The sequence below is a fragment of the Schistocerca piceifrons genome, chromosome 2, assembly GCF_021461385.2.
Source record: "Schistocerca piceifrons isolate TAMUIC-IGC-003096 chromosome 2, iqSchPice1.1, whole genome shotgun sequence".
Taxonomy (NCBI): domain Eukaryota; kingdom Metazoa; phylum Arthropoda; class Insecta; order Orthoptera; family Acrididae; genus Schistocerca; species Schistocerca piceifrons.
In genome coordinates this window covers 658,648,537-658,936,894 of record NC_060139.1, presented here as the reverse complement: position 1 = coordinate 658,936,894, position 288,358 = coordinate 658,648,537, and the positions used below count along the sequence as shown (strand labels likewise).

Below are 288,358 nucleotides of genomic sequence, written 5' to 3'. Positions count from 1 at the left end.
GCAGTGCCATAGGGGACCGCACCGCCACTTCCCAGCAAATTAGGGACACTGTTGCTCCTGGGGTATCGGCGAGGACCATTCGCAACCGTCTCCATGAAGCTGGGCTACGGTCCCGCACACCGTTAGGCCGTCTTCCGCTCACGCCCCAACATCGCGCAGCCCGCCTCCAGTAGTGTCGCGACAGGCGTGAATGGAGGGACGAATGGAGACGTGTCGTCTTCAGCGATGAGAGTCGCTTCTGCCTTGGTGCCAATGATGGTCGTATGCGTGTTTGGCGCCGTGCAGGTGAGCGCCACAATCAGGACTGCATACGACCGAGGCACACAGGGCCAACACCCGGCATCATGGTGTGGGGAGCGATCTCCTACACTGGCCGTACACCACTGGTGATCGTCGAGGGGACACTGAATAGTGCACGGTACATCCAAACCGTCATCGAACCCATCGTTCTACCATTCCTAGACCAGCAAGGGAACTTGCTGTTCCAACAGGACAATGCACGTCCGCATGTATCCCGTGCCACCCAACGTGCTCTAGAAGGTGTAAGTCAACTACCCTGGCCAGCAAGATCTCCGGATCTGTCCCCCATTGAGCATGTTTGGGACTGTATGAAGCGTCGTCTCACGCGGTCTGCACGTCCAGCACGAACGCTGGTCCAACTGAGGCGCCAGGTGGAAATGGCATGGCAAGCCGTTCCACAGGACTACATCCAGCATCTCTACGATCGTCTCCATGGGAGAATAGCAGCCTGCATTGCTGCGAAAGGTGGATATACACTGTACTAGTGCCGACATTGTGCATGCTCTGTTGCCTGTGTCTATGAGCCTGTGGTTCTGTCAGTGTGATCATGTGATGTATCTGACCCCAGGAATGTGTCAATAAAGTTTCCCCTTCCTGGGACAATGAATTCACGGTGTTCTTATTTCAATTTCCAGGAGTGTACTTTCAGAAACGACTTCCTGACACTTAAATCTATACTGGATGTTAACAAATTTCTCTTCTTCAGAAACGCTTTCCTTGCCATTGCCAGTCTACATTTTATATCCTCTCTACTTCGACCATCATCAATTATTTTGCTCCCCAAATAGCAAAACTCTTTTACTACTTTAAGTGTTTCTTTTCCTAATTTAATTCCTTCAGCATCACCCGAGTTAACTCGACTACATTCCATTATCCTCATTTTGCTTTTGCTGATGTTCATCTTATATTCTCCTTTCAAGACACTGTCCATTCTGTTCAATTGCTCTTCCAAGTCCTTTGCTGTCTCTGACAGAATTACAATGTCATCGACGAACCTCAAAGTTTTTATTTCTTCTCCATGGATTTTAATACCTCCTCCAAACTTTTCTTTTGTTTCCTTTACTGCTTGCTCAATATACAGATTGAATAACATGGGGGAGAGGCTACAACCCTGTCTCACTCCCTTCCCAACCACCACTTCTCTTTCATATCCCTCGGCTCTTATAATTGCCATCTGGTTTCTGTACAAATTGTGAATAGCCTTTCGCTCCCTGTATTTTACCCCTACCACCTTCAGAATTTGAAAGAGAATATTCCAGTCAACATTGTCAAAAGCTTTCTCTAAGTCTACGGATGCTAGAAACGTAGGTTTGCCTTTTCTTAATCTAGCTTCTAAGATGAGCTGTATGGTCAGTATTGCCTCACATGTTCCAACATTTCTACGGAATTCAAACTGATCTTCCCTGAGGTCAGCTTCTACCAGTTTTTCATGTGTAGGCTAGTTAGTCATATTTTATGCAACATTTGCGTGGAAGATGTGCCATAATTTACTGATCAATTCACAGAATGAGAACTACATGTGTAGTGTAACAGAATAATTGTAGTTCTGTGCAGAGAATTAAGTGGTCTGTCATTTGATCCCATCAGGAAAAAGGAATATTTTACATTATGTTAGAGGAATCACCTTGTATGCATCCAACTACAGAAGCCTCTGTAATGTTACAAAAGTCAAGAAAGTACATTTTATTAAATTACATAGTAATATTATTCAATCTAAAAAAATGGGTTTAAAAATAATATCTAAAATAGTACTCAGACTCATTGTAAGAATGTATATTCTTATTTTAAGAAATTGGGTGTCCTTATTGTGCCAAGTGGGTTTATTTTTCAATCTATTGTACATATTATGGAAAACACGTGTAAGTATGTAACAAACAGTTCCATACATGATGATGGAACAAGAACCATTTTGATCTTACATTTATCAACCCAAGAAGATGAAACAAGTAACTATAGCATGACATATTTACTGAGAAATGCAGTCAAAAAAGTACCTCCGAAATAAGGCATCCTAAACAATTACAGACTGCTTAGAAAACCCACAGTAGATGTTAATAAAAAAGTGTCAACTAAGCACCTCTACCACATTATTATATACATTTGCAATATGATGCTATTTTACAGAAAAATCATACACCCAAATTCTGTAATGAATAATACAAATTTATCACCATCTTTCTGAGCTCAACATCTGACTCATCATGAGTAGATTCTATTGGAAATTTGTATCCCCATGTTCTATGGTGATCAGTATTTCAGGTTAAGTAGAGTACTGTACTGGATAATTAGGTAATTTAAATGCCCACAATTAAGTAGCATTGAAGACTGAACATCATAAAGACATCAGCACGTATGTCTCATGATCAATACTTGCAGACTTCTCAACAAACTGTGTCAAAGTTACACATATCAGTAATTTGTACCCATTATTTCTGATGATTATGGATTGAAGGAGACAAAACATCTAAGGTCACCACTCTCTTATTCACCCCCAACAAGGAATAAATGTATCCCACCTGTCTGCATCTATAGTAAATTCTATCTGAAAGTGTGAGAAAGTGTTGGTATCGTTTATCTGGGGTGGGATGTGGGTACCAGGCCATTATTTACCTAATGAGACATGATAAACTGCATAAAAACCACATCCAGTCTGGCTGGCATATCAGTTCTCATCATTAAACTGTATGGTGATTTAGAACCGGGTCTGGTGTGCCTCCTTGTCCAGGAAGCAAACACTTTATCACACAAGGCTAACAGGGTGTATCCCATTATTTCAAGACACAAATTTTCTAATTATGTCTATTTACTTTATTAATGTTAAGAATTTGGTTTAAAATGTTGTTTGTTGAATTATAATGATGATAGGTTGTGATATGGATGTCAGGGCTATTACTGAAAACTTTTTTTTATTTTGTGGCAGTCAGCATAAACCTGTAGAGGATAAGTGAAAAATGGTGGGATGCTACTGAATAATTTAGCCTGATTTGGTGAGACATAACAAGGACTTTGATGGAAAATATTGATGATAGAACATGATAGTCAACTCACGGGAGCAAGTGACAAAATATGTAAAATCACCAGAGTTTGTAAAAAGGAAGCTTGAGACACTGTTGTTCCAGGTACAAGTAATCTGAGCAAAAACTGTGGTCCTCTTCATTTATGAGAGAATGCTGCCACTATAAACATGGTACTGAATATTTGTAATATGGTTACATTTGTGGTCATTTAATGTTTTTCTTTTCTTTAGGTACAGAGTTTGAAATTGAATATCCCATTTTTCATAAGCAGCTGGTTTTGTCAGTCACTTTAGTACCACATCAGACTGACTCATTTTCTCAATCCCACATATATTTAACTTATATCTTTGCTTACCAGGCTCAGCTATGGCTGTGAAACTGTACATGTGGACTTGTTATTCAAAACACACTAAATGAGCCATGGTTACTGAGTGGGGAGGTGATAGAAGTTCAGAATGTCCTTACTGTGGCTTCACTACAGGCCTTAAGAAATACAAGTTCGTAGACACTTATTGACACAGTTCTGATAACATTGGCGAGTAGGCACAGTTCACAGGAGATGGAAGTCTCTTCACTCGCTGATGTTTGACATGGGCTGTCACATCAAGTAGGCAGTACAAATATGTCACTCTGATAGGAACTTCCTGGAAGTGAGCAGGATCTGACTTGAAACAGAACTGGCCTCTGGCAATGCTATTTCATAGTAGAGGCTTGACATTGGCACCTCGGAACTACAGGAGGAACAGCTTCTTCCTAGCAACTGATCATACCACTTTGCTGCACAGTATCTCTGCACTGCTCTTGATACTCGATGACACCACAAAAATCCTGTGTCTGACACAAGTTTCCCCTGGTCAACTTCTAATCATGATAACACTTGTTCAGTATTAATCTTGCATTCTTTAATTTCAACAATATGAGAGAAGGAAAGTTGCTACTCACCGTATAGCAGAGATGCTGAGTCATGATAGGCACAATAAAAAGATTCACACAATCAAAGTTTTCGGCCATCAAAGCCTTTGTCAGCAGTAGACACACATACACACATGCACACACACACACACTCACATAAACACAACTTGCACACACGCCTGCAGTCTCAGAGAGCTGAAACCATACTTTCCTTCTCTCCTATTGTTACATTCCATCCTGGATTTTCCATTGTTTGATTTCTTTAATTTCAGTAACACAGTATATGGAATATAGTTTTATGTTGGATGGAGATGTGGCTTATAAACTTGAGATACTTAAAAAGTATATTTTTATGTAGTAATGAAACCAAGATCATATTTTGAGCACTTTTTGGAGTCACAAAAGATTTACGTTTTCAAGACTGCCAAAATTCTAAAATATCTACCACTGTCTACAACAAATGTAAAGCTCCTTTTACATTATTTTAGTTATTTTGTGGCTATCAGACTGGAGTGCAAGCGCTTTACTAAGAGAACACCCTTCATTACTAAATAAATCTAACCATGCACGTAATATGAAAATGTGTCTTTTACATGTTTCAAATGCTTGAGTATCTCAATTGCAAGATGCAAAACGTCTCATTGAAATAATAACAGTACTCATCAAATTACTTCATTTTATTATCTTATAGGTGCCTGACACACTCCCCTAACAATGTTTAAACTCATTCACTTTTGTATTAATATTGTATTAATATTTCACTTTCATATGGAAGAAAACCATTGCTGTACCGCATCTCCACAAAAATTTAATAGGTAATCACTAATCATGGAAGTATTTTTCAGTTGTACCAATAGGAATATATTCCTCCTACAGAAGTTACTAATTGACAAACATAATGCTTTTCCAACCACAATTTTCACTGATAATTCTGTGCACCTTCCTGTGAATGAACTGAGCCATAAATCACATTTACCCTGTGATACAACATAATACCTTCCTCTTATGATCATACTTACTAATAAATTCTTCAGACAATCTATGAACAACATGGCTGAACAAGACTGCTCCATACAAAACTGAAACAATGACTCTCTGTCCACTGATTTGGCATGTGATCAGTAGCACATGGGCATTGTTGATGTTATATACAAGACAATGCGCCCACCAGGCAAGAAGTGCTCTCAACTTAAAAAATTCTAAAAGCCAGTACAATACCACTATCCCAAGACACAAAAGGTACCAGTACTCCTTATAAGGAGTTTCTTGTTTCATATGATCACAAATTTTCTAAAGCTCTGTTGAACTCTGACTCTGATATTGGATCCCCTACATCTTCCAAATTGACATCTACTTCTTCTTCTTTCACATCAGCAGCCACGTCTTCCCCCCTTGTAGATTATCCAGTTACACTTTTTTTTTTACCTCTCTGCTCTCTCTTGCGCATTTAACAATGGAATTTCTTTGGTACTCTTATTGTTGGTCATATCTTTGCATTTAAATTCTCTAAAGTTATATATTTCTAAATGCTGACTTCAATTTTTTGGAATGTTATGGTATCATTTGGAATTGCCTACACTTCCTTAGAAGAAATATGTCAATGACAATCATGTAAAAAATACTGCACAGAATTTGATTCCTTTTTACTTCATTAGAAATTTGCTCATAAGTATTGGTGGATTAGGCTTATTTCCTCAGAGTTACATCTTAGTAGCTTTATGGTGTGTTTCTTTGTAAGGTTTCTTTGAAGTCGTATTTATGTTTGACTCATTTGTTATCTTCCTGTGAAAGAGATTTTAAAACATCAGTGACAAGGTACTCCTTTTAGCAGCTCATCAATTTTTCAAGCTAGTGACACCTGTTGTCAGAATAATCACCTTTGGCAAATTACTGTCATAGATTCGCCTCATATGTAAACATAACACTGAAAATAACCCATCCACTCACAGATACCTTCTGCACCATCCACACATATCACTTCAGAATTTTCTCAGAATTGCATCAAAGTTACATCACAGTAGCTTTATGGTGCGTTCCTGTGTAAGGTTTCTTGAAGTCAGTTACCACCCATTTGTCTCTGGGCCAAATGAGTGGTGTTGGTGTAGGAAGAAGGTAATGTACACAGTAAATTCAACACAGTCCCCAGTTACTCCTTTAGATATTTCAGAAAACCTCCTATAAAATTCGAAAAACCAGGAAGATCACAAGGATTCAACACCAGAACCAGCTGGTGCAGCATTGAATGTAGTAAATTGACCATCGCGTTCAAAAAATGAGAAAAATCTTACCGATTCAACAATAAAACCAGTTTGTGTACCACTGGAATTATCACACTGTGTGGTGCCATGTCTACTTGCGCCACCATCATCACCTCCATATTTCACACTTAGCACTGCCAGTGAGAGAAAGAAACAAGAGTGTCTGCATCACTTGTTGCCAGCACCACCAACAGCTGAATGGGGATGGCCAATGCTGCTCACTCTCTCTTGCCTTGTTCAAGCCCCATGAATGTTCTACTTATTGATTAGAACTGTTCTGTGATTTGTTATGATGAACTTTCCTTTCACCTATCATGCCTGTTTCTGTTCATATGTGTATGTAGTCTCTGGTGCTCTGTTGCTGCAGTTGTATTTACTGGCTACTCTGTTATGTGCAATTGTGACAACATCATTCCATTTCTCAGTGTGTTCTGTGGGCACAATGGAACCAGTGTTGGTTCAGTTGTCACAAAAACAGCATCAGCAGCTCAAACAACAATGACAGCAGTTAAAATTGATTTGTCAGTTGAACATGACTTCACAGGGTGCCATGGTCCCTTTCAACCACCATTGGTGCATACACTCATGCCCCCAGCTTCTCCATCATTCCAAGAGATGAAGGAAGAGTGGGATTCATACAAGTGGTGTTTGCACCAGCACTATCCAGCATATGAGTTGGGGGACATGACTTTGCCAAAACCCTTTTTTTTTTTTTTTTTTTTTTTTGTCTTGGATCAGCCCTGAAACATTTTTTTATTTTGTATGCTTTGGAAATTTTTGCTGTTAGACTCTGCAGTGTTGTCATTTTCTCAGATGTGTGAGTTGCTCAATGAATAATAACATAAGCAAACCCTTGTTGTAGCTTCCTGTGTGGACTGTTAGGCACAGATAGCCATCCTATGAGGGTTAAGCCAGAAGTGCAGATTTACATGTGCTAATTATCAATAGTCCTCTGCAGACATCCTGTACATGATGTCATTGTCAATTCTGTTCTGGGCAGAGAAGTGCATTGAGAGGCATTACATTTGGAAGATCCCCCAGTCAAGGAGGTCCTGCCTATCACTGGGGTATTTGAAGTGCAACAGACTGTGAATTAATAGTTTTAGGACATAGCGGGAGTAGCGGTGGTGTGTTTGATTCCACAGCAATGTCATCATTCACTGATGTCCTCGTCATTTTCTTCTTGTTTTCACTGATCACTGTCAGACTGTGGCTCTTCCCAATGCAGTCCCCCTCATGTCATGATTGTTTCCAAGCATATTCATGTGGTCATGGCCCACATTGGCAACCACAGCACTCAATTTGTCATAAACAAGGCAATGTTGTGGCTGACTGTGATGGCTATCTGTGTGGCCAGCCCTCAGATATGGATGTGGAATTACTGAAGGTTCATCATGTCATGCCAGGAGCTTAGTGTTCCAGCAAGATTTATGTTACCCTGTAAATTCAGCGATGGTCATTCCTTTTCCTGGTCAGTACTAGAGGCTCTGTCTCTCCTGTCAATCTTGAAATGTATCACCAATTAGGTTGTCCTTCTCTTTCTTCCACCAATCATTGTTTGGTCATTTACAGTGATCAGCTCATTACAGTTCAAGATCAGTTAGAATCGATGTTGAATATCAGCATGTCAGGGAGACAGTCACATTCTTCATAATTGAAGGTGTGACATTCAAAAACATTTTGGTCTTGATGTGTTCATAGTTTTTGGTTTTCAGATTCAGGAAGCTATCCACCTTGTTTCTGACTCCATCATGTTCAGACAACCTCAGCCACAAATACTGGTCACAGTCGCCACTAGGACAGGGTGATGTAAAAGTCTATGAAGTCCACCTCATCCTTAAACTGACAGCTTTTCTCAAATTTTGTCATGCATGACCTATTCCATTTGCTCTGCAGCCTGCTAATGAGGAAGAATCAGACATTTTGCATGGTCTTAGTATCACTGAATCCATTCCCTCCAGCAGTGGGCTATGCCTATGGATGTTATCTGTAAGCCTATGGGGACATGGGGACACTTTCTTTGTGCAGAGATTTTAAGTCCACCATTAATACCCAATCTGTGATTGATAGCCACCTCATTCCCTGTCCAGAAGAAATACTGTTTTTCTAAAATTGATGTGGCAGAGGTGTACCTACAGCTATGGGTGTATTCTGCTTCTCTACAGATAATGGTCATCAACATTCTGCCTTTCAGCGCTGTGAATGGCCCCCCATTTTCGAGATATACAGGGTGATTCACGAAGATATGCAAATATTTTAATATTTTGTGCTACAAGTAAAACTAGATAAAAGTGTTCATATAAACATAGGTCCACAAATGTTTAGTCACGGAGTTATGGCTAATAAAAGATTTTGCCTGAAATTTAGCAACTCCGCTAACATAAGCCATTACAAAACTGTACCAGGTTAAGGTAAAACACTATTTCCATTTATTTTGTTGCCATTGATCTGGTGAATCTAATAAAACATGTCCTAGACATGTATCTGCAGTAGTTTTCCAGAACATTGGCCCAATTTGTTTTTTAAATTCCAGACAATTACACAAAGTTTACAGTGGAAGTTTTAGAAAATTTAATTTTGGAAAAATGATGGTAATAACGTTAACTGAAACTGTATGAATGTGTCAGATAACCTGCTATTATCTAAACATAGCACATATGAATTCATGTTAAACCGGAAAATAAGCTCACTGTTAAGGAAGTTGTACAGTGTATGTACAACTTCACAATACATTCACAATAAATGTTCAAAAATGTCTCCACCAAGTTCAACACAATTAGCTGCATGTGTATGAACAGATTTTGTTGCTCATTTCAGTTTCACAGGGTTGTTCTTAATTTTGTCTGTTGCATTCATAATGCAAGCAAATTGAAAAGCATCCCTATTTTACAAAAAATTTACAAGCTTCAATAGTTACTATGTGGTTTCACTTAAATACACTGATGTTATTATATTCTTTCACTGAACAATACAGGAAAGTAACTCATTTAAAGGTTAGGAATCAAATGAATCAGCTCACAAAAAATTGTGTTGGAAGAACATCCGCAACTGAGCATTATAGCTGAGGTCGAAATATACCACTTCAGTTGTAAATTTCTTTATTTTCACACAACTGGTTTTGGACTGTTATAAGCCCATCTTCAGGTGTCATAGCTGTGCTGTGGTCCCTGAGTGCCACGTGTACCAGGTGCGATGTGCTGCCTATGAGTGCTCATGCTACAACACCTGAAGATGGGCTTATAACAGTCCGAAACCGGTCATGTGTAAATCAAGAAATTTGCAACTGAAGCGGTGTTTTCAGCCTTTGACTCAACTTGCTAATGGTTGCCAACAATGACATAAATGTTTCTACCTTCTTAATGGAAAGTAAACAAATTTACTTGTATAATGATCTTTTCTTCTCTGGATGTTCTGGAAAACTACTGCAGATGCACGTCCAGGACATGCTTTACTAGATTCATCAGACCAATAACAACAAATTAAAAGGAACTCATGCTTTACTTTAACCCTGTACAGTTTTGTGATGGATTCATATTAGCGAAGTTGCTAAAGTTCAGGCAAAATCTTTTATTAGCAGTAACTTTGTATCTAAACATCTGCAGATCTATGTTTATATGAACTTTTTTCTTTAGTTTTACTTGTAGAATAAAATGTGAAAATATTTGCATATCTTCATGAATCACACTGTATTTAGGACAGTTAATGCAAGATATTATGCTCTGGCCAAACTATCTTGATGATGTCATAATCATGAGTTCCTCATGGTAGGGACATCTCACCAATCTTCGAATTCTGTTCCCTAAATTTCAAATGGTGGGCCTTACATTCAGTCTGTGAAAATCAAAATTTTTCACACGGAAATCGAATATATGGACCACCTTCTTTTGAAGGCCAGTGTCAAACACATGATGATTGATAGCCTTCCTAAACCATGAACCTGAATAATCTCCAATTGTTTCTATGTAAAATCAGTTGTTATTTAAAATTTCTCCCTATGTTGTGGGCATAACTCATACACTGAACGAGTTGCAATAAAAGGAAGCTCCTTTCATTTGGTCAGCTGCCTGTGACAGAGTGTTTACTCCCATAACGACACTGCTAAAGATATTGTTCTGCCTTGATACCTTTACATTAGACAAACAGCTCTTCCTGGTAACAGATGCAGCCCGATAAGGGATTTGAGCAATTTTAGCACTCAGAAACACCAACAACTCTGATCAGCCTCTTGCATACACCTCCTAAATGTTGACAGTTGCTCAATGCAATTATTCCCAGATAGAAAAGGAGTCTTACCCAGTGTGTACACAGTCCAGAAGTTCCATGATTTCCTCTAGGGCAAAGAAAGCCATCTCATCACTGACCATAAGCCACTTGTGTCAGTGTTTGGTGTCCATTCACAGCTTCCCAACAAGATCACACAGTGTTGGGTTTTGTTTTTGAGTGCATACCACTATGAGATTTATTACAGATCCACAGCACAGCATGGTAATGCTGACACATTGTCACACCTGACTATGGGCTATGACCCAGCCTTTGACAAAGCTGAAGCTGTCTGTTTCCAATTCACTTGCAACACACATAGACTTCCAATAATGGCCCATTACACCACACAGGCCATCAAACAAGATCCCACACTCTGGCAGGTGGTTGGTGTGATCAATGGTTGGCCAAAGTGCCTGCACACTAAGGAGTCTGGTCTGCTCCACACTTATTTTCTCCTCGTCCATTGCTGGCAGTAGTTGATGGTACTGTTCTCCCTAGCACTCATCAGGTGATCCCAGAGCCATTGTCCCTCCAGTCCTGTAGGCTCATATCCATGTTCTTTTAGTGGCCACTGGGGTATGACCCACATGAAGGTCCTTGCACGGCATTTTGTCTACAAGCCTGGTATCAACTCAGTGACTGAGAGGCTCACCAATGAGTGCAAGCAGTGTGCTGAACAGCAAGCAATGCCACCAAGAACTTTCGCCCCATTGGCTACCCCACATCAGCCATGGGTCCACATTCAAATTGACTTTGTAGGCCCCTTCGGCCATTTTATGAGGTTGGCAGTGGTTGTGCATCATCCAGTTACCCAGTTATCCAGTTATCCTGAGCATACCACCATGCCCCCAGGAAAGCAACAATGTGGGCTTTGCAATTGAAGGATCACCCTGGATGATCACCTCCAATTATGACATGCAGTTCTCATCAGTGCTGTTTCAATATTTCTGTCCCTGTGATTGTATTGCCCACTTCACATACACACCATTTCATCTGCAGTCGAATGGGGAGATGGAGTATATGGTGCACAACTTTAAGATTCAGTTAAGAAAGTGCTTGGTGAGCTCGCCAGTGGGCTCAGTGTTGCCTGTGTTTCTCAGAACCCACAGGACCACACAAATACATGGCAGAAGCCTGGAAGAGATACTCCATGGGCTACAGCTCCAGACTGTGCTGCATTGCTCCGCTCTGTGCTGAGGCCTGAGGTGCATTTGCATCCTTTGCAGTATGCTCCAGACACCCCTGTCTCATGGGTGTCAGCAACAGTGCAAACAACTTGCAGTCAGCAAATGTTCACTGTGGTTGCTGGTGGTGTGTCACTGTCCCACCATCAGAACCAGCTGTGCCAGTGTTGAGACACTGGCCCACTGTGCCTCCTACCACAGCAGATGCCATAGGAGTGTCTTCACTTGAGGAGCTGTTGGGTGCCAACTGTGTCAAGTTGCGGCCACAAGCCATGCCGTGACTTCTGCCCAAGCCCGATGGCAGAGACCTGAATGACTCCCTCCCACAGGAGCACCCACCAGCCCTCCCCCAATCATTGCTGCAGCTGTCCCTCATGCTGATAGCATGATTTCCATGACATTAACTTATGCATTGTTGTTCCCACACCTAGTTTGCATTTGTCTGGGCCACTTCTGGCCTATGCCCTGCCAGGCGAGAGACAGCTGATGGCTCGGCACCATGACAGAGATGCCTCATTAGATACCAATGAGCCAATGAAGGCAACAGCATCAATACACAGTTGCCGTTGTGCCTCCACCACCACCACCACCACCACCAGAGTCACCTCTGCAGTTGCCACAGAGTGACATGGGTGGACCCTGTGGTCTCCTCAGTCACATCAGTCCATCTCCAGTGCCAGTCCCACCCACTTGGTCTCCCACCTTTTTTCACTAATGCCTGTAGTGCTGACTCCCCAAAGGGAGAGAGAGACATGTGGCATGTCCACTTAAGCTGTCACTATCACACCTGCAGAGTTCACATTTGGCACCATCAGCAAGAGAACGAAACAAGACTACCTGCTTTGCTTACTGCCAGTGTCATTGCTGGCCAAGTGGAGATGGCCTCACACCAGTAGCATGACCCACTCTGTCTTGCACTGTTCACACTCCATGGTGGTTCCACTTGCTGATTACAATTGTTCTGTGATGTGTTATAATGAACTTGCATGTTGCAAGACTTGGCCTGGACTGTTTTTCTCACCGTTTCTGTCCACATGTATGTGTAGACTCTGGTGCTCTATCACTGCAGTTGTAATTACTGTGTGCTTTGTTATGTGCAATAACACTGTAAATACTACATGCTGTAAAGATCAAACTGTTTCAACAGTTGATGCAACATTAGATGTGAGAACTGAATCATTACACACACATGTAGCAATACAAGAAGAATGTGAAATACGTCAGAGCAAAAAAAAGCAATAATCAGCAATAAGCATCAGTACAGGAGAACAAATCAAAAGGAAACCATTGTAGACTTTACAGAGAATAAATGCTGTTCCTCACTAATTAGATAAACTTACGCAAGGGAACAGTGATAGTGCAAAAATAATGAAGGCTGTTTGAGCATATGTCCATCTCCAGGTGCAGCGTATTTTCAACAGTTCATCAGACATCAATAAGAAAAATAATATTTATGGCCTGCACCAAAAACTGAATACTTGGGTAACAAAAAATTAGAAGTGGAAGAGCTCCTGAGTAAAACATAAGATGTATTATTTGTTAGTGAGTATGGATTAAATCAAGCAGAGTTTTGCAATCTAATAATAAGATTATATTTGCTAGTAAATGCATAGAGGTATAGCTGTTACAATATTCAAAAGGAAAATTGGTATTTTGCAATATACTAAGTACAGTAAATGTATAAACTTGCCAGCATGTGCAGAAAAAGACTTTGAAATTACTGGCATAATGTATGAAGAACTAACAATTTTTTGTTTATACAGGTCTTCAACTGATAATATTGCAATGTTTATGAAAATATAACAAAATTATTGCTGACGTTTAACATGAAAAAGATATTGTAATATATTGAGAGTACAGCATAGACATAGGTAAAGAATAAAAATCAAAATGAGAATTAAAATTGTTGTTATTATTACAGTGTAATACTAAAATAAAAACAAAGCAAAATGGAAACATGACAAGACAAGCGAGAAGTCATGATTAAAAATCTACAACAGACAAAAAACTTTTAAAATTACATTGAAGAAAGTAAGTTCAGCTGAAATAATGTAAGCACAATGATAAGTATGATGCATTTCATAACATACAAATGGACCATTTTCATTCTCAAAATGACTTGTTAGAACAAGCACGGTCATTGGAGGCAATGAACTGTCAAAGAAATAATCAAATTCTGGACTAAATTGAAGTACTTCAGACAAACAGGGAATTTGGATACAGCAAACTTCTTGTTAAGAGAAGGAGCATTTCCCAAAAAATTAAATATAAGCAAAACAATGTCGGTATGCTAGATGGCAACAAAGACAAATCTGATTTATTGTTTGACAAAATGTAAACTTACTGTTTTATTTGTGTATGCAATTCAGTTTTGCTCTGCACTGTTAACCTATTTCTGTTTATGGCAAGTCCAATATTGTTTGTATGATGGAATGTATGCTAAATAAATAAAATAATATAAATAAATTACTACAGATCAGTACCTTTAAGATCTGTTTTCAAAAAAATAGTAGATGTGCTTATGCATGCCTGATTGATCACATCCCTAAAGAAATGCAGTATTATGATTCTATCATGGCTTCCAAAAATAAAAGTCTACAGTAAAAGCTATCTCAAGCCTAAGAGTTTCAGTTACATGTACATTAGATGAAATAAAATTGGTTTTTGCTGTTTTCATTTTATTCCTTTGTATTTCTTTCATATTCCATACATATAGGTAGTGAGAGAATCACAAGGATAGGGAACACGTCAAATTGTAAAGAATTCAAATAAAACTTGTGTGATATCCACAGATAGAATGTAAATAAGATATCAATTAAAGAACATACGCTCAGTTGATGAAAAACTGTATTTCATTGTTGAAGTATGAGAAATATATATAAAAAGTAAAACGATGCTATAGGTTATCTTACAATAAATATGGATATGAGCACAAAGCCTAAATTTTACATGTCCATCATAGTGCCCCAAACAACATAAGAGTACAAATGTTTGAACTTACCACATACTTAAGAAGACAAAAAGCTGAAAATATGATGCAGACATTATAGTTTACACTGTTCTCAAATGGTGCACAATTGTGTTTAAAATAGAATTTATGACATAAAAATAATTAAAACTAGCTTGAAACAATTGTCAGCTTAGTACTGACAAAAGGGATGAAAAATATGATATAGATATTGCAGTTTCCACTGTTCTTAACTGGTGCATCATAATCATGTTCAAATTAGATAGCCTGATGTGAGATTAGATAAAATTAATTCTAAAACAACTGTAAGTTTAGTAGGCATATTCATCAGTCTCAGAAATCCCTCAATCATATAAGGAGGTTTCTGTATTAGATCCTCTTTGAGAATTTGATTTAATCTGAGCAATTGCTTAGGACAGCATTTAACATGTAGCGGGAGTGCAGTAAATGGCTTTAAGGCAGATTAAATAAACTTCTTTTAAAAGCAGAGTAAGACTTTTTAACTCAATGTACAGACTGTTTTTGGTTCTTGTGTTGTAGTCATGATACTAGCTGTTGTCTTTGCAGAGAGAAGTTATTACAGATAAGAGCTGAAAATTTTTGCAAGCTGTTGACTCCAGAATATAACACCACATGGCATTTATGAATGACTGTAGCCAAAGTAGGGAGCCTTAATTGTATCTGCTTCAGCCACTAAAGTGATAACTCATATATCACTCAGTTAAGTCTTCAAAAAAGATGAAGAATGTGGAGTGACCAATTTCATTTGCTGCCTACATAAGCACACAGGAATTTTGTACCCTCAACTGTCTGTATTGGGTGATCTCTACACTTAATGTTAATTTATTCAAGGTTTCTTTGTGGTGTATGAAACAGCATAAAATATGTTTATCTCCACTGAGTGAGAAGCTATTTGAAAAAAAAAGAAAAAGAAAAAAAGCAGTTGAAGATTTCAGTGAAAACTTTGTTTGCTGTTTATTCAAAATTATTAGCTGAAATTCGTCCACAAACTAAACACTGTACCACTTTACAGACAAAATTACAATTAGGAACTGGACATAATAATTTAGGTAGACAGCAAAAAATAACAGAGGCTCTATTAACAAAATTGAACAATAAAATCCAGAAAAATGTAAAACTGAAAATACAAAACACCACACAAATCCAAAGGCCCACAACACCCACCACAAATGCACACACCAAGAACACTACCTCTATACAATAAGTTCATAATCCAAAAACTCAACAGACAAACTTGTACATAATCACATATGGAAACAAACTGACAAACAGAACCGGGAACATCCTCGAGAAATAAGGAATAAAAGTAGCATACCAAAGCAATAACACAATACAGAAATGTCTAGAGAAGGAAGATAACACTGACATACAACAAAAACATGGCATTTATTAACTGCAGTGTAACAGTTGTGGTGTTCTATACTTAAAACAGACTAGCAGAACTTTTGAAATAAGATATAAAGTACATAAAAGAGCATGAACATATGGGACCACCATTGAACATTTGCAGAACATCTCTGGCAAGAAAACTACCACAACTGAAAAGGTCATAAAAATAGTCAGATTCAGTAACAAGAAGCATCTCCTAACCCTACAAGAGAACTTACAAATCCAGAAAGCAATAATAGAGAAGAGACACATAATAAATGACCAGACAAACATCAGCAATCAGACATTATTTGAACTAATAAAACATATTGTAGATAAAGAACAACCACTTCTCCCCACAGACACACACACACACACACACACACACACCACAAAATAATATCACAAACTAGGCAATATCCTCACCTTAGATCACCTACCACTGTACTATATAAGGGTGGTTTGAAAATTTCTTGGAACGGAACAGAAAAAAAGTACTTACATGATTGAAACTTTTTTTTATTTTTCAATGTAGTCTCCTTGTAGATTAATGCACTTGGTCCAACAATGTTCCAGTGTCTTGATCCCATCTCAAAAATGAGTTTCCTCCAGGCCTGCAAAACAGTTGTCAACTCTGGCTATCAGTTCTTTGTTTGAAGTGAATCTTCGTCCACCATGAAAAAATTTCAGTTTTGGGAAGAGATGGAAGTTGACAGAAGCATATCAGATGAATAAGGTAGGTGTGGCAACAATTCATACCTTAGTTTGTGTAACTTTGCCATGGCGGCGGCACATGTATGCAGGTGCACATTGTCTTGATGGAAGATGACTTTCTTCCTTGCTAAATCTGGTCTTTTTTCATGCATCTTTTGTCTTTTGTTGCAGTTTGTCCAGGAGGTTAGCATAGTATTCTCCAGTAATTGTTTTCTCAGTGGGGAGATAATCTACAAACAGAATCCCCTTCACATCCCAGAACACTGATGCCATGACTTTTCCTACCAAAGGAATTGTCTTTGCTTTCTTTGGTGGTGGAGAATCAGCATGCTTCCACTACTTTGACTGTTGTTTTGTCTCTCAGGTATAGTAGTGCACCCAAGTTTCATTTGTGCTCACAAACTGGCACAAAAAAGTTTGTTTGTTTCTCCTAAAATGGGCCAAACATTGTTCTGATATGTCCATTCTCAAGTGTTTTTGATCCAGCATCAAGAATCACCGTACCCATCTTGCAGATAATTTTTTCATTTCTAATTCTTCAGTTAAAATGTGATATACACTTTCAAATGACATCTGGCATGCATGAGCAATTCCACTCACTTTCAATTGCTGATCCTCCATGACCATTTTGTGCACTTTTGCAATGATTTCGGGAGTAGTGACATGTCTTGGCTGACCACAGATCATCATCTAATCTCTCCCGACCAAATTAAAATTCATTTGTCCACTTGGAAACAGTTGAATATGAAGGAGCAGAGTCCCCCAGTGTATTCTGTAAATCAGTATGAATGTCTTTTGCTTTCATATCTTTCCTTATGAAGTACTTAATCACTGCTCAAATCTCAATCTTTTCCATCTTCACAAATCTCTACACAGGAACAACAACAGAGCCACATCACTGCCACAGCTCTCTTCCAAGAGTACTGCTGTGGCATGTGTTTACAGGCAACAGTCCAATGAATATCACATGAACAACTCATTGCACTAGTTCTGACCTCTCGTGGTGATTCCAAGAACTTTTCAAACCACCGTCATAGTAAAGCAATAATCTAAACACACAGTACATAGGCCATATTAGTTTCCCTTACATATACACACACAACCTGCTGATAAATACAAATGTACACACACTGTTGTGTTGTCCAAAGCACAAGGTGCTAGGCATGGTTGGTACCTAATGAAGAATCCACAAGTAAGCATAGCTACTGCCAGACACTGTGGCGAATGAGTGAAGTCAATGTAGACACATACAGAAGAGTTTCCATATGCCACTGCATCAGCATGTTTACACATTTTTGAGCAGAGTGTCACTCAGCCCAGTCTGCAATCCTCGCCAATGATAACAGCACCATCTCTCTTCCAAGTCAGCAGTGCGATAATTGTATTAGACAGAATTCAGCGTAAATGTTTATTGTCAGTTATACTCTGTGAGAAGAGACTAGTATCTTGTTCTGAGTCAAGCGTTACATTAATGTTCAGTAACAGTTATAAATACTCATGATATTTTGGTGGATATAGATTGCCAGAAAGTTAAGTATTTCATCTTGTTCCAGTTGTAATTAAGTGATGTAATGTTTTATGTACAGTGTAGGAAAAGATGGTACTTACGGTAAAGATGAGATGTTAAGTTGAAGACAAGAACAAGTAAAAAATACTTACACATAAGCCTTTGAACAAAGCCTTTATTAGAAAAAGAAAGAGACACCACTCATTCACACAAGCAAGCACACTTCACACACACACTGCCAATTCCTGCAGCTCTAACCAGGATGCATTCTGACCTGAGCTGCCAGAGTTGGCAATCATGTGTGTGAGGTGTGTTACTTGTGTGAATGAATGGTGTGTTTTTCTTTCTTTTTCCAGTGAAGGCTGAGGCTGAAATCTCATGTGTAATTTTATTTTAATTGTGCATGTCTGCAACTTAAAATGTCATCTTTATGGTAAATAGTAGTCTTTCGTTACCTACATGGTTTATATTCCTACCTGGAGTTTCCATTGTTTGTTAGTATTTTATGCATAATAGTATCATTCGGCCTCTTCCAGGAGTAAACTAAGAACCCACCATTGTACTAATAAGTGTAATTTCCTGCAGTACAAAAAACATCGATCTACGTCTACACATACGCCTATACTCTGCAAACCACAGTGAAGTACATACCACTGTACCAGTTATTAGGGTTTCTCCCTATTACATTCACATATGGAGAGTAGGAAGAATGAATGCTTGAATGCCTCTGTGCATGCAGTGATTATTCTAATCTTATTCTCATGATCCCTGAGTGAGCAATACGCAGGAATCTTCACTCACTTGATTAAAAATTTGGCACTGTGTGCAAGTTGTTTCCATGCATTGTCCACCCTGGGTTTGTCTTGTGTATTTTGATTTCTTGGTGTGTATAGAGTGTTTAACCATGTCTGAGTCACCACAGGAATTATCTAAATGAAGTTGTTAATTTGCAGGTGGAGCACATTGAATGACTGCTGCTCATGTCCAACAGATGACTCTGTTATTACTGCAACAAGTAGCGCACCATCAGTTGCACCCATTTCGTCCATTCAGTAGTAACGAAGAGAATTGGTCAGAATATTGGGCACAGATGGAGGCCCATGTCACCATATACAACATTACAGGTGTGGCACACAATGCTTGTTTTCTTTCAACCGTCGGAGCTGAAGGTAGCATATGTGTTTAAAACTGTGTACCAATACTCATACAGACACTGTGCACCATGACAAACTTGTTAAGCTGTTCATTGAACATTATGATACTCAGTTGCATGTCACTACAGTGAAGTTCAAATTTTTGTCTCATGAAGCTACCATGAACAAACTTTAAAACAGTGGGTTCTAAACTTAAAGAGCTTGCAGGACAGTGCAGGTTTAAGGGTACTTTTGGACACACTTACAGTGATGTCATGATATGTGATGCAATCACGAAAAACTTGGCAGATACATAAATTCACACTGCCATTCTCAAACTGTCGGATCCCAATCTGAAAATAGTTCTGTTCTATTGTGGAATCTGAAAGTACTGTGGGCACAGCTGATGTTCATACTCCGTGTATTTCTGTTGTTAAAAATGCACAAGACACTCAGTCTATAGTTCATGTTACTGTTAAGGTGAATGAATACAGGGCTCAGACAAATAGTAAACATAAAGATAAAAACTTTCAGTTGTGTGGTACATGAGGCATGCTACAGAATTCAGTGAGCAAGTCTTGTCCTCAACGCTTTTCAAATGATGACAGAAAGATGGCCAGAAGACTCTACGCCGAAATATCGTGGCAGAACGTTACTGATATCCGGCAGTTCTCCCATGTTTTTATGGAACAATCAGTACGCTGGGAAAGCTTTAAACATGACATCATGACAGAAAAACTTGTCCTGGCCATGATGAAAAATGTTTCCAGTGTGATAGACAATATGATATTAAAATCGTGTGTTTACAAGGCATCCAGAGCTCAGGCCAGGATTGGCACTGGGCGGGCGCACAGCTTAAGTGGAGCAATGAACAAGTGCATGTCATGTAGGCATTGCCATTAGAGCTGGCACGGCGGAGTCCCTCATTTCCACCTTGTGGAAATCTTCTGTTGTAGTACACAGACAGGAGAACAAACTTTTTGTGTACTTAAAAGTGGCTCAAAACACAGTTAAATTGCAGTTAGATACATGGGCATCTTTTTCCCTTATAAATAAAGACACATATGAAAGAATCTGTAGCCCACAGCTTCTTCTGTTTTCTCTGCTTGTAATGGACACAAGACACAGAAACTTTTCATGCCCTCATCAAATTTGTTTTGTTTTATATACTCAGTGCTAGAAACACTCCAAACATATTTCATTTAGACTTATTTGATTTGTTCAACATGTGCATACAAGAGAATGCGTCACAAATTAGTGTTTCAGTGCCTCACACTAATATTTCTGACTCGTTTAAGAAGTACAGTGAACTGTTTGAACCTAGTTTAGGAAGGGCTAAAGATTTTTAAGAGCACATTTCTGTTAAAGGCAATGCACAGCCATGAGTTTTTTGTGTAAGGCTTGTCTTCCATGCAATATGTGAGCAAGTTGCTCAGGAACTGCACTGATGGAAAGACAATAGGGTTATACAACCAATTTCTGCAAGTCAGTGGGAATCATATTTGGTCATTCTCAAAATCCATCAGGAAGTTTATGCCTATGTGTTTATTTTAAAACAAAAGTAAACCCACAACCTGTGTTGGATTCATTTTATCTTCCATGACCATAGGAATTAATGAATAGGCTGGGACAGGGCAGATTCTTTTCTAAGATTGACTTATGAGAGGCATACTTACAGTTACCACTGGACGAGCACTCCAAGCAATGTTTTGTGATCAGTACTCACCTGTATTTGTTCCAGTGTTATTTTTCAACAGTTCCTGGAACAATTAACGGCAAAATTCCTTCTTGTACAAGCTATTTGGACAATATGGTTGTCACAGGTCATACACTGCTGAACATTTGGCAGATTTAGGCTGCTTGTTTCAAGTTATTTCTGCAGCTGGCTTAAAGTTCAACAGGAAAAGTGCTCCTTCTTCCACAAAAAACTGGAATAGTTAGTATGTGTTATAAATGCACAGGATGTTCATCCTGCTGATTTGCACTTGTCTGCAATTAAATATCAGTCAGCACCCCGAAACAATAAGGAACTCCAAGCTGTCATGGGGAAGCTTTTGTATTATATTGAAATCATTGTAAACACTGTGCAAATAGCAGCTCTGCTGAACTGGATGCATTTCAGCAATTAAATGATGCATTATTAAGTCACTGTTGTCTGATTATTTTTTGATCCAGCTATGCCTGTTGCGTTAGCTGTGGATGCATCATCTTATGGAATTGGAGCTGTGCTCTGCCATAGAATAGTTTCTGCTAATAAACCTATTGCTTTTGCCTCAAAAACTCTTAACAAAGTGCTGTGTAATTACAATCAGCTTGAAAAAGAGGCACTCACCATTATCTATGGTATTATAAAGTTCCGCTAATTCGTATGGTCAGAAGTTCTATTTCATCACAGATCATCAGTCTTTAACAGCCTTCTTCAGTCCTTTCGACCCTGCCACCAGGGACAGTGCAAAAATTGGAACACAGCTCCAGCATTGTCTAATTATCAGTATGAGTTGTTGTACAGGCTCACTGCCCAAAATTTGAACACTGACTTGCTGTCTTTGTTAGCTGTCAGTGCTGGCACAGTGTTTGATTTGTCTCAGGAATCATATTTTCAATTTGATACTCGGGGTTCTGAAAGTCTTTTTCTGACCCAGCTCTTCAGGTAGTTTTGCAGTACATGTGCCATAGATGGTCACAAGGTTTGAAAAAAAACTCCCCACACAGTGGTGCATCACTATTTTAAACATTGTCACCACTACCCACACAGTCAGTTGTTCTGCTGTTGCATACAGAAAATGGCGATGCACAGGTTGTGATACCCTACTGCCTCCAACAGGAAGTTTTATCTTTATTGCATGTAGGTCACTGTGGCTGATTTCATATGAATCAACTTTCCTAACATCATTGTACTTGAAAGGTCATGGATGATCAGATAAACCAAATGACCTCTCCTTGCAATATTTGTATGTAACATCAATCAGCTCCACCACGATGCTTTTTTCAGTGGCCACATCCATCTAAACCATGACAACACATTCAAGTTGATCTCATGGGTTCATTCTCAAACATATGATGGCTGTTGGTGGCAGATGTATACCGGTACAGTAAATTTCCTTTTGTTGTCCCAGTGACATCCACTGCTGCTGCAAGTATGGTATTAATTGTGTCTTCTATTATTATTATTATTATTTTAAGGTCTTTGATAGATCCTTGTCTCAGACAAAAGACCGGAATACACATCAGCCAATTTTCATCAGTTTTATGCTGCCAACAGCACACACCATGTCAGTACTACAGCTTTTCACCCTCAAGCCAACAGTGAAGCTGAACAGTTCATCTGAAAATTCAAAAGTCACATGGACCAACTCCATTCTTCCCACATACAGGAGCAAGCTTTAAATATTTTTCTTTCATCCTAACAATCCTTGTCATGTGATGGGAAGTCACTGGCAGAATTGTTACATGATCATTGCCATCATACTCTATTGCATTTTCTGCAGCAGCCAAGCAAACAATTTGTTCTGGCACATCATAAAAAATTTCATCTGCACAATGAAATGAAATAAGCATTTGGCGTCATTGGCCGGGAGGCCCCTTGCAGGACAGGTCCATCCGCCTTGGTGCAGGTCTTATAAGATTCAACACTGCATTGGGCGACCTGTGCACTGGATGGAAATGAAATGACGAAGAAGACAAACACAACAACCAGTCCCTAAATGGAGAAAATCTCCGACCCAGCTGGGAATTGAACCCAGGCCTGTAGGGTGGCAGTCCATCATGCTGACCACTCAGCTGTCGGGGTGGACAGCTGTACAATGAACTCTTCTTTAAAGCTTTAGACAAGAAACAGCACTGGGAGCACAGTGTCATGACAAAGGCCTCAAGACATTCTTCATACATCATACAAGGTTCTTCTGGGCTACCTCAGCCTCACCAGAACCAGCTGCAGTGCTCTTACCAAGTATGTCAGTGAATCTGCTGCAGAACGTTTGCCCACAGACACAGCACATTCTCACTGACGTTGCCAATATTGGCACCCATCCTGCTGTGTGAGCCATTGACTGTGGAGGCGCTGCCCCTGGACAGCCATGATGGTACCAGACCACAGTCTGCACCACTGGATGTGGGGGTGCACACTGTGGCGGGTTTTTTGGTCAGTGTTCCGGTCACTTGCATGGTCAATATCAGGGTACAGACTGCGAGCTCCCATTGGCCGTTGGTCCAATGTCTCCTCATACATATGTCTGCATTCAGTCCTTCACCCTGCCATTATCACATAACACAGCACTACATGATGATAGTGCTGAGGTCCAAGGGAGAGGAATGTGGTGTTGTCTGAAGAATGAAGTGCTAAGGTAAGGTTGGTGTTTCTTGAACAAACCACAAGTAAGCATAGTCACTGCCAGACACAGTGACGGATTAGCGGAATCAGCATAGACTTGCCTAGAAGAGTTTCCATGCGCTGCCGCCTCAGCGACAGAGTACCACCCAGCCCAGTCTGCGATTATTGCTGAAAATGACAGCATTGTCTCCTTACCCAGCCAACAGTGCAATAAAAGAACTACGCAAAAAAGAGTTTAACGTTTCAGAGCAACTTAATGAACGTCACAAACTGATGAAAGTCAAACACAGCAATGAAGTGCAAGTTAACAGCGACATCATGAACATTCTAATTGGCGTCACAGGTCTTTTGTGTAAGGAGGAGCTAGTTTTCACAGGCCATGACAAGGAAGAACATTCCCTGTGCCCTGGAAATTTCAGAGCCATTTTTAAAATTGTACTAAATAGAAACGAAGATTTGAAAGCAAACTGGAATAAAAGGCCTATTTCCAGGGATTTTCAAAAACTGTACAGCACAGACTGATTAAATGCAGATACACATTCAAGTTTGGACATAACCTCATTTTATGCCTGCACTGTGGACGCAGGTACAGACTTTTCAGACAAGTCACAGTGCCCCGGTTTTTATTCACTGTTTTTCACATGGTTTGAATTTAGTTTTGCAGCGGACCTGTTATTGTATAATATCAGTATCCATGGATTTCTTTTATCCATGCTTCAGAGCATTTATGCTTTCTTCCACCGGCCTTCCAAACGCACAGCAGTTAGCGATAGTGTTGTTGGTAAACGCATTCCTTCCAATCGTGAAACGAGATGGAACTGTGACGCCAGAATAGTATCTTGCCATTCACAAAAACCGTTCGGAGCTAATTGAGATTTTAAATGTAGTAATTGATAGTTCAGAATCTATTGCAACTACAAGAGAAGTACGCGGAATTAAAAAAAAATCCTAAACTATGACTTCGTGTTTCTTCTCTATGTTTCAAAGTATTTTTAAAAACTGAAATTCTTTACAACATTCTTAAGGAAAAACAATGATGAACAGTTTTGCAACAGCTTACATAAAAAAACTTAAGAAACGAGGATAAATTGATCGTCTTTTTAAATTCCACGGAAGCCTCGACTAATTCGTAACCTGAAATTTCCATGAATAGAGCCGAATCGGTGGATGAAGGCACTGACAATCCACTGACGTCAAAATACAAACAGCCGCACGGGATTAGCCGAGCGGTCTTGGGCGCTGCAGTCATGGACTGTGCGACTGGCCCCGGCGGAGGTTCGAGTCCTCCCTCGGGCATGGGTGTGTATGTTTGTACTTAGGATAATTTAGGTTAAGTAGTGTGTAAGCTTAGGGACAGATGACCTTAGCAGTTAAGTCCCATAAGATTTCACACACATTTGAACATTTTTGAACAAAACACAAAAAGGTGTGCTTCGAGTTATTGGACAACATCGTAACACAGCTGGAACCAAGACTTTCAGCCATGATAAACAATTATTTCATAAATTAGGCGAAGATACTCAGTTCGCCAGCTATGCCCGGTGTTGCTCTGTAGAGTTATTGGATTCATTATTGCGCGTCTTTCAGTCGCTCTCACTCACGTCTAGAACTGGAGCCTATTTTCTTCCCAGCATAAAGAAACATTTCACTCTGTCGTCTTGGGAGTTGCTTGGATGCTGTTGAAAAGTCAGTACAGCGAATACTTCAAGCCCGGAGACATGGTATGGCGGTATCATCGAAAGTTTCGGGATGAAGAGGGATCAGCGAGTAAACTTGTTTTACAAGTAATAACGCTCAAATGCCCAATTTACAAGTTCGTTTGTAAACAAAAGTATTATTATTATTATTATCATTATTATTATTAGCGGTAGTAGTTATGGTCGTTGTCGTCTTAGCATAGTGCGCGGGAAATGCCGTAGCCGGTAGATGCGATTGAGGAAGCGTGGGGAGAACGGCAGCGGTGGGAGATCGTTCAAAGCGCTGTAGGGGAAATGAGCGTTGGAGGGGAAAAATGCCGTTCTAAACTGAAGCCTACGCTCAATTTTTTCTTTTTTTGTAAATATTAAATGGGATTGCTCTAGTCCACACTTGCATAGTGACGATTCAAAAAGATCTACTGTCACCTTTGCTTTCGTTAGTATCTAAAAATAATTCCGCCGAAAATGCAACGATTTACTTTTCCCTGGCTTGTTAACCACTTGCAACTTTCAGAGAAGCGTCACAAGTGGCGAATTTTGAGTACAACCTACACATTTCTCTCGTTGCCAAGTCAAAATTTGCTTCTATTGCCAAAACTCAGTGGGGTTTACAGTATTTCAATCAGAAACACATTGTGCAGACACAATTGCGTGAGAATTCCGAAACAGTGGTTTATTAAGATTATTAAGTGAGAAGTCAGTAGCTTATGAAAAAGCACATCCTCGGTACAAAAAAATGTCTATTGTCTTCACGTATGTTGTCCCAAAGCCCATAGCATTTCTCGTTTCACCAGCTATCGATGGCTCTTAAAAGTTACATTCTTTCACCAAAAAAGTGTGTAGTAATTGGAATAACACGGTAGATAATGAAGTTTTAGATAATAAGGATATTGTAAAATACTCTCATCTTTGTGTGCTACCATTTGCCAAAATCTCTTTTCGATATTTGAAACCGTTTATGAAATATGGGGAATGTTGTAGGTATTTCATTCTGGCTGTATTGCTGGCGCGGCGCGATGGCAAATGAGTGTGGTACCTCAGATCAATTTTCCATAGGTCAGTGACAGATAGATACCTCTACCCAAGTCTAAAGAAAAATTCAGTATCTTAGCTAAATTTCATACGCAACAACAAATTACCTAATATGCACCAAACGTAAAATCATAGCGACCTCTTCTTTTTTCATTGCACACTTTCCCTAATTTCGCGCAATGCCTTACTTTCACGTAAATATCACAGTAAATATGGCCAATAACGAAATGATGGGAACATTATCATGAAACTAACATATAAAGCTACAAGTAAAGCAAAAATGAAATTTTTTTACCGAACAATTTCTGTAAAATCTTTTGAGAAAGATTACAGGGAGCACGCCTCCTCTCTGTCATCGCTGACTGGCCGAAAGGTGGAAAATACTTACTGGCCACCCATTCCGAACAAACTAATGGACGCTCCCAGGGCTTTGGACGAAAACTGGTCATTGCACATTTGCCACCGTATCCTGCACGAGCTATTTGTAGTGGTGGTGGTGGTCGTCGTCGTCGTGAGGAATGCTAGGCAAGCATACATCAAAAGGGAAGGAAAGGCGATTTTCCAATACATTTCCTGGCCTTCACAGACTTTAGGCCCACGATCCGCCACTGGTACAATGACTGAGTAGCCCCACATAAGCCATACATTTCCGTAGTCAGTGCTAAGTGACGCTTGAGATGTTGTATAGAGCGATGCCACTGGTCAGTGGATGACTAGAAACAGGGGTGACAAGTTGTGCTGTACCCTATGACAATCCAGTGAAAGGGTCTGGCTTTGGCAAACACCAGGAGAACGGTACCTGTCATCACGTGTTGTGCCAACATTGAAGTGCAGAGGAGGTGTCTTTAAGATATGAGTGTGCGATTATGAAAACGTTAAATGCAAAACCATAAAACTACGTTTTACAGCATTATGTAGTAAGTACAATAGAGAAATAATTCAGCGATGATGATTTTTTTGTACCTTCTACATCTACACTCACGTGACTACTCTTAAATTCACAGTTAACTGCCTGGCAGAGGGCTCATTGAGCCACCTTCAAGCTGTTTCTCCACCGTTTCACTCTCGAACATCGTGTGAGAAATACGAACATTTAAATCTCTCTGTGTGAGCTTCGATATCTCTTATTTTATTTTGGCGATCGTTAATCCTTATGTAGGTGAGTGCCAACAAAATGTTTTCGCAATTGCTGACTGAAATTGCACGAAGAATTCCTGCTGCAACGAAAGGCTACTATGTTTTAAGTGGACCTGGACGTAATGAGGGTCGAAAAAATGGAATTTTTATTCAATAAAATTCTTTGATTCTTCCTGATTCCAAACATATATACTTTATGTATTGCACATCACTATTTCCGTGTTTAAAATGCCTGTCAAAAGCACATGCGGCGCGTGAATGCCTAGCTGTCTCACTAGTCAAACACGAACCCTGCCTACAATCTTTCGTTATTTAATTTTGGCGCGGCTGTTGCCATAGAACCTGGTTTGTGTATTATTGTCGAAAAACATATCGACTGCACTATGAGTGTGCTATGAGCACGGATTTATTGCAATCGATCTTTCTGTCGATGCAAGTGGATTACTTGAGCTTCCTTACGTTTTTCACGTTAGTTTGTGTTGTAAACTTGTTGTTGTGATTGAATATTTCAACCATTTCGCATCGTAAAATGCGAAAAACGATGTAGCTTAATTTCAGTCGTAAAATTTACGGTAATCAAACCCAAGTGTGTTGCCGAAAATCGTAAAAATTATGAAACTGTTACATCACAGAGAAGTGAAGGTAGGCCTAAACGTTCGCCAGGCAGTGCTTCAAAATGCAAGTTCAAACATCGTACCGAAAATGAACAAAATGTTCGCGTTGTAAATAACAGTTACATTTTAATTAGTAAGTGCAAGCTTTCAGAATTGTTTTGTTTGTTGCTAAATGTAAATACTGTAATAGTGAAAATTTTCCTACATTTAGTGAGGAAGTAAGTAAAATTAGAGGCCTATCCAGCAAACGTCCAGTGGAATGTAAAGTAACCAAGTGTACAATGACATCTTTTGTAACATGTGCAACATATAGTAAAGTGAATATTCACCTTGCTTATACCATGAGGCATATTGGGTTCAAAATTGTGCAAATGGCTCTAAGCACTATGGGACTTAGCAGCTGAGGTCATCAGTCCCCTAGACTTAGAACTACTTAAACCTAACTTAACCTAAGGACATCACACACATCCATGCCTGAGGCAGGATTTGAACCCGCGACCGTAGTAGCAGCGCGGTTCCGGACTGAAGCGCCTAGAACTGCTCTATCACAGTGGCCATCGGCATATTGGGAAGGCAAGAAAAGCAGCCCAGATATTTTCTTCTATGATGGATTTCCCACCGCCACCTGTTAAGTTTGAAAGGTATTACAAACATTTGCATAATACCCCAACGAAAATCCGTGAAGCATCTATGCAGAGGGCAGTGAAAGAAACCAGATATTTGTCAGTCTTCTGATACTGCTGCTGCATTGCATGGTTCCTGGAGCAAGAGATGCCATACATTGCTCAATGGAGTTGCCACAGTTACCTCTGAAGATAAAGGCAAGGAGCTATACAACGAATGTCTGACAAAACACTGCCAACATTGTGCCAGTAAGGTAAATAAATACAGTTGTGGAGAGAAAAATTTGAGGTTTACATTGGTGGCATGGAAACAAAGAGACAATTGATCAAATACTAGACATGGTGTTTGATACACTCACTACCTTGGTGATAGTAACTTTAAAGGTTTCAACAGAGATGCAGCTGCTAAACAATGTGGTGAAACCGAAACTTAAAAAATTAAGTGTATAGAAAATGCGCAGAAGAGATGAGGGCAAGACTTAGAAAACTCCGCAAGGAGATGACAGGAAAAAACTCTCTGAAGGCAAAGCAATTGGTGGACAAGTCAGACTTACCAAATAAGAAACAGCAACCCGCAAGGAATATTCTGGTCTCTCCATCATGAAAAACAGCGAAAATATCGGTGAGATGGTAAAAGCAATTTGGGAAACTTTGTTCACAGAATATCCACTGATGAGCATCTATTGCAGGGCCTCTGCCCAAAAGGAAACACTTCATGGTGCATGTACAATAGAGATGAAGTAAATGGACAAAAATTGACACATGCACACACCATGACAGAAACTGATATGGTAGGACTATGACCATTACATAGAGAGCTTTCAGATTCTTAACTTCTGGAAAAATGTTTGCATGGCAGAACATAGTTCCTGAATGAAAGCTTCAGTAGTTTTTTTAGCATGCCAGCTTTTCATGTTCGTATCATGGACGCCAATATAGTGACAGAAAAAATCACAACATCAAAAGGTAATTAATGTAAAGTAATGAAATTTTGGGAATACGTTTGTTTGGGTAACATATGTAAGAGATTAACTTTATAAGATTATGGGTTAATGTAACTGCGAGATAAGCCATTGCAAATGTGAAATGCTGCTGCATTGATAATCAGTGTAACAGCCAGAATGTTGAATGCAAGCATGCAGATGTGCATACATGGTGTTGTACCAGTGCCAGATATCAGTTTGTGGGATATAACTCCATGCCTGCTGCACTCGGCCAGTCAGTACAGAGATAGTTAATGCGGTTTGTTGGTGACACTGGAGTTGTCATCCGATGACATCCCATATGAGCTCCATTGCAGACAGATCTAGTAATTGGGCAGGCCAAAGCATCATGTTAACACTCCATAGAGTATGTAGGGTTACAACAGCACTGTGTTAGTCGAGCATTATCCTGTTGGAAAAGACCCCCTGGAATGCTGTTCAAGAATGGTAACACAACAGGTTGAATAATCTGATTGATGTACAAATTTACTGTCAGTGTGCGTGGGATAACTGCGAGAGTGCTCTTGGTGTCATATGACATCACACCCCAGACCATCTCGCTTCCATTAATTGTAGAACATTAGGTACATTTGTCACAATAATCTTTTTGTACACCAGAGAATATACATACATTATAAATTTAATGTATCTTTAATGATTTGTATGTAACATATTATCGAAGTTGCAATAAATTGATCTGTTCTGTGTGCTGATTAATGCCAGATGTGTACTTTTATAAATTGGCTTGTGTCTACAATCAGTTGGCTGCCATCTTTATTGACAGGAGCATGTGATATTCAGCTTCCAACGCTAGCCAGTTTCACAGGACCAAGTGCACAGGCAGTGACACACACACAGTTTGACAGACAACACACCACACACACATCCCAGGTCCAAGTGTATCAAGTGTAATTTTACATTGTGCATGGTCAACAATTCTTTTAAACTTGAGCCATAGTTCTTCTACATGCTCCTCCCCAGAGGTAAGTTTCTGGAGTCCCTATCTGACGTTGCTTCTTTATGTAGCTTTTTATTTTCGTTAATTATCGGTCTTGAGACTAGTTTGAATCCCTCTCTTGCACCATCCTCTTCATCTTAGAGTAGAACTTGCAACCTATATCCTTAGTCATTTGCAGGCTGTATCAGAATCTCTTTCTTCCCCTACTGTTTTTAGCCTTTACATTTCCTTCTAATAACATAGTAGGTATTCATTGCTGATTTCTTAAGACATGTCCGATCATCTTTTCCTTTCTTCTTGTCAGTGTTTTCCGTATATTCCTTTCTTTGCCAAGATAAGCTCCATATTTCTTATCTTATGCGGGGTGGGTATCAGATAACCTTGAGTTTGCGAATCGAGATACACTTCTGCTGTCAGGCCAAACTTGGCCATGAAAGGAGATGTCATACTACACCTGAGGCAACTGGGCAAGTTATATTCAAGGTCACTCTCTACTCTTCCCAGAGAATCCCCACCCCTTTCCCTCTCCTTTGGTCACCCTGCCCCATCAACCAATAAGTTTCAAGCTACCCCTCTCTCTTCTCACCCGTTATAACAAGAGCAAATGCGTGTGATGCATCATTCAAATTCTGTGCCCTGTAGTGGAAGGATTGTCATGAAGTGCGAGCACAACCCAGACCAGACTAAGTAAACATGTAAGTACACTTAATTCCTTCCTCTCATAATTAATTGCCACTTACAGTTTTAGCTAATTTGTTGAAACTTCACTGATTTTTGAAATATCTACATCTCCATCCTATGATACATGTAAATACATTGTTAAACAATTATTGTAGCACATTATTGGACAAATTATGCCAACACCCTGAATGAAACAATTTCCAGATTGCTTTATGTAAGGAGAAATACGCTCTTTACAAGACATTAAATGTTTAACAAATTGTATTGATGTTCTAAGTTAAGTAATTTTTGCAATGTGTTATTTAGCAACAAATATGCTCTTGGTGCGACATTAAATAAATATTCCATGTTGAAAAATTTCCATAATGCATTATTAACAATAAACATGCTATTGCTAGCACTTTAAATGTGAAAGAAACACCACAATACGATAAGTAAGCTAATAAACTATTGCTACATACCAGAGCTACGTCATTATAACATTACTACTGTGTGTGACATCATAGTATGTGTGTGGTGGTAATTACTTAAAGTTAACATTGTGCCGCAAGTGCGCATACTCAAATTTTTCATAGTTACTTATGAGTCTCATGCTGGCATCACACACTATTAATGTAGATTTGATATTTATAAATTTTTTTATGCAGTTGGTGAGGGTTACTTGTTTTCTATAGTGTGAATTTTTGGTTGTTATTTATAAGTCTACTATGGACACTCTAATTGTGACATCACACACTGATAATTTGGGTAGAATGTAGATTTCATGTTTGTTGTTAAACAATACACTGTGGAAACTGTAAACATCAGTATTGAGATGTATTTTCAAAAATATCATGCTAGTTGTTCAGTGCAGGATATAGACATAATTTATTTCAATATCACATATGTGGTAAGTGGTCAATCCTGTTCCTTACAGGAGTGTCTTTATAGAAAATCAGGCAAACTTGTAAACAGCGATGGGACATATATTGGTCATGCCATTGTTTTTATAAAAAAACAACAGTGATGATACACATCATGGAGATGTGTTAAAGGTATTGTGCAAACTGCATCTGGTCGTAGGTCTGTCTGTGGAAGATATAATGTAAAGCGCATTACTCACATTGTTCTTCTACCTACATTTGAAGAAAACTGCCAACTGTTTCCTCCAGGCTAACCTTACCACAGTGATGGATACAGAAGGAGTGTGGGAAGCAGTGTGAAACATGGAGATAGCGGTAATACAGAGTGTATCCTGGGAAGTTGTTTTTTTATCAAGGTTGGGTACATAATCTCCAGCTTGGCTCTTGCCTTGTGATCAATGCGGCTCTGCTAATTACTTCTTGCTGCCTGACATCTACCCTAAGTTGAGCAGTGTATGGACGATTGCTGCCTAGTGTGTGAGAGACATGCTACTTCACACTCGCTTTCTCTCCATTGAGTGCCTCAGATGTTTTTGACAGTTTCTGGCGACTGTGATGTGTTGCTCCCTATAGCTGACTGATACCAGCATTTACATTGCTAATTCCCCCTGCCAGCAGCTGGGATGTAAGTGGAAGACATGCAGCACCAGCCATCAGTAGTGCCAGTTAGTCCTGAGAAGGCTAGCTAGGGAGATTTGTGGCAATGACATTATGTTCAGGCCTCCACATCGCAGTATTCTCAGTTTTAAATAAAGTACATTTCTCTGTCCATTCCTATCTACATCACACTAATATAGCAGGGGTGAGATTCTCACAAGTGTTTGCACCACTATGGTATTTATTTATCGAAGGATTAGGTGTATTAGTAAATATAACACACTGCACTATTCGTTATATATCGTATTTATATGCATCTCTGGTTGACAGTCCTGGATCATCTGAGAAAATAAGTGAAACTGTGTAAAAATTACTCAAAATTTGTACATAGCAATGGGTAGTATATCTTGTGCTTGCCTCTTTGCAAAGACTGAGGTTTTCCCAAAAAAAGTAATGCACATGATGGGACAAGCTCTCCCAAGCTTTGTCATTGATTGCAAAAATAACATCAGTTGTGTGATATCAGCCTTGCTGAGTGATTAATTTAGGTTCAAGCCAGAAGACAATGAGTAAGTCGGCTTGGTAATGCATAGCAACATAGCAGTGCACAGGATTTGCCTATGGAGAGCTGGCAGAAGATAAACAAAGGGCTCTAGGTGATTTCATGCATGCAGAAAAGTGATATCCAGGACTAACGATTAAATGCACAGAGCTTCCGATTATCAGAGTCTGCACTGAACTGAACTGATGGCACAAATTGCATTCTAAATCTGGTATCAGTTGGCAGAGAGGTGACATGATAAAACATTTGCCCCCACTGTACTATGTAGGCTCCTCTATGAACACACTGGACAATGATGATACTAGAAACTTATGGACTATAAATAATTAATAACCAAGTGATTTGATGGACACTATCCACTGAACAATGTTAGTCTGCGAACAGTTTTTAGTAATTTGTGAGTTAAAGTCAATTAAGTACATTGACCCTGAAAACAAAGTCTTGGTTACTATAGACATTGCAAGAAGCCATTGTGCTACACATGTAGTCCAGAGGATTATTACTATTTTTCATTTCAGTGTGAAACTTAGCTGTTTCATGCCAATGTTGATTCCAGAACTAGGGGGTTTTCAAGTTACGTTTCACTCCCTATGCAGTTCCAACCATTTGCTTACTCGAAACTAGGCCTGGATTACTATTATCAACATCAAAGTGATCATTGTAACTTGTCAATGAGATTCTTTCTATTAACTGAATAAATGTTCTCTTTCATATGTAATAAGGTATTACATGTGACATATGTTCTGGGCCATTCCATTCTGTCCATTTCTATGTAAACATCGTTTGGAGAAAATTATTTGGTGGAACGTACAACAGTTCCCACAACACCAATAGACTTCTTTTGACTGGAATGCTCTCTTTACCTGTGCTAGTCTACGATTTATCTCCTCATTGCTTCATCTAATCTGTTTTTTTTTGTAAAATTCCTTTAGTTTGTCTATTTTGTGATTACCAATTTCGGTGTTAAGTTGAGCCTAACAACATTTCTACTACTACTCATTATTTTTGCCGTCCTCTCATTCACTCTCAGTCTACAGTATGTGCTCATTAGACAGTTCATCCTCACTTTCACTAAGGACAGAAATGTCATCACCAAATCTTATCACTGATAGTCTTTCACCTTCAACTTTAATATCAACCATTTTCGTTATTGCTTCTTCAGTGAATATATTGGACATTAGTGATGAAAGACTATGTCACTATACAATCTAAGGACTTCATTCTTGTCTTCCATTCTTATGGTTTCCCCTTTCTGCTCGTACGTATTTTGTATTACCCATCTTTCGTTACAGCTTGCTCCCATTTTCCTCAGAGTTTCAAACATCTTGCACTATTTTACATTGACGAACGATTTTTCTGGGATAAAAAGTCCTATAAATGTGCCTTGATATTTTGTAAGTCTTACTTCCATTACCAAGTGTAATCTCAGAACGGCCTGTCTGGTTCCTTTATCTCTCTGAAAGCCAAAACTGATCATCATCTAACAGAGCCTCAATTTTCTTTTTCATTTTTCTGTGTATTATTCTTGTCAGCAACTTCGAAGCATGAGCTGTTTATGCTGATTGTGCTGTAGCTCCCACACTTATTTCCCCTTGATGTCTTTGGGATTGTGTAGATGATATTTTTCGAAAAGTTTGATAGTGTATCTCCTGTCTCATAGGTCCTGTGTACCAACATGAACATTGATTTGGTCGCACTTCTCCCAATAATTTTAGAAATTCCAAAGGAATATTACCTTTATCGTCTATGTTATTTTATTGCAAATTTCCAATGCTCTGTTGAAGTGTGACTCTAGCAATGGATCCGCTACATCTTCCCTACCGACTCCCAATTCTTCTTCTATCGCGTCATCAGGCAAGTCCTCCCCTTGTAGAGGCCTTCAGTGTACTCTTTCCACGTATCTGACTATTTCTTAGTGTTTAACAGTGGAACTCACATTGTCTGGCTTACTGGATGTGTAAATCTTCCTACTTCTTTTAGCTGTGTTACATTTTACAATACTAACCTTACGACTTATCTTAGAAGAAAGATTAAGAAAAGGCAAACCTACGTTTATAGCATTTGTAGACTTAGAGAAAGCTTTTGACAACGTTAACTGGAATACTCTCTTTCAAATTCTGAAGGTGGCAGGGGTAAAATACAGGGAGCGAAAGGCTATTTACAATTTGTACAGAAACCAGATGACAGTTATAAGAGTCGAGGGGCATGAAAGGGAAGCAGTGGTTGGGAAAGGAGTGAGACAGGGTTGTAGCCTCTCCCCGATGTTATTCAATCTTTATATTGAGCAAGCAGTAAAGGAAACAAAAGAAAAATTCGGAGTAGGTATTAAAATTCATGGAGAAGAAGTAAAAACTTTGAGGTTCGCCGATGACATTGTAATTCTGTCAGAGACAGCAAAGGACTTGGAAGAGCAGTTGAACGGAATGGACAGAGTCTTGAAAGGAGGATATAAGATGAACATCAACAAAAGCAAAACGAGGATAATGGAATGTAGTCAAATTAAATCAGGTGATCCTGAGGGGATTAGATTAGGAAATGAGACACTTAAAGTAGTAAAGGAGTTTTGCTATTTAGGGAGTAAAATAACTGATGATGGTCGAAGTAGAGAGGATATAAAATGTAGACTGGCAATGGTAAGGAAATCGTTTCTGAAGAGGAGAAATTTGTTAACATCGAGTATAGATTTAAATGACAGGAAGTCGTTCCTGAAAGTATTTGTATGGAGTGTAGCCATGTATGGAAGTGAAACATGGACGATAACCAGTTTGGCCAAGAAGAGAATAGAAGCTTTCGAAATGTGGTGCTACAGAAGAATGCTGAAGGTAAGGTGGGTAGATCACGTAACTAATGAGGAGGTATTGAATAGGATTGGGGAGAAGAGAAGTTTGTGGCACAACTTGACTAGAAGAAGGGATCGGTTGGTAGGACATGTTTTGAGGCATCAGGGGATCACAAATTTAGCATTGGAGGGCAACGTGGAGGGTAAAAATCGTAAAGGGAGACCAAGAGATCAATACACTAAGCAGATTCAGAAGGATGTAGGTTGCAGTAGGTACTGGGAGAAGAAGAAGCTCACACAGGATAGAGTAGCATGGAGAGCTGCATCAAACCAGTCTCAGGACTGAAGACCACAACAACAACAACATTTTACAGTTATCATTTTTGTTACAGCTGCCTCATGATCACTGATACCAGTTTGAACATGGTCATCCTGTAAAGGATCAGTTCCATTTGTTGCCATTATGCTTAATATATTTTTGTCATAAGTGGGCTTCTGAACTGTGTATTCTAGATAGTTTTCAGGCATTTTGTAATGTTTAGGAGAATGTCTTGTCATATCCACCACTTCCAAATCTGCAACTTTTCTGTTTGATTTACTGATAATTTATTCTTCTCCAGTGATAATGGCATGCTAGAGGATCACACTCACTAGCCAACTATGTGTCTCCTAATGTGTTCAGTTATGTGTGGAAGTAAGTATGGTGGTTGACAGAAAGATCCATTTACAAAATTATGTCCATCCTTTATAATGGCCTCTGCCAAAATAATCTCACATGCATCTTTGTTTTCTATCTCGATGGATCTGAGTTTCTTGCCTGCTGCAACAATTTCGTCATCTCCATTACCCAGCAGTCAGTCATATGATTTTAATTGTTTCATTTGTGGGGGCCATTTCTTGTGTCTGATGCTGACACACCTGGGTCTACTCCAGCTATCATTATCTAGATTCGATGGAGAGCTGCCTACGCCTTTTTTTTTTTAATAGAAGCCTTGTGTGGAGTCCACAAATGTTCAGCCACCAGTGTAGTTGTTTCTGATGTGTAGTGCATCTTGATCCTAGTCTCAAATGGTGTTTTTTAACTGTATAGCTTTATTCATAACAAACCTATTGCATACTTAACAAACCTGTGTGCAATGTGCTATATACTATCTACGTATTTTCTACATGGTGTGTGTGATACAGTCATAATGGAACAGTATGTGTAACAATAAGATTTTTTGAAAATCAGTAGATGACATTCTTAACTATTGAAACTGGTCATTAGAAATAAATATCAGTGATTATAACCTTGGCTACTAAAAGTTCTTTGATTTTTATCTTAACACTAAGTACAGTAAAAACTCGATTAACCATCAGTCTTTAAATCGTCAGTTTCTGTTAACCATCACTGCTGTAACAGCATAATAATACTGTTATAACAGAGTGCTCTAAGGTGCAGTGATGCGTTCACTTTGTTTATTTACTCTATTTTAGTGGGAAGTGAATGTACCCGCCCGCCGTAGAATGGTACATAAAATATGACCTTCATTTGACGTGCTAACACATCTCCCCCTTTTCTTGTCTTTGTCTCACTTGTAAGTCAACAATCACCACTGGATCGGTTTGCAGTTGTGGCGAGAAGACTGTAATTGTCGCTGTGTATCCAGCGGGCTGTGCCGAGTTACGTGTTTTCCACTTGAATAAGCTTTATCGACTAATATTTTACACTACCGTATTTAGTGCAGGTGTATGTGATACAGTGACTTGATAAAATGTCTGAAAAACGTAAACATGTTGTTTTAGGACTTAATCAAAAAATTGAAATTCTAAAACGCTTAAGAAAAGACGAAACTGCGACAAGTGTAACGCTGATTTATGGTATTGGAAGAACAACAGTTAACGATATAAAACGTGATGCTGATAAAATAGAACAACATGTGTCAACAATGCAGAGCATGGATGGGGGTGTGCGAACACGGAAGACAATGAAACCTGCAAAATATGATGAATTGGACACTGCAATGTACCGATGGTTTATACAAGCAAGAAGTCAGGGGATTCCACTTTCAGGGCCTATAATAATGGCCAAGGCTGTTGAAATGAACAACAAACTTTTAAAGCAAGTATCGGATGGCTCGACAAGTTTAAATTTCATGGTGTTCGCCAACTTGATATCAGTGGAGAAAAACTCAGCACAGATAGCACTGTAATTGCTGAGTACTGGGATCAATATAAAGAAAAAATGGCTGAATTGAATCTTGTTAGGGAGCAAGTTTACAATTGTGATGAAACTGGGCTTCATTGGAAGGTTTTACGACAAAAGACATTGGCATCACTCACTGAAAAGGCTGCTCCAGGTTTCAAAGTACAAAAATGTAATAAATAGTTTTATTTGCTATTACACTTGTGTTTAATTTGTTTTCGCTCCGAAATATTATTATATTACTGTGAGAGTGATATGTGTCTATACATAAAATAATTGATTGAGGTTATGTCTTGGAGGAATACAGTGTTTCTGTTATCCATCTATTCGCTCAACTGTCACGACCACGGTCTCGAAGATGATGGTTAATTGAGTTTCCACTGTACTTAACTTTGAATTTACACAACTAATAATAATATTTTCATTTTAGGATCTGTAATGATACAGGGATTGCATGTTCCTTCTTAAATCTGAAGCTACAACAACCAAGAAGAGGGTTTGTGTGTATAAAGACAGAAGATTCTGAAATAACATTTACCGATTGCTCAAGATAACTTTGTTGCGAGGTTATGCTCACAAACGAACTAATGCAAGAATTTTGTAAACAATATTAATGTGTAGTAATGCCCATACACACTTTTGCTGAAGTGGAAAACTATATGGGCCATGATATACCAGTTATAATTTGCACAAAACTCAATATTACAATGCAGCTGTTGGATCCCTATAAGAAAAGTTTACATCACAATTGTAAAACCCAAACACTGAATCAGAAGGAAGAGTTCAATGGTTGGAAAAAATGTGCAAATGTAAACACTGACTTAGAACAATTGGATCAGGGAACAGAGAAATATGGGAATATTGCACTAATAACATTAGTACCTGCACTGCAATTATGGGAACCTATTTTTTGAAAAGATATTTTGGTAAAAGTTCACAAAATATACCAATACAGCTCACAATATATTATGAACTAAATTGTGCACAACACCCATAAGGGATCCAAATTTCCTCAAAATATATATTTTGTCATGTAAATACCATTGAAGTTAGGGAATGATTCCTTGTGTTTGAGGATACAGTTGCTAAAATTTTCTAAGAAGTGCAAATTTAGTTTAGAATTGATGTTAGAGGCCTGTAGTACTAACATTGCGTGCCTCGCATCTGTAAATTATCGAAAATATAAACCTACAATATATCATGACACACACAAGCCTCAGCATAATCAGTGAGATATTAAGGGAAAACGACATGAACAGCAAAACTGAATCTAGTATTCTGACTCAGCCCTATGCAACACATACAATGCAATCTCTCACAAAGGAATTTCCAGAAGTCAGCTTATACCAGGTATCTACCCCAGTAGCAGTCAGACTCATTTTATCCTCTGTTCAGTAGATATTTGCAATTTGTATTTGGAATCAGCCTAAACACATACTACTTATCATGTTTTTCACATGACGCCCATTGTAGACGGAAAGCGTTGGTTTCCTCCCCATTACAAGAAAAATGATTTTTAAAGCGGAAATTTACGTGTCCATTCGATTGTGTGGGCTCATATTACACCAATGCGCTACTTATTTTATCGATACGTATTAACATGGACAGTAAAGCCCACAGAGTTATTAAAAACCGCAGTCATAAAATAGAACGATTTATCAGTACACCAGTAATGGCAGGAATGCCCTGATCCGTGCTAATTGCTATCACCACGCAGGAGTGTATATATATGGAGTGAGTATAGCCTACCGTGTATGTTCTCAACGTCATAACGGGCTAGTCATGTGTTTTGGGACGACGCTGCTTGTCTGCAATTTGCGATAGTATCGAAACTTAAATATTACTCGTATTTACCAATTTTATATATGTTTCTGCACGTTTGAGTTCTAGTGACACCTATCATAGAGTATTTTCGTTGCTACGGATGTAAAGAGAAGTATATGAAAGGGGCAGTAGCGTAGTTACCATAGATCTAAGTGGGGCAGTACACTGGGGCCCTCAAGGTCAATGGAGCCCTCAGCCTCCATGACAAACGTTAGAAAAAGGTATTTATCTTAGTCGTATCAAGAATTTTCGACTTTTAAATTGCTGGTCTCTGACAACAAACCTAGAACGGCGCGAATTGAAATCACAAAAATCTCCCCAACCTCTAAATATAATAGGGTGTATTGCTTGTCCGCTAAGACGTGGGCCCCGATGCCGTTTGGTTTTTGTGGGTTTAAGTAGGCTGCCAATCTTTGCGAACTAACAGTGAGTAGCTCTGAGTTACTAACAGCGTGTTTGACAATACAATGTGCGACTACAATTTTGATATGAAGTCTCTACTGTGTATTATTACAGAACACTGTTACCGCCACGTGTCATTTCTTACATCGGAAACGGTAGGTACTGCGCGCGAAATTGCAGGCACAGTCTGACGTAACTGTCGCGACACTTCGCCTCACTTTTGTTGTCTACTGCGTCATCAGCGCGCCAAGCGGCCAGTAAATAAAACTGTCGAGTTCAGAGCGATCGTGAAAACGAAATCGACTGGTAGTTGTTTATTTTGATTTGTACAATGGTTTTTACAAACGGGAGCGTCCGTGGCACAATAAATTGCAGCAACAACAAGAAGAAGATACCACATCTGTCTTTTTTTTTTAGATTTCCTAAGGACCCTGAGAGGTATATACCATCATGAGACAAAACTTATCATCAGGATTCTCTTGCAAACTACAGGTGTATTAATGATTAATTTTTTTTGTTTTAGTAGCAGAAAATGCCTAGTGAGTAGCAGACGAGAAGATCTTATGAAAAAAAGACCCTGTTTACCTTTATAATAATGTTAAAATTTGTTCACTACACTTCGAACCAAACCAGTTCATGAATGTAGACAATAGTAAACTCTTGTGGAATGGAGTACCCAAACTGTTTGACATCCTGAACAAGCTACCTCAACTGACAATGAAGAGGAAACTGCCACAAAGGTTCGATAATCTGCCTAAAGCTCTAAAACAGTACTATGGCACAGAAGCAGCTAGTTCAACGTTCCATATATGACTGTCAGCTTCATCTGAATCATCAACACAGATCTGTTTTGACGATTAAGTGGTTAGATTATGTGCAGTTATTCATGTCTTGCAAAAGCCTGTGAAGTATCAAAATGTGCATATCGCTAGACTTCTTGTAAAACTATTATAAGACAAGGAAAATGCCTTTCATTTTAGGTACAGACAGCAACAGAAACTGTATCAGAAGGATCGAATGAAGAAGAAAAAACAAATTTTGAGGATCCTGATATTTTAAAAAAAGATGTCCTTGATTTGTTTTTAAGTCAGCAAGATGGAAAGACGAAAATAAGCTGTTTGCTCTAAATTTATTATATTAAAGCACTCAGGCATACAGGTTTTGTCAGAATGTTTTTGCTTCCATCAGTGCGTACATTACAGAGGGATATGGAACGCACACAAATAAAATGTGGGATAAGTGACAAAATATTCCACCTTTTAAAGCAGAAGGTAAAGCATTTCTCTGATACTGATAAACTGGTGCAAATGTCATTGGTTGAACTGTCTCTAAATGGCAGATTTAAAAAATGACAGCAGTCCTGACAGTGTTATTGGCTTTGAGGACTTGGAGTTTACACCCACAGCATATTTCTCCCACTATTTGGCAGTTGCTTATGCTACTTAGAATAATGTAATGTGGCAACAGACGACAATAACTGAAACACAGTAGGCCTATGGAACGACAAATGGGGCGTCGATCCCTTTTGTACATAGAGGTACATATCAACGTGGTAATCTGCAGTTCTATACAATATCACAAGTGTTTCTTCACGAATATGTTGTAGCTTGCCACTGGATTCATGATTTTTTATCCTTATTTGCGCATATTTTAGAATCATTTGTAGAAACATCTACATATTCTGTTACTACACAAACTGTTGGAGACAAAAAAATAATTCGAATATTTCGTAAATCACCTAGGAAAGGTATGCAAAACAAAATTATGCTTATGATGCATCTGACATTCTCCTTTCTCCCAACTTGGAGCGCTAGTGTCGCTTCAGCTGTCAAACAGTAACAACTTTTACAGCAGTGAGTGTTGTGATTGTTACATTAGCCTGCGATTGCAGGTCGTGCAAAGCACCGTCCTTATCTCGCCATGTCTGCCAAGACCTCGCTCTGCATGGCCTCAGAATTCTCCTCAGCATCATGGTGCACATCGTAGCTGACAAGCAATAATATGGCCTTAAGCATAGTAACTCAACTGTTTGTGTAGGGCATTCCGCTAAGCGAATGATCCATAATCATAGATCCCAATAAGTGTGGTAACCAATTGCACTCTAATTTTCATAAACGTTGAAGAGAAAATGTGGATCTTGGTCTTGGGTAGTTTTGTGGACTGTGCTAGTGATCGGCTCGTCATCAATGCAGCAAATAGAAGCTCCAGTGCTCACCTGTATCGCTGTATCAATTGGATTCAGATACCAAGGGAGTTAAAAGATTATCATATGAGTTAATGATGGTACACACTGCCTTCAGTGGCTTCACTTTCTTTACCTGCTCTTTTTCTGAACTGACATATGTACTGGACCTGAATGTTAAAGTGCACATTTGCAAAGTTTTGCAAAATTTTAATACATTTTCTTAAAATCAATTAGCATTTGCTGTTTTGTTGTTTCTGTGTCGGTCATCATTTCTACAAATGATCTGTGGCAGTTCACATACCTATGAGTTAGCTAGTACATCTTGGCCCCTCAGCACAAATATGCTGGTAATATGTATGCGGTTGTGAGATTTTTGGGTCTTATCGGCAACATTATGGCACAACTTCTCTTACTACCATCTTACTTGTGTGTACTCGGGGGGTCATGTGCTTTAAGCTCGACATAAACAACAGGCCAATGAGGTAACAGCAAACGAGGAAGTATTCATAGTGCAATATATACCTCAGGTTTAACTTATAAAGTCAGTGCAGTGCAGTGAGTATTCGACTCGAGCAAAAATGCATATCCGTGCATTAATAAATAAATACTGTTGGCTTGGTCTGTGAGTTTTTGTTGAAGTGAACTAAAATCATGGATAGAAAAGAAATCCAGTGGTGCAAAAAGAAAGTCACGAAAAAGAGTGTAAACAAAAATTGACTAAAATTGACAGATGTTTTACTCACCTTCTACAATTATTTCCTGCCTAAACATTTGTTTTGATTGTGACTCAGATAGTGTGATATCTGTTGAGTAGCATATTCGACAGTAATTGCAGTTAAAAATACCGCCGGCCACGACGACGCCACTGGTCATGTCGATGACATCTGCACGGCTTATGAACCAGAAAAAGAACCATTGACCTATATGCTCTTCAACTTCCCGTGACATAGGAAACTTCACAAACAGGACTTTCAGTGATAAAGAAATACGTCTAATTCTTGCAACGAGGCCATTAGTGCCTTCAGGAGCATTTCCCCACCAGAACAACAGGTGTTTTTCAAAGTTCTACTATGTTTCAGTTTCTAAGTGTTGACCAGTTAATTGTTTTTGGTTGTGTGGTTCCAAACTCTTAGATGCTGCCTATTGTCGAATTTGCTGGTTGTTTGTTTCACGAAGGGATAATGTATGGGTTATGGGTGACTGCCTCCCCCCCCCCCCCCCCCCCATGAACCATGGACCTTGCCGTTGGTGTGGAGGCTTGCGTGCCTCAGCGATACAGATGGCCGTACTGTAAGTGCAACCACAACGGAGGGTATCTGTTGAGAGGCCAGACAAACATGTGGTTCCTGAAGAGGGGCAGCAGCCTTTTCAGTAGTTGCAGGGGCAACAGTCTGGATGATTGACTGATCTGGCCTTGTAACATTGACCAAAACGGCCTTGCTGTGCTGGTACTACAGCCGTAATTTTTCCCGAGGACATGCAGCTCTACTGTATGATTAAATGATGATGGCGTCCTCTTGGGTAAAATATTCCGGAGGTAAAATAGTGCCCCATTCGGATCTCCGGGCGGGGACTACTCAAGAGGACGTCGTTATCAGGAGAAAGAAAACTGGCGTTCTACGGATCGGAGCGTGGAATGTCAGATCCCTTAATCGGGCAGGTAGGTTAGAAAATTTAAAAAGGGAAATGGATAGGTTAAAGTTAGATATAGTGGGAATTAGTGAAGTTCGGTGGCAGGAGGAACAAGACTTTTGGTCAGGTGATTACAGGGTTATAAATACAAAATCAAATAGGGGTAATGCAGGAGTAGGTTTAATAATGAATAAAAAAATAGGAGTGCGAGTTAGCTACTACAAACAGCATAGTGAACGCATTATTGTGTCCAAGATAGACACAAAGCCCATGCCTACTACAGTAGTACAAGTTTATATGCCAACTAGCTCTGCAGATGATGAAGAAATAGATGAAATGTATGACGAGATAAAAGAAATATTCAGGTAGTGAAGGGAGACGAAAATTTAATAGTCATGGGTGACTGGAATTCGTCAGTAGGAAAAGGGAGAGAAGGAAACATAGTAGGTGAATATGGATTGGAGGAAAGGAATGAAAGAGGAAGCCGCCTTGTAGAATTTTGCACAGAGCATAACTTAATCATAGCTAACACTTGGTTCAAGAATCATAAAAGAAGGTTGTATACCCGGAAGAATCCTGGAGATACTAAAAGGTATCAGATAGATTATATAATGGTAAGACAGAGATTTAGGAACCAGGTTTTAAATTGTAAGACATTTCCTGGGGCAGATGTGGATTCTGACCACAATCTATTGGTTATCAACTGCAGATTGAAACTGAAGAAACTGCAAAAAGGTGGGAATTTAAGGAGATGGGACCCGGATAAACTGAAAGAACCAGAGGTTGTAGAGAGTTTGAGGGAGAGTATAAGGGAACAATTGACAGTAATGGGGGAAAGAAATACAGTAGAAGAAGAATGGGCAGCTCTGAGGGATGAACTAGTGAAGGCAGCAGACGATCAAGTAGGTAAAAAGACGAGGGCTAATAGAAATCCTTGGGTAACAGAAGAAATATTGAATTTAATTGATGAAATTAGAAAATATAAAAATGCAGTAAATGAAGCAGGCAAAAAGGAATACAAACGTCTCAAAAATGAGATCGACAGGAAGTGCAAAATGGCTAAGCAGGGATGGCTAGAGGAGAAATGTAAGGATGTAGAGGTTTGTCTCACTAGGGGTAAGATAGATACTGCCTACGGGAAAATTAAAGAGACCTTTGGAGAGAAGAGAACCACTTGTATGAATATCAAGAGCTCAGATGGCAACCCTGTTCTAAGCAAAGAAGGGAAGGCAGAAGGGTGGAAGGAGTATATAGAGGGTTTATACAAGGGCGATGTACTTGAGGACAATATTATGGAAATGGAAGAGGATGTAGATGAAGACGAAATGGGAGATAAGATACTGCGTGAAGAGTTTGACAGAGCACTGAAAGACCTGAGTCGAAACAAGGCCCCCGGAGTAGACAACATTCCATTAGAACTACTGACAGCTTTGGGAGAACCAGTCCTGACAAAACTCTACCATCTGGTGATGAAGATGTATGAGACAGGCGAAATACACTCAGACTTCAAGAAGAATATAATAATTCCAATCCCAAAGAAAGCAGATGTTGACAGATGTGAAAATTACCGAACTATCAGTTTAATAAGTCACAGCTGCAAAATACTAACGCGAATTCTTTACAGACGAATGGAAAAACTGGTAGAAGCCGACCTCGGGGAAGATCAGTTAGGATTCCGTAGAAATGTTGGAACACGTGAGACAATACTGACATTACGACTTATCTTAGAAGAAAGATTAAGAAAAGGCAAACCTACGTTTCTAGCATTTGTAGACTTAGAGAAAGCTTTTGACAATGTTAACTGGAATACTCTCTTTCAAATTCTGAAGGTGGCAGGGGTAAAATACAGGGAGCGAAAGGCTATTTACAATTTGTACAGAAACCAGATGGCAGTTATAAGAGTCGAGGGGCATGAAAGGGAAGCAGTGGTTGGGAAAGGAGTAAGACAGGGTTGTAGCCTCTCCCCGATGTTATTCAATCTGTATATTGAGCAAGCAGTAAAGGAAACAAAAGAAAAATTCGGAGTAGGTATTAAAATTCATGGAGAAGATGTAAAATCTTTGAGGTTCGCCGATGACATTGTAATTCTGTCAGAGGCAGCAAAGGACTTGGAAAAGCAGTTGAACGGAATGGACAGTGTCTTGAAAGGAGGATATAAGATGAACATCAACAAAAGCAAAACGAGGATAATGGAATGTAGTCAAATTAAATCAGGTGATCCTGAGGGGATTAGATTAGGAAATGAGACACTTAAAGTAGTAAAGGAGTTTTGCTATTTAGGGAGTAAAATAACTGATGATGGTCGAAGTAGAGAGGATATAAAATGTAGACTGGCAATGGCAAGGAAATCATTTCTGAAGAAGAGAAATTTGTTAACATCGAGCATAGATTTAAGTGTCAGGAAGTCGTTTCTGAAAGTATTTGTATGGAGTGTAGCCATGTATGGAAGTGAAACATGGACGATAACCAGTTTGGACAGGAAGAGAATAGAAGCTTTCGAAATGTGGTGCTACAGAAGAATGCTGAAGATAAGGTGGGTAAATCACGTAACTAATGAGGATTGGGGAGAAGAGAAGTTTGTGGCACAACTTGACTAGAAGAAGGGATCGGTTGGTAGGACATGTTTTGAGGCATCAAGGGATCACAAATTTAGCATTGGAGGGCAGCGTGGAGGGTAAAAATCGTAGAGGGAGACCAAGAGATCAATACACTAAGCAGATTCAGAAGGATGTAGGTTGCAGTAGGTACTGGGAGATGAAGAAGCTTGCACAGGATAGAGTAGCATGGAGAGCTGCATCAAACCAGTCTCAGGACTGAAGACCACAACAACAACAACATGGGTGACTGGGACTGGAAACTCTTATCAGAAAGAACTAAAGAACACAGTTTCTCAAGTGCTCACATGAAAACATGCTGTGTACAGAGTTTGGAAAAAGAATAATACCATCCACAAGGAAGCAAAAAATAAAATTCGGAAATAAGAGTAACTTTGGAAAATGGTTCATACAAGGTTATTCGATATCATACTTCCTCTACCAAAAAGTCCATTGGCTTTCAGAAGACATCTAAGGAAGTTAAGTCAAGAGGAAGGATACCATGGCTATTTTCTGTCCACTTCTAAGAATTTTTTTAACATTTTACTTTTTTTGTTTTTTCTCTGTTGTTTACAATTGAAAAAAATTTTAAATCATACTTTTTTGTTCTTAGAATCTATAAGGTATGTGAGTCCAAAAATTCAAAATGAAATGATTAAGCACTTTGGGAACAAAATAGAAAAAAAGCTTCTAGGACGAATTAGAGCAGCACCGTTTTTTCCTAAGGGCACCACACCGAATGTGTCGAAGGTACATCAGCTAACACCTTTGTTCTCGGATAAGCAGTAATAACCAGATCAGTAAATGGACAACCAATCGATATAGAAGGAAAAGAACTATTTATATTCTTTTATGCAGTCATCAAACATGGCACAGGTGACTGAATTATTTTTTATTGACAAAATTCTTCATTTAAAAAGTGTGTGGGTGAAGGCTATGATGGGGCCAATGTGGAGAATGGTGCTTACAATGGTGTACAAAAACGAATTAAGAATATTCAGGCAAATGTGGAGTAAGTACATTGCGCCAGTCATAGCTTGAATTTTATGATAAATAATCCTGTTAGCAGTTGTGTGGAAGTACAGATTTTTTTTGCAAAAATGCAAGATTAACAATTGTTTTCGGGAATAGCCTTAAACATTGGGATCTGCTGTCGAAATTCACTGGTGAATCAGAAAACACTGTGTGAACATTTACCGTTAGGCCACCTTTTGTCAACGGTATGGCGCGGACTAACACGCTTGGGACGATAGCACAAAGTAGTGAGAAGTGAGCAACAATACCTGCCAGATGGGATCGGACAGTCTGACTTCGCTAGCCACGAACCATGTGGGTGGAGCTTAACACAGGCTCCCCAGCATCGCTTACTCCAAATTAATTGGTGCCGTTCGTTCGTTGCCTCGCGTCCGCCAAACACACGGCGACCTTCACACGTTCCTGCTTCAGTAGCTTCATTAGTGAGTTGAGTGCGTCCAGTCCTTTAAGAACTACGGAATTTCAGGATGCCATTCAAACAAAGCAAACTTTCTGATTTCCTTAAGAACAGTGCATTACCTGATACGTGTACAAACTCCGACAGTCAGGATACTAACAGTGGTGCTTAAAGAGTTAAAATAGACAGTGAATGTAAAAAAGAAAACGGTAATGATGGTGCTAATACAGGGGAAGAGACTGAATCTCTGGTGACTGAAAACTGTGATATATCTCAAGGTAGGAATGGGAGTAACAGTACTCTTGAGATTATAGTAGGAAATTGTGTTGCCTTATCACGTTTTCAAACCTACAAAAGACTAAGCCATGGCTGTCCGTAAATGACAAAAACTTAGTAATATGCACAGTGTGTTTACAAGTTCATGAAATTAAAGTGGAAAGCAGTGAACGTGTGCGTATCGATATCGCGTTTTTAGCTGGTGTTTCTGCTAATAACACCAAAAAACTAAATGATAAAATCGGGGATCATGCAAAGTGTAAATCACACATGAAGTGCGTAGAAATCATGAGTATAAAAGAAAATAGAAGTTTAGAAAAATGCATGAGCGAAAGTGAAAAGTTGTGGGGATAGAAGCATCAAGAGAAAGTAATCGCAACTGCTTCGTTGTTCAGATCTGCATATGTAACAGCCAAACTGAAATTATCATTCAAATCGTATCCTGCAGTAATTGAACTACAAAAGCTTAATGGTTTATCAGTCAGTAATATGCTTCATTCTGACCATGCATGCCGAAATATCATTATGTTTGTAGGAGAAGAAATGAAATATAATCTTGCTCACTTCCTTGTAGAATCGGATACAAACTTTAGTATCATGATGGACGAAAGTACAACGGTTTCCAATAAAACTTGTTTAATAATATATTTATGTTTGTCCTTTGAGGGAGTTGCTTGCACTTATTTTATTGACATTGTTGAATTAGAAAGTGGGACAGGAGAATGCATTTTCAGCACACTGTTAGAAGCTCTTCAAAAGTATGGCATTACAAATGATGTACTAAAAAAACACCTTACAGGTATCGCAACAGATGGTGCCTCAACAATACTTGCACCTTACATAGGTGTAACCACAAAATGGAATCCACGATGTTATGAATGATGTAGCAGATGTATACCATATACAGGTTTCTTTTAGATTCTATATATTCTGTGTTTTCTCGAGGTCCCAAAAATCAGAGACTACTGCAAAGTGTTTCACAAGAATTATCCTCACAGCTATTAAAACTAGGCCGTATTTTTCGCGTACGTTGGGTTGCTTCCTCATTTAATGCTGTTCGAGCTCTTCTTGAAAGTCACAGTTCTCTTGTGCATATTTTTGAAAAAGTGAGACATGATGGTTCCCGATCAACTCAGGAGAGACCTAAAGTTGATGGTTTACTAAAACATCTCACAAAGTTGCTTGTAATGGAATTAGTTATGCTTTATGAGGCCCTAGAAGTTCTGCAAGTATTATCATTCTTTATGCAGAACAGAAATTCTTCAGTCCTTAAAGCAAACCAGGAAATTGATGTGGCTATACGAACTCTTGAAACACTGAAAACAAATGACTCGTCAAGAATTAGGATGATAGTACAGAGTTGGAGGAAAAGCGCACATTCAAAGGGGTATTAATTAAAGAACCATCTTGTGATGAATGTAACAGATTTCAGACATTTCGAAAGAAATTTTTTCAGTCTTTGGTAGACAATATATAAAACCGCTTTGAGGACCTGGATTTCGTTTCGGATGTAGCCGTATTAAATTCAGATACATGGCTTTCAGATGATTATGAACGTGTGTTTTATGGTGACATGTCAATTTCTCACTTGTGTAGTAAGGTGGATTTTAAATTACGTGAAAGCACGTGTGTGTCACTAGTTAAAGATTTTCGAATCTATAAAGAAAATCCTCAACACATGCCCAATTCTGTGAAGGAACTTGTGAAAGCAGTCGAAGTTATACCTATATCTATGGCTGAATGTGAACGCGGATTTAGTGCCATGAATTTAACACTGACTTATCAGAGAAATCACTTACAAATTCCGACACTTTCAAATCTACTTTTCATTTCAATAAATGGACCTCCACTGCGTTGCTTCGATGCAGAAAAATTTGCAGCAAGGTGGATCAAGTCTCAGCACCATAGCGCCCTTGACAAACCAACAGGCAAACCCTCGAAACTTCAGGAGCAGTCTCATTCATATCGTCTCTTCAACTAAACTCTGTAAGTTAAAATGACAATTATATACTGTAGTACTAGCTGAACCGGCCACACTTTGCTGTGACTTTGTCATAATACGATGATTTAACAAATTAACATTCACTTATAATTTCAGAGTGTTAAAATTAAGCACAAAACAACACAAAATTTTTAATTTTACATTTTATTCATCTCATATTTTAGTATAGTTTGAGTATCGTATATTACATGGATCAGTTACAAAGTTGTTAATTAACAACATATGAGGGTTTATTAATTTTATAAATTAATTTTTTAAGTAAACTCGACATTGCCCAGATGTCTCTACTTTCCCTTATGTCTATCTCCTTCTTTTCCTACTCCCCTTCTTCTCCTGCCCTTCCCTCTGTCCATCTGCTTCTCTCCTCTACCACCTCCTACCCCCTCCATCACACTCCCCTTCACTAAGGTCGATTTCTCACCTCCTCTAAGTCAATCTCCTCCTCCCCTCTCTTTCTGTCCCTGTGACATCCGACATTCACATATTGAAAGCAATAATTTGTGTCTACAGTTGCCACAAGGACAGTGCTGAATGTTTTTTTGTAGTTGATGTATTCACTTCCAGTATTTGGAGGACACATAATTTGCACAGGTTTGCCATATATGGCTCCTATGCAGAGAGGGAAATTCCACTTCACTTCGAAATTTCTTGCTACCTTCTGCCATTCTTCAGTTTCCTTTGGAATCTGGAAATTAAAACATACACATTACCTTCCCTATTTTTTCAGACTGATGACACAGAGGACACATATCAAAAGATGACGGCGATGTAGCTCTTGATGAACTATGTCAATGACCTATTTTCAAATGTTCTTTTTAAACTAGCCTTGGGGGAGTATGAACAGCAAACTCCGAGCATCGAAACATTGGTTGCAAAACGTAGCTGTGAAATTGTATATGTGGACAATAATAATTGTGACGAATTTGCTCAAACAGAAACAAAAAAGCTCGAATTAATTTGATTTTAGAAATAAGTACTTTTAACAGTTATTTAATATCAATTTCAATTTGCTTAAAAATTCCAATAAAACATTACTTAAATGAAATCAGTATTGAATGTTGCGTGCTTACCTTTATGTAATTCTTCAACACCAATGAAATAGCTTCACATACTTCTGGCACTATGAGGGAAATATCGTAATTAAAGTCTTCAGTCGACATTCTCGTAAAATTACTAAATAACGCACCATCTTCTGCTTCTAGTTCCTAGGATACTAGTTCGTCGACCTTCTTTAAATACTCTTCTCTTCCACTATCGTTTTCCTTTCCTTTGGTTTTCATTTCTGTTGTTAGCTGCATGTGCAAGTACCAAGTAGGCCGCCGCTGCGATCACTTTATCATCCATTATACTGCAAGACCGACACATGTGTGGCACAAATTCTGCTGCTTTGGTATAAATTAACCTGCCGCATGCAACATACGCGACAAGATGTTGCCTGTTGTAGCACGCTACAAGAAGACGCACGCCACATTTCCGTAGCATGCCACAATGTTGCAAGATGTCGGCCCAGCGTAAACGAGGCTTTAGAGCCAGGTCTGTATTGTATGGTGGATGTGATGTGTTGCGTACGAAACTAAAACCTACAATCAGATCCAAACGTCGTGGAAAACTGTGAAGAGGCGTCATCCTGCAGCAAGATAACGCTCGCCCACATTCTGCCAAACGGACAGCTGACGCAATAAAGGAGTTGGGATACGAGGTGCTGGAACATCCACCACACAGTCCAGACCTGGCTCCAAGCGATTTTCAAATGTTCGGACCCTTAACGGAAGCACTACAGGGAAGAAGATTTGAAAGTGATGAAGATGTCATTGCTACGGTGCAAAATTGGTTACAGATGCAATCGAAAAACGTATTTTCTGATGAAATAAAAAAACTCGTAAAACGTCGGGAAAACTTCATTGAAGTCCAGGGAGGTTACGTAGGAATATAATGTATATTTCAGTTTTCTATCATCAGAATAAGTACAGCTTTTCACAAATGTGCCTTTAGTTTTTGAATTCCCCTCATATACCTGTATGTAGATAATTTTGTAAATAAGCTTTACCTATAATGGCTTTTCTGATAGTGCATACACATGAATAGTGAGTTTCAGCATTAACATCTATTGACATATAACTTTTTAACCATGGGTAACGCCACGGTCCAAGCTAGTAACATATATAATTATAGTAACCCCATAAGACATCCCCCCTCCCCACACTGGTAAAAGCACAAATCGCACACTGCTTTCCATTGTCTATACTTTTACAAATAAATTCATAAAATTTTGTCAGCATGATCAGGAAGGATTCAGGATTCACAATCATAGCAGTGGAAATTCAAAAAATAACAAAATAAATTTTTTTACCTGTTTAAGTTCATCATTTTTTCACTTCTATTTGCTATTGGTACACATTTCTTCATAAGTAAGAGAGATTCTTCGATGAATTTTGCACAGCATACAAATCATACTTACAGATGTATGAAACTGTAGAAATTATTTAATTTATGAAAGAATGAATGTGCTGTTACATTTTAAACTTCATGTTTGGAAAAAATTCAAATTTTATTGTCAATTATCTCAATTTTTACCACAGTTTTTAATAGATTTGGAAAATTCTAGAGTTTTATACACCTGTAAGTATGGTTTGTATGCTGTGCAAAATTCATTGAAGAATCTCCCTTACTTATGAAGAAAAGTGTACCCATAACAACAAATGCAGCCAATGGTAAGTGAAAAAAAGGTGAAATACAAATGTAAAAAAATAAATTATTTTCTTATATTTTTGAACTTCCCCCACTATAAGTGTAAATTCTGAATCATTCCTGGTCATTCTGACAAAGTTTTATGAATTCATTTTTAAAAGTATGGACGGTGGAAATTAAAAATTCCTGTGGTGTCTCTCCTGCTCCAAGTTGTCCCGTTTGACATCCTACCCCCCTTAATAATACTTATTGATAATTTTGCAAAAACTAAAGCTAGAAAAAGATTGTATAATATATTGTTCAAATAAAATTGTCAACTTCATTTTATTGTCTAACTGTAACAACATGGCCTCTGCCTCTGACACTTACTGACAATTATCAATCGGAAATCGTAGCTCTAAGCGAAATAAGGAAATCAGGCTATCAGGTACAGCGCTCACAGTGCACTAGTTGCATTAGTAAGTTGCCAGCACTGACAGCAGCCCATCTCACCACACCTCTGTCCCATTGAGGATGCGCAGATCCTGACTTGACAGTTCCCAGTGCACTTCACGGCAAGGGTCCATGCCTTCATGGCTAAGTAATACTTCTTCATTGTTTATTTTTTGTCAGCTTCTCCCCACGAGATTGTTCACTTTGTATTGACCAACACTTAAAATTATCCCATGGGATCCTTTTACTGTAGCCTATGTACTACCCAGGTCGAACTCTATTCATGTGCAAAATTTCATCCAGATCCAGCCAGTAATTTTTGTGTGAAAGTGTAACAAACAAACATACTTTCACATTTATAATATTGTTAGGAAATACAATTAAATACTATCCGCTACTTTACACACAATAATTTACTTAGTAATTTGTAGGTATGGCTTATTACAACAGGCAGTGGGTGGTAAAGAGATGATGATGAAGTAGTTTTGTATCTGTACAGTATTTAGCTTAATTTAAATAGGGTCCCAATTTAATTTTTACCCCGGCATCTTTGGTTATGTAGCTATGCCACTGGAAAGGAGAACCTGTTCCTTTTAATAGGTACCGGTATGCACAACAAATGTATAATTGCAAATATATTGATATGAGGCACTTTATATGTTGAAAAATATCGTGGCTTGCAGAGATAGTTTCTGCAATTTTACGGCAATTTATTTACGAGACATGTGCTAGACTAATTTGCAAGTGTGTCTGAATAAACTGCCAGTCTCTGTGTACATATTGGTGCTACGTTAATATAAAATTTACACATGACAGTCTGATTAATTTCCTCCAATTTATGCATGTTCTCAAATCCTTGAACATATCTAAGTACAGGGGATACGCAAAATAATGTGAACAGTAGTAGTAATGGGAGGAAGTGTTTGACGGTCAACAACACAGGTAAGATAAGTGTCACACTGGACTGCGCACGTTCAGTATGGACTAGGCATAAGTGCAGGTGGTTTACGAGTATTACACACTTCGTATTTGCATTCAGAGGGTGAGGTTGATGTGCAACATAAGGCGTAACAGAGTTGCAAAGAGGGCAGATTGTGGGGATCTGATTGGTCATCTTGGTTACTGATGCTCCAGCTAATCATCAGGAAAGTAAAACCATGGACAATAAACAAAAAAATACAAGGTCAGTGCTAGAATTTTGAGGTAATAAAAGAAGTGACAGCCAACAGTGCAACCGTCATGTTAGCCTACAGAAAACATGGAAAGACATCATCTTGTAAATGTAATAGTGGATGCAAATCAAAACTAAATGACAAGAGATCGTAGTACACTAACATGAATTGTATCAAAACAATAGAAAACTACAGCACCTAAAGTGACGGCAGACCTATACATCCATCTTCGAGACCCTGTATCTATCCACACTGTAAGCCGAGAACCGTACAGTGAGTGTTCATGGACGACCTGCTATACCAAAACCATTACTGATGACAAGCAAAGGAAAGAAGCGCAAAACATGGTGTCAGGAGAATAAATGCTGGATGGCTGATCAGTGGAGATGCGTCATATGGTCCAACATGTCAACGTTTTCGTTATTTCCAACATTGGGCCAAGTTTACATCTGGAGAACGCCAAAAGAAGCCTAGATTCCTGACTGCTTGATTCCAGCGGTTTAAGCATGGAGGTGGAAGTGTGATGGTGTGTGTAGCCATATCACGGTACTATGCTGCTCACATCATTACTACCAAAGGCCGCGTTACAACCAACGATTATGTGAGCATATTAGGTAATCAGGTGCACCCCCTGATTCAAATGTTGTTCCCCAGCAATGATGCCATATTTCAGGACGATAACGCATCGATTCACACAGCCAGGACAATACAACCGTGGTATGAGGAGCATGGAACTGAACTGTTGCGTCTTCCCTGGTCAGCACCATCCCTAGACATCAAAATCATCGAACCACTGTGGGCGGTATTGGAGCGCAGACTCCGGAGCAGATTTCTGCCTCCCTCGTCACTACAGGAGTTCGTAGAGGTTCTGATCGAAGAGTGGATAACATTCTACTGGAGTCTATATAATCATGATATGCTAGTATTCCAAGAATAATCACAGCTGTATTAGGGGCAAATGGGAGTCCAATCCCTTACTAATAAACCATTCCCAAGTAAGTACAGGTGTTCACATTATTTTGCCTGTCTACTGTATTTCTGCATAAAACAATTTCCTATATAGTGTCACTGTAACGTAACTAATTAGAACGGATTCTGCACTCTGAATCAGTGCAACAGAAAATGTAAAAAAAAGTGTACTTTCGCTTCCTTTATTGCTCCAAAATTTGAGCACTGATCTTGTTTTTTTCTTTTTGTTTATTGTCCATGGTTTTACTTTCCTGATGGGACTGCAAAAAGGTGATCTATCTGTAGCAGCGAAGTAGTAACAATCAAAGTATGCTAAATGCTGTACAAGGTAAAACGCGCCATCCCAAAATCATGTCACTTAAGCTGCAGGAGATGATGTGGACAGAATTCTCATTCTGCACATCCAACTGTTCACTCTGTAGACGTTTATACGCTATGGAACATGCCCAGTAGGCTATGCCATGGAGGTAACTGTTATACCTCATGGGCTACTCTCACTTCATTTACACTCTTTGGTTTATCCACCTACATCTACGTGGATACTCTGCAAATTAAATTTAAGTGTCTGGCAGAAGGTTCATCGAACTGCCTATGGGGCAGGAGGTTGATTATTTCATACATATAAAGCTTTGCTGTCTTTTACAAAAGCCTAAAAACTATTTTTGCGGTCAGCCAGAGAATGATGGAGAACATACTGACCACAGTTTCCAGTCTGCAAGTCCACTTTCTTCTTGTGATCACTGAAAGAAATGTTTGTACCCTCTATTTACTCAGTGGGATCAGGAACTATGATTATAAATAAAAGTTTTGCATTCATTCTGATTCATATAATCAGTAAAAGCATCCATGCACAAATATATTAATATTCCCGATAATGGTAATGATAATGTCCCTATCATAACAGCACTATGAGCAGTTCGGAAGCGACCTCAAGTTCAATTTAAATGGTCTTTCCCCCTGACTTCTAATCATCGAAGTTTATAGTTCGGCTCAAAAGTGGAAAATAATCTCACCAATTGCCAAGAGGTTTTGTTAACATCACGGGCAGCACACAAATAGTTTCTTCCATGAAATCTAAGCTATCCAGGACGGTGTACAGTACTCGCCAGATCACTTTATATTTGTACTGAAAACATATGTTCAGCAGTGGATTGGCTGCGACATCATGCGAGGCAACGCATAAGCCGGCGTTTGACTGATGCGGAGCAATTGATAGATGGGTACAAAGTGTGTGTATCACTGCCTCTTAGCCTTTATTTATATATGGGCGCAGCGGATGGCTTGAACGGAACATCTGCTGTCATCTGCTCTATGCCCAGGTAGCAGCACCTAACTTGCTACTTTCTCAGACACACAGTATTTTATAACACTTTGTGTATCAATTTACAACCTTCAGAATTTTGATATGAATGGAGTTAAATTGACTTTAATTACAGAAAAAGTTTAAGCTTGACTGCATTTAAACTTTGCTGGGTCGAATTTTTAAAATGGCACCAACAGTAGAACATAACCTCTGATCTGCTTCTTTAAGAGTCCTTGTATTGATTGTTATTTACATCAAAGTCTTGAACCTTGTCATATCTTTATGATTTAATGGATGTAATCAAGTGCTGTAATCAGAACTTTCTCTAATTTATACAAATAATGATTAATCCATTACAAATAAGGAAATTTTTGTTCCAAATTTAGTTTTTAGTAAATTCCTTGAAAACTGTTAGAGGTAGCTTAGTGGGGTCACTTAGTTAATGTTCTTATATCAGACTGAAGCTTCATACCAATTTCCCTCATTCTGGGTCTAATATTTGGTGCTTTCAATTTTTCTTAAAAAGCCGATTTTGACTAAAATACTGCTCCAATCAAGATGAGACATGTAACAGTTGATTGTGACATACACATGCACATTCTGAACAATTTGTGGCTTTCTAAAATCATTATTTAGCGCCACTTTCTTCTTAAAGCAATGTATTTAGTGAAACATATTCTTCAAATGATACTGAGATTTAACAGTTTTACCATTAATATACTGAAGCATATGTTGACAAAGTTTGGAAAAACTACTTTAATTTTTAATTTCATTCTTAGATTAAGGCGAAATATTGTGTATGCTACGCACAGGCGCATTATGATGACATAGTGCTAATACCAGTGAACTGGTGTTAAGTCCCAGCACACTTGCTCGCCTCTGTAACTCTCAAATTATACACCGCTTGTTTCGCCACACACTATCATAATAATTCTCTATTATTCCACTTTCGAAGAAGTGTGTAGGAAAAACGAACACCTATATATCTTTCTGTGGAAGCTCTGATTCCCCTTATTTTATTAGGATGATCGTTTCTCTCTATGTAGGTTGGCGCCAACAAAATATTTACGCATTCGGAGGAGAAAGTTGGCAATTGAAATTTTATGAGAAGATTTTGCAGCAACGAAAATCGCTTTTCTTTTAATGGTATCCATTCCAAATCCTGTATCAAGTCCATGACTCTCTCCTCTACTTCGCGATCACAGAAAACGTACTGCTCTTCTTTGAACTTTCTCGATATTCTCTGTTAATCCTATCTGGTATGGATGCCAGACTGCACAGAAGAGAATGGACAAGAGTAGTGTAGTCAGTCTCTTTAGCAGAAGGCTGTTACGTTTTCTACGTACCAATAAAACACAGTCTTTGGTTTGCCTTCTCCACAACACTTTCTATGTGTTATTTCCAGTTTAAATTGTTCATAATTAAAATTGCTTGGGAGTTAGTTGAATGTGTGGCCTTTAGATTAGACTGGTCCATCGTGTAATCAAAGTTTAACGGATTCCTTCTACCACTCATGTGAATGACCTCACACTTTTATTTATTTAGGGTCAATTTCCAATTTTCGCACCATTCAGATATCTTTTTTAGATCACTTTGCTATTTGTTTTGATCTTCCTCATGAGTTTACAAGACGATAAATGACGGAATCATCTGCAAACAACTTAAGACCGCTGTTCAGATTGTCTCCTAACTCGGTTATATAGATTAGAAACAGCAGAGGGTCTATAACACTACCTTGAGGAACGCCAAAAATTACTTCTGTTTCACTCGATGACTTTCCGTCCATTACTACGAACTGTCACCTCTCTGACAGGAAATCACGAATTCAGTCACATAACTGAGACTACATTCCATAAGCATGCAATTTCACTATAAGCTGTTTGTGTGGTACAGTCTCAAAAGCCTTTTGAAAATCTAGAAATATGGAATAAATTTGAAATCCCTTGTCAATAGCACTCAACACTTTGTATGTGTAAAGAGCCAGTTGTGTTTCACAAGAACAATGTTTTCTAATCCGTGTTGACTGTGTGTCAATAGACTGTTCTCTTCAAGTTAATTCATAGTGTTCGAACGCAATATATATTCCAAAATCCTGCTGCATTTCGATGTTAATAATATAGACCTGTAACGTAGTGCATTACTCCTACTGTCGTACTTGAATATTGGTGTGACCTGTGCAACTTCCCAATCTTTGGGTACCGTTCTTTTGTCGAGCGAGTGGTTGTATACAATTGTTAAGTATGTAGCTATTGAATCAGTATCCTCTCAAAGGAACCTAACTGGTAAGAAGACTTGCTTTTATTAAGCGATTTAAGTTGCTTCACAATTCTAAGTTAGTCATGTTGGCAGTTCACCCTGATTCGAATTCGGGACTATTTGTTTTGTCTTTTTTGGTGAAGGAATTTCGAAAGGCTGTGTATAGTAACTCTGTTTTCGCCGCACTATTGTCGACAGTATTTCCTTTGGCATCCCACAGAGAAGGCATTGTCTGTGTCTTACAGCTAGCATACTTTACATATGACCATAATCTCTTTGGATTTGCTGCCTGGTTTCGAGATAAAGTTACGTTGTGGATACTATTATAAGCATCTCATATTGATGTCTGCCGTATTTTTCGAGCTTCTGTGAAAGATCGCCAATCTCAGAGATTTTGCGTTCGCTTAAATTTAGCATTCTTTTTTCGTTGTTTGTGCAACAGTGTTCTGACCCTTTTTTGTATCAAGAGGAATCAGCTTCGTCGTTTGTTAGTTTATTTGGTATAAATGTCTCAACTGCTGTCGATACTATTTCTTTGAATTACATTGTTAATTTGGAAGAAGTGAATAATGTCTTTCAGGAGGACGTCAAGTGGATTTTTATCTGCTTTTTTGAATAGGTATATTACACTTTTATTTTTGGAGGATTTGCGGGATTACTGTATTCAATCTCGCTATGACAACCCTGTCTTCACTAATTCCTTTATCTGTTATGATGCTCGTTATTAGCTCAGGATTATTTGTTGCTAAGAGTTCAAGTGTGTTTTCACAACAGTTTACTATTTGCGTGGGCTCATGAACTAACTGTTCGAAATAATTTTCAGAGAAGGCGTTTAGCATGGTTTCGAATGACAATTTATGCATTCCTCAGGATTTAATGATGTATCGAGGATAAATAGAAGTCACCACCAACTATAATCGTATGAGTTGGCTACATGTTTGAAATCAAACTCAAATTTTCTTTGAACCTTTCAGCAACTGTATCATCAGAACTGGGAGGTCGGTAAAAGGATCCTAATATTATTTTATTCCAGTTGCCAACAATGACCTCTGCCCATACTAACTCACAGGAACTATCTACTTCAATTTCCCGACAAGATAAACTATTTCTGACAGCAACAAACAATCCACCGCCAACCGTGTTTAGCTTATCCTTTCGGAACACCATTAGGGTCTTCGCAAAAATTTCAACTGAGCTTATCTCCCGTTTTAGCCCTCTTTCAGTGCCTATCACTGAACTGGGAGGTCGGTAAAAGGATCCTAATATTATTTTATTCCAGTTGCCAACAATGACCTCTGCTCATACTAACTCACAGGAACTATCTACTTCAATTTCGCGACAGTATAAACTATTTCTGACAGCAACAAACACTCCACCGCCAACCGTGTTTAGCTTATCCTTTCGGAACACCATTAGGGTCTTCGCAAAAATTTCAACTGAGCTTACCTCCCGTTTTAGCCCTCTTTCAGTGACTATCACTGAACTGGGAGGTCGGTAAAAGGATCCTAATATTATTTTATTCCAGTTGCCAACAATGACCTCTGCCCATACTAACTCACAGGAACTATCTACTTCAATTTCGCGACAGTATAAACTATTTCTGACAGCAACAAACACTCCACCACCAACCGTGTTTAGCTTATCCTTTCGGAACACCATTAGGGTCTTCGCAAAAATTTCAACTGAGCTTATCTCCAGTTTCAGCCCTCTTTCAGTGCCTATAACGATTTGAGCATCAGTGCTTTCTATTAGCACTTGGAGCTCTGTTGCTTCCCAACACAGCTACGACAATTTACAACTGTTATACTGATGGTTCAGGTATCTACGTTCTTCCTGTGTTCAGCCTGCACCCTTTGTGGCTGAAGCCCTTTTTTTATTTCCCTGAGACCCGCTAACCCAAAAAAACCGCCGAATCCACACCACACAGCCCTTGTTACCAGTGCAGCTGCCTCCTGCATGAGGTGGACTCCTGACCTATTGAGCGGAACCCAAAACCCAATCACCCTATGGCGCAAGTCGAGGAAACTGCAACCTACATGGTCGCAGAACCCTATGAACCCCTGATTCAGACCCTCCACTCGGCTCTGTACCGAAGGTCCTCAATTGGTCCTGTTGACTTTGCACTAAATGGTGAATTCTGCATTCATCTCACAAGCAAGACTGGCAGCCTTTACCACTTCTGTTACCCTCTTGAAACCAGAGAGAATCTCCTCCAATACAAAGTGACACACATCATTGGCACCGATTTGAGCCACCACCTGCAGTTCTCTGCACCCTGTGCTCTTCATGGCATCCAGTAGGACCTGTTCCACGTCTGAAATGACTCCACCCCCTATGCACATGGAATGCACATTGGTTTTCTTCCCCTTCTTGGCAGCCATGTCCCTAAGACACTCATAATGTGCCTAACATTGGAGCTCCCAACTACCAATAATACCACCTTCTGTGATTGTCCAGATCTTGCGGGCTGAGAGGTTCACTCTCAAACAGGGCAAGTGACTGCACCTGGTTGATGGACAGAGTCAGTCACAGATGGCACCTGGAACCTGTTCGTCAGAGTAACTGGGCAGGCCTTACGTGCAGTCCCCTGGGAAATGTTTCACTGCCTGCCACACAGCTAGCTAACCTCCCACTCCACCACGGGTGAATGGTCATGAATGGTCAATGTCAGTGTGAGCAGTAATTGGGCTGGTCATTGGTGCAGGCCGATTGGCGGACTCAGACGTGCTGGACGTCTATGGGATCCACATGGCTGGTCAACAACAGTGATGATCTTCCACTGCAGCTTCAAGCTGTGTAACCGAAGCCATCACAGCTTAGAGTTGAGAGTGATGTGTCACCAACTCATCTCGCATCCGCACACAGCCATCACAGTTCCTATCCATACTATAGACTGTGGAAGACTGCACTACATGGACAATCGAAATGCGCTCTGGAACACTACTGTGGACACGGAGGAAAACGGAAGAACTGTGTTCAATGAATTAGATTAACACGCAGGAATTCAAAAACTGAACTACCAAAGCACTCCAGTGACACTAAATAATTCGCTCCTGATTAGTAACTTCTAATATGTCACAAAATCGGATTACTTTCCGATGGAAACAAAAACATGAGAACAGTGTCTATTAAATACGAAAATAACGCACAGAAACTCAAGAAACTAAACTTCCAAAGCACACAGATGACACTATAGAATTCGCTCTTAGTTAAGAACTCGTAAAATGTCAAAAAGTCGATTACTACCCTGTTGCTGCTTGTGTCTCAGCCAGCTGCTGCTGCCCGAGATTTAACCTCCGTGCGTTTATTATACCCCAAATTGTGGGGCACCAGCGAAGTATGTTTTCTATTTAGGGCGGCTGACAATGCAGTCTTTCAATTTATACGGCTCCAGCCTCCTTAATTTCCTACCGTTCTGCAATTTCTTTATTTTTAATCTGCAGTTCATAACTACTAAGTTGTGGTCAGAGTCTACATCTGAGTTTCGAAATTTACTGGAGTTTAAAATCTGATTTCGAAATCTCTGCCTGACCATTGTGTAATCTGGAACCTTCTGTTGTCTTCTGGTTTCTTCGATGTATACAGCCTTGCCCCAAGAGATTAATTTGTTTTACCAGGCGGCTTCCGCTTTCGATCCTTTCCCCCAATCAATTGTCTGCTAATACTTTTTTTCCTCCCCTTGCTTTTCTTGCAGCCGAATTACAGTCCCATATCACAGTTAAATTTTCGTCTCCCCAAAGTATCTAAAAAATTCTTTAATCTCATCACGAATTTTTTCAGCCTCTAAATAATCTGCGGAACTAGAAGTCACATGAACTTGTACTACAGTGGTGTGTGTTGGCTTTATATCTGTTGACTGCGTTCACTATGCTCTTCATTGTAGCTTATCCGCAATTTCTATTCTCTGATTCATTACTAGATCCAGTCTGCACTACCTCTTTTTAATACTGTGTTGATAACTCTCACTTTATTTACTTATACAATGTTAATTGTGTTTACAACTTCATCCAAACGAGCTACATAATTTGTAGAACTCTCAAAGCATAGGACGTGAGTAATAAAACGCATGTAGAATCTCCTGTTGTAAAAATAGTCGTAAGTTGCAGTCATTAATAACTTGCTTTCGTGGTGCTGAAAGAAAAGTACGTTCGTAATATGATTACGTTTTGGTTTGTTACTGACCTATATTGTATTGCCGCGATTCCCTCGATCAATCGATTTAGAACAATTATAAACTACTATCGAAGCACATTGTTCAGTAAAGGTTACTGCTATGATGGTATAGGAATGTGCATTGGAGATACAATATTGCGTTATGTTTTGTTTTGAATTTTGTGTTTGTGTGCGGAAAAAATGCGTGTCAAGGAATCATTTTTACTTGTTCCTCTGCACTGTTTACTGAAGGTCTACGATTTTGTGCAATAGCAGTCATGTTTAATTTCACGAAAGAGGTGAGTTTTGCAATGACAGGTTTTAAATATTACTTTGTTAGTTATGTTATCACATATAATTGCCACAAAATGTGCAATTACTTGTAGTTAGTGCATTTGTCTCGATGGTTGGGGCGAGGTTAGATATTATTTCAGTAAACAATAATTATTGGTCGTACCTAGAAGACATTTCTGACACATTGTTTACCTAAGAGCAAACATCGAGATTCGAAATAATGGACTCTATCGTACACAGATAACTTTTTGTGAGGGAACAGTGAATGAGTGTGTACTAGAGCCATTATCAGATAGATTACGAGGACTATAATCCGTAATGTAAAATAAAAGTAACAGGGGAACTTATACGCAGAAAATAATAACTGTAACAACGTAGGTGGATTCGTAAGAGATAGTTACTCCTAGGAGCAAGCACGCCAAAAGACAGCTTTATGGTAATTACAAGTAGTAGTTCCAGTTGGGTAAGAGGCAGGCTGATCGCAAGTAATTGACGAAATGTCTTGAGAGCGGTAAGATGACAGTTAGCGTTTTGTCGGTCGACTATTTGTTTTTCAATTGTCCAAGAGAGTACTTGGTGAAATTGAGAGAAATATATTTAAATTCAGTTAGTTTATATGTGCTTGTTATGAACACACGGTCGCTGTTAGTTGTTGGTGTCTGATTGAAAGTTATTCGCAGTAGTAACCAATAAACGTACATTTTATTCTGATTCACACACTAATTTACAATTCTTACCTGTTTGTATTTGCACTGCAAAGTAGTTTACAGTTTCATATAGACTGTAAATCGTACACAGTGCGATAGTAAAACAGAAGGTAGATAGGTTCTTCATTTTAGATTTGATGCAACCTTGGGTACCTCTCGTGACACAAACCGTTTTAGAGGATTTATTATGTATTCATTTGGGAATCCATGTGAAAGTACCATCCTGCTGCCCTTTTCGTGACTTTTTTGAGCATTTTATTACTTTCAGTGCAGGGGTTTGTGAATGCCACATGCTGTGCATGTCGATGTTGTAGATTATACAGATATTTCAGAATGGTTGATATTTTTAGTTTTACTGAACTTACGTTCACTTGGAATACTATCTGACTCAGTAAGTAATGGAGTAGGCCTAATTGTGCAGTATGTTGAACTTTAAGGCTAATTGATTCTCTTCTGATGACTGGAGTTTACTGACATTTTGAAATTTTAATGGTTCAGCTGTCGCTGTTGCAGGAAATTTGTTTGGTAGTGACACATTATCACAAGATGTATTGCAACATTTGTTGATCTGTAGCTTCCACAACAAAACTGATTTGCCCTCTTCTTGTTGAATATCTTAACTTCATTTATGTTTAACATGTATTTCTCTTGAATCCCTGCAGCTCTAGATTTAACTATGTATCACCATATTTCTTCCAGTACGTTTCACAGTAGTTTTTGAAGTATTCAGCAGCTTCACCTGATTAGACACATTGATTGAGGTGATCGGGAACTGTGGCATAGCCTAAGGGCTGTGTTACGTTGAAAGATGATTGTTTTGTGGTGACTTGGTAAAACCAATGAATATTTCTGTTCTTGGTTGTGACAGTAGACTGCTTTGTAACAGCCTGAAGTCTCGGTTCAATGTTGTCAACATTGGCACTGTAAAGTGCATCTTTCTTAAATAAATAGCTACAATAGTAAGAAATTACCAAAACTGTTGTAGGCGTAATACATAATATGGAAGTAGTGGATTTTTTTGCACTCGTGTGCGCCCCCCCCCCCCCCCCCCCCACACACACACAAACACAAATAAGATGTAAAGAATGGCTTTTTCCTCTCTCCTTATGGAAGGGGACAAGGAGGTATCTTTACCATGTTTAACTGCTATTAATGTAAAGCTGTACAAGTTCTTCCTTCTTTTTTCTTTCTTTATTTCCTTTTTTTCTGAGTTAGTATTCCATACTTATAGCCAGCCATGCTGTTGTCATCCGATGTAACAGAGAGGTTCGGATAACTTGATGCGAACTTCTAGAACTTATCAAAACAAGCATTTCCATGTCTGGCTAATATGCAGACGTATAAGTGCTTTTGTTATTGTAGGTTGTACTTTAAGCCTGGTAACATTCCAGTGTAGTGAGCCTGTCCGGAAATGCTTGGCCATTGGATTAGTAGTCTGTGCTGGAATAACACAGATATCTTGCAAGATGTATATAGTGATGCACTTGCTCAATAAAATGAGGAGACGGACAATAAAAGTATGCCAAGATTACATTAGATGCACTTTTCATTCCAGTTGACCCAAAGTGAGGAGAGATCCTTGCCGTTGTGGGAGATGTCTGAAAACAAGAATACACAATGAATATTTACAAAATAAGAACAGATATGCTAATGTACCTTCCACAGATGCCAAATGAAATGGCCCAGCCTTTAGCATATTTAAAAGGATGTGAAACTTATCATCAAATATTAAATGTTCAGTACACTTGAGAGTGTATGGGAAGTTGAGGGCTGTTGTAGCCATGCATCATCAAATAAAACAGAAAGCATTTTACAGCACTTATTTACGGTGATCACATTACTGCACAAAAATTTGTACGGAAGTCAGAGTGTACACAGTATTCATCTTAGCCTATGTGATATTATTAATAACACATGCATCAGTTTGTTTTCCTAAGAAACCTTTTTTATTACTCAGAGAGCACAGGGAAATAACTTATAAAACTGAGTGGGAAATATTGGAAAGGTTGTCGAGACTGAATTGAAGAAGTGAGGAATTGGGAAGTATGAGATACCAGGGGTTACAAAATATATAACGTTGAGAGACAGTGTTGAGCATGTATGTGTAATACTCGTGTAAAGTAGGAAATTTCTAAGTTACAGATAACTTTTACATGTATAATAAAGGATTTTTTCAAAGTATTTCATTATTAGTCACATAAAAAATGAAAATGAACAAGTGAAATTTTTGGTAAAGGAAAAGCAATGCTTTTGTATGAGAAAGAACTTATTCAAGCCATACTTACGCCTATGTGTTACGAAAATGTATGAATTCTTGGTAATTATTTCTTGATAAGGACAATGTGCACAAACTATTTTAATTGAAAATTGTGTGTTACGAACTCCAAATTGTAATTTGAACTTGAAGCACTGTGACTCATATGTTCCCCTTTTATGGGTTTATAGATGTTTTAATGAGGTATTACTTTTCATTGTTCTTATTGATCATTTGTTTTATAGAAGTGGCCCTCCATAAGTGGAGTACAAGATGTGAAGAGTTCCCTGTTTCTGAAAGCAGACATGGTATGTATCAATGTTTAGGTGGGTTTTATTGAGTAACGGAACATTGGCAGATAGTAAGATCTATACAGAATTTCTGCTAATGCTTCTCAGTACAGCAAGGTAACCCTATCACAAGTCAGAGTACAGTGAATTAGAAGCTAGGTGCTTTCAGGATTGTCACAGTCAGTGCTGAAAGGCATTGAGCTGTAAAAGTAAAAAAGGCAGCAAAGGGAGTTTGATAAGGGGTAGTCTGTTATAAGTTCTTAACAGTATGGAGTATATATTCTGGAAAGATAAAAGTCTAGAATAGGGCCAGTGGCGTACTTATGTGTTTCGCGCAGGAGTGTTGTCAGAGTGTGCTGTCATGTATGATGGGGACAGAAGGTGTGTCAGCTGAAGCATCTGTCTATTCTGTGGGTTGCAGGGGTTACGACCTCTGGGGAGGTGGGTGGGTTTCCTTCATGGCTGTGTGACTTAGCCTGCTGCGCGCCGCGTAAGAGAGAGCAGCAAACAGATATGTTTTGAATATATTCGGAAGAGAAATTAAAACATTGTGGTAAACAAGATTGTAAAAGTAATGCAAGGACAGTAACACAGCCTACGATTAACTAAAAAAAAGAAGGAAATAAATAAATAAAAATAAAAAACCATGAAATATTTCTCTGCTTTCTGTTGCTACACAGTCAATCTGTGTGAGCACACTGAGTAAGTGGACTAGTGTTTTTTTAATTAAATCATGGGAGGAGGTATGTGAAGTAATGTTTTCAAATTAAATCATTGGGGAAGGTGGGTGAGTCAATGTTTTTAATGAAATCGTGGTAGGGGGTAGGTGGATCACTGTTTTTAATTAAATCATGGGAGGAGATAGAGGGATACTAAATCTCTCAAACCACTCCAGTTCATACTATTTACTCACATAATCACACAATACCCCTCTCTAAATTCGCCAATGCACCAAAAAACAGCAAATGAGACAATGGTTTCAATTTTGGCACTAAAAATACATTGCTTGTGTTCTTGCCTCTCTTTGGTTATTTGAAAGTATCATTGCATCGGCTATATGAAACTGACACGTTGCCAACCTATGAGCACTTGATAAACTCTGGTGTGACCGCCGCTGGCCCTGATCTAGAATTTAGCATGCTGGAAATAAAATTATTTGCATTGGATTTAGAGCCCCTCAGTTTCTGCATTTGCATAATATTGATATACAGTGCTATTCCAATTGTTGCATTTAATTAATTCTTAATGATTTTCATGAAATCTTGTGTGTGATAGCAAACTGTTTTTAACATAGCCTCAGGTTTATGTTACTGTGCCCTCTCTGAGAGAGAATCAGCAAAAACCTGTATGCTCATTCACATCAATGCTTATAGTGAATGGATGTCACTTCATGCAGTGTTAAAAGTGATAACTGTGTAGGTTTGGATGATACATGATAACTACTGTAATAGTTGCCTAGCTCCAGACAGGGAAATAATATATTCCAAGCTGATCAAATCAATTCATCAAGTCCCTCGACGCTCCATCCTGCTTATGCATTACTCTGTTTTTCTACTACCATCATCTGTGATGCTGGAACAGCTCCATAGGCCCTTGCTACTGGCAGCGGGGCTCATGGTGGGCTGAAAGAATCATCAGAAAACTCTTTTGACAGTAAACAAAACCCCTTAATGACCAGCCTTGTAAGTGTTAACTGGCATTATATTTTAATTAAGCAAAGGAGGGGAATATGGGGACCATAGGGTCTCCTCATTGGAAATGTATGTGCCTTCTTCCCAGATGTGAGCCAAGCTCCATGATCATAGGCAATCAGCCTCTAACAACAATCCCTGGTCTTTTATTGAAAGACGGATTACCACAATTTCACTATCCACTTTTTGATGGCATAAGTGTGTAATTCTTATCCTCCAAACATGTAAATAGTGGTTGGAAATCACCTATCTTTTTAAATATATAGGCTTAAGAGGTGGATTGCCCTTGCAATGGTGAGACAGTACCATAACCCAGTTTCAAAACCAGGCATACCCCCAAGTTCCGTTAACTGCTATAGACCAGTACTTTTCTATAGTGCCATGAAAATTGCTCGAGAGCATGGTGGCCAGTAATTTCCAAGAATGATTGCCTATCGAGGTCGTGGGTTCCAAATGATACATATCGAACGTGCGATCGTTGATCGATCCTGCGACTCTGGTGGTGGGCATTATGAGTATGTTTACGGTGGTCACTACAGCAACAAAAAGAGAAGAGCATTACAAAACTACATTTAATTCCAAGGAGACGACTTACCTTACTCGTTGTCAGTGTTGGAATCATGTGAAAGTCCATTACAGTGGTCTGGATGGATAATTTGGTAGAGTCGAACTGTGTATTCTTCCTGATACTCATTTGTTTCCCGCACTGTCCGCAATGAAATTATAAATGGTATTTCAGCATCGAAACTGTTCTTACGAAGTTTTACACACTTTGCACCACCACAGTCTACACAGTCCCTTCTTTCCTCTTCCAGTAGTAGTCCATATTTGCAACAAAAAGTCGAACAATTTTCTATGCTAGATAAACATGGAATTAGTTTTTTCCATGGGAGAGAATCCGCCAAAGAAACTTCAAGAACACCAGACATCCCACTCACTAACGACATAAATCGTCTGGGATTCCCTAATAAGTCACAAATAATTTGCAGTGGTATGTAATTTAGAGCAGCTAAGGGAACAACAGAAAATAGATAAAAATGATGATCACAAATGATTGATCACAACACCCACCACCATAGTCGCATGATTGATTTACAATTGCAAGTTCGATATGTATTCTTTGGACACCACGACTTTGATAAGCAATCATTCTTGGAAATTACCTGGTGGCCGATCGATTAATTAGCATCCTTGAATTGAAAGGCCCTTTTAATTTACCTGCCAATTTGGTTTCCAGGAGGGTCAGTCCACAACTGACCATCAGGTCCTGTTGGACATGAAATCTGCAAGACTTTTACCAAGCATCTTATTGCTATCTTTTTGGATTGCATTAAGCATACTATGCTGTTGTAATGTAAGACACAGACAACAGTACAGCTAAAGTGAACCAGAGTTTATTCTTCTTCGAAATACAAGTGAACAGCAATTGAACATAGACACAAACATAGAAACAGTCCAGCTATTAATACAAGTAGTTGCTGACGATAAGTAAGAACACAATATGAGGGCACTGGTAGATGGTGCTGTGGGTTCTGAGTACATAAAGGGTTACAGCAACTCGTCCCTCTTTGGGAAAGGGCGCTCAGCTGATACGGACATTGGGGTGACTTGAAACATCCATTGCCTCTGTGGTGGACGCAGCCGATGACTATGGCCACAGTGTAAAGAGATTTTGGGGCAGAAGTGATGTGGCTGTGGACATGTGCGCCAGGCGCTCCCTTGCAAAATGTCATAAGATAGGGCCAGTGACAAGGGTACTGGTAACTTCTCAACATCCGGTTCCTCATCGACATCCGGTTCCTCAACATGGTGTAACTGTGCCAATGGTGAAGGCGCCAGCTGCTCTGTCGGGTGTGGCGGTGTTGAAGGGCCCAAAGGAACCGGCCCAGCCAGCAGCTGGGAATTGCCAGTGGCACCGAAGCATCGCAAGAAGACTAGACAACAAATGCCAAGGGGCTCTACCTCGGAGGACAGGCATGAGATGGCCAATCCATCCATAGATTATGGATAAAAAGGAGAAGCAGTCACTTGGTAAATGCCTTGATGCATGCAGAAATGTGGAAGGCATGAGACACAGACAGTTAACCATTATCCATCACAAGTGTACAAGGCAGTCTTTCAAAAGAAAGAGAAAAAGAAAAGAAAAGGAAAAAAAAGAGGGAGGTCCTGAATTGTAGCCGCAACAGACTTTGAAGGGCAGCGGATAACATATGAAAATTTAGAGAAAGCATCGACAACCAAGTAAGAATGTAGGAAGTGTCCCACAAAATTAACACGGACGTGTTCTTGTGGATGTTGTGGTGCGAGCTACAGAGAGAGTCGCCCCTCAGTGCCACCTGTTGGCTAGCACATTGAGAGCAGTCCATGACAGGATGTACAATTTCACTTTTGATACCAGGCCAAAATGTGTAGACAGACCAATAACTTGGTATGCAAGACCCCCCCCCCAGTGTCTCTGATGCAGGAGCTATAGAGCAGCCAGGACCACAACCATAGCCGACAGCCCATCTGTAGCTAAGAGAACACCACCATCAGATACCAAAAAGCAGTGGTGGAGGAGAAAATAGGTGTGCCAAGGGTCAGAAGTCCATGGTAAGAAACCCTTCCACTGCAATTTGCACCTCAACATCTAAATGAAAACGGGGGAGTTCATCGTGGTCAAAAGTAGGATCCGGTACCCTCAGAAGCTGGGAGAGCACATTGACATTGGTGTACTGTGTGGTAGGCAAAAAAAAAAAGTGTTTCATAGTTGTGGTGAGACAGAAACAGGGCCCCACAATGGAGGCAATTTGCTACTTTGTTGGGCAATGAAGCAGAAGGATTTAACAACTAAACATAGTTTTGTGGTCAGTAATAGGTGGATCTTAAACCCCTAAAAGAACGTTTCATGTACGTTTTGAGGGTGTAGGCGATAGTGAGCTCTTCCTTTTCAATTAGGCAGTAGCACTGCTGAGCAGGGTTGTGCATTTTTGATACTAAACTATTGGGCATTCGGAACCATCCTCATATTGATGTGCTAGAATGGTCCCAAAGAAAGACGTCCAAAGCCAAAACCTGTGGTGACCAGGATGGAAAGTAGCCAAACAAGGAGCAGAATGGAATTATATTCCAAAAGTGGGAATGAGCATTGCAGGTTGGCTTCCATTGAAAAGGAACATTCTTGTGGAGCATTTTTGGGGGGTGGGGGGTTATGGGCCAGTGTGGCTTCACACGGAATATTTTACCTAAAAATGGAGTTCTTTGAGATTTGTAAGACAAGGCAGACTTTGGCGACTTGATGACATTAAAACTTCATACCATTCCAAGAAACCTCAAACCCCATACACACAACGGATGGCTGAAAAAAGTGTGATGACTTGGCCAAGTTGCATTTCAGCCGTGCAGGATGTAAGATCACAAGCAAGATGCATAAGTTATGTAAATGCTTTTCCATAGATGTACCCATCACGCTGATGTTTGTTGAGATAGTTGATACAGCCTGGAACGGAAATAGTCAGTTGTTCCAAAAAGTGCTGAAAACTTGCCAGGCCGCTAGCCACACCAAATGGGAGCAGCTATTGGTAGAACCCATACGGTGTGTTAACCACAAGAAGCCGTTTAGAATCCTCATCCAATGGGGGCTGTTTAGTACGCTTCATATAAATTCAGTTTTGGAGAAAAACTGTCAACTGGTGAGTTTAGCCAATAACTCGTCGAGATGGGGCAAAGGGTAGGTGTCAATGGTAGATTGAGCATTAATGGTATGTTAAAGTCACCACAGAGGTGAAGCTGGTCAGTTGGCTTTTTACAGTCATGGGGGGGGGGGGGGGGTAGTCCACTCACTTGATGTAATAAACTGTATGGTCCCAATAATATCAGCCTCTCCAATTACGCTTTCACTTGATCATGCAAAGCCACTGGGACAGGGCACAAAATTAGTGGCACAACCTAAACCACTCAAGACAAGAGAAGAGAACTTGGAAAACAGAGGGTCTAACTGCTGGTGAGGGTCCGAGTCAGAAACCAGGAAAAACCAAAAGCATTGAAAGCATCCAAACTGTACAAACTCGCAGTGTCAGCATCATTACCTACAAAAAATGTCACAGTATGAACCACAGCTGTATACATAGTGGGAACCATAAATTTCTCCACGATTCGAATATGCTGCTTGCTGTAACTCACCAAATGTTGAGTAACTGGAGATAACACAGGAGGCCCAAATCCACATAAATTCGGGAGTTGCATAAAGTCGTAGCTGCACCCATGTCCACTTGTAATCTGAACACTTCTTTCTATCACTTGCACTTCGATGAACAGTTTGTTATGATGTATAAGCACTAGAGACGCACAGTTACATCCGTGTGTGCAGGAGGAGGCTGGAAACATTACACAGACGCTGTAGATCCTTCTTTCCTACAGTTGTTGCAAGTCACCCAGCACTTACGGCATACGGCCCTGTCATGTTGCACAAAACAGTATGGCCAAGATGGGAGCGCAGAGTGCTGCTGTTGCTGTTTTGATTGTTGTTTGGCGTGTAGCCGTGCAGCACAGTGCAGAGGCTGTGGTTGTATGCCTGCTGCGTCGTCCTCCCCTGAGAACTGGAAGAGAACTGACTGATGCTTGATGACCAAAAGTAGGAGCCACTGCGGTGATGTCACACCAAGTATCAGACTGATAACCCACAGCACAAGATGCCTCGAAAGATTGACCGATATTTAATACTTCAGTCAAAGGTGGATACTTGCACTGCAGTGGGAGTTGAAATGCCTCCTTGTTAGGAGCCAACTGAATGGTTGTCTCACGGACCATAGAGTGAGCATAGCAGTCGTGATGAGCATCAGTAACAAACTGACATTTGTGACCGAGGTCAGGGAGTTTGGTCACCCAGCCTGGTAGGATTGGGGGGCTGTGTATGACAACAGTAGAACTGTACAAGTGCTGCAATGACATGTATGCATTTACGGTGGTAGTTTGAAACAGCCTATACTTTTCATTGAATAAAAGTGACACGAGTTTTTTGAGCTGGACCAACTGGTACAACAACTGGTAGATCCAAGGAGAAAACAAAGAAAGGAACAAAGCCTTACACATGTTTGCATCAGTGACACCAAAGGTGAGGAAGTGTTGCCCAAGCTACATAGCCTCCCAGTCTTCGGCCACATTGTCATAAAGGGGAAAGGATGGGGGGCACGCCATCGGCATTGGCGCCTGCGTAGGCAACGTGGTCACAAGTTCGTGATAGCAACCGTAAGATGCTGCTGCTGTTGCTTGATGAGGGATTTAAGCACTGGCTCTATGGCCAGAAGAACCTAAGGAACAACCAATAGACTGAGCACACAAAAATGAACACCACACCTGTCACCAGTTGTGTCTTAATGTAAGACACAAACAACGGTACGGCAGTAATCATCCAAAGTTTAATCTTCTTCTACAAACAAGCAAACAGTATTTAAGAATATAGACACAAACATAAAAACAATGCAGGTGCTAATCATAACTTGTAGGCTTTCGCAGCTGGCGTCTTCATTAGTTAAAAGTTTTGGGCTGAGAGGCCTTGGTCGATCCGTAAAACTTCTTCTTCTTGACATTTCGTTGCCAATTGCGGCCAACATCTTCCAAGGTGAGTCAGTGACTGGCTGCCAGGCCATGGAGGTCCCATTTATGTGGAGCACATAGAGGGCACCACCGTACATCACGTGGGGCTGACTGTAAGTCTATCTCTGACTAATGTCATTATTCTTAATTGAAAGTTATCGATTGTCACGTTGTTGGTGTCCCCCCCCCCCAGCAGGTCGACAACTGTTTTGTGGATGTGTGTGGCGAGCATGGGACCCCGAGCTAGTGCAGTTCTTTCCTTTTTTAGGCTGCATAGCTTCCCTTTCCACATCCCACCCTGTCCCCGATCCTCCTCCTACCCCCCGCCCCCCTTCCTTGCCCCCTCACCAGACTTTTCCACTGTCAACCCTTTCATTATTCAGAAAGGGGTCAACGCAATTGCAGGTCGTGTAAAGTCTTATTCCGGTTACGAAATGGCACCTTGTGGTTAGAAACAGACGGTGCCTTCCAGGCACATAAATTTCTTCGAACTACACTGCTACACACCTTCCCTGTCCAGGTGGACGTACACCATACTTCAAATTCATCGTACAAGGTGGTTCATACAAGATCACGTGACTGATTATCCAATGAGGACATTCAAAATTACCTGTCTGATCAGGGCATAAAGGCCGTACATCAAGTCATGAAAAGGGTTGAAAAGGAATTGATACCCACCTGCGCTCTCTTTTTGATGTTTGACGGAGTTCAACTTCCATCAAACATTAAAGCAGGCTATGAGATAATTTCAGTTCACCCTTACATCCCCAACCCTACGTGTTGCTATCAGTGTCTGTGGTTTAATCATACCAGCCAGTGGTGGTCCAATACAGACAAATGCATTACTTGTGGCAGGGATGCCCATGAGGGTGATTGTCCACCTCCATTCCCTTGTTGCATCAACTGTATGAGTGATCGTGCCCTATTTTTAAAGATGAACAAAATAGTCAGGAATTCGAGTGAAGGAAAACGTGTCTACCTTTGCTGACTGTGAGTTATTCACCAGTAGAAAGCCCACTGTGCTCCCAGTGGGTAAATACAGCACTGTCCTTGCCTCTCCTCGACCTACTAAGGAGGTAGCCATGCAGACTTTGGATCTCATCTTTAGCTTCAAGGTCGTCAGATCGCCATCTCAAAGATCGCCCGTTCAACCTCCCCACTGTCACAAGCTCACTCTAAGGCTCAACCTTCATTGGCTCCTGCTAAATCATGGGCCCCATAATTGGACATCTGGACTTCCTACAAAGAGCCTACTCATGATGATTTTTTACATACCCAGACCTCACAACCATCGACTCCTGTCACATCTCAATGTCCTGCTTCCAAGAAGGCTCACAAGAAACACAGTTCCTCTCCTTCTCCGCCACAGCATGTCTCCTCTATGGCACCACCCAGTGGTAGCCACCCTTGGCCATCTTGCGTGTTGCCGAGACGCACCGCTGATTGCCAACCAACCAGCCGATCACTGGCAGCAGGAGCTGCCCCCAAACAACCTATGGATCAGGATCTTCTGCCTTCGGCAGAATGCCACTCTACGCTGTCGGCTGCCGGCTGTCAGCAGTTGTTGAGTTGATGACAGCTGTGGTGAGATTTTTCCCTTTTCTGCCCGCCCTATGTCAATTATCCATTGGAATATTCACGGAATTCGCTGCAGTTGGAATGAATTGTCAATCCTCTTACGATCCTACTCCCCGGTCATCTTCTATCTTCAGGAAACAGAGCTATGTCCTCATGATCGCTTTGTCTTCCCTTATTTCCAATCGGCCTGGTTTGATCTCCCCTCTGTTGGTGGCTCCGGCGCATTATCACCATATGCCCTTAAACAGTTCCTTCCAAGCTGTCACTGAACGTCTTTCCCTTTCTGGATACACCTTCTCACTTTGTACCATATACATTCCATCATCCACACCAATGGCAAGAGCCGATCTTCTTCGTCTGCATGGTCAGTTCCCACCCCCTATTTGCTGGTTGGGGACTTCGATGCCCACCACCCACTTGGGGGATTTCCGTGTCCTTATCCGAGAGGCTCCCTATTGATTGTCCTCTTCCACCAAGCGGATCGTGTTTGCCTCAACACTTGGGAACCTACTTTTTTGACTGCTTGCTGTCAACCTGCTATCATTTGGACCTTTGGTCGGCACTGTTCAGCTAGTTTGGTGTTTTGAATGGTTTGCTCTTGCTGATACACACTCAAGTGACCATTTTCCATGTGTCCTTCGATTACAGCCACTATGCACGCCAAGACGCTGGCAGTTTTCCCAAGCGGATTGGACACTTTTCTCCACTCTAGCAACATTTGATGACTCTCAATTTTTGCAGCATTGACAATCGGGTCACTCATGTTACGGAAGTTATTCTTACAGCCATGAAACGTTCAATACCCTGTACCTCCCCTTTGCCCCAGTGCCTGCAAATTCCTTGGTGGACACTCTTCCGTCCCGGGACCAGATGGCATCCACGTCAACACGTTGCTCCATTTATCATATGGTAGTCCGTTTTTGGCTGACAGTATCTTTCCGAGAAGATGGCGGGTAGCTATCGGCATTCCTGTTCCGAAACCCTGTAGCTCTCGCCCCATCTCTCTCATGAGTAGTGTATATAAGGTTTTGGAGCGTATGGTAAATTGCCATTTAGGCTGGTGGTTGGAGTCCCGAAACCTGCCCAATGGGGTTTCCGAAAACATTGTTCCGCAGTTGACCATCTTGTTGCTCTCTCCATTTATATCATGAACCTCAGGAAATGCAAAACAGTAGCTATTTTTTTTTTATCTGGAGAGGGCATATGATACCTGTTGGAGGTCAGGCATCCTCCACACACTGTTCTCTTGGGGCTTTCGAGGTCGGCTACCCCTTTTCATCTGTGAATTTATGACAGAGCGCAATTTTTTTAAGGCGCGGGTGAACGCAACTCGCTCCTGTACTTTCTCCCAAGAAAACAGGGTGCCCCATGGTTCCGTGCTAAGTGTTTTACTGTTTGCCAATGCCATAAATCCAGTTATGGATTGTCTCCTTCCCGATGGCTCAGGCTCCCTCTTTGTTGATGATTTTACAGTCTACTACAGCTCTCAATGGATGAGCCTTCTTGAACGATGTCTTCAAGGATGTCCCGATCGCCTTCACTCACATAGCATTGAAACCATCTTCCGATTTTCTCCTAGTAAGACTGTCTGAGTAAATTTTTGGTATCTTACGGAATTTTATCTGCCTCCCATACATCTAAACACTATCGACCTTCTGTTTGCGGGCGTCACCAAATTCTTGCGACTTATGCTTGACAGAAAACTGTGCTGGAGATTCTTTACACTGAGACTGCTAAACCTCCGCTGTCCAATCGGCAAGCTGTCCTGAGTCATTACGCTAGTCATCTCTCCTCCATGCCTGTTCATTTGACCCATGCCCTTTTTTTTCGGCACCTCCTTGAATTTAGGGTATGCAGGTCACCCTTCATCTCTACCACCACCGGGAGTCGGCTTCTGTCAACTGCTACATTCCCTTTCCTTCCAATTTCCTAAAACTTTTTCAACAAATGGGGGTAAGGCGCCACCTTAGCTTTGCCTCCGGACCTGCCTTCTCTGTGACCTTTGCCAGCTTCCCAAGGGTACTAACACCCCCTTATATTTTATTTGCTACTCTATGCGCACAAGTGGAGGCTGCCACCTTTATTTACACTGATGTCTCAAAGACCACCTTTGGTGTTGGGAGTGCCTATATTGTTGATGACACCCCTATTAGATTTCGGCTTCCTGTCCAGTGTTTGGTTTTTACTTTGGAGCTTTACGCTGTTCTCCAGGATGTCCAGTACATCGGTCACCATAAGCGGATACAGTATGTTATAAGCTTGGATTTGTTCAGCTCTCTTCCCAACCTCCAAGCTCTTTATCCCGTCCACCCTCTGGTCCACCGGATTCAGGACTGCCTCCACATGCTCCACTTGGGGGGCGTCTCTGTGGCATTCCTCTGGATGCCAGGGCATTTTGGTATCCGTAGAAACGAGGCAGCCGATATAGCGGCAAAGGCTGCACTCTCTCTTCCTTGGCCCGCTGGTTCCCTTTGCTGATCTACAGAGCATTTTATGTCGTCGTGTTGCTGTTTTATGGCACACACATTGGTCTGCATGCCCCGATAATAAATTATGGGACATGAAACCTCTTCCCTGTGCTTGGACCTCTTCCTTCTGCCTCGTCGTCAGGAGGAGGTAATTTAACTAAACTCTGGAATGGGCACTGTCTTTTTAGCCATCGACATTGTTTAAGTGGCAGTCCTCACTCTCCTCGTCCCCACTGCTCTTAATTGTGGATCGTGAGACACCCTTTACTTCAGTGACCTTATTTTAATCCGCACCGTACCCGTTTACCGTTGTAGCCTGATATATCTTCCCTTTTAGCAGATGATCTACATCTAGATTTATACTCCGCAAGCGACCCAACGGTGTGTGGCGGAAGGCACTTTACGTGCCACTGTCATTACCTCCCTTTTCTGTTCCAGTCGCGTATGGTTCGCGGGAAGAACGACTGTCTGAAAGCCTCCGTGCGCGCGAATCTCTCTAATTTTACATTCATGATCTCCCCGGGAGGTATAAGTAGGGGGAAGCAATATATTCGATACCTCATCCAGAAACGCACCCTCTCGAAACCTGTCGAGCAAGCTACACCGCGATGCAGAGCGCCTCTCTTGCATAGTCTGCCACTTGAGTTTGCTAAACATCTCCGTAACGCTATCACGCTTACCAAATAACCCTGTGATGAAACGCGCCGCTCTTCTTTGGATCTTCTCTATCTCCTCCGTCAACCCGATCTGGTACGGATCCCACACTGATGATGCGTGCTCAGCCGATCACATCCTGTGTTTACCAGTCATTTGAAACTCTCTATGGGGAAAACAACCCGTCCCCCCTCCCCCCTCCCATTCAATAGCAGTTTTCTCAAATTTCCTTCTGTTTGTAGTTTCTCTCCTTCGAGTTTAGCTCCCATTGCTGCTGATTTAAATTTCCGGTTTGTACCCTTCACTGAGCCACAGAATGGGTGCTTAGGACCATAGCGGTTTTGTGCCCTAAAACCATAATAATAATAAAAAAAAAACATTGTTGGTACAAAGTCAACTGCCATATCTTATGTAACTTTAAGCCTTCCTCTTTTCTATACATACGTGCATAATAGTGCGATGTTCTGGCTAGTAAGCTCATCTCACTAAATTTTGTTTCATGATCATCGTCTTTAAAAACATGTTCTGCTATAGCTGATTTGTCGTTATGTCCCAGTTGACAGTTCCTTTTGTGTTAGGTTAAGCGAGTATTGACAATTCTTTTCATTGTTCCAATATAAACCTTCCCACAGCTACACTGAATTTCATACACCCCAGGAGTTGCTATGGGGTGTCGAGCATCTTTCACCGATCTTAAACGACTAATCTTCTTGGTGGGTCTAAAGATTGTTTCAACTTGAAACTTTGCTGGAACTTTCCCAGTATGGTCCATAATATTGCAAATAAATGGAAGTTGTTGTTGCTGAGTGTTGTCAGACACTTTTCATCTGGGATGGAGGGCTCAATCTATCCCGTTGTCAGTGTATCCATTTTGCTTAAAAGCCATTCACAAATGATTTAGTTCATCTTTCAAATAAACTGTCCTGGGACAATTCCGAAGTTTTTGAATTTGAGAAAACTGTTTCACTTGGTGCAAGCTGACTGTATCTATTCACACATGGAAGTGGCGATCCTATGGGAGCAGATACATCAAACACGTTGACGACTGGTGGTAACTAACAGTCAACTGTTAAATTGCCATTTATTTATTAGCAATGCAATGCAGTTTTGTGATATGAATAAGGTGGACAGCCTAACATTTAGATCTATGGAACTGATTGCAGAAGTGTCTTCTGATAGGCAGAAGTAGTTCAAGAATTTACAGAATGTCAGACAGGAAACACCAGTTACAGATGATTCCCATGTGGTTATTAACTTGTTGGGAAGGAAATTATGTAAGGAAAAAATTCCTGTTCTCTCCAAAGGAGGAAATTTTGCAATTACTCCATCAAAGGTTCCCACAGAGGATATTGTAGCTAATGTAGAGGTGTTGATTTGTCAGTTATAACCATATTCTGCTGATGAAATCAGAATGGAAACAGCCGTGATACTAAGTAAAGCTAAGCCCCCTAGCAGCAAGGAGAAAGGAAGACATTACAGGAGATTAATACGGACAGGAATATTATTGTACTTAATGCTGATCAGAGTAATGTTACCATTGTGATGAAGTGTGAGGACCACCATAGGAACAAACAGGAGTGGCCATGGACAGCCCTTTTAGATTCTAAAGGATCCTAGAATGAAAGTGTTTGGAGCTACCAACTGATTAATAAAAAAAGTCTTCTATTCTTACTGAGGATAAAAAAATATCTATGCAAAACGGAAGCTTGCCGTCCTAGATTGTATGGGCTACCAAAGATGTATAAGCCTGTTGTCCCATTGAGACCATTGGATCGCCTACTCAAGAGTTGACCAGACATCTCACCTCCTTGTTACAACCGCATATTGGTAAAACTGATTATCACATTAAAAATTCTATGCACTTTATTGAAAAATTGGAGGAGATTACTGTCAGTGCAGGCGATATCCTTCTCAATTTTGATGTGGTATCCCTGTTTACCATGATTCTTGTTGACAAAGCTCTTATACATAGCTGATATGTTTCCAATTGATATAGTAGCTCTGTTTTGACATCGCCTGTCCATGACCCATTTCCAGTATGATAATGAGTTTTACGAAGAAACTGAAGGAATGGCCATGGACAGCCCTCAGAGTCCAGCTGTTGCTAATCTATCATGGAAGTTTTTGAACAGCAGGGGCTGCAGTCTGCCAGTAAAAGTCCTTTGAAGTGGTATCGGTGTGTGGATGACACTTCTGTGGTATGGAATCACATTGAAGAGGAATTGTATGATTTCTATGTGCACCAAAATAGTATTAATTACTATGGAGAAAGAGAGTAACAGACAACTTAATTTTTTGGATTTATTAGTAATGAAATGAGCAGATGGGAGTCTAGGGCATAAAATGTATAGAAAAGGTACACTCACCAACCGGTACCTCCATAAAGATTCGAAGCATCGTCCCAGGAAGAAGAGAGGTGTCATTAAAACATTGGTGGACAGAGCTAATAAGATCTGTGAGCCAGTTTATTTGTGAGATGAACTAAATCATTTGTGAAGAGCTTTTAAGAAAAATGGATACGATGACAACACCATAGATCGAGCACTCTATCACAGAAGAAAAGAGTCTGGCAACATTCAGCAACAACAACTGTCTCCTGGAAAAGCTTTTCTTCCTTTTATTCACAATATTATGGACCGTATTGGGAAAGTTCTGGCCAAGTTTCAAGTTGAAACATTTTTTAGACCCACCATGCAGATTAGTGGATGTTCAAGATCAGCGAAACACGCACGACAATCCTTAGCAACTCCTGGAGTGTATAAAATTCCGTGTAGCTGTGGGAAGGTTTATACTGGAACAACAGAAGAAATGTGAATGCCTGCTTATCTGAACACAAAAGGAACTGTTGACTGGGATATACCGACAAATCAGCTGTAGCAGAACATGTTTTTAAAGACAATGATTATGAAACAAAAGTTAGTGAGACGAGCTTGCTAGCCAGCACATCGCATTATTATGTATGCATTTATAGAGAAGCTATATAGATTCAGAAACACCACCGTGATTTTAATAGAAAAGAGGAACGCTTAAAGTTAGATAAGATATGGTGGTCGACTTTGCACGAAAGATGCGACAATCGATTACCTTCAATCGAGAATAATGATGTTAGTCAGAGATAAGACTTATAGTTGGCCCCACATGATGTATGGTGATGCCCTCTATGCGCTCTATATAAACGAGACCTCCACGATCTAGCAGCCAGTCGTTGACTCACCTCGGCAGATGTTGCCCGCAGTTGGCAACGAAATGTCAAGAAGTCTTACAGATCGACCGCGGCCTCTCAGCCCGGAAGTTTTAACTAATGAATCCAGGTACTATACAAGCAGTTGCTGACAATAAATAAGAGTACAATATGATGGTGGGTGCTTGCTCCATTGTGCTTATAAAGAGGAGGGCTCCAGTAGAAGATGCCTCTGATGGTCGGTCCGTACAGATACTGTTGTCGGAATATTTGAAGTGTAGTGCTCAGGTGGCCTGGGTTATAGCATATACTACCTGGCATTGACACGTAATAACCGCACTTCACTGAGAGGATGTTGAGATACTTGACCAATTTTTATCTGCAGCTTTTTGTCACCTGGTCCTTTTAGATCAGTGTTGCATCTCTCAGGTCCCCACTAGTCCAGGAGAACAGTGTCAGTGTTTCATGTTATACTTTTTCTCACAGACATCGAGGGAGTTGTGCACTCTTTGAGTCTGCTGATTACTCCTGCTCATTATGTTGAGGACTTTTGCATTTTGTATAGTTCTCTGTCTGTAGGCTTTGCCAAGTATCACCTCAAAGGAGCCAAACAGTGGGCCTTCTCTTGGGCCCCTCTGCCATCGCTTTTCATTTTTCCCCTGCTAAAAAACAAGTCATCCATCTTTGTTGCTGCAGCATGGACCATCCAGACTGAGCTCATCATGGGAAACCAACTTGTCGATGTAGTCACACAGTGTTGTTTTGAGGGCTGCCTCTCCAGCAGTGAAATGACACAGTTACCCCATGTCTAAGAGAATACAAGAAGTTGCTTCATAAGCTTAATAGTCTCTGCCCTCTTTGCCATACATCTCGAACACCATTCTTCAAATATAGGTCATTGGCCTTGTGGTGACTATACTACCAATATCAGATACATGTTTCAACAGCACTATAGACATTGAGAGAGTTAGTCATTTTATCATTGAGGGATAAGTCGGATCATGAGCACCTTTCATTTGAGCCCCTTTGATAGTTTTCTGGCTGAATATGGGATCCTACCGCTGAATTTTTGATACCACCATCTACTACTCAGTTATGCAATTACTATTTCCCAATTCCCTAGCCATCTGAATTATCACATTCTTTTTCTTTCTCAGGAGTACCAAAACTCTGGAAATCAACCCATGATATACCTTCAAATTGGAATGTTTTGGAAAGCTACATTTATACTCTGCCGGAAAGCCTCCGTGCCCGCTTGAATCTCTCTAATTTTACATTCATGATCTCCTCGGGAGGTATAAGTAGGGGGAAGCAATATATTCTATACCTCATCCAGAAACGCACCCTCTCGAAACATGGACAGCAAGCTACACCGCAATGCAGAGCGCCTCTCTTGCAGAGTCTGCCACTTGAGTTTGCTAAACATCTCCGTAACGCTATCACGCTTACCAAATAACCCTGTGACGAATCGTGCCGTTCTTCTTTGGATCTTCTCTATCTCCTCTGTCAACCCAACCTGGTACGGATCCCACACTGATGAGCAATACTCGAGTATAGGTCGAACGAGTGTTTTGTAAGCCACCTCCTTTGTTGATGGACTACATTTTCTAAGGACTCTCCCAATGAATCTCAACCTGGCACCCACTTTACCAACAATTAACTTTATATGATCGTTCCACTTCATATCATTCCGTACACATACTCCCAGATATTTTACAGAAGTAACTGCTACCAGTGTTTGTTCTGCTATCGTATAATCATACAATAAAGGATCCTTCTTTCTATGTATTCGCAATACATTACATTTGTCTATGTTAAGGGTCAGTTGCCACTCCCTGCAACAGGTACCTATCCGCTGCATATCTTCCTGCATTTCGCTGCAATTTTCTAATGCTACAACTTATCTGTATACTACAGCATCATCTGCGAACAGCCGCATGGAACTTCCGACACTATCTACTAGGTCATTTATGTATATTGTGAAACGCAATGGTCCCATAACACTCCCCTGTGGCACGCCAGAGGTTACTTTAATGTCTGTAGACGTCTCTCCATTGAGAACAACATGCTGTGTTCTGTTTGCTAAAAACTCTTCAATCCAGCCACACAGCTGGTCTGATATTCCGTAGGCTCTTACTTTGTTTATCAGGTGACAGTGCGGAACTGTATCGAACGCCTTCCGGAAGTCAAGGAAAACAGCATCTACTTGGGAGCCTGTGTCTAATATTTTCTGGGTCTCATGAACAAATAAAGCGAGTTGGGTCTCACACGATCGTTGTTTCCAGAATCCGTGTTGATTCCTACAGAGTAGATTCTGGGTTTCCAGAAATGACATGATACACGAGCAAAAAAGTGTTGTAAAATTGTACAACAGATCGATGTCAGAGATATAGGTCTATAGTTTTGCACATCTGCTCGACGACCCTTCTTGAAGACTGAGACTACCTGTGCTCTTTTCCAATCATTTGGAACCTTCCGTTCCTCTAGAGACTTGCGGTACACTGCTGTTAGAAGGGGGGGCAAGTTCATTCGTGTACTCTGTGTAGAATCGAATTGGTATCCTGTCAGGTACAGTGGACTTTCCTCTGTTGAGTGATTTCAGTTGCTTTTCTATTCTTTGGACACTTATTTCAATGACAGCCATTTTTTTGTTCATTCGAGGATTTAGAGGAGGAACTGCAGTGTGGTCTTCCTCTGTGAAACAGCTTTGGAAAAAGGTGTTTAGTATTTCAGCTTTATGCGTGTCATCCTCTGTTTCAATGCCATTATCATCCCAGAGTGTCTGGATATGCTGTTTCGACTCACTTACTGATTTAATGTAAGACCAGAACTTCTGAGAATTTTCTGTAAAGTCGGTACATAGAATTTTACTTTCGAATTCACTGAGCACTTCACCCATAGCCCTCTTTACGCTAACTTTGACATCATTTAGCTTCTGTTTGTCTGAGAGGTTTTGGCTGCGTTTAAACTTGCAGTGAAGCTCTCTTTGCTTTTGCAGTAGTTTCCTAAATTTGTTGTTGAACCACGGTGGGTTTTTCCCATCCCTCACAGTTTTACTTGGCACGTACCTGTCTAAAACACATTTTGCTATTGCCTTGAACTTTTTCCATAAACACTCAGCATTGTCGGAACAGAAATTTTCGTTTTGATCTGTTAGGTAGTCTGAAACCTGCCTCCTATTACTCTTGCTAAACGGATAAACCTTCCTCCCTTTTTTTTATATTCCTGTTTACTTCCATATTCAGGGATGCTGCAATGGCCTTATGATCACTGATTCCCTGTTCTGCACTTACAGACTCGAAGAGTTTGGGTCTGTTTGTTATCAGTAGGTCCAAGATGTTATCTCCACGAGTCGGTTCTCTGTTTAATTGCTTGAGGTAATTTTCGGATAGTGCACTCAGTATAATGTCACTCGATGCTCTGTCCCTACCACCTGTCCTAAACATTTGAGTGTCCCAGTCTATATCTGGTAAATTGAAATCTCCACCTAAGACTATAACATGCTGAGGAAATTTATGTGAAATGTATTCAAGATTTTCTCTCAGTTGTTCTGCCACTAATGCTGCTGAGTCGGGAGGTCGGTAAAAGGAGCCAATTATTAACCTAGATCGGTTGTTGAGTATAACCTTCACCCATAATAATTCACAGGAACTATCCACTTCTATTTCACTACAGGATAAACTACTACTAACAGTGACAAACATGCCACCACTGGTTGCATGCAATCTATCCCTTTTAAACACCGTCTGTGCCTTTGTAAAAATTTTGGCAGAATTTATCTCTGGCTTCAGCCAGCTTTCCGTACCTATAATGATTTCAGCTTCGGTACTTTCTATCAGTGCTCATAGAGCACTTCATATCTAACTTCTGAAATGTTCCCACAGGCTGATTCATATGCAGCCTCTGCTATGTATCCAGTTCACAAGATTCTGTTGTTGCATCCTTGCTTTTCTGTGGGAATACTGAGAAGTTGATGGTGCTAAAGATGTCAAAATGATTGGAATACACTTTCACATGCATTAAAGGCCAGTAACAATACAGTTTGCCATGTACCTGTTGCATCTTCACTGTGAAACTGGTGGCTATTGTTAGAGCTGTCTGTTCCATGAAGAAGTAAACTCGCAACTTAGTTTTGGTATTCACTGACTGTGAGCAAGTGCACCTACTGATTGATTTTGACCTCTCCATCTTGCAGTGCCATTTAGCCTTGATGACCACCTTTCTAGTCTCAGCAGTACTGCATGCAAAGTCTCTTTCTTCTGGATCCCTATCCCTATGGGAATCCTTGAGAACGAGCTACCTGATCACTTTATCCAGGAAATTGAGCACATGGCCAAAATTGATAATGTTGATGCCAGATACTAACTTGCTAGCACAGTGCGGACATTCTGATCCATTGCAGCTACTCCTTCCAGCTAACAATGTATCATCAAGGAGACCACTGTTGCGTTTGTTCTTCCGTTTGTCCCAGAAAGAATCCTCCATATTACCCCAACTTCGTATTAGACACTCTCTGACTAGGTTTTATCCTGAGCAATAAGATGACCCCTACCGTCACACCATGTCCACACCCAACATGACAATGACTCGCAGCCTCCCTTAAGGCATTCAGATAAACACAGTTTGAGGGAGTGCCTTTTATTTCCAGCTTTAACCCTCGAGTGTGTGCACCTATGTATAATGTACATGAATTACAAATAATTTTCATGCACCATTCCATTGGTGTTTTACAACTGTGAGCTGTTATCTGTTTCTTCATTATTGCCTCAGCAAGCTGTGTTGTCATACATCCAAGAGAGCAGCAGTAATATAAAATAAACAGTGAACTGGATGAGAAAAAAATTATGATCCAAACAGCAAAATTACCCAGATTCTGATCTAGCAGCGCAACCCCACAACGAGGCAGTTGTGTATAAGATAATTAACAATCATATAAGCATTTGGTTAGGATGTGATGCAAAAGTGATGTTTAATGCTTTGAGTGAGTCATTAATGTGGGGTAACACATGTACATGGCAACAGCGTGACACAATCAAAGTTTATTTTCTTATTGTTTAATTAAACAGTGATTTAGTTCTTATAATGTAAGTCTGTTTTATTGTTGTTCAGTTAAACTAAGATTAAACTGTGATCTTCTTCATGCTTGTTTACCTTGGCAGCATAAACAGGGCTATTCTTGACATGTGTACAGAGTATACCACTTGCGCCAGTCTGTGTTATAAATAATGTTGTACTTGCTGGATGGCTAATGTTTCAACTATACTTGGGGACGGGTGTTCGGCTGTTATGGGAGGTGTGCCTCCCTCCTGCCCGTCCCACCTCTCCCCCCCCCCCCTCCCCCCCCCCCCCTAATATTTTGAGCTCCAGTAGGTTTTGACTGTGCCTGTCCAGTTTGACTGCCTGTATTCATTTTATTATTTCTCACAGCCTTTTCTGATTTTGTTAAGCTCTTGGCTTATATGGACTTCCATTTTGTGTGCTTTGTAGGATGTTTATTATATTATTGTTTATGAACATCTCATGCCAACTGAGAGTCAGCCACAGAGCAAAGGGTTGTGTCTTTGACACATACGAACCCTCAGGGTTCTAGTATCTGTCTCTGTCCCTCTGCCCTACAAACGTGCTTGATTAAGTGTTAGGTGCCCCTTGCGATATTTCCTGCATTTTTTAAAAATCATAACATTGTCAGTGTTCTGGGTGTCTTTGCTCGACTATTTCCCATATGCCATGACAACATTTAAATGACTTCTACTCCTTGCTAACAGCACTGTTCTCTAGGAATTGGTTTTGCAAATGAGGAACTGGTGACTTCATTCTTTGGTCCCTTGATCCTTCCCCTACAACTAACAGCTAATAGCTGTTAGGCCTCCATGTTCCTTATGTCCTTTACATCAACCCTAAAAGGCAGTGTATGTTGAAAAAAGAAAGAAAAATGTTGTTGCAGCAAATGAGAAGCAGTGAATGTGAAGGATGAAGGCGCTTGCTTGTAAATTACGTATAGTAGAAGGCTGATGACCACCCTTGCCACCTGCAGCATCATGTTTCTTGCACTCACCTCACACCAGCAGTCTCATTTATTCATACACAGATGTGTACATACACGATAGAAAGTGAAGCCATAGTTGACCACCAAAGAAGACCTGCAGTAAGTGGTTTATCATTAGGCACACCAACACTGTTCCCCAGCAGAGAGAGAGGAACCTACAAAACGAAACATTCTGAAGCTGTCCCCCTACTCCATCCAAAATGTGCCTGATTATGCATTTAATCCTATCTGTAAGGATGTTAGTGAGCCACCTCTGTTGTAAAACCTCAGCATAACATCTGACATCTCTATATCATTGCTTCTGGGCACTAGAGTCCCTCTCCTGCTTGGTTCTGAGTGAGTGCCCTTCCTGTTCAGCTTTTCCCAACCTATCCCTCTCTGCTTCCCAAGGAAGGAAATAATAGTTCTGAAAGCTAAGACAATGTTGTCACTGCTGCTATAATATGTATGTATCGGCAGTATTAGGTGTAAATACTGGCCAACAATTTTAGTTTTCCCATCTGAATTTTCCTTTGATACAGTTACTTGCCTTTTGGTGTCTTCTTTTGCTCTTTCTGTTTGTTAACTATAATTCTTACTGGTCACGCTTTTGTCATGTGGACATGCTTTTACTTCTTCAGTAATTTTCTTGCTTGTTGAGAGACCAGCCTTTCATATTTGGCAACAGTTTTTCGCTATATTTAATGACCCTCTTTCTGTATTAGCAATCCTCTGTTTTTAGGTAATCTCGTGTAAGTGTCTAGCAATAATTTGTATTCATCTGGTGTACTTTTTCAGCTTTTTGCATTCTTCTTCTTCTTCTTCTTCTCCTCCTCTCTCTCTCTCTCTCTCTCTCTTTCTCTCTCTCTCTCTCTCTCTCTCTCTCTCTCTCTCTCTCTCTCTCTCCCCCCTTTCTCTTTTGGATATCTACAACATTCCACATGTTATATATATCCACTTCCATTGCCGAACTATTTTTTCTTGTGTGGGTACTGTTTTTTTTTCTGCATGTAGCAGACTCTGCACATTCTTTCAGTGACTAATTAGCCTCTGTACATTCCAGTTGCTTTTTATTTTGACAAACTAAAAAAAAGTCATAATTTTTTGTGTACTATATGTATAATGAAAGATTGTGAGACATGACAAATTTTTCAATTAATAGTGTGCTTCTGGGTGCTCTGCTGTGCTTCCGGGTGCCGTGCCGAGTTGTGGTTTCCATTTCATGCTCAATATTTCGATGACTGACCCAACTGTCTTCTTCAGGTACTGTGAGTTCTGCTGTTGGAGTCCAGGTAGTACTCATAACAGTAAAACTTGCAACATCTGATGTCAGCTGGGTCAGTTGTCAAAATAGCTTGTGTAAAATGGAAACAACAACTCGGCAGGGCACTCTTAAGCACATTATTAATCAATTGTGTCGAGAAAACTTGAGAGATCACAGTATATTCTTCTTTTATTTTGCAGAAATCTTCAGCTGATGAAACACTTCAGAACTTAGCAGATTCATATGGCATCAAAGAGGAGTTTGTAAGTGTTATTTTTTCTGTTTAATGTATTTTACATTAAGAATATAATGCTCTTTTTATATAAAATTTAATACAAAGATCAGACTGAGTATATGCAGGGTGTACATAAAGTCCGCCAACACTTTAGTTATTTATTGCACAAGAACTAAACATTGTACAGATGTCATACATTTTGCATTTTGAAGAGAAACTAGGAAAGTGTTTTTTACAAACATTCAATATGTGAACCATGAGTGACCCGGCATATGTCAAAACGGTAATCAAATTCTCGCCATACATGTCCCAGCATGGCATCATTGACTGTGGCACTCACTTCTCATATTTTCTCCTGGAGCTCTGCTTCATCACGTGGTAGAGGCAGTACATACACCAGATCTTTAATATGTTCCCACAGAAAAAAGTCACACGGAGTGAGATCTGGTGTTTTTGTTGAATTCCAGAAAGCTTGCTCCGCACCTGAATTCGCCACGTTTGCGCTTTTCCCGGACTTTATGTACACCCTTATAAACATAATGTAGCTATTAACTGGTTAGATGTTTGGGTCTCAAGATTACAATTTGTCATAAATTACAGATATTTATAGCACGTCTGCCTCCAGTATAGACCTACTGTAACGCTGTTTGTTTCTCAACCTTTCATGTGTGAATAACTGTTTTTGCACAAGATGCTATTAACAAATATTGTGGAATGTCTGTGTAAGTCATTTCTGTGGTTGAAGTCTAGATCAAGGTTGGTGCCAGCCATTGTACTTTTTCTTAAAGGAACATATGTTTTTGATGTGTCAGTTTTGTGTAGCAAATGAGAGAAGAGTTTTTGGTAGTCAGTGAGAGGCAGTGTATTTCAAGTGACTAAAATTAAAATACAGCAACCAGCATTCTTTACAGGTTTTTCATGATTTGCATAAAATTTTACCACCAAAGCTTTTACGTTTTTATTTCTGCTTCGAATGAAGATGGTGGTGACAGACTGGTTTTCAGAGATCAGAGGTCTGGATTAGGTTTACAGCTGATAGCCCAGTTAGCTGGCAAAGCCATCAATGGGACATGACAGAAAGCCAGCTGTGCGAGCCAAAATATTAATTATTCAGAAGATAGTCAGTGATCATGAGTTGTATACATCTCACATTAGTTTGCATTGTCATTACAGCTCTATATCATATGACACAAATTTAGTTTTACTAAATTTTACCCCCCCCCCCCCCCCCCCCGCCCGCACGCACACACACACACACACACACACACACACAAAACTGTGCATTCAGCCTTTATATAGACTTTACTATAACTATTTTTTTCAATCACATCTACTCTTGGCACTGAAACACTTCAACACACTGCACTCTCATTGCCTACTTTTAACCAATTACTGAAATGTTCCCTTGCATTTCCATCACATGTAATGGCAAGCACTATCAATGATCATCTGCTAAACATGTAATGGCTCTGCTCTGGGTCTAGGCTCTTACTTTTTTGTGAAATGTTTTGTGACACTTGCCAGGACATTGCACATGTTTGTGTGCGCTCTTCTTTTTGCAAGGGTAGTACAGAAAGTAGTGGCAAATTAACTAAGATTTGGGTGCGCAAACGCACATGCACAAAGCGCACGTGCGCGCCGACACACACACACACACACACACACACACACACACACACACACACTCTCTCTCTCTCTCTCTCTCTCTCTCTCTCTCTCTCTCTCTCTCTCTCTCTGCTGTCATCTGATATACTCCATATTACACATACACTGATCAGCCAGACCATTATGACCACCGACTTACTAGCTAGTCAGGCACACGCACAGTGCTTGTAGTATCAGCGAGCATGCTGTCCTTGCATAGATGGGGAAGGTGCGCGATCTGCCTGATTTTGACTGAAGGGCCCGTGGCACAAGCATTTGGGAAACTGCACAACTTATAGGGTGTTTGATGAGTGGTGTGGTGTGTTTCTTCAATATGTGGTGAAACCACGTCCCACGTATTGGACGTTGTAGTCTAGGCAGACTGGTAAAACAGGACAGTCGGCAGCCTGTGGTGAAACTAACATCAGACTTTAATGCCGTGCAGAGTACAAATTTGTCAGAACACACAATGCACTGAACACTCCTAACGATGGGCCTCTGCAGCTAACGACCCATGCAGGTGCCAATGTTAACACCACGACATTGACAACTATTACTGAAATGGTGGACATACTGGCTGTAGGCAGGTGGTCATAGTGTTCTGGCTGATAAGTGTATTTAGGAACGTATACCAGAATAGAGGATTTGGGGGGTTTCTTTCATCCGTGGCAAGAGATCAAAATCGCACTGCTTCATTCACAGTGGAGTAGTCACGGTGTGCATAAAAAAAGCAGTAGGTGGGTGACAGTTTCAATTGAAAATAAGGCATGATACAGAAATGCTGTCTCGTAGTTGTACAACACTACAGGCATCACTTCCATTTTATTAAATTTATGTTGTAATATGTTTGGTTGCATTGCTGCTTGGAGAAATCACTCATTCAACTGAATAGGGGTTTTTGTATGTCAGAACCCATTCACGTTTAATAAACACCAGAAATAATAAGCAGCTTGCATGTTCATCATTACGATATCTGTCCAAGTGCAAACCAGCTACTGCACACCAGTGCACTGTTGCACTTCAGTAATATGACGAGCTATAGTTTGCTATAATTTTGCTCGTATTTTTCATGGTTTGCTATGCAATTTGACAGGACAGCTCTACCTTGAGGGGTAACTTCGTGACAGCAGCAAACAGCTCATTTTCACCACCTACTCATCTGTCTTGTACGTGTGAGCACGGTGAGTCAAATTGGGAGTTTTATGTACCAGGTACAACACACACTGAACAACCTTGCTGCTTAAATGTGCAGTAGTGTGTCATAGCCACAAACTTCTCCATCTTATGAATTTTGTTATACAGTACTTTGATTAATATTTCTTTAGATCGGCTCAATATCAGACTTTTCGTTTTGTGTTCACTCATGTCAACAGTTGCATTCAGTTTTCCACACCTCAGCAGTGGCATGCGCAAACAGTATAAATAAACTGACATCTCATTGTCCATTTAAACTGCTGCTATTACTTTCTTGTCAGCCCTGATAAATATTGAAAACTGGCATGTGCCTGTATTCATTATTTCATGATTGAAGTCAAAAGTGTGCCATTTGCAGGCAGCCTCTGGATAGTCCCAGTTGGTTGTTTGGCTACCTAATTAGTCGCTGTGGGTGCTCAGCTTTATTCTGCCCAGCATTCATGAAAAATGGCATTGCTGCAGAAGATAAGTGTGGAGTACCTAGTGCAGGTCGAAAACTATTAATTTTTTGTGCAGACTTGACCTGTAAAATAACCATGTAATTAAAGCTATTTGCGGCTACATTTACTCCTGGTACAATACTCTTGTCAAGATTGCCACCATGGATAAAGCTTGTAAATTACCAGTATTTGTAAAAATGTTTTCCTTGTTTAAAGATAAATCAACTTAATGGTAGTTAAATTAACTGCCTTGTATTTTAAATAACTTAAATTGTAACAAATGTAGTACTAGTTTCTACTGCCTGAAGTGTTCATGTAACGTATTTTTCTGTCTTTGTGGTATTATATGATAAGAATGTTTGTAAATACTTGCTGTATGTAATTATATTTTCTTTTACATAGACACACTGATATGATGACCTTGCAACTGCATGTAGTGATATTTTCTCCTTATCACACACTTAGAATGCAGTTCAAAAAGCTTTGTTTCTGTTGTAGGGTTGTTTGTCAACTAGCGGCCTTACGAGGCTTCAGTCCACTGATGCTCCAAAGAAAGAGAAGGTATGTTCTGAATTTATTAGAAATAAAGGTTTGGTTGACAATTAATGCCAAATGTCTGATAAAAGTTCTATATAGCTAATTGTAGAGTAAACAATGTAAATGAGATTGTCTGTGACTAGAAAACTGATTCAGTGTAGCTTGATTACAAATTACTGATCATTTTCCTAAGGCTACATTTTCAGCAACATTGACTGTAAATACACAGTCTTATGACAGTGTCATAGAAGGAAATACCAAGTTCTTAGGCCAACTTTATGTGTGTTAAATGCAAGATCCATGTTGAATACAACACACACACACACACACACACACACACACACACACAAGCAGATCTGGTGTAAATACTTCAAAGATGTTGGGAATGTACCTACTTATACCTGGCAGCATTGTTGGATGTGTAAACAGATGTAATTTTTTCTGTTTTCAAACTGCATGGGAAGAAATTACGTTTGTTGATATCTGGTGAGTGGTGTGGGCATTTTGAGGTATTTGCAGAACATTTACTCAAATTACTTGTTGTATCGCTTCAAATATTATAAAATGACAGAGGGCACAGCGATGAGATCACCAATGTCTCTGGCAGTTGCGAACTACTTCCTGGAGCGCTTTGAGGAGAAGGCTTTGAAATTGGTGGTGTTGTGTCCTCCTTGGTTTGTAAGGTACATTGATGACACCTTCCTGTTATTATCTTGTTTGCCAATCTCATGAATGCTGTCTGTCCCCAACATTAAATTTACTGTTGAATTGGAGAAGGATGGCAAGCTACCATTGGTGGATCTTTTAGTTGAGAGGAAAGCAGGAGGCCAGCTGGATAATTCAGTGTACAGGAAACCAGCACACACACACACACACACACACACACACACACACACTGACCGGTACTTGAACACTCATAGGTTTCACCATCAGGTACACAAGAAGGTGGTCATGAACATGCTGGTACACAGACCGAAGATTACTTTGGAGGACGACCATGTACAATTGGAATTGTAACAATTGAGACATGTGTTAAGAGAGAATGGTTGTAGCAAGGGAGACAATAACACTTTCAAATACCAATGTGAAGGATGCCTCGTGAGTTGGCCGAGGATGCAATGCCAGCTGCTTTCCTTCCATACCGTGGGGCAACAAGCAGCAAGTTATAATGTGTGCTGCAGAGACATGAACTGAGACCAGTGTTCCAGCCTGCCTCGCAAGAAATGAGTTATTCCGTGCCCTTTTAAAGACAACATTGCTCTTTGTGTGTCTGGTGTGTATTATGCCCCTTGCGAATGCGACAGTTCTATATAGGTCAGACTGTTCACACAGTTGCAGTGTTGTACAGAGCACAATCAATGCATTAAATAAAGGGAGCGTGACAATTCGGCCATAGCAGAGGATTGCCTGGACAGTGGACACAAAATACAGTTTTAAGAGATGATAGTCTTGGCTCAAGCATCAACATATTGGGATTCCATTAAAAAGGAGTTAGCTGAGATATAGAATAAACAACAAAAATTTTAAAATGGACCAGGGGTACACACTTAGTAGGAAGTGCGGGCGAGCTTTGGATATCCAAAGAAATCAGACAGATGTTTGATGTTTTTAGGAAGGTGGGAGCTGCAGTTTCAAATTTGGTGCCAACCCCTGGTGCCACTTGATGACACTCGGTCCCGAGGTGGGACAGAGTTGCCATAAGCTGCTCAACTTGCCTTTCATGCATGTGTTGTTTTGGCCCTCTGTGATTGGTGCCAGAGGCTGCAGTTTTGCCTGTATAAGTGGAAAACCATAGCCAAGTAGACAGTGGGTTTTACTCATGATGATGACTGAAGTAATCGTAGAAAACACAAGTGTTTTATTCGAGTTGACACACCTTGAAAACAGGGAAGATTTTATTCAGACAATGCACTGTGAAAGACTTCGAGGAAACATACTTCGCCAAAAACAGTTTGGATTCCAAAAAGGACTGTTAACTGAACAGGTGATATATTATAATGGGCATTAAAAAAAAAAAAAAAGAGCCGGAGTCTGGAATGTGTAAACTGGTGACAGGAGGGCAATATCTTGGTGTGTGTAACGAGGTGTGGTTCTGACCAGAGCATGGAAGTTCGCAGCCCTTCGCTAGAGGCACGTGTGCACGTCACATGACTAGACAGAGTTAGCAGCAGCATGCATCAATCATCGAGCACTGCCAATCGCATTGCAAACAGTGACATGGAGGCGTCAAAAGAAGAGCAAAGAGGTAGTGTTCATTTCCTGACAGCGGAAGGAGTAGGAGGAATGGACATTCATCGACGAATGTCACAAGTGTACAACAAACACTGCGTGTCCCTTGCAAGGGTCAAGGCATAGCACAAGGGCTTCAGGGAAGGACAGGTGTCGTTAGCCGATGATGCATGGTCTGGAGCACCACACTGCATTATCGATTACATCGTCCAGCTGGAGGATGCACTCGTTACCCAGGACTGCCAAGTGACAGTGAAAGCCATAGCTGCTGTGCTCAGATTGAGCATTGGAAGAGTTCACACCATCATGAAGGAATGACTGCACATGCACAAAGTGTGTGCCCAATTTGCTCATCTGCAATGCTATACTCGGGAAGGGAATGTGTTCCTGGCATGAGTGGTGGCTGGAGAAGAGTCATGGTGTCATCACTTCGACAATGCAAAGCCTCATACAGCCAACACACTTCTGTAGAAATTCAAATGGGAGGTTCTTGGCTACCTTTGGTATAGTCCGGACCTCTCTCCCTGTGATTATGCCATTTTTGGTCCACTTAAAAAGGCTCTGAGGGGCAAACGATTCACCTCGGACGACGACGTCCAGCTGTATGTGCGGAACTGGCTAAAATCACAGCCCCGGGAATTTTATGAGACAGTCATTCACCACCTTGTGTTGCAGTGGGACAAGTGTCTCAACAGCCAGTGTCAGTAAGTCTGAGATACAGGTACTGGTTTCTGTAATTATGCCTCCGGTTTTTTTATTTTTGAACACCCCTTATAGAATCAATAAAGAAAAAATTAACTACCATTAGGAATATTTTGCAACATGGCTAAGGCTTTTGTTTGTGTTGACCATGATGTCCTAATACAAAAGTTAAAATGTTACACTATAGTAGGCACAACATGTTTGTGGTTTTTATTTTATAAGAATGACAGAAAGCAACGTGTGTCACTTCCATGTTAATCACCTAATGATATGCTCTCAGAATTTGAGGCACTCAAATATGGTGTACCATGGCATTTAATTTGGGGTGCTGTTGTTTCTGACATACAAATATGATCTTCCACTTGTAGTTTCAGACTACGCAAATTTTGTATGTTTTGCAGATCATAGAAGTTTGTGAATCAAAAATAGTACCAGGCTCCTAATGAAATATTCAAAAACATCAACAGCGGGTTCAAGGCAAGTGGATTATCAATGTATTTCAAGATTCATTATATACATCTCGTAGAACTAAACAAGCCATAAAAATAATTGCCTCAAACAACGAAATTCAAGAAATAGAAAGTTTTAATTTTTTTGGAACTACAGATAGATCACAAGTTCAGTTGGAAAATCCACTACTGAGAATTAATGAAGTGCCTTGGTTCAGCTATGTTTGCATAAGGCATGATTGTTACCACAGGCAATTTAAAACATGATGAAAGTAGCTTTCTCTGCATATTTCCATTTACTAATGAGTTATCACGTCATTTTCTGGGGAAATTAATGTTCCAGGATAGTATTTTCGGAACATAGAAACATGATGTAAGAATTATGTATGTCCTTAATTCAAGAATATCCCACAAAAATCTCTTCAAAAAATTGGGTATTTTTATAAAAGTAAACAAACTTGGCTGTTTTGGGTGCAGCTTTATTATTTCTCCATTGTTACTTGCTAAGTTATATTTATTCTTGGCACAACAGTGAACTTGTATTTTATCACAGCTCGCAGTTGTACGAGAATATTTGCTTATTCCAGCTCATTTTGCATCTGAAGTCAGTGGTAATCTTTTTCCATTGATTCAACAGCATAAGACCAGGGACTCTTTTTTTTTTTTTTAAAGGGGGGGGGGGGGGAGAGAAATGTGTATTCCTGTTTCCAGACCAGTGTTAAATATGTTGGATGTTAGTGAGAATCAATAAAATAGAGAAGAAAAATGTTTCTTTTTGTGACACTTGTTTGCAACTCTTGTTGGTTGAACCATGTATTTTCCAAGAGTTTCAGACCCATTCAAAAATTGTCACACCTTTGCATCTCTAAATGTACTGTTTTCAAAACTGAACATGCACTATCCTGAACAAGTCATCACATTCTTTCATGTAACATCGACAGTGTATTGTGCAGTGAATGATGATATGGCACTGACAGTATTTGACTCATTGCTTATTCCTGAGCAAGGCACCATTCAACAAACCCAGACCAGCGTTCATTCAAGACAATTTGTTCACTTCGTTGGAAGCAGACGCAAAATTCTTTTTTTTTTTTTTTTTTTTTTTTTTTTTTTTTTTTTTTTTTTTACTTTGTTAATGTATGCTGTTGCTTCAGTAAGAAAATTCTTGATAGATACTGTTTGGAATTTACATGCAGAATGTTGAAAACTCTTTGTATATACAATGCCTGGGCATTTACAAAAACTTTTATGTTTATGTACTTTGTATTTTGTTATTTCAGGAAGCAGTACAACCGCAGCAGCAGGATCAGTTGCAGCCATTATGCCATAAGCAAAACCAAACTGATAATGAGCAGAAGGAAAGCAGCTTTGCTCATTCTAGAGAAAGGTAAATTTCTAACATAGTGTTTTTGTGAAACTTGAAAAAACGAGGGATAAAGCATATTTTTAGCATTTCTGTTTGATACACTTGTACCTCTACGGTGTTGGAAAACATAATATACAGCATTAGCCAATGAACTGCATCTTCAGCTGTGCCGCAATAAGCATCTTATTCAATTTCCGAATTAGGTACCCATTGATGATATCCAAATGGGCCACTTCGTCACTATTAATGATTTTTGCCATCTTTTGTCTTGAATGTTCTGGAATGATCTCACAAATACTATATCAAATGTGTGATTGTGTTACACTCCTGTTTGGTTTTTCTCAGGCAAACAGTTGTTATCTACTAGTACAATCTTCTTGTGAAAATAACAGCTTATTAACCGTATTTCATGTGACCTCTCCTTCGTTGGTTTAAAAGGGTTACCAAACAACAGATACCAAGTTAGGAATTGGTAACAGCCTCTACCCCTAACTAAATAGTGTATCTGTATTTCAGTGACCACTACCAAACACTTGATTCTCTTGCTTTAAGTTGAAGGAAGGTCTGATGAATCACATTTTTAGTTCATATTTGGGACACGAATATATTTTTCTTAAGTAGCTTTTTAGCTCAGTTTCTCTGAAGTTGTGTACAGTAAGTAATATATAATCAAAAGCACATCATTTGCTACAAACTTCATTACACCTTAGTATGAACTTATTTGTGTGTGTGTGTGTGTGTGTGTGTGTGTGTGTGTGTGTGTGTGACTTTCCACCATTGACTGTAGAAATTATTTATTTCACAGTTGCAATTTTGGCCTTTGGGCCATTTTCAAATTGTACTTCATAAGATTTTGCTTTAGAGTATCAGACTTAAAATCCTCCGACATATACTGAAGCAAAAATCTTTTGCAGTTCGGAGAAAATGGCCCAAAGACTGAAATTGCAATTGTGAAATAAATAATGTCTACAGTCAACAGCACGTGTGGTGTCCTATGGTGTCCTTTAAAAAAAAAATGCAATATGACTGTGAACCCCTACCATGAGAAGTTTTACTGTTTTCATTTGTATGTCACATATAAATTCAACATGCTCTTTTGATTTTATGGCAGCACCCAGAAAGAAGATCAAATTGTCTTTGTTCAGTAGTTTCTTCAATTAATGATGAAGAATGAATGTGGTAACACAGGGAAATACATATAGACCTCATTTAAAAAAATCTGTAAGTGTATTTTGTATCTTATTTTCCACATAACATACTGATGAAATAGTCACTTCAGATGACTGGTTGATAGAAAGACTTGTTGGAAAGTAGCTCTGAATGGTATGAAGTTCTTGCACAGTTACAGAAAAGCATAATACATTAAAGTGTCACAGCAAACAAAATTTGTGATTGAGTTGAGGATTTCTTGGTAGGGAGGACACAGCATGTTATCTTGAGTGGAAAGTCATCAACAGCTGTAATCATTAATTCCGAAATGCCCCACAGAGTGCGTGGGGATGCTTTGCCATTGGTGTTCTGTATTAATGATCTGTCAGATTATATCAATAGCAACCTCAGACTTGTTGCAGATGATGCAGTTGACTATAATGAAGTACTATCTGCGAAAAATGACCCCAGTATACAGTCAGTTGTTAATAAGATTTAAAGTCTAAATATAGACAGCTTGTTTTGAGGGTTCAGAAATATTAAATTGTTCTCTTTACAAAATGCAGAAAAGTAGTATACTTTATTTTACATTAATTTATATGGGATAAATTGTTTCGCTTAATGAGTGTTTCACACTGAGAGCAAGATTCTGAAATGAATTATGCTCACTATGCAACGTACCAATATATGGAGTCACAGCTACCACATTGTGTTCACTGGAATCAAAATATTTTTCCCAAAAGATTTATTTTGATGTAGGACCAAATAGAAGTCAGATGTTGGCGAATCTCATAAATAGTATGGATGTTCCACTTCCATCAAGTTATGTAATCTTTCTGGCAGATGAAACTGGCTTTGCCTTTTCCATTCATGGTCACACTATCTTTGACTACTGATTTGCTTCTGTCATGAAGTGGTTGAATCACATCCCATGCACAGTAACAAACCTGCCAGCCTGCAACTTGTGCAAAGCTTTCTAAAAGCTAATTGTTTGGGTAAAATGTACCACTGCCTATAGTGTCAGCTGTTTCATACCTTTAATCACCGATTGTACTTTCTGGATATTTTCATCTCTGTTTGCAGTTTTGTGTGTCATCCTGCATATAGATCGTGTAAAGAGAATTATGGCGACAGTTGAATTAAGCTGCCCATTTCTTGACTGTTGGAGAGGAGCAGATTATTAGAAAGCTACATGAGCTTGGGTAAATTTCTGTTAGCTAATAAATCACCCAAAACAAATAGTATTAATTGAATTGACATGTTATCTATTTGAATGAAACACTCACTATATAATAGTTTTAAAATGTCACACAGTCAGAAGTATTCCACAGGTTGTGTTTACAGTCCTTTTGCATTATTACACAGTGGGACCTTAAGTCCCAGGGTGCCAGTGAAGTATTTTCAGGGGGGAAAATATCCCACATTTATTAATTTGAAACAAGTTAAGTATAAATTGGACACAGATGCATTCAGGAAATTAAGCTGGGGTTCTGAGCTACTTGATTTAACGATCATTTGGCCTGTGCGTCAATACTTTACTTGTAATCTGTGCATTTGCAGAAAATCATAATTTTACTGATGTCACATTATATAACTGTACTCCTGTCAGTGGCAGCTATGCCATTTGTGGGCACAAGGTAGCAGTCTCCTGCCTAAAGCTACGTGGCTTCAGTGTAATTTGCCATAGTGGACGTGTCGTCAGAAAAGCACAGCAGCTGTAGCAGGGTGGACTGCTGAAAATGTATGCGTCCCTAAGTCAGAATGTTTACCGTATTTACTCGAATCTAAGCCACACTTTTTTTCCGGTTTTTGTAATCCAAAAAACAGCCTGCAGCTTAGAATCGAGTGCAAAGTAAGCGGAAGTTCTGAAAAATGCTGGTAGGTGCCGCCACAACTAACTTCTGCCATCGGATATATGTAGCGCTACGCAGGCATGCTTTGCAGGCACAAAGATAAATACTGGCGCCAAAACCTCTGTGTCAGTAAATAAATTAAAAAAAAAAAAAAGAAAGGTGGAAGATGAGCATTTTTCACTGCCTCAATTTCCAACCACTGCATTTTCATACATTATCCAACGAAGTAAATACAAATTCCGTATTATTAATCTTCCAATGTAGCAGCATTTCAATGTACTACAAAAATCCGACTGGAAAGATTGTTTGGGATGTTTGTCAATATGGCCAACTCTACATTCTTAATTTTTTTCCTACCTATGAGAAGAGATGGTTGCTAATATGAACTTTTATGAATTGTGAATCACATGCAGTATTCTCTTCACTATAAGTATGAGACAGGCGAAATACCCACAGACTTCAAGAAGAGTATAATAATTCCAATCCCAAAGAATGCAGGTGTTGACAGATGTGTTGACAGATGTGAAAATTACCGAACTATCAGTTTAATAAGTCACAGCTGCAAAATACTAACGCGAATTCTTTACAGACGAATGGAAAAACTGGTAGAAGCGGACCTCGGAGAAGATCAGTTTGGATTCTGTAGAAATGTTGGAACACGTGAGGCAATACTAACCTTACGACTTATCTTAGAAGAAAGATTAAGAAAAGGCAAACCTACGTTTCTAGCATTTGTAGACTTAGCGAAAGCTTTTGACAACGTTAACTGGAATACTCTCTTTCAAATTCTGAAGGTGGCAGGGGTAAAATACAGGGAGCGAAAGGCTATTTACAATTTGTACAGAAACCAGAGGGCAGTTATGAGTCGAGGGGCATGAAAGGGAAGCAGTGGTTGGGAAAGGAGTGAGACAGGGTTGTAGCCTCTCCCCGATGTTATTCAATCTGTATATTGAGCAAGCAGTAAAGGAAACAAAAGAAAAATTCGGAGTAGGTATTAAAATCCATGGAGAAGAAATAAAAACTTTGAGGTTCGCCGATGACATTGTAGTTCTGTCAGACAGCAAAGGACTTGGAAGAGCAGTTGAACGGAATGGACAGTGTCTTGAAAGGGGGATATAAGATGAACATCAACAAAAGCAAAACGTGGATAATGGAATGTAATCAAATTAAATATGGTGATGCTGAGGGGATTAGATTAGGAAATGAGACACTTAAAGTAGTAAAGGAGTTTTGCTATTTAGGGAGTAAAATAACTGATGATGGTCGAAGTAGAGAGGATATAAAATGTAGACTGGCAATGGCAAGGAAATCATTTCTGAAGAAGAGAAATTTGTTAACATCGAGCATAGATTTAAGTGTCAGGAAGTCGTTTCTGAAAGTATTTGTATGGAGTGTAGCCATGTATGGAAGTGAAACATGGACGATAACCAGTTTGGACAGGAAGAGAATAGAAGCTTTCGAAATGTGGTGCTACAGAAGAATGCTGAAGATAAGGTGGGTAGATCACGTAACTAATGAGGAGGTATTGAATAGGATTGGGGAGAAGAGAAGTTTGTGGCACAACTTGACTAGAAGAAGGGATCGGTTGGTAGGACATGTTCTGAGGCATCAAGGGATCACCAATTTAGCATTGGAGGGCAGCGTGGAGGGTAAAAATCGTAGAGGGAGACCAAGAGATCAATACACTAAGCAGATTCAGAAGGATGTAGGCTGCAGTAGGTACTGGGAGATGAAGAAGCTTGCACAGGATAGAGTAGCATGGAGAGCTGCATCAAACCAGTCTCAGGACTGAAGACCACAACAACAACAACAACAACAACATAAGTATAATATGAATATAAATATTTTGCCATGTATTCTTTCGTGTTTGCTGCTATCTCATTTAAATCCTGTCTGCCTAATAAACTACGAAACTAGTTGAGACGACAGCAAATGCGGAAGAATATACATATCATGTCATGTTTATATTCGTATTATTCTTATGCTTAATAGTGATACAGTCAGAAATGAAGCACAGCAATTGACTAGATTTTTAAATCTAGGATGACGCTTATTTCTGTGCAGAATGGCGTCTGGAAAGATTTAAAAATGGAGAAAGTTTTTGCTAAACTCTCGTTCAGAACATCATCTATCATACGCAGTCTATTATTTGGTTCTTGTTGATCATTATCAAAGAAACCTCTTCGCGAATTTATGGCAGAGCGCACATTTAGGGTGCGGGTGAACACTACTCTCTCCCGTACTTTCTCCCAAGAAAACGGGGTACCCCAGGGCTCCGTGCTGAGTGTTGTACTGTTTGCCATTGCCATAAATCCAATTATGGATTGTCTCCTTCCTGATGTCTCGGGCTTCCTCTTTGTGGACGATTTTGCGATCTACTACAGCTCTCAACGGACCAGCCTTCTTGAACGACGTCTTCAAGGATGTCTCGATTGCCTCCACTCTTGGAGCATCGAAACCGGCTTCTGTTTTTCTCCCAGTAAGACCGTTTGTGTTAATTTTTGGTGTCGTACAGAGTTTCTTCCACCTTCCTTACATCTAGGACCTGTCAACCTTCCGTTTTCAGACGTCACTAAATTCTTGGGTCTTATGTTTGACAGAAAACTGTCCTCCCACGTTTCCTATCTTTCGGCTCGCTGTCTGCGATCCCTCAACACCCTCCGTGTACTGAATGGTACCTCCTGGGGAGCGGACCGAGTGGTCCTTCTCCGCCTCTATCGCGCCTTAGTGCGCTCGAAATTGAACTATGGAAGCATAGTCTACTCCTCTGCTCGGCCGTCTATTCTTCAGCGTCTCGACTCTATCCACCACCGTGGATTATGTTTAGTGTCTGGAGCTTTTTACACCAGCCCTGTGGAAAGCCTTTATGCTGAGACTGCTGAACCTCCGCTGTCCAATCGGCGAGCAGTCCTTCTGAGTCGTTATGCTAGCGATCTGTCTTCCATGCCTGCTAATCCAGCCCATGACATTTTTTTCGACGCCTCCTTTGATGTAGGGTATGCAGGCCGCCCCTCCTCCCTACTACCACCGGGAGTCCGCTTCCGTCAACTGCTTCATTCTCTTTCCTTCCGCTTTCCTAAAACCTTCTTGACAACTTGGGGTACTGCACCGCCTTGGCTCCGTCCCCGGATCTGCCTGCTCCGTGACCTTTGTCGATTTCCCAAGGATGGTACCCCTTCACTTGTTTATCGTCGGGCATTTGCTGCTCTATGTGCACAAATGACGGACGCCACATTTATTTACACCGACGGCTCGAAAACATCGTTAGGTGTAGGGAGTGCCTACATTGTTGGCGACACCCCAAATCACTTTCAGCTTCCCGACCAGTGTTCGGTTTATACTGCGGAGCTTTACGCTGTTCTCCAAGCTGTCCACTACATCCGCCGCCATCAGCGGATACAGTACGTAATCTGCTCAGATTCTCTCAGCTCTCTCCTCGGTCTCCAACCTCTTTACCCTGTGCACCCTCTGGTCCACCGGATTCAGGACTGTCTGCGCTTGCTCCACCTGGGGGGCATCTCGGTGGCGTTCCTCTGGCTCGCGGGACACATTGGTATCTGTGGAAATGAGGCGGCTGATATTGCAGCCAAGGCTGCAGTCTCTCTTCTTCGGCCAGCTATTCAATCGATTCCCTTCGCCGATCTACGGAGCGTTTTATGTCGTCGAGTTGTTCTTTTATGGCACGTGCATTGGTCGACACTTCCCCATAATAAATTGCGGGACGTGAAAGCTCTTCCTTGTGCTTGGACCTCTTCCTCCCGAACGCGTCGTCGGGAGGAGGTAATTTTAACTAGACTCCAGATAGGGCACTGTCTTTTTAGCCATCGACATCTTTTAAGCGGCGATCCTCCCCCACTCTGTCCCCTCTGCTCTCAGTTGTGGATGGTAAGACACCTTTTAATTGAGTGCCCCTATTTTAATCCGTTACGCTCCCGTCTACAGCTATCGCCTGATATATCGTCGATTTTAGCAGATGACATGCGCTCAGCCGATCGCGTTCTCGAGTTTATTAGTGCCAGTGAAATGGCGTCAGTCATTTGAAGCTTTTTTTTGGGGACAACCAACCCCTTTCTGTAGTGGATTTTTAAGCCTTCCTTCTGCTTCTAGTTTCTCCAATTTTATGACTTTCGTTCCCATTGCTGCTGGTTTCCATTTTGGGTTTTTTGCTGTTTCCTAAGTCACGGACTGGGCGCTAATGACCATAGCAGTTTTGCGCCCTAAAACAACAACAAAAAAAATTATCAAAGAAAGCAGCAGTGTAAGTAACAACAAATAGCAGTCTCTTGCCATTGTTTCGCTAACGAGACAATTCCTCTTTTTTTTTTTTTAATTGTAAGCGGCGGTAGCGTGCACAAAAGCAAGTCATGCCGCAAGCGGCGACAGGCTGTAAACACTCATTATCAGAATGCGACAAACAATGCATGACACAGTACAGTAATGCATTTTCAGCTTAGAGTGACGTAAACACCTATAACAAAGAGAATGGTACTTAACAGATCAAAGCAAAATAAGCAATCAATTCAAACGAGACGAAGCACGTGAAAAAGGAAGGATACCCGTATAAATACGGACGGAGCGCCTGACGCATAGCAATGGCTGCCTGGTAAAGCTTAGCTGCTAAGCTTACGTCTCAAACAAAACTACTGTAGCTGTATAGTCATTCATTCGGCTTAAATTGTGTCTCATATTACAATGGACCAACTTTGTTTCGATTTGGAGGTGCGGCCTACAACTTTTCTCTCCCCTTGAATTTCGAGTCTCAAATTTCAGGTGCGGCTTAGATTCGGGAAAATTTTTTTTCCTTGATTTCGAGTCTCATTTTTCAGGTGCAGCTTAGATTTGAGTGTGGCTTAGATTCGAGTAAATACGGTAACTCAGCAATTTCATTAGTGTATCACAAGACATTCTTTTGCTGAGGAACTGAGTTGTCAACATCAGTGATGTGAAGTTTTTCCAAAGTGTAGCCATGAGCTCTTCCAGTAGAGTAAGTTAAAAATAAAATAAAATAAAATTTTAGCTTTGTTATCTCCATCTTCTCTCTGTGGCACTGCTACTATTTTCTCTGCTATTGGCTGTAACATTTCTCTGACAATTTTGAAGTTTATTTCACTATTTTTGTTTGTCTTGCCTCTGCTTCTTTACCATTTCTTCTTGTGCTTTGAACTGCTAACTTTAGTAAGCTACTTTCTAAAGTTTGTAACATATGATATCTTTATGCTTCACATGATCATGGCATTCTGATCAATGCCAGTGGCAGTCCTCCTGCTTTAACCAGTAGTCAGATAACTGAACTTTGCTGGTGGTGTGAAATGAACTGAGGCAGCTGCCATAAATTGTCCTTCCAATAGCTTGCTGATGATTTCTTCCATTTCTTTTCATGCTTAGTCCTGTTTACAGGCCTGTAAACATGTATCGAGTGTTTAAGAATTCCATTTTTGTAGTGGAATTTATCCCTTATGTGTTTGTCTTCCTTTCTAGACATAAGTTGCCCATTGATTATGTAATGTTCAAAGTAGATGTAACATTGGTGTACCTTTCACATGAATCAAGACATAACAGGAGTCTGTGTTGTCAAGTAAATAGGCTCGGTGCAAATGCAAACAGAGAACTTTTCATTAGGTTGTTGTGTTGCTAGCTCTGAGCCAGAACTTATCGAAAGATAATGACAAAACAAGAGGAAAAATGACAGAATTGTTTACATCTTCACAGTAAGAATTGGATATGTAATGGGCTTGCAAGTATATGTCATCTTGTATTGATGTTGTTGGGTATGTGAGCTTTGTTTCTAGTGGCCAGTTATAAGACCCTATAACCCTCTTACCAGTACTCTGATGTAGTGTTCTCTTTATGATAATTTTTTTGAAAATCACTTCACATCTGTGAAGCAGTGCGACCCTGCTATGGCTTTGTCTGTCTGACATAACATCTAAAAGTCTAACCGCAAACCCAAATAATAGTAATATTTGTGCGATGAATGCTATACTTAACTGCAGTGCACTCTTTAACTAATCTTGACCCCATGTTTAACTACCTGAAATTTGTTGTTATGAAAGGAAAGATTGCTGCTCACCATGTAGCAGAGACATTGAGTCGCAGACAGGCACAACAAAAAAACTACTAAACGCATAAGCTTTCGGCCAGAAGGCTTTCTTCCGAAAAAAAAAAAACACACACACACACACACACACACACACACACACACACATGCAAATGCAGCTCACACACACATGACCACTGCCTTGGGCTGCCGGAGCCAGACTGCGAGCAGTTGTGTATGGTGGGGGAAGCAATGTGGGTTGTGGGGGTAAATGGGGTGGGAGGGGGAGCGGGAGCGGGGTACTGGTGGTGGACAGTGTAGTGTTGGTGTGGGAGCTGACAGGGAAAAGGTGGAGAGAGTGTAGGGCAGCTAGTTGCAGTCGGGATGTTAGATGGGAATGTGGAGAAAGTAAAAAGGCCTACCCTCCTATATAAAAGATACCAACCATTTCCTCCACAGATTCTCCACAGCTCCTGTTCCTTCACCATATGGTGTGCTGCTTGTCACTATCGATGCCACCTCCCTTTACCCTAAGGCCTGTTTTACACTGGGACACTGGTGACTGTTGCCAGTGATGGTCACCAGTGACTGTGGTGAACACTCCTGGATCACTGGTCTCCGACACCACAGGTATTGCCAACTGATTAGTTAGTGAAATGAACTCGTACATGGGTAGCAACTAAATTTCGCTAGTTTTGTAGTCCAAAAAATAAGGTACTAAATTTGAACAAAGAACATACAACCTACCAATTTTGTTTTTCTCAACCATGCTCTTCTCATTGCAATCAGACACAAACTTTGTTATAATTTCTTGCCACGCATTCGTTTTCATCACTTTTTTGCTATAGTCATTGCTTTTCACATCCCAAATAGCAGGACGACTTTCTACTTCACTTATAAAATCTCTCATGTTAATCAAATCTAAACTCATGGCTACAGTGTGTACAGTATAATGTACAATGAGTGTTTCGCGTCACTGTCTCAGAAATGACTGCCTGTCGGTTGGCAAATCTGCAGCGCTGTCTCTGTGATCTGTGTTCCAGTGCGAACACTCCAATTCAAACTAATGCATGTCCAATGGTGACTGCTGTGAGCACGGTGACCTCCTCTGTCACATGTGGTGAGGATGAGTCACTGCTGGGTCACAATGGCTCGGTGAGGCAGTGTAGTGTCCCAGTGTGAATGCTCCAGTTCAAACGAATGTATCTCTGTCGGTGAGAGTCGCTGGTGACCGTCACCAGTGTCCTAGTGTAAAACGGGCCTAACATCCTTAATGCCCTTGGCCTAGACGCTATGGAACAATACCTTTCCCAACACCTTAGGGATTCCAAATCTACAACCCCCTTCCTAGTCACAGAGCGGGGTGGCGCAGTGGTAGCACACTGGACTCGCATTCGGGAGGACGACGGTTCAATCCCGCGTCTGGCCATTCTTATTTAGGTTTTCCGTGATTTCCCTAAATCACTCCCGGCATATGCTGGGATGGTTCCTTTGAAAGGGCACGGCCGACTTCCTTCCCCATCCTTTCCTAATCCGATGAGACCGATGACCTCGCTGTTTGGTCTCTTCCCTCAAACAACCCAACCCCCAACCCTTCCTAGTCACCATGACCAACTACATCCTCACCCACATATTACTTCTCCTCTGAAGGCGTCACTGACAAACAAATCTGGGGTATGGCAATAGGCATCTGCAAGGCATCATCCTAGGCCAACCTGTTCATGGGCTTCTAGAGAAATCATTCGTAACCACCCAGAATCCCAAATCCCCGACCTGGTACAGATTCATTGATGAAATCTTCTTGATGTGGATTGAGGGTGAGGACACCCTATCCACATTCCTCCAGATCCTCAACACCTTCTTCCCCATTTTCTTCACCCCGTCCTCCTCAACCCAGCAAGCCTCTTTTTCGATGTTGATCTCCACCTCAAAGATGGCTACATATCAAACGTACCAACCACTAGCAATACCTCCACTTCGACAGTTGCCAACCACCAGGAAGCCCCTTCCATTCAGCCTATCCATCTGTGGCCCTCACATCTGCAGTAATGAGCAGTCCCTCTTGAAAAGTACCAGGGGTCTCACTGAAACCTTCACAGACCGTAATTACCCTCCTAGCCCTGTACAGAAACAGATCTCCTGTCCTTACCTCACCACCTATAAAGTCCCATTGTCCAGCAACAGAGGAACATTCCCTCATGATTCAGTACCACCCAGGACTGGAGCAGCTGAATCACATTCTCCACCAGGGTTTCGACTAGCTCGCATTGTGCCCTGAAGAATGTCTAGCCCACTATCCTCCCTACCCCTCCCACAGTGGTATTCCATTGCCCATTGAACGTACACAATATCCTAATCCATCCCTACAAAACGTTCCCCCCAACCCCTTGCCTCTTGGCTCATATCCCTGTAATAGACCTAGATAAAAGACGGGCCCCGTACCTCCTGCCACCACTGCTTTCTGCAGTCTGGTCACAAGCGTCACATGTCTCATAAAAGCAGGGCTACCTGTGAAACAAGTCATGTGATCGACAAACTATGCTGCAACCACTGTGCATTGTACTATGTGGGCATGACAACCAACAAACAGTCTGTCTGCACGAATGGCCATCAACAAACTGTGGCCATAATACAGCTGGATCACCCAGTTGGTGAGCACACTGCACAACACAAGTCTTCATTTTAATGAATGCTACGCAGTCTGTGCCATCCGGATCCTACTTATCAACACCGTCTTTTCTGAATTTCGCAGTTGGAAACTCTCCCTGCAATATATCCTTTCTTCCCAGAACTCTCCCGGCATCAGCCTTCCCTAGTCGTCGTCCTGCACCCAACTATCCCACTCCATGTCTCCACTCTGCAACATTCTATTCTATGAGCACACCCCAGTCTTTCTACTACACTCCATTTCTGCCTCCCCCTTCTCTTCCATCTAACCTCCTGATTGCACCTAACTTCTCTACCTTCCCTCCACTTTGTCTCTGTATGCTCCCACAAACAGTACTTCTCTGTCCACCACCTATACTGTGCTCTACCTCCCCCTCCCTGCCCCAGCTACCGCCAGCCACCACCCAGATTGTTTCTGCCACCATGTGGAGTTTTTCACAGTCTGGCCAAGGCAGCCAGAGGCAGTGGTCATATGTGTGTGAGCTGTGTTTGCGTCAATGTGTGTGTGTGTGTGTGTGTGTGTGTGTGTGTGTGTGTCTATTTTGAAAGAAGACCTTCTGGCCAAAATCTTACATGTTAGTATCTTTTTAGTGTGCCTGTCTATGACTCAACATCTCTGCTATATGGTGAGTATCAATCTTTCCTTTTCATAATATTGTCATTATTCCGCCCTAGATTTTCCATTGTTTGATTTTAACTGAAATTTAATTTGGCTGTCGAACTTCCGAAGCAGCCACTAAACATAGTGGCTGCATCCACTACTGGAACAGGAATTGTGGTTAAACTCACCTTGAGAAATTCCTCCTCAAATTAATGCTTTTATTTCCTATACACTGTCACCATGTTCTGGAGGAGAATTAATAAAGTACAAGAACAAGAATGAAACTGAGAAGATATTTATTCACTTTTTTCAGTAGTTTTAGGGCTTTCAACAGTTCAGTTAAAGTTAATATGTATCATTTAAATAAACAAAATATGCTCTTGAAACTTTAAGAGAATATCTTTATTCAGATGAATTTTACTCAAGTGATCTAGCAAAGTGACCCCCTCAAAAGCATTTAAGACAATATTGTAGATTCTAGTATATTTATCATTGTTACATTAGAACATAAGAAGTAAGAAAATTGAAATGGACATTTGAAATGAAACAGAAACACACTGTAGGTATAAATGACAATATATTGAACAAAGTTCACTTGATCACAGAACAGGTTGGAGTAGTGTGGCTCTCCTTTACATTAATGACAGTAAGTAAGGAAGGTCACAGCTTGCTATATTAATTGTAGTTCAGTTGATGATGTGATGTCAGAACAGTTGTGCAAATTTTTCACGCCCCTGGTTAAAACAATATGAGAATGGTGTCATCTAGCCTACACTTATTCAGGACACTTGAAACAAAGTTGTGCAACCACTGCAAACCCATAATTGAGCTTGGTAATTCTTGTAACCATACCCAGTAATTACCACAGATGTCTTTTTATACAGAAATATTAATAAATGTGTTCCTCCAATATTTTGTGCAGGTGTTGGCCTAAAGGGTAAAATTTTGCTACGTGCACAACAAAGAAACATGACTGTTCATGTCACTGGTGTCTGGCTACTTCTACCCTGCTCAGTCTGCCTGCGGTAAAGTTTTTTCCTTTTATAAGGCATTTCCAAAATTGAATGCAACAAGGCCACCTGTTATCCCTCTCTCACCACCTACATCACATTTTTTCTCTTTTAGAAAAAAGTATTCTCCAGGTGGAAACAACAAGGGTAAAAGCCTAGTGGCTTTCTTCTGTCTGATGCATGTTTTGCTACTTTTTGCAATAATAGATAATATTAAGTTAAGTATGGCCTCAGACCTTACATAAAAGATTTGTTTTATCTTCTTAAATGTAGAACAATAATTTAATTTTGTATTTATCATTTACATTAAAATTTTACCGCTTTACTAAATAAGAATGTCAGATACAAACAACACACTATATACGTGGATGATAACACTGTTCAGTAGATTAAAACTGAAGAAACTGCAAAAAGGTGGGAATTTAAGGAGATTGGACCTGGATAAACTGAAAGAACCAGAGGTTGTACAGAGTTTCAGGGAGAGCATAAGGGAACAATTGACAGTAATGGGGGAAAGAAATACAGTAGAAGAAGAATGGGTAGCTTTGAGGGATGAAATAGTGAAGGCAGCAGAGGATCAAATAGGTAAAAAGACGAGGGCTAGTAGAAACCCTTGGGTAACAGAAGAAATATTGAATTTAATTGATGAAAGGAGAAAATATAAAAATGCAGTAAATGAAGCAGGCAAAAAGGAATACAAACGTCTCAAAAATGAGATCGACAGGAAGTGCAAAATGGCTAAGCAGGCATGGCTAGAGGACAAATGTAAGGATGTTGAGGCTTATCTCACCAGGGGTAAGATATATACTGCTTACAGGAAAATTAAAGAGACCTTTGGAGAAAAGAGAACCACTTGCATGAATATCAAGAGCTCAGATGGAAACCCAGTTCTAAGCAAAGAAGGGAAAGCAGAAAGGTGGAAGGAGTATATAGAGGGTTTATACAAGGGCGATGTACTTGAGGACAATATTATGGAAATGGAAGAGGATGTAGATGAAGATGAAATGGGAGATACGATATTGCGTAAAGAGTTTGACAGAGCACTGAAAGTCCTGAGTCGAAACAAGGCCCCCGGAGTAGACAACATTCCATTAGAACTACTGACAGCTTTGGGAGAACCAGTCCTGACAAAACTCTACCATCTGGTGAGGAAGATGTATGAGACAGGCGAAATACACTCAGACTTCAAGAAGAATATAATAATTCCAATCCCAAAGAAAGCAGGTGTTGACAGATGTGAAAATTACCGATCTATCAATTTAATAAGTCACAGCTGCAAAATACTAACGTGAATTCTTTACAGACAAATGGAAAAACTGATAGAAGCCGACCTCGGGGAAAATCAATTTGGATTCCGTAGAAATGTTGGAACACGTGAGGCAATACTGACCCTACGACTTATCTTAGAAGAAAGATTAAGGAAAGGAAAACCTATGTTTCTAGCATTTGTAGACTTGGAGAAAGCTTTTGACAATGTTGATTGGAATACTGTCTTTCTAATTCTAAAGGTGGCAGGGGTAAAATACAGGGAGTGGAAGGCTATTTACAATTTTTACAGAAAGCAGATGGCAGTTACAAGAGTCGAGGGACATGAAAGGGTAGCAGTGGTTGGGAAGGGAGTGAGACAGAGTTGTAGCCTCTCCCCGATGTTATTCAATCTGTTTATTGAGCAAGCAATAAAGGAAACAAAAGAAAAGTTCGGAGTAGATATTAAAATCCATGGAGAAGAAATAAAAACTTTGAGGTTCGCCGATGACATTGTAATTCTGTCAGAGACAGCTAAGGACTTGGAAGAGCAGCTTAACGGAATGGACAGTGTCTTGAAAGGAGGGTACAAGATGAACATCAACAAAAGCAAAACGAGGATAATGGAATGTAGTCGAATTAAGTTGGGTGATGCTAAGGGAATTAGATTAGGAAATGAGAGGCTTAAAGTAGTAAAGGAGTTTTGCTATTTTGGGAGCAAAATAACTGACGATGGTCGAAGTAGAGAGGATATAAAATGTAGACTGGCAATGGCAAGGAAAGCGTTTCTCAAGAAGAAAAATTTGTTAACATCAAGTATAGATTTAAATGACAGGAAGTCGTTCCTGAAAGTATTTGTATGGAGTGTAGCCATGTATGGAAGTGAAACGAGGACGATAAATAGTTTAGACAAGAAGAGAATAGCTTTCGAAATGTGGTGCTACAGAAGAATGCTGAAGATTAGATGGGTAGATCACATAACTAATGAGGAGGTATTGAATAGAATTGGGGAGAAGAAGAGCATGTGGCACAACTTGACTAGAAGAAGGGATCGGTTGGTAGGACATGTTCTGAGACATCGAGGGATCACCAATTTAGTATTGGAGGGCAGCGTGGAGGGTAAAAATCGTAGAGGGAGACCAAGAGATGAATACATTAAGCAGATTCAGAAGGATGTAGGCTGCAGTAGGTACTGGGAGATGAAAAAGCTTGCACAGGATAGAGTAGCATGGAGAGCTGCTTCAAACCAGTCTCAGGACTGAAGACTACCACAACAACAACAACAACACTGTTCAGTTATACATTCAGTGGGCGGAAGTTAATTTTCAGTGTGGGAAACTTGATTTTGTTAACTGTTCAGTTTAAATGTAATGAATATTAACAGTGGGTTATCTGCTTCTGGGAACATTGTCTTGTGCTGCATATTCGTAGAGTTTGCTAATTTCTAACATGAAGAGGACTTCGTAGGAAATCAAAAGCTCAAGAGGCTGGGAAACACAATTGAGATAGAATTGATCTTGAGCTGCAAAAAATCATAAGTAAGGGTTATTTGACCAGTGTCAAAGGACACCCTGTGGATGAAAACCACTTTTCTTGTTTTTGGAAAAAAGATATGTAATGTCTTGCAGACTCATCAGTTAACTTAAACCATTTTCTGTATGGGTTATTTGGATGCAGTCATTGTGATTTCTGGCACCTTTTTCAGCAGTAGATAATGAGGAAAAGTTTGTCTTTAATTATAAAAGCGAGGATTGCTTGTTGTGCAGCTCATCTTGTGTTGGTTGTCTGCAAATGTTAATAGTACACATGAAACAGAACTTAGACTGGTTGAGAGAAACTACTGTATGAGTCTGGTTTTTAGCATGATAGAGTAAATATTGCCTTCCTATCAAATAAACTATGTGGTTTCGCATTTGCTATGTGAATACCAGCAAATTCCACTTACTTGAGCAGACAAAAAATTGCACATTGTAGTTATTTTGAATCTGTTATTCGATATGATATAATTTCTTGGGAAGTCCAAGAAGTGTATCTCAAATACTGATACTGCAAAAGAAAAATGCCATATACATTTGTACTGCACAGCAAACAAGAGTCTTGTCACCCATTATTTCAGAGACTACAAATCCTAACTGTGGATAATATAAAATTACTTTTATTTCTTGTTTTATATGTGTGGTTATAATGATCTCAAATAATTTGTGTCTGCTATGTAGGAAGATTATAATTTCTCAAATGCGTATGGAGGGGACAGTTATGGCATAGACGTTATATTTTAGTGCTTTTAACAAGAGGAACATGTGAATGAAGATAATTATGTAGTGATATTCCATACACCAGTTGAAATTATATGCTCGGATTCCACAGTATATGGGGATGACAATATAAAGTTAATGAAATAAAAAGACACGCTAACTAAACAAATCAGTAATCAATAAACACCATGAAAAGGCAACAACCTGATTGATGCATCAAATATAGATGCATATTGCTGTACAGAGGCTACACTAGATTTCAAATTACTGCTTTTTCTCTAGCAATTTTGCCCACACACACAAACATCTCATTCCCCCTCTCCTTCAGTGCCACGTTGGTGAGGCTGATATTATTTAATTTTTGTTAAACCGGTAATCATGGTGTGTTACAAAAATAAGAACCCACTGATTACAGCACAGATATGCTGAATTATGGTTGTGCAATGAATCTGACAAGCATCTATGTTTTGCAAAAACAGGCAGGCTTTTTGCAATAATTGAGGTCTAATTAATCTTCATTTACTCAGAGCTTTTGCAGATGTTGTTCTGATTGACAGCTTTCATGACCTGAATTATATTTCCTCCTGTTCTATATGACATTAAATAATCAATACTGTTTTTTAACTATTGAGAATATTAATGAGATTGAATTTTTTTCAAATTTAAAGTGTGTAAAACTAAGGATTAAGGGTGCTCTAATAATTGTGTAAATTTTAAAATATTTAATTTGAATTTATATTGTTTCATCTCAATTGCCCAGCAGGTCAGTGTCTAACTCAGGAAGAGAAGGTAGCAGTGACCGAACACAGAAGTTTCCATACAATGCTCAAGACATGAGAAGTATAATGAGTGAACCATATACATATTTCTACTCTGGAACACCAACTATGGTTCCGCCATACATGCAGTATAAGGAGGAATATGATAGGATAATAGAGAGGACGTTATCTAGTGGAATTTTTTCTCAGTCTCACGGTGCAGTGAGTAAGGAACCTTTCAATAATCCAAGTGTAGTGAATAAAGTGACACCTGCAAAACTGAGTTCAGATGCTCGTGCATTGGCAGCCAAAAGGATTCACCCTTGCAATGTGTGTGGGAAGTCCTTCACAAAAGTGTACAGCTTGACTACCCATCAGAGAATCCACACTGGTGAGAGGCCATACTCTTGTCCAGAGTGTGGCAAGGCCTTCACAGAAGGGAGCAAACTGACTAAACACAGGCGCATCCATTCTGGAGACTGGCCTTATACTTGCCCACAGTGTGGCAAAGGATTCTCGGATTCCTACAACCTCGCTCGTCACCATCGCAGTCACACAGGAGAGCGGCCTTACAGGTGAGTTGTACTGTTAAGTTTTTTTTTTGAGAGTGTGTGTGTGTGTTGCATTAGTTTGAGTGGGTTCTTGAGGGAGGACAGCTAGCTGACTGAGCACTGGTGAATGGCCCTACAGCTGCCCGCAGTGCGGCAAGGGCTTCTCCGACTCGTGCAACCTCGTCCGGCACCATCGCGGTCATACGGGCGAGCGCCCTTTCAGGTGAGTTAAAATTTTCATAAATTCCCCAGGGAGGTAAATTTAGTGTGATATCTTTCAGAAAACTATTTGTCATTAGCTTCAGAGTGACCTTCGGGTGTGTGCATGTATGAAGTACACAGTACAACCTCGTTTATCTGGGACCAGAAGTGATATGATAAATCAAATTTGAGAATATTTTGAAAAAAGGAGAATCTTATACAGTAATAAAATTACTTGCAACATATTGAGATATAACAACAGTATCCCCTTCTTTTCTTACTGAGGCTTGACGTAATGTCCTTTGTTTCAAACAAGTATAGTATGACATTTTTCAGCAGCATGATAATAGAATTGTTTGTTAGTTCAGTTGTAGTGGTATCAAACTGACACTCCACCATGATAAGAGTGAGCAGATGCATAGTATTTGCATGTCATCTGCTCCTGTTGTGTTGTCATTAATTCCCCCCTGTCCTCGGTTTCCCAATTGTCTGCCTCAACATTTGAACATCCTGTTATTTTTAAAAACATTGGTGAAATGATCTCATCAGCCATGATGTAAAAGTTGTTGCTTGCCAGTTGTGCTAGGGACACACAACAAGGAATAGTTTTCTCCCTGCTGAGATGTTTTGGGTGGTGGTTGAGACAGTTCCAGGTGGCAGCCAGAAATGAAAATTCAGACAAATAACTGACTCTTAATGTAATATTGATAAACTATGCACTACCACATTTAAAAGCTGTTAGGTAAGAAAAATGTAAGTTGCAATGAAAAATGTTCATCAGAGATTAATTGACATCATAATAAATGAGGGTCAGATGAACTAGCTTGTACTGTACTGTTCAAGTATTCTTTGTCAGCACAAAATTACTACGTTCGTCATATCTTTGTAGGCATTTTTATGTTGTTTCTTGGTCAGGATATTCTTTATATTGTTTGTAATTTGTAAAACAGTTTTGAGTTTCATAACTGAATCCTTTTGTCTGATTTCCAAGACATTGGGATGGTGGTATTACTTCAGACACTGATGTATCTTCAGAAAGTAAAGTTAAAAGTATTTAAAAAATTAACTTCATCTAAACACATTATGATTCACATAGCACTTGCAGTGTTTGCTGATTGTTATGCTGATCAATTGTTTTTCAGTGGGGTCACAAAAGTTATGGGAACATTTTTCAGTTATACTAGGTATTAATCTTTAATCTTCCCACTATTTGCTTCAGATGCAGTACGTGCAAATGTTTTGATAAGATTTAAAATGTGTAGCAAGGAGGAGCAAAGAAAGGAAATCAGTGTGTTCATATAATGGATACCTAAGCAGGATTGTAGGCTATCTGATACTTAGTTCTATTGTTAACAACCAATTTGTCATTTTGGATGAATGTTGGTTTGGTTTTATGGGATATCCTCTCTCTTATGCTTCTCTTTCGGTTACCTTTGTCCCTATATTATATTTGTTGCCACATCATATTCTACAGTTCATTTATTACACTCATAAAATGTAATCACACATAACAATTCTGTAATGTCTGATTTTGTGGTAATTCCATCAACATTACAAACTGTAATGCACATTGGGTAAATTACAAGATTATAGCACAACCTTTCAGCTTTTACCCAAGACATCATCAAGATGGCAGGGAGCCGTGTTTTAAGCTTATACAATATGCCAATTATAACATTGCCCATTACACAAGGGAGCAGTCATAAATACAATGAAAAATATTTAATTACAGAAATGGCTTGTGACCAATGGGACAACTGCGGAAATTATGGGGTTTGGGGCAGGAACAAACTAAATATATTACAATCCTAATAATGAAGATGTGTCAAAACAAATACTAATGCAAAAATTAAACAAACAAAATCCTCAGAAATCAAGAAAACCACAATAAAAAAGTCTAGTAAAAAACTTGACAGAAATTTCACTCAGCGAAGGCCATGATACATTGAGCCTACACAAAGCTGGGCGGAGGGGCATAGCTTCAAAATCAGTGCTAGCACAAATACTGCTTCATCAATACAGTCTTCCAAATGGCCAGCCCTAATTTTTCAAACCAGTAACCTCTCTGAATAGAAAACTATACATTGTCCCTGCCCATGTCGTGGCCCCTCGTCCCAGATGCAGCAGCTTTTGGTCAGTCTCACACCTTCTCCACAAACATAACACCTCACATAAACACCACTTAAACCAAACAACTGTAGGAATTTAATTGTAATCAACTTGCATTTCTCCATTGCAGCATTCAGGGTCCTACTCATGAACTTCATTGTCGTATCCATAGTTACTGAAAAATGAAACATAAAATTAAATTGCCAACTGTAAAGAACACACCACACTAATATTGGGTTGGTGAATAAGTTTGTAGTGTTTTTCCATAAGTTTAATAGAAGCAACAGATACACCTAACAGAGGCTTTGGTCACAGATGGATAATGTATTCCTCTTCATTATTTATGAAAGTCTGCCACCACTGAGGTAACTTTTCGATTCCACAGCTGTAGAAATCACAAGGTTTTGTGGCGAAGTACTGGTTGAGCCATGTTTGGAGCCCATTTTAAAGGAAGTTCCTTGAAGGTTGAACCCATTTACATGTGGAAAGGAAGTTCCTTGAAGATTGTTCAATAGTGTCTAGAAAATCAGAGGGCACAAGATCAGATGAATATGGTGAGTGCGCTATGACTCCCCAAACAAGGCTCCTGTATAGTGTTTTTTGTCAGTCTCGCAAAAAATGTGCAGGCTTTGTCATGGAGTAGCATCATTTCACGCAGTCTTCCTGGTCATTGTTCTTGAACTGCATCTGCAAGACACCTCAGTTGTTGGCAGTAAATGTCAGCAGTGATGGTTACAACTCAGGGAAGCAATTTGTATTACATCACACCATTGCTGTTCCATCAGATGCGTATCATTGTCTTTTGTGAATGTGTGCAGGTCTTTGTATGGGGGGTTGCTGCTTTGATTGGGCTCAACCATAGCTATCTCTGTCTTATGTTAGCATAAAGGCACCATTTCTCGGCACCAGTAACTATACAGGATAATGATAGTGTCATTCACAAGCCAGTTTATGACAAGCAAGCAGAGATGCACATATGTGCACATGCAGAGCAGTATCCATGCACCAGATTTTTAGATCTCCCCAATTGCATGCAAGTGTCGTACAATCGCAGAATGATCACAGTTCATCACATTTGCCAGTTCTCGAATACACTGATGTGGTTCATTGTGGATTAATGCATTGAAATTATTTTTATCGAACATCGAAGGTCTTCCTGAAAGTGGAGAGTCACAAATGTCAATACAATCCACTTTAAAACAATAAAACTGTTTTCTTTTCGTGATCTGTTCAATGGCATTATTTCCATATGTGGCTCAAATGTTTCTGGCTGCCTCCGCTGCTGTTGCCTGCCTATTGAGCTCAGGCAGAAGAATATGTTGGAAATGTTCAGATTTCTCCAGTTCACACTCTATTTTGTAGCATCCACAGTTCCACTCACTACCTCCAAATGACAGTATCTAAACTCGCATAGCAACAATGAATTACAAATAAAAAATGCCAATTGATAAATAGACCCATAGCAACCAGAATACCAGTATACAAAACGAAAGTGCTGCAAACCACCAACCTATACTTCTGAATCTGAAAACTAGTCTATTACTCATAACTGCCAGCATCAAAATAACTCATCAAACTGACACAAACTCTTTCAATAGTATTCTCACAAACAGCATTCAAGAAGTACAGTGAATCACCAACAGCACTCCCATCAATTTAGAAACATAAATATCATATACTAGAGAGTGCCACTGCGAAGTCCAACGTGCCCTCTGTGAATACAATCCGTTTCAAATACGCCGCGCCACCATGATGTCACACAACACAACAAAGTTATGTTATGGGTCTAAACAGCTGGGTGGTACTGCATTTAGTGAATTCAGCACATAATTTAGCAACTTAAGAAATTCCATACATTAGAAACTATTTGCAGAGGGCGACTTTCAACATGTTTATAGGTGCACAGACGTTTATGTGCATCAATGCGTAGACTTACACAAGCATCAGACCCCATCCTATGCTCATAGTAAAAACTAGGCTTTGTAGCATCTTGAAAGAAATTGTTTTCCTGCATTGGCTGCTTCTTTATATGCATTTTATTTTGTATACTGTGACATTTCAGCTGCGTAGCCATTTTCAAAGAAAATGTTTAATCAGATAAACACCATCTTTTTGGTCATATAATTTCAGGGGCGATGTGCAGTTGGCCGGGCTTGAGAGCTGCAACCATGGTATCCGTTTCTGTGAAAACAATAGCACACAGCCAAAAATTGTGTGCAGCAACATCATGTCACTGCACGGAATTCAATGCTCCCTCACACTAGTAAATGGCTTGTCTGTTTGCTATGGTTTGTACAGAAACGGATATCACGGCTGCAACTCTGAAGCCCAGCCAGCTGCACACTGCCCATGAAATTATACAACTGTATCCCAAAAGATGTATGTTTAATGGGTTAAAAATTTTGCTTCAAAATGGCTACACTGCAAAAATGGCATAGTATACAAAATAAAATGGATATAAAGAAACAGCCAATGCAGGAAACTAATTTCTTTCAAGATGTTTACCACAGCTGTGGATGCTGTCATAACCTAAGAAAAAGAAATTATACCTGTGTGTTTGAGTAAGGCTATCCATATACGCGGCGACCCAGAGGGAACTCATGTGTGATGCAAGTCAATAACAGTTTACTTGGAAGTCACTTTCTGTGTGATTCAGTGTAATGCTGCCAGTGTGCTGTTAGAAACCCATAAGTAATCACTTTGCAATAAGTTGGCGTCTTGTTTGCTGGTGGTCAGCAATTGTAGTTCCTGTAAAGGAAGTGCATTAGAATGGAGAAGTGTTTAATAACAAACCTCTCGGACTGCATTCTGCATTGAATCATTTTTCTTCCTGTCTAAATTTCATTAAAATTATTTTATTTGATTAATTTTGTTTTATTATTTTCATGTTATCCATAATTTATTTGGAAATGTATCTCATTATTAGTGCGATTAATGGTAAACATGGCAAATGAGTTGTTGCAGAATTGAAGATCCACAGACATTCCTCATTAGAGAAAAGATCACTGGGCTTAATGGGTTTCAATTGGGATCTGTGTAGATTATATGAAAGAACTTACTCCCTTCTGTAGTAAGGTCACTGGAGAAATGAAGTGTTCCAGGCACCAGGAGAAAGATGCAGGTCTTTGTCATCTTGTAGAAAGGATATTGAATAGATGTGATAATATAATTCTTTTGTAGAAATATGCTTAATACACTACATATACAAGGTAGTTATAATCAAATTTTCGGTACTTGAGCCAGTGTAGATGGAAAACTATTTACTATATGGGTACCCAACTTTATAGAAATGATGTTCAGAATGTGTGCTGCAGGGCTTGCATTGTTAGTTATGTTGGCACAGTGACTTGGCCATTAAGCGGTGTTGAGGCTGAAACACAAGCATCAGTGTGCATTACAGCTGCAGAAATCGAAGATGTGTCTGAACAACATGTGCAGGGCTTTACTTGTAAATCTGTTTTGTCAAAATAACAGCAATAGTGCTATTGCTCTTTGAGAGTATCAACACATTAAAGGAATATGGAGAGGTCCTCTATACTTGCTGAGGTTGAAGAACATGATTCGGAAATTCGAATTAACTGGTGATTTGGGAATTGTTCCTGGGAGAGGCTGACAGCCAAGTGCAACGCAGATTGTTAAAGCAGTTATTGTTGCCATCTATAATGCCAGTCCAGGCTGTCGTGCTCATCACATTGAGCAGTGTTTGTAACATAGAACATAAACATCGTGCACAATTAACAAACGTTGTCCTCTCATGTGGAAATTGAAACGTATTCGTTTCGTGGTATTTTTCTTTTCATTATTTCTTTTCCACATGTCCCTGCAAATATTTCCACAAAGTTTCATTGTCATACAATCACTCATTAGTCATGAGGTCTCTCTCAAATAGTGAAAGTTTAGTTATCAACACCCTGTACTTCATAGACTACAAAATAATATGGGAAGGGGCTATTATTCTCATTGTACATTACTATCCATGGTAATTTGTGTGTTATTCAGTGTTTGGTTACTATAGCATGGAATATTCCTCGTGACAGCATCATAATGTGCCATTAACAAAATAGGGTGGTATGATTTGTAAATGAAGTATGTTAAACCACTGATTATTAATTTTTCAATTCAGACATGTTTACCACTCATTGCACCAATACTGTTCAGAAGATACCATAACTGTTTTTGTGTTCTTCACAGTGATGCATTCAGTTATTTGTTTATATCGTAATTATTTTTTTCTTGTTAGTTTGTAGGCATGAGTTCATATTTTTGCCTGGACCTAAGGAAAAGTGGAAACACTTGTGAACTGTCTTTGTGTGGAACATTTACTGTACACACAAATTAAATCAGCACTTCCTTACCTCAGAGTGACTGTCAGTTCCTCTGCTGTAATTTGTACTCTGTATTACACTGGGTTATAAGTAGATACATAAACTGTACTAAATCACTGCAACTGTTTAGGTATTTATAGAAAGTTATGCATTTTGAAACTCTGTTGCAGCTCCTTATCTGCCACAAATAGCCTGCAGCTTACTTTTTCCTGGACATATGGGTGAACCCAAAATTTTATTAGTGTTTTTTTATGTGCTTTTAATAATAATACAGTATCACATCTCCTTTTGATGTTAAATTTTTACTCAAACAAATAGAGTGTAACAAAAAGATATTAAAGTGTAGTAACAGTCAGCACCTTGAATCCTCCAAGATCATACATGTTGACTGCAGTTTCTGTCACTTCACAGTAGCACCATGTTCAGAACTGTGTTACCAATCAGTGTGGAACAAGTGTCAGTGATTTGAGTCGTCTACCAATTTAATTCTTTTTGAATAGCTTGTTGTGCAGGCAGCCTATCAGTTGGAAGTAAATCATTTCATTACGCATTACACATTTTTATATCAAATCCTTTGAAATGAAATGTTGTGTGGCTAGGGCTTCCCATTGAGCAGACTGGTCACCTGGTGCAAGTGTTTTTAGTTGATGCCACTTCAGCGACATGTGCGTTAATGGGGATGAGATGATGATGACGATGACAACAGCACAACACCCTGTCCCTGAGCAGAAAAAATCTCCAACCCAGCAGGGAATCAAACCCAGGTCCCATAGCATGGCATTCCATCGCACCGACCACTCAGCTATCAAGGCAGACTAAAATCCTTTAATAGTCCAGATCACAATATTTTAACAATCATTGATTATTAGTCTTGGCAGAGCAATAAGCCACCTTCAGATCATTTGGTAAAATGAGTGCAGTGTCTAATCACAAGATTTGGTGAAGACACATTATATCAGTATAACATATCCTTATGCAAGAAAGTTTTCACAGAAAAAGTTTTGTATATTACAAATCAATGAAACATTATGTAAGCAAAACCTTTCTTATTCAAACATATAAGAATGTCATACACAGTGCACAGTACACTTAATAACAAATGTGTTACGTGCAGTGAGCAGACACCACAGATCAGTGAATAGCCTGTTTACTGCTCTGCATTGGGTACATAACACACCTTGTTATTAAGTGGTACAACGTTATTGTACAGTTTGTGTGACATTCTTACATGTTTGAGTAAGAAAGGCTTTGCTTATGATGTGTTTCATTGGTTTGTAACATGCAGAACTTTTCCTATAGTTGCTTTCATGTGGAAGCATGCGTTATATTGCTGACAATGTTTTTTTCACCCAATCTTGTGATTAGACACGGCACATCAGTTGTCTTCACACTGACCATGTCAGGAAATAACAGTTTCATACTATGTTATCTACAGTTATCAGTGTCATTAGAGTATTGTTGTGTGTGTTGGACATGCCGTTACCTTTTATTTCCATTTTAATTTATTACAGGAGAAAAATTATTTGACTGTAGTTGTTGTGAAGTCCCCTGATTTCTTTTAATCTCAAATTGAAGAACATGTTGACCATATTTTGTTAATTAAGTTAGAATATACTACGTCATTCATGTCTTCATTTGATTTTTGTTCTTCTCCTGATAAGACCTAAAGTTTTTTTTTTTTTACGATTTGTTACACAGGTGTGAAGAGTGTGGTAAGGCTTTCTCCCGAACTTCGCAGTTGACAGAGCACCGCCGCATCCATACCGGTGAGAGGCCCTACCAGTGTCAGCAATGTGGAAAGTGCTTCTCACAGTCTGGAAAACTTACTAAGCATAAGCGGGCTCACAGCAGTGGAGTAGGAAGTGGAGGCAGTGGTGACAGACCTTCAAGTGCTATCAGTTGTGAGCCTGTGAATGCACTAAGCAAGCCAAAACTGAGCACTTCACAACACCCAGTCCCACCCATCACTGGCGAGAGGCCTTTTCCTTGTCACCAGTGTGGGCTGACATTTGCGCGTCCGGACTTTCTAAGGCATGTTACGTCCTATCATTTGGGTCTTCAGCAGACATAACACAAATGACCTGTAATAACAGAGGATTATGCTAACAAGAATTTTAAGTATGAACCAAAGAACTTTGTGCAGTAACAACCTTTATGAATGCAAATGGATGACACTCAAAACAACATAATGACCCAATTCACAAAGATTCAAGTGCACTTTATAAGTTCTTGCCATTGTCTCATTGTATAACTGTTATCATAACATAGTTTGCTTAATTTGGTCTTTAGCAAATAATTATGTGTGTAATTACTAAAGAAGAAATGTTTATTGTCTGTGTGTACCATTGTGCAGCGACTCCACTGCATAACAAGTAATTATCTTTACTCAAGATTTCTGAGGTTTCATATGTAAATAACCCCCTTTTACCCCAGTACACTTTGAATTGTTGTGCTCTTTATGTTTACAGTATTAGGTGTTGAAACTGTGTGAAATATTTAAGAAATGTGATGTTAGAGAAGTAATGTGATATGATTCATAATGGATTAGAAAAAAAAAAGATCTTAGTTGATGATATTGTGTCTACGAATTCATAGACTTTTTCCCATCATTTTACAATATATATTGACACAAGATTAGCAGAGTGCCTTCACTTTTGGAATCTCTGCAGTAGTTACCATGTTGCTTGGTAGATAATTATTTATAACAACTTGTTATTATGGAATGGACATTTTTTGTGTGTTCCGTCTTTGCAGGCACCCTTTGTTTAATTTTGTGTTACCGCCATTTGTAGTGTCAGTCTACATTATACCATTTTAAACTTGCTATTTATTTGTTTATATTTTAACACAAAAAGTAGAGACCTACCTACAACCAAACTGCAAACCAAATAATATGTAGAGCTACGTTTGTGTCAGTTACTTCACTCCATACTTCAAAACAGGATAGTTGCAGCCATAATGACTTACTACACTTGAATCTTGTGAAATTGGTCATGTCATGGATTTGCCTACAGTGTTTGGAGTGGGTATGGAGTTGTGTGAAATTTGTAATTTTTATAAGCCTCACATTAAAATAATACTGTTGCATGTGTAATGCAGTTTTGTTACTTTTGTATTTTATATCAAATGGTGAGAAAAATGGACAAATCCACCACAATTCTTGTGTTATTGTTTTTTATTACTGTTTTCTCATTACTTACATGAAGTGAAGTGTGGTCATTCAGGAATTAATTGAATGATTTGTTCCTTGAGGTGTTAAATGTTGTGAAATTTGTAATTTTTTATGTCTGTAGTTCAGTTTGTAAGTAAAATTGGTTTAAATAACTTCGAAATTGATTTATTTTTGCACACCTTTCAATGTTTTATAAAATTGTACTATAAAAACTAGACTCCTGTTTTATTACTAATTTATTCTGTTTTGTCATGGTAAGTTTCCAAGTAATAAATGTGTATGTTTCCGTACAGCTGATGCTACACTGTATAGTATTGGGTCATATTTGATTTTATTTTGCCTCCTACTACACCCACTCCCCATGCAGTGTGGTTTCTTGATTGTCAAAATGTAACTTCTGTTATTAGTGGTAGGAAGCAATTATTTTTTTTGAGCAGGTCTCTGTATGACTTAACATATGTGTTTTACTTATAGTGCTCTCAACTTCTGAGTGATCTGAATTGCAAAAACTGAGAACAAATTATGGTTTCCTTAATAAAGGTGGGATATAATGCATACTGTATTGTATTTACAATAAAATTAAATGTGAAGTTTCCCGAGTTGATGTAAATGTTTATCACAGTGATCTTCATGTTATCTTAAGAGAAGACAGGCTTTATTTGTATAATGTCTTCGATATGTTCCAAAAGTATATTGTAAGGAGTATCCCATAACAGGTTAATTTAACCATTAATGGAAAAAAAACCGAAATGACTGTAAAAACTGAGCCATTTCGGTTTTGAGGTGCTTCTGTCAAAGATGGTGCCACAGATTGTTTAGCGGGTGGGGTGATTATCCAGTAGCTATCTAGAGTATGAGCTTATTAAGAACCAGATCACGAAAAAGGCTAATGTGCAAAGAACAATAGGAAAAGGTAGAAAACATGAAACAAATAGTGAGAAAATGAAATTGTGGGAAAACTGATGGATGGATGCATCATCAGTTATGGGAAATAATTGATGTGATTGGTTTCATGTGAGTTAGGAGTGGATTGGAGGAAGAACGATTGAAATAGGTATTGAGTATGTAGGGTGAGGAGTAGATTAGATTAGAACAGGCTGTGTGGTAAATATGGAAACTAATAAAATTGCAATGACAGTTGATGAAGTTGACTGTTCTTCTGTAGGAGAATTTTTGCTTATTGTCAACATAATCATCCTATTAAATTAAATGAACATAAACAGAACTCTCTATTGTGAGTAAATGTACACTTAGAAATACATTGCTGTATAGTTTATTGGTGGTGCCTCAGAAATTATATTTTTAGCTATGTTGACTATAGAATGTTTCAGGACAAAACTAGCTTGTGGTTATGTTGTGACAATTCATCTTCCAGATCGGTGTTGGTGAAATTTAAATACTGGCCGGAGTGGCCAAGCGGTTCTAGGCGCTACAGTCTGCAACCGCGCGACCGCTACAGTCGCAGGTTCGAATCCTGCCTCGGGCATGGATGTGTGTTATGTCCTTAGGTTAGTTAGGTTTAAGTAGTTCTAAGTTCTAGGGGACTGATGACCTCAGAAGTTAAGTCCCATAGTGCTCAGAGCCATTTTTTGAAATTTATATTATAAGCAGCGAGAGTTGACGATACCACATTGTGCTCTGTTAATGTCACAATATTCTGCCCCATTCTGCTTGTTGCTAAAGCTCTCTTGTATAGTGGAGTTGCCGGCCAGAGTGGCCGTGCGGTTCTGGGCACTACAGTCTGGAGCCGAGCGACCGCTACGGTCGCAGGTTCGAATCCTGCCTCTGGCATGGATGTGAGTGATGTCCTTAGGTTAGTTAGGTTTAATTAGTTCTAAGTTCTAGGCGACTGATGACCTCAGAAGTTGAGTCGCATAGTGCTCAGAGCCATTTGAACCATTTATAGTGGAGTTTCAGTAGAAGGTACTTGATAGAACAAATTTTCATCTTTATTGTTTGGCCAATAATAGGAGGAGGGGTGGAAAGCGTTTGATCTTTAATTCTGCAGAAACCATCATTTTACAGCTGGAGAATTTCTTTACTTTTAGTTACTACACTCCTGGAAATTGAAATAAGAACACCGTGAATTCATTGTCCCAGGAAGGGGAAACTTTATTGACACATTCCTGGGGTCAGATACATCACATGATCACACTGACAGAACCACAGGCACATAGACACAGGCAACAGAGCATGCACAATGTCGGCACTAGTACAGTGTATATCCACCTTTCGCAGCAATGCAGGCTGCTATTCTCCCATGGAGACGATCGTAGAGATGCTGGATGTAGTCCTGTGGAACAGCTTGCCATGCCATTTCCACCTGGTGCCTCAGTTGGACCAGCGTTCGTGCTGGACGTGCAGACTGCGTGAGACGACGCTTCATCCAGTCCCAAACATGCTCAATGGGGGACAGATCCGGAGATCTTGCTGGCCAGGGTAGTTGACTTACACCTTCTAGAGCACGTTGGGTAGCACGGGATACATGCGGACGTGCATTGTCCTGTTGGAACAGCAAGTTCCCTTGCCGGTCTAGGAATGGTAGAACGATGGGTTCGATGACGGTTTGGATGTACCGTGCACTATTCAGTGTCCCCTCGACGATCACCAGTGGTGTACGGCCAGTGTAGGAGATCGCTCCCCACACCATGATGCCGGGTGTTGGCCCTGTGTGCCTCGGTCGTATGCAGTCCTGATTGTGGCGCTCACCTGCACGGCGCCAAACACGCATATGACCATCATTGGCACCAAGGCAGAAGCGACTCTCATCGCTGAAGATGACATGTCTCCATTCGTCCCTCCATTCACGCCTGTCGCGACACCACTGGAGGCGGGCTGCACGATGTTGGGGCGTGAGCGGAAGACGGCCTAACGGTGTGCGGGACCGTAGCCCAGCTTCATGGAGACGGTTGCGAATGGTCCTCGCCGATACCCCAGGAGCAACAGTGTCCCTAATTTGCTGGGAAGTGGCGGTGCGGTCCCCTACGGCACTGCGTAGGATCCTACGGTCTTGGCGTGCATCCGTGCGTCGCTGCGGTCCGGTCCCAGGTCAACGGGCACGTGCACCTTCCCCCGACCACTGGCAACAACATCGATGTACTGTGGAGACCTCACGCCCCACGTGTTGAGCAATTCGACGGTACGTCCACCCGGCCTCCCGCATGCCCACTATACGCCCTCGCTCAAAGTCCGTCAACTGCACATACGGTTCACGTCCACACTGTCGCGGCATGCTACCAGTGTTAAAGACTGCGATGGAGCTCCGTATGCCACGGCAAACTGGCTGACACTGACGGCGGTGGTGCACAAATGCTGCGCAGCTAGCGCCACTCGACGGCCAACACCGCGGTTCCTGATGTGTCCGCTGTGCCGTGCATGTGATCATTGCTTGTACAGCCCTCTCGCAGTGTCCGGAGCAAGTATGGTGGGTCTGACACACCGGTGTCAATGTGTTCTTTTTTCCATTTCCAGGAGTGTAAAAGCAACTTCGTACCAGGAGCATAATTGGGTATTATGGGGACATTTATTGTCAGCATTACAAGATAATAGTTCGAATAGTAATACTAATACTGCTGCTTGCAGTGTGGTTTCAGTTGCCTGAGTGGGCGCCCACGCGCGCGCATATGTGTGTCTATTGTTGACAAAGGCCATTGGCCGAAAGCTTTAAGTGTGAAGATCTTTTTGTTGTGCCTGTATGTGACTCAGAATATCTGCTATATGATCAGTAGCAACTTTCCTTCTCATAATATTGAATACTAATTTTGTTAGCTGCAAGTGTAAGAGAAATTTTAACTTGATCACTCGTGAGTGTGCCATTAACTCTACGCTTTGTACTGACTGCAAAGCAGTAGGAATAAATGGTTCAGTTTGGTTATACATAGGCCAAATCTGTTGGGAATTTGGGCATTGATTTTGTGTTTCAAATTATATGGAAAATTCACAATTCAGGTTCACCAAAAAACAATCACAGAAACCTAGGTATCTTAGAAAAATCTATAAGACCAAATTATCTCACTGAGGCTGTCTGGTTCAGAACTTTAAGGAGCAGAAAGTACTAGAGTTCCCTAAAAATTGTGATTGGTATCATAGAACAAATTGGTGATACACAGCAATGCTGTTTGTGTGATGCAGGGCTGAATGCAGACTATGACAGTTTTGAACAAGACATCAACAACGTGGAATTATATGCACATTCACACTATAAATATACTTGACAAGAAAATGTGATACTTCAGGGATACCATTTTAAAGACTCCACAGTCCAAGGAGTCATGACTACTACTTCCAGGTTTAGTTCTGGCTGGTCAGTATTTTTAATGCAGCAGTTGTGCAATCCTACAGATTAGCTACTAGTTATAATTAGAACATTAATTTACTATTGGCAATTAAATGTAGATAATAAAGCAGATCTAGGAACTTTTCAAATGACGATTTTGAGACTGGAACAGTGAATTTAGTCAGTGATTAATGTAATGCCAATTTAAATTGTTGAATTGTGAAAGGATATTAGCAACTAAAACAGAAGTCAGTTTAACAGGTGCCATATTACATTTGCAACAAAGAGTAGATCATAGTAAGCCACCCCCCCCCCCCCCCCCCCCCCAATCTGAATCAAAATGACTCTTCATTCTCCATACTTCCAGATCAGTTAAAACAATCTCATTGCTTTAGATTTGTGCCAATCAAAAGGTATTAAGCTCACCTCCACAAGATGCAGAGCTGTGTCAGCAACATAATAGCAAGCATCTCAGACTCGTGGTTGCTACATACTGATTCTTTCTTTTACCATTATGCATGTGGTTGTTAAACCAATAAATGCACACTCAAATGTGGATTTATCAGACAACATGTATCGCAGGTTGTTCACTGTCAAATCACATACCATATTTGTAATAAGATTGTTTACTGTTTTTATAATGCATTTAGGTAAAGTAGTTATCATTTAATTATCTGTGTTAACTCATATACATATTGTTGTAATTGTCACTCTACGTATTACTACTTGATACAAGTTTACTGAATTGTGTTAGTTGAGTAAACGAAAACTTTCTTGGATAGTGTGGCCTCCAATAAATAAATAAGTAATGATTGAATAAGGTTCAACAGAGAATTAATAACTAAGAATAATAATAGTAATAATAATGTAAATCTCTCTTAATGTGTGGAATTATAAAAATGACATGTAAGTGATGGCAAATAATGAAGACTATGAAGCAGGCTCTCTTTCTTACCCAGTTATTCAAGATGATCGGCGAGGAATGAAACCTTTTACCTTGTAACACTCTCACTTTGTTGTTAGATAAGTTGGAATGCCAACACAGTAAAATAGGTATGCTTCTCTTTAAAAAATGTATATTTTCAACTAAAGTTTCTTCAAGACATCAAAATACATCAGCTGCAACACCACTAAGTCCATTGTACACTGAGGTGACAAAAGTCATGGGTTAGTGATACACATGTGCAGATGACAGTAGTATTACACTCATAAGGTATAAAAGGACAGTGCATTGGCAGCGCTGTCATTTGTGCTCTGGTGATTCTCTTGAAAAAGCTTGTGACCTGATTATGGATACATGATGGGCATTAACAGACTCTGAATGCGGAATGGTACATGGGGCTAGACACATGGGACGCTCCATTTCAGAAATCATAAGGGAATGCAATATTCTGCAATCTACAGTCTCAAGAATGTGATAAGATCACAAAATTTCGGGCATTACCTCTCATCATGGACAACACAGTTGCTGAAGGCCTTCACTTAATTAGCAAGAGCAGCAGGGTTTGTGTAGAGTTGCCAGTGCTAACATACCATCATCACTGCATGGAATAACTGTAGAAATCAATGTGGGATGAACGATGTACATATCCATGTGGACAGTGAAGCAAAATTCGGCATTAATGGGCTACGGCAGCAGGTGACCAACATAGTGCCTTTGCTAACAGCATGACATCACCTGCAGTGCATCTCCTGGGACCATGACCATATCAGTTGGACATTAGATGACTGGAAAATTGTGGCCTGGTCAGATGAGTCCAGATTTCAGTTGGTAAGAGCTGATGGTAGGATCCCACAAAGCCATAGACCCAAGTTGTTGTCAAGGCACTGTGCAAGTTCGTTGTGGCTTCATAACAGTGGGGGCCCATGTCACCAATTTGGAAAATATTGTGGACAGTTCGAGCAAATGATTTGGCTACCCAGATCACCCGAGACGAATTGCATCGAACATTTATGTGACATAATTAATTGTTTAGTTCATGCACAAAAACCGAGCAAGGTGGCGCAGTGGTTAGCACACTGGACTCGCATTCGGGAGGACGACGGTTCAATCCCGTCTCCGGCCATCCTGATTTAAGTTTTCCGTGATTTCCCTAAATCGCTTCAGGCAAATGCCGGGATCGTTCCTTTGAAAGGGCACGGCCGATTTCCTTCCCCATCCTTCCCTCAACCCGAGCTTGCGCTCCGTCTCTAATGACCTCGTTGTTGACGGGACGTTCAACAGTAATCTCCTCCTCCTCCTCCATGCACAAAATCCTCTACCAACAACACTTTCACAATTATTGACAGCTGTAGAGGCAGCATGACTAGTATTTCTGCAGTGGACTTCCAGTATCTTGTTGAGTCTGTGCCACATTGAATTTCTGTGCTATGGCAGGCAAAAGGAAGTCCAACACAGTAATAGGAGGGATCCCAAGACTTTTTTCACCTCAGTGTACATGTCATATTGTTGCTATGTGTTCCTTTAAGAGCAAATTAAGCAGAGTAGACACACTTGCTTCGTAACTCTATGAAGACTGATACTAGAGAGACGTCAAAAGACAGGACTAATATGTGTAAAATGTAATTGCATCCAGTGATGTGACGTTGACTTTTTAAGTAGCTACTGTGTCTACAGAGAGAACGAATCCAGGCTAGTGTATAGTTAATGGGCAAAATAAAAGCATATATTGCCCCTGATGTAGAAATACATTAAAGTGTCTTATAGTATACTGAAACATCAGTAATCATTTAAATATAATTTTTCTGAGACTGGTCTATCCGGTAATGTTCAAGAAATGTTTGAGGGTTTGTAGACACTCTTCAACAAGTGAGAGGTCATAAAAGTTTCTCTTAGTTTTTATGTGTCAACGGTCAACCTGCAAGTAAATCTAAGAAGTAAGAAGTGTACGTGAGCTGATGGAATGTTCGGCTGGAACGCCTCTAGCGCCGGGCTGGCGGAACGTGCCGGTACTAAGTTGCAGGCGCTGTTTAACTCTGTCACGGTAGCCGACCGTTGCATTTGTGTGGTTGTGCACGCCACGGGCCAGAGGATGGTAGAACGAAAATTATGTGATGTTTACTTAACTTCAAATGTGCTCCAGGTTAGGAAGAGTAACAAGTAGAAAAGTTCAATGCTCTTTTGTACACTGCAGATGCAAAACATAAAAAGTTTGTACAGTGCATACAAAATTGTTGCATTCTTGTTTACTGTACTTCTACCTTGAGGAAACATTTGTTTTCCGTCAAAAGAGAAAAGGACATAGATCAATGTCAATTGCCTGATGAGGAAAGAACAGCAGCTAAAATTTTATTGGAGCTTGTTCGCCATTTCGAGTCCTTTACAATTTTTGAGGACGCAATGAAGTCTGCACCTTTCGTAACAGATTGAGATTCTACTACAGTGGCAACTCTGAAAGGTTTCACAAGACGTTTTTGCACTTGTCATGGTTTAACACTTTGCTCAAGCGTACTTTTTACCAAGCTCCTGAACATTTCACAGCCTTCACCATTGCCTGCAAGACCAAAATATAACTTGTAATCACAAGAACAAGTCATAACAGTACAGTGTCTTCAACCTTTTGTCTGAAGCATTATCCCTCCTGAATTATATAAATTTTCCAAGGGCCTCACTTTCAGCCCTAAACCTGGATTTGATCATGTTGCTTTGGTGAAGGACCTACTTTCCTTCTCATGTAATGTCAACTGGAAATATCACTTTGCAGCCCAATCCCAAAACCTTTCCAACAGCAAACCTGACATTGATCCTGTGTTGAACAGTTCCAACTGCAATCCCAACTTGATCCACCATCACCACCTCAAAATCATTTCTTACAAGCTTTCCAAGATTCCTCACATCCAGTATTGCTTTGCAGCCCTCCCTCAGATTCCTACAACATGACTCCACACTCTGCATTCCCTAAAAACTGATGACTCCATCATTATCCTCCGAGCAGACAAAGGATCTACCACTGTGGTACTTGACTGAAAGGAGTATGTTAGTGAAGGTCTATGCCAGCTGTCTGATGTCTCTATATACAGCATCTGCCATTAGAACTTATCACCCCACCCAAATCACACACCCTCGCCTTTTACCCTCTTCCTAATATCCACAAACCCAATCATCTTGGCCATCCTATAGTTGTTTGCTTCAAAGTACCCACCAAATGTATATCTGCCTTAGTTGATCAGCACCTGCAACTCATAGTACAAAGACTTACCTCCTATATCAAAGATACCAACCATTTCCTAGGTCATCTGAAATCTGTGCATGTCTCCTTGTCACCACCAATGCCATCTCCCTCTATACCAACATCCCCCATGTACATGGTCTGTCTGCTGCTGAACATTCCTTCAGTCAGTACCCACTTGATTCCAAACCTATGACATCCTTCCTACTTACCAGCTACTACTTCACCTTTGAGGGGCAAACATACAAACAGATCAGGGGTACGGCCATGGGAACCAGGATGGCTCCTTTCTATGCTAACCTTTTCATAGGTCTCTCTGAGAGGGCTTTCCTGGGATCTATAAGTCTTCAGACCCTGGTTTATTTTAGGTACATGGATGACATCTGCCAGCTACACATTTCTGTCCACACCAGCCTAGTTCAAAAGCAGATTCCCTGGGCCTTCACTTCCAATCCGGGTACTGCTGATTGCTCCTAGAAACAACTTCGGAGCAAGTCACTGGTCACCCAGTATTTTCCTGGTATGGAATGTATTAATCAGCTGCTTTGACAAGGCCATGATGAAAATCATGTCCTGAAATGAGATCCATTCTGCCTGAAATTTTGCCCATCACACCTAGAATATGTTTTCATCGCCCTCCCAATCTCTGCAATATTCTTGTCGGACTCAATGCTCCTTCTGCACACATTTCCCTACCCTGTGGCCTCTACCCTGTGATCGTTCCCACTGCAGAACTTGCCGTATGCAACCTACTACCAACCACCTATACCAGCCCTGTAACTGGCAAAACATATACTATCAAACGGAGAACCAACTGTGAAATGACACGTCATATACCAACTGTTATGTAAATATTAGCATGACTACCAACAAATTATCAGTTAGGATGAATGGGCGTAGGCAGAAGGTGTATACTAACAACACGCAATATCCTGTTCCAGAGCATGCTGTATAACATGACAATCATGACCTTGGTGCCTGTTTTACCACACATGCCATCTGGATTCTTCCCCCAGACACCAGCTTCTCAAAACTCCGTTGGTGGAAACTAGCATTACAACATGTCCTTGGTTCTCGCCACCCACCTGGCATTAATTTAAGTTAATTTCTTCTCCCTGAGCATTCTTCACACAGTGGTTAGCACATTGGGCTCACATTCGGGAGGACGATGCTTCAGACCCACATCCGGCCAGCCATTATTTCGCTAAATCACTTTAGGCAAATGCTGGGATGGTTCCTTTGAAAGGTCACGGCCGACTACCTTCCCCATCCTTCCTTAATCCGATGGGACCTCGCTGTTTGGTCCACTCCCCTCAAATCAACCAACCAAACATTATTCACAGTAACAACTCCTTTCTTCACTCCATTTTGGTTTTCTACATCTTTCAATTTCTTACCTGTCTTTTTCGCCACCCACCCTCCCTCTTCCGTTATGTACAGTGCACTTAGCTTTTCACTCTTATTAACTAGTGCACAGTGTTTAAGCAGTAGTCTCTGTCTTGGATATTACCCTGTCTTCTACTTTTAAGCTCTCAGGTTTTCAAATCTTGTCTGGTGCAATCCCCAAAAATCAGTCTTTCCTTCTGATCCCGTCTGATAAGTGTCCCCTCCGGGTTGTTGTTGTTGTTGTTGTTGTTGTTGTGGTATTCAGTCCTGAGACTGGTTTGATGCAGCTCTCCATGCTACTCTATCCTGTGCAAGCTTCTTCATCTCCCAGTACCTACTTCAGCCTACATCCTTCTGAATCTGCTTAGTGTATTCGTCTCTTGGTCTCCCTCTACGATTTTTACCCTCCACGCTGCCCTCCAGTACTAAATTGGTGATCCCTCGATGCCTCAGAACATGTCCTACCAACCGATCCCTTCTTCTAGTCAAGTTGTGCCACAAACTCCTCTTCTCCCCAATTCTATTCAATACCTCCTCATTAGTTACGTGATCTACCCACCTTATCTTCAGCTTTCTTCTGTAGCACCACATTTCGAAAGCTTCTATTCTCTTCCTGTCCAAACTGGTTATCGTCCATGTTTAACTTCCATACATGGCTACACTCCATACAAATACTTTCAGAAACGACTTCCTGACACTTAAATCTATGCTCGATGTTAACAAATTTCTCTTCTTCAGAAATGATTTCCTTGCCATTGCCAGTCTACATTTTATATCCTCTCTACTTCGACCATCATCAGTTATTTTACTCCCTAAATAGCAAAACTCCTTTACTACTTTAAGTGTCTCATTTCCTAATCTAATCCCCTCAGCATCACCATATTTAATTTGACTACATTCCATTATCCTCGTTTTGCTTTTGTTGATGTTCATCTTATATTCCCCTTTCAAGACACTGTCCATTCCATTCAACTGCTCTTCCAAGTCCTTTGCTGTCTGACAGAATTACAATGTCATCGGCGAACCTCAAAGTTTTTATTTCTTCTCCATGGATTTTAATACCTACTCCGAATTTTTCTTTTGTTTCCTTTACTGCTTGCTCAATATACAGATTGAATAACATCGGGGAGAGGCTACAACCCTGTCTCACTCCTTTCCCAACCACTGCTTCCCTTTCATGCCCCTCGACTCATAACTGCCCTCTGGTTTCTGTACAAATTGTAAATAGCCTTTCGCTCCCTGTATTTTACCCCTGAATTTGAAAGTGAGTATTCCAGTCACCATTTTCAAAAGCTTTCTCTAAGTCTACAAATGCTAGAAACGTAGTTTTGCTTTTCCATAATCTTTCTTCTAAGATAAGTCGTAGGGTCAGTATTGCCTCACGTGTTCCAACATTTCTACGGAATACAAACTGATCTTCCCCGAGGTCGGCTTCTACCAGTTTTCCATTAGCCTGTAAAGAATTCGCGTTAGTATTTTGCAGCTGTGACTTATTAAACTGATAGTTCGGTAATTTTCACATCTGTCAACACCTGCTTTCTTTGGGATTGGAATTATTATATTCTTCTTGAAGTCTGAGTGTATTTCGCCTGTCTCATACATCTTCCTCACCAGATGGTAGAGTTTTGTCAGGACTGGTTCTTCCAAAGCTGTCAGTAGTTCTAATGGAATGTTGTCTACTCCTGGGGCCTTGTTTCGACTTAGGTCTTTCAGTGCTCTGTCAAACTCTCCACACAGTATTATATCTCCCATTTCATCTTCATCTACATCCTCTTCCATTTCCATAATATTGTCCTCAAGAACATCACCCCTGTATAGACCCTCTGTATACTCCTTCCACCTTTCTGCTTTCCCTTCTTTGCTTAGAACTGAGTTTCCATCTGAGCTCTTGATATTCATGCAAGTGGTTCTCCTTTCTCCAAAGGTCTCTTTAATTTTCCTGTAAGCAGTATCTATCTTACCCCTAGTGAGATAAGCCTCAACATCCTTACATTTGTCCTCTAGCCATGCCTGCTTAGCCATTTTGCACGTCCTGTCGATCTCATTTGTGAGACGTTTGTATTCCTTTTTGCCTGCTTCACTTACTGAATTTTTGTATTTTCTCCTTTCATCAATTAAATTCAGTATCTCTTCTGTTGCCCAAGGATTTCTACTAGCCCTCGTCTTTTTACCTACTTGATCCTCTGCTGCCTTCATTATTTCATTCCTCAAAGCTACCCATTCTTCTTCTACTGTATTTCTTTCCCCCATTACTGTCAATTGTTCCCTTATGCTCTCCCTGAAACTCTGTACAACCTCTGGTTTAGTCAGTTTATCCAGCTCCCATCTCCTTAAATTCTCACCTTTTTGCAGTTTTTTCAGTTTTAATCTACAGTTCATGACCAATAGATTGTGGTCAGAGTCCACATCTGCCCTTGGAAATGTCTTACAATTTAAAACTTGGTTCCTAAATCTCTGTCTTACCATTATATAATCTATCTGAAACCTTTTAGTATCTCCAGGGTTCTTCCATGTATACAATCTTCTTTCATGATTCTTGAACCACATATTAGCTATGATTAAGTTATGCTCTGTGCAAAATTCTACCAGGCGGCTTCGTCTTTCATTTCTTAGCCCCAATCCATATTCACCTACTACGTTTCCTTCTCTTCCTTTTCCTACTGTCGAATTCCAGTCACCCATGGCTATTAAATTTTTGTCTCCCTTCACTACCTGAATAATTTCTTTTATCTCATCATACATTTCATCAATTTCTTCATCATCTGCAGAGCTAATTGGCATATAAACTTGTAGTACTGTAGTAGGCATGGGCTTCGTGTCTATCTTGGCCACAATAATGCGTTCACTGTGCTGTTTGTAGTAGCTTACCCGCAATCCTATTTTTTCTATTCATTATTAAACCTACTCCTGCATTACCCCTATTATTTTGTATTTGTAACCCTGTATTCACCTGACCAAAAGTCTTGTTCCTCCTGCCACTAAACTTCACCAATTCCCACTATATCTAACTTTAACCTATCCGTTTCCTTTTTTAAATTTTCTAACCTACCTGCCCGATTAAGGGATCTGACATTCCACACTCCGATACATAGAACGCCAGTTTTCTTTCTCCTGATAACAATGTCCTCCTGAGTAGTCCCCGCCCGGAGATCCGAATGGGGGACTATTTTACCCAAGAGGACGCCATCATCATTTAATCATACAGTAAAGCTGCATGCCCTCGGGAGAAATTACGGTTGTAGTTTCCCCTTGCTTTCAGCCGTTCGCAGTACCCCTCTGGGTAACTTTCCTGAAATCTATGCCTTTTCCTAGACCTTTTCAGTCCTTTTCCTTCACTCCTCTTTCTTCCCCTTCAACCCTTCTGCTGTAAGGAGCCACTGGTTCTAGAAGCCTGCCTAATTATAATCTTTTATGTGTGTGTTCTGCCTCCACTTTGTGAGTAGATTTTTTTAAATGTATCTAGTTGCCTTATTTTGTCAAAAATTGTTTGTTTTTGTTGTTATACTTTCATGTCAGAGTTTTAAACGTCACAAGCAGAGCTAACTCATTTAGGAGAGAAAGTAAACTTGTGTAAAGCACTAGTGGCACATTGTAGGAGACTTGGCTTTTCGAAAAGACTCGCAAAACCACTGAAACTAGAGATCAAAGTCCAATCAAACAGTTTGTCCGACTTGCAGTTTCAGTACATGATCATTTGATTGAGGGTTAGGGATTGCTAAAAAAAGAGTTAAGTACACTTCAGAGTACATGAGCTTGTAATGTTCCTTGAGCCATTCAAACAAGCTAGTAATGATCTAGAACATGACAACTATCTGACTCTCCATTTAGTGCTACTTTGGCGATGTAAACTTCTGGATGAGCACTTGAGCCCTAATGAATTAGATAGTGATGCCTTGGCAATACTTAAATTAAGATGCAGAAATTACATGGACAGAAGTAATGAGAAGATTAAAGTGCACTTTTACCACAGGATCATAACATTTTTGTGTCCCCCATATCATGATCTTTTGATGCTGAGCACATAAGATAGAGATAATGTTTTGCAAGAAGTTGGTGCTCTGCATGCGAACATTTCAGGGGAGTGACATCTAAATATGCCAAATATTTTTTGCTTGTGGAACATGTTTATCAGTGACTGTTCCTACAAATTGTGACATCCATTCTGTCTAGTTACTCATGGTTCACATGAAATTACACCATGCCCATCGAAACTGCCGCAACTGTAGAAGTTGCAGAGGTGTGTGAGAAGTCTGTACCATACAGACAAACACTGCAAAGTATTGTTGTACCTCTCAGTCACTACCACTGAAAAAGATGCAGAGTCAGAAACTGATATTCTTTGATAGTGGAAAGAACATGAAATGAAAGTGCCATCTCTGGCAGGTGTAGCTAAGAGCATCTTGTGTATTCCAGCCTCAAGCAGATCTAGTGAAAGGAACTTCAGTGCTACAGGTTTGGTTGTTACCAAACATCACAGTCATCTGGATCCTAATGTTGTGGATGACATTTTATTGGTTCAAATAACAACAATCTATTAAAATACTTCTGACATAGATTAATACTATACTCCATCAGAACAGGCCTTGGAAAGCCCAATGGTATTGACCGATAGGTCAGCCAAATGTTGTCAATGGATGTGGGTATGGAAAGGCATGTGGTCAGCACACAACTCTCCTGGCCGTTGTCAGTTTTCATGACTGGGACCACCACTTCTGACTCGAGTACCTCCTTAATTGACCTCACAAGGGCTAAGGGAACCTCACTTGCCAACAGTGCTCGGCAGACTTGGATGGTCATCCATCCAGCACTTAAATTCGGTGATCGGATGGGAACTAGTGTTACCACTGTGGCAAGGCCATGGGCAAAGTAATATTATAGACACACACACACACACACACACACACACACACACACACACACACACAGAAATATTCACTGCTGACAGATCAGTATCAGTAAATAAACAGCAACCTGCCCCAATTTTCCATGAGTTGCACTAATTATCTATGGTCAGATGACTTGTCTGGCATAGCGTTAAAAAATTATACACACAAATCAGCCTTGTGAATCAGTTTATCTGTTAGTGAAACCATATCAAAATCCCTACAGTAGTTTCTGAGATAATTCTTTACATACAGTCAGAAAACCGTAATGTGGAACCTTAAGTTATACTATGTACAGGTACGCCCCATGAACCATGGACCTTGTCATCAGTGAGATGGCTTGCATGGCCCAGTGATGCGGATAGCTGTACCATAGGTGCAAACACAATTGAGGCTTATCTGTTGAGAGGCGAGATAAATGTGAGGTTCCTGAAGAGTGGCAACAACATTTTCAGTAGTTGCAGGGGTAATGGTCTGGATGATTGACTGATTTGGCCTTGTAACATCAACAAAAACAGCCTCGATGTGATGGTACTGTGAACAGCTCTACTGTACAGTTAAATGAAGATGGTGTCCTCTTGGGTAAAATATATAGAAGATAAAATAGCCCCCATTCATACCTCCAGGCAGGGACTACTCAGGAGAATGTCTTCATAATGAGAAACACAACTAACATGGAATCATGAATGTTACATCTCTTAATTGAGCAGGTAGGTTAGAAAATTTAAAAAAAGGAAATGGATAGGTTGAAATTAGATATAGTGGGAATTTGTGTAGTTCAGTGGCAGGAGGAACAGAACTCAGGGGAATACAGGGCTATAAATACAAATTCAAATAGGAATAATGCAAGAGAGGGTCTAATAATGAATATGAAAATAGAAATGTGGGTAAGCTACTATTACCAGCATAGTGAACGCATTATAGTAGTCAAGGTAAGACACGACACCACAAACTGGTACAAGTCTACATGCCAACTAGCTCCACAGATAATGAAGACATTAAAGAAATGTACGAGGAGCTAAAATAAATTATTCAGATAGTTAAAGGAGTCGAAAATTTAATTGTCATGGGGTACTGGAGTTAGATAGTAGAAAAAGGAAAGGAAGGAAGAATAGTAGGTGAATATGGACTGGGGGGAAAGGAATGAAAGACAAAGCCGCCCAGTAGAATTTTCCACAGAGCATAATTTAATCATTGCTTAAACTTGGTTTAAGAATCATAAATGAAGGATATATATGTGGAAGAGATGTGGAGACATGAGAAGTTTTCAGACTGATTATATGATGGTTAGACAGAAATTTAGGAACCAGATTTTAAATTGTAAGACATTTCCCAGGGTGGATGTGGACTCTGAACGCAAATTATTTGTTGTGAACTGTAGATTGAAACTGAAGAAATTGCAAAAAGTAGGAAATTTAGGAGAAGGGCCCCAGATAAGTCGAAAGAACCACAGGTTGTTGAGACTTTCAGAGGGAGGATTAGGCAACAATTGACTAGAGCAGGCGAAACGAATACAATAGAAGACGAATGGGTAGTTTTAAGAGATGAAAGTGAAGGCAGCAGAGGGCCAAATAGGTAAAAAGACCAGACCAGTAGAAATCCTTGGATACCACAAGAAGTATTGAATTTAAGTGATTTACAGGAGAAAATTTAAAAATGTGGCAAATGGGAAGACAACCATCTAAGAAGTGAGATTGACAGAAAGTGCAAAATGGCTAAGCAGGAATGGCTAAAGGACAAATGTATAGGTGTAGAAGGATATTTCACTTGGAGAAAGACAGATAATACTGCATGCAGGAAAATTAAAGAGGTGTTTGCTGAAGGCAATATTATAGAAAGGGAAGTGGATGTAGATGAAGATCAGAGGAGAGATATTATACTGTGAGAAGAATTTGACAGAGTTCTGAAATATGTACATCAAATCAAGGTCCAGGTGGTAGATGATATTCCATCAGAACTACTGATAGCCATGGGAGAGCCAGCCATAACAATACTCTTCCATTTGGTGTGATGTATGAGACTGGCAAATATCCTCAGATTTCATGATTAACATAGTACTTCTAGTTCCAAAGAAAGCAGGTACTGACAGGTATGAAAATTACTTAACTATCAGTTTAATATCTCATTGTTGTGAAATACTAATAAAAATTCTAAACTGGTAAAAGCTGACCTTGAGGAAGATCAGTTTGAATTCTGGAGAGATGTAGGAACACATGAAGCAATACTGATCCTACGACTTATCTTATAAGAATGGCATTTGAAGACATAGGGAAGGCTTTTGACAATGTTGGCTGGAATACCCTCTTTGAAATTCTTAAGGTAGCAGATGTAAAATACTGGGACCAAAAGGCTATTTACAACTTGTACAGAAACCAGTTGGCAGTTATAAGAATCGAGGGGTATGAAAGACAGGCAGTGGTTGAGAAGGGAGTGAGACAGGGTTGTAGCCTATCCCTGATGTTGTTCGATCTGTACTTTGAACAAGCAGTAAAGGAAACCAAAGAAAAATTTGGAGTAGGAATTAAGGTTCAGCGAGAAGAAATGAAATCTTTGAGGTTTGCAATGACACTGTAATTGTGTTAAGAGACAGCGAAGGGCTAGGAAAAGGAGTTGAACAAGATGGACAGGTCTTGAAAGGAGGATGGAAGATGAAAACCAACAAGAGCAAAACAAGGCTAATGGAATGTAGTCGAATGAAATCAGGTGATGCTAAGGGAATTAGATTAGGAAACAAGACTCTTAAAGTAGTAGATGAGTTTTGCTGTTTGGGCAGCAAAATAACTGATAATGACTGAAGTAGAGATTGTATAAAATGTAGACTGGTGATGACAAAAAAAGCATTTCTCAAAAATAGATATTTAGAGTTAAGTGTTAGGTAGTCTTTTCTGAAAGTATTTCTCTGGAGTGTAGCCATGTATGGAAGTGAAACAAGGATGATAAACAGCTTAGACAAAAAGAGAATAGAAGCTTTTGAAATGTGATGCTACAGAAGAATGTTGAAGATTAGATGGGTCAATCACTTATCTAATGAGAAGGTCTTCAATAGAATCAGAGAGACAAGAAATTTGTGGCACAACTTGACCAAAAGAAGGGATCAGTTGATAGGACATATTCTGAGACATCAAGGGATCACCAGTTTAGTATCAGAGGGAAGTGTGGGGGATAAAAATCAAAGAGGGAGACCAAGAGATGAATACATTAAGCAGGTTCAGAAGGATGAAGGTTGCAGTGGTTATTTGGAGACATAGATGCTTGCGCAAGATAAAGTAGCACGGAGAGCTGCATCAAACCAGTTGTCAGACTGGAGACTAACAAGAACATGTATATAGTCATCATCCCGAGACATATGCATTTAGTGGGACTGCTGCGAGTCCTTGGTCATACTTTCAGACTCATGTATTCACTGTCTTTTCCATGTTGGCACAATACAGTAACACCTGACAACAGAATCAAGTGGCATGTTGTTGGTTACAGGGGAGCAGCAGAGACTCGTGAGTCAAGTCTCTGAGCACACGGAGATGAGTTCAGAGATGACGCCAGAGGACCCACTGTGGTGTTTAAAGTGAGTTCATGTAGTGTGTTTCTGATCTCTAGCAGGAACCTACAGTGGGTTTACCATGTTTCTTTCCTCTAGTCTCCCAAGGGCATCCTGTAGTTATCTTTGATCTGCTTGGAGGGGCTGATAGAGATTTCAGAACTGCTTAGCTGTCTGAATAAATGCAGGTGCTACAATCCTTCTCTCATCTATGCAAATTCTCTTCTGCGCACACTCTGCTAGCAGATATTTCCTACTGGAATACTGTGGCCAGCTTCCCTAGAGGGACAGTTGTCTCTTCTCTAGGCTGAACCCCTTATGCTCATGCTGATGCATCTTCTTCTGTTTTCAACCAATCAGTAAACCAGACTATGTCTCCTGCACAGTGTCATGGATCATTCTTCCACTTCTCCCTTCTTCCAATGTTATAATGAAAGGTTTATTGAAGCAATAGGAAATTACTATATGGTCAACTGGCATTTCCCTGACCATTCCTAAATTTACCACACTCACTGTGTTGGTGTGAGATTCTGGATATCCTAAAGGAAACTGTCTGTCCTTGCTGCTGCCTCCATTGTGACTCAGAGATGTAATGGGGCCTGTCCAGCATGGTTTCCATCCTAGCAGTTGCTGTTCTGCTAATTCCACCTGTTATGGCTAGACAGGCCAATCTCTGCATCTTGCCAAGCTCCTTAGCAGTCACCTTCTGTTCTATTTTATTTCATCATACTGTAGCCCCATAAAGTATACAGTGGTGTATATCTAGTAAATAATCCTGCAGTTTAGACCCTGGTTTTTACCACAGACCATCCTGGTACTCATAAGAGTACTTTTTGCCTGGAAACATCTATTCTTTATATGAGAAGTCCACAGTTATACTAGATACCTCACTACCCATTCTATTAATAGAGTTTCATCAGGGAGCTTCAGATTCCAATATGTTTGCTGGATTTTCGTCCTCGTAAATGGTACTGCAACAGTTTTATTGGGCCTAGCACTTACATCATGTTTTATGCACCAGTTTTCTGCAATGTCTACTGCACATTGTGCCATTGTTCTAACAGTATTAGCAAATTTGCCAAGTTTTACTATGACTAAGTTGTCTACATATCCTTGAAAAAAATAGCATGTAATATTTAACTCTTCAATGAACTCATTCATCACTAGGTTCCACAACAATGGGGCAGGACCCCTCCTTGTGGACATCCCCTGCTGTTGTTGATCAACATTTTCTCATTTATCATGGTTGTTTCCACCATTCTTCTACTGAGCATGGTCTTAATCCACCTGTATATGGTGTCTCAGTGCCATGCTCTTCTGCAGCTCTAACTATAGATTCAAAGATTGTATTGCTAAAAGCTCCCTCTAACCAGTAAGCTTCAGAGAGCTATTTCCTGAAAGTGTAGAGCTTTTTCCACCTTCCCTACAAGTTGGTGAAGTGCTGTTTCACATGGTTTATTGGTTGTATATATGTTGGTGTACATGTACACCAAGGAACCTCAGTTTACCTCTTCTCCCTAACATGCACATTAATGCCTTTAAAACAATGGGGGACATACTGATTGGTCTCATATCCTTGGCCTTGGCATGAGTAATTCTCCCTGGTTTCAGAATGGAAACAACACTCACTGTCTTCCAAGCATTAGGAATGATTCATGCTGCTAGCCTGACCCTAAACAGTCTACACAGGAATCTAATTAAAGCCATTAAATCCTCTCCTGTTTTGTAGCAGTAGAGCTGGAAATATACAATCTGGGTCTGGTGAGCTGAATGGTTGAAATGTTTCCACTGCCCACATCATTTTTCCCCAGGTTTCCTTTTTATTACCTGTAAACCAGTGTCTCTCAGGGACTGACTTCAGGTCTGTGTTAATGCTGCCAGAGTGCAGTGAAGAAAGTGAGTCTTGAGGAGCACATCAAGTGTCTCACTTGCTGTTGTATACTCACCATTCACCTTCCTTAAAGCACCTCCTGAATTAGTTGATATTGTAGTGAGGTTTTTATGGAGCCTAGTGCAGGCATCTGTACCTTCCACTTCCTCACAAAATATGTTCCATGAAGATAGTCTACCGTATCGTCCTTCGCCGTCGGCGTTGTCGTTGTTACCGTGAGACACCGTTATACCAAGAGGAAAGGCGCGTCGATCTTAGAGCATGAGATATGATGACCTTAAGCCATTGACAACACACAACTGACACGGTAGCACCTGATTCCAGAATAGCTGCAGTAGTTAGGACCTACGAACTATCCCCTCTTGACCAGGTCCCCAAAACTTAACTCGTAACGAGATCCCTTCAAAGCAAATTGTCATAACGATCGTCTTTCAAGGCTTCGTACAAGGAGAAGAAATGTTACAGTTTATGGAATAATAACAGATACGACCAAACTGTCTTGTCTCTTCTGCTTTATTTAACATAACTTCGTTCACAGTTTCATTTTGCATTCACCACTCATTCACCAAAACCCTTTGGTGAACAGTTTTGGTTGCTTGACACCAACAGTCAATGATAATGATACAGCTTTTCTCCTTTTTATAAATTGAAGCCCGCTCTCCATGATATAATTAAAAAAAAATGGTCTCAATACCGCGTCCCTTGTGAGATGCGAATAGACTTATCCCAGAATTGACCGCCCTGTAGGTGTACTCAGCTTAATGACCACACTTCGCTAGCCGCTATTTCGCATAACTGAATGTCCATTTGTTAGTCTGATTATACACTGTAGCTATTTAAAATTCGCCCCTATATTTTTCACAACGCACAATTAGCACTTCTTTACTTGTTTTTTTCTAAGAGTAAACGAAAAAAAAAGGACGCCGTATCATCGGCTTAGTCGATATAAAACAAAACACCTTAATATGCCCAATTTTACCTCTTCGTATAGGATCAGCTATCTTTCTCATTAATTTACTACATATTATTTCCAATAACACCAAACAGGTATCGCCATTATATTTTAATGGTATTCAAAAGCATGTTACTATTATTATGACCGACAAAATCGTAACAAATCACGCAGCGTGCGTTTTTAACGATAACTTTACGCTATTCAAGTTCCATTACAGCTATCTTGACTCGTAATGTTACTCGGCCCCCCAGACTGTGATGTCTCTTGAAGAGGGTTCCAGACAGAACAGGCTTTATTTTTTGTGTACTGTGACAGGAGAGGGTATTTGTTTCGGCGAATACACTCACTCTCTGATTCACTCAACAAGTCAGTACATACATTCTACAATATTTAAGTTGAGTTAATGGGCCTAGACAAAATGCCCTTAACTAAATTCCACATTTGTTTATAGGTTGTATTAGAAACACTTCGCACTAATCACTTCATATTCACACCACTTTTTTTTTCTTGGATGAAGCCCTCAGTTCTTCAACCGACTGTGCAAGGCAGGGATCACAGCCAGGTTCGACGATTGGCATCCTAGGCCAAACCCTTATCAGGCCACTTGTTTAACCAGAGAGGATTTGGTCCTTTTCTTTTCCTCTTAATTTCACTTTTAAATCATCCATCCTCGCTGTTCGGTGAGAGGATAAATCGTATTTCAGCGTCGTCATTGTTGCTGATACCAAGAAGGTATCTCATGGAAATCGTCGGTACATTCTTTAATTTTTTGTAAGTTAGTATAAGTACGTATTTATCCACTGGTGCTTTTATTTAGTCCACTCTGAGTGTAGTCTTGGTATTATAATTCAGTGTTTCTTGAATCTATATTTTGCTCATTATTGATAATACTTCTTCAGGTGTATGTGAGGGAACAAGCCCTTAATTACATCAGTATCACAATCTGCCAGGAGGTAGCTCCCTTCATGAGGTATTTTCATTATTTTGTATGGACCCATATACGAGGGCCGTTCAGAAAGTAACCTCCGGTTGATTTAAAAAAATACACCAAGTTAAATAAAAATATTTTAATATATACATCTTACAACTACATCTTTGCACTATTTTTCTACATAGTCTCCATATCGATTGAGGCACTTATCGTATCTCTTCACAAGCTTTGAAATTCCTTCTGCATAAAAATCACCCGTTTGTGCCTGGAGCCAGCCTGTGACCGCATCTTTGAGCTCTTCGTCGTCATCAAACCGCTGTGACCCGAGCCATTTCTTCAAATGCATGAAGAGGTGATAATCACTTGGCGCCAGGTCTGGGCTGTAAGGTGGATGGTTGATAACGTCCCACTTGAAGGACTCAAGAAGGGCCGTTGTTCTGCGAGCAGAGTGAGGACGGGCGTTATCGTGCAAAAAAACGATACCGGAAGTCAGCATACCACGGCGTTTGTTCTGTATAGCCCGTCGTAACTTTTTTATTGTTTCACAGTACACGTCTTGATTAATGGTCGTACCACATTCCATGAATTCAACCAACAACACCCCTTTGGCATCCCAAAACACCGTTGCCATCAGTTTTCTGGCAGAAAAATCTTGTGAGGCTTTTCTTGGTTTGGTAGGCGAATTTGAATGTGCCCACATCTTTGATTGTTCTTTTGTCTCAGGGTTCACGTACTTAATCCACGTTTCGTCACCAGTCACGATTCTGTTTAACAATGGTTCTCCTTCGTCCTCATAACGTGACAGAAAGTCTAATGCAGAGACCATTCTTTGAGTTTTGTGGTGGTCGGTAAGAATTTTGGGCAGCCATCGTGCACAGATCTTACGGTAACCCAATCTTGCTGTCACTATCTCGTACAAGAGAGTCTTAGAAATCTGTGGAAAACCAGTAGACAACTCCGACATTGAGAAACGTCGATTTTCACGAACTTTTGCATCAACTGTCTGAACGAGTTCGTCAGTCACCAATGATGGTCTACCACTCCTCTCTTCATCATGAACGTTTTCTCGTCCACTTTTAAATAAACGTACCGATTCACGGACAACTCCTTCACTCATAACTCTTGGTCTGTACACGGCACAAAGCTCACGATGAATAGCTGCTGCAGAATATCCTTTGGCTGTAAAAAACCTTATGACAGCATGCACTTCACATTTGGCGGGGTTTTCTATTGCAGCACACATTTCAAACTGCCACAAAAACTAAACTAGCGCAGGTACGACGTTCACTCGACCACGGCTTGATGCCGACTGACCTGTTGAGTGCGTGAACGCACAGATGGCGTCGCTACTCCCCCCACAACCCGCACTGTGACCAATCGGAGGTTACTTTCTGAACCGCCCTCGTATAAATATTGCCATTTCTTATTCAGTCTTTTCCTGGTTGATGCTTTTTGGTGATTTCTCAATAAAATTTCTTCCCCTACATCATATGTGATGACTTTCTTCACATTTTTATCAAAACGGGTTTTTCTCAATTGTGCTTGATGCTTCAGGTTTTCGTAGAACTTCTTCACCATATCTTCTTTCTTGGTAATCTTTTGTTCTATCGCAGGTAATTTCTTCATCCATTCTTGCACAATACTTTCACCAAATACTATTTGATTAGTTGAATAACCTGTCGATAAGTGTGGTAACTCATTATACACTTTCTCAAATTCATAAATCCAATCGATCCATTTATATTGTTGTTTGGGTATGTACGTCCGTAAAAATCGATTCAACTCTCAGAAGATTCTTTCAACCGGATTTCCACAGGGGTAAAATCTTGAGATGTAAGTGTGCTGGATTCCTTGTCCTTTCATAGTGTCTCTCCATACTTTGCTTGTATAATAAGCAGCATTGTCTGTCAAGATCATTATAGGTTTGCCGAGCTCAGTTATATAGTTGTTGATAAATTTGCGTAACATGGCTCGAACGTGGAGATTTCTCGAAGGATATAATTTCACATATTTTGAAAAGAGATCATAGAAAGCGAAAACATATTTGAACCGTCCACATGTCATGGGACATGGCCCACAGACATCACATGACACCAACATTAAAGGTTGTTGTGGGATGATCGGATGTAATTCTATCTTCTGACAACAGTTTATGGGTTTTACAGTCTGACATATTTTGCACTTCTTAAGAATATTTGTAGCTAGACGTCCCAAATTTGGATGATAGCAGTATTGTGCTATTTTGGCTGTACATTTAGTGGCACCAAAATGACCCCAATTCAAGTGAGTGTACCATACTAGTGATTCTAAATATTTATTTGGAACACAAACTTTCCAAAAATCTTCTTCATCCTTCCTCCGATACAATATTCCAGATTTTAATTGATACTGTTCTTGAGAGTGACGTAGCGTTTTGCTTTCAACAGCATGTGTAATGGCTTTCCACAACTTATCATCTTCTTGCAGTTGTGGAAGACTTCGACATAGCTGTGAAATCTGCCTCTCATAATATTGCCTTGATAAATTCATGACTTTAAAGTCAATAGTCCATTCTTCACACTTGTCGTCATTCTTTCTTTTCGGTAGTCTTGAAAGAGCATTGGCTATGATGTTGTCTCTCCCTCTGATGTATTTGAGCGTAATATCATATTCTTGCAGTAGCAAGGCCGACCGTGTTAAACGTGAATGGAACATCCTTCCTGTTAAAATAAAAGATAAAGCTTTGTGGTCGCAGAATACAATGATCTTCTTTCCATATACAAAATAGCGAAACTTTCTAAGGGACCAGGCCACGGCCAGTACTTCCAGCTCAGTAGTACAATACGCACATTCACAGCTAGAGAGTGTTCTGCTGGCAAACCCAATTATTTTGATGGTACTGATATCTTCTGGATTGTCCATCTGGAAAAGAGTGGCACCCAGTCCTGTTTCAGAAGCATCTGCAGCAATATAAAAATCTTGATCAAGTCTCGGATGATGTAACAGTGGCGCATTAGTCAAAGCATTGCGGATGTTATCAAAAGCTTGTGTGCATTCGGAATTCCACTCCCACATGACATTTTTTCTTAACAGCCATAACAAACAGTCTTGGCTTCCTAACTGATTGGGTAAAAATCGTCGAAAAAATGAAACTAATCCAATAAATGACTTTAATTCCATTCTGTTCTTTGGATAAGCACATCTGTTAATTCCATCCATCTTTTTAGGATTTGGTTTTATCCCTTCAGGAGTAATTATATGTCCAAGAAATTTCAATTGGTTATGAGCAAACTTGGATTTGCTCAAATTTACAGTAACTCCGTATTCCAAAAATTTCGCAAAAACTCTTCTTAATAAGTCCAAATGTTCCTCCCAAGTTTCAGAAGCAATTAGCAAATCATCCACATATAAAGTAACTTCATTCAAAAGGTCTCTGCCCAGTGCGGTATTTAATGCCGATATGAAAACACCACCGCTTATTTTCAACGCAAATGGCATGACGGTAAACTGGTAACTTCGGCCCTGAAAAACGAATGCAGTATATTTTCGAGATTCTTTCGATATTCTAGTTTGCCAATATGAACTACACATATCCAGAGAAGTTAAGAAGCGGGCACCATAAAACTTTTGTACTAACTCTTCTAGGTTCTCCGGTCGCGTTTGTACAGGTATAATGATCTTATTGATCTCTCTGGCATCCAACACCAATCTGATGTCACCATTGGGTTTAATTACTGCCACGAGAGGGTTACAATATTCGGAATCTGAGGGCTCAATAATACCCCATTCTAACATTTTATTGATTTCCTTTCTGATGACTTCTTTCTTCGTCCATGGGATAGAATAGGAAGTACGACAAAAGGGTTTATGTGCATACGTCTTTATATGGTATTCAAAGTCTTTTATTATACCCGGACGTTTACTAAAAATCGACTGATATGCTTCCAACAAGTAGTACAATTCGTCCCTTTGGATGTTGTTGTTGTTGTGGTCTTCAGTCCTGAGACTGGTTTGATGCAGCTCTCCATGCTACTCTATCCTGTGCAAGCTTCTTCATCTCCCAGTACCTACTGCAACCTACATCCTTCTGAATCTGCTTAGTGTATTCATCTCTTGGTCTCCCCCTATGATTTTTACCCTCCATGCTGCCCTCCAATACTAAATTGGTTATCCCTTGATGCCTCAGAACATGTCCTACCAACCGATCCATTCTTCTGGTCAAGTTGTGCCACAAACTTCTCTTCTCCCCAATCCTATTCAATACTTCCTCATTAGTTATGTGATCTACCCATCTAATCTTCAGCATTCTTCTGTAGCACCACATTTCGAAAGCTATTCTCTTCTTGTCTAAACTATTTATCGTCCTCGTTTCACTTCCATACATGGCTACACTCCATACAAATACTTTCAGGAACGACTTCCTGTCATTTAAATCTATACTTGATGTTAACAAATTTTTCTTCTTCAGAAACGCTTTCCTTGCCATTGCCAGTCTACATTTTATATCCTCTCTACTTCGACCATCGTCAGTTATTTTGCTCCCAAAATAGCAAAACTCCTTTACTACTTTAAGCCTCTCATTTCCTAATCTAATTCCCTTAGCATCACCCGACTTAATTCGACTACATTCCATTATCCTCGTTTTGCTTTTGTTGATGTTCATCTTGTACCCTCCTTTCAAGACACTGTCCATTCCGTTAAGCTGCTCTTCCAAGTCCTTAGCTGTCTCTGACAGAATTACAATGTCATCGGCGAACCTCAAAGTTTTTATTTCTTCTCCATGGATTTTAATACCTACTCCGAATTTTTCTTTTGTTTCCTTTACTGCTTGCTCAATATACAGATTGAATAACATCGGGGAGAGGCTACAACCCTGTCTTACTCCCTTCCCAACCACTGCTTCCCTTTCATGTCCCTCAACTCTTATAACTGCCATCTGGTTTCTGTAGAAGTTGTAAATAGCCTTTCGCTCCCTGTATTTTACCCCTGCCACCTTTAGAATTTGAAAGAGAGTATTCCAGTCAACATTGTCAAAAGCTTTCTCTAAGTCTACAAATGCTAGAAACGTAGGTTTGCCTTTCCTTAATCTTTCTTCTAAGATAAGTCGTAAGGACAGTATTGCCTCAAGTGTTCCAGTATTTCTACGGAATCCAAACTGATCTTCCCCGAGGTCAGCTTCTACTAGTTTTTCCATTCGTCTGTAAAGAATTCGTGTTAGTACTTTGCAGCTGTGGCTTATTAAACTTATTGTTCGGTAATTTTCACATCTGTCAACAACTGCTTTCTTTGGGATTGGAATTATTATATTCTTCTTGAAGTCTGAGGGTATTTCACCTGTTTCATACATCTTGCTCACCAGATGGTAGAGTTTTGTCAGGACTGGCTCTCCCAAGGCCGTTAGTAGTTCCAATGGAATGTTGTCTACTCCGGGGGCCTTGTTTCGTCTCAGGTCCTTCAGTGCTCTGTCAAACTCTTCACGCAGTATCGTATCTCCCATTTCATCTTCATCTACATCCTCTTCCATTTCCATAATATTGTCCTCAAGTGCATCGCCCTTGTATAGACCCTCTATATACTCCTTCCACCTTTCTGCTTTCCCTTCTTTGCTTAGAACTGGGTTTCCATCTGAGCTCTTGATGTTCATACATGTGGTTCTCTTATCTCCAAAGGTCTCTTTAATTTTCCTGTAGGCAGTATCTATCTTACCCCTAGTGAGATAAGCCTCTACATCCTTACATTTGTCCTCTAGCCATCCCTGCTTAGCCATTTTGCACTTCCTGTCGATCTCATTTTTGAGACGTTTGTATTCTTTTTTGCCTGCTTCATTTACTGCATTTTTATATTTTCTCCTTTCATCAATTAAATTCAATATTTCTTCTGTTACCCAAGGATTTCTACTAACCCTCTTCTTTTTACCTACTTGATCATCTGCTGCCTTCACTACTTCATCCCTCAGAGCTACCCATTCTTCTTCTACTGTATTTCTTTCCCCCATTCCTTTCAATTGTTTCCTTATGCTCTCCCTAAAACTCTGTATAACCTCTGGTTCTTTCAGTTTATCCAGGTCCCATCTCCTTAAATTCCCACCTTTTTGCAGTTTCTTCAGTTTTAATCTACAGGTCATAACCAATAGATTGTGGTTAGAGTCCACATCAGCCCCTGGAAATGCCTTACAATTTAAAACCTACCTGGTTCCTAAATCTCTGTCTTACCATTATATAATCTATCTGATACCTTTTAGTATCTCCAGGGTTCTTCCATGTATACAACCTTCTATCATGATTCTTAAACCAAGTGTTAGCTATGATTAAGTTGTGCTCTGTGCAAAATTCTATCAGGCGGCTTCCTCTTTCATTACTTAGCCCCAATCCATATTCACCTACTACGTTTCCTTCTCTCCCTTTTCCTACACTCGAATTCCAGTCACCCATGACTATTAAATTTTCGTCTCCCTTCACTATCTGAATAATTTCTTTTATTTCATCATACATTTCTTCAATTTCTTCGTCATCTGCAGAGCTAGTTGGCATATAAACTTGTACTACTGTATTAGGTGTGGGCTTCATATCTATCTTGGCCACAATAATGCGTTCACTGTGCTGTTTGTAGTAGCTTACCCACATTCCTATTTTCCTATTCATTATTAAACCTACTCCTGCATTACCCCTATTTGACTTTGTGTTTATAACCCTGTAGTCACCTGACCAGAAGTCTTGTTCCTCCTGCCACCGAACTTCACTAATTCCCACAATATCTAACTTTAACCTATCCATTTCCCTTTTTAAATTTTCTAACCTACCTGCCTGATTAAGGGATCTGACATTCCACGCTCCGATCCGTAGAACGCCAGTTTTCTTTCTCCTGATAACGACATCCTCTTGAGTAGTCCCCGCCCGGAGATCCGAATGGGGGACTATTTTACCTCCGGAATATTTTACCCAAGAGGACGCCATCATCATTTAATCATACAGTAAAGCTGCATGCCCTCGGGAAAAATTACGGCCGTAGTTTTCCCTTGCTTTCAGCCGTTCGCAGTACCAGCACAGCAAGGCCGTTTTGGTTATTTTTACAAGGCCAGATCAGTCAGTCATCCAGACTGTTGCCCTTGCAACTACTGAAAAGGCTGCTGCCCCTCTTCAGGAACCACACGTTTGTCTGGCCTCTCAACAGATACCCCTCCGTTGTGGTTGTACCTACGGTACGGCTATCTGTATCGCTGAGGCACGCAAGCCTCCCCACCAACGGCAAGGTCCATGGTTCATTTATTAGAAACTTCAGGTTTTTCTTCAATTAATTCATCCCTTATATCCTGATCATTATAGTACCTTAATACTCTCAGTTCAAATTGATGCCTGCCTTCCTTCTCCTTTCCAGTCATCCTAGGAAGGCATTTGGTGACTGGTATTAGTTTAATCTATCTCGTTGAGTCATCGGTGGGGGTTCATGAACTTCCACATTCCGTACAGTATGATCCGAGTTATGGTATTCACCCCGTCGCATGTTGGAAGCTCCTTCGCCCATTGGTATAACTCCTTGTGCTGGATGAGGACTCGAGGCATTTGTTCCATCCTGCCGATGAATATTATGCTTAGAATTATCTTCCCAAGGTCGAATACAATTGGGTTCATCACTTGGGTACCTGTTACTCTTATTAATATCAGTACTATGCACATTCGCGTCACCATATCAAGGTTTACCTCTAGCACAGTAAGTATCTCTTCTATATTTATTATAATCATTGTTTTTATTGCAACCATAGGACAAAGATCGTCCACGCTCCTGTGATGCGGGTTTGACCTGGTTTTCAGTATTATTATTATCATACGTTAAATTATTATTATAATTATTCGTATTACTATGAGTGTGAGTTGACATTTGATTACTACTCATTTGTCTTGCGTCTTCCATAATCATATCTATAGAGTCAATCACCGACAAGAATTGTTCTACATCATGGTCAGGAACATTTATTAACTTTTCACGTATATTTATGGGCAACCTTCCCTTCAAAATTCTGATCACTTCCTTGTGAGAAATTGGATCACTCCAATAACGTGTTTTATTTATGTACTTTTCAGAATATTGCCTTAAAGTACTCCTTTTACTGTTAAAATACTCAGGTTGATAAACCTCTTTTCTTAATTTCTCTTGTTTACTCGATGACCAGTATTTAGCCAAAAAAAGTTGTTCAAACTCAGTGCAAGTATGGCAACTTTCACTTACTTTGGCGGCCCATAATGCGGCTTCTCCGATAATTTTGGATACTATAAATTGAAGTCGGTCGTGTTCTGACCAGCTACGTGGAAATATTCTTTTGAAATTATTGATAAAGATTTTCGGATGCAAGTTGTTCTTTTCAGTGGAGAATGTTGGGAATTGTCTACTTTTAAAAATGCTGTTCTCCACCTTTAAAGAAGACAAATATCCTCGCTGACCAAAAGAATCATCATCTATACCTACCGAATCATCAACTTCCCAATGCAAATTTTCACCACAATTGTACTTCGTATTATCACATGTTCGGTTGTTTTTCGACCTATTCTCTGAACGTTTGTCCTCTGTCAACAAATTTTGTGATGACTTTCATTCTAACTCCGCCAATTTATGATTGGTTTCCTTTTGCCATTTAGGTAACTCATCAACTATTTTGTCTTTTATTTTCTGAATTTCGCTAGTGAAGAGCTTAATTAATTCATCATTTCTATTTAGGTGCTCATTGACATTTTTGTTTGGCTGGGATCAAATAGTAGTCTTAACCTTGTCTACAATTTCATTTCCTTTTATTTCTATCCATTCAGATAGATCTTCATCTAGTCTTTCAGTTTGACCTACTAAATACTTGTTAATCCCCTTACGAGCATCGGACTCAAACTTGACTATTTGTTTCAAAAGCTCTTCTATCTGTGCGCTAGCATTGAAACAGCTGCTTTCACACTTAACCATCCTATTGGACAGGCCATCATAACTCTTCGAAACTACCTCATATTTCTTTTCTATGTCATGAAGTTTTCCCATTAAATTATTATATTGCCTTTCTAAGGTGTTAGAAAACTCTACATCTAGTTCTCCAAATTTCGCATTTAATTGAGTCTCCCAGTCCGCCTTTAATTCTTTCTTAGTATTTTCCAGTTTATAATCAAAGGTGTTCGGTTTGCTTTCCAAAGAATCCATTTTAACTTCTAATGAACCAAATTTGGCCTCAAATTTTTCATTTAACTTTTGATTATCCTCTTTTAATTGCTTATTATCTTTTTCTAGTGAACCAAGTCTTCCATTCATTACACCCATTTGAGTATTTATTGATACCAGCATATCAAACATTTTTTGATTAATATTTCCATTTTGAGGATCAACTTGTTGATTTACTTCCGAAACCTCAAGATCTTTATGTTCTCCCACACTGCTTACCTTACTTGTCATTGTATTTGAATCTCATAACGGCTCTAAATCAATAACTGTATTATTATCTGTACTTGTCTCCTATCCCACATTGAGCTCATGGGATGCATCATCCATATCCTTTTCACTTTCCTCTCTCTCTCTGCTCATTACTCTACTCAACTGCACATTATCATGTATTCTTTTCGTTCGTTTTGACATGATTATTCACTACCAAGACATACACTTACTTTCACTATGTATTTATATATATTTATCTACGAAAATCACAAGTTTCAACTTCCTTTTTTTTTAATAATTATACAGTTATTTTAATCATACCTGGTAGTATCACTCACTTTTAGCGATTATTGAAGAATACCTCTTTCATTGGACAGACTCACTGGCTGCTACAATACTTTCCAACTCTAGGGTTCGTGAATCCGGATGACACTCGACTCGATGCAGCAATCCTCCTCGATCGGGCTGCACGTTGTGGCGCCACTTATACCGTATCGTCCTTCGCCATCGGCGTTGTCGTTGTTACCGTGAGACACCGTTATACCGAGAGGAAAGGCGCGTCGATCTTAGAGCATGAGATATGATGACCTTAAGCCATTGACAACACACAACTGACACGGTAGCACCTGATTCCAGAATAGCTGCAGTAGTTAGGATCTACGAACTATCCCCTCTTGACCAGGTCTCCAAAACTTAACTCGTAACCAGATCCCTTCAAAGCAAATTGTCATAACGATCATCTTTCAAGGCTTCATACAAGGAGAAGAAATGTTACAGTTTATGGAATAATAACAGATATGACCAACCTGTTTTGTCTCTTCTGCTTTATTTAACATAACTTCGTTCACAGTTTCATTTTGCATTCACCACTCATTCACCAAAACCCTTTGATGAACAGTTTTGGTTGCTTGACACCAACAGTCAATGATAATGATACAGCTTTTCTCCTTTTTATAAATTGAAGCCCGCTCTCCACGATATAATTAAAAAAAAATGGTCTCAATACCGCGTCCCTTGTGAGATGCGAATAGACTTATCCCGGAATTGACTGCCCTGTAGGTGTACTCAGTTTAATGACCACACTTTGCTATCCACTATTTCACGTAACTGAATGTCCATTTGTTAGTCTGATTATACACTGTAGCTATTTAAAATTCGCCCCTATATTTTTCACAACGCACAATTAGCACTTCTTTACTTGTTTTTTTCTAAGAGTAAACGAAAAAAAAAAGACGCCATATCATCGGCTTAGTCGATATAAAGCAAAACACCTTAATATGCCCAATTTTACCTCTTCTTATAGGATCAGCTATCTTTCTCATTAATTTACTACATATTATTTCCAATAACACCAAACAGGTATCGCCATTATATTTTAATGGTATTCAAAAGCATGTTACTATTATTATGACCGACAAAATCGTAACAAATCACGCAGCGTGCGTTTTTAACGATAACTTTACGCTATTCAAGTTCCGTTACAGCTATCTTGACTCATAATGTTACAATAGTTTTGCTTGCTTGATTACAAAGTTGTATTTAATAAGGGCCTCTTGATATTTTGCCCATTGTCCTTTTCTCTTTTAAGGTTGAACAGTCTCCTTACTGGCTCCTTTTGACCTTCCAGATTGTTAGTAACTGGGCAGTTTTCTAAATATGTGGTTTTAATGACAGATGTCACTGCATCTGCCATTACCTCAAAATCTGCTGGGTTCCTTATAGAAGTTCTGGCTTCAGATAGGCGTGAGTTTAAGTCTTTCCTGTATGAGTTCCAGTCTGTTTTCCTAGGATTTCTATGGACCATGGTCTGTTTAACATCTATTTAAACATCAAACTTGATATACATGTGATCAGATAAGGATGGCTCCATTGCCACAGGCCATTGTTTGACGTAAGTACCCGTTAGAGTAGGCCTGCAAGTTATGTCAGTTACTTCTTCTATCCTGGAAGGTAGAGACCCTACCCCTCTTTAAGATTTACAGATTATTTTGTAGTAGAAATTCAAATAGGTGCTCACCTCTGCTGTTTTTTTTATTTTTTGTTTTTATTTTTACTGTGGTTTTAGGGTGCAAAACTGCTATGGTCATAAGCGCACACTCCGTGGCATATTGAAGGGTAAAAAACTGAAATTTAAATCAGCAAAAATGGGAGCGAAACTCAAGAAGGAACCTCTGCTGTTATATCACTGCTTCCCCCCTCCACCCACCCACCCACCCACCACCCACCACCCCCACCAGGTTACAGGCACTGGCACCACAGCCAACCAGCTGCTGTTCATGTTGCTATGTGCAGCTATGTGCCAGCCTCTTCCCTTCATGGGAAGGAGGAATACTGTCCTTGCAAGGAATGTAATGTGAGGCCAATACAGTTTCACTCATGCTTCCTTGCTTACATTGTTTCATTCTGATGCTCACTAAGTCCCTGGAACAGATGTCCACTGTCAGCATGAATGAAATTCCATTCTTAACATAAATGCATGTCCTGGGGTTTTTTAGGCTTCTAGCATAAGTCAATTTGTCTCTAGTTCCTCCATGGCCTGAAAGAACCATTTATACAAGGTGAATCACCTAAAACCTACACTGCAAATATTGCAGAAATGCAAAGTGCTATCGAACTGCAGTTTTCACAAAATGGATTCGTAGGCAGGGGCATGTATTGTTAGCCAATCAACAGAAAGTAATAATACTTAGAAAGTGTATTTTTTGTGCAAGCATACACTTTTTTAAATGGAGCAATGCCTGTTGACATTAAGAAGCTACAAGTAGAGTAAATTAGAATGTCGGTGGTATTTGTTGCAGAATTCTAGTGCAAGTCATTTATGAGATACCATATTTTGAAAAGTTCCCTCACCAACACTTGCACGATACCTGTGGAAGCACGCACTAAAGAACAAGTGCATACAATAGTTACATGGATTCTGATCAGTAATGAGACAGTTGATCATCACAGGTTGTGTTCGAAATTGCCACCAGCAGTCGCAATACATGCTTCCAATGTGTTTTGGAAGGTCTGCTTCACACATGGGAGGAGCGGGAGGGGGATTGTCCAATATATACATGGCGCCGGCCCACCGCCAGTCAGTACATTAGCGCACCTGATGATGGCAAGGTGGTTGATTGCCGAAATAGTCTGTCCTATGCACACCCATACCAGGCTGTTCACCCGAGATTTATTTCGTTTGCTTCACACATGCTAGCAAGGAGATGTCCAAGCAGGCTGCATAAACATGTCATTGCTTATCATTGGGTATAGTTGGTATGTCCATGTAGACAGTGTCTTTCAGCTTTCCTCACAGAAAAAGTCTACAGGCATCAAATCCAGAAAATGGGGCAGCCAAGGTACAGGTCCTCTGTGTCCAACCCAACAATTTGGAAACAGTTTGTGAATGTATGCTGTAATACTTGGTGCACTATGTGCTGGACAGCCATCATACTGGTACCACAGGTTCCTCCTAGTCTGCAAAGGAACATCTTCTACCATCCATGGAAGATGGTCTGTTAGGATGCTGTGATACTTGTGTCCATTCAGTTTTCTGTCTATGAGCCCATGAGCTGATGGTTCACTATCCCACAACACACATTTACACTCCATGGATGCTGACATCTCACCTGATGAAGCCAACAGGGACTGTCAACAGACCAATAATGCATGTTTTGGCAGTTTGCTGGCCGTGATTGGTAAATGTGGCTTCATCACTAAACACGATACATGGTACATCTGAGTATCCTGTCATAATACACATGTACAGAAGTTAACATGACTCTCATAATCTTTTCCATACAGCTCTTGAGAGAGAGAGAGAGAGAGAGAGAGAGAGAGAGAGAGAGAGAGGGAGATGTGATGATGGAGATTGTGCGGGGCACTTGCCTGACTCATGCCTCTTCCTTGTTCAGTTGTGTGGGAGCTAATGAGTGGATCAATTGCAACAACAACAAGAACATTAGTTTCCCCCTCTTCTTCATCAATTGTTTCCTTCTGTTATGTTGTTTAGGTATTGCACTACCACTTTCATGTAACTGGTTGAAGAGGTTGATAAATAATTATCAAGATGATGACATCTATTGGGATATCTTGCCACATACACCAAACAAGAATGAACTATATTCTTCCTACACTTTCCATATACCACAAGCATGTCAGCTTTGTCTGAATTGGTAAAACCCATTGTTCATTCATGACCTACTGCTTGGGCTGTCACACACTAACTGACTAGCAAGTCACAATGCATTTAAGGAACACAAAAGCACACTCTAAGCAAATGTAACATTGTACCTAGCAACTACACAGGTTGAATGGCTCGAAGAAGTGTTAGTGAGGAAGATTTTCAAAATGGAATATCGCGTGAATGACTCACACTAAAATCCTTCAACAGATACCACTGAATTCTAGTTTACCCTATTTTTAGTTTTTTTTGTCAGTAGGCATTGTTCCATTCAAAAAGTCTATATTTGCACGAAAAATACACCTTCTTGGTATTATTACAATCTGTTTACTCAGTAACAATATGCTAGTCCATTCTGTGAAAACCGCTCATCAATAGCACTTTCGATTTCCACAATATCTGCTGTGCAAGTGTTAACTGATGCTCCCTGTATAGATAGAGTGCCTGGATTAGGACCACATCCACCTATTGTCTTCCCAGAAGATGACTCAGGGCAAATGTTGCCCCTTTACTGTGTTCCAGGTTTATCTGCAGTCTCCAGTTTGCCACCATGGTTGCTTCTGATGTCTTTGATTATCCTGACAGCAATGTGTGATAACACTAAGTACAATTTCCACTCCTGTTCTTGCATAGCTGCCAGAAAAAAAGGTTTGTTGACTTTCTCCACAGAGGTTTGGCCACCCGGTACAACCTTTTGCCCTCTAATCCTCTATTGAGACCTACTGGTTCAGTGCCCTTATTTTCTTTACAGAGTCTTTGGAGGAGTATCCTAACAAGTTCCTATACCCAAATTGATAACTTTGCAGTCCTGAAGAGCTCAGCTGCTATCTTGACTGGCAGTTTTGCTGCCTTGCACAGAGATATCTTGGGACCACCTCCTTAAGTCGCTCCATTGTTCCCATTGCTTCGCAGACAAAGAATTAGGGTTGTGGACTTGCCCCTCCTCCCACCCCCCTCTCAGTCTTCTCAAAGAGAGCCATCTGCACAAGCTCCACCTGCTGCAAGGTAATGCCTAGTAGGTGTCCCTGTTGGATTACCACCATCATGATAACTAAGATTTCAGTACTATGGGTATGTTTCCCTGTTTCCTCCCTTGGCTTTTTCTGGATTCATTTATCCTGAGAAGTGGAAGTATTAGTCTCCTCCATTCTCTTGTTCCCTGTCTTAGAGGTAGAAGGAGTCTGATTACCCCCTTCACTCTGAGATAGCCTTTTTTTGGGAGGTATTAGGTTCAAGACCCTTCAGTTCCCTCCATTTACGTTTAGAAAGCATTCTTTACATTAATTTCTTTTTATTCTTTGAAGTGTTTCCTCCTCTGAGTCCAAGACAAGGATTTGATCTCGACCTGGTCCAGCTTCTCAGTAACAGTTTCCACTTCTTGGACTGTTCTACTGTCTGATACAACTGCTGAAACATCTCTCACTGTTTCCAACCCCAGTGCTTGGGTCTTTGAGGGCTCATCAAGTTTCTCAATGTTTGTTTTATTTTCTGTGTTCTCTTGGGACCCATGAGAACTGGGGCTCTAGTTGGTCAAAGCCATGGAATCTCATGCAGTGCTAGATTAATTGCTCACGATGGTTGCCCGATGACCCTGAGGCTCCATTAATGACACACCTTCCACATCTTCCCATGTGCCATGCATCACACCTTGAGTTGGGCATTGGTGAACTGGAGGACTGTGGGAGCAGGCAGGGAAGGGACGGGGCATTTTGAGACACTCTTCATCTGGTCCATCCATTGAGGTGCGTCCCAGACAATACACCTGCAAGATGGTATCCTCCAGAGAGGTGATATGTGATTGTAGGGGACTGTGACATGCTTTTATTTATTTATTTATTTTATTAATTAATGATTGTACTCAGATGATCATTGGCAGTGAAAGTAAGTATATCTAAAGTTATTGTAATGGAAATTTGAGTTTAAATCAAACAAAGGAAACACCAGGTAGGAATGTCAACAACATAGGAAAAGATAGATTGCTACTTACCATAAAGAAAACATGCTCAGTTAAAGACAAGCACAATTAAAAGACACTTACACATAAGCTTTGAGCTACAGCCTTTGTCGTAAAGAGAGAAACGCACACCATTCATTTACACAACAAACACACCTCGTGCAACATGATCACCAACACCAGCAGCTTGGGTCAGAAGGCAGCTACTACATGGGATAGTAGCAGCAGTCTCAAGGGGGTGATTCTCCGATCCCTCCAGATTGTAGCTATCATCCCACACGATGGTTGCACTTTGGCCCAAGCTGCCATAGTTGGTGGTCATGTGTGCATAACGTGTGCTTGCTTGTGTGAATGAATGGTGTGTGTTTCTCTTTTTACAATGAAGGCTGTGGCTGAAAGCTGATGTCCTAATTGTGCCTGTCTCCAACTTGGCATATTATCTTTATGGTAAGTAGCTGTCTATCTTTTCCTACATTGTTGGAAATTTGAGTTTGTATTACTGCTTTTATGAGTTGTTTCAAAACGAAACCAGTGGAGCACTATGTACTTTTGACATAAATTTATTATGCCCATTTTTGCTTGTTATTTATGACTATAACCTGTTTTGGGTATTAGGAGTTCATGGAAGTTTTGCTGTTGCATCTAGGAAGAATGTGAAATTGCTTTCAAATGTGTCTCATGAAATGATGGGTGCTTGGAAACTGTATGTCCCAGTGGTTCTAAAGTGAAACCACCTCCTTAAAACAATTAACTGGATACTTTTTACCAATTTTTCTCATATTTGTTTCTTACTATGATACCAAAGGCATGCAGACACCATGGCATATTAAACTTGCTGACTGTTGACTGTGGTCTTGCACAAGTGATTTGGAATTTGAGCATGCTGTAGGCCTAGTTAGTTCTATGGCTAACTCCTGTATGGATGTTCTCTTCTGTTGTGCTTTTTCATGTAACCAAGGGACTGCTATCTCTCTGATCTTATCCCGGGGTAGTACGTAATGTTGGTGACCCAATGTGGTGTGAACTACAACCTTTTGATGTGACGTCAGAGGCAGTTTTCCAGCAGGAAGTGACAGGTATAAAGCAGCCACTTTAATTTTTCTCAGATAAACAGACAGCTTCACAGGCTACATGGTCCACCCATGACTGTGACCTTTTAGCAGTTTATGAAGCAGTTTGCCAGTTTATATATGAAATGGAAGGCAGATCACTAGTCATTTACATGGACCACCAACTGCTAGTGGACTCAGTCTGAAATCCATTGAAAGACACATGCCCCAGGCGATTCCCATCACCTGGACTATATTGCACAGTTTACCACCAACATCAGCCATATGAAGAATATGGACAATGTTGTTGTTCTGTGTGTGAACACACAGTCATAATGCTGAAAATGATCTAAAAGAGTAATCTTAAGCCTGAAAGGAACCTGTATGTACTTGCAAACAAGTTTATAAAAGCTATTTCATTATTTTCACTTTCACACAGGGTGCCATAAATATTAACAGCAGCAGCAGCAGCAGCAGCAGCACTGTTTCTCATCAAAGAGGAAACATTTGTGAAGTGTGATGTGAGGTGTCAACCTACTATGAGGGATTGGAGTGGTTATGAAAATCTTGTAGCTGTAATACACTGAAGAGCCAGAGGAACTGGTAAACCTGCCTAATATCGTGTAGGGCCCCTGCAAGCTCACAGAAGTGCCACATCATGATGTGGCATGGACAGGACTAATATCTGAAGTACTGCTGGAGGGAATTGACATCATGAATCCTGCAGGGCTGTCCATAAATCCGTATGAGTACGAGAATGTGGAGATCTCTTCTGAACAGAATGTTGCAAGGCATCCCAGATATGGTCAATAATATTCATGTCTGGGGAGTGTTTAAACTCAGAAGAGTGTTCCTGGAGCCAATCTGTAGCAATTCTGGACATGTGGAGTGTCACATTGTCTTGCTGGAGTTGCCCAAGTCTGTTGCAATGCACAATGGACATGAATGGATGCAGGTGATCAAACAGGATGCTTACGTATGTGTCACCCATCTGAGTCATATCTAGACATATCAGGGGTCCCGTATCACTCCAACTGCACATGCCCCAAACCACTACAGAGCCCCCACCAGCTTCAGCTATTCCCTGCTGACATGCAGGGTCCATGGATTCATGAGGTTGTCTCCATACCCCTACATGTCCATCCACTCAATACAATTTGAAAAAAAAAAAAGACTAATCTGACCAGGCAACATGTTTACAGTCATCAACAGGCCAGTGCAAGTGTAGACGGGCCCAGGCAAGGCGTAGAGCTTTGTGTCATCCCATCAAGGGTACACAAGTGGGCCTTTGGTTCTGAAAGCCCATATCGATGATGCTTCACTAAATGCTTTGCATGCTGACACTTGTTGAAAGCCCGGCACTGAAATCTGCAGAAATTTGTGGAAGGGTTGCACTTCTGTCACATTGAACAATTCTTTTCAGTTGTCATTGGTCCTGTTCATGCAGGAGCTTATTCCAGCCACAGCAATGTGGCGATGTATACCAGATTCCTGTTACTGACAATGCACTCTTGAAATAGTCACATGAGAAAATCCCTACTTCATTGGTATCTCAGAGATGCTGTGTCCATCGCTCATGCATGACTATAACATCATGTTCAAACTCACTTAAATCTTGATAACTTGCCATTGTAGCAACAGTAACTAATCTAACAAGAGTGCCAGACGCTTGTTGTCTCATTTAGGTGTTGCCAACCACAGCACCATATTTGGCCTGTTTGCATATCACTGTATCTGAATACGCTTGCCTATACTAGTTTCTTTGGCATTTCAGTGTAATTTTTGTATACTGTCAGCAAACCAACAAATGAAATTTTATGAATTCTCCAGCTACTCATACTATCTAATTCTAAGACATTCAAGTATGACATTATCTATCACTTCGTACAGATTGTTGTTAAGTAAGGCACCATGAAGCTAAGCAAACAGTGCATAATACAAAGGACAAATCCACTGTTCCATAAAAACACGGGAGAACTGCCGGATATCAGTAACGTCCTGCAACGATATTTCGGCACAGAGTCTTCTGGCCATCTTCAGGTGAGTGCCACTGTAGTAGTACTGGTGAGTACGCACTGAGCTCCGCTATTTAAAGCCATACTGAGGTGACATTGCTCAGCGTGCACGTTCACAATGGCTCCGTGCGCTGCGCCTCGCACCCTCCATGGTGAAAGCCTGTCGTATCGGTATCAGGTTGATTTCCATCTTTATGCAGATAACTACATCGACTACAAAGTTTCTCTATAACAGGATTCCAAGCAGAGTTTAGCTGATAACCGCTATCTCGATTGATGAGAGTCTCATTGTCAGACAGTCTTATTTCCACAGATTCATTGATAATCAAGCTCCAAAAGTTTGATGTATGGGCCAAAATTTTTGGGTCGTAATTCATGGAATGGTCTGTGGAAATATAATGTTCGGTGATTGTGGACTTGGTGGGTTGGAGAAGGCGAGTATGCCGTTGGTGTTCCACAATGCATTCCTGCACAGTTCGTGTTGTTTGCCCTATATATGATTTGACGCATTCACACGGAATTTTGTAAACACCTGATTTACACAGGCCCAGGTCATCTTTAATAGGTCCCACCAGTGATGAAATTTTGGAAGGAGGGCGAAAGATGACTCTCACTTGATACTTTCTCAATATTCTGCCTACCTGTGAAGAAATATTCCCAATAAATGGTAGATAAACAGTCGACCTGAAGGCCTCTTCCTCTTCCTTGTTCCGTTGTTTGTAGGTCTTCATCACTCTGTTCACTTGCCTAGGTGAAAAGCCATTCTTCAAAAATACTTTTTGCATGTGTTCCAGTTCCGCTTGAAGACTGTTGGCATCAGAGATAGTATGGGCATGGTGGATCAAGGTTTTGAGAATGCCCATTGTTTGTGCTGGATGGTGGCAACTAGTAGCGTGTAGATACAGGTCTGTATGAGTGGGCTTTCTGTACACTGAGTGACCAAGTGTGCCATCACTCTTCCGTCGCACCAAGATGTCTAAAACTGGCAGACAATCATCTTTCTCTATCTCCATGGTAAACTTTATGTTGTCATGTATGGAGTTCATGTGATGTAAAAATTCTTGGAAACGGTCCAGACCATGAGGCCACACTATAAAAGTGTCATCAACGTACCGCCAAAATACTGTTGGTTTAAAAGTGGCAGAGTCGAGTGCTCTCTTCTCAGAATCCTCCATAAAAAGATTGGCCACTAGGGGAGACAAAGGACTCCCCATGGAGACTCCATCAGATTGTTCATAAAATTTGTTGTTAAATATAAAATATGTAGAGAAGAGAGTGTGCTCAAACAACGCTGTAATGTCTGCACCAAACATATTGCCAATGAGGTGTAGTGAGTCCACCAGAGGCACCTTGGTGAAAAGTGAAACCACATCAAGACTGACCAATAAGTCGTTACTTTGCAGTTTTAGTGACTGAAGTCGACTGATAAAATCACCAGAATTTTTTATGTGATGTGCACACTTGCCTATCATTGGTTTGAGCAAAGATGCCAAGAATTTTGCTAGGTCATAGGTGGCTGCTCCAGTGTTACTCACAATTGGACGTAATGGCACATTTTCCTTGTGGGTCTTTGCTCCCACACCTGTTTCACCACTGCTAGTGGATTTCATCAGTGCCATTGAAGAAGCTGTACACTGTCTTGATACAGATGAAGCAGAGGAAGTTCGTCGAGAGTCTTGCCGTGTATTGACCAAGGGTGCACCAATGAAGAGTAACATCTCGCCAATGGAGATGATAGCCCTCCATAACTTATGAGCAGATGTGGATACAATAGTCTTAAAATCTGACAAAGGAAATGCTATTGTCCTCATACCACGGGATGACTATATTAATAAGATCAATGTTTTATTATGTGATTCAACGTATCGCAAAATTGATAAGGATCCCATGAGCCGAGTGGTGCGAAAAACAGCAGAACTTTTATCAAATAGTTCTCTACCGAAGGAGGTCATCAAGAGACTGAAAGCAAACAGTTCAGTTCCACGTAGGCTATATGGACTGCCTAAGATCCACAAGGAATATGTGCCATTATGTCCAATTGTGAGTAACACTGGAGCAGCCACCTATGACCTAGCAAAATTCTTGGCATCTTTGCTCAAACCAATGATAGGCAAGTGTGCACATCACATAAAAAATTCTGGTGGTTTTATCAGTCGACTTCAGTCACTAAAACTGCAAAGTAATGACTTATTGGTCAGTCTTGATGTGGTTTCACTTTTAACCAAGGTGCCTCTGGTGGACTCACTACACCTCACTGGCAATATGTTTGGTGCAGACATTACAGCGTTGTTTGAGCACACTCTCTCCTCTACATGTTTTATTTTTAACAACAAATTTTACGAACAATCTGACGGAGTCGCCATGGGGAGTCCTCTGTCTCCCCTGGTGGCCAATCTTTTTATGGAGGATTTTGAGGAGAGAGCACTCGACTCTGCCACCTTTAAACCAACAGTATTTTGGCGGTACGTTGACGACACTTTTATAGTGTGGCCTCATGGTCTGGACCATTTCCAAGAATTTTTACGTCACATGAACTCCATACATGGCAACATAAAGTTTACCATGGAGATAGAGAAAGATGATTGTCTGCCAGTTTTAGACATCTTGGTGCGATGGAAGAGTGATGGCACACTTGGTCACTCAGTGTACAGAAAGCCCACTCAACAGACCTGTATCTACAAGCTACTAGTTGCCACCATCCAGCACAAACAATGGGCATTCTCAAAACCTTGATCCACCGTGCCCATACTATCTCTGACGCCAACAGTCTTCAAGCGGAACTGGAACACATGCAAAAAGTATTTTTGAAGAATGGCTTTTCACCTAGGCAAGTGAACAGAGTGGTGATGACCTACAAACAATGGAACAAGGAAGAGGAAGAGGCCTTCAGGTCGACTGTTTATCTACCATTTATTGGGAATACTTCTTCACAGATAGGCAGAATATTGAGAAAGTATCAAGTGAGAGTCATCTTTCGCCCTCCTTCCAAAATTTTATCACTGGTGGGACCCATTAAAGATGGCCTGGGCCTGCGTATATCAGGTGTTTACAAAATTCTGTGTGAATGTGGCAAACCATATATAGGGCAAACAACACGAATTGTGCAGGAACGCATTGTGGAACACCAACGGCATACTCACCTTCTCCAACCCACCAAGTCCGCAATCGTTGAACACTGTATTTCCACAGACCATTCCATGAATTACAACGACCCAAAAATTTTGGCCCATACATCAAACTTTTGGAGCTTGATTATCAATGAATCTGTGGAAATAAGATTGTCTGACAATGAGACTCTCATCAATCAAGATAGCGGTTATCAGCTAAACTATGCTTGGAATCCTGTTATATAGAAACTTCATAGTCGATGTAGTTATCTGCATGAAGATGGAAATCGACCTGATACCGATACGACAGGCTTTCACCGTGGAGGGTGCGAGGCGCAGCGCACAGAGCCATTATGAATGTGCACGCTGAGCAGCGCATGTGTCACCTCAGTATGGCTTTAAATAGCGGAGCTCAGTGCATACTCACCAGTACTACTACAGTGGCACTCACCTGAAGATGGCCAGAAGACTCTGTGCCGAAATATCATGGCAGGACATTACTGATATCTGGCAGTTCTCCTGTGTTTTTATGGAACAATCAGTATGCCGGGAAAGCTTTAAACATCACACAAATGCACTGTTTGGTGGCAACTTGTGAATTAAAGCATTTAAGCACTCAGTGATGGTCCATTATGTAAAAATACCCAGCATGTTACTTTTACTCGATATGTGTTGATGTCGCGGCTATATTAATTGGCTGGGTGAAAACTGTGATTGCATTTTTGATACATATTTTGCCTGTTGTCAAGAGGTGACCACATAGTCATTGCATTGTCAAATAAATTGTTCAATTGCAGTTAACAAGATGTGAGCTAGTTAAAGGAGATCTCTCCTACACAGGTGAGCTAAGTTTTCCTTAAAATTATTAATTGACATAAAGTCCAAATGTCTGTAAGGTGGTGGCATGTGATGCAAGCTAAAATTCCTTGAGAGCTCCAGTAATAACAGTGTCACAATTGTGTATAATATTAAATGAAATATTGTAAAGATGCTATTGCACTTAACTGTTGAGAGTGCATATCCCACTGCAAAAATGTTTCAAAGTTCATCACATCTCAAAAAATCAGTCCCAGTAATGGCCTAGCCTGGATTTCTATCTTTTCCAAATTGTGACAAGTAGTCTATTCATTCACTAAATCTCACAACTGCTTGCAACCTTTTGAACTGACCATTTGTACAGGAGTGATCCAGATACAAAATAGCAACCTGCACTTAGGTCAGCATCAGTCATTGTTCTTTTTGCTGTACAGCATACACAGGATCTTTCTTAATATTGACCTAATCTTAATTCTAATTGCACCAATAGACACATGATGTACTATCAGTGGAGTTAATATTTACAAGATCATTTATCTGTAGTGATTACCAGGGAAACATTACTTGTAAATTTTATCCATCACATCAATGTACTCTCCCATAAATAAAAACCAACAAAATATACATTTTGTGCTGAATTTTGTGTGGTAGTTTTCATAATTGGATATGACACATAGTTTAGAAATTATTCATGAACTACTGGGTTCAGTAATTAAAATTAACACAATGTGCTTATATTTAATGCAAGTTGTATTTCTACATATGCATCATCTTAAATTCCATCTTATACTGCCATGATAAATAATGTTTTTCTATTGAGGTGAATTTTAAACATTTTAACCCTTTAACTGTTCTGGATGTGTTAACACATGTGCCTTTGTAGCTGTCCCTGTGTGTCTATGCTTAGACACATTCAGAGGACCAGATAGTATACACATTCAGGGGACCAGGTAGAGGGACTGGTGGCATGCATAAACACTTTTAGAACACACAGGGACAGGTACAAAGGCACGCACATGAACATGTCCAGAGCAGTTAAAGAGTTAACTGATTATCAGAATTTTTTCTCTTAGATTAGGAAACAGTCTTATAACAAGGACACCCACAACTATCATTATTTTGCATACCGAAAGGAAAACTAAAAACTTAAAATATACTGAGGTCCTGAAGTGCTGGTAAAATTCATTGAGAATTCAATTTGCTGTGTTAGCTGTTTCATTGTAATTGCTCAGAGACTGGTACAACCAGTTTTTGTGATGCACATACATTCTCAGGTGTATTTCTGCATAACAAAATATTTATGTAGAAATTTTATAAGAACCATACTACTGACTTACAAAGTTCAGAATCCTTAACACTAAAAATTAAAACCATGGCCCATGAATTAATAACAAAAGGCATGAGCCACTATCACAAAATTACTTAAAATGTTTAATGTCCCACATTACCTATATGGCTTAATGCATGTTCTGAGGAGCATTACTGATGCAACCAGCAATGGATGTCAGACTTCATAAAGCCAGTTGTCACTGATAATTTATGTTCAGAGTGTGACAGAAGTGCTTAAAATAAAAATGTTATAAAAATAATGTGAAGAAGGCCCAACAGGGGCTATATGTAGACCCAAATGAAAGAATAATTAAATCAATAACATTGAACTCACATGTGGTAACAGGAAACCATCTAGGCTGTTGAACAATCTAATACTGAAATGACATCAGAGAATACACCAGTGTTTGTTGTTCCCAATTGACAACACCTATATATATATCATCAGTGTTTGTCGTTCCCAATTGATAACACCTATATATCATCAGGAAAACACCTATGATTTCGGTCAAGAACTTTTCAAGATTGTTGGTAACAACATAACGCAAGTGCTTGTCTTTATATAGTAGTATGGATATATATTTATAGACCATATATATTAAGAAGTATATAGCATATGTCCATCTGAATGTTTATCAGAGCATCATGTAATTATTTGAAGTAAACTGGTCAAGCATTTTTCAAAATTTTTGGTACTGATTTTTCACCTTTATATAATATATTGTATATTTATATACCACATGTATTTACAAAATAGTAGCCTATGTCTGTCCTAACATTTGTTAGAGTATTATGTAAAACTCTGAAGTAAATTGGTTGAGAACATTTTGAGACTTTTGGTAATGACATTAAACAACAATTTGTGTTTATATAGTGCTATAGATAATGAATTTGCGAGTTCGTGGCATATTTTGATGAAATTATTTTCCAAGTTTCATCTGTGGGCATATCAGATATTCATGTCTGATTCTTCTATTTAGACAATGTATGTACATTTTTATGCTGCTTTACATAACTGTATTGTGATTCAGTATGCAGATATCCACTATTAAGCTCTTGTGTACATTATACAACAACAGCCTTAGCATTACACTGTGTTCTTATTTGTCATTTCCAATTCTACCACCCATCTTTGACCTGGACCTTTATTGTTTTGTTTCCATGCCATCAAGTCTTTTCCAACACAGGCCTTACTATTACACTTAGTAAGTCCTTATTTGTCATTTCCTATTTTACCACCAATCTGTTCCCTGTTTCTTTATTGTTTTGTTTCCACCCACCTGGTCTTTTCCTGGTTGTGCTAGATTCTACCTCTTGAGTTTCAAGATTCACTGCAACATTTACTCTGTCACCACTGAGTGTACTTACAGGGGGTGCAACTGTTGATAGCTGCAATATTCCACATGTACCTTCCGGGTGACCCAACAGCAGGCTGGCCACCATACATCTTCAGTGGTCACTGGTTGTTGAGACAGGGCAACTAAGTTCTGACACTGTGTACTCTATCAAAGATAGAACTGAAGTAAAAGTGCACTTACGGCTTTTGTATTGCGTGCTGCAGTTGGTAACTCTTTGTGTGGTGAATGATAGGGAGTGAAGACAATGAATAATTAGCCACAACCAATATGAAAATAGCTTTTGATGAACATAGTCATAATGTATAGTGTATGAAGTTCTGTGGTGGCATAGTGGAATATACTGTGCAGAATGTCAAACAGAACAATATTCTGTAAAATAGAAGTTGTTTCTGTGTAACCACAACCTTGGAAATTGGGATATTCCTAAAATACCCAACTGAGTTTTCAAAATGATCAGTACGTACAATACACTACAGATCAGTACGTCACCACAGCCACTTTTCCAATCACATTTGTAGTCTTTGACAGCTCACAATCAAACCATTATGTTTCAACCTAACCTACACTGTTGGTCACGTTAAAGATCTGTCTGTTATCACAGTGTTTTTTTTTCTCCTCTAGTCACATTTGTTGGCTTTGCCAGCTCAAACCAAACTATAACACAGGAATGCAAAACAATATTTCAAGATATACTGTCATATTCCAAGGAACACACAATTCAAGTAATACATACAAAAACCAGTAACGAGCTTTGCAATACATAATACACAGAGTAATAATCATCAATCTTGTACTATCTGTGTCATAAACAAAAGTCAACTATTCATATTTTCCACCAAACTAAAGTCATTAGATTCAGCAGTTCTCATTGGCTACTCTATACTATCATCTGATTGGCTATGACCAAAAGAAACAAATTGCCAGCAGCAGCACACAGCAGAAGAGTCACTAATGCCATAAGTGCACTTTAACTGCAAATTGAATTACATAGGTACTTCATATCTTGTATTAATGAAAAGTGTTCAAAATTAATAGCAAAATTTGTTCACCGCTGAAACATTGCATCAACAAAGAACACACATCAACCTAAAAAGGCAAAAGTCCAACTCATGATTAACAATTCAGTGTCACTTAAAATTAAATGCACTGAAATGAAAAGAATAGACCAAAGATGAAAAAATGAATGAAGGTGATATAATGTCAGTGAAGTCCTTTTAGATATACTGTGAATCTGCAGTAGTGCTATTCCCACATCCCTGGTGGGAGAACCTCTGCTAGTAGGTTTTTGAAATCATAAATGGAAACATTAGTGACAATGGAAGGCTATGTAACTTTTTAAAGTTTTCCTATAAGGACTGTTAAAGGCACAGTTTAAGATAAAAATGCAATTAGGTTGGATTATCGGAAATGCACCTAAGATCTGGCATTGTGGTCAGTCAATATACAGCTTCATTTAGTGAAATACTAATGTGGTTTTCTGATTCTATCTCAGATATGCATTATTTGAACACAAAAAGCACAGATAATTTCTCACAGTTCACAGAAAAATCTGCCCTGCATTCATAATGTAAGTTATTTCCTGTGAATTAACTGAGAATTATGATATCTTTGTGATAAAAGTCTTGATAGTCAAAGCAAGCAACAAAGCTGTGCTTGCAAAGTAACAATACTAATTCTGTGTAATTGTGATGTGCTAAGAGAAATACTGAAAAATTAATGGAGTGGTTAAGTAAAATATAGTTACCAATACCAGTTAGAACTGTCTTTTTGCCATTTTATTTCTGCGATATGATATTCCTCTTCCAAATTTTTGATTGTTACAGGAAACATATATGCTCCAACAATGATGACCAACAAGCACTGTGTCCACATTGTGGGAAGCTGTCTTCACGTGTTTGCACACACATTTGTGAACAGTACTGCAGATGTGATGATTGTGAGACAGAGTTTATTCATGGGAGACATCAAACAACACATGAAGTGAGTGAACAAGAAAAAGATGATAATACTTCAGACCATAACAGGATACTGGCACTTGACAACCAATTAGCAATATCTTCACAAGTGCATCTGACAGAAACTATCATAAAACTCCCTTTGGAGTGTGACATTTGTGGCTGGGCTTGCTCAAAACCTTCTGATCTTACAGCACATAAGAAAACACATGCAGGGCAGCGACCATTCAAGTGCCGTCTGTGTGAGTGGACATTTGCTCGTTCCTGTGGTCTTATGAAACACATGCGCACACATACTGGGGAACAACCTTTCTTATGTCCTGTGTGCTGTGAGAGTTTTACTACCACATACAGTCTCAGTAGACACAAGTGCTGTCCAAGGGATACTAAGCAGCTTTAAGAACCACCAATTTTTTCCCATATGTTTTTATTAATGTTGTGATAATTGTAATGAGATTTTTCTTAATGGTATAGATGAAATGTGTTATTGTGAGGGCCAAGATTTCCTTGTAAAAAGTGAGTGGTTGCCTCAGTCCCATTGTAAAAAGAAAAATAAATTAATGGATTAAAATTCTTAATAAGATCTGTTGGCACTTTTCTTTACTTTAAATTATTTTTTGTTAATTTTTTGTTTGTTTCTGGATTTTCTGTATCTGTTACTGAATAAACAGTCAGTCTGTTTAAATCAGTGTTTTTTGTGATGTGTGTTTCCATATAGTAGAACAAGGAATATTATTTCAAGCTAGGAAACAGTGCCTAAAGTGATCAATGGAAAATGAGGAATGAAACAGTCATGTGTCTTTTTGGGTTAACATAGACTGCAATGAGTACTAGCTTTTATTATTTCTGTTAGTTCCTCTAGTTGGAGCCACACATAAATCTCTCATACTTTTCCCAGCAGCAGTGCAGGAAAACATCTTGCCCGGGTGGATATCAGCATGTATATAGTGTAGGAAATGCGTAGCACAAATGCTGATTAATGCAATTTATTTACTGACCAGTTTCAGTTCAGGACCCTGTTCGTGGCAGTCAAATATGAATTATAAAAACAACATTGCACATAATAGATTTTTTGAAATCCAAGTTACATAATGAAAGTCAAACAGAACAGTTCTGAACACAATAACTGTGTGAAATGCAGGCACTAATCATTACAACTGAAGACTTAAAACTGATTCAGAATTCTGTTCTTGACTATCCTGAACCGGTTTGAAGTATCCATTTGTAGTGATTAGTGCCTGCATTTCACACAGTTTTTGTGTTCATAATTGTTGTGCTTGACATTCATTATGTATCTTAAATTTTGAAAAATATATGATATGTACTGTTGTTTCTATAACAGCATATTTGGTTACTGTGAACACTGTCCTGGACTGAAACCTGTTGGTGACTAAACTGCATTAAAGTCAGCATTTGTGTTAAGCATTTTCCACAACACAGAAAGTGCTTCTGTGTATTGCAGCATAGCTGGAATGAAAGCAGAAAAAGGAAATATATATATATATATATATATATATATATATATATATATATATATATATATATATATATATATATATATATATATATATATATATATATATATATAAGTTATTTTCAGACTGCCATTGACATTCATAGAGAAATTATAGAGAATTATTTAAGATATTCTTTCTAGTTCAGCAAAATGAAATCTTCAAGCATTTTAAGTGATAAATGTAGCTAGCTTGACTTAATTAGTTGAATACCAGGCAAAGAAAGTGTTGTGTCATGACACTGCCTGTATTCAATGCATAAATTGTCCATGAAATGATGGATTTTGTGATGGTGCAAGTCCACTTTTCCAAACAATGCCAGATGCTGTAAGGTACTGGAAAGAAATGAGTATATTTACCTTCAGCTGAGCAAGTTGGTAGTTTATTATAAGCATGGCATACACCAATTTACACAAAACATGAACTGGAGGGAAATGATCATTTTTTTTTACAAGTTAGTACTAAATCGTAGTGCTGCAAGGGCAACTAGGAACATTAATAGAACAATACAGTACTTAGGGACTTTAAGAAAGTAAGTGACACATATCATTCCTCACTAAGACCAATGTGCAACAAGAATCACACATTGTTACAAGAGAGTACATTTTCTGGGTGTCCTGCAGACACAGATCCACTGCAGTGCAGACAACAGGTACATCACAGTGTGTGAGCAAAATGGTCTGGCTAACGTTAACATACTCCAAAGTTGGAGTACTTAGGACAGTAAGATTTTTGTGGGCAAAACATCTCAGTTGCACACAGATTCATAGCGAAATTTTGGTGATGTGTAAACTAAATTTAATGTTGCCTCCAACTCTAATAAAATAGTGCCAACAATTTGACCAAGGGTGCACAGATGTGGATGATGCTGATTGGAGAGAAAGGTCATTAACATTGATAACAGAGGGCAATGTTCAGGCAATCAAGGGAAAAAATTCTGGGGGAAAGAGATTTTTCAATGATGAGAATGTTTGAACTGTGGTTCCATGACCAAGCAGTGGATTTCTATCATCAAGAAACTGAATGATGGGCAGAATGTTCTGACCATTGTTTACAGAGACTTGGTGATTATGTTAAAAACAGTGTCATGTACCTGTTTACATATGTAAAGTAATTCTGCAAAATTGGGAGACAGAATTTGAATTGACGTGATTCTTCAGTTTCTCCTGGTGTATTTCTTGCTTGAACAGTCCACAGGTGTACTGCCAGTCTACAGTGTCCAACGGGCATAATATTTCAGTGATCAAACATGTTGCCATCCTCAGGTGTGCTGACAAACTGAGCTCCTGAGGGCGGGCAGAAAGACTGAGATATCCTGGTGAGTTTTGACGTTGTTTCATTATTCACCAGGGTGCCTGTTCGAGAGTCAGTTGAGCTTATTGCACAGAAATTTGATGAGAAGATGACTGACCTTTTCAAGCATGGTCTGACCTCCACGCATTTTCTCTTTAATGGAGAATACTATGAACAAACAGAAGGAGTTGAAACGGGGAGCCCACTCCCACCTGTGGTCGTGAATTTCTATATGGAGTACTTCAAGGAGGAAGCTTTGGCATCATTCAAATGGAAAACTACTTGATTTCTACGTTATGTGGATCACACATTTGTGATCTGGCCCCATGGATGGGACAAGCTCCTAGACTTCCTAACACACATGAACTCCATACATCCGAACATCAAATTCACTATGAAAACCAAAGCAGAAGGAAGATTACCATTTCTGGATGTCATGGTCAAAAGAAGAGCGGATGGCACCCTGGGACATGGGGTATACAGGAAGAAAATGCACACCGACCTGTATTTGCATGTGGATAGCTGCCATCACCCAGCGTAGAGGAATGGGGTGCTAAAACCACAGGTGCACAGGGGGCGCACCATCTCTGATGCAGAGAGTCTGCCCCAAGAGTTGGAACATCTCAAAACTGTGTTCCAGAAAAATGGGTACTTGGAATGGCAGATCAGATGTGCTCTCTGCCCCACCTCTACAGTACAGTGTGTGGAGACAGAAGATAGCAACTGTCTATATACCGTATACTGGCACACAATCGGGGAAAATAGGATGAAAATTGAGGAAACGACCAAGTAGGCACTGTCTTTTGCTCACCAAATAAAACACGGGCATTTATGAGAAGTGTCAAAGACGATCTCAGTTTGTGGAAGGCTGGCATATACCAGATTCCATGTCAATGTGGGAAGACTTATATTGGACAGACAGTGCGCACCATCGAAGATTGTTGCTGAGAACATCAGAGGCACACTCGACTTGGGTATCCCAACAAGTTGGCAGTTGCAGAGCACTATTTGTCTGAAAATCACGTAATGAACTACCAACATACCAGGGTCTTGACACAGACATCTAAATACTGGGACAGCGTTGTTAGAGAAGCTATTGAAATTCTAACCAGGGACAGACTCTTCAAGCGAGATTGCAGCTACAACCTCAGCCGGGCATGGGAACCAGCATTGAGTATAATTAAAAAGATGCTCAGCAAAGGAAATGAACAGGCAGCTGGGGCAGACGAGGCAGTTACAATGATTACAGATGCCAACGCCAGCATCTCAGCGACCGCTGACATGCAGGCGTGGACCATGGAGAGAACGCCTCGTGAGGGGAATGGATTTAATATGGCCGCCCGACCTCAGGAGCTCAGTTTGTCAGCACAACTGATGATGGCGACATGTCTGATCGCCAAAATATTGTGCCTGTTGGACACTGTGGACCAGCAGTACACCCATGGACTTTTCAACCAGAATTTGAATTCATTGAATGATTCAAACATGGCCCTCCCTACACGAATTTTGGTTTCAACTAATTTTTGTTTATCTGTGAGGCTTTGAGTACAATTAAATTTGTAGTGAAGCCCTCTTTGCTTTTGTAGCAGCATTCTAACAAGGTTCTTGAACCACAGTGGGTCTTTTCCTCCCTCATAACTGGGCTTAAGTTGCCTTCCTATGTTTTTTGCCAATATTATGATCTTCAGTGTACAAAACCTAACACACTGGTATAGAGGATGGGATGGTAAGGTGCAATGATTAAATGCCTATTTTCATTTTTCACACAAAATGATGTGAAGTCATCACCAACCAATTGAGTCACATTGTCTGATGCAATCACTTAGGCAGACCAACTGAGCAACAAAGGGATTAATGAATCCACTAGAGCAGAAATGGTAAAAGGCATCTTGATTACTTCTGGCCACCTGCTGTGGACATCCACTACAATTAACATGGTCTTACAAAATTCTGCAAAATAGTTATGATTTCTTAAGACCAACATGTATATTATCCAGTTCTGATTGCCATGTAGTGGCAGCAGATGCAGTTCCAAAAGCAAGTCTAGTGAACTTAAACAGACACCAAGCAATAACAATAGTTTGCTCAGCCATTTCTAATTGTAAATACAAAGCAGGTTTGGTGAAACTATCATCTATCTTTGGTAAGGGAAAATAGGGAATGAAAATGTTTGGGTTCCAGTTACCTTAAAATCCCCAGAAATTCTTATTTAGGTGTTTGGTGTTTAGCCTGCTGAGTGATAGGCAAAAGAGATGTGGTCCATATGGCTTTGGCTAACTCCTCATCTGACAATCTGACAGGGGTTTTTTCCTCAGCCATATTTTATATTTTATTTCCTACAAGAATTTGGTGAGCTAGGGAAATTGACCTGGCACAAAGTGCAATAGGTTGAGGCCCTTCTTTTAGCTCTAGCGTACCTTTGATGCCTTTTAAGGTCTCTGGATTTTCTTGTGAAAACCTCTGGATATGACTTCACAATGCAGATCTTAGCCAGTTTCTCCCCAGCACAGTGGAGCTGGCTGATGACTTTACAATGCATAGAGGCAATAAACAGCTTACTTTATCAACTTCACCAGTGACATTAACCAAATATACAGAGCCCTTCACATGCATGTTATCATAATGAATAATTTTTGTACTGATTTTGCACAACTTATCATTTAGGAAACACTTGTGCCACTTGTGATATGCCATAAAAGTGGCATGTACACATCTACATCTACAATTACATCTATACTCTGCGACCCACTGTGAGATTCATGGCAGATGGTACATTCCATTGTATCAGTTATTAGGATTGCTTCCTGCTCCATTCATGTATGGAGCCCAGGAAGAATGATTGTTTGAATGCCTCTGTGTGCACAGTAATTATTCTAATCTTATCTTCACAACACCCATGTATATACCTGTAACCAACTCAAAAGGAATTTTGTTTTCACTCACAACTAGCTCTACAACTGGCATCACAGTCCACTTGTTTAATGGTGTCAATTTTATGCACTGGAACTTGCTCTGCCACAGTTGAACACACATCAGCACTGTGACACTCCTGGCACACAATGAGATTTTCTTCATTTAGATAACTTTTTTGATACACACTTGTTTTGATGCACCATTTTCTAAGTATGAAATTTTTAAATACTAATTCTGCCCCATTGTTTGAATTTGATTCTCCTGAATCAGTGTCAGAATCCTCCAACACCATCTTGTAGACTTTCCTGCATTTCTTCTTCTTCTCCCACTGGTTTCCTTTGGGCCCCAACTTGTACACTGTTGACTGCTGCCTTTTCTGTGACACATTTTTGGAACATGCCCTTGAATGCCACAAATTTTACAAGTGAAACCTTTTAGTGAGCATTATGGCTTCATGTGTCCTTGTTTGCCACTACAGTAACATTGTGCTTTGTTAGACTGCAAACTCACTTGATGATTTCTGCCAGAAGAAGCCTGATTGTGTATCTGTGGCCAACCACTGCAACATCAGTTGTGGCAGTCTCCATAATCATTCAGTAGACTCCATAATTGTTGCAATTTCTTGACATTTATTTAATGTCAGTTGCATTCTCCAAACAGCTTTTTTCCAGTTTTTAAACTACACACTAATCTGTCTCGTAGCATTTATTGTAGATTATCTTTTTACAGTGTTCTGCCACAGACTTCATCTGAGATATGTACTGCAGAATAAATTCTTCAAAAACTGGTTTCTTGTATGAAACTTACAGCCATCCAGAATCACTGAAGGTGCAATAGTTTCACTACTGTCAGTTTCATTGAAAGTCATGTCACCTGGGTTATGAGGGTATGCTAGGACTGTGATGAGAGCTACATACTCAAATCCATTGAGACTCAAGATTAGTTCGTTTGCAGTTGTCTGGAATCTTGTGCACAATGAATGTATTTTTCATAATGGACATATACACAATCTCATGGTACTTGTTTTGTGAGCTTGGGCATTGTGATGGCACCAGGATTATTCACAGACATTTGAATCTTCTTCACTGGTTCCTTGGCCTCACATTCACTGTAGGTTAGCTGTAGTTAGCTGCAACAGGCAGAAGACTTGCTTTATTTGTATGGCACATTTTAGCAATTTTGACTGAGACAATTTCACACTGCAGTGCTATTCTTCAGCACACCAGTGTAGAAGTGTGCACAGAAACAGGTAAGTGAAAAATCTGATCAATATGCATGTTTATTTATATATGAATGCTAACTTCTGAATTTTCATTTGTGTGAGACATAGTGTCCAAGATTCATGTGTCGAATTGAGGTTCTAGCTCTGCACATTTTATTGTTCGTGTTGCTTCTGCATAATCTTTCATTGTATCAGTACATTTCTGTATTGCTATATTTGTGAAATTTTGAACATTCACAAGAGCCACAATAAACTTGTACTGTTGTTGTCAGTTACAGGCTACACTTAATTGTGCCCTTTTAAAATTTTTGGGAAGCGTAGGTGTGCCTTTATTCAAAACAGTCATTCTTTAATTTCATTGTACAGTTACATGAGAAACAGGTTATTTTTTAGAATTTCCAGATGATTACAAAACTATATTTTCTTATGTTACCTGTATGAATGTTTTAGATACATATCTTATTTTGTAGCAAATCAGCCTTTCTGGTTCACAGTTCTGCTAAAGAATACATCATATTTCATTGTATATCAATGCAAATAAATATGCATTTTTGAGAATTTTCAGAAGCTACCATTGTCCATTGTATAATATACGAGCAATTTGTAATAAATCAGCGATTGTGATCTAGTTACTGTAGCAGATATACCAACATATTCCATTACATTTAATTTTCCATTAAAGAGGAGTAGCTCCATATATTACCTACATTTATCATAAATTATCTCCGTTTTTGAGTTTGCTAACAACTGTAATTGACCTCAAAATGTTTTATGTAACTAGTAACTTTTACCTTTGGTTTTTATGTTGCCTTAATAGAAATCTTGTTTTGTGTATTCGCTTGAATTATGATAGGGAATTAACAGCTTTATAGCTCAACAGATTAAAAGATAATCAGTAAGGTTTAATTTAAAGTTATTTATTCTCTGCCTTGTAATACACTGCACCAGCCAAAATGCAGTCCACTGTTAATGATGTTCTTGAACATGGGATGATTTGGTTGATGTTTGTAAACAGCTGGAATTCACCCTAATACTGTCAAACGATTGACAACTGCCATGAATTGGTGTGTTGGAAGAGCTCCTGAGTGTTGTGTACCTGCAGAAAGCACAGGATCTGTTATTACTCGTCCACTTGACTGTGAGTGGTGTGCATCATGTACAGGATGAATGGCGACAAGGGAGGACTCAAGACGTTATACCAATCCCCCTAATCTGACGGGATACCAATTCGATTCTACACAGAGTACGCGAAAGAACTTGCCCCCCTTCTAACAGCCATGTACCGCAAGTCTCTAGAGGAACAGAAGGTTCCAAATGATTGGAAAAGAGCACAGGTAGTCCCAGTCTTCAAGAAGGGTCGTCGAGCAGATGCGCAAAACTATAGACCTATACCTATGACGTCGATCTGTTGTAGAATTTTAGAACATGTTTTTTGCTCGAGTATATCATTTTTGGAAACCCAGAATCTACTCTGTAGGAATCAACATGGATTCCAGAAACAGCGATCGTGTGAGACCCAACTCGCTTTATTTGTTCATGAGACCCAGAAAATATTAGATACAGGCTTCCAGGTAGATGCTATTTTCCTTGACTTCTGGAAGGTGTTTGATACAGTTCCGCACTGTCGCCTGATAAGCAAAGTAAGAGCCTACGGAATATCAGACCAGCTGTGTGGCTGGCTTGAAGAGCTTTTAGCAAACAGAACACAGCATGTTGTTATCAATGGGGAGACGTCTACAGACATTAAAGTAACCTCTGGCGTGCCACAGGGGAGTGCTATGGGACCATTGCTTTTCACAATATACATAAATGACCTAGTAGATAGTGTCGGAAGTTCCATGCGACTTTTCGCGGATGATGCTGTAGTATACAGAGAAGTTGCAGCATTAGAAAATTGTAGCGAAATGCAGGAAGATCTGCAGTGGATAGCCACTTGGTGCAGGGAGTGGCAACTGACCCTTAACATAGACAAATGTAATGTATTGCAAATACATAGAAAGAAGGATCCTTTATTGTATGATTATATGATAGCGGAACAAACACTGGTAGCAGTTACTTCTGTAAAATATCTGGGAGTATGCGTGTGGACCGATTTGAAGTGGAATGATCATATAAAATTAATTGTTGGTAAGGCGGGTGCCAGGTTGGGATTCATTGGGAGAGTCCTTAGAAAATGTAGTCCATCAACAAAGGAGGTGGCTTACAGAACACTAGTTTGACCTATACTTGAGTATTGCTCATCAGTGTGGTATCCGTACCAGATCGGGTTGATGGAGGAGATAGAGAAGATCCAAAGAAGAGCGGCGTGTTTCATCACAGTGTTATTTGGTAAGCGTGATAGTGTTACGGAGATGTTTAACAAACTCAAGTGGCAGACTCTGCAAGAGAGGCGCTCTGCATCGCAGTGTAGCTTGCTCACCAGGTTTCGAGATGGTGCGTTTCTGGATGAGGTATTGAATATATTGCTACCCCCTACTTATACCTCCCAAGGAGAACATGAATGTAAAATTAGAGAGATTAGAGCGCACACGGAGGCTTTCAGACAGTCGTTCTTCCCGCGAACCATACGCAGCTGGAACAGGAGAGGGAGGTAATGACAGTGGCACGTAAAGTGACCACCACACACCATTGGGTGGCTTGCGGAGTATAAATGTAGATGTAGATGTAGATGTAGATGTAGATGTAGATGTTTGAGGTGCTGTCTTTCACTGAATGTGAAACTGGGCCAGTGGGACTCAGTTCAAATGTTTTTAGGAAATCTGTTCTGTCCAATGTCAAGAGGAGGCAAACATGAAAGGGTAGGGGTCCATAAATTGTTGGTGGTTCAAATGTACAGCAAATGAAGTTATTCCCTAGGGAAATGGCAGCAAGGGACAGGTAAGGATACCTGCTTCACTAACTGTTGTATACCAGGCGGTCTCATTCAACATGTTGAAGAGGCTATTCCAGCAGCCATCGAGGGAACAGGGTGCAACCAACTGCAGATTGTGTCATACATTGGAACAAATGATGCCTGTCATCTGGGCCCCAGGGCCATACTTGGGTCATTCCAGTGACTGGCGGAGAAGGTTGAGAAGACCAGCCTTGCACGTGGAGTTTCAACAAGGCTCACACTTTGCAGAATTGTCTCCAGAACTGATCTTGGTTCTTTGGTTTTGAGTTGAGAGGAAGAACTAAAACAGAGTCTTTGAAGGTTCAGTGACAAGCAAGGCTGCGACTTTGACTTGTGCGATAGGATTGAGAATTATAGGGTCCCCCTAGATGGGTCAGTTGTGCACTACGCATCAGGGGCTGCTACATCAGTTCTTTTTTTTTTTTTTAGATTAGGTGACTCTCCATCCAATCCATATAATTATCAGTATCAGTATCAGAGTAAGGTCAAAAGAAATGCTTTCCACAGGTGAGAGAATTAAAATCCTAATGGTAAAATGCCAAAGCATTCACAACAAGCACCAGAGTTTGAAGCAGTGAAACTCACCTAATACTAGAAACAGAAAGCTGGTTGAAACCTGAAACTGATAGCAGTGAGATTTTTGAGGAAAATTTAAGTACATATTGAAAGGATAGGCAAATGGGAAATGGAGGTGGTGTATTTGTCGCAGTAGACAAGAAACTCAAATCCACTGAGATGGAAATTTAAGCTGCATGTGAGATTGTTTGGGCAAGACTCAGTATCAGGAATGGGCATAAAATGATAATTGGATCCTTTGGTTGTCCACCATACTTGTCTCCCGATGTAACTGATGTGACTGTGGCAATAATGATTACCAAAGTACAAAGAATGACTAAAAAAGCAGAAAAATATATATGTTTGGTAAACTAGATAAAAAAATCAGTAGTGTCATATCTCAGTGAGTAGCCTGAGACTTTCAGCAGAGGGTAGGGGCATGTAGAGGAACTCTGGCTCAAGTTTAAAAGAATAGTTGACCATGCACTGGATAGATATATACCCAGTAGAACAGTTCGTATGGGAGGGAACCTCCATGGTAACAGCCACTGTAAAGAAACTTCTAAGGAAATAGAAATCACTGTATGATAGGTGTAAAACAAAACATAGGGCTATAGGTAGACAGATGCTAAATGAAACAAATCTACATCTACATCTACATCCATACTCCACAAGCCACCTGACAGTGTGTGGCGGAGGGTACCTTGAGTACCTCTATCTGCTCTCCCTTCTATTCCAGTCTCGTTTTGTTTGTGGAACGAAATATTGTTGGTATGCCTCTGTGTGGGCCCCAATCTCTCTGATTTTATCCTCATGGTCTCTTTGTGAGATATACGTAGGAGGGAGCAATATACTGCTTGACTCCTCAGTGAAGGTATGTTCTTGAAACTTCAACAAAAGTCCGTACCGATCTACGGAGCACCTTTCTCGCAGAGCCTTCCACTGGAGTTTATCTATCATCTCTGTAATGCTTTCACGATTACTAAATGATCCTGTAATGAAGCGCACTGCTCTCCGTTGGATCTTCTCTATCTCTTCTGTCAACCCTATCTGGTATGTATCCCACACCGGTGAACAGTATTCAAGCAATGGGCGAACAAGTATACTGTAACTTACTTCCTTTGTTTATGGACTGCATTTCCTTAGGATTCTTCCAATGAATCTCAGTCTGGCATCTGCTTTACCAATGATTAATTTTATATGGGCATTCCATTTTAAATCACTCCTAATGCGTACTCCCAGATATTTTATGGAATTAACTGCCTTGCTGACCTGCTGTATTGTAGCTAAATGATAAAGGATCTTTCTTTCTATGTATTTGCAGCACATTACACTTGCCTACATTGAGATTCAATTGCCATTCCCTACACCATGCGTCAATTCTTTGCCGCTCCTCCTGCATTTCAGTACAATTTTCCATTGTTACAACCTATCGATATACTACAGCATCATCCACAAAAAGCCTCAGTGAACTTCTGATGTTATCCACAAGGTCATTTATAAATACTGTGTATAGCAACGGTCCTACAACACTCCCCTGCAGCACACTTGAAATCACTCTTACTTCGGAAGACTTCTCTGCATTGAGAATGACATACTGTGTTCTGTTATCTAGGAACTCTTCAATCCAATCACACAATTGGTCTGATAGTCCATATGCTCTTACTTTGTTCATTAAACGACTGTGGGGAACTGTATCAAATGCCTTGTGAAAGTCAAGAAACATTGGCATCCACCTGGGAACCCGTGTCTATGGCTCTCTGAGTCTCGTGACTGTCAAGAGAGGAATATGTGATGCCTTCAGTGACTACTGTATACAATGTAAAAGGCATATTACTATATACATAACTAGGCCTAGATTGGGATTTAGCATCTATTCCACAATGCCAAGTCTTGTAGGTGATGACATCTCGGTCGGCGAATGATTCCAATCCAGGTAGAGACGCATTCTCACATTGAACAATAGCAAGAGTAAACCATCCACTTCCAGTATTCCCAATGCCAGCATCAAGACTGAAATTGACTCAACATCCATGGAAAAATATAGGTCCATTCAATATAACACCAAAGAAATTCTGGTCATATGTAAAGGCTGTTAGTGGCATCAAAGTTAGTTTCCAATTCTGGAGAACGAGGCAGGAACTGAAATTTGAGTGTAGCAAAGCAAAATCTGATGCTTAACTCCATTTTCAAATATTTCTTTACAAAGGAAAACCCTGGAGAATTGCACCAATTTAGTTCTTGTACCACTGGAAAGATGAATGAAATTAGTATTAGTGTCAGTGTTGTTGAAAAACAGCTGAAATCATTAAAACTGAACAAAGCTCCAGGGCCTGATGGAATCCCTGTCACATTGTATATTGAATTTGCAGCTGAGTTAGCCTGTTTTATAACTACAATCTATGGTAGATCCCTCAAACAAAAATCTGTGCCCAGTTCTTGGAAAAAAACACAGGTTACACCCAGCTAAAAGAAGGCCAGTAGAAATGATCCACAAAACTACCATCCAATATCCTTGACACTGATCCGTTGTAGAATCTTAGAAAATATTATGAGCTCAATCATTGTTAAGTATCTTAAACAGAATGACCTCCTCAATGCCAACTTGTATGGATTCCGAAAACATCAATTGTGTGAAACACAACTCACACTTTTCTCACATGACATACTGGAAGCTTCGGATATAGTCATGCAAGTAAGTGCAGTATTTCTTGATTTCTGAAGAATATTTGACTCAGCACCACACCTATGCTTATTGTCAAAAGTCTAATCATATGGGGTATCAAGTAAAATTTGTGACAGGAATGAGGATTTTTGGTAGGGAGGACACAGTGAAGTGGAGAATCATTGACAGATGTAGAAGTAACTTCGGGTTGCCCCAGGGAAGTGTGTTGAAACCCTTACTGTTCATGTTGTATATTAGAGGCCTTGCAGACAATATTAACAGTAACCTCAGACTTTTTGCAGCTGGTGCAGTTATCTATAAAGAAGTGCTATCTGAAAGAAGCTGCATAAATATTCAGTCAGATCTTGATAAGATTTCAAAGCAGTGCAAAGGTTGGCAACTCACTTTAAATGCTCAGAAAAGTAAAATTGTGCACTTCACAAAATGAAAAAAGTAGTATCCTATGACTATAATATCAATGAGTCACTGTTGGAATTGGCCAACTCGTACAAATACCTGGGTGTAACACTTAGTAGGGATATGAAATGGAAAGATCACATAGGCTCAGTCATGAGAAAAGCAGGTGGCAGACTTTGGTTTATTGGTAGAATACTGGGAAGTGCAATCAGCCGACAAAGGAGATTGCTTACAAATCACGTATATGACCAGTTTCAAACTATTGCTCAAGTGTGTCAGACCGTACCGAAGAGGACTAACAGGGGATATTGACCATATACAGGTCTGTTTGATTCATGGAAGATTGTCCCACAGATACTGAGGCAACTGAACTGGAGGGCTCTTGAAGATGGATGTAAACTGTCCCAAGAAATTTATTAAGAAAGTTTTTAGAAACAGCTTTAAATGAATATACTACAATCCCCTACATATCGCCCACATAGGGATCATGAGGATAAGATTAGAATAATCACTGCAGGCAAAGAGACATTCAAACAACCATTCTTCCCACATGAAATACATGAATGGAATGGAAAGAAACGCTAATAACTGGTACAGTGGGACATAGCCTCTGCCATGTACCTCAGGGTGGTTTGCAGAATGATCATTCTAGGAATATACTACAGTCCCCTACATGTCACTCACATAGAGATCATGAGGATAAGATTAGAATAATTACTGTAAGCAAAGAGACATTCAAACAATAATTTTTCCCACACACAATACATGAATGGTATGGAAAGAAACACTAATAACTGGTAGAGTGGTACATAGCCTCTGCCATGTACCTTAGGGTGGTTTGCCGAGTGTAGATGTAGATATAAGTTACAGGCAATCCCTTCCAAACACAAGCATGCTCTGAAATTTAGTATGTTTGATTAAACATCCAAACTTGATAAATTATATATAAATACAAAGATGAGGTGACTTACCGAACAAAAACACTGGCAGGCCGATAGACACACAAACAAACACAAACATACACACAAAATTCAAGCTTTCGCAACAAATTGTTGCCTCATCAGGAAAGAGGGAAGGAGAGGGGAAGACGAAAGGAAGTGGGTTTTAAAGGAGAGGGTAAGGAGTCATTCCAATCCCGGGAGCGGAAAGACTTACCTTAGGGGGAAAAAAGGACAGGTATACACTCGCACACACGCACATATCCATCCACACATACAGACACAAGCAGACATATTTTGATAAATTGTATGTCTGATTAGTTGCATATTGGAATGCAGAACTTGCATTCACAGGCCAAAGCCCAGCCATGCTTGGATTTGGAAGGGATCTAAGGATTCAATTAAGCATAACCAAATCATCTGACATCTAGCCAAAGATCAGACCCAAGTTAATACTTGAGATGGATTGTACATCGATTGTGGGAGATTTTGTCTGGATGAGGAAAGGTATTAACTGTTATGTATGGGAAAAGGGCAGAGTTTTGAAAAGAGAAGGAAATTTTATCTACACTGTAAAAGATCTTAATCATAATATTCATAGGAAACATGTGGGCCAATTCTTGTCACCCATTTCTATTGATAAGATTGCCATTTCTGAAAATAATTTAATGACAACAATTGATGATAATGTAGTTGAATTCAACTCTGATTGAGAAACTGACAATATTCTTGAGAGTGAACCACTACCAAACTCTATCGTAAATGAGCCACCTGTAGCTGTACAGAATAATGAATGTGCTGTGACACCAGCTGCTCACTGAGAACTCCAGGACATTTCTAAGTTGCACTGTAGCTTCTGGATTGTTAAAAAAAAATAATAAAATAAAATAAGAAAAACACAGAGAGACTTAATCTGAAGTTGTCCCTTTCTTAGATGGGGCAGTTGTTATATCTGCTGATTAAGTTGGTAATGTTACCTTGGTTTGAGTTGATTTTCATTACTGAGCAATCCAGTACAAAACATGACACTAGGTTCAATCGGTTTTTACAGCACACTGGATCTGCTGGTGGGTGTAACCATTCTTCCAGAAAATTGGCTGTAGTTGCTGTAAGTGTGGTGCTAAACTGCCTTGGTCAGAAATTTTATGAACCCTGTGCACTAGAGTACTGAGTACATCTTCTCATTGTTAGAGAGCGTGATAGCTGGGGGCATCCAAGCATACATCTGTATGGCTTGGTTTACAGTAAATGGTGTGACCTAGTGTGCTATCTGGTCTTCATTTGACTAGCATGTCAAGGAATGGAAGTTGCTTGCTTTCTTTTATCTCCGTTGTGAATCAGATGTTTTGTTGCAGAGAATTCAGATGATTCAAAAAGTCTTGTAGATACTATCATCCATGTGGCTGAATTATGAATGTATTACCCACATAACTAAATAAACATGCTTTGTAGAGGGTGCTGAGCCTAGGGATTTTTCTGCAAATCTTGGCAAGAAATTTCCCATCTGCTCAGATTCCTAAAGTGTCCGTCTTGTTATTGATCAGATGTACAAAGAGGGCAGGATGGTGCAAGAAACCCAAGATGGTCTCCTTCTCTTTCAAATGCAGGGGAAGGAAATAATTTTCTGCTGGATTCCAGGGCACATATGGATTTGAGGAAATGAGCTTGCTGATGGGGCTGCCGAGGGGGCTTTCTCCCTTCCACTTCCTGCTAGCTCTTCTGTCCCCTGCAGGCTTTTACCTCCTATGTGACCCTGCAGACCATGTTTGGTGGGAGGCTCAGCAGCTGGAAATGAGGAGTAGTAAGCAGCAGTCAGTGAAACCTTCAGTGCAACCATGGCTTACCTGCTTCAGACCACAATGAGGTGATGAAGTTGCCCTTACAAGGCTCAGAAAGGGACATTGCTCATTAACATATGACTTTCTTTTATGTTGTGAGGAGCCACCAGACTGTTAAAGTTGTGGAATGTAGGAGTCAGTACCATAGATTTTAACAGAATGTGTTTTATATGATGACCTGAGAGCAGACCTGTGTCTCCCATGGCACCTGACCTCTATTTTAACTGACAATGAGGCAAGTATGATATGTGCTTTAATTTTTTGTGTGATGTCAGGACTCCTTCCCAACATACTGGGTGTGAGATTTTAATATGTCACAAAGTGGCTTGGTCACCAATTATTGCTAAATGGTCACCAGGGGTGTCATCAGCAGGTATGAGGGCTTGGAAGGAGGGGGGGGGGGGGGGGTTGGGGTGGGGTGGGGTGGGAAGAAAGCAGTGGGAACATTTTCCCCTAGTGAGAATTCACCTAGTTCATGTGATGTGTATCAGAAGGTGGCTGAAAATGTCGGGCCCATATTTTTATGATTTAAAATACCTGTAAAATAATCACTAAAATGACCTTAAAATACCAATAAGATTACCGTAAAAAATGTAAAACATATGTAAAGTGAGTTACAAAATTAACTAGAGTTATGAAAGCTTCATAGGATGTTGGAACTGAAATTTCAAACAAGGGTAATTAATTTAAAACCACAATATTTTTCTTTAAGAAATCTTATTGTTTGAAGATGTACGGGAACTGTTGTATAACTATTATATAATGTATGACAGTCACCATGCAGAGGTTTTCAAAAGTGTGGTGCATCTGTTGTCAGACAACATGTGCTTGTAGTTAGAAAATCTTTCAACATTTACTGGGAGAATATGTGTTGTTTGTCCAAGTGCCTCTACATATTCGCTAATGAATGCAGAAACATCCATGAGGTGACTGAGCAGTTCAACTCACATACTCACCATTTGGTTGTACTCCCCAGACTTCATCCAACCTCACAGAAAAAAAATCTAATGGTGTAATGTATGGCAATCTTGGTGGCCAGTTATTTGTACTACCACGCAATGACCAATCCAGTGAATAGGATAAGACAGATACACGCTTATAACTAGCCCCAAAACAAACATGGATTGAACATGGCCTAACTTGGAAACCATTCAGAACAGAGCATATGTCCGTAAGAAGTTCTTTGCTTAAAATGAGAGTTCCTGTCATACCTGTGAACACTGACCATTCCTCCTGGGACACACTGCTTGTTTTTTCTGTTTCAGTCATAAGTCTTCTGACTTGTCTGATGCGGCTCACTGCAAATTTCTCTCCTGTGCCAAGACCCTCATCTCACAATAGCACTTGGAACCTACATCCTCAATTATTTGCTGGATGTATTCCAACATCCCTCATCCTCTACAGTTCTTACCCTCTACAGCTCTCTCTAATACCATAGACGTTATTCCTCAATGCCCTAACCGATGTCCGACCATCCTGTCCCTTCTTTTTGTCAATGTTTTCCATATATTCCTTTCCTTGCTGAGTCTGTGGAGAATCTCCTCACTGAGTACATTATCAGTCCAACGAATTTTCAGAATTCTTCTGTAGCATCACATTCCAAATGCTTTGATTCTCTTCTTTTCCAGTTTTACCACAATCCATGTTTCACTGCTATACAATGCCATGCTCCAAACATATATTCTCAGAAATTTCTTCCTCAAATTAAGGCCTATGTTTGATGTTAACAGACTTCTCTTGGCCACAAATGCCCTTCTTGCCAGTGCTAGTCTGCTTTTTATGTCCTTCTTGCTCTCTCCATCATTAGGTAGATTGCTGCCTAGGTAGCAGAATTCCTTCACTTAATCTACTTCATGATCACCAATGTTGATGTTAAGTTTCTCACTGTTCTGATTTCTGCTACTTGTCATTATTTTCATTTTTCTTTGATTTACTCTCAACAAACATTCTGTACTCATTAGATTGCTCATTCCATTCAACAGATCCTTTAATTCTTCTTCACTTTCACTGAGGATAGCAATGTCATCAGTGAATCTTATCCTTGATATCCTTTCACCTTGAATTTTAATTCCAATCTTGAGCCTTTCTTTTATTTTTGACATTGTGCCTTCGATGTATAGATTGAAGAGTAGGAGTGAAAGACTACATCCCTGTCTTACACCTTTTTAGTCATTACTCCCTTTTTAACGTGAGCACTTCATTCTTGATCTTCCAGTCTTATTGTTCCCTCTTGGATGTACATATTTTACATTACCTGTCTTTCCCTATATCTTACCCCTATTTTTCTGAGAATTTTGAACACCTTGCACCATTTGACATTGTCAAATGCGTTTTCCACGTCAGCAAATCCTATGAACATGTCTTGGTTTTTCTGTAGTCTTGCTTCCATTATCAACAGCAGCATCAGAACTGCCTCTCTGGTACCTTTACCTTTCCTAAAGTCAAACTGATTATCATCTAACACATCCTCAATTTTCTTTTCCTCTTTTCTGCATATTATTCTTTTCAGGAACTTGGATGCATGAGTTGTTAAGCTGACTATACGATAATTCCTGCATTTGTCACCTCTTGCAATCTTCAGAATTGAATGGAGTTGCTTTTAATTTCACCAAAGGTTGTTTTGACTTTTCTGTATGCTGTGCCAGTCCTTCCAACAATCATTTCTTTTTCAATTTCTTCATATTATTCATTCAGCCATTTCATCTCAACTTCCCTGCACTTTGATTTAATTCATTCATAAGTGACTAATATTTCTGTGTTCCTGAATTTTTTCTGTACATTTTTGTACTTCCTTCTGTCATTGATTGATTGAAGTATTTCTTCTGTTACCCATGGTTTCTTCGAAGTTACCTTCTTTGTACCTATGTTTTTCTTTCCATTTTCTGTAAGTGCCCTTTTCCAATATGCCCATTCCTCTTCAACTGTATTGCCTACTGAACTATTCATTATTGCAGTATCTATAGCCGTAGAACAATTCAACCCATTTCTTTGCACTTGGATTCTTCCTGGCAGTTCACTTAAATTTCAGCCTACTTTGTCACTGCTAAATTGTGATCTGAGTCTATATCTACTTCTGGTTATGCCTTACAATCAAATATCTGATTTCAGAATCTCTGCCTGACGTGGACGTAATCTAACTGAAATCTTCCAGTATCTCCAGGCCTTTTCCAAGTGTACCTCCTCCTCTTGTGATTCTTGAACAGTGTATTCGCTATTACTAACAGAAATTTATTCCAGAATTCAGTTAGTCTTTCTCGTCCCTCATTCCTAGTGCCAAGCCCATATGCCCCTGTAACCCTTTCTTCTATCCTTCCCCTACAACCGCATTCCAGTCCTACATGATTATTAGATTTTCATCTCTCATTATATATTGAATTACCCATTCAATATCCCACGTACTTTCTCTATCTCTTCTTCTTCAGACTGAGATGTCGGCATGTATACCTGAACTATCATTGTTGGTGTTGGTTTGCTGTCAATTCTGATGAGAACAGCCCTGTCACTGAACTGTTCATGGTAACTCACTGTCTGCTCTACCTTCTTACTCGTAACAAATCCTACTCTCGTTATACCATTTTCTGCTGCTGTTGATATTATCCTATACTCGTCTGACCAGAAAACCTTGTCTTCTTTCCATTTTACTTTACTGACACCCCACTATATCTAGACTGAGTCATAGCATACCCCTTTTCAAACTTTCTGGATTCCATACCACGTTCAAATTTCTGAAATTTCATTCTGAAATTTCATGCCCTGACTCATAGAACATTACCCTTTGAAGGTTATTCTATCTTTTTCTCATGGTCACCTACCACCTGACAGACCCCTCCCAGAGATACAAGTGGGTGACTAGTCCAGAATCTTTTGCCAATGGATAGATCATCATGACACTTTTTCAATTACACGCCACGTGGCTTGTGGAGACACATTATGTGTCTTTAATGCAGTAGTTTCCATTGCCTTCTTCATCCTAATGTCATTGATCATTGCTGTTTCTTCTGCCTGTGGGAACCAATTTCCTACCCCAAGGGCAACAGAGTGCCTAAACCTATGTACACTCCTCCGCTCTCTTTGACAAGGCTGTTGGCTGAATGAGGGCAATGTCATATGCTGGAAGTCTTCGGGTGCCATTGCTGATGATTTATATTCAAAATTTAAGTGGTGGTGTGGTTCTAACCTAGGACTGAGGAAGTTTTGATTACTAATCGAAGACACAAGCCTTAGACCAAGAGTGCACACGGTAATTTGGGATTTTAGTAAAGTACTTGTGAACAGAGTGTAGCTCATAAAAAAAGAAAGTTTGCTTGTCAACGAATTCTGGACGTTACTAACAAGCTATATAGAAATGGAGTGAAGCTGCTGATCAATTGAGTGTACTACATGTGTACATGGTCCCATTAAAAGGATACTGTAGCCATGGTGAGGGTTCTGTCTCGGAAATGTTGCCTTCCTAGGTAGGGCTGCCATTCCTCCGGGTTTTCCAACACTTGGCCTAGTTTTGATGCCGTCCACGTGCGTCCTAGTGGCCTTTTTATACAACTGTATGGTGCATAGGTAGTTTCTTTCATTTATATTTAAAAACCACTGGCCAGCATGCTTAAATTCTCTCCTATGCACATATTTTCTGTATTTCATTGTTGAGAAAAATGGGAAATCGCCCGCCATACAGTAGCGTGCGGGCGAGCCAATTCTGCAAGTCTATGTTTCACTCCACACGTTCATGCAGCAAACATAGAATCTCGATTCTGCAGCACACCCATTTAAGTAATTTTGCATCATTTATATTGGTCAAAATTTTTTAACTCGTCATGGTTTTATTTTTATTGACCAACTTATCGTCAACATGTACAGTGGTCGTGCAAAACTGAAGAAACGCCAGAAGAAATGAGTGCTTGAACATAAATGCAGATGTTATCCAAGCCTGCAGGTTGCACCATTGCATGTGATCATGAATGGCATGTGTGCAGTGTCCTCAATATGTTGCAATTGTCAGTCATGGTTCTGTGTAGTTGTGAGTGCATTATGTCGAAGCTAACTGAATTCATACGTGCAGACATTGTTGGTGCTAGTAAGGTGGGAGACGAAGTGTCTGGTGCTTCAAGAGGCACCATATCGAAGATTTATACTGCATACCAGAAAAGCAGAAAAAACATCATCGACTAAATCGCAACGTGGACGGAGGTGTGTTTTGAGTCATCGTGACACATGATTACTGAAGATCATTGTGACGAGAAATAAGAGCATGGCAGATGCTCTCTACACAACTAAATATCGCGCTCGCGAAGCCTGTCGGTACCAAAACAATATTAAGGGAGCTCAATGAGCAGGGAATTGCAGAGCGAGATTGAATTCAAGAACCACTCATCATTGATACAGATTCCTGTAAACAGAAAACGTGGTACCAAAGCCATAAAACATGGGATTAAAAGCAATGGAAGAATATTATTTTGGCGGATGAGTCTCATTGCACTCTGCTTCCAACTTCTAGCTGTGTTTATGTGCCGAGAGTGAAACGTGGTGGTGGTTCAGTAATGATTTGGGCAGCCATATCATAGGTTCCATGGGTATTCTGCAAGGCCTGTTACTGTCAAGAACTATGAGTCCATTTTCGCTGATCTGGTCAATACCATGGTACAATCTTTGTTCTGCAGTGGTGATGCTGTGTTCCAACGACGACCAAGCATATGTTCACACAGCTTGCATCGTCCAGAACTGGTTTGGGAGCACGAGGATGAATTATCACATCTCCCCTATCCACTGCAGTCACTGTATCTCAATGCTATTGAGAGTTTCTGGTCTATTTTGGAGAGAAGGGTGTGTGATTGCTATCCACCACCATCGTTGTTACCTGAACTTGCTACTATTTTAAAGGGAAAATGGTAAAGATTCCCTTGAAATCCACACAAGACCTGTATTTAGCCATTCCGTGATGAACAGAAGCTGTTTTAAACGCCAACGGTTTTCCCATACCTTATTCGGCACGGTAACGTGTTTTTGGTCTTTGCATATTTTTGTCCAGCCTCTGTATGTGTCCGAGAAAATAACCCAATTTGACCCAAATGTCTAGGGTTTTCGATGTCTTTGTCGGGGGTCGGTAATTTACAAGATGGCAGGCTTATTCCCTGCCTAGGGAGGAGAAAGTCACCCTTACAATTTCCCACGTCACTAGGTGCACACATCATAAATTTAAAATGACTGGTGCTGCTCATTATTTACTTCAGTGTTGTATGTCATGGTATGGCATTAACTATCCAGACATTTATTGATATTACATGATGGTAACTGATTAGTTACTTATGAAACAGAGATAATGGTGGCTTGGATTTGATATGTTGAAATGTTAATGACTTGGGAATAAGTGGTCTCAATGCTTTAGCAGCCACAAGGGCCATCTGTGTTGCTAGGCTTCGTTCCTGTCATACATCCTGGGGTTCTGGATGTGCCGACTTCGAGACATACAAGAGGGAACATTATAATTGGTTGCCAGCACCTTGTATCGCTGGAAGGAAGATGGGATGCCCACTTTGCGGGAAACTGATCAAGTCTGATGAAACATGAGGCATGTACACTTATCGCAGGGCTGTGTTCTGCAGCATTTGCGGCTTCTATGTGTTGCCTAAAGCAGCGTAGGCCCACTTGGGAGACATGTATTTAAAAACAGGGGGATATCACTTATTTATTTCTTCCTTAGATCATATGTAGTACAATGTACAAGATGATACTAGACTTAATTCTAGACATTACAGTTGACAGCTATCCAGGATTATTTATAGTTCTGTGTGTTATATGAGACAGAAGTTACAGCTCTATACATTTATTGCAATTCAAGTGGTACTGTAGATATCCTCTAACAGATCTTTCAAAAATATTAATATTTACTATATACATTTTACATCATTTGGAAACTTGTTGAATAATTTTATTCCCAAGTAGCATGTACTTTTCATATATAAACTATTATTAGCTGGGAGTAAATGTAAATTATGTTTTAATTTAGTGTTATGAATATGTAAGTTTCTAATATTGTTATCATTTCTGATTATATTTCTTTTAATATACATTATCATGTTAAGAACAACATGCAAGGTAGTGGTAGCACTTTCAGTGTTTTAAGTATTGGTTCACATGACTGCCTAGTTCATCTCCCTGTAATAATCCTGAAAGCTCTTTTTTGGATTCTGAAGTTCCCCAGAGTAGCTGGTGGATTCCCCCAGGATACGAGTCCATGTTTTAGATGTGCGTTAAAATATGCATAATAGGCAGTCATTAGAACTTATTCATTTATACATCCTTTTAGAGTCCTTAGAAGATGACAGCCTGTATTCAGCTTGGCATTAACATGTTCAATATTTTTGTTCCATTTTAGGTAGCTTTGAATCCAAATGCCAAGAAATTATGTAACTTCTTTATTGGTGATGGGTGATATTTGGATAATGCACAATATTGTTTTGAGAGTTATGGAAATTTAATGCTACAGTTTTTTTATTCTTTATTATAAGTTGATTCATTGCAGATTGTTTCCTTAGTTGATTTGTAACAGAGTTTACTTTATGTTCGATATTATCATGTTTTGCTGCTTTTACTAATATTTTTGTGTCATCAGAAAATGAGAATTATTTTGTGAGTCAACATGCACATCCATATCATTGATGTATATGAGGAAAAGAAGAGATTCCATTACTGGCTCTTGAGGTACCCCATAGATGATTGGGCGTTCTTCTGATATGTATTCTGAGACTATTTGAGTTTTTTCATCTGCAGGTTCTAGTGCATACTTTTTGCTTGCCATCACTGAGAAATGAACGAATGCATTCATTTGCTAATCCCCTAATGCCTTTGTATTCTGGCTTGTTTACAAGGTTCTGTGGTTTACCATGTCAAAGTCTAAAAATATACCTGATGTTTGCTGTTTTTCATCAATAGCTTTTAAAATATTGGTTATGCATTCACGGATTGCTGTCTAAGTTGATTTCTTACTTTAGGAACCATGTCAAGAACTGGCAAATTTTTGTTTATGAAACATATTATCTTATTGTACATTATTGTTTCCAGCAGTTTTGAAAAACAGGGTGTTAATATAATGGGGTGATAGCTTATCACTTTATCTTTGTTGACAGCTTTGAATAATACTCATATATGAGTTAGGGGGTCAACAATATACTGGAGGGACAGCTGTAAGATGCTGCTGGGTACGCCATCAACTCCTGCTGACTATGTTGGTTTTAGGCCTGTAACAGCCTTGACTGTTTCCTCTCTGTTTACACGAGCCACAAACATTGACAATTTACCACTGTTGATACGATTTTCTACTGGGTGCTGATTTCCAAGAAAATTAGCTTTTATTAAATTTTCAGCTATTCCAGTGAAGTAGCTGTTGAATATACACTCCTGGAAATTGAAAAAAGAACACATTGACACCGGTGTGTCAGACCCACCATACTTGCTCTGGACACTGCAAGAGGGCTGTACAAGCATTGATCACACGCACGGCACAGCAGACACACTAGGAACTGCGATGTTGGCCGTCGAATGGCGCTAGCTGCGCAGCATTTGTGCACCGCCGCCATCAGTGTCAGCCAGTTTGCCGTGGCATACGGAGCTCCATCGCAGTCTTTAACACTGGTAGCATGCTGCGACAGCGTGGACGTGAACCGTATGTGCAGTTGACAGACTTTGAGCGAGAGCGTATAGTGGGCATGCGGGAGGCCGGGTGGACGTACCGCCGAATTGCTCAACACGTGGGGCGTGAGGTCTCCACAGTACATCGATGTTGTCGCCAGTGGTCGGCGGAAGGTGCATGTGCCCGTCGACCTGGGACCGGACCGCAGCGACGCACGGATGCATGCCAAGACCGTAGGATCCTACGCAGTGCCGTAGGGGACTGCACCGCCACTTCCCAGCAAATTAGGGACACTGTTGCTCCTGGGGTATCGGTGAGGACCATTCGCAACCGTCTCCATGAAGCTGGGCTACGGTCCCGCACACCGTTAGGCCATCTTCCGCTCACGCCCCAACATCGTGCAGCCCGCCTCCAGTGGTGTCGCGACAGGCGTGAATGGAGGGACGAATGGAGACGTGTCGTCTTCAGTGATGAGAGTCGATTCTGCCTTGGTGCCAATGATGGTCGTATGCGTGTTTGGCGCCGTGCAGGTGAGCGCCACAATCAGGACTGCATACGACCGAGGCACACAGGGCCAACACCCGGCATCATGGTGTGGGGAGCGATCTCCTACACTGGCCGTACACCACTGGTGATCGTCGAGGGGACACTGAATAGTGCAAGGTACATCCAAACCGTCATAGAACCAATCGTTCTACGATTCCTAGACCGGCAAGGGAACTTGCTGTTCCAACAGGACAATGCACGTCCGCATGTATCCCGTGCCACCCAACGTGCTCTAGAAGGTGTAAGTCAAATACCCTGGCCAGCAAGATCTCCGGATCTGTCCCCCATTGAGCATGTTTGGGACTGGATGAAGTGTCGTCTCACGCAGTCTGCACGTCCAGCACGAACGCTGGTCCAACTGAGGCGCCAGGTGGAAATGGCATGGCAAGCCGTTCCACAGGACTACATCCAGCATCTCTACGATCGTCTCCATGGGAGAATAGCAGCCTGCATTGCTGCGAAAGGTGGATATACACTGTAGTAGTGCCGACATTGTGCATGCTCTGTTGCCTGTTTCTATGTGCCTGTGGTTCTGTCAGTGTGATCATGTGATGTATCTGACCCCAGGAATGTGTCAATAAAGTTTCCCCTTCCTGGGACAATGAATTCACGGTGTTCTTATTTCAATTTCCAGGAGTGTATTTACTGATTCGCTTGGCTCAGTAATCAGTTTACTGTCATGTAACAAGACAATATTCTTATTGGTTTTCTTTTTTTGCCTGTTTCCTTATTTATGATCATTTGATCATTGAATATTGAAATTGTAAATTGAATTATTGAATATGATTATAATTGAAATGGAATTAAGTATGTAGGTAACTGATTGGTTAGATGCACAATGTGGGTGTTTCTTTAGTTAGCACATTTACAGAAGACTATGCCCGACGCTTGTATGGAGGTGGCGGCCAAGGGTGTGTGATGTAAGCGGTCGAATGCCTGTGCTGCGCGTGTATGGTCATAATACGCACGCGAGAGAGAGAGCAGACGATCTTGTGTCATCACATGATGTTGCGGTAGCATCCTGTGGGGGCCACAATATGAACTAAGCCACTTGAGCTCTGGAGCTTGTGGTGGATACATTGGGGGCAGCCATCTTAAATGATGTTACTTGCGTCATCTCACATTAGGAGAGTGCCCTCTGCTGGCACCAATATGAACTAAGCCAGTTGCAGTCCAGACCCAGGGGTGAACACACCTGCTTGAAATTGGTTAAATAATAAAGACAAGTCCATTTTCCCCGCCATTATCGTACTGGAATTTGAACTTCCCGCCATTTTATGGGGGGAGAGGGCTTAGGTTAGTGGAGGTAGCCCAAGTGTCATATCTTTCAGCCAAAATCCACCATCTTGGAATGACGTCACAGTGGCGCTCTCTTGTGGCGACGATATGAACTAAGTCAGTTGGAGTCCAGACCCGGTGGCAAACACACATGCTTGAAATTGGTTACATAATAAAGACAAGTCCTTTTTTCCCGCCCTTTTATTAGCTTAGTAGAGATATCTGGGGTGTGACCCATTATCATGTTGGAATTTGAACTTCGCGCTATTTTTTGCGGCGAGGGGAGTGTAGTACTTTCCCGCCAAAATTCAAACTTGCCACCAAAATCCGCCATCTTGATTGACGTCACGACCGCCTTATTGGATGACGTCATCGCCGTCATCTTGGATAACGGTACTTTGTACGAGTACCCCTGTTGTTCCAATACTCATATATGGTCGTTTACATCTTTGGGCAGGTTTAGTGTCATCTCTGAACAGTCAAAGGGACTGTGTCTGTGATACAATGTCCACAGACAACGACTTTCTTCAGGAGTTCTGGGAATCGGTGTGATGCGAAACTTTTTTTGATGTGTGTAGTTTTTTGCGTCTCTTCGATGACCCTTCTAGGAAATGGAAATGATCTGTGCTCTTTTTACCCATTGCTAGGATTGCTTTGTTCCTAGACCGACCATCGGCACGCTGCTGCTACAAGAGGAGCAAATTGTCTCACGTACTCTATGTAGAATCGTATTTGTATCCCAGCAGTTCCAGTGACCTTCCCTCTGTTGAGCGATTTCAGATGCTTTTCTATCCCATGGTCTGTCTAGCTGTGGACTCTCGAACATGTTGGACTTCTTACTGACGGCAGGTACAGCCAGCCTGCGAACGTGCGTCTAAACATGGATGGACGTTCTTCACAGACGCTTAGGATGCAAACCCATAATCCATACACGTGGGAAAGAAACTGAAAAATATCCCGTGTTAAACATAGCTTGTAAATTATTACAGTTCCTTACCGTTTGCAAGCATCTTAGCTTTCAAGGTACTTTATTTTCCGAAATTTATTTGAGAAATTGTGAAGTTGACACCCGTCCGCTCACCTCCCCCCCCCCCCCCCCCTCTTTGGATCCGCCCTTGCTTGAGCTTGAATTATAGATGAGATGTTACAGAGATTAGGAGGGATAGGAGGGACACAGAAAATGACAGCGGGCAGCGTGGGAATGATACCAGGGAGAGATCATCTTTCATTGCTGACTGTAAATATTAAAATTTTCGAATCGAGAAAGGTGGTTCCCACGTAAGTTACCACTGCTCTTACCTTTTACTTGGTAAACAGTCTGCCGTAATCATCACTGGAGCAGTGAAACAGTAACTGCGGCAGCATCTTGTTCACCGTCTAGTACAGTGCTTCTCTAGGCTACTCTTAATATTTAGTTCAGGTCTCACCGGAGAAATGTTATACTTCATTTGACTTTTTTTCTTTTTACTTAATCCACCTGTAAAAAGGCCAGATCGAAATTCAATAATTAAATCGTACGAAAATTTCTGTGTACCTATTGCTACTGCTACATTAAGTGAATTTCAGTTTCCAGTAAACGTAACCGTTTTTAACTGTGAAGAAAAACTTTGGTTAATATATCCTTATCATTACTACTTCCTGCAGATGTCAGAGCCGTCTCACATCGATGGGCTGACAATAGAACCTGCTACCAATGAACTTCTACGTTCTCGTAATTTTATCACGCCTGTCAACGGAAGTGCCCTTGCTTAATTCACAGCCAACTCATTGTCATCTCTGCTGTGGGAAATTAGCTGCAGATTATCGCATACCAACAATGTGCTCAATGTACGGTAACAGTCCTATATCGGTAGAGGAAAGCTCATAGATACTCAATAGTCGAACTAGACGCATTGAGCTCTTACAGAAAGGAATAATAATAACGATGTTCAACATACAAGCTGGAATCGAACACGTGGTCTTTCCACGGAAAGTTTTGGCGTTGTTCATTCATTTGCAGGACCACCATCGAATCTCTTCCTATTCGATTAAATGCAGTGAATCTTTTAAAGTGACAGCTTATTTTAGTGGCGTAACTAGGCTGGGGCAATTGGGGTCTTGCCAAGGGGCCACCAACGATGAGAGGCCCTTGGTGCCCGAAACATAAACGAAAAAGAAACAAGGAAAAATTAAAATAAAAAATATCACGGTCAGGTAAGTGAAATTTTTCTCTGTACTTAAATAATCAATTGGTTTTGGGACGCCTTCCAGTGTAAAGATGAGCGAATCATTTCATCAGCTTTAGCTATCAGACGATGCTGTATTCAGTACGTCTCTGTACAGGTAAACAAAAGCAGACGTGTCAGGCAGATTTAAAGATGGTAGAGTGAAGATACTTTTTGCATATAACACTGAACTGTTTGCGACCGGAAACAAGTGGATATTAGTCTGAAGTCCTAAGCCGTCGTCACCCGGGACAAGGCAGCTAACGTTGACGTGGACATTGACAAGAAATCCAACGTCACGAGACACAGCGCCGTCGGCAAACGGGGAGAGCTGGTTAATGTGATTTTTAAAGCCGCGATTTTGCGCACTCAGCGCATTCCAGCGGCAGTTTTCGGCTTTATTTGGCTCGTAAATTACACAGTTTGCTTACGAAAATGAACGCATGTGAAATTCCTATGTTAGTTCTATTAAAATACATATTTCCTCCCTTGCTCATATTCAGGTCAAGCTTCCATATGTAATAGAACTCAAAGGAAAGACACATGTCCAGTCAGGGCACTGGCTAAAAGGTCGCAACATCAAAGAAACTCACTCCCGACAAAAAGCACACTCACAGGGTGAGAGTGATTGAACTATATAAAAAAAGTAAATTAGTTGTGTGTGTGGTTTGAGGTTTTCGGGCGCTAAACAGCGTGAGTAAATTAGTTACAAACCACGGCGTGCACACACATTGTTCAACATGTGAACGTCACTACGGATATTCGGATTTTGGCTATAACGTGTTCGATATGCGTGCCACCATTGGCGATGATGTGACGCAAACGAATAGTGAAATTCTGCATGACCCACTGAAGTGTCGGAGCATTGATGACCTCATGAATGCCTGTTTTCAGCTCGGCATTGGTTCTGAGATTATCGCTGTACACCTTGTCCTTAATATAGTCCCACAAAAAGGAGTCATATATGTTCAGGTCCGGAGAATATGGCGGCTAGTCGAGACCCATGCCAGTGACCTCTGGATACCACAGAGCCAGAATGCGGTCCCCTAAGTGCACCTCCAAAACGTCAAAAACACACCTGCTTTCATGAACGACATCTTGTCGAAATCAGAATCACTTTGGATAATGGGGATGAAGTCATCTTCCAAAACCTTCACGTACAGTTCGGTAGTCACCGTACCATCAAGGAATATCACAGTGATTATTCTGTGACTGGACATTGCGCTCCATACAGTTATCCGTCGAGGATGAAGAGACTTCTTCATTGTAGAAAGGGGATTCTCAGTCCCCCAAATGTGCCGATGTTGCTTATTGACAAACCCAACCAAATGAAAGTGGGCTGGCCGGCCGGTGTGGCAGAGCGGCTGTAGGTGCTTCAGTCTGGAACCGCGCGACCACTACGGTCGCAGGTTCGAATCCTGCTTCAGGCATGGATGTGTGTGATGTCCTTAGGTTAGTTAGGTTTAAGTAGTTCTAATTTCTAGGTGACTGATTACCTCAGATGTTAAGTCCCATAGTGCTCAGAGCCATTTGAACCATTCTGAAAGTGGGCTTCATCGCTAAACCAAACTATATTCACATCATACTAATTCCCATGATACCCTGTGGCCAACTGTGCAGTTTGAACATCCTAACGCAAACCGTTCAGAAGTTATGACGTTTTTATTTCATATAATCCAGTAATTTTCACCCTGTATTTTTACATAACATAAAATATAACCGAAATTATTTTTGTTAATTTGATAAGAAAGTTCCACGACCTTTTAGAAATCGCGAAGGTGAAAGAGAAATCTGGAAACAGTGGGACATGAACCCACTATCCAGTGTTTCATAACATGCCGCCCATACCAAGTATGCTAAATTGAAATTCTGATGTGAACGATCTGGAAATTTATGTACCGTCTTCTGAAGGCTGTAATCGTTTATAGGTTATTAACTGAATTTACTTATAATAAAACCTACAAAAAACACGTACTTGATTAATCTTCAGAGTGCAGTGGTCTTAAAATGGAGTACTTTCATAACACATGACTTATAATAAGGAAATAACTAAATACGGAAATCCTTTAACCACCAATATGATATTTCCCTCAAGTTTATTACAACAAATGACGAGAGATTCAATGTGCTGGTGCTTAGAAACAGCATATATTGATAGGATGCAAGTTATGACGTAAAAGCCACCATGTATGGTCTTCAACTGAAGACGAAAAATGCAATATGGCGCTCGCAAGGTCTGCTTATGGCGTAGATTGCACTCATGCTTCATATTTGTTCTATTTTACGTGGTACGTTGCCGAAAGCCGTTGTCACACGGGACGAGTTATCTAACGTTAATGTTATACTCCACGGATTTTTGATGTCACTTCCTGTTGTTTCATGTTGAGGAGCCACTTCGTGACGCGAAACACAAATTAAGTTCTGCGATATTTGTGCAAGTTGCCACATACAGTAGCACTAATAAGACGCAAGAGCGCTTTCTAGGTCACAAACTGAACTTGTCAGATATCATAATGTATTTGTCATGTTCAGTTGAAGTCCGTATTTGGTAGGTTTTATAACTTACACCCCATGAAATATACTCTGTTTCTAAGCTCCAGAACATTAAATTGGTTGAAATTTGTGGTAATAAACCGAAGAAAAATATCATAATGGTGATTAGAGGATTTCAGTATTGAGCTATTTCGTGTTGTAAGTTGTATGTTATGAAAGTACACCATTTTAAGGCAACGCTATATTGAAGATTCAACAAAAACGTATTCTGCGTAGGTTCTATTATAATTAAATGTTACTTAATAACGTATTGGGTATTACAGCCTTCAGAAGAGCGTAAGATAAAATACAAAATCGTTCACAGCAGCTTAGATGGTAATGGTACCACATTACGAACCATTGGGTGCATCCTGCTGTATCCAGATGTTTTTTTCACTTTGTATCTTCTAAGAGGTTGTAGGACTCTCTTATTAAGTTACCAGAAATAATTTCCGTAATATTTGATGTTATGTACGAGAGTCGTTTTTAAAGTAAGAACCGATTTCTAATGAAGAAAACTTTATTTATGAAAGTAAGTTGTGTCACAATCTACAATATGTAATTTTTTCACTTTTTAACAAAGTCACCATGAATATCTAAACACTTGTCAAGTCGTGACATTAATTTTTAGATCCCAGCAGCAAAGAAGTTTGCCGCCTGACCTTTAAACCCGTTACTAACAGTTTCTTTCAACATGTCACCATTTTCCAAGTGCTTCTCGCCAAGAAATTCCTTCAGTTTTGGAAACAGATGAAAGTCTGATGGTGCTAAGTCAGGGCTGTATGGTGGATGATCCAGTAATTCCCAACGAAACTTGTCCAGCTGTGTGTTTGTTCCAGCCACAGCATTGTCATGAAGCAGAACGACGCCGCTAGAGAGCAGTCCCCGCCGGCGATTCTGAGTAGCGTGCCAAAGGTTTAATAACGTTTCACAGAACCTCTCAGCTTTTATTGTCACTCCTCGTGGCAAAAAGCGTAACAGAACAATGCCTTTCCGGTCCCCAAAACCGTGGCCAAGATATTCCATGTTGAACGTTCTTGTTTCAATTTTCGTGTTTCGTCTGAGAGTCTGAATGATGCCATTCACCGGACTGACGTTTATTCTCTGGAGTGTAGTGCGCGATTCACTGTTTCAACACCAGTCACAATGTGACTCAAGAACTCCTCACCATCCTTGTGATAGCTCTCCGAAACAGACAAAGAACGTGCCGTTTGCTGTGTTTTGTGTTCTTCTGTCAACATTTTCGGCGCCCATCTCGCTCACTTTTTTTTTTTTTTTTTTTTTTTTTTATGGAGCTTGTCAGTAACAACGTGAAAAACTACTGAACTTGCGGAAATTTCTGATGCAGCTCGTCAATAGTGAAGCGCCTGTTTTGGCGAATTGCCTCATCAACTTTTTGTGTCAAGTCTTCATTCATGACAGAAGGCCATCCAGATCGTTCTTCATCATGAACATTTGTCCTCCCTCCATTACAGAACCTACACCATTTACACACATTTCCATCATTCATTACACCTGCACCATAAACTTCAACAAGCTGCCGGTGAGTTTCAGCAGGACAAAGTTGTTTTGCATTTAAGAACCCTATAACAGAGCGCACTTCACAATTGTCAGGATTACTAATTGATATGGCACCAAACGAAGGAGTATAACCATACAACTAACACCGGCAGAGACGTGAAATATAATGGCGGTGTAGTGAGACACTGGCCACTGTGAACGGACGTCATGTGACAGGATGCATGGACACGATGTGCTATCGGTTCTTACTTTAACTCTTTCACGTACAACTAATTTGACCAAAAAACAGCTCTAGAAGTAGACGACTTACTTTTATTGTCAAAAATTCATACAAGCAACATATTTATAATAGAATGAACATAATTATTACCATTCTACACAAAAATTCAATTTTTATAATCATTGTGGTTCATTTTTTGTACCACCGTGCATCAAGATGCATGATAGTCTTGGAAGCATGTCTTCCTTTTCCATAAGCATAGAGGAACCTTACACACTACACATCCTGTCGGTGCGAATTTGTTGTTTCTTGGAACTACATGCTGCGCGTCTCCTCCTTGTAGATCTTTCTGGCTGATGAGATGAACTTTCAAGACGCACAGATTTCGGAACATTGGGTTTCTTCTTGTTGAACTGGAGATGGCTGCTCAGACTTCACTTTTTACCTCTTGAAGCTACCAAGGCAGGTGCCACTAAATCCCTTGCGATTTCTCTTCTGAAGTCCTTCTGAGTCATCTTAGGCAACTTCATTTCTTTATGGATGTTGAAAGCATTCACCACGGTGGCATCAATAAAGTACCAAAATATTCTGTGCCACCACTTTCTGTCAGTTTCATATACGCCCTTCAGCTGGTCAAATTTATCTACACAATTCATGTTGGCATTGTAATCAGAGAGAGCAATGAGGCAAGAAACATTTATTTCATTTCCATCTTTTTCCTTTCTTGTAACCTCTGTTGCTTGAGTTGGATCATGGAAATTTGAAAGCAGATGGACGGATCTCTTATCTTTCCACTTCATCACACTAAGGCCTGTATTGCTAGTAGCCCAAACATAGTCACCCCTTTTCATTTCCCTGTCACTTTTCAGCATAGGTAAAAATTTTCTACTTGGATTCACTGTACCACAGGCATGTATTTTGTTTTCTTTCAAATCTCGAAGGAGATCTGGGCTACTGAAATAATTATCAAAGTAAACTCTGTGATCCTTACCTTTAATATTTTCAGTGAAGTCTTTCACAACTCTTTCTCCCAATTTCTTTTCCACAGCATTATCTTTCTTTCCTGTGTAAATATCCAGTTTCCATGCATAGCCAGATTTGTCTGCTAGTACCCACACATTGTAGCTTCTCTTGATAGGCTTCTTTGGCAAGTACTGTTTTATAGAAAATCTTCCTTTAAATTTAATCATTGATTCGTCCACTGCCATACATTCATTTGGATTAAGTGCTTTCTGAAAGTTATGTGAAATTCTTTCTAGGAAAGGACGCAACTTATAAAGTTTATCATAGTTGGTGTCCCCTCGTTGTGGCATTTTACTATTGTCATTCAAATGTAAGTTGGTGAGAAACCATTCGAAACGCCTCCTTGACATCGGCTGACTCACATAACTATCATGTAGATCAGCACCTGAACTCCAGTAGTCTCTGTAACTAGGAAGTGGTTTTATGCCCATCAAGATATTTATCTCTAAGAAAGTTTTATGTTGGCACATAAGGTTTACCAGTAGTCAGAGATGACTGTTGTGCATATAAGTTCATCTGAAACAAAAATAAATCCAAAATATCATCTGAAAGCAGAACTCCAAATAACTGATATGGTGATGGTGTGCCTAACTCCACAATAAAAACATTGGGACCACACTGGGAAGTAAATGCAGGGGCATCAGCAGGGCATTCAGTTTTGCTCCACTTATGTTCAGTCTTCGACTGATGATCAGCAATCTCAGATGGAGTCTGATGCACTGTGATGGTTTGACTTAGCTCAGTCTCTGATGACCTAATCACTGAACCGGTAGCTGGGCACTCATCCTCAGAATCATTTGACGTATCAAAATCAGACAGAATAGTTTTGGATGTAGTTGGTTCCAGACAATAATAACTGTCATTGGTGTCATCACTGTCCCCACTATCGAACGATATGTCAGATTGAATATCCTCTTCAAGGGCTTTCAAAATTTCAGACTCAGTCAACTTTCCCTGACCCCTCATTATTACTGAAAAGTAAAGAGTAGGATTTACCTATGTTTGAATTAGACTGACTGTTGTGGTACAGTGGTAATATTTAGAACCGATGAATAATTAGCTAAATTTTAATAATGTCTCATAGAAAGAGTCTGAACAACACAAAAAACTACAATAAACAAATGTACTTACATATTCCAATAGAAATTTCGTTGGAAACTTCTGTTAGCAGGTAACAAATAACAACGTTGCACAAACAATGCCTCCACAGTGTACTTGAGCGCACCTGACGTAGAAATATGAAGTACTGGTGCTGCTACAAGAACCCAGTAACAACTGCCATCTGGTGCACACATCTAAGAACTACAAAGAACATGCCCTGCTAGTAGTTCAAGTGATCTACCACGAGAATGCGCTGTTCTACGCATCCAAATTGGTGGTACAAATAATGTACCACCGTACAACCTCGGTGCAACATAAGGTGGTACACAAATTGTACCACCAGACTTGAAAGAGTTAAAACTGACACTCGTAAATGTACGTGTACTTTCTGTCGGGAATGAGTTTCTTCATTTTTGTGACGTTTTATAAGCTGATGTCCTGATAGGACATGTATATTTCATTTTTTTCTTATTATACATTCGAGTTATTATTCATGTATGCTACTGACAAGCATAAGGACAAGTGGGGAAATATATCTTCTAATAGATCTAATGTAGGAATTTTATACACATCCATTTTCGTAAACAAACTTTGTGGCTTACAAAGGAAATAAAGCCGATAACTGCTGCTGGACAGTGCTGAGAGCGCAAAATCACATTAATCAGTTTGTCCCTTGTGCCGACGGCGTTGTCTCACATGACGTTGGATTTTCTGTCCGCCATCACATTAGCGTTAGCTGCATCGCCCTGTGTGACAGCAGCTGAAATACAGTAGAACTTATTTTGTGTTTCAAGTGATGAAATGTCTCCTCAACGTGAAAGAGCAGGAAGTGATGTCATGAAACTCGTGGACCTCCATGTCCACATTAGCACACATGTCCTATGTGACGACGGCTTTACTGTACAGAAGGGAGTAAAGTATGCTGCTATAAAGACTTTTAATGCACTGCCTAATTATATTAAATGTACAAATGAAAATGAAACGCTGTTCAAAGGTACGTTAAAAAAAATACCTGCTTTACCATCCCCTGTACTCCTTAGATGAATTCTTTTCCAGAAATAATGCACTCCCTTAATATTAGATGTATTTAGTCTCTTAGTTATTAGATGGATGATACAATATTATGTTAATGTTATAGTTATAATTTTATAGTGTGAATTGCTATACTAGTTAAATGACAGCTTGTAAATGAGAAAAAGTGATACTTATTAATATCTATATCATTGTATTATATTACTATTCTGTACCATTAATTGTATTTGTACAATTGTATTGACATGTTCCACACCCATGCGAATCACTCGCATGTACGGATCCATGGAATACGCATACCAAATAAATAAATAAAAGTCTCTCGACTTTTATCGATACAGCTGCATTCATCAGCCACTGCTCCGAGAGTCTCAGAGGGTGAACGATTAATACTTGTGTCAGATCATGGGTGCACACTGGCTAAGAGGTCATTTACAAATAACACTCTTTGCTACAAATTAATTACCACCGAAATGAAACGTAGCGTTAAACAATGGCGACTATAATCTCAGGCCTATTCGCATTGCAGATGGTGCTCCAAGCGCTCCAGTGGCCACTTCGGGAACTACAAATTCTGAGTCTTTGACAGCTCACGTGTCTTTGACATTTACTGAAGCGTGTAGCAAAGCGTCCCAAACGCGTCAAAGCAGTTACATTTGAGAAAACATGAATGGACCATATCTGTTACGTGTGGCAGAAGCCCAGCAACAAACGCGAACTACATAATTAGTGTTTCTCAGTGCCTGGAATATAAAAATCCACCGATTCACTTGCGCAGATTGCCCTTTGACCCTGTGCATAAGAAGAAACAGACTTGGTCGTAAGAACGGAGATGAAATTGACTCAATATACACTCCTGGAAATGGAAAAAAGAACACATTGACAACGGTGTGTCAGACCCACCATACTTGCTCCGGACACTGCGAGAGGGCTGTACAAGCAATGATCACACGCACGGCACAGCGGACACACCAGGAACCGCGGTGTTGGCCGTCGAATGGCGCTAGCTGCGCAGCATTTGTGCACCGCCGCCGTCAGTGTCAGCCAGTTTGCCGTGGCATACGGAGTTCCATCGCAGTCTTTAACACTGGTAGCATGCCGCGACAGCGTGGACGTGAACCGTATGTGCAGTTGACGGACTTTGAGCGAGGGCGTATAGTGGGCATGCGGGAGGCCGGGTGGACGTACCGCCGAATTGCTCAACACGTGGGGCGTGAGGTCTCCACAGTACATCGATGTTGTCGCCAGTGGTCGGCGGAAGGTGCACGTGCCCGTCGACCTGGGACCGGACCGCAGCGACGCACTGATGCACGCCAAGACCGTAGGATCCTACGCAGTGCCGTAGGGGACCGCACCGCCACTTCCCAGCAAATTAGGGACACTGTTGCTCCTGGGGTATCGGCGAGGACCATTCGCAACCGTCTCCATGAAGCTGGGCTACGGTCCCGCACGCCGTTAGGCCGTCTTCCGCTCACGCCCCAACATCGTGCAGCCCGCCTCCAGTGGTGTCGCGACAGGCGTGAATGGAGGGACGAATGGAGACGTGTCGTCTTCAGCGATGAGAGTCGCTTCTGCCTTGGTGCCAATGATGGTCGTACGCGTGTTTGGCGCCGTGCAGGTGAGCGCCACAATCAGGACCGCATACGACCGAGGCACACAGGGCCAACACCCGGCATCATGGTGTGGGGAGCGATCTCCTACACTGGCCGTACACGACTGGTGATCGTCGAGGGGACACTGCATAGTGCACGGTACATCCAAACCGTCATCGAACCCATCGTTCCACCATTCCTACACCGGCAAGGGAACTTGCTGTTCCAACAGGACAATGCACGTCCGCATGTATCCCGTGCCACCCAACGTGCTCTAGAAGGTGTAAGTCAACTACCATGGCCAGAAAGATCTCCGGATCTGTCCCCCATTGAGCATGTTTGGGACTGGATGAAGCGTCGTCTCACGCGGTCTGCACGCCCAGCACGAACGCTGGTCCGACTGAGGCGCCAGGTGGAAATGGCATGGCAAGCCGTTCCACAGGACTACATCCAGCATCTCTACGATCGTCTCCATGGGAGAATAGCAGCCTGCATTGCTGCGAAAGGTGGATATACACTGTACTAGTGCCGACATTGTGCATGCTCTGTTGCCTGTGTCTATGTACCTGTGGTTCTGTCAGTGTGATCATGTGATGTATCTGACCCCAGGAATGTGTCAATAAAGTTTCCCCTTCCTGGGACAATGAATTCACGGTGTTCTTATTTCAATTTCCAGGAGTGTATGTCTGTTTCCAGCAGTCACTTCAGGATTAGGTTTGAGATTATTTTTAGTGTCAAGTGGACCAGTACATTAACTGTGAAATTACAGTTGGTAGATACAGTAAAACCATACACAGCTGATCTTGTCCATAATGTTTACATTTTTGCTTTAAGTTTCAATCCTTAACCATGCAACGTAAACACTCGCAAATACTTGAAACATTTATTTTCCTGCGTACTACAGGTGCTTACGTTTCCCACAGTTTATTTACAACAGTATCGCTATATATCACAGCATCAGCACTGAAACTCAAATGCAATCAGGATGCTATTTTTAAAATCTATGTTAAATGCAGTCACCAACTCGCTTCCCAGTCATGGTTCATTAATGTCAGTTCATATGATACACTACCAGTTGCCCTTCCAAACCGAGCCCCATCCTAAACATCATTATCTTACCCTTCACTGCCCAAGAATATTTGAGGAGCCTCTCTTGCAGACATCGTGATGTCAGTGCAATACTATTCTCTCAGCAAGAGCGCACTTAGCCAGGAGCTCCTGGCTTAGCTGGTGAGTTTTAATGATGAGGGTTATTTACAACATCTTTATAAAAACTAATATTTGGAGGACTTGCTTTACCTGTAACACTGGTAGAACAGTCTTGGGGTCTCTCACCCAACTCAAAACTATTTCGGCCTCTGACTGTGGGCGATTCCGGCGGGAAAGACTCTTAAGTCTTGGAACCGTTTTGTCACTAACATCACTGATCTCTTCTTGGGAAGAGGCAAAATTCAGTGACAGGAGCAGGGTCAAATCTTCTCATGGCGGAGTCCTTATTTCCTCCCACCCTTGTTTAGTGTCAGTACATGTGAGGATTTCTATTTCTGAATCCGAGTTTCTGCAAAATCATTAAAGACATATCATTTACACTTGCCGTGAATCCCTATTGAGAGTAAATAAATAACAGATAATCGCTGTCGTTGCAGACTTGCAGCAATGGCTTTTATATGCGCCTGCAGGGCACGTACAGCTGCCCTCTTTAATACGTTGATCCAAATAATAATTTTTATAGTCATTGGCTCTTTCGAATGTTAATACTCCGGACGACAGCTGCTTCAATTTGCTCCTCGTTGCCGCTACGACTCTTCACGCATAAGTTCGGAATATCAACCACAGCAAGCGTTCCTTCTTGAAAAGGACGAAGCAAACCCTGCTGAGCGTGAAATGTGCGCTCCAGTTCTAGGTAGGGAACCAGTTCACTCTTTAAACTACACTTTTGAACTAAGAGATTAGAAAGGCCGAAATGCACAACATGTGGAATACTCCTGACGCCAACCTTTCCTTAACCATTCCGACCCCGGAGTTCGTGTTCCGCGTGACGGCAGGTTGACCACTAATGCCGTCTGTTTGATTGGCGAGTTGGGCACATCATTCGATCGCCAAAGTCAGCATGGAGAAGAATTAACATATTAGCAGCTCGAATTTCAGCGACCTCTACCGATTCAGTTCTAGGGAGACGAGAAGCAGAGAAAATCAAGATGCACAGTATTGGGACTGAAGATACGAACTGCACTGAAGAAAGCTTATCCATCTTAAGCGGAAACAATTACAAATCGCATTTCATTTCGTTTGTTAAGACACATACTATTTAAAAGCGGAAGTAGTTTTTTGACAAAAAACAGCTTAATGTTTGTAATTCGTCTATAATTTTTGGAACTTATTGTAAAAAATATTCCGATTTTTCTGTAATTACCACATCTCTAAAATTTATTCTCCTCACATAAACTGCCTCAGACAAACCTTGATAAACAGACTGGATGTCTAGTTTGCAAAATCGTGTTACCCTGCAGTGCCTTCGAGAATTTCTGTTATGCCTCGGCAGGGAGTGCAACCGATTCGACTCCCGTGTTTTGGATGCTTCTGCGCACCAATACACTCGTTTTTTGTCAATGGGTGGCCTGGGTTTAATTGAATTAGATTGGAAATGTCGCTTTCCTACTGTTAACTTTACACATTACTGTAAGTGATGGTGGGCGACTTACTATTGAAATTAGTAATTTGCGGATTTTACTACACAACATTTATTTCGTTGAACCCAAGAGCGTTGATATTAAGACACCCCTAAAGAACACTTCAAGCAAACGGTGTGGCGTTACACAATAACTGTACGTATGACACGACTATCAGCTCTGCTTGTACGGCACTGCTTGCAATGGGCCACTATCAGCTTTGAACGTTACTGCCTCCAAGCACGGTCGCTGCACAACATTCACAATTTTACTCTCTGCTGCCTGCGCATAATCGATCCAAAGATCGCACGGAAAGGGTATTGCGCCCTTACATCACGGACTGTTTTTTGATGACTTACCTTCTCACTGCTATCACTTCTCCGTGTTCTTAATGCTTTTCACTGATTTTCTTAGACTTTGCCGACGGGGAGACGGATACATTCACGTTGGTCCTCAGTCGCCTTGTCTCAGACTGATGCTAGGCAACGGCGTGGGTGCTGGAGAGAGTCCTGTATTGTTAAAAACTGCGTCATGTCGCGTTACGTTTATTTAATGGAAGAGGACACGCGGAAAATAATCACCATGAAACTAAGGAGACTGTCCAGCGGGGTCATACACGGTCCGGTCACGTTAAGGTGACCATTGTCTATGTTCGACGTCAACGTGCAATAACTACTGACATACAAAAGGTGGTACCACTAGCAGAGGAGGGTATATAAACCGTGTCGGGGAGACACGGTAAAACAGTGCAGTCGTTGTTATCGTTATGCGGAAATGGACGTATTTATATGGCGTCCAAAAGGGCGTTATTATTGCCTTTCGGGCCAAGGGTGGAAGCATTTCCGAAGTACCATGGCGCTATCCAAACCCAGCGGTGAGATAACTGTGATACACGAGGGCCGTTTGAAAAGTCCGTGCAAAAATAAAAATTACTTACGTGTCTGGGGTAAACCTTTTGTATTTTTTCGACATAGTCTCCTTTTAGACTTATACACTTCGTCCAACGCTGTTCTAATTTGTTGATCCCTTCCGAATAATAGAAATTATCCAAGTCTGCGAAATAGCTATTAGTTGATGCAATCACTTCCTCATTTGAATAAAATCTGTGTCCTGCCAGCCATTTATTCAATTTGGGGAACGAACAGTAGTCTGAGGGAGCCAAGTCTGGAGAATAGGGGGGATGTGAAACGAGTTGGAATCCTATTTCCATTAATTTTGCGACCACAACTGCTGAGGTGTGTACTGGTGCATTGTCGTGATGTTTTTTTGAGGTCCAATCGCCGGCGTTTTTCTTGCAGCTCGGTTTTCAAACGGTCCAATAACCTGTAATAGTTTTAACCTTTTCCGAACAGTCGATGACGAGTATCCCTGGCTAATCCCAAAAGACAGTCGCCATAACCTTTCCAGCTGAAGGAAGCCTTTTTTGGTGCAGATTCTCCCTTAGTAACTCATTGTTTAGACTGTTGCTTGGTCTTAGGAGTATACTAATCTATCCAAGTTTCATCCACAGTGGCGAAACGACGCTCAAAGTCCTGCGGATTCTTCCTGAATAGCTGCAAACAATCCTTGCAATACTTCACACGATTCCGTTTTCGGTCAAGCGTGAGCAATCGCGGAGCCCATCTTGCGGATAGCTTTCTCATGTCCAAATGTTTATGCAAAATATTATGTTCCCATTCATTCCAGATGTCGACAGCACTAGCAATCTCACACACCTTAACTCTCCTGTCATCCATCACCATATCATGGATTTTATCAATGATTTGTGCAGTCATAACCTCCACAGGGCGTCCAGAACGTTCAGCATCACTTGTGGGCATATGGGCACTGCGAAAATTCTGAAACGACTTATAAACAGTTCTAATCGAAGGTGCAGAGCCACTGTAATGTTTATCAAGCTTCTCTTTAGTCTCCTGAGGCGTTTTACCTATCATAAAGTAACGTTTAATCACCACACGAAATTCTTTTTCGTCCATTTTTGACAATCACTCGACTTCCTTGATTCACACGAATGCCAAACACAAAGAAATAGACCAATATGGGTGAAACTTGGTGTGCGTTCTTTCCAAAGATGCTACTAACTAAACATGAGCTCGATACACGCCGTTGGTGCCATCTCTCGGACTTTGCACAGACTTTTCGAATGCCCCTCGTACCACGGCACAATGTCACAATGGATCAACACAAGTATTCGTCTGTCCTTGGAGACGATGTCCACCACTACACGTAGTTCGTTCTTCCTCTGCACGGTGGCATCTACCAGCAGGACAGTGCAATGAGTCACCAGCTCGCAGTGTATGTACGTGGTCCGAAGGACACCAGTATGAGTTGACCGTACTCCCTTATCCACCAAACTCACCGGATGTAAATCTGATCGAGAATCTGTGAGACCACCTCGATCGGGCTATTCGCATCATGGATCCTCAGCTGAGAAACGTAGCGCAGGTGGCCGCGACACTGGACTTGGCATAGCTCCACGCCCCTGTCGGCACCTTCCATGACGTTACGGACTCTCTCCCTGTACATCTCGTAGCAGCCCGCGCTGCAACACGTGATCAGGCTTCTGACAGGTGGTCACGTTAATTTGACTGGACTGTGTGGTTGGAGCGTAACTTGACTAGGACGACTGCGGAAATAGCCTCATGGATAAGTTGCCACAAAGAAAAGGAGAAATTAAAATGGGAAGCAAAAGTGGAAAATTTAATAAAATCGAATCGCTATGTTAAAATAACGAAATATTGTTTTGGAAATCATTCTGAAGTAAACACACACGAATCATTTAGCTCATTAACCTAGGGCAAAGATCAGTCTGCATCACGGTGCGAACATCAGTTAATTGAGTAGAACGAAAGATGCAGGACGTAAGTATTTCTGGGGAACCTAGCGTTCCCGACTGAGCTTGTCTTAACGACGTGGGCTACATGGATTGAAACCATCGATTTTTATAATGCAAAATTTCAAGTCCTGAAACTGTCATTAATTCGTTTCCGAGAGGCACAAAATGCTTTCACTGAATCTGACATCGAAATGCCCTGGCGTACATCTTTAGAAACTTCGGCATCCTTGCCAGCAGTACTACAGAATTAGATTTATCAGGTTGCCTTAGAAGAAATCGTTAGAAATGGTTGAGAATCTTAAATACACGCTGACTGACATATAGGCGATATTGGGCAGAGGGTAGTGAATAAGTTTAACGCTGCTTAGGTGAAATCCAGACTACTCGACTTTCGCTGCTACCAGTAAATTCCTCAGCGGGGGAGAAGAATCCCCAGAGGGCGTCTCGTCAGGAATGTTTCAGCCTCTAAAATTTTCTCAATCAGCGTCCTGCGATGTGGAGAGATCGTTTTTCCGCTACAAAAGCATTTTTTTTCCTGATCGGTGACAATGGATGACTGCAGAAAATTTTGGGAAGTGCCTGGTTGTTCACTGCACTAAAAAATGACTGTTAAGGGAAGGTGTCCTAGTAATTTAAGTAAAAATGGACATTTTAGCAAACAAATGTGACCGAAAATAATTTTATCTTATTAGTGCATTATAGACTGTGAAAATAAGAAATATATAATGTAAAATCTATCTTCTTAATGTTCTTTTCCTGTTGCTGGTAAGGTTAAGAAAGTATTAAGATACTATAATAGGCTATGGTGTAATTCATACTGTTTAATTTCAGGATATTGCAAGCATTCATACATAGCTTACCCATTTCCATTAGATAAATATGTACATTGTCATATGTCTGTTGATATTACATAAAAACGCTGGTTCTAATAATTAGCTTCTCAGTTACGTGTATTGATACCTTCGTTAACTGGAAAGTGATCCTCGTCTACCTACTGATTACGTAACAGCCAGTCAGCGTTAGTTCCATCTGAACCAACAAGAACATGATTTTATGTAACGGGCAGAGGATAGGAGGCCGGGAGAATATTCATTGTGTGTCAAAAAAATTATAGTTAATAACAATCAATTCCCGTGTGGGGTTGTTGGTACCCGCATCGGGCGCCTCCCCGGGTGGCGGATGGGGGAAAGCTTCCTAGATATAGGTGGTACTGGGGAAATGAAATACCCAGGGCGGACCAAAAACCAATAAACCCAGTGGTGTCTGTTCAGCATCTGGCGGCCAGTGGCCAGCGTCTGTTCCTCTAGTTGAGGCGGCTGCACAAAATCTTCTCGAACTCAAAAATCAAGTCGTATACCTGTGGTCTCAACAGAGATCACCACAAAAACTAAAATTCAACTTGAACGCATGATGGAAAAGACGACCACAGAGTCACTACCCCAGGCACCAGTCGATAGACTGGATTCACCTGATCATCGGATTCTGGGGGATCAGGGACACCATGCGGAGAAGAATCGGAGCTTCTCAAAAACTCCTCACACTCTCAAAACGAAACGTAAAAATTTTATTGGTACAATTTATGTGAACACCCCCACTAAAACAGGCAAATTAAAGCAACTTACCAACGCAATGGGAAAATTTAACCTGAAAATCACTGCACTGCAAGAGACAAGATTTACAGATGAAGGACACTTTAACACAGAGAATTACAGGATCTACAAGGGCAAACCTGCCATAAAAGTAAGAGACAAACTACCACTTTTCGGAACAGGATTCGCCGTACACACTTCCGTACTCGACTCAGTTATTGACTTCACGTCTCCCAATGAAAGAGTCTCCCTGTTATCAGTAAAATCAGCTAATAAAGCATACACTCTGATGAATGTGCACGCCCCCACAAATCACCACAATAGAATCTACCCTGAAACAGTGGACAATTTCTGGGAAACACTAGAAGAAGCAACAAATAAAGTACCTAGGCACCATGTGAAAATCTTAGTACGCGATTTTAACGCACAATTAGGGAAGGAAAAAAACATAAACGTACCAACAAGAATGGCGAAAAACTAATCGACTTCTGCAGAAACTTTGGACTTAAAATAATGAGTACCCAGTTTCAAAAACCTGCACATAAATTAACCACATGGAGATCACCCAGTCTTAGACAGGGTGAATACCAAATAGACCATGTCGCAATTTCCAAAGAAAACATAAAAGAAATTCAAAACATCAGAACCCGCAAAGGTGTCTTTGAATCAGATCATCATCTTCTCCGAATAAAAACAAAATTCCAACCCAACAGAATGCTAAAAAGGCCACTCAAAAGTACCAAACCAGATCCGGAATATCTGCAACTCAACAAAGAAAAAATCATCATGCAAATTAATCAGGAAAAATCAACAGACTGGAAGAAACTAACAGAGAAAATTCAGGAAGCCCTCAAATTAGGACAACCCCCTCGCAACAGGAAACATCGCTGGTGGAATGCAACCTGTGATGAGGCAGTCGACAACCGAATAACTGCATGGAAAAAATTTAGCAGTCACAAAACTGAAGAAAACTGGGGGAACTTTCTTAAATTCAAAAACAGACCTCAAAAATAATTAGAAAAGATAAATGGGGATATGACAACAACAGACTCTCTGAAATCCAGCAGGATTTCATAAAAAATAATACAAGAAATTTTTATAAGACTTTCAGAGAAAACTTACAGGGATACCAAGCGCCTAGCTTGTGCTTCAAGAAACCCGATGGCTCTTTGGAAACCAACACGAAAAAAACTGCAAAACCTTAGCCCAATATTTCAGTTCCCTCCTCAACTGCGAACCACCCCAAGAAAAACATGTCTTCTCTTCTCCAGTATTCACACACCCAGACTCACATGCCCCGGATCTTGAAGAAATTATGGAGATAGTCAAGCAGTTGAAAAATAACAAAGCACCAGGAGAAGATGGGATCATTGCTGAGTTCTGGAAACTAAACGATCCTATACTTATGCAGAAATTACACCATATAATGTTAGACATATGGATAAGGGAGCAGATACCAGAGGACTGGAAATGCGCTCTAATTCACCCGCTACACAAAAAGGGCGACAAGACAGACATGAACAATTACAGAGGAATTTCCCTGCTCCCAGTCGCTTACAAAATCCTTTCCAAAGCTCTTTTAAACAGGATAGAATCCCAAGCAGATACACTAATTGGTGAATACCAGGCCGGATTCAGAAAAGGACGCTCATGTGCGGAACAGATCTGGTGCTTAAAGACAATATTACAAATAGGAAATGCAGAAACACAGTGGTTACATTCATCGACTTCAGGAAAGCATATGATTCAGTGGACCGTGGAACCCTGTTTAAAATCATGGAAGAATTTGGGATCGACCGAAAGACACGAAAAATCACAGAACAGACACTTACAGGAGCAACGGCCAAAGTGAAATTCATGGGCGAAGTATCAGAACCCTTCGAAATCAAATCTGGCGTCCGACAGGGGGACGGACTATCCCCAATCCTTTTCAATATTGTTCTAGAAAAGATAATCAGGGAATGGGAACCTCACGTAAAGGGTATCCAAATTGGTATCAAGAAAGAGAACCGAATTAAAGTCAAGTGCCTTGCTTTCGCTGACGATATTGCAATTATCACCAATAACAGAACAGGAATACAGAAATACAAGTCGCTGAGGAATGAAATAAATAGGAAGTGCAGGGAAGCTAAGACGAAATGGCTGCAAGAAAAATGTGAAGACATCGAAAAAGATATGATTGTCGGAAGGACAGACTCAGCATACAGGAAAGTCAAAACAACCTTTGGTGACATTAAAAGCAACGGTGGGAACATTAAGAGTGCAACGGGAATTCCACTGTTAAATGCAGAGGAGAGAGCAGATAGGTGGAAAGAATACATTGAAAGCCTCTATGAGGGTGAAGATTTGTCTGATGTGATAGAAGAAGAAACAGGAGTCGATTTAGAAGAGATAGGGGATCCAGTATTAGAATCGGAATTTAAAAGAGCTTTGGAGGACTTACGGTCAAATAAGGCAGAAGGGATAGATAACATTCCATCAGAATTTCTAAAATCATTGGGGGAACTGGCAACAAAGCGACTATTCACGTTGGTGTGTAGAATATATGAGTCTGGCGATATACAATCTGACTTTCGGAAAAGCATCATCCACACAATTCCGATGACGGCAAGAGCTGACAAGTGCGAGAATTATCGCACAATCAGCTTAACAGCTCATGCATCGAAGCTGCTTACAAGAATAATATACAAAAGAATGGAAAAGAAAATTGAGAATGCGCTAGGGACGATCAGTTTGGCTTTAGGGAAAGTAAAGGAACGAGAGAGGCAATTCTGACGTTACGGCTAATAATGGAAGCAAGGCTAAAGAAAAATCAAGACACTTTCATAGGATTTGTCGACCTGGAAAAAGCGTTCGACAATATGAAATGGTGCAAGCTGTTCGAGATTCTGAAAAAGTAGGGGTAAGCTATAGGGAGAGACGGGTCATATACAATATGTACAACAACCAAGAGGGAATAATAAGAGTGGACGATCAAGAACGAAGTGCTCGTATTAAGAAGGGTGTAAGACAAGGCTGCAGCCTTTCGCCCCTACTCTTCAATCTGTACATCGAGGAAGCAATGATGGAAATAAAAGAAAGGTTCAGGAGTGGAATTAAAATACAAGGTGAAAGGATATCAATGATACGATTCGCTGATGACATTGCTACCCTGAGTGAAAGTGAAGAAGAATTAAATGATCTGCTGAACGGAATGAACAGTCTAATGAGTACACAGTATGGTTTGAGAGTAAATCGGAGAAAGACGAAGGTAATGAGAAGTAGTAGAAATGAGAACAGCGAGAAACTTAACATCAGGATTGATGGTCACGAAGTCAATGAAGTTAAGGAATTCTGCTACCTAGGCAGTAAAATAACCAATGACGGACGGAGCAAGGAGGACATCAAAAGCAGACTCGCTATGGCAAAAAAGGCATTTCTGGCCAAGAGAAATCTACTAATATCAAATACCGGTCTTAATTTGAGGAAGAAATTTCTGAGGATGTGGGAAAACCGGAACAGAAGAGAATCGAAGCATTTGAGATGTGGTGCTATAGACGAATGTTGAAAATTAGGTGGACTGATAAGGAAAGGAATGAGGAGGTTCTACGCAGAATCGGAGAGGAAAGGAATATGTGGAAAACACTGATAAGGAGAAGGGACAGGATGATAGGACATCTGCTAAGACATGAGGGAATGACTTCCATGGCACTAGAGGGAGCTGTAGAGGGCAAAAACTGTAGAGGAAGACAGAGATTGGAATATGTCAAGCAAATAATTGAGGATGTAGGTTGCAAGTGCTACTCTGAGATGAAGAGGTTAGCACAGGAAAGGAATTCGTGGCGGGCCGCATCAAACCAGTCAGTAGACTGATGACAAAAAAAAAAAAAACCCTCGGTGAAACTATACAGTCCTCAGGATTAAACCGAATTGCCAATGAACAAAGAATCACCAAGCTCCAGAAGGCCTACAAGCTAACATGGACGCATTACAACAAGAAGTGCATTTCGACAGACGCCAAATTAAGGCACTATACAACAGTGATTCTTCCAGAAGCAATCTATGCAGCTGAAACAATGGTGATTGATGGTCATTCAAAAATTAAGGAAATAGGAAAGCAGGAAAGAAAAATTATCAGGAAGATTTATGGTCCAATCAACAAAAATGGCATTTGGATGAAGAGACCACAAAACGAACTCTATAGAAAGATCAACATAGTAACAGATGAAATCAGAAAGCGCCGAGCCAAATTTTATACACACATCTACAGGATGGAAGACTCCAGAACAACAAATAAATTATTCAATATTATAACAAGGAGTAAATGTGGCACAGAATGGCTGAAAGAAGTCCAGAGGGATCTACAGCAGATCAACATAAAAAATCTCGAAGATCGCACCGAGTGCAGGCATAAAATCACAAGTGTGAAGTTTGGGGAAAGAACATCGCGTCAGCCTGGTAAAAAATGGACAGAGGAACGGAAGAAGTAGCATTCTGAGAGAATGAGGAGGTTTTGGGAAGCAAAGAAGAAAAACATCCGAAGATGAAATTATGAATTCAAGTTCAATCGCTCTCCTAAAGGGGAACAATCGTTATAATAATAATAATAAATTCCTTGAGTCTCTGTATTTTATGGATTTGTCACTTTTTTATTATTGTGGATCATCTGGTATATTTAATCCAGTTTCACATGAGTGATTACTTTCACACGTGTTGTTTTCTGCGCTATGAGCAGTTCATGCATGGAGAAGCCGCCTTATTCTCCTTCGAAGCATCGTTACGAAAACGCTGTTTCAGGAAAGAGAGTCTGAGATCGATTTGGAAACTGTCAGTCTTCGTGGCTTCAGGTTCCAAGAGTGTCCCAAGTGAAAGCAATGTGCGCAGACGTTTCGATATCGCATGCGAAATATGATGCTGTAATATCGCCAGATAGATTAAACACGAATGCTTAACTATGCGTATATATCAGGAGTTGTCATCATCATATTCAAAATTCTTGCTAGAGATTAGACAGAGCAAAGAATATGCTTTCGTAGTACCGTCACGTCTTTATCAAACTTCTATCGGATAAGTTTCAAGTATTTGGTACATTAAATCGTCTCAAAAACAAAAAACAAATCTGAATCCTATTCAGTATAAGGTTCAATTTGAGAAATATTGGTTTTTCAGGAGAATGATGAAGATAACAGTATGGAAGCAGATTACTAGTAGATTGAAGTAATGTAATACGTAGCTGGTGCTAAATACATGCAGAAAACACCTAGAAGGTATTGAGGGATCATCAGACGTGATTCCTTAGAAATCTTCGAAGTGAGTAAGAAGGCACTTGGACACACCACAAGATGGTGCTTGTTGGTATGTGCTAGTCATAGTCTTAAGTATTGAATCAGTAAACTGTGCACTTAAAATACTCAGCAAGCGACAGTAATAATTGTTATTGAGTCCCTAAAAGAAACTGTCACCTGAGATGGTGACGCTGATACAATCATCAGCTGTAGCAGACATATTATTGGCGCTAAAATGTTTGGAACGTCTTCTTTGTTGTTGGTAACATTGCTAGGTATTTAACACTTGCATCGAATAATGGTGAACAGTTAGCCAACATAGAATCAGGGAAGACATTTTCAGCGCAGAAAGTTTCGGCAAGCAGTACGTCTTAATTATTTTTTCTCTCGTTTCTTCGATCGAAAAAAGTTGAAGTTCTTGGTTAATTTGTGCTAGAAGAATACTGAAAACTAGACGGGTAAATCGAAAAACTAATCAAGAGGTACTGAATAAAATTGGGGGAAAAAAGAAATTGATTAAGAGAAGGGATCGGTTGGAAAGTCACAGTCTCACAAGGAACCTCTTGTGCGAGGTCGCAAAAGGCCAATAATGTTTACGACACTCGACGCCCCACATATTGCGTACCATGCAACCACAATATTGGCTGCTAATAGCAACAGGGTGGGAATGGAAGTATCCAATGATGAGCACAGCATGAGCCTGCAGAGCGTAGTTGAACTGTTTAGTCGGCGAGTAGCTTACAATAGTGCTACAGTGCTAGGTGAGTTTATACAAAGCAGAGCAATGGCAACGATAACCAAAGCAAACATTGCATTATATCTACAACAACAGTTGCCGAAGAAGGAACCTAAGGAGTTTCGCAGAGTGAGAAAGGAGTAGCAGATGAAATATTAGCCTTTTCTGCAAGATGAGTCAGTGGCATATATGGTGTCTTATACGCTCAAATGCGAGACAATGTACATGAGAAGTAGAATGGTGATGGTTCGTGCTTAACAAGTGAAAGTGATATTGAAATAGGTGTCGAGCCATGTAGTTCATCATTTTTGTTGGACAGGTAGCCACAAAACTCTTCTCCAGTGAAACGTAATGAAGGACAACGTTTGTCCAAGGAACGGGTACAAAACATAATTACGTACATGGAAGATCATGCACAGAATACAAAAAACAATTATGAACAGATTTCGAGTAAGTCCGCAGCAGTACGACCGTATAGGGCATAAGAAAAACTACGGATATTCAATGGAGTTCAAGGCGCACTTGTTACAAAATCTGGTGTTGGCAGGTTCCTAGGATGCTCGATATAATTTATAGGATGTGCATAATAGTGACCTCCTACGTTACGCACATCACATTGCGAGCGACGTAGGTTACAGTGATTTCAAGGGAAGGAGTGGGTGGTTGCATAACTTAAACAGTGCTACAGAACTGGAAGACGTAAGATAACGACATTTCGCCACAGCAAACTCCGGAATCAGGCTGAAATTCAGTAACGAATTTGATTTTAACTCCGACCAGTAGGGATTTGAAGAGCAAATGCATATGAAAGTAACGCTGGAAATTAGAGGTACCAAGAGACTTGTATCAAGATCAGCTAATATCAGTGCCTTAACGACAATTATGTCGACTGTTAATCCGTGTGATAAATTAGCTGGAAAGTTATTTATTGTGCTGCGAGAGGTGGGAGGTAGGTGCTTTGCCTCCTGCGATTCCTTCTCGTGTGCGTGATCTTGCAAGGTCAACAGGGTGATCTTGCAAGGTCAATAGGGAATATTTACGTCACAGCAAACAAGGTTGAGAAAATGGGCTAAAGACTACTACAACTATGGTGTGAGCACTGCTTTTGCCCAGTAGCTGGTCAAAATACATTGCTTATGCTTGATTCCTGGCCTGTGTATAAAAATCTCACTCCTTTAGAGCAAGCTATCCCTCCGGAAAAGTGTATGACGTTGCAATTCATACCACTTGGAACCACTGGACCAATTCAGCTTCTGGATGGATATTTGATTTCCGTGACAATAAAACACATTTTGGCAATGTATGCAGATACGCTTTAAAGGACAGCCAATTTAACGATAAGGTTCACGGCAGACTGTATCGCATTCCGTTGCATGGCATCATATTCCACCAGTTCTCATCAGCCCGTTACACCAATATGATCCTACATGCGTTCTTCATGAGTGGATACCTAGCTCAATGTCCTGCACGTTTTGGAAATCCCAAGGAGTTCGCCTTCGATCTTGATGGTGCGAACGCTTGTGACCACTGTGACGCGCCATTTTTCATTCGGCGTTAATGGTGCGAGTTAATGGTTTGTTTTGAATATTTCTTGAATGTCTGAGATGTCCTTCTTGCGAAATATAATACATACATCCCATAGAAGGTTAATGTGTGCACCTCTCGGGCACTCATTTTCTGCCGCCCTCCTGCTGCACTTGGTGAGACATTAGCCGCTAATATTTATCCTGTCACAATTGTTAACACAATGTCTTCAAATGAGCCTTACTAAAGACTGAACTTGCGTACTCGCCTTCAAGGGGTCCTTGTGAAGCATCAAGGACTAGTCAGTTTGATAATGGAGGGAAGCGCGTGTCTGTGTGTTGGGGGAAGCGGGAGGAGGAGGGGTAAATTTGTAGAGGGAGACCAAGGCATAAATACAATGAGCTGGTTAAATCGATATAGATTGCAGTAGTTATTCAGAGATGATGAGGCTTCCACAGAACAGACTAACATGAAGATATTTGTTCTGAAAACCACAACAAGCTCCATTACATCATAAAGGAACTTGAAACGTCCCGACTGTGCTAGTAAAACCTCTTACGTTATTTGATTTTCAAACAGCTGAGCAAAACTGAAGGTACTCAGACATTTATCTCTTTAATTATTCTGATCATCACTAAACTGACACAATATTTTTAGCGGAACGCAATCTGACTTGCAATAATCCCTCCAAAAGAATGACCCTGGCTAACAATAACCCATACCTTTCATGAATCACTTACCTCACAAAAATCTTCGTTACTCGAACTATTGAAATACAGCGAGCGCCAATACTGCCAGCTAAATAAAAGATTCTAACTACTGAAGGCACTAACTCCTGATAGGCATAGTTAGAAAATGAAAGATTTTGATAGAGAATAAACAATTATTTACTTTAATAGCGTTCAAAAGTCATAAACAAATTTCCTTTTTTTGACGGACACACGTCCAGATCGTCCGCTCAAAACTCTGGCATCTCTCTCCCCAAATCCACCACTGCTGGAGGCTCCAATCGCCCAACGCTACGCGCTGTTCACATCCAACTGCCCAACACTACGGAAGCGAATATTCCAACAATGAGTCCAAACAGCCACAGACTGCACACAGCACAGTCAGTGATTTTCATGGAGAGCGCTACGTGGCGTTACCAACATTAAAACCTAAACAGCCTACTTACAAACTGATTAAACCGCAAAACTACAACCAGGGGAGAAAGAGAGGGAGGGGGAGGGGAGGGAGGGAGAGGGAGAGTCACTGGAGGGCACAAACATTGATGAGAATACAAACCATCAGCTGCCAGTCGACGTGTAATTAACAATGCGAGGAGTTTATATTCTCTGTTTGGTAAAGATCTTACTTTGGTATCACAAAACGGCATCGATTCCTTTTTTTAAGTAACAGGTTTACAAAAACACTACAATTTTAACTTCTTATGCAGATGTAAGATAATCTCTTGAATCACACCCTCCCATTGTGTGTCACACGAAGATGTTCTGTTTTAAGAAGGCTAGTAAATCACTTTACACTGACAACCAGTTATTTTGATGCTACAGCTCTCTAGATGCAGTCTACTTAATTGTTTTTTCGGTAGAGGTTACACTCGGGTTCAAACCGCCAAAACGTTTCCTTCAGACAAAGAAATAAAAGTAGTTGACTTAATGCCTCGCAGAACCCAAATCAGGTGGGTTTACAGTCATAACGACGTATCTAAAAAAATTGCCCATTTTGACGTATCTGCTTAATCACCCTATTAATGTTAAAGTGAGAAGTTGTTGAGTGAATATAAACACGCTATAAGAACCACGAGGTATTGTGATTATCAGCAACGTAAATTTGGTGGTAGCAGTGACAGTATTTCTGCTGTTGCAAAATTTATCTTGCCTTCATCTCAAAACACGCATTTTGTAGATAAGTCGTTTTGACTATAAACCACTGCTGGTGGGCCAGAGAGTTCCGCGCTTTCCATGTGTGAGTTCCTTGTCTTGAAAACACTGCTTCATCTGGCTCGGTAAGGCAAGACAGCTTCGTGCGTCAGACGTGGGAGAACGCACGCAATGCGAGCAGCGTCTGACGCAGGCAGCTCGAGGCTACGGCTAGAATCCAGCCTGCGTGACACGTTAAATTCGCGACGAAGGTTATGGTGAGGCACTGAAATTCTCTTTGGCTGTTAGACCATCATTTCACGACAGAGCCCTGGCCGGATACTGTAGTTCATAGCGGGGAAAACCACAGTGGGGTTTGATGATTGTCGACGATAAGGTCATTCGGGACGGACCTGAAACATAGCCGGAATTTCGAATAGAATGACTTTCGCCTTCCGAAAATATCGGTCGTACGAATCCCGGTTCACCCTTTTCTCATATAACACCACGAAAGATGTGGCTCAAGGAAATCGGACAGGTGGAGTATATCCTGACTTCCGAAAAGTATTTGACTCAGTACGTGGGATAAGGAATGAGATTTGTGATTGGAGTCAGAATTTCTTAGCAGGGAGGACGCAACATGTTGCCTTGGACGAGGAGTCATCGACAGCAGTAAAGTTACTGCAGGGGTGCTCCAGCGAAATGTTTTGGCCTCTTGCTGTTCATATTGTGTGTTAATGGACTGACAAAGAACAGCGATAGTAAACACAGACTTTTTGCAGATCACTCAGTCATCCGTAATGAAGTACTAACTGAAAAAGCTGCACAAATATCCAGTCAACTGATAAAATTTAAAATGGTGCAAAGTTGACAAGTTACTTTAAATCTTCAGAAATGTAAACTTGTGCACTAAACAAAAAAAAAAAAAAACAAAAACATTGTACCGCATGATTACAATATCAGTGAGTCACACCTGGTGTCTGTCAACCCATACAAATACTTTGGTGAAATTATTTGTGAGGATGGGAAATGGAACCACTACATAGGCGCAGCTATGGGTTAAGCAGGTAGCGGACAGCGGTTCATTGGTGGAATACTAGGGTGTGCAGCCATTCTACATGTAAAACACTCGTATGAACCATCCTAGAATATTGGTCAAGTGTGTGGGATCCGTATCAAACGGGACTAACAGGGGATATTGAACGTATACAAAGAACAGCAGCACGAATGGTCACAGGTTTGTTTGACCCCTGGGAGAGCGTCACTGAGATACTGAAAGGACTTACCTGGTAGACGCTTGAATGCTGACACCGAAAAGCCTGCTTAGAAAGTTTCGAGAACCAAGTTAAAGTGATGGTCTAGGAACGTGTCACAACCCCCTGCATATCGCTCCCACAGGGATGGAAAAAAAGACATTTAAGCAGTCATTCTTCCAGCGCTCCATACGCGATTGGAAACGGAAGAAATCCTATCATGTGGTACAATGCAATGTACCTTCTGACAAGAACTTCACAGTGGTGTACACAGTACGTATGTGGATGTAGATATGGATGTGGATGTGGATGAGCAGAAGCTCAGATTGACGTGGAGTGGCGTGAATTGACTATTTTTTCCCCAAAGGTACCACCCCGAACATATCCGTAAACATTCTGGAAAATAAAATAAACCCAAACTTGGGCTGGCAGGTGAGAGAATTGAATCATGGACGGCCAGAATGCGACTACAGTTCCTTAACTAAAGCGTCACCTCTCCCGATACACCCTAATCATGTAACTATGTTGGGATAGGCCATTTATCTGATGCCCACTAACACTGACTCGTATATAAAGGCTGAGAGGGTATCTGATGATTTACGGGCCGCGGTCACTGGCAAGAGATAACCGCTCCGGTTTGCCAGTGTCCTTGGAACTGCGGTTATTCTCCAGCCTGAAGGTAACGGGCTGGGTTCCACTAGTCCGGCATGGCCCGACTGGCTAGTCTTCAAAGTTGAGTGTTTTTACCGCAAAATGACTGGTGTGTCGACAGATAGCAGCACTTTACAGATGTACTCAGAGCATTAGCAGGAAATGGCCAATTGCAGTGACTAATTTCTGCTCTGGAAGCTGGTTGGCCGAAATGCCGGCATGTGAAAATAAATGTCATGGAGCTGTGGATAGTTCGCGAAATCGAGGAGTCTGTCAGTGCCGCTGTTAAGATGCAGGGGGCGAGTTTGAGCCCTCTGTAGCGGAGTGGGTGTCGAGGCGTATTTCGGTAGTTTGTAGTCGGGGACCAGAAAGCTTTTGTCGAGTATGGGACGTTTAGAAATTGTTCTAAGGTGTGTTCCTTTCCATGCACCGGGAAACGTCTTAATCTATTGCTGTTTTTCGAGGTGTGTGTTGACGTTCGCCAGCGTTCACGGACTGTTAGCTAAGAGGCCGCCTAACCGATAGTGGAACAACTGGCTAACTGGAAGCGTTGTGCAAGGAACGGAGCGGACTTGGCGAGGGTTATTAGAAGAAAAATAAATTGAGTTTTGCTCCAATTGAAATTTGAAGTGTGGAGTTCTCATGTATTTCCTTACCTTCTTTGATTTTAGACTGTGTTCCTGTGTTGTTTACAGAAGAGATGGAAGAGACCGGCTGGTGGCATTGTGGTGATAGATAGCAGTGTTTATTGTCCACTCCAGTGGTCGGACTTGGGAACCTTTGAAGGTAGTCAGATGGCTTCGTTACATTGAGTAGTGGTGTACCGGAAGTGACTGTTTTAATCCTGTCTTGTGGGTCTAAGCGAGGCCGGCAACCCTTACTTGACTATAGCGTCGATGTAGCAGGGCTTAGAAATTATCCAGAACCGCCAACAAACGTTTGGGAGGAAGTAGTCTACGGAGCAATATGTCGTGTGATTTTTCTCGCCCACCGCACGACGCTAAGAGTTCGTGGACTATGACCGCGGCGGGGCTTCACCAGACACTACAGAAGTATCCGAGACGACGGACGAGCAGGAACCTTTCAAGAGTTGTCACCATCCAGCTCAGCATGAAGAAACGCTTCGTGCCTTGGTTCACAGAGCCCACGACATCTCAGTTTTTCACTGATTTAGCTCATTTCGAAGTCACCTTTCGTTAGAACGTTTATAGTGAAAGGCAGATCAGATGTGCCCTGCGCTATCGACGTGAGTCATGATAATAACGAGGTGGCATCAAAGTCTACGGCCTTTCTGCTTCACGCAGGGAGCATTTCCAACAAGACTGGTCGTATTTTGCGGAAATACGACGTGAAATGCGTTTTTACACCACCATCTATGGTTAGGACTATTTCAGGATTATCTTGGTTTACGTAAGGCGGGTGTTTATCGTGTTACCGACAGTTGTGACATGTCGTATGTTGGTCAGACCATCAGGACCATGGAGGACCGGTGTATTGAGCGTAAGCGCCACAACCTCTTACAACAGCCGAGTAAACTTGCTGCTGCAGAACATTGCCTTGGCACAGTCATCTTATGGAATATAACAACACTGAGATTCTGGCATGAACTGTGACGTGTTGAGATAGTGTTATTAAGGAAGCATTCAGAATTTAATTAACAACTGACGTTAAAGACAGAGGTGGAGGTTTTTGCTTGAATTCTGTGTAGAATCATGGTCTCTCCCCTGTCAAAGAAAAGAGGTACAGAGTTAATACTACCTCACCAGTTGGTTATTAATTTCACTGTCGACAGCTTCTGAAGACGGTTGCCTCCGGATGTGAGGTGGCACTAGTGTTTACTGTGAGTGTGCACGTGTGTTTGAGTGTGTGTGTGTGTGTGTGTGTGTGTGTGTGTGTGTGTGTTTGTGTGTGTGATTTATCTTTCCGATATGATCTGTATACTGAGGATTTAAATTTCCTTACGCAATGTTTTTTTGCCGTACTTGTGCCTTGAAAATGACGGGGTGGGCCTGTCAAAATATCAGCGGTTGTCAAAGACGTCACCCAGCTAACTTCATGTTAAGTTATTTGAACAACATTTCAATACTAAAGTTAATAAGGAACTTCTCATTTCTCATCTCACCCATGCCCACAGGGTGTCAGGCGTACTGAACAACATTACATCAGTACTTACTTCATTTTCAGACTAATAATTCCCTCCCGCCGAAGGTTCGAGTCCTCCCTCGGGATGGGTGTGTGTTGTTCTTAGCATAGGTTAGTTTAAGTTAGTTTAAGTAACGTGTAAGGGAAAGCAGAAATGTGGAAGGAGTATATAGGGGTCTATACAAGAGCGATGTACTTGAGGACAATATTATGGAAATGGAAGAGGGTATAAATGAAGATGAAATGGGAGATATGATACTGCGTGAAGAGTTTGACAGAGCACTGAAAGACCTAAGTCGAAACAAGGCCCCGGGAGTAGAGAACATTCCATTAGAACTACTGACAGCTTTGGGAGAACCAGTCCTGACAAAACTCTACCATCTGGTAAGCAAGATGTATGAGGCAGGCGAAATACCTTCAGACTTAAAGAAGAATATAATAATTCCAATCTCAAAGAAAGCAGGTGTTGACAGATGTGAAAATTACCGAACTATCAGTTTAATAAGTCACAGCTGCAAAATACTGACACGAATTCTTTACAGACGAATGGAAAAACTCATAGAAGCCGACCTCGGGGAAGATCAGATTGGATTCCGTAGAAACACTGGAACACGTGAGGCAATACTGACCCTACGACTTATCTTAGAAGAAAGATTAAGGAAAGGCAAACCTACGTTTCTAACATTTGTAGACTTAGAGAAAGCTTTTGACAACATTGACTGGAATACTCTCTTTCAAATTCTAAAGGTGGCTGAAGTAAAATACAGGGAGTGAAAGGCTATTTACAATTTGTACAGAAACCAGATGGCAGTTATAAGAGTCGAGGGACATGAAAGGGAAGCAATGGTTGGGAAGGGAGTGAGATAGGGTTGTAGCCTCTCCCCGATGCTATTCAATCTGTATATTGAGCAAGCAGTAAAAGAAACAATAGAAAAATTCTGAGTAGGTTCTAAAATCCATGGAGAAGAAATAAAAAATAAATACTTTGAGGTTCGCCGATGACACTGTAATTCTGTCAGAGACAGCAAAGGCCCTGGAAGAGCAGTTGAACGGAATGGAGAGTGTCTTGAAAGGAGGATATAAGATGAACATCAACAAAAGCAAAACAAGGATAATGGAATGTAGTCGAATTAAGTCGGGCGATGCTGAGGGAATTAGATTAGGTAATGAGGCACTTAAAGTAGTAAATGAGTTTTTCTATTTGGGGCGCAAAATAACTGATGACGACCGAAGTAGAGAGGATATAAAATGTAGACTGGCAATGGCAAGGAAAGCGTTTCTTAAGAAGAGAAATTTGTTAACATCGAGTATAGATTCAAGTGTCAGGAAGTCGTTTCTGAAAGTATTTGTATGGAGTGTAGCCATGTATGGAAATGAAACATGGCAGATAAATAGTTTGGACAAGTAGAGACTAGGAGCTTTCGAAATGTGGTGCTACAGAAGAATGCTGAAGATTAAATGGGCAGATCACATAACTAATGAGGAGGTATTAAATAGAATTGGGGAGAAGGGAAATTTGTGGCACAACTTGACTAGAAGAAAGGATCGGTTGGTAGGACATGTGTCTGAGGCATCGAGGGATCACCAATTTAGTATTGGAGGGCAGCGTGGAGGGTAAAAATCGGAGCGGGCGACGAAGAGATGAATACACTAAGCAGATTTAAAAGGACGTAGGTTGCAGTAGGTATTGGCAGATGAAGAAGCTTGCACGGGATAGAGTAGCATGGAGAGCTGCATCAAACCAGTCTCAGGACTGAAGACCACAACAACAACAACAACAAGTCTAGGGACCGATGACATCTGCAGTTTGGTCCCTTAAGAAACCTTTCAAGTAGTCGGGGACCAGAAAGCTTTTGTCGAGTGTGGGACGTTTAGAAATTGTTCTAAGGTGTGTTCCTTTCCATGCACCTGGAAACGTCTTAATCTATTGCTGTTTTTCGAGGTGTGTGTTGACGTTCGCCAGCGTTCACGGACACTAATAATTATAGCCATTATGAGTAGTATGTTTTTAGGTTGGCTGGAACCTCCAAGTGCGCATGGCACTAGTAAGCCATTAATGTTTATTTTGCGCTGAGCAGCAGGTCCGGTATTGAATTGTGGATGAGTGGGCGCAAAATGGATTGTATATACTGACAGGCATAGGCCACTTTGCGGTGCAGCTACGACCATGCAGAAAACATTGTGTACATAATTATGTGACGTGTTAGGTGGAAGACTGTTAGACACAGAGAAAAAACAAGTGGCCGGCTGGAGTGGCCGAGCGGTTCTAGGGGCTACAGTCTGGAGCTGCGCGACCGCTACGATCGCAGGTTCGAATCCTGCCTCGGGCATGGATGTGTGTGATGTCCTTAGGTTAGTTATGTTTAAGTAGTTCTAAGCTCTAGGAGACTGATGACCTCAGAAGTTAAGTCCACAGTGCTCAGAGCCATTTGAACCATTTTGAAAAAACAACTAACACACCGAAGAGGGTACATGTTAAGATACAAATGGCCACAATATCTGTACCTATACCCCTAGCACTCTGTATGTGGACTCTGTTTCTCCCATGACGAAGTCGCTTTCCAGCATTGTTGACAAATGCAGAATGTTCAGATCTGAGGTTGATGTGGAGTAGTGGTGTGACTGTTGCAAGTTCTGCTTTGCGACGTGTCGGGTACGACCCAATGTGAGGAAGAGCGGGGGAGGCTGGAGCTACTGAAACTGAAGTGGATGAGGTCGCGGTCCAGCTTGTTGCCAGGGGCAAAGAGCTTTTTGTACGACTTTTACAACGTCAGTGCAACGGTAATAATACACGGAACGCGCTTTTTTCTCATCATTAACTTGTGGTTTGTACATGTAGATGGTATAGTAAGAATCTGATTAAACATTGAAAACGAGGTCCGATAGCCGAAAAATTGTTGCGACCGCAAGGAAAAGGCATATTCCTGTGACAACTAGCGTTTGGTGCATTGAAAGTGGCGATTTAAATATTCCAAGCGTTATGCTGTTCTCTGGATTTTCTAAGTAGATTCTAGTGAGATACAGAGCGTATTTCTTTGAGTGTCTACCAACCAGGGCCGGTTTAAGGCTTCGACAATCGGCTGCTTGGCGCGCCGAGCGGAGGGAGGGAGGCGCAAGACTGCAAAATTTGTAAGCAGAGTGTATCATAATTACTAGCGAAAGAAATCATTTCCACGTTCACTAAATTTAGATTTACCCTTACAGCTCTTACTAAGAGGCCAAGGAACGGTAACTGACGTGTTAGGGAAGTAGGGATTGGCAGGAGGCGGAGGTGCCAAATGAAACGTCGCTTGTGCGGAAATATACGAGTATTATCAAACCGACCCTGCTGCCAGTGACGAGTTTTCAACGTTTATGTTACACTCGCGTTAGTCAAACAATACTGTGGACATATGTTCCATACACTAGGTCAGTGTTCAGGTACGGGCTGTCCGCATGTTTTGCGTGCAGTCTGATATGTAACAAATCAGTTTCGCGGTATCCTGCTAATGAAGTCTGATAATTGCTTTATCTGCAACTGACAAAAGGACTATTAGATCTGTTAATCACGGATTTTGACAAATGTTATACGTGTTATAGAGGCACCTGTCCTGAAGACCTGGCTAGCAGCTTTTCGTGCGACGGCATCTAGTTTCCGTGAAAATCGAGATTGACGTTTTCATGCCTACCTTCTGTACGGTAACTTTAGCCATTTCCAGACTAAGCGAGCGTAGTGCAGCGGCTAACGTTCACCGCTACAAAGCTGACGGTACGAATGTGATTATTACACGTACCTTTTTATTTTTTCTTCGCTTTGCTCATACACAATGTCATTTATTAGTATACGTCATGCAAAATTATTAAAAAATGATTCTCGCCGTGCTAATTCTATCAATAAAATAATCATTACAGCAAACGTTCTTCAAATGTGTATTTCGTTTGTTACAGAATAGATTAGAGAATCGTCTTGCTAACTATTGGTTGCATCGGCTGTTGTGCTAGAGGAGAATTCCGGATGGTATTTGTCTTAGAAGCAACCGAAGCATAAATTCGTAGAGCACCGCGCACATTTAATGAAAGCTACCACCTTACAGGTACAAGCATTTTACAGGAGCGGTCCGTTTGAATTCAAAAATATTGTTCTCTTTTCAATCCACTTCGATGTAAACCACGAATATTTGATAATTCCCGTGAAAGCAGATACAATAATTTTATGCAGAATTAAAGAGTGTATTTTTTATGGAACCTTCACTTGTAGCCATTTTTCTCGGGAGCATTTTGCATTTTTTGTTCCTGTAAATTTTAACCTGCCTGTAAAAATGAACATCATAGGGCTGGTAAAGTGCAGTATATTTGGTGGGATAATTTTTACGGTACAGGTGCATGCTTTTATCTGCAAATATCTGATCGTAAAGTATCTGATCAGTCTGCCCTCCCTACAAATCAATATTGGAAAAAATATTCTTGACACACGTGTGGAAGAATGACACATTTTAACAACTCTTCGTACAGAACTTTCGTGAACTTCCCTGATATCGTGCGGCCACAGTAACACTTTTTTAATTTACAAGTCATTATGTCAGCTCTTTTTGAACAATCTGACCGAATCTTCTGGGTAGTTCTTGCATGAATAGGAAACGTAAGGGAATAGCTTTCTTGACGTAGTTGCAGTGTATTGTGCTATGAAGAAATAACTAATCTTGTTCAGATGTTTTTCTCCGCAGGCACTGTTTTCACTCCTTCTTCCACAAGACATCAGTTGTAGGCCTTACGTAGATTGGTACGGGCAACCGTTTTGACTGGATGGATTGGATGGATTGTTTGTGGGAAGAGACCAAACAGCGAGGTCATCGGTCTCATCGGATTAGGGAAGGATGGGGAAGGAAGTCGGCCGTGCCAAAGGAACCATCCCAACATTTGCCTGGAGCGATTTAGGGAAATCACGGAAAACCTATATCAGGATGCCCGGACGCGGGATTGAACCGTCGTCCTCCCGAATGCGAGTCCAGTGTGCTACCACTGCGCCACCTCGCTCGGTCTTTTGACTGGTAGTAATTACATAATAGAGATTAAAATTAGGGATGATATTTGAGTCTGGATCTGGAATGTCACATAGTATTTAATGATATTCTGCACAACGAAAAAAAAATAGTTCATACGTTGCACGACGCTTGCTTGCACGGTATAGGAGGTACGCATAAAACTTTCAACATCAATTTTCTCGGAAACTGAGGGCTGTCACATGAAAAGCTGCTAGTTAGGTACTGACGACAGGTCTCTCCATTACATACCTAAGACTCAATCAAAATCAGTGATTAACAGGTCTGATGGTCCCCTTCTGAGCGTATGTGGCCGCCACACATCATATTCGTTCCTTAGGTACTCCAAAATATTGATGTCTCTTCGCTGAATCTAGTTCACCATCATCAGCCATTTGCCATCCGCTGCTTTATAAAGGCTTCCCCTGGATTTATACATATGTTGCAGGTTTTTAGATTTATGCTTTTAAGTAGCTGCCACTTGTTTTCTAATGTCATCTACCCACCTTTCATTACGCTGCTCTCTTGGTCTCATGGAATCCAGTGCGGATGATATTCACAAGCCTGATTATGTGTCCCGTTCGCTTTCACTTCCTTTTCGTTACAGTCGTAATTGTGTTCACCACTCTTGCCTGTTCTCGGGCCATATGTTCGTTTTCCTGTTACAGCAATTCCCAAAACGTATCTCGCCATTGCTCGTTGAATAACACGTACTTTTGAATTGTTTTGTACTAAAAGTCAGTATTTGCGTGCCGTAACAACCTGTTGGAACGATAAGGTTCCAGCTGAAAAAAATGAGCATGAAATCTTATGGGACTTAACTGCTCCGAGGGAGGACTCGAACCTCCGCCGGGACCAGCCGCACAGTCAATGACTGCAGCGCCTTAGACCGAAGGTTCCAGCTGACAAAATCTAAGAAAATGTATAGTTACTGTGACAAGGTTGACTTCTGCTACAAGTAGAGCGTACTAGTGCTGCAGTCTGTGGAGAAGTAGGCGAGTTACAAGAACGCCGAAGTTCCAGCTGATAGCACTTCGTTTGATCCGTTGGGACGACAAGGTTTATGTGAGCTATGGAACTTGTTATTTTGTTGTTGAATTATTTTTCTTGTAGGTAACGACAAATAAAGTTCAGTATTTGTGTAATTAAGAGTTTTCGTTAATCAAGTCTTATCATCTCAACAAACATTCGGATTTAAAAGAGGAAAATATCAACCATGTAAATTATTCGGTTTTGGAAGGGAAAGAACGACAAGAAAAAGAAAATTTGCTGTTACAAATTGACTGAAGAAACAAGAGTAGAACTAAGTGACAATTGAAAATGCATGAGATGCTTGAATAATATGATCAGATACCAATTTCCTGTTGTTTTCAGAGGTTGTTTGGAGCAGCAGTTTTAAAAAGAATGCAGTTATGTTTTCATTCAAATGCATTTATTATTGTTCTTTGCAGTTCATTGTGAAAATGAATAATGAGTTAATGAAAATTTGACACCAATTTACACGAAACTAATGAAGTGATAGTTGACACCTTGTCATTCCAAAAGGGTCCATAAGTCAAAACTAGTGAACAACGCTGACTGTAAACCCTCCGTTTCATATGGATCTAAATCATTTTTTAGACGCTGTTTAGTTTGTCAGAAGCACTCGATGCATCTCTGCTTCTTTTCCTTTCTGTCAATTCAGTCTTTAATGGTGTACTTTTGTGTACCGATTCCATTTTGTGTAAAATTTTTCGAGGGCCGACCACGTCAACCTCTTCAGGCACAGCAGCTAAAGAAGACAACTGGGTCAGTCGTAGAAATATTGTGAAGAAATGGAATCAACAAATCGGCTGTAAGCTCGAAAGCACACCATTAGTCAACAACGCCAATAAAACTTGAGACGTCGCAATTATGACATCTTCTAGTTGTAATTCATTAATCCTATAATCAAAGGCACCGCGCTTTTAGTTTCGAGAAACGCATAATTTCGCATTTATTTACATTAAGAGTTAGCTGTCAGTTCGCGATTTAATTAGGTGCTACTACATTTTTACCGGGCAGGATTTTTTCGTAGATAACTGCATCAACAGCAAAATGTCTGGAATGCAGGGCTGTCAATGAACTCCAACTCTTGCACAGAACGAGCTACATACCTGCAGGACATCGGTTAATTTTCACCGTGCTAATTCTATGAATAAAATAATCGTTACAGCAAACGTTCTTCAAATGTGTATTTCGTTTGTTACAGAATAGATTAGAGAATCGTCTTTCTAACTATTGGTTGCATCGGCTGGTGTGCTAGAGAAGAATTCCGGACGGTATTTGTCCTAGAAAAACTTACATTTCTCCTACCGATGAGGTCATATCATAAACTAAGTAACAGTCACGAAGTCAAGCTGTAATCCACTGTTTGCCTCTAATCGTGTGGTTATGCACGCTGCCTCGAAATGACACATAATTGCATCTGCGATCACTTTATTGCATTCGTAGATGATGCAACCAGTATGAAAATGGGATCTTCATTACATAAGTTACGGGCAATCATGTCACGTTAAAATTTACTTGCGTCACTTTTTCTCAAGAACTGTTACCTGCTATTTACAATTTTTTATTTACTAGTGCATGTTATGAAACGTAGTTCCATTACTTTTTCCAGGACGCGTACACTGTCACTTGCAAACGCTTTGATTACCAGCACAACGAGCACCACAAATACAACAAGTAACTAAGTATCTCGTAAATGCATGCCTTATTAGAGAGTTTACACTTAATGTTTCTTGAAAAAAAAAGTACGACAGGTGAGTGAGTGTGGGCAAAGGTAAACATTGATGTGTACATGGCTCAACAGGTATGCAGCAATACCACGAGAAGACGCCACAACACAATTGCATCACTCCGCGCAGCAGGCCTCAGAAGGCTCTGCTCCATGTCCAACACTGCCTCATATTCATCTACCGGTAGTGCTGTCAGCTGCCACAGAAAGTGCTGTGAAATGTAGATTACCTTGCTTCCTCTCTCCTTGTGTTGGCGCGGATGGAGACCCTTCCGCCAAAAGATGCAAAAGACGACACGTCACTGACACTTATTCACTTCTTACAGTCAGACAGTTTTCGCAGTTCCAGCAGTAACTTAGCTCCGCGAGTTCTGTTCGGAAGACTACAGTTCCAACTTAGCAGTCGCTATTTACGGAGCAATACGAACAGTTAACACTGGCAAAGGGACCATCAGACCTGTTAACCACAGATTTTGTTAAGTGTTATGTACGTTGTGGACACACCAGTCCTGAGTTCCTGGCTAGCAACATCTCGTACGGTGGCACCTAGTTTCCGAGAAAATCGAGGTTGAAGTTTTATGCGTATCGCTATAAGTGTAGCAATAACCGTTTTCTCAACAAGCGGTCGTAGTGTAGCGGCTGACGTTCATCGGTGCAATGCTGGCGGCCGGAATAGAATATTGCCCATAACTTTTTATTTTTTTTCCTTCAGTTTCATCATACACAATATCATTAATTAGTATATGTTATGCAAAATTATCCAAAATTGTCATTTTCGCCAACCTAATTTCATTTACAATACAATCGTTACAGCGAACGTTCTTCAAATGTGTAGTCCTTTCGTTGCAGAATTGCCATCACTTGCACCAGTTACTGTGCTAAAACAGAATACCGCAGCACCGCGCACATTTAATGAAAGCTACTGCTTCGCAGCCACAAGGATTTTTCAGGGGCAGTTTGCTTAAATTCAGAAGAGAGATCAACATCTATGCGAAGCATGTATTTGATCATTTCTGTGAAAGCAGGTACTGTAATTTTATGCAGAATTAAAGAATGTATTTTTTTATGGAAACTTGTGTTGAAACGACTTCTCTGTTACTCTTTAGCAAGTCAGAGCCAACGGCCTTGCTGCAGTGGTAACATTAGTTAACGTCAGATCACCGAAGTTAAGTACTGTCAGGCTTGGCTAGTACTTGGATGGGTGACCGTCCGGATCTGCTGAGTGCTGTTGACAAGTGGGGTACAATCAGACATAGTGAAACGAATTGGGAAGCTAAGTGACAGAACTAGCGACATCTGCCGCGAAAACTGACAACGACCGGGAGAGTTGTGTGCTGAACACATGTATTTCCATATCTGCATCTGGTGACGCCAATGGGCTGAGGATGACACGGCGGTCGGTCGGTACCGTTGGGCCTTCAGAGGCTGTTTGGACGGTATGTGTTTGTTTGTTTGTTCTTTAGCAAGTACGGGGCATTTTGAACTTCTTCGTGAAAATTTTAATCTGCCTGTAAAAGCAAACACCACAGGATTGGTAAAGTGGGGTATATTTGGGTGGAATAATTTTTACGATGGAGCCGCTTGCTTTTCTTTCACCTACATGTATTTGATCATAATGTGTCTGAATAGTCTGCCTTCCGAATGCTAAAAAGTTTCTTGTCACGCGAATGAAAGAATGATAAATTTTCCAAAGTCTTCGTACAGATCTTTCGTGAACTTCCCTGATTCTGTGCAGCGCACAATAGCACTTTTTATAAATTTCTAAGTCTCTTTTATGCGTCTCTTTTTTAACAGTCCACCAAAATTTCCCGGAAGTTCTTGCATACATAGAAAAACGTAAGGAAATATCTTTCCTGACGCAGTTACGGTATACTGTGCTGTGAATGATGACTAATTTCGTTCAGAAGCATTTGTGCACCGGAATGGTTTTCGCTCCTTCTTCCGCACTCCACTCCGTCTTCAGGCCACGAGTGGCCTACCGGGACCATCCGACCGCCGTGTCATCCTCAGAGGAGGATGCGGATAGGAGGGGAGTGGGCTCAGCACACCGCTCTCCCAGTCGTTATGATGGTATTCTTGACCGAAGCCGCTACTATTCGGTCGAGTAGCTCCCCAATTGGCATCACGAGGCTGAGTGCACCCCGAAAAATGGCAACAGCGCATGGCGGCTGGATGGTCGCCCATCCAAGTGCTGGCCACGCCCAATAGCGCTTAACTTCGGTGATCTCACGGGAACCGGTGTATCCACTGCGGCAAGGCCGTTGCCCGCTCCTTGTTCCGCAATGGTTCTATTGTAGGCCCTAAGTCGAATGGCACTGGCAGCCGTTCTGATCATTATTAGTTACATAATTGAGATCAAAATTAGAGATGAGTACGTTCGTTTGGATCTAGAGTGACGCATAGTATTTAATGATATTCTGCACAATGAAAAAATAAAGGAAATTCATACACACGATTTGAAACTGTATCGCCAGCGTAGTAGCCACGAATCCTAGCTGCTGCACTACATTTGCTTCCTCAGTGTATGTTTACCGTTGCAGGTGTCGGAGGTACATCCAAAAATTCAACGTCGACTTTTTCGGAATACGGGAAACGTCACATGAAAAGCTGCTAGCCAAGTAGGTGAGAACAGGTCTTTCTATTACAATCTCATCAAAATCTGTGATTAATGGGTCTGCTGGTCCCCTTGTGAATGCCTACATGATTGTACTGTGTGTATTGTGTACTGAAACCGGAGACCTAGAAACGACGGAGAAGTTTCATCCCGCCGTAGCCCTCAGTGGTTCACAACCCAACAACAGGCCACAGCAGTTCACCCACCCCACCGCCACCCCACACAGAACCCAACGTTATTGTGCGGTTCGGCCTCCCAGTGGACTCCTCCCCTCCCAGGAACGTCTCATACCAGCGAGTGTAATTCAATTCCAAAAGTTTGTGTGGTAGAGTAATGATAAAATGATGGTGTAAGTGTACGTGGAGACAGTGTTTGCGCACCAATAGCCGGCGTAGTGTAACTGAGGTGGAATAAGCGGAACCAGCCCGCATCCGCAGAGGCAGATGGAAAACCGCCTTAAAAACCACCCACAGGCTGACCTGCACACCGGATCTCGACACTAACCCACCGGACGGATTCGTGCCGGGGACCGGCATGCCTTCCTGCTCGGGATGCAGTGTGTTAGACTGCGTGGCTAACCGGGCAGGCATGTCCACATGATACTTCCACTCATAGTGACTATATCACAGACTGCCAAGAGACAGCCAAGTTATGAGGATTTCATTGTACGAAGGGCATTCGGAAATGATTTACAATAGTAGTTTTTTGTTCCTTATTTATTAATGAACATGAGTCAAAGTACTTGGGATGTGTCAGTATAGTTCCCACTGACTTCAGTACACCGCTGCCACCTTCCTGGCAACTTCATTATTGTGTACTGCTTGTGAGTACTACGCACTCACTCGTGGACAGCTGCCTGCAGCTCTTCGTTGTTGCCAAACCTCTTACCTCACAGTGCGTCCTTTGTGTTATCGAATAAAGCATAATCAGATGGAACGAGATCCGGTATATATGGTGGGTGTGGCACAACTGTGCACCCCAGTGATGGAAACTTTGCAGTCATGACATTGCTAGTTTGAGGCTATACATTGTCATGCTGGAGGAATACTCCTTTCGACCATTTTCCTTGTGGCCTTTGTTGAATCCTGCGTCTAAGCCGTGTCACTGTGTCACAGTACTTCCTGCTGTTGAGAGTTGTTGCTTGTGGAAGCCAGTCCATTAGCACTATGCCGCAAGTGTCCCAAAAGACTATCATCTGCTTACCTGCAGGCGGAGCAGTGCGAAATTCCTTGGGCTGGGAACCCCAGGATTATTCCATTGCATGGATTGGACTTTCTTCTCACTTATATGCTACTATGATCCGTCACCAGTTACCAATTTCTCCAAAAAACTCTGCATCTTCATTCTTCATTTCCGATAGTCGAAGACAGACTTGAACTCTGTTCTCCTTTTGGATCTGTGTTAAGGACGGTGGAACTCATGGTGCACACACATTTTTCTCATCCAAATCGTCGTGAATTATGGATTGCAGGGTTGCACAGCCGAGACCGGTCGACCATTCCGGTTCATCATAGGGTATACGTCCGTCAGTCGTAATCAATTGAAATACAACCTCAATGTTTCCCGGAGACCGCAGATCTTGAGAGACGACCAGTACTCATATTCTTTCGTGCAGATTCCCTTCCGCTACCAAATCCAGAGAGCCTGTTGTAAACAGTCTTTTGGACAGGAGCTTTTGACTCCGTTCTGCCACAAAAACAATACGGTCCATCTTCGTCCAAGATAGTTGTCTTCCGTATTGTCCATTGCTTTCTCCACTTAACAACAAACAGGCGCTGTACTTTCACTATACACGTTCGCAATTGCCAGCTAGCATGTACGTGGCGTACTAGAATCGCTTCTTCTCCTACAAGAGGAGATGTTCACAGCATGGGTGGCGTTTCTAAAACAACGCTATTGTAAGTCATGCCTGACCGCCCTTCGTATTAGGTTTAGGACTTCAAGAGCCACGCATGAAACTGTTACCGATGTTAAGTACAATTATGTTTCATCATTATTAATAAATGTTATTGATTATTCTTACTGTGTGCTGTATTCTTGTTCTAGAGCCTTCCTGTCAAGCAAGTTATAAGCGTGCACAGTGCAGCCTTAATGAGAACTATAGTCGAAATACGCTTTCTGTTAGCGCGAGTGTTTGGGCTGAACTGATAGTAACAATTAGTTGAAACGTCCCAACGTTGGTGGTGAGGTAAATGGTTTAGGACCAGTATTCCAACACTGATGACAAGGCAAACTTTATAGATTTGAAGAAAAATTTCGACAGGTACGAAAGTTCAGACTGATGATATTTTTGTCTTTTCCCAAGACTGGCAACGAGGCATTGCAGCCCTGCATATTTATTCCGTCAGTAAGGGTGACAAGAAGAAAGAACGCATACCGGAGACAAGATTACGAAGTAAGAAGGCATTTTCATTTTATATTATTTTAGAGTGCATGTATTTTTTTGATTTTTTTATGGCAGCACTTCACGGTGTATATTATTGTTTGCATACTAGATTTTGGGACTGATAATCCGCTTTCTTTTCAGGATTATTTTTGAGAATTTTACACTGTTCTGAACATGTTTCTCAGTTCGGCCAACTGGAAGTGACTGTCCTACAGCCCATGCTCCAATCATTACAAAAACCTCAGCAACGAAGGAGCTCATGGTGGCACGCTTGGACACACTTGAAGAAAGCAAGGACGAAGGCCAAAAACAACTACTACGGGGGTGGTTTGAAAAGTTCTCGGAACAGAATTTAAAAAAGTGCTTACATCATTGAAACTTTTTTTATTTTTCAATGTAGTCTCCTTGTACATTAATGCACTTGGTCCAACGATGTGCCGCGCGAGATAGTCGCGTGGTTTAAGGCGCTTTGCACGGTTAGCGCGACTCCCCTCGTCGGACGTTCGAATTCTCCCTCGGGCATGGGTGTTTGTGTTGTCCTTAGCATAAGTTAATTTAAGATAGATTAAGTAGTGTGTACGCCTACGGACCGTGCAGTTCAATGCCATAGTCCTCACCACAAATTTCCAATTTTTTCAACGCTGATCCAGTGCCCTGATCCCATCTCGAAAATGAGTTTCCTCCAGGCCTGCCAAGTAGTTGTCGACTCCGGCTATCATTTCTTCGTTTGAAGTGAATCTTCGTCCAAAATTTTCAGCTTTGGGAAGAGATGGATGTCTGTCAGAGCCATATTAGCTGAATAAGGTGGGTGTGGCAACAATTCCTACCTTGGTTCGTGTAATTTTGCCATGGCGATGGCACATGCGTGCGGGGGCGCGTCAAGAGTCGCGCCACCAATCTTGCAGAAAATTTTTTCATTTCTAATTTTTCAGTTAAAATGTGATGTACCCTTTCAGATGACATCTGGTAAGCGCGAGCAATTTCACGCACTTCCAGTCGGCGATCCTCCACTAGCATTTCGTGCATTTCTGGAGTAGTGAGACATCTTGGCCGACCACTGCACGGATCAACATCTAAGATCTTCCGACCAAATTTAAATTCATCTGTCCACTTGGCGACAGTTGAATGTGAAGAAGTAGAGTCCCCCAGTGTATTATAGAAATAGGCATGAAATTCCTTTGCTTTCATACCTTTCTTTACGAATTACTTAATGATTTCTCGATTCTCGATTTTTTCCATCAACCAAATCACTACGCGGGAACAACAACTGAGCCACGTCACCGCCACAGCTCTCTACCAAGAGCACTGACATGGCACAGTCAAATGAATATCACGTGAACAACTCGTTGCGCTAGCGCTGACCTCTCGTGGTGATTCCGAGAACTTTTCAAACCACCTTCGTACAATCTAAAATGCCGCTGCCATACTTTCCCGGTACGATCAGAAACTTGAGGTTGAAAAAATTACGTACGACGTCTGGAGCAGCATTTCATCATTCTTCATACAGTATATCAGATGATGTGGAATGAAAATCATTTTTACTTGCTTATTGAGGCCCCACTGTATTTCAGGTCCTCCAGAAATGGTCTGTTACCTGTGAATCGGTCTCTCTCCTACCCTATCATTAAAGATACAGGGTGAAAGTTATTAAACTATATGAGATAAAGTCGTCATACCTTCTGAACGGTTTGCCTTAAGATGTTAAAACTGCAAGGTTGGCCGCGGAGCATGATGGAAATTAGTACGATTTGGTTAAGCGACGAAGTCCACTTTCATTTGGACGAGCTCGTCAATAAGGAAAATTGGCCCATTTGGGGGACTGAGAATCCGCATTTCGCGATCGAGTATTCCCTTCACCCTCAATAAGTGACCGTTTGGTGTGCAGAGTTACGGAATAATCGATGTGATATTCCTTGATGGCACGCTGACTTCCGAATGGTACGTGAAGGTTTTGGAAGATGATTTCATCCCCATTATCCAAAGTGACCCTGATTTCGACAAGACGTCGTGCATGCAAGACGGAGCTCGACCCCATCGAAGCAGAAGAGTGTATATGTCCTGGAGGAGCACTTCGGGAACCGCATTCTGGCTCTGGGGTATCCAGAGGCCACTGGCATGTGCCTCTATTGGTCGCCGTATTCTCCCCATCTGAACACGTACGATTCCTTTTGCGGAGCTATATTAAAGACAAGGTGTACAGCAATAACGCCAAAACCATTGGTGAGCTGAAAACAGCCGTTCAGGAGATCAACGACAGCATCGATGTCCCGACACTTCAGTGGGTCAAGCAGAATTTTGCTATTCGTCTGCGCCACATCATGGTAAACGATGGCAGGCCTATCGCACGTGCTATAACCTAAATCCGAATATCTGTAGTGACGTTTACACGCTGAATAAAGTGGATGCACGCCGTAATTTGTAACTAATTTACATCTTTGTCATATAATTCAATGATTGTCACCCTGCACGTTACTACATAAAAGTACTCTGAGTCACAAGTCCATGTTGCTGCTGCTAGATGTAGATTATTTCAGTGTTTTAGGGAGTCAGATCAGAGCTATAAAGAGAGGATTATTCATTTGCAGGGCAGTTAGAACATGCAAACAAACGCATGCATCTGCTGAAGCATTACAGTGCGAGGACGCAGACGTGTTTGTTCACTGTATGTCAACAACTGGCACTCCCAAACGACCAGCACGGCCACACCCAGAAAACACACAGCCATCACACTACTCGACTGAAGCAGTCAGTCGACAAGTTTAGAAGTGCTAAATTACGATCTTGTCACGCTTGTGGGGTAAATCACAAAAGAGACAACTGTTCCTACTGGAATGCACATTATGATTACTGTAAAAACAGCAGACGTAGGACTGAGGTAAGAAACACGAAGCCCCAAAAAAAGCACTCAAACATACTGCACTGCTTCACGGTAAAAGGTCAGTAGTGTTCATAACAACCACGTGCAGTTAAAAAAAGGAAAAAAAGGACTTTCTCGGACGAAATGTTCCACGAATGCCATTCTCTCTGTCAATAACAAGTCATTTTCTGTAACTCTTAAAGTGCTTATCAACTTTTAAATTAACACAGGATCGTCAGTTTCAATGACTAACCAACAGGCAAACCAAAAATTAGGACTACCAAAGTTAATAGACTTTCAAAGTTCGCTACTGAGTTAACCAATCAGGAGATTCCTTTAAAAGGATAATTTTCAACAGATGCTACGTCTCAACAATTTACGAAACAAGTTAAACCCATAGTTGCAAATTCAGATAAAGCAACTAATGTATTAGGACTAGACCTGTGCAGTGCTTCGGGTTTCACCATTCATAAAGAGGCGAATCAAATTGAAACTGACGTTCCAAATTGAAGTTGAAACAGCTGTTGCATTTTTTCCGAAACAGTAAGCAGTATTAAAGGTTAACAGGGACACATCACGCTGAAGCTCAATTCGTTGCCGAAATTTTGGAAAGTACACAACATTCCCTTTGCGTTAAAAAATAAACGAAAGCATGAACTCAACTGTCTTCAACAGAGTGAGGCCATGGAAGCTATGCCCAGTAGCCCACGAACAACGCCGACTGTAGTTGTACAGCCACCACACAGCCCACTACTCATTTGCAGTGACCTCAGAGCGATGGTTAATGGACTCATATCTCATTCCCAAGCTGGAAAAACTGATGTCAAAAGTAGTTGGTACTGTGTAGTTTGGCGAACTAGATCTTGAAGAAGCATATTTGCAAATTTCTTACACAGATATTTATGATGATAAATACTCCATTTGGTCTACGCCATTGCATAAGGTTTGTAGTGTAAGAGTGAGAGAATGAGATGAAACTGACCTTAATAGATGAGGTAAGTCCCCCTCCCTTCCTCCCCCACTGTCAGAGTTGTGGAACAGATAACTGTCTAGGACGAGGTCACGTCACCTAGTAATAAAATTCCAATAGGAATCAAACTTCCCCCTCCCCCCTCCCTCCATCTGAATAAGAGGGTTAGAACTTAAATAGTGGCAACTATTTATTCACAACCAATACAAAAGAGTTACATGTTTGCACCTGTTACTATCCTTCAAAGTAGTCACCAGCGTTGTGTAGAACCCGTTGCCAGCGATGTGGAAGGCGTAGTATACCGTCAGCAGAGCCTGTTCTGTTGATGGTGCGAATGGAGCGGTCTACTGCCTGTAGAATCTCTGGAAAAGTTCTGAAGCGAATGCCACGAAGTGGTTCCTTCATCTTCGGAATCAAATCAAAGTCACAAGGACTTAACTCCGGGGAGTATGGTGGATGGTACAGTACGTCCCTGTCCCACGACCAAACAGACCAGTGACAGCTTCCGCTGCATGCGCCCGCGCATTGTCGTGCAAAATGATGGGTGGGTTGCGCAGAAAGTGTCGCCGCTTCTTTCGCAAAGCTGGTTGCAGGTGATGCTCCAAAAACGAACAGTAATACTGTGCATTGACGGTCTGCCGTGGAGTAACGTAACGCGTTAGGATAACACCATCACAGTCGTACACAAGAATCACCATAACTACAGACCGCTCCACTCGCACCATCAACAGAACAGGCTCTGCTAACGGTATACTACGCCTTCCACATCGGTGGCGACGGATTCTACACAACGCTAGTGACTACTTTGAAGGACAGTAACAAGTGTAAACATGTAACTCTTTTGCCACTATTGCAGTTCCAACCCTTATAAATGCAATTGTCATTTATGCTCTGTACAGGAACTGGTTTGTCAGCTATCACGGTGTACGTCTTTGTTATAAATAATAATAATAACAAATTAATATCAGCTATATTATTAACAATAATTTTTTCTCAATCTCTCCTCCGCTACGTAACTCGGGGTCTAAACCCCATAGTTCGAGGAACACTAGCAGCAGAGCTATCCTACTCAGAAAACAGTGGTAAATATTAGCACAATTATTGAGATAAGACATGTTCTGTAAATTGAAGGTGGAAGGGGTGGAGGAAGAAAAGAAAGGATACGACTTTATGTGGAATCAGCGGCGACAACTGAAAATGTGTGCCAGACTGGGACCTAAACCCGGAGTTTTCTGCTTACTAGGCAGTTGTGTTAAACACTGTGCTATCGAGACACAGTGTTTATCGCAAATGCATGGACTATCTCGGCATGCTCCGCGGTCAACTCACACTTGCACCTAGCGCCACATATCCACAGTCCCCGTCCATGTCCTCCAAGCTCATCTGAGAGAACAGACACCACTCATTCATACTACTGAGGTAAGACGCTTTGGCATTCCGAAGTACTATAATAAAACGATGGTATGACATCTCTGAAAGCACCCGCTTGAAGCTAGTCACATAAACGTTACCCACGTGTGACTAGTTTCCAGCGCGCACGTAGCAAAAGTAGCTGTGGTGCTAAAGCAGACGATGCGAATAATTGCTGGAGCTATTAAAACCACTCCACTCTACTGGCTACCAGTCCTCAGTAACATCGAACTGCCTTATATACGACGCTGCAACGTGATCTCCAGTAATACAGACCTACCAATCCACCAGGAGCTTACTGTATTTAGAAGATTCAAATCCAGAAATCCTCCTGTGAAGACTGTACAGCAAATTCAAAACTACAATGGCGTTGAAATCTGACTAAAGGTCCGGAGAAACATACCCAGTCCAAGATGGCATACTTTATTTGAGACTCCCAAGTATCCAGCTGGCTTTCGCCTTCCAAGGAAAACCTGAGTAACACTGAACAGAATACGGACAGGTCATGGCCGATGCGGATCCCCGATGTACAGATGGAACTTGAGACCTAATCCTGGGTGCGACTGTGGTGCCAAAGAACAAACCATCCACCACATCGTCAGCGAGTGTCCACTGACGGTGTTCACCGGCACTGATGACTTCCGGAGGGCAACACCACAAGCTGTGCAGTGGCTGCAGAATCTAAGTGTGGAATTGTGATTGATGAAAATACTGGAATATGAACTTTATGCAATCTTATTGTTTTGTAATGTACACTACTGGCCATTAAAACTGCTACACCAAGAAGAAATGCAGATGATAATCGGGTATTCATTGGACAAATATATTATACGAGAACTGACATATGATTACATTTTCACGCAGTTTGGGTGCATAGATCCTGAGAAATCAGTACCCAGAACAACCACCTCTGGCTGTAATAACGGCCTTGATACGCCTTGACATTGAGTCAGAGCGTGGATGGCGTGTACAGGTACAGCTGCCCATGCAGCTTCAACACGATACCACAGTTCATCAAGAGTAGTGACTGGAGTATTGTCACGAGCCAGTTGCTCGGCCACCATTGACCAGACGATTTCAGTTGGTGAGAGATCTGGAGAATGTTTCGGCCAGGGCAGCAGTCGAACATTTTCTGTATCCAGAAAGGCCCACACAGGACCTGAAATATGCGGTCGTGCATTATACTGCTGAAATGTAGGGTTTCGCAGGGATCGAATGAAAAATAGAGCCACGGCTCGTAACACATCTGAAATGTAACGTCCACTGTTCAAAGTGCCGTCAATGCGAACAAGAGGTGACCGAGACGTGTAACCAATGGCACCCCATACAATCACACCGGGTGATACGACAGTATGGCGATGACGAATACACGCTTCCAATGTGCGTTCACCGCGATGTCGCCAAACACGGATATGACCATCCTGATGCTGTAAACAGGACCTGCATTCTTCCGAAAAAATGACGTTTTGCCATTCGTGCACCCAGGTTCGTCGTTGAGTACACCATCGCAGGCGCTCCTGTCTGTGATGCAGCGTCAAGGGTAACTGCAGCCATGGTCTCCGAGCTGATAGTCCATGCTGCTGCAAACGTCGTCGAACTGTTCATGCAGATGGTTGTCGTCTTGCAAACGTCCCCATCTGTTGACTCAGGGATCGAGACGTGGCTGCACGATCTGTTACAGCCATGCGGATAAGATGCCTCTCATCTCGACTGCTAGTGACACGAGGCCGTTGGGATCCAGCACGGCGTTCCGTATTAACCTCCTGAACCCACCGATTCCATTTCTGCTAACAGTCATTGGATCTCGACCGACGCGAGCAGCAATGTCGCGATACGATAAACCGCAATCGCGATAGGCTACAATCCGACCTTTATCAAAGTCGGAAACGTGATGGTACGCATTTCTCCTCCTTACACGAGGCATCACAACAACGTTTCACCAGGCAACGCCGGTCAACTGCTGTTTGTGCATGAGAAATCGGTTGGAAACTTTCCTCATGTCCGCACGTTGTAGGTGTCGCCACCGGCACCAACCTTGTGTGAATATTCTAAAAAGCTAATAATTTGCATATCACAGAATCTTCTTCCTGTCGGTTAAATTTCGCGTCTGTAGCTCGTCATCTTCGTGGTGTAGCAATTTTAATGGACAGTAGTGTAGTTATACGTTTATTTTTATGTGCCAATGTTAAATTTACTTTATTTTATTATTTTTGTGTGCTATATTTTAACAATGTATATTCTCTTTTATGCTGTTTCCAGTGTACTGTGTCATGCCATAAACAAATAAATAATAACAGAACCCATCGGAGAAACGACCACTTAGGTCCGTTACCCATTAGGGATTCTGCCCGTGTAAACTGCTCGGCAGAGCCGAGGTTGCCTTGGAAAAGGCCACTTCCCATTATAGCGCGGCTGTGCGGGACGCCGCAATGCCAGCGGCAAGCGTTTTCCGCATTGACGCAGCGGCTCGTGGAACTGTCCTTCCCATCTGGTAGCGGAAGCCCCTAGCGGTTGCCAATGGTGGACCACCACTGAGATACGGGGCGGGGCCCACTTAAAAGCGTGGCGCGTTTGATTAACTATACCGTGAACCTACACGAAAGACTGACGAAGTTGGGTGAAGACATTCCAATTTTTTATTTTCTTTACGATACGTTCTTTCAAAGATTTCATTATTAACGTTTTCTTATGTCAGATTTGATGAACTACAGTTCATAATTTTACCCTGTCTCATTATATAGTCAACAACATTTAGAAAACCGATCGCTCCATAACAAAAACTTGCTGTGACTCTCACAACAACATTTAGTACTGCAGTCCACAGTATTTGCTATATTAAGATCACGTATTTTAACCACACTGTCTTTGTTAGGTATGCAGACAATCAGTGAAGCAGTATCACAATACTCAACTCAATCTCTAAACTACAATTAACACTATCGTACCCAAGACAGACATCAATTCAATACCCACCCAGCGCTATGGTACAAGTTAACATGCCTAACAACACCACAGATAATGAACAGATTGAAAGAATGTAAGATAAGACAAAATAAATTATTCAGACAATTAAGAGAGACAAAAATTTAAAATGTGATGAGAGACTGGAATTCGGTAACAAGGATAGCAGGAGGAAATAGGAGAATATGGGCTCACGAAAAGGAATGAAAGGGGAAGCCATATGATAGGATTTTGCACAGAGTATAATTTAATCATCGCCGACATTTTCCTTGAGAGTAATAAAAGAAGAGTGCACATGTGGAACAGAGTTTTCAAAAACAGATTTTAAATTGTAAGACTTTTATAGGTGCAGATGCAGACTAACGATAATTTATTGGTTGTGAATAGCAGTTTTCAACTAAAGACGCAGCGAAAGGTAGCAAATGGGAATACACTGAATTTAATTGACAACAGTGGAAAATATAAAAATGCAGCAAATCATGTACTGACATCTAAAAAATGACAATGATACAAAGTCCAGAATCAGGAATGTCTAGGAGGAAAGTACAAAGCTGTTTTAACAACCTTGAATTTTCCTCCAAGCCATTCTTGCTTTGCGATTTTCCAGTTGGAAAAGATTGATGCCAACATTAACTGAAAAAAAAAAAGACTTTGGAGCAAAGAGAAGCAACTGTAAGAACGTTAAGAACTCATATGGCAGGCCAGAGCTAAGCAGAGAAGAGAAGGCTGGAAGGTGGAAGGAATATGAACAGGGTAGGGGCTATACAAAATACCATGTGCACAATGTTAGATTCCTGTGAAATGAATGAACACACGTGGCAATACTGGTACTACCACTTATCTTAGTATTTACACTACTGAAGAAAGGTAAACCTGTGTTTATAACATTTGTAGATTTGCAAAAATATTTTGACGATCTTGACTGAAATACACTCTCTGAAGCTCTGAAGGTATTAGGGATAAAACATAGAGACACAAGATTATCTATGATATGTAATAGAAACTAGACTGAAGTTGTAAGACTCCAAGGACTTGAAAGGGAAGCAGTAGTTGAGAACGCAGAAGTAGAGAGGATGTAAAATGCAGACTGGTAATAGCAAGAAAAGCGTTTCTAAAACAGAAAAATTTGTTGATATCTAACTCTAAACTCAGTCCGAACAGGTCTCGGAAGACCCTAACAGTACTGAACGACCGCCGTGTCATCATCAGACTATAGGCGTCAATTGATGCGGATATGGAGGGGCATGTGGTCAGTACACCGCTCTCCCGGCCGTTGTCAGTTCTCGTGACCGGAGCCGCTACTTCTCAGTGAAGTAGCTCCTCAATTGGCCTTACAAGGACTGAGGGCTTCCCGCTTCCCAACAGTGCTCGGCAGACCGGACGGTGACCAATCCAAGTGCTAGCCAAGCCCGACAGCGCTTAACTTCGGTGATCTGACGAGAACCGGTGTTACCACTGCGACAAGGCCGTTGGCTTGTTGACATCGAGTATAAATTTAAATGTTGGGAAGTGGAGTGCAACCACGTATGTAAGTGAAAAAGGACGATAAACAGTTCTGTCAAGAAGGCGATGGATGTTTTCTAATTGTGGTGCTAGAGAAGAATGCTGAAGATGAGATATGCAGATCGTACAAATAATAAAGAGGTAGTGATAGAAACTGAGGAGACGACGGAAACTATGGCCACGTATGTAAGTGAAAAAGGACGATAAACAGTTCTGTCAAGAAGGCGATGGATGTTTTCTAATTGTGGTGCTAGAGAAGAATGCTGAAGATGAGATATGCAGATCGTACAAATAATAAAGAGGTAGTGAAAGAAACTGAGGAGACGACGGAAACTATGGCACAGCTTGTCTAAAGGAAGGGGCTGGTTGACAGCACATATTGCGAGACCTCAAGGAATCGCCAGTTTGGTAATCATAATGATACCACCCAACCCCTTACAAGAACCCCTCCGCAAAACTCGTACATGAGCAACCATTGGTTGTTGGTTCATGAAGGAATACAGGTCTTACGGAAAATACACAAGCTGCAGAGAGGGCAAACCGTATTATCCATCACTTTAGGATGTACTAACAGTTCTCAAATTGTGTAGAAGTCATCGATGGTAAATATATTGCAATGCAGGTCTGATACGATACTTTTTGTTCAGGGGAGGATTTTCCACTAACTTCAATTATCATTCAACCATCCTCAGGCCTATTAAACGATGCATCAACGTCAAAAAAATGGCTCTGAGCACTATGGGACTTAACATCTGTGGTCATAAGTCCCCTAGAACTTAGAACTACTTAAACCTAACTAACCTAAGGACATCACACACATCCATGCCCGAGGCAGGATTCGAACCTGCGACCGTAGCGGTCGCGCGGTTCCAGACTGAAGCGCCTAGAACCGCTCAGCCACAACGGCCGGCCCATCAACGTCATCCGAAACTATTTTCAATTACAGTTCTTGTCGGGGAAGCAGGTTAATTAGAAAATAAATACGGCATTTTGGCAACCAAATATCGAATCGAACATTCTATCATACAGCTGAAGTGGTAATTGTGAAGCTAATTGTTATGACTGGTCCTCCGTAACTGTTTGCAAGACTGGACTCACTGAGAATAGTCGTCTAGTATGATGGATTGTTCTCCAGAGGTTATAGAGACTGAAGACAATGCACAGAATGTTATACTTGGTACTTTATGCCAAGGTGTTTGGCACAAAGATGCGATCAGGGATGTACAATCTTTGGTTAAAATAAATGACTTATCAGAGGCTGTATCCTGCTGTAAGACTATTTTAGTGATGCTGGAAAGAGTAACTGGCAATCTGGTGTTATTACCTGTAGTTATAAGGTATTGTAAGCGTTGCAGATAAACAAAATGTGTGTGTGTGTGTGTGTGTGTGTGTGTGTGTGTGTGTGTGCGTGAGTGTGATTAATTAGTTTTGCGGAGGGGTTTATGTAAGAACGAGGAGAAAGGTGTTGGGTGGTATGATTATGATAATAATCATCTGCTGGAGCGTTATTCTACGATTTTATCTATTAATGTGAAGAGTGAGTTTCCTCTTACTCGCACCCCTCCACATTTAAACCAAAACTAAAATTCTGCTGAACACCAAAACTTTAAATCACTATCTGACAGTTGCTACATCCATCTTTCCAGAACTGACTAATGGCTCACACACACACACACACGCACACAAACACAAACAGATATAAAGAGAACAGAAATGAACAGACGTCAGTTTCCAGCGTACAACAGTAGTTACGACTTTAAATCACAGTTTTCGGTAAAATGTCTGCAGCTAGTGACAGGAGAATAATAGTACTTCACAGCATTTAGTGCAAAGAACGTGAAAATGCGAAGAAAATAGTTCGTAACTTGAAAATGTGCTTATATTTCGTAAGTGAAGTTATAGGACATCCAGCATGTGATCAGATGAGAGGAAACGCAGATGTCAGCCTAAAACTCTAGTAACTGTAAGTAATAATTTATTAACATAAAATATAAGATGTGAACTGGTTTATAATCTATAAATATCGCATATCAAAACAAAACTGTTTTATAATCTGCAAATATTTCATATCCAAACAAAACTCAAGATTCCTTATAGTAAAAGATGGTGAAACGCTTCTGGAACATTATGTCTTCTGATATACCAGCAAATTAGTTTCGCTTTAAGCTCTGTAGATGTGTATATAGTAGTGTAAATGTTGATGAGTTCGATGTCACTGTACTTCTTACTTCAGACGTTATTAGATGCCTTTTAAAAAAGTATATGGGTCAGCTATAAAAAACTATAGTTACTTCCACATCTCTATAGACAAAAAGGTTTAGCGAATTTATCATGCTACAAAATACGTGACTCTTTACGAGTTATCATTCGCAAACAAACTCGTTTCGATACCTCGAACCGTTTACGACATTTGGGGCTGATACAACTCCATGTTTTGCGACGAGCAGGGCGCAATATCGGTCGCATCGCCCGCGACCTCCGCCTGTCCCCCGCGCGTCCTGTCCGCCCACACGTCATTCAGTATCTCCAGAACGGCCATAGCTATCGTTCTGCTCTCAGCTTTAAAAACAATTTTGATACTTTCGCTAAATTTGAAAATGTGCTTATATTTCGTAAGTGAAGTTATAGGACGCTACAATGTATTAACTAAAATGAACTATACACAAGATTTACGCAGTGCGATTTTATGTCAGCACACTCCATAAAATTTCGTGTAGCGGTTTACTTCAAAAGAGATACAGCAAAAAACCACGACGAGTAACGAAAAGGAATTCAGTCCTCTTCTTTTTCTGAGTCTTCAGTCTTCTGATTGGTTTGATGTGGCCCATCTGCGCCTACCTCTTCATCTCAGAGTAGCACCTGCAACCTCTCAATTATTTGCTGGCTGTATCCAGTCTCTGTTTTCTTCTACAGTTTATACCTTTTTTCCGCTTCAGCCAATAGTGTCCCTGAAATCGGATGATAAGTATTTCATAGTTGCCGCTTTGACCGTGCCAGCGCTTCGGTGTAAGTTTGTATGACTGGGGAGTTTTCAGAAGCCCTCGATACCACTGGCTGCGACTCGTACTTCACGAATGTACGCCTGCGCTTGCTCGCTCGCTCAGCTCAGCAGACAAAGTACGTTTTTACACCTGTTAACTCGTAACTAGGTGTGTACGTACAAACGAGAATTGCATCTTCTACTGGAATTGGCTATTATGGAGTCTTACTGTTATTGGTCCTAGAATGAACGGATGTCCACAGACCTACATTTGATTTGTTACGGCTGTACCGGGGTATAATAAAATTAAAATCATACCCAAATGATTATCAGTTGCATAAGGTACCAGTTCTTGTATGAAATGAGGACTGTTAAGCAGAAGAGACTAAATTCTATAAACAAGCCCTTATACCATTTATATCGAATATTGATCTTTAATTTTGTTGTATGTCTAGTAATCAGCAAGACTTCATAATAGCAGATTCCAATAGAAGATGCAATTCTCGTTAGTACATACAAGCCCAGCTGCGAGTTAACAGGTCTAGAAACGAATTTTGTCTGCTGAGCTGAGCGAGCGAGCGAGTTCAGACCTACCTTCGAGACGTACGCACTGCAGCCTGTCTTTCTCATGGGCCTCGGGTTTCTGCACCTGATGTCACGCTCACCGCGTTCTGTGATTGGTGGCGCGGACCTGCATTGAGGCTTGTGGCAACCGTCGCGGTTCGACATGAGCAAACCGCAACGCAGAGCTCGCCAAGCTGCGCCGCTGAGGACATTTCCTTGGCAACCACGCGGCGTTGCCGTGGCGTTTTGCCGCATGGCAGCCCTAATGGGAAATGGACATTACTCACTAAGCAGAGCTCCTTACACGAGGCAGTGCCACCGGAAGAGTAACGGTGTAATTATTGTAAAAGAAACACTCATAGCGGCCACCAAGCGCCGCTGCCGCTGTCGAAGAAAATTGCACACACTTCGCAGCAGGCGAGGGCTCAGTGCCGCCGCAGCAGATGCCAACAACATTGTCGCAAACAGTGCTCGTCTGCCAGTCTGCCCAGCACTCAGCTGCGACTTGACACGACTGAGTCGCTACCACCCTCGTCGACTCAGCAGTCCCAAGCTGGTCAAAGATGGAGTGACACCACTGCCGTGATTCAGTCTCACCTGTGTATCTCCCCAGCTGCGATAAGAGGCAGCAGGCAACAACACGAGGTGTGCCCACCGCACCACTCTAAGAGTGCAACAATTAATAAGGTCACCCTTTCGCCTGCCCTCTTTAGGCCAACAAGAATCAAGCTCCTCACTCTCCCCACAGCCTCGTCAATCTCGTTCCAGGCTCCATTGTGAGAGGAAGCTGTAGAGTTATTCTAATCAGAAAATGATGGTAAATATCCAGTACTGATGTTCTACACTATAGCTGAAAGCATAAACCACTTAACCAATAAAAAATACCAGGGTCAAGCATCTGCAGTGAGCTGAAACTTATTCTGTGTTCAGATTAATTTGCAGGAATCTTAAGGGAGAGTACTTCATCATCCAGTAAAGATGTTAGCCACCATACAATATTAGACCGATGGCCGAGAACAATGTTCCATATAGTTTGCCTTCAGATAATTATAACTAGACACAGAGAGACATAGTTTGTAACATACCCTACGTCATCATTGTCTGGAAGGCGTACAACAGGGCAGGGCTTTCGTGGGATATTATCACTGCCGAATGACAATACTGGTATATACATGGCGAAGAGAAAGTGCCACGCTTGGAGGTTGTCATGCAATTCCTCATCCACATTCAAAACAAAAGTCAATCTAGCAAAATTTGATCGCACCTTGAAAACACATGTATGGAAACGATGAGCTGGCAACACTGTCACATGGTGCAGCGCATTGGAATGTACAGAGGAACGTGTATCACCCCGTCCTATCGTACCAAGTGTCATACGTCACTGAGTAGACTGCTGGGACATCAAAGCCACATCCACCATCGAGCTATTGTTCGAAGCCTCGTCAGATTCCTGTTTTATTTTTTCGACATCGGTTCAAAAATGGCTCAAATGGCTCTGAGCACTATGGGACTTAACAGCGGGGGTCATCAGTCCCCTAGAACTTAGTACTACTTAAACCTAACCAACCTAAGGACATCACACACATCCATGCCCGAGGCAGGATTCGAACCTGCGACCGTAGCGGTCGCGCGGTTCCAGACTGAAGCGCCTAGAACCGCTCGGCCACTCCGGGACATCGGTTCCCTAGTTCTCATAGTTTATAAGCAGAACGACGTATTGTCACATGGCAATAGCCAATAACGTGGCAGAGGGACACATTACACTATATGCATACGTGTACTAACTGCTCACTGCACAAACATAACTGGCCCTGTCAAGTTCACGCAGGGCGGGTTACCAATGGAGTTGAACTATGAATACGTCTATATGCTTTTGGTACGGGGGACTTACGATAACCAAGCTGCTGCTGCTTGTGCATATGCTACACAGTATCACCAAAGGCGCCATCCTGATAAGAACATTTTTTGTAGCCTGCATTCCGGAAACTGGTAATCTTCATTCGGCCAAAGACTAGACGTACTCCACGAACAGAGGATGTAATTCTAGAAGCCATTCAGAAATAACCTTGGTGAAGTACCTGTGATATTACAGGGCTGTTCCAAATAACTAGTTGTTGAAGTGTTTCAAGATAAAGAACTGCATCCATGTCATTACGTCTATTAGCTCAATACCAGTGGCCGGAAGACTGCATTCGATGAGTACAGTTCTGTGAATGGATTTTTTATAAATAATGTGATAGGGACTGACGAATCTAGATTCACTCATGAAGGTATTTTCAACCTCCTCAACAGCCATTATTGGTCGGAACACATTCCACAGGTAATCTATGTACGTAGTTTTCAGATGTGCTTCAGTACAACCCTATGGGATAGAGTCGTGGAAGGAGTGGTTTTTGACCCTTACCTATCACAGACAGGTTGACTGCGCCGCTCTGTAGTACGTTTCTTTGAAATACTTTGCCTGATGGATTAGGAAATGTTCCACTTGGTGTTCGGTGACAGCTATGATTTCAGCATGATGGTGCAGCGCCATACTTTGGAATCAATGTGCGTAACTATTTAAATGAAGTATTTCCGGGGAAATGGATTAGTCATGGAGGTAAAATGTTCTGGCCTCCACATTCCCCTGATCTTAATCCATTAGATTTTTATTTGTGGGGTCACTTAAAGGAACAAGTTTATAGTAATCCACCCACGGATGTACGCCACGTAACAGCTCATGTGCATGCTACTTCAGCATTGGTGGATGCAGGTGTGTTGCATAGAGTCTAACAAGGTATGTTCCAGCGAGTGGCGAAGTGTTTGCTTATTCACGGTTGTTGCGTTGAAGATCTTCTGTAACGTGAACGTACTCTAACGTGTACTGCTCTGTGAAGATAAGCCTGGGCGTCAAACGTACAGAATGAAGTTATTGTGCACAGCATAATGTGCAGTCTAGTGCAGCCTACGTATTGTGTTTTTTGTACCTCACTAAATACAGACAATATTACTATATCCACTATTTTTTTCTGTGGTCGTTTACGTCTGTACCAATTTCATGTTATATCTTAATGTTTAAATAAAGGCAACAGTAATAAAAAGAAATACACAAGATAGCGCATTGTGAAGGTGTACATTGGATATAATTTGGTGCTTTATTTGAAAAAAAAATGTTTGCCATAATTGCGACTCTAATGTTGGCAAGTCTGCATCTGCATTCCCCACGTCATTGTCTATTCTCAGTGAGCCAATGTGTCAGCTCCCACACAGTGTAGAGTTCATACTACCTGTTCTTGGCCATGCTGCATGCAGTTAGTGTTGCCAGGGCCCCGTTTTTTAAATCCCCTTCCTATTAAACCTGTTGGCGAGACTACGTTTTGCTAGATACACATTTTCCTTCAAAGGGAATGAGGAATCACATACCAACTACCAAGTGTGGCATTATTTCTGCATCCTGTATGTGTATGCTCTAACTCGAAATGAGCTAATACTTGGCCTGTTGCAGGTTATAGAAACAGTGTATTTGTTACAACAATGAAAACTGTTAAACATTAAAACCTTCAGAACGGCTACAAGCGCACGCTTGCTGGTTGCTAGGAAGCCTCACTGCGCTGATGTGAGCAAAGACTGATTACTGCAATTCTGGTGATACAGCATCGGAGGCAGCGCCGATTTGTCCCACAGCACTGTGGTTAGATTAGACTGCACGTATGGGTGATGTGCTATGACCGTCTCCGGCGACCTGTGAATGTGCTTTCCTCTGAGACTTTTATGATGTCTTGTATTACCTAACAATATTACACAAAGAACAGTGAGATATGTAAACATTTTGCGTCGCACCCGATTATTTAATATAAATGCTGTACACAGAGTCGAGATTTGTGGAGTGCTTTCACAAAAATTCTCCAGTACTTTGCTGCTAGATACAAGAGGCATTCATTATGCTAATATTGGCTACGATTTTTATGAGTTCAGTCACACACACTATTCACTTAGAAGACTAACACTTGTTAAAGAATTCATGTGCACCGTAACGTCAGAGTATCTTATGCTAAGAATGAGATTTTCACTCTGCAGCGGAGTGTGGTTCGCAGGAGAGCTTCTGTAAAGTTTGGAAGGTAGGAGACGAGATACTGGCAGAAGTAAAGCTGTGACGCCGGGCGTGAGTTGTGCTTCGGTTGCTCAGATGGTAGAGCACTTGCCCGCGAAAGGCAAAGGTCCCGAGTTCGAGTCTCGCTCGGGCACACAGTTTTAATCTGCCAGGAAGTAGCTTATGCTAATATTTACCACCGTTTTGTGGAATATGCAATTTCGACAGACACACATCTTTTTAACAGTACTTTTGACTACAGAGCATATGGGTGGCAGCAGTTCAGTAACCATTCTTTAATTTCAATGCACGACTGCAAGAATGGATATATAGGATAGCTATCGAACTATATGATATAAAACCTTCATAACTTCTCAACTGTTCGCTTTGGGACGTTCAAACTGCATGGTTGGCCGCGGGGCATGATGGGAATTAGTATGCGCTGTATGATTTAGCTTAGCAATGAAGACCACTATCATTTGGATGGGTTCGTCAATAACCAAAATTGGCGTATTTAGGGGACTCAGAATCCACATTCCGCAATCAAGAAGTCTCTTCACCCTCAACAGGCGATTGTGTGGTGTGCAATGTCTACTCACAGAGTAATCGGTGCGATATTCCTTCATGACACGGTGACTACCGAATGGCACTTGGATGTTTTGGGAAATGATTTCATCCCCATTCACCGACGTAACCTAGATTTCGACAAGATGTTGTTCATGCAAGATGGAGCTCGACCCCACCGAAGCAGGAGTGTGTTTGATGTCCTGGAGGAGTACTTTGGGAGCCGCATTCTCGCTCTGTGGTACACAGAGGCCACTGGCAAGGGCCTTGATTGGCCGCTATATTCTTCAGATCTGAAGACACGCGATTCCATTTTGTGGAGCTATATTAAAGACAAAGCATATAGCAATAACCTCAAAACCATTTCTGAGTTGAAAACAGCCATTCAGGAGGTCGTCGATAGCATCGATGTTCCGACACTTCAGCGGGTCCTGCAGAATTTCGGTATTCGTCTGCGCCACATCACCGGCAATGATGGTGGGTATATCAGACATGTCATGACCTAACACGTTGAATAAAGTGTGTGCATGTCGTAGTTTGTAACTAATTTCGGTTTTTTTCGTATAGTCCAATAATTGTCTCCCTGTATTTACACATCTGTCAATTCTAATTCTTCGCTGGTACATGTGTGTTTTAGTCTATTCTGTCAATTACAACCATTTCGGATTTGGTAGCCTACCAAACTGCCAACAGCCAGTTTCAGATCTGACACCACTCAACTAACATTTTTTGCAGAATATCTAGTGATGTCATTATTTTATGATGTTGAATTATCCTCTGCAGCATATGTATGGGTTGATGTCTTGCATTTGTGGAGTAACTGAGGTATATGCATAGCATAAATGTGGAATAATCGTGGTATATGTGGCATATGCATGGTGTCTGAACACCAGTATACCAACTATACAGCTAGTTTACCAATTTTGGAATTTGGTCTCCTACCAAATTACCAATTTCTTACCAGTTAAAAAAAATGTGATACTAGTGACAGTTACAAGACTCTACTAGAACTGCAAGTTTAACTGCTAGCAGTTGTGTTGCTATTGATTGATAGGGTTAAAAAGTAAAAAAATAATTGTTTTATGGGATATATTTATTTATAATCACACACACACACACACACACACACACACACACACAAACGCGGCGCTAGCGCGCTAGCTTGCATAGACTGTATAGTCTCCAGAGATCTATTTTGCTTTTATTTAATCGAAATTTTGTAGTGTTCACTAACTGCAACACATTGTAAGCTTTTTACGCTAAATAAGGCTATATAAGCATGGTCTTTTCCGGATGTACTTCAGACCAAAAAGCGGCTCTGGTTGTTGGAGTCCAACGCTTTTGTTAATCATGAGGAGACTCTTCCATAGCAACTTTCATCCCCTTAATAAATATTTTTTTTTATATTTGAGAGGAAAGTGAAACACCAATTTTCGGAAATTTGGCTTTAAATTTTTTTTAATGTAACGAAATATTTTCTTGAAAATTATCATCCTCTGTTGCACTCCCTTGGGGATTGAATTTCTAGAAACACTGAAACACGTATTTTTTTTTTTTTTAATTTCTGACCACAATGTCAAACACCAATTGTCATAGATGTAACCTTAAAAATCCCTTAGTAATTCTTCAGTAATTATTTATTCACAAAAAAACTTTCACCCACCATTTTACCCCCTTAATGGTTGCAGTTCCAAAAATACGTTTTCGTAGTTCTAGCTTCAAAAGTCCCTCAATAGTGACATACTTTCAAAGAGCCTTGCATCCCCCTTCTCATCTCCTTAGGAGTGGAATTTCGGACAATCCCTTCTTAAACGATGTCTACAGCATAACATCCACACCATCTCCAAACTTCAAGTTTCTATTCCCAGAGGTAAGGGCTGGGTGATGATGAGTCAGTGAATCAATCTGACCCTATATCACCATCTTAGAGGTTGAATTTCCGAAAACAGTGAAACACGTATGTTTTCATCTCTAACCGATAAGACAGCCACCAATTTTCAAAGATTTAGCTTTAAAAATACTTTTGCAATGAAATATTTTCATAAAACGTATAAATCCCTTTTTCACACTCTTAGGGGTTGGATTTACAAAAACAGTGACAAGTGTATGCTTTATTTCTAACAGAGAAGCCAAATACAAATTTTCATTGATTTAGTTTCAAAAATGATTGCACAATGAAATATTTCCGTAAGAACTTTCATTCCCCGTTTCACCCGCATTGGGATTGAATTAACAAAAATAGCGAAACATAATTTTTTCATTTCTGACTGAGAAGCCTAATTTAAATTTTGATAGGCTTAGCTTTAAAAATGTTTTCATAATAAAATATTTTAATAAAAAATCTCAGCCTCTACTTCATCCCTTCAGGGGTTCAGTTTCTCAAAATACTGAAACATGTATTTGTTTATTTCTAAGCGAGAAGTCAAGTACCGATGTTCATAGCTGTAGCTTTAAAAATACTTTAGTAGTTCTTTAGTAATTAAATATTTTCGAAACAAGCTTTCACCCACTATTTCACCCCCATAGGATTTAATTTCTGAAAACACTGTAATACATATTTCTTTATCTCTGACTGGGAAACCAAATACCAATTTTCGTAGGTCCAGCTTCAAAATTGCTTTAACAGCGATATTTTTTTTAAAAGAAACCCTTCATCCCCTATTGCACACAATTAGAGTCGGAATTTCGGAAAAACCGTTCTGGAACGACGTCTGTTATATAAAATCCACACCTTCTCCATATTTCGAGTTCCTATCCTTAGCGGTTTGTGCTCAGTGATGATGATTCAGTCAGTCAGTTAGGACATTGCCTTTTATATACAGAGAATCTTTCTTTTCCACAAAGTTAACCACATGCATTTGCAGCGATTGCTCATGTGGTGGCTTGATCTCCTGCACATCAGGCAAACCATACCTGGTGTACACGGATGGCACTCCAGGGCAGTAGTGGGACAACCTATGTATGGCCCCACTCTGCATTGTGTACTAAATTTAGAGAAGATGGCGGATTCAAGATAGTGGCGATAGATGTGGCAAGGTTTCAATGACATCATGGTCGGTAGTTCAAATTTTGGCAGAAAGAAGGTCACTAGGGCTACCTCCACTAACCTAAGGAAATGGCGGGAAACTAGGTCAGTTGGGTTACCTCCACTAACCGAAGTCATCTGACCATCACCTCTTCCTTGGAATTGGCAGGAAAAGGACTCAGCCTGTGATGGGCATGTAGTACACAGTACCACCACCAGAGGGCGCTGTCCTCCCTTCCATGACATAATCCAAGATGGCGGTCTGTGTAAAAAATTTAGGGAAAAGGATTCAGCCAGTGCTGCACTGCTGGAGAGAGGAAGGAGTGTACTTTATTTATTTTGGAACAATTTATTTACAGATGGATTTCATGTAGTTTATTTATTACAATGATACAAAACACTCGCTCTTACATGCATGGAGTCACAATACACAGCCTACAGATCTGTAAACAACTCGTAAATTATCAAAATAATGTAGTACACTGATGTACAGACACACAAACAACTCGTAAATTATCAAAAAGCGCATGTAAAACGCACTGCAGACATTCTCACTAATTCTAAACTGCCCAACCAATGCAGTACACTGATGTAAAGGCAAGCAAATAACTCGTAAATTGTCAAAATAATGCATGTAAAAGAATAGCACAGGGTGCATTCTCCCCAGCGATCCTAACGGGACATGAGAGACGCTGCCGGCTGCATACGTGTTTACCCAGCCACCATATGTAGCTGCCGGTCCAACACAAGCCTAATTGCCAAGCAAGAGACGCCTGTGTAGCGACTCACCCACAGAGGCACAGATAAAATGGTGTCGGTGTTATACTGACGTTTCATGTTTATGTAAATAACAGACAAGTCCTCCCTCTGGACGCGCTATAGAAATCTTCTGCAATGCTTTCAGAAACTGTTAACGAAAATAGTCCAGAATAGCACCGAATGAATTCTTCTTGATGCTCCCAATGGCAGGGCCTGTCCATCATGCGTTACCCTTCCTGGAAATCGTTAAGACCTGCTTTCAACAAACATTTTTGAAACGCAAATGTTCTCACTGCTATGTACAGGCTACTATGTACCAGCACAAAGGATGTCTTGAGAATGAAAGGAGCATTCTGACCGGTTCTTACTGAATTTACCCGCCAAATCACTGAAGCTGCCGGTGTGGATACACTGACGGCGTTTTCCTTTCTGCAGACAAGGCATTCAATGGCAAAACTATATTGTACAGATCTCCATATTGCACTAATAGCTAAATCCAGCAAAAGTGGCCTACAGATCGTAAAATATGGAAATACTCATGCTCAATTAGACCGCTTTGCCATTGAGGACGGAAGCATGAATATTTCAGCGCGAAACCGATCTCCATGTACCATATCGACGTAGTAAACATACAATTCGTATCCTGCGCCATACAAAATCGCCCCTTTTGCATCATGCATATAGCTGTCGACCGCCAGACACCCGTACATACACCGCAAAGACATACAGCATAAGCACATGCATCTTATATACTCCTGGCAGCACTAGATATTTTCCATGAGGTCGGGCGGTAATCTACCAGAGCCAACAGTCACAAGTCATCCGCTGCCAACGCATGACCAGCGCACCCTCAGCAAACCAAAGTCTCTCTCTGAACTGTTGTACAAAGTCGGGGTTGGTTCCTCTCGACACAAAGGCGTTTCTGTTTCTGGCACCTGACCTAATTCCTTGCTTGCTTTCTACACCAATCTCTATACTCAGAGATTACAAGAAAATATGTAATTTCACATGGTTTGCCAGAATATCATACCATTTATATGATACTTCCCGATATCAAGCACATAGCAATATTGTTTCCATAGATTATTACTTGCACGGTATAATTCCTATGATATAGACTGAAAAATATTTCTCTAGAAACCCGAAATGTTATCGTGGTGCAGCATGCTGTAAACCACTGAGTAACTAGAAACTTATCTCATCTGCAAAGACCTTTACGTGAAAACTTGAAAAAAAAAATAAAGGAAACCGATATTTCCATCCACGAATACTGATGTCGGTGATGTAAAAGATTCCAAATCATCCCTATAATTTACAAAGTCAGCTGAAGTGTTTCTCATGTGCCGGCCTCGGTAGCCACGCGGTTCTAGGCGCTTCAGTCCGGAACCGCGCGACTACTACGGTCGCAGGTTCGAATCCTGCCTCGGGCATGGATGTATGTGATGTCCTTAGGTTAGTTAGGTTTAAGTAGTTCTAAGTTCTAGGGGAGTGATGACCTCAGATGTTAAGTCCCATAATGCTCAGAGCCATTTGAACCATTTGTTTCTCATGTCTAGAGAACCAGCAAATGTGTTTTCCACACGTCTTTCACCCACTGGATGCACACACCATAATCGATGTTCTCTTAACTAAATAAAGGCGCGAAATGAGCAGAAGCAGTCAACCAGACAATTTACACGGGAGGGAATAACGGTCCAGTGCAAACATACGTCCTTATTGAATCTTCTCAAATTTCCACACAATCACGAAAGCTGTCCAACACATACTAAGTATTAGTTCACTATTCGGTCGTCTACAGGACGGTTAAGTCAGCTACATTCCTGCATCCCAACAGGCCTTTCATTTCGGTTGCTCCTGCCATTATGGGGAAACATAAATCATTCCCCCCCCCCCCCCCCTTTCACCGGCCACCACCGCCGTCACGGTCCACGCACCCCTAGACAGAATCGTCCTAGGAAACCGGCCACATACATATTTGATTGCTATACTTACAATTAAATATTACGATCGCGGTCTCAATTGGACGACATTCGACAATGAACGAAGTATCGGAAATGACGCATAATTGCACATGTCGGACGCCCTGCTGTGCCTTTATCTGTTTCCCTGTAAGAGGTAGTCTCTGTTACTAACGATCATTTTATATAGGATTGATGCAGGCATAGTATAATTTCTGAACCGTGATCAGATGTCAACAGTGGACGCTATACATCTCTGGAAAGCTATATTGTCCACGTATCACACAGAATCGATATTTTAAGGAAGTAGTTTTTTCATTCTACAGTTTGTTACCATAGCTTGTCGTAGAGAAACCTGCAAGAAGGACGTATGTCATGCGCTGGAAATTTGTTTCTTACATACGACTGATAGGTCGGAAACTGAAGCGATCTGACATTATAGTCATTTTTAAGTGCAGAAGCGTGTAGCCTTCACTCTTATCTGTACCCTCCAAGTACTGATCCTAGACACTAGGACAATACTTTAGAATTGATAGAGTAGTTAATTTACGTAAAATGCTTTGAACTCCATCCGTTTGGAGTTCCATCAAGCATAAAAACAACTTATTTCTTGTTCTTCTTAACCGTCTGCTATTACATCTATTACATCGCAATACTTTCAAATCTACTACTATAAACCGATAAGGGGTTCTAACCTCCTCGACATGGGCGCATCTGGAGAAATCTTGTGCACTTGGATGGGCGAGGACTCTGCAAGCTCCATTCATTCTCGAGACGAGGAATGTAGCGGTCTACTCCTGGTCAGCTGCAGATTAAATCGGTAATGGTGCTGTAGGGCAGATTGTTCAAAGACAGTGCGAGGTGATCTTTCAGTCTCTAACTTTATCCTAAGACTGCGAGAATGCCCTGTGACTCTCCTCTGCATCGAGACAGATCGCAAATTATGCACTATGCTCGAAGTATTAGAAATATGTAGATCACTGTCTGGTATACTCTGATGATGTATATGTTTGAGAATTAACAATGAATGGGCGTATTGCACAGTCATCTATCAACATTCGCAATGGTACTCACAAAGTGGAGGAGGGGCGGTTTAGCAATGATACTGAAATTGGAAAGCATGCTGTTGCATAACTGTTTGATGTTGAAATTACTGTAAAATTGGTAAAATTGTTTGCTCTATCAACTGTGATGCTTATCATTACAGTACATCGACTGTGTATTTTCTATCCGATCCATCCACTGGTACACTGTTGATTGACACATAATGATTGACTGATATCATTTGTTTGAGATACAGAAAGAGTCTTGGTGGAGGGGCAGCACCTTCTGGGGGGCGGCTAGCACAGGTGGGACAGCTAGCACCGAGACAGTGATCACGTACATGACTGCAATATATGGAATCAATCGAAATGAAACACACAATCATCAGCTCTTTCGTCACTGTGACAGATGAGTTCAAATGTAAAGGTTGTCAGTCACCTTCGGACAGCAGTTTGGAAACTCTCCGCTACACCGTAAAACTCTTGCAGTTTCCTTATTTTGTGACTGTCTTTTATTTAAAATCATCCAGTCTGTGTGTGTGTTATAGTAGCAGCAGCAACAACATGATTTACACCTTGTGAAGCCTAGTTTTCTGTGAGAGGCAATAGGTCAGAACGTGTTAATGTCAGTTTAGAACCTGTCACAGAACTCGAAGTCGTGGCAGAAAAACAAAATGTATGGTAGTGTACAAAGCCTGTTACAGTAGAAAGAAAACTATGTTTCAAACAACGTCACAGGGTCATAGGGAGCGTCTCTTGTGACTTGCAGTATGGTCTATGGGTTACAGCCATCCTTCTACAGTTCTGGTTATGTAAACTAGTTTGTGCAGTGGATCAATACCTGTGTATTTAATAGGATCACCACATGTGCTTGGTGCCAGCACGCATGAAATAAGAATCTTATCGAGTTCTCTATTGGATGAAGTTAGTGGAGCTATCAAATTTCGTAATTTTTCTCTGTTGGATGGTACAGAATAACGATGATTGAATGTTGAGGTGATAGACGTGAATGGGCCCTGACGATCGCGAATCTGATTCGGACTGCAGTACCTGTTTGTGGTTTGTAGAAGCACCACAATGCAGTAGCAAAATCCTTGTCCTTATCCCAGTTCATGTACTGTCTTTTATACTACCTCGTGTTGCAGGAACGGGCTTCGTCTGCACTGACCTTACACTTTGTGCACAGTTGGTGGAGCTATGACAACATGTTCCTGTTTCCCTCGAATGGTCAAAACACAGTCCTGTCACACTGAGTCAGCTTAAACTGTATCTACACAGGAAACGGAAGGTGATAGATATAGCTTTCTCTGACATCTACTCAGTTCCGACTTAAATTGGAATGACCACATGCGCAAAGCTGCAGGGATGGCACTGCAGTGTCTGAGGGGCACTTGCAAGATGCATAGGGACTACCTAAAAAGCCACTTGTAATTTTAGTGGAGCTGATAGGTTCGAGAAAGGTGACTTGTTTCGAGATATGAGAGTGCCAGAAATATGATTCACTAGTGGCTGTAATCACTAAAGGATTTGTCCGTAGGATCTAATGCAGATATATAGCTGAATGGAAATACTTCATTCCAAATCTCAGACATCATTTCTACCAGATAACATAAAACTACAGATCTGAAAAGCCTGTGTACATTTCTTACGACCACAATCAGCACACCATCTACTGCTTGTGATCCTTCTCAATCAACCTTCGCCTATAACCCAGAGCATATATCGCAGAACCTTTGACATGGCTTGCAAACAGAATGGGTTACAAATACTGGAGAAATATCTGCAGTGGCATGAGGGATTTGCAAATACCGGTTTCATACCACGATTTTTAGCCGAATCACTTTATAAATTCCGTGACTTTATCATGAGGTTCCATCGTCGGCGACGTGTAAAGCACTGTTGTACTTATAATATACACTCCGGCGATCACCGTCTATATTCAGTGTCGCGATATTTGTCTGGAAAAACCAATTCATTCGAAGGTAATGCCATACCTCTATTTATAAAGCCAGTAAAGCTTTTAACATGGATACATGTGTGCACCTATAGAAGCAAGACTGACTGTGAAAGAAATATGGTCTTTGCGATCGTGATTTTTTTTTTTAATCTGGCGGCTTGTAAGACAATTACGCCTTTCTTTCCAAGACACAGAGGTACCACTCGCAGGAAAAACTTACGAGACATGTGCAACCATCGCTGATTTCGGTCAGTATTATTTCGTATCGCTGGCAATGTTTTATTGGCGAAGTACTAAACTTAGTAGTAGGAGATTTGTGGTAGTTTCGCCATGAGCATCAGGCTTATAAAGTATGTGTGTGTGTGTTCCGACATGTGCGAAGGAAATGACTATGTCCAGTCGTAAGGAAAGTTCAATTGTTCAAATGTGTGTGAAATCTAATGGGACTTAACTGCTAACATCAGTACCTAAGCTTACACACTACTTAACCCAAATTACCTAAGGACAATCACACACACCCATGCCCGAGGGAGGACTCGAACCTCCGCCGGGACTAACCGCATAGTCCATGACTGCAGCGCCTCAGAGCGCTCGGCTAATCCCGCGCGGCCAGAGTATGGGTTTGACGTGGAATACTGTGATAGCAAATGGAAAAGTACGTCAAGTCATAAGAATAGTAAAAATATTTCTATTTCTGGGGCCACAGCCGTCAGCAGGGTGTATTTCCTATACTTCGCTCATTGTCGAATGTCGTCCAATTGAGACAGCGATCGTAATATTTAATTGTAATTATAGCAATCAAATATGTATGTGGCCAGTTTCCCAGGACGATTCTGTCTTGGGGTGCGTGGCGCGCGACGGCGGTGGTGACCTGTGGGGGGAACGATTCACGTTTCCCGATAACGGCAGGAGCATTTGAAATGAAAGGTCTGTTGGGATGCAAGAACGTAACTGACTTAACCGTCCTCTAGACGACCGAATAGTGAACTAATACTTAGTATGTGTTGGACAGCTTTCGTGATCGTGTGGAAACTCGAGAAGATTCAATATGGACGTGTGTTTGCACTGGACCATTATTCCCTACCATGTAAATTGTCTGGTTGACTGCTTCTGCTCATTTCGTGCCTTTATTTAGTTGAGAGAACATCGATTGTGGTGTGTGCATCTAGTGGGTGAAAGATGGGTGGAAGGCGCATTTGCTGGTTCTCTAGACATGAGAAACACCTTAGTTGACTTTGTAAATTATAGAGATGATTTGTAATCTGTTACATCGCTGACATCAGTATTCGCGAGTGGAAATATCGGTTTCCTTTATTTTTTTTCAAGTTTTCACGTAAAGGTCTTTGCAGATGAGATAAGTTTCTAGTTACTCAGTGGTTTACAGCATGCTCCACCTCGCTAAAGTTTCGGGTTTCTAGAGAAATATTTTTCAGTCTGTATCATAGGAATTATACCGTGCAAGTAATAATCTATGGAAACAATATTGCTATGTGCTTGATATCGGGAAGTATCACATAAATGGTATGATATTCTGGCAAATCATGTGAAATTACATATTTTCTTGTAATCTCTGAGTATAGAGATTGGTGTAGAAAGCAAGCAAGGAAGTAAGTCGGGTGCCAGAAACAGTAACGCCTTTGTGTCGAGAGGAACCGACCCCGACTTTGTACAACAGTTCGGAGAGATTCTTCGGTTTGCTGAGGGTGCTCGGGTCATGCGTTGGCAGCGGATGACTTGTGACTGTTGGCTCTGGTAGATTACCGCCCAGCCTCATGGGAAATATCTAGTGCTGCCAGGAGTATATACGATGCATGTGCTTATGCTGTCTGTCTTTGCGGTGTATGTACGGGTGTCTGGCGGTCGATAGCTATATGCATGATGCAAAAGGGGCGATTTTGTATGGCGCAGGATACGAATTGTATGTTTACTGTGTTGATATGGTACATGGAGATCGGTATCGCGCTGAAATATTCATGCTTCTGTCGTCAGTGGCAGAGCAGTTTAATTGAGCAAGAGTATTTCCGTATCTGATGACCTGTAAGCCACTTTTCAGTGTTTAACTATCAGTGCAATATGGCGATCTGTACAAAATAGTTTTAGCACTGAATGCCTTATCTGCAGAAAGAAAAACGCTGACACTGCTTCCACACTGACAGTATCAGTGATTTGGCCGGTAAATTAAGTAAGAGCAGACCAGAATGCTCCATTCATTCGCAAGTCATCCTTTGTGCTGGGACATAGTAGCCTCTACATAGCAGTGTGAACGTTTGTGTTTCAAAGATGTTTGTTGAAAGCAGGACTTAAAGATAACACGTGATGGACGGGGTGCCACGTTAGGGCCATCGGGAGAAATGCATTCGGTGTTATTCTGGGTTATTTTCGTAAACAGGACCTGTTAGGTCAAGAATTTCCGTGAAGACAAACTGAGATATTACGAAAGCTTCTATAAAAGCGACCTTTAACCACATCTACATCTACATACATACTCCGCAATCCTCCATACGGTGCGTGGTGGAGGGTACCTTGTACCACAACTAGCATCTTCTCTCCCTGTTCCACTCCCAAACAGAACGAGGGAAAAATGACTGCCTATATGCCTCTGTACGAGCCCTAATCTCTTTATCTTATCTTTGTGGTCTTTCCGCGAAATGTAAGTTGGCGGCAGTAAAACTGCACTGCAGTCAGCCTCAAATTCTGGTTGTCTAAATTTCTTCAGTAGCGATTCACGAAAAGAACGCCTCCTTTCCTCTAGAGACTCCCACCCGAGTTCCTGAAGCATTTCCGTAACAGTCGCGTGATGATCAAACCTACCAGTAACAAATCTAGCAGCCCGCCCCTGAATTGCTTCTATGTCCTCCCTCAATCCGACCTGATAGGGACCCCAAACGCTCGAGCAGTACTCAAGAATAGGTCGTATTAGTGTTTTATAAGCGGTCTCCTTCACAGATGAACCACATCTTCCCAAAATTCTTCCAACGAACCGAAGACGACTATCCGCCTTCCCCACGACTGCCATTACATGCTTGTCCCACTTCATATCGCTCTGCAATGTTACGCCCAAATATGCTCTACACTACTAATGGAGTATTCAAACATTACAGGATTCTTTTTCCTATTTATCTGCATTAATTTACATTTATCTATATTTAGAGTTAGCTGCCATTCTTTACACCACTCACAAACCCTGTCCAAGTCATCTTGTATCCTCCTACAGTCACTCAACGACGACACCTTCCCGTACACCACAGCATCATCAGCAAACAGCCGCACATTGCTATCCACCCTATCCAAAAGATCATTTATGTAGATAGAAAACAACAGCGGACCTACCACACTTCCCTAGGGCACTCCAGATGATACCCTCATCTCCGATGAACACTCACCATCGAGGACAACGTCCTGGGTTCTATTACTTAAGAAGTCTTCGAGCCACTCACATACTTGGGAACCAATCCCATACGCTCGTAACTTAGTTAGGAGTCTGCAATGGGGCACCGAGACAAACGCTTTCCGGAAGTCAAGGAATATGACATCCGTCTGATACCCTTCATCCATGGTTCGCAAGATATCATGTGAGAAAAGGCCGAGTTGCTTTTCGCAGGAGCGATGCTTTCTAAAGCCGTGCTGATGCATGGACAGAAACTTCTCTGTCTCAAGGAAATTCATTATATTCGAACTGAGAATATGTTCGAGAATCCCGCAACAAACCGATGTTAAGGATATTGGTTTGTAATTTTGAGGATCCGTTCTTCTACCCTTCTTATATACAGGCGTCACCTGCGCTTTTTTCCAGTTGCTTGGGACTTTACGTTGGGCAAGAGATTCGCGATAAATGCAAGCTAAGTGAGGAGCCAATTCAGTAGAGTACTCTCTGTAAAACCGAATTGGAATCCCATCAGGATCTGGCGATTTATTTATTATCAACCCATTCAGCTGCTTCACAACCCCAGGGATGTCTATCACTTTCCCTCCATACGGGAATCTGTACGAGACTCAAACGGCGGTATGTTTGTACGTTCCTCCTGCGTGAAAGATTTCTCAAATGCTAAATTTAAAATTTCAGCTTTCGTTTCGCTGTCTTCTGTTGCCAGGCCAGACTGATCAGTGAGTGACTGGATGGAAGCCTTCGAACCGCTTACCGATTTTACGTAAGACCAGAATTTCCTTGGGTTTTCAGCAAGATCTTTTGCTAAGATATGACGGTGGTAGCAGTTGAATGCTTCGCGCATCTCTCTTTTTAGAGCAACACGAATCTCTACAACTTTTGACTGTCCTCATTCTCCCGATCTTTCTTGTACCGCGAGTGCAACTGCCTTTGCTTCCTGAGCATTCTCCGAATTGTGCTGTTAAACCACGGTGGGTCTTTTCCGCCCGTAACCTACTTTTTTGGCACATACTTGTCCAATGCGTGTTTTACAATGTGTTTAAAATTTGCCCATAATTCTTCCACGTCCATCGTACCGGAAGTAAATGAAGTCGATTCACTTACTATGTGGGATTCTAACAACTGCTTATCTGTTCTTTCTAGTAAGAATACTCTCCTAGCCTTCTTGACCGACTTTTTAACTTTCGTAACCATAGTCGTAATGACAACATCATGATCACTAGTCCCTGTCTCAACACTGACACCGTCGATGAGGTCTGGTCTGTTCGTAGCTACCAGATCTAAAATATTTCCATTACGCGTTGGCTGTCGATTTAGCTGCTCAAGACAGTTTTCGGATAATGTGTTCAAAAGTAATTCACACGACGGCTTGTCTGTACACATCTGTACTGAATCCATAGACATCCCAGTCTATACTAGGTAAGCTGAAGCCGCCTCCGACTAATATAGCACGATCCGGGTACTTCTGCGATACAGAATGTAGACTCCCTTTGAATAATTCTAGAACTGTCACGGTGGAACCTAGTGGCCGGTAATAACACCCCACAATTAACTTTATTTCCCATAGCCCTGTTAAACGTGTCCAGATAACTTCACAATCACACTCTACTTCGACCTCAGTAGACACAATATTTTTGTCAACTGCAATGAAGACACCACCTCCTACGGTGTCTAATTTGTCTTTCCGATACACGTTCCAACCCTCACTAAATATTTCACAACTTCCTATCTCAGGGTTCAGCCAGGTCTCAGTCCCGAGAATAATTTGCGCGCCACACGCTTCCTGGAGGGCAGTAAATTCAGGAACTTTATTCCGAACACTCTGAAAATTTACTGCTAATATCTTGATAGGTGAAGTGTCTTTACACTGAGCGCGTCCTGATTTCCCTGCGTGCACGTCGACTGGTGAGTGTTCATCAGGACACCTCGCACTACTGCTTAGCCTAAAAGACCCCCATGTGCATGCCACAAGTACTCTGCTACCCAAGTAACTGCTTCCTTTGTGTAGGGCACCCCTGACCTATCTAGGGGTGTCCTACAGTTCCCCACCCAATAGCGCAAGTCTAACTATTTACGCAAACTTCACAATTTACATGAGGGGCTAATATGTGACGTACGGGCTCTGCTGTTAGGAACATCAGGAAGAATGCATTGGTGTTATTCTGAACTATTTTTGTTAACAGTTTCTGAAAGCACTGGAGAAGATTTCTATTGCATGTCCAGAGGGGGGACTTGGCTGTTATTTACATAGACATGAGACAGCAATATAGCACTGACAGCTTTTTAGCTACATCTGCATGGGTGAGTCGCTCCACAGACATCTCTCACTTGGCAGTTTGGCCTGCGGAGTACCAGCAGGTATGCGTGATGTCTGGGTAAACACATACACAGGCAGAAGCAGCTTGCATGTCCCATTAGGAACGCTATGGAGAATGTACCCTGTGCTATTCTGGGAAGCATTGCAACAGATTTCTATAGTGCATTCAGAGGGGAGACTTGGCTCTTATTTACATAGACCTGTGATGTCAGTATAACACTGACAACCTTTTATCTGCTCCTACAATGGTGAGTCGCTCGGGAATTAGGTCTTTGGTGGATCGCAAGTAGAAAAGCATTGCGCCAGCAACAGGAAACACGTGCGCGTCCAGAGGGCGACTTAGCTCTTATTTACATAGATATGTGATGTCAGTATAACACTCGAAGAGTTTTAACTGTATACTCGAAAATACACGCGACTTTCACCTGCTGGCTGCGTTCGCCTCTCCGACCGAAGCTCGCATTCGGAGTCAGCGGCGTCAGAGCATGTGACTGCGTTGGGACCTTTGTAGGGAAGATTTAGCTAACGTTTTGTGGTTGACAATAGTTAGAAAGTGTTTTTTATGTGCACTGAATGTTCGTGCACTGCATTTTTTTGGCTGTTTAAGTATTTTGAGCACGTTTGCAGAGCTTTTTAAATGCATTATTTTGACAATTTACGAATTGTCTGTGTGTCTGTACATCAGTGTACTGCATTATTTCAATAATTTACAAGTAGTTTGCAGGTCTGTAGGCTATGTATTGTGACTCCAAGCATGTCAGAGCGAGTGTTTTGTACCATTATAATAAATAAGCTATGTAAATTCCATCCCTAAATAAATTGTTCCAAAATAAATAAAGTACACCCCTTCCTCTCTCTAGCAGCGCAGCACAGGCTGATTCCTTTTCCCTCCATTTCGCCCACAGACCACCATCTTGAATTATGTCACAGAAGGGATGACAGTGCCCTCTTATGGCGGTCTTTATACCAGGTCATTTGGACCTGGACCTCATGGTGAATGCACTGGATGGAGCTCCTGCATCAGATTGTTTAAATAAAGACTGCCTGCAAAATAAAGACTTATGTCAATCTTATTCAGCAGCCTAGCAGAGGCTGAGTCCTTTCCCACCAATTCCAAGGGAGAGGTGGCAGTCCGATGACTTAGGTTAGTGGAGGTAGCTCAAGTGACCTATTTTCCCGCCATTTTCTTAGGTTAGTGGAAGCAGCCCAAGTGACCTTTCTGCTAAAATCTGGATCTACCGCCATTTTCTAGGGGGGGAGGGAAGGGGAGGGCGTTAGGTTAGTAGAGGTAGCCCAATTGACCTATTTTACAGCCAAAATTTGAAGTTCACACAATGATGTCGTTGTGACATTGCCACATCTATCGCCGCCATGTTGGATCCGCCATCTTGGATAAATTTGGCAACAATGTCATTGTAGAGTGGGGCCATACATAGTTGTCCCACTACTCAGGGCATGGTAGCCATTCAGATTACATAATGTACACCTTATGACATACAGACCACCATCCACCTCTCTCATATTGCCTCTAAGTTCAGTCGAATGTTGTGACTCTTCCAGCAGCGGATTTTTTTTTTTTTTTTTTGGGTGGGGGGTTGTAACTGTAACAAGAAAAGTATAAGCAAATTAACTTAGAGAATGTCAGAACTTTATTCCTCTATCACATTAGATTAGCACTTTTCGCACAGATGCTACTACCCTCCCACAAACTGAATTAGTTAATAACAAACCTTTGGAGCCCTGGGGCACCTCAGCCAATGGCCACAGGGGGAGGGGAGAGTCAAGGGAGTGCTGACACTAATGTTAGAGATTTTGGGAATGATAAAGCTGATAATTCTGGGAATCCCCACTGATTCTCTACTTACCTCGATTAGGGGAAAAGCTCCACCGCCAGAGACAGCTGCTGTGGGTAAGAACATAATAATGACCGCCATCGACTATAGTGAATTGTAAAACTGGCTAGATGGCTCACATTGCAGCAAACACCTCTCCACTTAAGTGCTAGACAACAACTAGCGAGCAGCTAGAGTATCAGAACCACCTGCTGGCCGTGAGGTACCTCTGCTGACCGCACGTCTCAACGCTCACAGATTGGTACGGGGAAAGTGAGCGCCACTGTTGGATGTTCCAAGCCTCTAATGAAGTTACCTGGACTGATGAGTCGCGATACACCCTGGAACATGCAAGCTACAAGTGTGTGGAAAAGCACAATAAAATTGCCCAAGGAGATTAAAGAGGTTACTGAAACAAGCTTATTTCAAACAGGAAGTTAAAAAGGACATTCTGCACGATGAGGGATTACTTAAATAACACAAATAGGGATAAAATACAAAATGTAACACAAATAAATAATTAAAACGATAATAAAACATCTGTCATTTCACATAACACTTTCAAACTATGTTTTCCTTCTTTTTTCTCTTCATTTTTCGTTTTTACTGAACAACCTTATTCTCAAAGCTATGCAGTGTATACAAGTAACAACTGATCCCTAATGGCACGAAACATCGCTGTTATGGTGATGACACCAATTGATACTGTGTGTAGTCCTGCATTATGAAATAATGTGTGTATAGCGTGCGTAGTGTGTACAGCGACTGGGAGCGAGAAATGAACAATGAAGCATCAGACTTTTGGATTAGTAAATAACTTCTTTGTGAAACGGTATTGTACGCTAGAAATAAACCGAATGAGGTAGCACTGTCTTAAACGGACTGCTCTTGTATTGGGGAGGATGGAGGCATCAATCTTCATGCGGAAATCCTGATTTAGGTTTTCCGTGGTTTCCCTGAATTATTCCAGGAAAATTCCGGGATTATGAATACTATAAGGCCAAGGCCAACTACTTGTCCATCGTTGTCAAACTAGAAACTTACATATCCTTGTTAAAGATATTCACAGATGAATTAAACACTACTGCTACTACTACTACTACTACTAATACTACTGCAGGTGTGGTGATGCTTCCCACTTGTGCATAGAGGCTGTTAGGTGGTAACGGTATTCTCTTGTGGCGGATGTTTACATGTGATGGACCTATTGTGTGACCACGAACATCTTTTTTTGTCGCATATGTTACGTCTTAGGCGACCTTCATCTTCGGTTAGTCGATGTACCATTCCATCGCCCCCCCCCCCCCCCCCCCCCCCCCCAGCTCAAAATGGTATGATGAACACTCCATGAACATAAAACTTTTACTGTCTCGTGCAGCCACTGCCACGGTGCAACAACACTATGATAATGATGGACGAAGGTGCTATAGTCTATTACGGAGGCGTACCTAATGCAGTTATTCACGAGTGTACTTCTACACAAGATAATTACATTGAGATGACAACATTATGGGATAGCTCCTAATATCGTGTCAGACCTTCATTTGCCTGTCGCAGGGCAGCAACTCGACGAGGAATGGACTCAACAAGTCGGTGGTAGTATCCTGCAGAAATACTGACAAGGGAACCTCCCGATCGCACCCCCCTCAGATTTAGTTATAAGTTGGCACAGTGGATAGGCCTTGAAAAACTGAACACAGATCAATTGAGAAAACAGGAAGAAGTTGTGTAGAACTGTGAAAAAATAAGCAAAATATACAAACTGAGTAGTTCAAGGGAAGATAAGCGACAATAAGGACAATAGGAACGCAGGAGCGTCATGGTCTCGTGGTAATGTGAGCAGCTGCGGAACGACAGGTCCTAGGTTCAAATCTTCCATCAGGTGTAAATTTTAATTTTTTATTTTCAGTTTATGTGACAAACTCTTATGTTTTCATCACTTTTTTGGGAGTGATTATCACATCCACAAGAAAACCTAAATCGGGCAAGGTAGAAGAATCTTTTTACCCATTCGCCAAGTGTACAAGTTAGGTGGGTCGACAACATATTCCTGTCATGTGACGCACATGCCGTCACCAGTGTCGTATAGAATATATCAGATGTGTTTCCCTGTGGAGGAATCGGTTGACCTATGACCTTACGATCAAATGTTTTCTGTTCCCATTGGAGAGGCACGTCCTTTCGTCTACTAATCGCACGGTTTTGCAGTGCGGTCGCAAAACACAGGCACTAAACTTATTACAGTGAACAGAGATGTCAATGAACGAACGGACAGATAATAACTATGCAAAAATAAAGAAAGTAAAATTTTCAGTAGAGGGAAGACTTGAAACAAGGATCTCTCGTTCAGCAGCTGCTCACGCTACCACGGGACCACGGCGCTTCTAAGCACACTTCCTCCATGATGTTGCTTATGTGGCCCATGGACTACTCAGTTTGTATATTTTGCTTATTTTTTCACAGTTCCACACAATTTCTTCCTGTTTTCTCAATTGATCTGTGTTCAGTTTATCAAGGCCTATCCACTGTGCCAACTTATAACTAAATCTGAGGGGGGTGCGATGGGGGGTTCCCTTGTGAGCCACGCTACCTGTATAGTCGTGCATAATTGCGAAAGTGTTGTCGCTGCAAGATTCTGTGCACGAACTGATGTCTCAATTATGCCCCATAAGTGCTCTATGGGATTCATGTTGGGAGATCTTGGTGGCCAAGTCATTAGCTCGAATTATTCTGAATGTTCGTCAGTCCAATCGCGAACAACTGTGGCCCAGTGATACGGCGTATTGACATCCACAAAAATCATCGTTGTTACCGAACATGAGATCTATGAATGGCTGCATATGGTCTGAAAGTCTGGCGTGAGGTCAGTCGTTTGACGGCGCGTTTCGGAGCGGGCCCGCCCGCTGCCGGCGCGCCGTAGGGCACGGAAGCTCGCACTGGGGCGTATCGCTTTCCAGTCGGGTGTGCCGCGGCAGTCCTCACAGGGGAAGTGAAGCGTCTCTTATAGCCTCTCCTTCCCAAGTGGCTCTTTCCGCCTTCCCGTGGCGCCAGATGTTAAGCTCGGCATTCTGCCTCGCGACAAAAGGGAGAGCTGCGACCCAACCCGATGCGAAAGCGAAGGGTGCGTGGCACAGGGGGAGCTGTGTCAAGGGACCGAACATCAGTCCCTTTCTGTTCGCAGGGCACAGTCCAGCAGGTGCTCTGCATGCCGGCGACTTCGTTTGTCGGCGTGGGATCACGGTGCGAGTCGGCAAGGGTGCTTCGCCGCGCCCCAGGGTAACCGGGGCGTGTTCTGCCAAACCCAGGAGGTGGTGACATCGCCTGGGCCAGGTTAGATGGGCCCATACCGCCGAACGACTGAGGGACCGACCCACCACCTGAGTAGGAGTGGGTCCTCGGCCTTCAGGTGCAATCTCGGGCTAGTAGGCGGCGAAGGGCGAGGGGTGCATCCGCCTCTCCGGAGTGCGGGGTGCACTTGCCGAGGAGCGTCGTGTGAAATCGTCGACGACGAGGCCTTCGACGGGGACCAGGGCGCTGGCAACGGCACGCTGAACCCAGCAGCTCCAGCGTGCCCTTGACCTGGGGGCGAGGTTGGTGGGCGAGCTGCAACAAGTCCCCCCCCCCCCCCCCCCATGCCAGAGGAGCCGGTCCGGGGTAAGAGACGGGCTCCCACCTTATTTTTCACTCGTTAATCAATATGGCTACACCTGAAACGAGTGAATCGAGTGCGCTCAAGTGAGCATCTGTGATGCTTGATCCCTCTCCTCAAGATGAGACGGGACTAGCAGAAGATGAAACAGTGACGCAAAGACATGCACGTATCACGCTGCTCTTGGAGCAGAATATCAAAAATGGCAAGATAAGTCAGGCGGCATTGTCCGTTATTAAGAATGAGCTGGCTGCATGGGCCATCGCCCACGCCAAGCTCGAAGGCCGCGTAGAGGAGTTGGAAAAAGAAAATGACCGTTTGAGAAGGCAACCAACAAAAACCTGGGCTGGGGTGGTCGCGCAAGCGCCGCCAAAGCCAACCACGAAAGAAACGATCGCCAAGGTGACCAAGCGGTCAGACACGGCGGTCTTTCTAAGAACTCTACCGGGACAGGACACAAGCGTTAAAAAGATACAAGAACTGCTGACTAAAAGTATTGACCCGGCAAAAGACAAAATCAGAATAAATAAAGTAAAACCCAGTAGAAATTCAGTGATAGTGGAGGTGGCTACAGAGGAAGACAAGGAGAAATTGTTAAAGAATCCCAAACTGAACTCGGTGGTCAAGTGTGAACCACCGAGAAAAAGAAACCCACTAGTCATATTATACGATGTACCATCAACAATGACGAATGAAGAATTGAACAAAAGCATAAAAGACCAGAATTTTGATCAAATGACTGAAAACGAATTTAAGGACTCTTTCAAGTTAAGATTTAAAACGGGACCTCGTGATCGTGATGTTGTCCATCACGTCGCAGAGGTAACAGCACCAATGTGGAAGCAAATCATGACAATGGGCAGACTATATATTGGCTTCCATGCCATTAATATTAGGGACTACCTAGTGGTACCTCGTTGCCACAATTGTGGAGACCTGGACCATATTCTAAGGCATTGTACCAGGGGATCGGCTTGCTCCAGGTGCGGTGAAGATGGTCACACACGTAAAGAATGCAAAGCTGCAAGCGTATGCATTCCTTGCAAAAGACGAGGGAAGAAAAGCTGCGGAGCCTCAGGACGAAATTGCCCTACATATCGCATGTTAGAGCAAAGACTCATATCTAGAACTGATTATGGCTGAGTACGTAAAACAGAACAGGATGCCAAAGAGGAAATCCCCTAGCAAAAGGAGGAGGGATGCCATTAGGGCAAGTAGATTCAAAGAATTTATAAAATCTCTCTTGAGGGACCCGATACCTGAAACAGTTGATAAAAGCATCCAAACAGATCCACCTGCAACAGTTGATAAAAGCATCCAAACAGATCCACCAAAAATAGAGAAATGTATCCAGACAGAAACTATTCCCATGGCTACTCCCTCCTCTCTCAGCAGGGAAGTGAAGCCGATTAAACATCTGCAACGGCAAAGGCATCCTGGGCCTGAGGTCTCAGCAAATGACAGTAATCAGAAAATAGAAAAGCCTGTGCAAGAGAGCACAATAACAAGCTCTCTAGAAACCCCAGTGGTTAGACTACCACCAATAGATCCGATTCGGATATATCCTAACTTAGAGTTCACCATGCAATTGGCGAGATTGGAGCAGCCGGCTACCTTGACCACTGCCTTACGACATGTGGTCCGTGTAGGGCACGAATATGGAAGAAGAGTCACCTTCTCGGTAATGGAGGCTGTAGATAGAATACAGCTTAAGTCAGTGAATCTCCCCACTGACTTCGGAGCCCTGCGAGACTTACTAAAGAAAGTGTTCGAGAGACGTGGAGAAAAGTTTGACTTAAACGACATTTACGTACAGTCAGTTCTGGCTAATGGACGCATCACGTATGACTGGAACAAGACTTGGCCGGACGATCACATACATACATACTTTCCGTAGATGACGAAAATCACCATTGGCCAACTTAACACACACAACAGTCGACTTGTAATGCAGGAGCTGCGAAGGGAAGTGGAGGAGAGGAGGCTGGATGTGCTCTGTCTACAGGAGCCGTACTCCCTGGACGGAAAGATTACATTTACAGCCGCCACGTGGCAGGTAATCAGCCAAGGACACAATCCGAAAGCGGCAATAATTATTACAAACAAAGCCCTGAAAGTGACCACATTATCACAGTACACCAATAGTCACTGCAACGTCGTGGAGCTGCTATCTCCCCGAGAATCGATCGTATTGATCAACATGTACTTTCAGTACGGAGACAACATTGAAACGCATCTTGACCATCTGACAACAGTAACCACGGCGTTGCGGGGACGAAGGATGATAATTACGGCTGACATAAATGCAAAATCCCCCCTGTGGCACAGCGGCATAAGGGACACCAATGGAGAGAAAGTAGAGGATTTTATTATGGCATCACAGCTAGTGATAGCCAATAAACCTGGTAATCCTCCAACCTATGCGGCGGGAGGAGGACCGGGAACGAATATTGATATAACCTTAGCCACCCCCAATGCAATTAATACAATACAAGAGTGGAAAGTGGAAGAAAACGCCACTAAAAGCGATCATAATTTAATTACGTTTATTGTAGGTGGAAGGGGGTCTTGCTGGGCCACGGGGTGGGAGATGCAGTTTAATTACAGAAGGGCTGATTGGGAACGACTAGCCAGGGAGTGCGTCATTCCTGCCTTGCCAGAGGGTGAAGCAGACTTTGACATTGACGTAAACGACCGAGCAGAGGAACTGACTAATGCTATAACCAGCGCGGTGAAAGCTGCCGTACCAACCAGGAGGAAGGCCATTGCAGCCTCTCCATCACCATGGTCGCCCGAATTAGAGAATATGCGCCGGTCTGTTAGAAGGCTGAGAAGGTATTACCAGCGCAGTGTCGTCTGGCCAGAACGGCAGAGGTGGCTGATGCAGTATCGGGAAGCTAAACTACGTTTTCAGAAAGAACTCCAGGCTGTTAGGATACAAAGCTGGGAAAATTTCGTCCAGAGCCAATTGGCATTGGACCCCTGGGGTACACCGTATAAATTAGTACGAGAAAAGATCCGCTCTCCACTGGAATTAACAACAGTCAGGCATGGGGACAGGATGACGGAATCTTGGCAGGAAACTGCTGAGGTCCTCCTCCGGTCCCTGCTGCCTGACGATAGTGCGGACGGAGAATCTGTACAGCAACAACAACTAAGACGAGACAATCTAAATGAATACATTAACAATACGGCAGTCTACCCTTTCTCGGAGGAAGAGGTGGCTGCCCACATAAAATCACTTAAAAGAGGCAAAGCTCCCGGGCCAGACGGCATTGTAGCTGAGGTGGTGCAGTTCCTAGCTCCCCAGCTAACTGCACCACTCACTCACTTATATAATGAGTGTCTGATACAGCAAAAAATTCCAAGGGTGTGGAAGTCCGCCAACGTAGTCATCATTCGGAAAGGACCAGATAAAGATCCTACAAACGTAAAATCCT

General features: G+C 40.9%; 2 protein-coding genes and 2 pseudogenes across 6 annotated transcripts; 1 reads left to right on the top strand and 3 right to left on the bottom strand.

Annotated features, from left to right (window-relative positions):
* Positions 1 to 64,088: 64,088 nt before the first annotated feature.
* Positions 64,089 to 176,512, top strand: LOC124776856 (zinc finger protein ZFP2-like). Of its 5 annotated transcripts, none has more exons than XM_047252027.1 (9): positions 64,089 to 64,343; positions 67,545 to 67,607; positions 90,225 to 90,287; positions 94,036 to 94,098; positions 98,735 to 98,841; positions 116,401 to 116,970; positions 117,086 to 117,169; positions 125,280 to 125,612; positions 175,771 to 176,510. In XM_047252027.1, the coding sequence occupies exons 1-9, from the start codon at positions 64,323 to 64,325 to the stop codon at positions 176,300 to 176,302; spliced, it is 1,836 nt and encodes a 611-aa protein (XP_047107983.1). In that variant the 5' UTR covers positions 64,089 to 64,322; the 3' UTR covers positions 176,303 to 176,510. The 5 variants fall into 5 exon arrangements, with proteins under 5 accessions (XP_047107983.1, XP_047107985.1, XP_047107982.1 ...); XM_047252026.1 differs by having other exon boundaries at positions 64,090 to 64,343; positions 116,398 to 116,970; positions 175,771 to 176,508; XM_047252029.1 differs by lacking the exon at positions 67,545 to 67,607 and having other exon boundaries at positions 116,398 to 116,970; positions 175,771 to 176,509.
* Positions 176,513 to 209,505: 32,993 nt separating this feature from the next.
* On the bottom strand, positions 209,506 to 210,384 carry LOC124775713 (piggyBac transposable element-derived protein 4-like). The gene has a single exon (XM_047250539.1). It carries the CDS (start codon positions 210,382 to 210,384, stop codon positions 209,506 to 209,508), a length of 879 nt encoding a protein of 292 aa, XP_047106495.1.
* Positions 210,385 to 214,655: 4,271 nt separating this feature from the next.
* LOC124775712 lies at positions 214,656 to 220,188 on the bottom strand (annotated as a pseudogene).
* Positions 220,189 to 244,264: 24,076 nt separating this feature from the next.
* LOC124778363 lies at positions 244,265 to 244,381 on the bottom strand (annotated as a pseudogene).
* Positions 244,382 to 288,358: the final 43,977 nt, after the last annotated feature.

What these genes read in the sequence shown, in the direction of transcription:
- LOC124776856 (XM_047252026.1), top strand. Translation starts at nt 64,323, where the DNA reads ATGTTTAATTTCACGAAAGAG. An exon ending in TTTGCTCATTCTAGAGAAAG is followed by an intron (nt 98,842 to 116,397) that starts GTAAATTTCTAA and finishes TCAATTGCCCAG; the next exon opens with CAGGTCAGTGTCTAACTCAG. An exon ending in GCGCGTCCGGACTTTCTAAG is followed by an intron (nt 125,613 to 175,770) that starts GCATGTTACGTC and finishes TGATTGTTACAG; the next exon opens with GAAACATATATGCTCCAACA.
- LOC124775713 (XM_047250539.1), bottom strand. Translation starts at nt 210,384, where the DNA reads ATGCCACAACGAGGGGACACCAACTATGATAAACTTTATAAGTTGCGT.